We start from the raw sequence: 288358 nt of genomic DNA, 5'->3' as shown, positions 1-288358 counted from the left end.
ACTGGCACCAGGGGGCAAGTGGATACAGGGGTGTTGGACTGTTAGTCCAGTGCTGCCAATGACGATGGTGAGTAAGCATACTTCCACAGTGTTGTCCGCTACTTGTGTCCCATTCCACGCTCGCTCAGGCTGCGAACCAGAGGTTGTCTACAAATAGTAATAGATGCGGCAACACCCCCAAACAACCCTACTCCTGTGTTTAACTACCTAGAAACTTGGCAAATGTCATCTACCAACCTTCTGGCAATGCAAGACCTTCCACAGGAACAAACACAACCTGTCGCAGCACCACCCCCGCCACGTATTGCACCACAACAACAGACTGCCCAAAGCAACCAACAAACACAACCTAGGCCAATGTGTGAGTATCCACCACCTGCCCAATATGACCACTTGAGCAGACACACATTTGGAGGCTGGTCCCAACATTTGTCTGCTCGACATGGCCATATTGGGGGTATGACCAAATGGGACAATCCAGTACACAGGAGTTAATGCACTTCTACCCTCAACAACAATTTTTACCTCAGACACAGGATAGATCCTTGCAACACAACCCTTCATATACAGTATATCTGGCATACCACAGGTTGACCATCAGGTTGGTCATCCACCTAGGCCAAGTTCTACACATAGTCCAAATAGAAAACAGAAGCAATTGCCAAAAGGTAAAATACAACAATTTTATTATCACAAAAAACTAAAATAGTACACAACTAAGTAAAAGATGGAGATGCAATACAAATAAGACTTCCCAATCACATAGTACACCCATAGGTAATAAATATCAAAATGAGCAGCTTGTTCCTCAGATGCTCTCTACACATCCAATCATGGCCTTTTTATGATAAATAGATTAAACTACATTTCAAGCTGAAATGATATCTAGTGATATATACGTATTTATGCCAAAAGGATAATCAATATGTAGTACACATAAAGTGCTAGGTCATCTAATTGCCCATAATAGACTAATGTCAGTATATTACATCTCAGTTCCACATGGATAACTTTACTGTTGTTCACCGCTGTATTTTCAAAGAGGAAGAGGACTTGAACTCTAGTATCTACAAACTGAGATTCTAGTTTGGCTTTTACCCTAAGTCATAAGGCAAGGCTTGTTAGAGGGTCGATATTGACTTTTAGGAGTGCTATTTCCAATGGGTGAAACTAGAGTTTAAGTCCTCTTGCATATTTATTTTCCCAGATGAGCATACACTCTGATATGTCAGGCCTTGCTTGTCACTCTCCACAAGGAGAAACATGCTTTTGTACTTTGCTTTTTGCATTCGTCAGACAAATTAGATTTTTTCATCTTACAAAATCTTGACAAAACAATAATAAAAATACTCAATAAGTTATTGCTTGTAGATAACCTGTCACCAAAAATTGTATTGTAATCTGCAGGTACCAAAGAGAAGGGGAGCTGAGGAAATTGATATGTAGTTTTGTACAAAAAGATTCAGTGTAACTTGTGTTTTCATCATTTAATCCTCTGCTCTTTCTGGGATATTCAGTTCAGTAGACAGTCATATCAGTGACTAACAGTGATCTCTGTATACACACTTATACAAAGGAAGCTGTCAGTCACTATTAGGACCGCCCACTGGACCAAAGATCCCAGAAAGAGCAGAGGATAAAATTAATAAAATACAAGTTATACTAAATCTTTCACTAAAAATCTATATATGAATCCACTCATGGTTTGTTTCTTGCTATTCTCTCCCCGGTCTGGTCATGCGGGGGTTAACCATCTTTGCCTCATTTTGAGATCTGTTTTGCTATTTCAGTCCACGGCTGCTTGCAGGCAGTGTCAGCTATAGTTCTTGCCCCCCGGCTTGAGCAACTGACCCCGTTACACCTTGATTTGTTCTCTGCCCGTTTACTCAGTTCCCCTGCCTTCCCATTCCATGCTTCCCCACTCGTCTTGCTATGTGCTCCCATGCTGTGACCTTGGTATCTATCCCGGCTTGACCTCTGACCTGTTTCACTGTCTTACGTCTCTGGCATCTGCGCTCCCGACTGCCTCCGACTTCTTTGGCTTGTATCTGACCACTTTTATTGCTGTTTCCCCTGATACTGCATTAGCTCTCTGTCCCTGACCCGGCTTGTCTGACCTCTCTCTCGCCACCTATTGGTGCCTGTTCTGCTGCACTGAAATGTTACGCTGTGAGTGATATCTATCTTCCCTCTCCAGCACCCTTGAGATAAGATGCATGATACTGCGCTGCGACAGCATTATAATTTATACTTGTTTTCTTTGAATTAGCAGGCACTGGCATAAAAAAAAAATCACAAAATAGGTCGTGCTCAACCTCACAACCCTCCACAAATAAAAGAAATAAAAATTAATGGAATGACGGTGTGTTGCTCAATCTCCGTTCCATTCAGACAGGACTCTGCATTTTTTACGTTTGGGGAAAAGGAGACTGATTTAAATATTACATTTTTTTTTTGTTCTTTTAAATTATTTTTAATTGTTTTAATTATTTATTTTTAAATAGTTCCCCTTGGGGGCTTGAACCTGTGATATCTTGAACACCTTTGTGATACACTGCAATATAATAGCATTTTTCTGTATTGCAAAAAAGGCTTTCTCCTATGAAGCCCAGCTACAGGATCATTTTGATATAAGATCTCAAGTGACAGACATGGGGGCATTGGCTGCCATTAGGGTTGAGCGACCTTGACCTTTTTAGAGTCGAGCCGTGTTTCGCGAAACCCGACTATCTTAGAAGTCGAGTCGAGTGGAATCGGCCGATTATCGCGAAAAGTCGGGTATCGCCCGGAACACGAAACCCAATACAAGTCAATGGGGGAGCATAGTCGGCAGTGAGTGGAGGCCAGGAAAACACCTACACTGCCCATTTTAATGGCAAAAACATCCATTCTTGTTAAAGAAGCTTGTCAATCGTAATTTACCTTATAATAATTGGAAGGCATTTGAAATTGAGGGTCATTTGGCTAAAGTTGTGGGGGGTAGGGCTGGTTCAAGTAATTAGTGGGCCCAGTAAATCTGGACCATGTTACGGCAGTGGAGCAGGGAGAGGTAAGTATTTCAACTTTGCAAGTGCTGTGATCCTGAGCAAGCAGGGGGGGCCCACTCGTTGGCATTGGCACTGGCACAGGGCCCCTAAAAAACAGCGGTGCATTTGCATGGCGGGGGCGCCTCCCACCGGCAGCAACACTTTTGCGTACTATGAGAGGCCCTGTGCCAGTGACGTCGCCAACTAGTATTCCTCCCCCCACCTGATGAAGGAACCTGCACTTTCATCTGCACCTTCCTCTTTGTCCCCGTGTAAGGTGGTATGGTATGCGGGAAGAGGAACCTGACTTTCAGCAGGGTCACAATCTTGCTGTGTAGCATGCACGGGGAATTTTGCGTTATGGGTCAATGTACCAGCAGACTCATCTATCACTGGCTGGGCAATGGGCAGGATGAGGAGGAAACACAGATATAGGCCCAAAGAATAAAGTGGGCTAAATGCAGTTCAAAATTGGTAACAGGACTAACCAGGGGGCATTGCAGTGGAGGACAACTGGAATGAGAGGCTGACACAGAGAGTAGGCCCAAATCAGTAAGTAGTCGAAATGCAGTTCAAAATTGGCAACCGTAGTAAACAGGCGGCACAGCTTTGTTCAGTGGAGGAGAACAGCAAGGAGTGGCAGACACCGATAGTAGGCCCCAACCCAACTAGTAGGCAAAATGCAGTCTAACATTAACAACTACTTAACGAGAGCCTGAAAATGGAATGTCAGGACAGGAAACCAGGAGAACAGCAAGGAGTGGCAGACACCGATAGTAGGCCCCAAACCAACTAGTACGCCAAATGCAGTTGTTCCGTTTAACCACAATTTAATGAGAGCCTGAAGATAGAAGTTCAGGAAAGGCAACCTGGAGAACACCTTGGAGTGTAACACACCATCTCTCTACACCCCATACCCAATTTGTAGGCCTAATGCAGCGTAGTTTCCAACAACTACTAAACGAGAGCCGGAAGATCGAAGCTCAGGAAAGGCAACCTGGAGAACACCTTGGAGTGGAACACACCATCTCTCTACACCCCATACCCAATTTGTAGGCCTAATGCAGTGTAGTTTCCAAGAACTACTAAACGAGAGCCGGAAGATCGAAGCTCAGGAAAGGCAACCTGGAGAACACCTTGGAGTGGAACACACCATCTCTCTACACCCCATACCCAATTTGTAGGCCTAATGCAGTGTAGTTTCCAAGAACTACTAAACGAGAGCCGGAAGATCGAAGCTCAGGAAAGGCAACCTGGAGAACACCTTGGAGTGGAACACACCATCTCTCTACACCCCATACCCAATTTGTAGGCCTAATGCAGCGTAGTTTCCAAGAACTACTAAACGAGAGCCGGAAGATCGAAGCTCAGGAAAGGCAACCTGGAGAACACCTTGGAGTGGAACACACCATCTCTCTACACCCCATACCCAATTTGCAGGCCTAATGCAGCGTAGTTTCCAAGAACTACTAAACGAGAGCCGGAAGATCGAAGCTCAGGAAAGGCAACCTGGAGAACACCTTGGAGTGGAACACACCATCTCTCTACACCCCATACCCAATTTGTAGGCCTAATGCAGTGTAGTTTCCAACAACTACTAAACGAGAGCATGAAGATCGAAGCATTGGCGAGGAAACCTGGGGAACACCTTGGAGTGGAACACACCATCTCTCTACACCCCATACCCAATTTGTAGGCCTAATGCAGCGTAGTTTCCAACAACTACTAAACGAGAGCCGGAAGATCGAAGCTCAGGAAAGGCAACCTGGAGAACACCTTGGAGTGGAACACACCATCTCTCTACACCCCATACCCAATTTGTAGGCCTAATGCAGTGTAGTTTCCAACAACTAATAAACGAGAGCATGAAGATCGAAGCATTGGCGAGGAAACCTGGGGAACACCTTGGAGTGGAACACACCATCTCTCTACACCCCATACCCAATTTGTAGGCCTAATGCAGCGTAGTTTCCAACAACTACTAAACGAGAGCCGGAAGATCGAAGCTCAGGAAAGGCAACCTGGAGAACACCTTGGAGTGGAACACACCATCTCTCTACACCCCATACCCAATTTGTAGGCCTAATGCAGTGTAGTTTCCAAGAACTACTAAACGAGAGCCGGAAAATCGGCGCTCAGGAAAGGTAACCTGGAGAACACCTTGGAGTGGAACACACCATCTCTCTACACCCCATACCCAATTTGTAGGCCTAATGCAGTGTAGTTTCCAACAACTACTAAACGAGAGCATTAAGATCGAAGCAATGGCGAGGAAACCTGGGGCACACCTTGGGGAGGCAGACACCGTTAGTAGGCCCTACCAAAGTTGTACCCCCAATGCAGTTTTAAAATTCCTAGAGGCTGAAAACAAGACTATTGACGCTCAGCTTTTTTCAAAGGAACACAGCTGAATTGAGTGGCGCAGACAGACACAGGTAGTAGGACTTAACCCAAAAATGTGGCTCACTGCAGCTTAAAAAAGTTACAGGGGTACACAAGCAGCAGTGCTCTGGGCAGTGGAGGACAATTTCAATAGTGGACCGCAGACAGACTTTGTACGCCTACTATTAAAAAAAGGATGCTCTATGCAATTAAAAATAGGTTCCAGGGGTCCACGGGCAGCAGTGGTGTGGTCAGTGGACGAGTATTGGAAGGAGGGACCGCAGACAGGCGTAGTAGGCCTAACATAACAAAATTAGGCTGTAGACACTGTAAAATTGGTTCCAGGGGTACACGGGCAGCAGTGGTGTGGTCAGCGGAGGAAAATTGGAATTAGGGACTGCAGACAGACTTTGTAGGCTGTCCCCTGTGGACCATGCATCCAACTCATTAACCCAGTGCGCTGTAATGGACACGTAACTTTTTGTGGACATGCCTACTGGTCCATGCGTCTCTTGTCAGGTGCACCTTTCTACTGTTTGATTGCCTGAGTGCTATGACAATGCAGACTTTTTCATGCCGGTGGAGGGCTGGGATGGCTTTTCTCGCAAAAGAAATGTCGACTGGGTAGCTTGAACCATTGCACAGCGTAGTTCATCTGGGCTTTCTAAATATAAAACAAAGAAAAAAAGGAGGCTACATGCACTTTCAGCTGGGTTCCAGGGGTACACGGCCAGCATTGGTCTGGTCAGTGGAGAACTATTGGAAGGAGTGACCGCAAACAGGCATCGAAGGTCTAACATAATAACACATTGCTGTTGGCAATTTTAAATTGGTTCCAGGGGAATATGGGCAGCAGTGGCCTGGTCAGTGTAGTAGTAGTAGAAAGAACGGACCGCAGACAGGCATCAAAGGCCTAAAATAAAAAAATTGGGCTGGCTGTAGGCAATTTTAAATTGGTTCCAGGGGTACACGGGCAGCAGTGGTGTGGTCAGTGGAGGCCTAGTGGAAGGAGTGACCGCAGACAGGCATCGAAGGCCTAAAATAATAACACATGGCTGTAGGCAATTTTAAATTGGTTCCAGGGGTACACGGGCAGCAGTGGCCTGGTCAGTGTAGTAGTAGTAGAAAGAACGGACCGCAGACAGGCATCGAAGGCCTAAAATAAAAAAATTGGGCTGGCTGTAGGCAATTTTAAATTGGTTCCAGGGGTACACGGGCAGCAGTGGTGTGGTCAGTGGAGGCATATTGTAAGGAGTGACCGCAGACAGGCATCGAAGGCCTAAAATAATAACACATGGCTGTAGGCAATTTTAAATTGGTTCCAGGGGTACACGGGCAGCAGTGGTGTGGTCAGTGGAGGCCTAGTGGAAGGAGTGACCGCAGACAGGCATCGAAGGCCTAAATTAAAAAAATTGGGCTGGCTGTAGGCAATTTTAAATTGGTTCCAGGGGTACACGGGCAGCAGTGGTGTGGTCAGTGGAGGCCTAGTGGAAGGAGTGACCGCAGACAGGCATCGAAGGCCTAAATTAAAAAAATTGGGCTGGCTGTAGGCAATTTTAAATTGGTTCCAGGGGTACACGGGCAGCAGTGGTGTGGTCAGTGGAGGCATATTGTAAGGAGTGACTGCAGACAGGCATCGAAGGCCTAAAATAATAACACATGGCTGTAGGCAATTTTAAATTGGTTCCAGGGGTACACGGGCAGCAGTGGCCTGGTCAGTGTAGTAGTAGTAGAAAGAACGGACCGCAGACAGGCATCAAAGGCCTAAAATAAAAAAATTGGGCTGGCTGTAGGCAATTTTAAATTGGTTCCAGGGGTACACGGGCAGCAGTGGTGTGGTCAGTGGAGGCATATTGTAAGGAGTGACCGCAGACAGGCATCGAAGGCCTAAATTAAAAAAATTGGGCTGGCTGTAGGCAATTTTAAATTGGTTCCAGGGGTACACGGGCAGCAGTGGTGTGGTCAGTGGAGGCATATTGTAAGGAGTGACCGCAGACAGGTATCGAAGGCCTAAAATAATAACACATGGCTGTAGGCAATTTTAAATTGTTTCCAGGGGTACACGGGCAGCAGTGGTGTGGTCAGTGGAGGCCTAGTGGAAGGAGTGACTGCAGACAGGCATCGAAGGCCTAAATTAAAAAAATTGGGCTGGCTGTAGGCAATTTTAAATTGGTTCCAGGGGTACACGGGCAGCAGTGGTGTGGTCAGTGGAGGCATATTGTAAGGAGTGACCGCAGACAGGCATCGAAGGCCTAAAATAATAACACATGGCTGTAGGCAATTTTAAATTGGTTCCAAGGGTACACGGGCAGCAGTGGTGTGGTCAGTGGAGGCCTAGTGGAAGGAGTGACCGCAGACAGGCATCGAAGGCCTAAAATAATAACACATGGCTGTAGGCAATTTTAAATTGGTTCCAGGGGTACACGGGAAGCAGTGGTGTGGTCAGTGGAGGCCTAGTGGAAGGAGTGACCGCAGACAGGCATCGAAGGCCTAAAGTAAAAAAATTGGGCTGGCTGTAGGCAATTTTAAATTGGTTCCAGGGGTACACGGGCAGCAGTGGTGTGGTCAGTGGAGGCATAGTGGAAGGAGTGACCACAGACAGGCTTCGAAGGCCTAACATAACAAAAATGTCAATACAATGGTATTGTCAGTGGCAGGCATTGAAGGATGTCAGCGCATAGACTAAACATTGGTGGAGCTGTGAGATAATTTTGCAAGTGGTAGAGCACTGTTTGAGCTGGGGGGGGAACTGTCTTGTGGCCGGCGCTACAGGCCCAGGGCCCCTCATATTACAACGGTGTGTCTGACGTTGGGTGCGCACCACCACCGCCAGAGACACTTTATTGTACTAGGAGGGACCCAGTGGCAGTGCCGTCGACCAAAAGCGGGCACACCCACCTCTTCAGACAAACAGCACTCTCACGGGTGCTGTCGCCAAGTGTCGATACTACGGCCCCGTGTGGGGAGTTTGGCTATTTAGTGAGGTGTAAACATGTCGTATGCTGGACAATCAGGTGCAGAAAATTACGAGATTGGAAAAGGCATTCAGAATAGTCCACAGGCAAGACCTTTTCATAGGAAAGCTAGGTGTCAGCCGGGCAAGGTGGGGCAAAATATTTCGAAATCCAGTTGTGGTTCATTTAATGAAGGTTAGATCATCTACATTTTGGGTAGCCAGACGAGTCCTTTTTTCTGTTAGTATTGAACCTGCAGCACTGAATACTCTTTCTGATAAGACACTAGCTGCCGGGCAAGCAAGCTCCTGCAATGCATATTCTGCCAATTCTGGCCAGGTGTCTAATTTTGATGCCCAGTAATCAAATGGGAATGACGGTTGAGGGAGAACATCGATAAGGGATGAAAAATAGTTTGTAACCATACTGGACAAATGTTATCTCCTGTCACTTTGAATTGATGCTGCAGTACCTGTCCTGACTGCGGTCATAGCAAAATCACTCCACAACCTGGTCAGAAAACCCCTCTGGCCAACGCCACTTCTGATTTCTGCCCCTCTAACTCCTCTGGTCTGCTGGCCCGTGCAGCTCGTGTGAGAACGATCACGGGCACTGTGTGCAGGGAATGCCAGAAGCAAACGGTCAACAAGAGTTGATTGTTTGGTTGCTAATATTAGTTCCAAGTTCTCATGTGGCATTATATTTTGCAATTTGCCTTTATAGCGAGGATCAAGGAGGCAGGCCAACCAGTAATCGTCATCGTTCATCATTTTAGTTATGCGTGTGTCCCTTTTGAGGATACGTAAGGCATAATCCGCCATGTGGGCCAAAGTTCCAGTTCTCAAATCTGCGGTTGTGCTTGGTTGAGGGGCAGTTTCAGGCAAATCCATGTCACTTGTGTCCCTCCAAAAACCAGAACCCGGCCTTGCCGCGCCACCTATTTCCAGTGGCCCCGGAAAAGCTTCCTCATTAAAAATATAATCATCCCCATCATCCTCCTCATCCTCCTCCTCCTCTTCGCCCGCAAACTCGTCCTGTACACTGCCCTGGCCAGACAATGGCTGACTGTCATCAAGGCTTTCCTCTTCCTCAGCTGCAGACGCCTGATCCTTTATGTGCGTCAAACTTTGCATCAGCAGACGCATTAGGGAGATGCTCATGCTTATTATGGCGTTGTCTGCACTAACCAGCCATGTGCATTCCTCAAAACACTGAAGGACTTGACACATGTCTTGAATCTTCGACCACTGCACACCTGACAACTCCATGTCTGCCATCCTACTGCCTGCCCGTGTATGTGTATCCTTCCACAAAAACATAACAGCCCGCCTCTGTTCGCACAGTCTTTGAAGCATGTGCAGTGTTGAGTTCCACCTTGTTGCAACGTCTATGATTAGGCGATGCTGGGGAAGGTTCAAAGAACGCTGATAGGTCTGCATACGGCTGGAGTGTACGGGCGAACGGCGGATATGTGAGCAAAGTCCACGCACTTTGAGGAGCAGGTCGGATAACCCCGGATAACTTTTCAGGAAGCACTGCACCACCAGGTTTAAGGTGTGAGCCAGGCAAGGAATGTGTTTCAGTTGGGAAAGGGAGATGGCAGCCATGAAATTCCTTCCGTTATCACTCACTACCTTGCCTGCCTCAAGATCTACAGTGCCCAGCCACGACTGCGTTTCTTTCTGCAAGAACTCGGACAGAACTTCCGCGGTGTGTCTGTTGTCGCCCAAACACTTCATAGCCAATACAGCCTGCTGACGTTTGCCAGTAGCTGCCCCATAATGGGAGACCTGGTGTGCAACAGTGGCAGCTGCGGATGGAGTGGTTGTGCGACTGCGGTCTGTGGACGAGCTCTCGCTTCTGCAGGAGGACGAAGAGGAGGAGGAGGGGGTGCGAACGGCTACAGCCAACTGTTTCCTAGACCGTGGGCTAGGCAGAACTGTCCCAAACTTGCTGTCCCCTGTGGACCCTGCATCCACAATATTCACCCAGTGTGCCGTGATGGACACGTAACGTCCCTGGCCATGCCTACTTGTCCATGCATCTGTTGTCAGGTGCACCTTTGTGCTCACAGATTGCCTGAGTGCATGGACGATGCGCTCTTTAACATGCTGGTGGAGGGCTGGGATGGCTTTTCTGGAAAAAAAGTGTCGACTGGGTAGCTCGTAGCGTGGTACAGCGTAGTCCATCAGGGCTTTGAAAGCTTCGCTTTCAACTAACCGGTAGGGCATCATCTCTAACGAGATTAGTCTAGCTATGTGGGCGTTCAAACCCTGTGTACGCGGATGCGAGGCTAAGTACTTCCTTTTTCTAACCATAGTCTCATGTAGGGTGAGCTGGACTGGAGAGCTGGAGATCGTGGAACTAGCGGGGGTGCCGGTGGACATGGCAGACTGAGAGACGGTGGGAGATGGTATTGTTGCCGCCGGTGCCCTAGATGCAGTGTTTCCTACTACGAAACTGGTGATTCCCTGACCCTGACTGCTTTGGCCTGGCAAACAAACCTGCACAGATACTGCAGGTGGTGCAGAAAATGGTGGCCCTACACTGCCGGAAGGGATGTTGCGTTGCTGACTAGCTTCATTGGCCGAGGGTGCTACAACCTTAAGGGACGTTTGGTAGTTAGTCCAGGCTTGCAAATGCATGGTGGTTAAATGTCTATGCATGCAACTTGTATTGAGACTTTTCAGATTCTGTCCTCTGCTTAAGGTAGTTGAACATTTTTGACAGATGACTTTGCGCTGATCAATTGGATGTTGTTTAAAAAAATGCCAGACTGCACTCTTTCTAGCATCGGATACCTTTTCAGGCATTGCAGACTGAGCTTTAACCGGATGGCCACGCTGTCCTCCAACAGGTTTTGGCTTTGCCACGCGTTTTGGGCAAGATACGGGCCCGGCAGATGGAACCTGTTGCGATGTTGATGCCTGCTGCGGCCCCTCCTCCTCCGCTTCAGAACTGCTGCCGCCTGCACCCTGTTCCCCCAATGGCTGCCAATCGGGGTCAAGAACTGGGTCATCTATTACCTCTTCTTGTAGCTCGTGTGCAACTTCGTCTGTGTCACCGTGTCGGTCGGTGGTATAGCGTTCGTGATGGGGCAACATAGTCTCATCAGGGTCTGATTCTTGATCATTACCCTGCGAGGGCAATGTTGTGGTCTGAGTCAAAGGACCAGCATAGTAGTCTGGCTGTGGCTGTGCATCAGTGCACTCCATGTCAGATTCAACTTGTAATGGGCATGGACTGTTAACTGCTTCACTTTCTAAGCCAGGGACGGTATGTGTAAAGAGCTCCATGGAGTAACCCGTTGTGTCGCCTGCTGCATTCTTCTCTGTTGTTGTTTTTGCTGAAGAGGACAAGGAAGCGACTTGTCCCTGACCGTGAACATCCACTAACGACGCGCTGCTTTGACATTTACCAGTTTCACGAGAGGAGGCAAAAGAGCTAGAGGCTGAGTCAGCAAGATAAGCCAAAACTTGCTCTTGCTGCTCCGGCTTTAAAAGCGGTTTTCCTACTCCCAGAAAAGGGAGCGTTCGAGGCCTTGTGTAGCCAGACGACGAACCTGGCTCCACAGCTCCAGACTTAGGTGCAATATTTTTTTTCCCACGACCAGCTGATGCTCCACCACTACCACTACCCTCATTACCAGCTGACAATGAACGCCCCCGGCCACGACCTCTTCCACCAGACTTCCTCATTGTTTTAAAAACGTAAACAAACTAACAGTATTTGTTGCTGTCACACAACTTACACGGTGAGCTATAACTTCAGTATGATTTAGCTACCCCTTTACAGGTGAGTGAGACCACAACGAAAATCAGGCACAATGTTACACACTCTGTTGTTGGTGGCAACAAATGAGAGAGATGCCACACACGCAGGACTGTCACTGAAGCACAAATGTAAATATTAATCTCCCACTGATTTGATTTTTTTTTTTTTCAGGGAGACTTTAGGAAAAAAAAATAATAGAATAAAATTATTTTTTCAGGAAGAATTTAGAAACCAAATAAAATAAAATGATTTTTTCAGGGAGAATTTAGAAAACAAATAAAACAAAAAAAGGCTTTCTATGGCCCACTGAGTGAGAGATGACGCACACAGGAGTCAGGAGTGGCACACAAGCCCAGAGGCCAATATTTATCTCCCACTGATTGATGTAGTGATTTTTTCAGGTAGATTTTGGAACCCAAATCAAGCTAAAAAAATAATAGGCTTTCTATGGCCCACAATTGGAGAGAGAGAGAGAGAGAGATGGCACACCCAGGAGTCAAGACTGGCACACAAGCAGAAAGGGCAATATTAATCTCCCACTGATTTTTTTTTTTTTTTTTCAGGGAGACTTTAGGAAAAAAAAATAATAGAATAAAATGATTTTTTCAGGAAGAATTTAGAAACCAAATAAAATAAAATGATTTTTTCAGGGAGAATTTAGAAAACAAATAAAACAAAAAAAGGCTTTCTATGGCCCACTGAGTGAGAGATGACGCACACAGGAGTCAGGAGTGGCACACAAGCCCAGAGGCCAATATTTATCTCCCACTGATTGATGTAGTGATTTTTTCAGGTAGATTTTGGAACCCAAATCAAGCTAAAAAAATAATAGGCTTTCTATGGCCCACAATTGGAGAGAGAGAGAGAGATGGCACACCCAGGAGTCAAGACTGGCACACAAGCAGAAAGGGCAATATTAATCTCCCACTGATTTGTTTTTTTTTGTTTTTTCAGGGAGACTTTAGGAAAAAAAAATAATAGAATAAAATGATTTTTTCAGGAAGAATTTAGAAACCAAATAAAATAAAATGATTTTTTCAGGGAGAATTTAGAAAACAAATAAAACAAAAAAAGGCTTTCTATGGCCCACTGAGTGAGAGATGACGCACACAGGAGTCAGGAGTGGCACACAAGCCCAGAGGCCAATATTTATCTCCCACTGATTGATTTATTGATTTTTTCAGGTGGAATTTAGAACCCAAATCAACCAAAAACATAAATAGGCTTTCTATGGCCCACTATTTGTGAGAGAGATGGCACGCTCAGGACTGGCACACAAGCCCAGAGGCCAATATTAATCTCCCACTTTTTATTTTTTTGTTCCAGGGAAAATTTATAAACCCAATAAAAAAAATAATAAATAGGCTTTCTATTGCCCACTATCTGAGAGAGAGAGATGGCACGCTTAGGACTGGCACACAAGCCCAAAGGCCAATATTAATCTCCCACTGATTGATTTATTGATATTTTCAGGTTGAATTTAGAACCCAAATAAAGCAAAAAAAAAAAAAAAAAGGGCTTTCTATGGCCCACTGAGTGAGTGATGATGCACACAGGAGTCAGGAGTGGCACACAAGCCCTGAGGCCAATATTTTTCTCCCACTGATTGATGTAGTGATTTTTTCAGGTAGATTTTAGAACCCAAATCAAGCAAAACAATAAATAGGCTTTCTATGGCCCACTATTTGTGAGAGAGATGGCACGCTCAGGACTGGCACACAAGCCCAGAGGCCAATATTAATCTCCCACTTTTTTTTTTTGTTCCAGGGAAAATTTATAAACCCAATAAAAAAAATAATAAATAGGCTTTCTATGGCCCACTATCTGAGAGAGAGAGATGGCACGCTTAGGACTGGCACACAAGCCCAAAATTAATCTCCCACTGATTGATTTATTGATTTTTTCAGGTTGAATTTAGAACCCAAATAAAGCAAAAAAAAAAAAAAAAAGGGCTTTCTATGGCCCACTGAGTGAGTGATGATGCACACAGGAGTCAGGACTGGCACACAAGCCCTGAGGCCAATATTTTTCTCCCACTGATTGATGTAGTGATTTTTTCAGGTAGATTTTAGAACCCAAATCAAGCAAAAAAATAAATAGGCTTTCTATGGCCCACTGACTGAGAGATGGCACACACAGGAGTCAAGAGTGGCACACAAGCCCTGAGGCCAATATTTTTCTCCCACTGATTGATGTAGTGATTTTTTCAGGTAGATTTTATAACCCAAATCAAGCAAAAAAATAAATAGGCTTTCTATGGCCCACTGACTGAGAGATGGCACACACAGGGATGGCACTCTAGCAGAAATGTCAATCTTAATCTCCCACAAAAAAAAAAAAAAAAAAAAAAAAACAGGGAGTGTCCAACAATTACTATCTCCCTGCAGTAATCTCAGCCAGGTATGGCAGGCAGCAATAAGGAGTGGACTGATGCACAAATTAAATAAAAAGTGTGGACAAACAAAAAAGATAGCTGTGCAGAAAGGAAGGAACAAGAGGATTTGTGCTTTGAAAAAAGCAGTTGGTTTGCACAGCGGCGTACACACAGCAATGCAGCTATCAGGGAGCCTTCTAGGGCAGCCCAATGAGCTACAGCGCTGAGGGGAAAAAAAAAAAAATGTAGCTTCCACTGTCCCTGCACACCGAAGGTGGTGTTGGGCAGTGGAAATGGCTACAGCACAAGCGGTTTGGTGGTTAATGGACCCTGCCTAACGCTATCCCTGCTTCTGACGAAGCGGCAGCAACCTCTCCCTAAGCTCAGATCAGCAGCAGTAACATGGCGGTCGGCGGGAACGCCCCTTTATAGCCCCTGTGACGCCGCAGACAGCAAGCCAATCACTGCAATGCCCTTCTCTAAGATGGTGGGGACCAGGACCTATGTCATCACGCTGCCCACACTCTGCGTTTACCTTCATTGGCTGAGAAATGGCGCTTTTTGCGTCATTGAAACGCGACTTTGGCGCGAAAGTCGCGTACCGCATGACCGACCCCGCACAGGGGTCGGATCGGGTTTCATGAAACCCGACTTTGCCAAAAGTCGGCGACTTTTGAAAATGAACGACCCGTTTCGCTCAACCCTAGCTGCCATGGTTATCAATCTGCATCCTGCAATTATGTTGCCCAAGGTGCCCGTGGCCATAAGGGAAAAATTGCAGGTTTGCTCCATCTCCTGGGTGCACATTTAAAAACTTTCTTTCTTTATAGAAGTATTTTAAAACATAGTAGAAAGACATACAGCTCTGGCAAAAATTAGACCGCTGCAAAATGTTCAGTTTGTCTAATTTTTCTCTTTATAGGTATATTTTTGAGTGACATGTAAATTGTTCATTTATTCTATAAAATTCTGCCAACATGTCTCCGAATTTCCAAGCAATACATTTTTTATTTTTTTTTCTGAACAGGAGAAATGGTAAAAAAAAAACCCTGCTTTTAGACCTCAAATAATACAAAGAAAACAAGTTTATAATCATTAAAAACAACAATACTAATGTTTTAACTCAGGAAGAGCTCAGAAATCAATATTTTGTGGCATAACCATGATTTTTAGTCACAGCTTTCATACGTCTTGACATGCTTTCCACCAGTCTTTCACACTGCTTCTGGCGCAAAAATGTAAGCAGTTCTTTGTTTGATGGCTTGTGGCTATCCATCATCCTCCTGATTACATTCCAGAGGTTTTCAATGGGGTTCAGGTCTGGAGATTGGGCTGCCCATGACAGGGTTTTGATGTGGTGGTCTCTTAATTTTTCCAAGAGGTTTAGATAAAAGATGGAATGCAAAAGCTGCTTTCGAAGCACGTCCCATTTGCCTACCATCTTCCACCTACATCTGTCTACTCTGTTTTAGACATACTTCAATAGAGAAAGAGATAGCTTTTTAATCTGCACCCAGGAGATGGAGCAAACCGGCTTCTTTTCCCCTAGTTTTACACGTATATCCTGTACGTGGTTCCGTGCACACTGGATCTTCCTGATGTAGCGGTGAGGTGGCTTTTTTTTCCTTTTTCTGCGCCGGTGGTCATCATAAGGGAAATCTTCCATCTTGAAAACTTGAAATGCTGCTGTCATGTGCGACAGAGGTATAAGAGGTTAAATTGATGTATTCTGAGCTTTCTCTAATTGCAGCAGTTCCTGTCAGGTGTTGGCTATGAAACCCAACTGATATCACGCTACTTGGAGTGGACTCAGATACTGAACTTGCCCCGTACAGTGACAGCTCATGCCACTTTGGTAATGGGTGGTGAGGTGCTCGAGTAGGGTTCCAAACTGTAATATAAGTAGCACTCGATGGGATGCTATCTAAGAATTGTAGATTCATTAACAATCAACACAGTCCGTAATAACCAGCAAATTGACATTTTGGCCAATCACAGACCTTCTCATAAATTTACTGCATGAGATATTTATACAAAAATTAGAGGCATAAGAAAAAAAATAAAATTACAATTACAAAAACAATAAATAATAATGTTTATTGTCACCTGCTATAGTCTACTGTTATAGTCAGGGGTGTCAAACTGCATTCCTCGAGGGCTGCAAACAGGTCATGTTTTCAGGATTTCCTTGTACTGCACAGGTGATAATTTAATCACCAACTCATTATTTGTGTAGGTGACTAAATTATCACCTGTGCAGTACAAGAAAATCCTGAAAACATGACCTGTTTGCAGCCCTCGTGGAATGCAGTTTGACACCCCTGGTTATAGTCATAGTCACCTGGCATAGTATATTTATTACTATTTATACATGTATTTTTTTTATAACAGCTTTCGTATTGCTAATTAATTTTTCCAAAAGCAGAAGTATTTATTTTTGCTTTCCTTATTTTGAAGGGCATGGACCTCAACAGGGAACTCCTCCATAAAAGAGGCCATAGTCATCCTCACAATCCTTCGCACATCAAGTATCACTGTTTTCCCCACATCCTTACTTAGCTCTACATTCTTGTCCCACCTCATTACACCAAAACAGCAGAAAATTCTCTCTCATCCAGTGACTTACTTAGCCCCCTTCACATTCCCATTTTTTCTGTAAGCACGGAGAGCAAGGGCCAATTAAAGTCTATGGATCCATGAAAAACATGGATGGCATGTGCCAAATGTGTGCTTTACATATTTAACACCTTTACCTCTGAGGGTGGTTGGCACGTTTATGACGAGGCCAATTTTCACAATTCTGACCACTGTCATTTTATGAGGTAACAACTCTGGAACGCTTCAACAGATTCCGGTGATTCTGAGATTGCTTTTTGTGACATATTGTACTTCATGATACTGGTAAAATTTGCGTTTATTGTGAAAAAAATTGAAATTTGGCAAAAATTGGAAATATTTTGCAGTTTTCCAACTTTGAATTTACCTGCCCTTAACTCCCAGAGATATGTCACACAAAATAGTTAACATTTCCCACATGTCCACTTTACATCAGCACAATTTTGGAACCAACAGTTTTTTTTGTTAGGAGTTTGTAAGGGTTAAAAATTGACCAGTGGTTTTTCATTTTTCAAGCAAAATTTACAAAACCATTTATTTTAGGGATCATATCACATTTGAAGTCACTTTGAGGGGTCTATATGATAGAAAATACCCGAAAAGTTACATTTTTCTAAAAACTGCACCCCTCACGGTGCTCAAAACCACATTCGAGAAGTTTATTACACCTTTAGGTGCTTCACAGGAATTTTATGAATAAAAAAACAAAAGCAACATTTAACTTTTTTTCACTAAAAATTTACTTCAGATCCAATTTTTTTTTATTTTTACAAGGGTAACAGGAAAAAATGGACACCAAAATTTGCTGTGTAATTTCTCCTGAGCATGCCGATACCCCATTTGAGGGAGAAAACCACTGTTTGGGTGCACAGCAGAGCTCGGAAGGGAAGGCACGCCATTTGAATTTTTGAATGCAAAATTTGCAAGAACAATTTTCGGATGCCATGTCGTGTTTGGAGAACCTCTTATGTGCTTAAATAGTGAAAATTCCCCACAAGTGACACCACTTTGGAAACTAGACCCCTCAGGGAACTGATCTTGATGTGTGCTGAGCATATTGAACCCTCAGGTGCTTCACAAAAGTTTATAATGTTGAGCCGTAAAACAAAAAAAAATCTAATTTTTCCCACAAATATGGTTCTAGCACAGAATTTTGTGTTATTTTGGCCCTAAATTTTGCATTTTCATAAGGGTAACAGGATTAATTGCACCATGCAGTTTGTTGGGCAATTTTTCCTGAGCATGCCGATACCCCATATGTGGGGGAATACTTCTTTGAGGCACAGTGCAAAGCTCTGAAGGGAAGAGGCGCCATATTGGAGTTCAGATTTTGCTGGAATGGTTTGAGGGTTCCATGTCACATTTGCAGAGACGCTGAGGTGCCAGAACAACAGAAACCCCCTATATGTGAACTCATTTTACAAACTACACTCCCCATTAAATTCATCCAGTGGTGCAATGATCATATTGATGGAGTGCCCCCATGTCAGGGCAGCGGGGTACTCGGATCTGGGCCCTTCTGTAGTCAGTGGGGATGTCACGTTGGCTAGACCCGGTCCGTGGCCCTTTGAGGGGCGTCCAATAAAAGGACAACAGCTTTTAGGATAATGTTCGTGACGCCACCTGTGGTATTCGGTCAGGGTGACCGACGCTGCTTAGGGGTCCGCTGGGGTGATGTTATGGCAGCTAGATGATATACCTTCCCACAGGTGAAGTATGTCCCCAGAGCTTCCCAGAGTAAGGATAAAGGATGGTGGATGATGTAAAGCGCAGTGAATAATGAGGACACAAGGTTGCAGTCTCTTTACCTTTACTGAAGGCTTCAGCATCCACAGTCCAGGGTAGGCAGAGTCCGGCCGGTCTGAAGGCAAATCCAAAGTCCCCTTATCCAGGTGGAAATCAATAGCCTTCCCCTAGTGCACAGTAATACAGTAGGTCCCTACTTGCATAAGCTGCAATAAGGTCCTCACTGTTGTTACTCCTCTCACTGTTCCCCGTGGTCGGATAGAACAAAACACGTATGACCAGTGGCCTGAGGCTTTTTATAGGAACCCTAGAGACGTCCTGGCCCCCACAAGTTGCCATCGTGCCTCCTGTGTAAATGGTCGGGCAGCTAACGTGGAATTAACTGCCCTGCCAGTCTCTGAAGTGACGGCATAGAGCTCTTTACTCCCTCGGTGTTCTGGCTACCGGTCCTGCGCTTCAGAAAGAGGCAGCCTGCTTCTAGCTGGTCTCCCTCTGATGTTTCACTCCTGTTGCTATGACCTCATTGCTCACTCACTGCAACACACTTCCTTTCGTGTCCTTTCCTAGGATGCTGCCGCATGGGATGCAGGCGCAGCTCCGTGTACCCTCATCCTCCCCAGACAGCAGTCTGGATCTGACTGAAGATCACTCCAGCCAGCTCGACCTGGAGACCTTTCCTTGTCAGCCCCAAGCCAAGAACACTGACTAACTTTCTCCCCATCCCACCAGTTTTACCCAAGTGTGAGGAGTGGCCTATTAGATAGAACCTTTGCTCGCCTGGTGGTCTGGAGTGTTAAGTGTATGTAATGGTTGTGATACCTGGACAGAAGATCTCCTTCATTGCCTTCAGACGTAACATCACTCCCCCTGGTGGAAGACTACCATTACTGCAATGAACCCGGACACTGGGATGCTGCATTGACACCACATGTGTCTCACAGAATTTTATACCACCAAGTGGTTAAGAACGAATAGAATAAATTTTTTACCACTAAAATGTTGTTTTAGCCCCAAGTTTTTAATTTTTCTAAGAGCTAATATGTATTTTTTCGCAAAATACTGAGGTCCATTTTTTCCTGAGAGCACCAATACCCTGCATGTAATCAGGAAATGTTTTTCAGGCACAGTGCAAAGCTCAGAAGGCAAAGAGCGCCAGATTTTATTGTTATGGTTTGCAGGTGCCATGACCCATTGGGAGAGCCCATGAGGTGCCAGAACAGCAGGGCTTCCTATAAGTGACCCCATTTTACAAAATACACTTCTCGATTAATTCATTTAGGGTTGCAGTGATCATATTGACACCACAGGCATGTCACAGAATTTTATACTATTGGACAGTGAAGAAAAAACAACTACATTTTTGCCGCCAAAATTTTGTTTTAGCCCCAGATTTTAAATTTTCACACAAGAAGTGGAACTGAATAATGAGGACACAAGGTTGCAGTCTCTTTACCTTTACTGAAGGCTTCAGCATCCACAGTCCAGGGTAGGCAAAGTCCGGCCGGTCTGAAGGCAAATCCAAAGTCCCCTTATCCAGGTGGAAATCAATAGCCTTCCCCTAGTGCACAGTAATACAGTAGGTCCCTACTTGCATAAGCTGCAATAAGGTCCTCACTGTTGTTACTCCTCTCACTGTTCCCCGTGGTCGGATAGAACAAAACACGTATGACCGGTGGCCTGAGGCTTTTTATAGGAACCCTAGAGACGTCCTGGCCCCCACAAGTTGCCATCGTGCCTCCTGTGTAAATGGTCGGGCAGCTAACGTGGAATTAACTGCCCTGCCAGTCTCTGAAGTGACGGCATAGAGCTCTTTACTCCCTCGGTGTTCTGGCTACCGGTCCTGCGCTTCAGAAAGAGGCAGCCTGCTTCTAGCTGGTCTCCCTCTGATGTTTCACTCCTGTTGCTATGACCTCATTGCTCACTCACTGCAACACACTTCCTTTCGTGTCCTTTCCTAGGATGCTGCCGCATGGGATGCAGGCGCAGCTCCGTGTACCCTCATCCTCCTCAGACAGCAGTCTGGATCTGACTGAAGATCACTCCAGCCAGCTCGACCTGGAGACCTTTCCTTGTCAGTCCCAAGCCAAGAACACTGACTAACTTTCTCCCCATCCCACCAGTTTTACCCAAGTGTGAGGAGTGGCCTATTAGATAGAACCTTTGCTCGCCTGGTGGTCTGGAGTGTTAAGTGTATGTAATGGTTGTGATACCTGGACAGAAGATCTCCTTCATTGCCTTCAGACGTAACATCACTCCCCCTGGTGGAAGACTACCATTACTGCAATGAACCCGGACACTGGGATGCTGCATTGACACCACATGTGTCTCACAGAATTTTATACCACCAAGTGGTTAAGAACGAATAGAATAAATTTTTTACCACTAAAATGTTGTTTTAGCCCCAAGTTTTTAATTTTTCTAAGAGCTAATATGTATTTTTTCGCAAAATACTGAGGTCCATTTTTTCCTGAGAGCACCAATACCCTGCATGTAATCAGGAAATGTTTTTCAGGCACAGTGCAAGGCTCAGAAGGCAAAGAGCGCCAGATTTTATTGTTATGGTTTGCAGGTGCCATGACCCATTGGGAGAGCCCATGAGGTGCCAGAACAGCAGGGCTTCCTATAAGTGACCCCATTTTACAAAATACACTTCTCGATTAATTCATTTAGGGTTGCAGTGATCATATTGACACCACAGGCATGTCACAGAATTTTATACTATTGGACAGTGAAGAAAAAACAACTACATTTTTGCCGCCAAAATTTTGTTTTAGCCCCAGATTTTAAATTTTCACACAAGAAGTGGGTTAAAATGGCACCAAAATTTGTCCCACAATTTCTACTAAACGCGGTAATACCCCATGTGTGGCTGTACAGTACTACTTAGCCATATGGAGAGACTCGGGAGGAACGCAGTGCTATTTGCCTCCTGGAGTGCAGATTTTCCTAGAGCAGTTTGCGGACACCATATACAGAGCCCCTAATTGCTAGAAGAGCAGAATACCCTCTGTTACACCCGGTCTGTTTACTGTACCTCCAGGGGGTCTCCGTCAGACTCTCGCTCTGTACTGGCTTCACTCTGTCTGGACACAGCCCCCCCCCCTCCTACCTCTCCTGCTTCCTGGCGTGCGGCCGGCAGGCTCCCGGGCAGGGTTTAGGTTGCACACGCACTTGCTCCCGGTCTCTTAAAGAGACAGTGTGCATTTTCCAAATGTTGCCTCTAACCAATGGCATGTGTTTGTCTATTATTTCTAGCCCTTCCACCATAGGGAGGGCGCCGGAGCAACAAGCATCTACTGTTGCTAACTTCCGGTTCCTGTTATCTTGCGCTTCTGTTTCTGAAGTATCTGCAAGGAACTCCACTTATTCTGTCTGTCTCCACAGATCTTCTACTACCAGTTACCCGGCTATTCTGGACTGCATCTGCAGTATCTACGCTGGACCTGTCTAGTCCTGCCAGTCCGCCAGCCTCACTTCCGGACCACGCCAGGTCTTCCAGCGCCGACTTCTACACCCGGTATCCTCCAGTCAACTCTGCAATACCCACTAACCTTGCTGATCCGTCTGTTCCGCTGGGACAGCCGCCAGGAGTACAGGGTCTAACTGAAGGTAGAACCCATGTCCTCCAGGCATTCCATTCCGTCCCTGTTCGAGGGGACTTACTACTGGTGTCTGGGGCTCATGCAGTAACGCCCCCTTCAGAGCCCCCCGGACTGTGGTCTAGTGGTTCCACATCAAACCTCAATAAATACGAATGTGAACTTCTACAACTGTGCCTCCGTTTCCATCCTCTCAATTAACACCATTTAGAAAACTATACCCCTAAGGCTATGTGACCACGTTGCAGAAATGTTGCGGAAATGTACGCAGCATTTCTGCAGCTCCCTGCCATGGGTAAAATGCATGCGGAATTCGCATGCATTTTCCCGCAAAACACAAGCATTTTGCAAGCGTTTTTAGCATGCAGAATGCTAGCGTTTTCCAAGTGATTTGAAGCATCGCTTGGAAAAGAGATTGACAGGTTGGTCACACTTGTCAAGCATAGTGCTTGACAAGTGTGACCAACTTTTTACTATTGTTGCTGCCTAAAGATAGAATGTAAAAAAATAAAAAAATAAAAAATATGGTTATTCTCACCTTCCGACGGCTCCTGATCTCCTCAGCGGCTCTCCCGGTATGTTCCATTCCCAGGGATGCTTTGCGGGAAGGACCTTTGTGATGTCACGGTCACGTGACCGCAACGTCATCTCAGGTGATTTGCGCAATGCATCCCTCGGAACGGAAGCCGCCACGTGCACCGCTGAGAGCCAGGAGGACTCCGGCGGCCATCAGAAGGTGAGTATATCCTTATTTTTTATTTTAATTCTTTTTTTACAGGAATATTGTACCCAGGGCCTGAAGAAGAGTCTCCTCTCCTCCAAACCCTGTGTACCATCCCCACATGAAGCGCTCACTTTACGTATGGTGGGCATTGATCATTTCAATGCAATCCTATGGCGGCGGAATCGCCGTGATTCTGCAGAAATAATGAACATGCTGTGGATTTTACTGCTATGCAATTCCGCAGCGGGAAAATCCACAGCATGGGCACAGCAACTGCAGAATCCCATGGGATTGCTTGCTAAAGCGTTTTTAAGCGTTTGTTAAGTGTTTCCACTGTGGCAAAAAACGTGGCGGAAACGCATAAAAATGCAACGTGGGCACACAGCCTTAGGGCTATCTACAGGTGTGGTGAAGATTTTGATTCCATGGGTGTTTTCCAGTAGCAAGCAGCAATGAATGTTGCCGAGTGAAAATTGCAAACTGCCATTGTGCCCAGCCCGTGCTTCTGGAGGCATACACCAGTAAGTTAGGCGGCCTCTCATCGCTTCAGAAATGCCAAACATGTGGATGCTATATGAGGTTTAGGTACACTGTGGGGCTTAGAAGGAAGGGGGGCATTTGGATTAGAGTGCAGAATTTGCTGAATTTCTTTTGGCGGGTGAGGAGCCATTTTGTACTTGTTATTGCTTGTATATTGCGCGGCCCACGTAGTATATTGCCCAGCCCACGTAGTATATTGGGCAGCCCACGTTGTATACTGCGCAGCCCACGTAGTATATTGCCCAGCCCACGTTGTATATTGCGCAGCCCACTTTGTATATCGCGCAGCCCACATTGTATATTGCGCAGCCCACGTAGTATATTGCACAGCCCACGTAGTATATTGCGCAGCCCATGTAGTATATTGCGCAGCCCACGTAGTATATTGCGCAGCCCACGTGGTATATTGTGAAGCTCACGTAGTATATTGTCCAGCCACGTAGTATACTGCCCAGTCACGTAGTATTTTGGCCAGTCACATAGTATGCACCATATCCATGTTAAAAAAAAGAATTAAAATAAAAAAATAGTTACATACTCACCTTCTGGAGCCTCCGGATCAAAGATCGAAGCGTCCGGTTACCGATGCTCCTCGTGCGCTTCGGTCTGAAGATTGCATTGCGGTCTCGTGAGATGATGACGTAGCGGTCTCGTGAGACCGCACGTCATCATCTCGTGAGACCACACTGCAGTCATCGGGGCGTCGTGAGGAGCATCGGTAACCGGCCGCTTCGATCCGGAGGCTCCAGAAGGTGAGTATATAACTATTTTTTATTTTTTTATTATTTTTAACATTAGATATTTTTACTATTCATGCTGCATAGGCAGCATGAATAGTAAAAAGTTGGTCACACAGGGTTAATAGCAGCGTTAACCGAGTGCGTTACACCGTTGTCAACGCTGCCATTAACCCTGTGTGAGCGCTGACCGGAGGAGAGTACGGAGGGAGCGCTGTGACCGGAGGGGAGTACGGAGCGGACGCTGTGACCGGAGGGGAGTACAGAGCGGGCGCTGTGACCGGAGGGGAGTACGGAGTGGGTGCTGACTGTGGGGAGGAAGTAGCCGCCATTTTCTTCCGGACTGTGCCCGTTGCTGATTGGTCATAGCTGTTTTGCTACAACCAATCAGCAACTTAGATTTCCATGACTGACAGAAGCCGCAACCAATGAATATCTGTGAGAGACAGAAGGACTGACGGAAGTGACCCTTAGATAATTATATAGTAGATGTCTTTTTGATCGCATGTTATTCCACTTTTTGTTCGATGGTATGATGATAAAGCATTGTTTTTTGCCTTGTTTTTATTTATTTTTTATGGTGTTCACTAAAGGGGTTAACTAGTATAACAGTTTTATAGGTTGGGTCATTGCGGACGTGGCGATACCAAATATGTGTTCTTTGATTGTTTATGTTTTTTTCATTCAAATATTTATAGATACAATATATTTAGATTTTTCTATTATTATTTTTGACTGTTTTTATATTTTTACAGTTAATTAAAAACATTTTTTTTTACTTTTTTTTAACTTTTTTCTTTGTTGCACTATGGGACTATCATCTTTTGCAGGCTGATCACTATTTCAGCATTCCCATGCTGTAGAAACTGTCAGCTCTGCACTGACAAAGACTTGCTGACCATGCACTGCACATGATCAGCATGTTTCCTAGCTCTGGTGACCCAAATGTGATCATGACAACATCGGGTCACCATGACAATGATCGGGACCCCGCATCACGCTACGGGGTCTCCGATCCAAAGGCCGAGGGGCTGTCAGCTTTCTGCCGGCTCCAGGAATGCTGCAATCTCGCTCGATCGCAGCATTTTGGGGGGGTTAAAGTGCCGGGAGCGGTGCGCGACTGCTCCTGGCACTTAGTACTGGGTGTCAGCTGTCAGAATCAGCTGACACATGGCAGCGATAGCCCACACACCACCCGTGTGAGGAGTCACTGCATAGACGTAATAATCCATCCCTGGTCAGATAGATCCAGTTCACATGGATGGATTATTACATCTAATGGCAGGAAGGGATTAACATTGCAAAGTATAGAAGAAGCTTTAAAATTTATTTTTCTTTTGCCATACAATAAAACACTAATGGCATACTGATGGCACACTGACACACTGATGGCACACTGATGGCACACTGATGACACACTGATGACACACTAATGGCACACTAATGGCACACTGATGACACATTGATGGCACACTGACACACTGATGGCACACTGATGACACACTGATGACACACTGATGGCACACTGATGACACACTGATGGCACACTGATGACACACTGATGACACACTAATGGCACACTGATAACACACTGATGGCACACTGATGGCACACTGATGGCACACTGATGGCACACTGATGACACACTAATGGCACACTGATGACACACTAATGGCACACTGATAACACACTGATGGCACACTGATGGCACACTGATGGCACACTGATGGCACACTGATGACACACTGATGGCACATTGATGACACACTGATGACACACTAATGGCACACTGATAACACACTGATGGCACACTGATGGCACACTGATGGCACACTGATGACACACTGATGACACACTAATGGCACACTGATAACACACTAATGGCACACTGATGACACACTGATGACACACTGATGGCACACTGATGACACACTGATGACACACTGATGACACACTAATGGCACACTGATGGCACACTGATGACACACTAATGGCACACTGATGACACATTGCACATGGACACACTGATGACACACTGATGACATACTGATGACACACTAATGGCACACTGATGGCACACTGATGACACACTAATGGCACACTGATGACACATTGCACATGGACACACTGATGACACACTGATGACACACTGATGACACACTAATGGCACACTGATGGCACACTGATGACACACTAATGGCACACTGATGACACATTGCACATGGACACACTGATGACACACTGATGACATACTGATGACACATTGATGACACACTGCTGGCACACTGACACACTAATGGCACACTGATGACACACTAATGGCACACTGATGACACATTGATTGCACACGGACACACTGATGACACACTGATGGCACATTGATGGCACACTGATGACACACTGCTGGCACACTGACACACTGATGGCACACTGATAGCACACTCATAACACACTGATGGCACACTGATGGCACACTAATGGCACACAGATGGCTCACTGATGACACACTGATGACACACTGATGACACACTGATGACACACTGATGACACACCGATGACACACTGATAACACACTGATTGCACACTGATGCCACACTGATCACACACTGATGGCACACTGGTGACACACCGATGGCACACAGATGGCACACTGATGACACACTGATGACACACTGATGACTCTCTGATGACTCTCTGATGACACACTGATGACTCTCTGATTGCACACTCATGACACACTGATGACACACTGATGACACACTGATGGACACTGATGGCATACTGATGACACACTAATCCAGAAAACTATGTTTATATGAAGCCAGGAAGCAGAGACCAGTGGGAACCAGGAAAGGAGATGAACTGAAGCTATTAGAAATCAAGGATGGCAATTATCGCTGCTTTTATATTCTTAAAAATCAGTCCCTTTGAACTCTTTGAAAAAAATGAATAGCCGCTTGTCACTCCATTTAAGATAATATATCCTATTAGATCACCCCGGCAGAAATATTATATACTAGAAATCAAATTTGGGCAACACAACATTTATCATCCCCTTCCCCCACTAGTTAGTAAAACTTTGTGAAATATCCAAGCTCTTGGTTAGACATTAGGGGTCATGGATCATTTTGGTTTCTACAACTGTTCTATAAATTATTTCAAAGCACTGAAAATCTTGACATTTTTATAGTCGTTGAAAACTATAGCAGTCTTTACAAAAGTAGAATGACAATAGAATTACCGGAAATCCAGCAGTAGGAAAAGCTCCTCATATAAAGGGTCTGCAGAATACATGAAACTACTGTGTGTCTGACAAAGAGTAACTGGAACACGACCATATTCACATTCTCCAGAGAGGTTATTGAACTAAAAGTGCTCCGTTTGGCTGATACAAGCTGCGATGTCAATATGTTCTGTACTACAAGGAGACACATCAACCACTTATTCTTCTGGCTTTCTTACAACATCTGGAGACATTGACAAAAAATAGAATTCAGTGCCAATGTCCTGACTAGGTCCAAAATAGTAAAAACAGTTCTTGTCTAACCTGGGGATAAGAGCTATTACCTGGAGACCAACGTAACTCTTCAATTCAGATCTGGTCTAAAACATTTGTGTGAAGCAGAGATATTTTTATAGTTAAAGTAATTTTTGAGGACTGGAATATTGATGTCCTCTTCTTATGATAGGTTATTAATGACAGATTGTTGGGACTCCGACTGCCCTCCTGGCATTCAGCTAATTTAAGGGGCACCTTATATTTCAGTGTTTGTTTTATTTCAGCGCTGTAGTAGTGCCACTGACGTAAGGTCCCTGACCCTAATATTACATTCACCAGCTTGTGTCTTCAGCTCTATCCAGTGGTTTTCAAGTTCCGAGCGGCCATTTTGTGACCACAGCTTCCGACTGACCAGAAGTCAGAGGTAAGGCTTCCTGGCTCCCAATGTCAATCTATGAGAGACTCATTCTTGCTTACATTGAGAAGTGACCTCCGTCTCGCGCAGCAAACACTGGAGTGATCCAGCAGGTCTTAACCTGCAGAAGACATCAGGAGCAACACTGATAACAGAAGAAGATGGCATCTGGTAAGTATGAGACTAAAGGCAGGGAACATAAACTAATGGCACCACTACATTGGTAAAATAAAGTTAGATTAAAGGAATATGTTAGTAGGATTTCACGCCCCAAACTATTTATATTTAAATGTGGCTAATTCAAAAACAAGTCCTGCAATAACTTTACTTGGCCAGTCTGGAGCGCCCCCAAGGGCTAGGGGTACTCGGAGCCGGGCCCTTCGGTTCTCGAAGGGGATGTCACGGCGGCTGACCCGATCCGTGGCCCTAGGGACGTCCATTGTAAATAAAAAGGGGGAAGGTCTTTAAAGGGGAAATGTTCGTGACGCCACCTTTAGTATTCGGTCACGGTGACCTACGCTGCTTAGGGGTCCGCTGGGGTGATGTTTAGGCAGCTAGTTGGTATACCTTCCCACAGGTGAAGTATGTCCCCAGGGCTTCCCAGAGTGTAGATGGTGGATGGTATGAGGCACAGTGAAGAACGAGGACACAAGGTTGCAGTCTGTTTACCTTTTTACTGAAGGCTTCAGCGTCCTCAGTCCGGAGCACTGGATCACAGGGTAGGCAGAGTCCGGCCGGTCTGAAGGCAAATCCAGAGTCCCCTTATCCAGGTGGAAATCAGTAGCCTTCCTCTAGTGCCTAAGTGTTGTAGTCCCTCCCTGCTGAGCTTCTCAGTGAGGTTCTCACAACTATTGTAGATGTTAAGTCTCTTTCTCTCTGTCCCCCTGATGGTAAGGATAGGACAAACCCGTATGACTGATGGCCTGAGGCTTTTTCAGGGACACTATCACGCCCCGGCCCCCACAGTTGCCACCGTGCCTCCTGGGTAAAGGTCAGGCAACTAATATGGAACTAGCTGTCCTTCCGGTCTCTGGAGCCAGGCTTGGAGATGATGACTCCCTTGGTGTTCCGGCTACCGCCTTCTGCGCCTCAGAAAGGAGGCAGCCTATTACAGGGCAGAACTCCTTCTGGTTTCCTCTCCTTTTGCTCTGACTTCGTTTCTCACTCTCAGCAACGCAATTCCCTTCAATGTCTCTTCCTTTGGATGCTGCCGCATTGGTAAGCAGGCGCAGCTCCGTGGCCTTCTGTCTAGGCCTCTGACAGGATCCCACCCCTGTCAGGGACCCACTACCTGAGAGGAGCTCAGATAGCAGCTCACTGGGTGAAGCCCAGCTCACTTCTCTCTAACTTCCTGTCCAGACCACCAGTTTTACCTAATTGTGAGGTTTGTGATACCTGGTAAAGTGATCTCCTTTATTGCCATCAGACGTAACATCACTCCCCCTGGTGGAAGAATGACATTACTGCAACGACCAGGACCCTGGGGCGCTGCAAGTCCAATCCTCCATTACTGAGAAATCAGTGTTTGAATTGATATGCAAATAGATATGGTAGATCTGAAGCCTCTGTCACTCCAGCTCTATGCTCCACTTAGCATCACCTCCAGCTTGACTGAAGACTCCTTTGCTTGGAGTCACACAGCACAGAACCTTTAATAATGCCTTGGTAATGATCAATATGGCAGTATTATCACTACTGTATATGCTGGTTGTATGTGGGTGTGGACTGGAGGTATCTGTCTCTCATAATGCAATAGTATTATATTGAAGTTATTATCACGATATTAATAATTTTATATAGAGGTATTATTGGTGATATTGGTATTGTAATAAATCTTTCCTCCAGGCAGGGTAACATACGTAACAGAAACCCCAATCTGGGGAAGGGAACAGGGATAGCATGCACCTGTGTGCTTTCACATGCTAGGGATGAATTTCAATCCTTGATCATTCCTGATAGCAGAACAAGTGATATATCAACTACTATAAGATGCAGTAATGGACCTTTAAAACTTTATTACAGTGCCATGCAAAAGTATTCACCTCCCTGGAACTTTTTAACCTTTTCCCACATATCATGCTTCAAACATAAAGATACAAATGTAAATTTTTCGTGAAGAATCAACAACAAGTGAAACACAATTTTGAAGTTGAATGAAATGTATTGGTTATTTTAAATTTTTGTGGAAATTTAAAAACTGGAAAGTGGGGCGTGCAATATTATTTTTCCCCTTTAACTTAATACTTTGTTGCGACCCCTTTTGCTGCAATTACAAGTCACTTGGGGTATGTCTCTATCAGTTTTGTACATCAAGCGAATGAAATTCTTGCCCACTCTTCCTTGGCAAACAGCTCGAGTTCACTGAGTTTTGATGGAGATCGTTTGTGAACAGCAGTTTTCAGCTCTTTCCACAGATTCTCGATTGGATTGAGGTCTGGACTTTGACTTGGCCATTCTAACACCTGGATACGTTTATTTGTCAACCATTCCATTGTAGATTTTGCTTTATGTTTGGGATCATTGTCTTGTTGGAAGACAAATCTCCGTCCCAGTCTCAGGTCTTTTGCAGACTTAAACAGTTATTCTTCAAGAATGGTCCTGTGTTTGGCTCCATCCATCTTCCCATCAATTTTAACCATCTTCCCTGTCCCTCCTGAAGAAAAGCAGGCCCAAACCATGATGCTGCCACCACCATGTTTGACAGTGGGGATGGTGTGTTCAGGGTGATGAGCTGTGTTGCCCTTACGCCAAACATATCGTTGGGCATTGTTGCCAAAAAGTTCGATTTTGGTTTCATCTGGCCAGAGCACCTTCTTCCACATGTTCGGTGTGTCTCACAGGTGGCTTATTGCAAACTTTAAATGACACTTTTATGGACATCTTTGAGAAATAGCTTTCTTCTTGCCACTCTTCCATAAAGGCCAGATTTGTGCAGAGTACGACTGATTGTTGTCCTATGAACAGACTACCCCACCTCATCTGTAGATCTCTGCAGTTCATCCAGAGTGATCATGGGCCTCTTGGCTGCATCTCTGATCAGTCTTCTCTTTATTTGAGATGAAAGTTTAGAGGGACGGCTGGGTCTTGGTAGATTTGCAGCGGTATGATACTCCTTCCATTTCAATATGGTCGCTTGCACAGTGCTCCTTGGGATGTTTAAAGTTTTGAAAATCATTTTGTATCCAAATCCAGCTTTAAACTTCTCCACAACAGTATCACGGACCTGCCTGTTGTGTTCCTCGGTCTTCATGATGCTCTTTGTGCTTCAAACAGAACCCTGAGACTATCACAGAGCAGGTGCATTTATACGGAGACTTGATTACACACAGGTTGATTATATTTATCATCATTAGGCATTTAGGACAACATTGGATCATTCAGATCCACAATGAACTTCTGGAGTGAGTTTGCTGCACTGAAAGTAAAGGTGCCGAATAATATTGCTCACCCCACTTTTCATTTTTTGAATTTCCACAAACATTTAAATAACCAATAAATTTCGTTCAACTTCACAATTGTGTTTCACTTGTTGTTGATTCTTCACCAAAAATTTACATTTGATATATTTATGTTTGAAGCATGATATGTGGGAATAGGTTGAAAAGTTCCAGGGAGCCGAATACTTTCGCAAGGCACTGTATATTCATCATAATCTCTGATACATTATGTGTCAATAATCATCTTCATTGTTTGCTCATAATGGCGACTGTGCATTATTACCACAAGCCTGCCCCCGAGAGTTCATTACCACATGCAGGGCCGGAGCTGGCTCCCGGCACATCTGACCAAGTGACAGGGCCCTGATCAAGTGGGGGGCCCAGTTGCTGTTGGGGACACCGGCACGCTATAGGGGCCCTTTGGCAGTGCCGGCGAGTGGATCCCCTTACCGCATGGTCAGGGCCCCGGGACTTGCAATACTTACCTTTCCCCGCTCATGTGCTGCTGCGTCTTCCTCGTCTTCGACTCTGACATTTCCGGTCAGAGGGTGTGATGATTTCATGTCTGTCCGCCATCTGCTTGAACAGTCAGTGCAAAGAGCCAGAAGATGCTAACGCCGAGGAGTCTGGAGCAGAGCAGCGGCCAGCGAGAAGAGGTGAATATTTTATTTATGTTTGAAGCATTATATGGGGCCCATAATATATGGAGCATTATATGGGGCTCAACATATACTAGAGCATCATATGGGGCCTATTTTACTGTATATGGAGAAATATATGGGCCCCATCATATACTGGAGAATCATTGGGTTCATTATATATAGAGCATCATATGGGGCCCATCATATACTGGAGCATCATGTGGGGCCCATCATATACTGGAGCATCATATGGGACCAATGATATATGCAGCAACATATGGGGCCCAACATATACTGGAGCATCATGTTGGCCCATCATATAATGGAACATTATATGGGCCCATCATGTACTGTAGTATCATATGAAGCCCATCATGTACTGTAGTATCATATGAAGCCCATTATATATGGAGCATCATATGGGGCCATCATATACTGGTGAATCATATGGGGGTCATCATATATTGAAGCATCATATGGGGCCCGCCGCCCATTATATATGGAGCATTATATGGGGCCCATCATATACTGGAGCATTACATGGAGCCCATCATATACCGGAGCATCATATGGGGCCCATTATATATGGAGCATTATATGGGTCCTATCATATACTGGAGCATCATATGGGGCCCATTATATATGGAGCATCATATGGGGCCCATCATATACTGAAACATCATGTGGGGCCCATTATATACTGGAGCATTATATGGGGCCCATCATATACTTTATGGAGCAATATATGGGGCTCATTATGTATGGAGCATTGTATGGGGTCCATTATTCTGTATGTAGCATTATATGGGGTCAATTATTCTATATGGAGCATTATATGGGGTCCATTACGTTGTATGGATCTCTATATTGGGCTTATTGTACTGTTTGGAGAATTATTTGGGGCTCATTATAATGTATAGGACATTATATGGGGTCCATTATTCTGTATGGAGCTTTATATGGGGTCCATTATTCAGTATGTACCATTATATGGGGTTCATATACTGGAGCATTATATGGGCCCATCTTGTACTGAAGCATCATACTGGGCCTATCATATACTGGAGCATCATATAGGGCCCATTATATGCTGGAGAATTATATGGGTTCATCATATATTGGAGCATCATATGGGGCCTATTATATATGGAGCAATATATGGAGCCAATCATATACAGGAGCATTATATGGCGCCCATCATATACTGTATGGAGAAATATATGAGGCTCATTATCTATGGAGCATTATATGGGGTCCATTATTCTGTATGGAGCATTATATGGGGTCAATTATTCTATATGGACCATTATATGGGGTCCATTATATTGTATGGATCTCTATATGGGGCTCATCGTACTGGTTGGAGCATTATATGGGGCTCATTATATTGTATGGAACTTTATATGGGGTCCATTATTCTGAATGGAGCATTACATTGGGGTCCATTATTCTGAATGGAGCATTATATGGGGTTCATTATTCAGTATGTACAATTATATGGGGCTCATTATTCTGTACTAGATGGTGGCCCGATTCTAACGTATCGGGTATTCTAGAATATGTAGGTAGTATATAGCACAGGCTACATACTATATTGCACAGTGACGTAGTATATAACACAACCAACGTAGTATATAACATAGTTACGTAGTATATAACAGAGCTACGTAGTATGTAACACAGCGTACGTAGTATATAGCAGAGCTATGTAGTATATAACACAGCCACGTAGTATATAACATAGCCACATAGTGTATTGCACAGGTATGTAGTATATTGGTCAGCCACGTAGTATACAGCAGAGCCACGTAGTATATAGCATAGCCACGTAGTATATTGTAGAGCCACGTAGTATATTGCACAGGCACATAGTATATTGCACAGCCACGTAGTATATAACACAGTCACGTAGTATATTACACAGCTACGTAGTGTATTGCACAGCTATGTAGTATATTGGTCAGTGACGTAGTATATAACATAGCCACATAGTATATTGTAGAGTCACGTAGTATATTGCATAGCTACGTAGTATATTGCACAGTCACGTAGTATATCAGGGGTGTCAAAATGCATTCCTCGAGGGCCGCAAACAGGTCATGTTTTCAGGATTTCCTTGTATTGCACAGGTGACAATTTAATCACAGAATGATTCCAGCACCTTGTGTAATGCAAAGGAAATCTTGAAAACACGCATGGTCTGAGGCCCTCGAGGAATGCAGTTTGACACCCCTGTAGTATATAACAGAGCCACGTAGTATATTGCACAGTCGACGTAGTATATAACAGAACCGACACAGCCACATAGTATATTGCACAGCTACGTAGTACATAACACAGAGCACGTAGTATATTGCACAGCCACGTAGTATATTGGACAGTCACATTGTATATTGCACAGTCACATTGTATATTGCCCAGCTACATAGTGTATAGCACAGAGATGTAGTATGTAACAGAGCCCACGCAGTATGTAACACAGCCCACGTAGTATATAGCAATGTGGGCACTATATGCATGGTTAAAAAAGACTTAAAATTAAAAATAAACATATACTCACCTTCTGAAGGTCTGTTGAAGTCCTGGAGCCTGTGTACGGTGCACGTGGCAGCTTCCGGTCCCAGGGTTGGTATGAGCGCAGGACCTGTGATGACGTCACGGTCACGTGACCGTGATGTCATGGCAGGTCCTTCTCGCATAGCATCCTTGGCACCAGAACCTGCCGCTTGCACTGCCGAGAACAGCGGGCGACGTCGGAGGGTGAGAATAACCTTTTTTTTATTAGTATTATTTGTAACATTAGATCTTTTTACTATTGATGTTGCATATGCAGCATCAATAGTAAAAAGTTTGTCACACAGGGCTAATAGCTGCGTTACCGGAGTGCATTACACCGCGCTCCAGTAACGCTGGCATTAACCCTGTGTGAGGGCTGACTGGATGGGAGTATGGAGCGGGCACTGACTGCGGGGAGGAAAGAGTGGCCATTTTGCCGCCAGACTGTGCCCGTCGCTGATTGGTCGTGGCAATGGTCATGGGCGTTTTGCCACGACCAAACAGCGACTTGGATTTCCATGACAGACAGAGGCCGCGACCAGTGAATATCCGTGACAGCCAGACAGAAAGACAGACAGACGGAAGTGACCCTTAGACAATTATATAGTAGATGGAGCATTATATGAATCACATTATTCTGTATGGAGCCTTATGTAGAGTCCATAATACTGTATGGAGGACTATTCTGTCCGGTTCCGAGCTATTGATATCTCTCATGTAATAAAGAAGTGTAATCTTTGGCATTGTACTACACCTATATTTCTCTGCCGTATCTGTGCATCTTGAATTGTGGTATGTGTTAAAGGGGCCCACTGAGACTCTTTCCAAAAACCTGGAGCCAGCCCAGACCACATGGTAGGTGGTAATACCAAATGAATGATATACAGCTTGATTAAGTAGGCCCATCAAAGGGGCTCACATTTTGGACAGAAAGGACCTTCCAGTGGTGACAGTGGCTTGTGTATTATGAATGTTGTCAAAGGTGCAAACAGTGTGAACAGACCAAGCCCCTACCCCTCATGACAAATAGCTCACACCCAAGTGATCCAGACATCCGCACCACTGGAGGTGCTAATGGTGGACTACCTGATGATAGGTTTGTCCCACAATAGTTACGAGTACTGCCTTGTAATGACCAACCACTTCATCAAATTTGCAGTTATGATTCCAACCAGAGACCAGACAGCTGAAGCAATAGCCAGGGCTATTTGTGTGTACGGGTGCCCGAAGCAGATCCACTTTGATCAGGTGGCCCTGCCTTAAAGGCCAACTCTTTGGCATTAATAAGTCTCAAATCATGCCTTATCAACCTCAAGGGACGGGGCCTGTGAGTGCCTCAACTCGACATTAATGCAGATGTTAAGGACACTGGAAGAGGATTGGAAAATAAGATGGTCTGAATTTGCCTCAGTGCTAGTGTGGGTGATCAACAACCTAGTCCATGCCACCACCGGGAACACACCTTACATACTGCTGTTTGTTGTGAAAGGGTCGAGAAATCACCGAAATGGAACTCAACCCAGAGGAAGATTGTACTAGAAGCAGTCCAAGTTCCTGGGTATGAAAACATAGACGTTGGCTGCAGACACTGAGATGTCTGGTGGGACAGAAATGTAAGAAGCTGGATCACTCAGAGATGACCCCAATGCAAGAAGTACTGCTACAACCAGGAGATCGGGTGCTGGTTAAGGCAAAGCTCCTTAGAAACAAGTTGGATTATTGATGGAAGGCGACACGACACCGAGTGGTACAAAGGATTCACCTCGAAAACACGGTGTATGTAGTTCAACCTGAAGAAGAGGAAGAGAATGCTACACCGGATCATGCTCTGATTCTGCCTGTCAGAAGGAGAGGAGATGAAGGCTGAACCCCCGAGAGAAGAGAGAAAGAGAGGGCTGCTCATATCGAGGACAAGTGGGTTTCGGTACCCCCAGAACCCAGGGAGAGAGCGCCACCACCCTCCACTAAATAGGAAAAGGGGCCCGAAATCGAATATTCACCTGCAGCATGCGAAGTCCCAAGTGCCTTGGTGAAACTGCGCTATTGGAGCGTCATAGAGCTGAGCGCGCCAACACCAGTATACCACCAACCAGGTATGCAAAGGATGAGATCATATGGCAGAACATCATACAAAAGACTCACCAGTGTGCTCAGTTATTGGCAACAATAAGACCACCCCTTCTTCTCGCCTGAGTACTGGCAAGTTAAAAGGAACGAGGAATGTAAAAAAGTGGAAAATGGAAGATGAAATTATCCAATGTTCTACGGCACTCATGACCAAATTTCGCCACCTGCTTGCTGAGCTGAACAGACTGGAACTGAAAGATGGGGAGAGTATTCCTGGAGGGAAGATCTTGAAGGGGAATGACTTGTCAGGTGACAGCTGTGGTGCAGTTACAAATATTAAAGGGCGGAATGGCAAAGTGAGAGCAGTTGGCACCAAGAAATGAGCTCCATGAGCTGTGAAAAGAGCTTGTGGTAATCCTTGAAGTGCAGTCAAATGAGAGCAACTGGACACCAGAGCATGCGAGACTTTAAGCACCAAAGTCCAGACTTCACAGATCAAGACCCAGCGTCCAGACTTTGCCAATCAAAACTCAACATCCATACTTCGCCGGTCAAGACCCATCGCCCATAGGCCACTGGTCAAGCATTGAAAGGTGGACGCTAATCCCTAAATGGGATGAAATGTTTGTCATGCTGAGTCGTGGATCAATGAGGCAGTTACTTCTAGCACAGATGTATGGTACAGGTTGTGGGCCATGCTTCACTTGAAGGATTATTCCACAAAAAATAAGTTATCCGTTATCCATAAGAATTCTTGCTAATTGCTGGGGGTCTAATGTCTTGGGCCCCAGCTATCCTGAGATTGGGTCTTTGGAACCCCCAGTTACCTTCTATGCAGACCAGTCTTGAATTGAATGGAGTAGTACATGCTCAATCTCACATGCTCGACCTCAACTCCATTCATCATCCTTGGGACTGTTGGAAATAGCTGCACACACTTTGCAGTCCTTTAGACAATGAAGGGAGTGGAAGCCGTGCTTGTGCACCTTTGCTTCATTTATGGAAAGGGCTTCAGGTTCTCATTTTGGGGGTTTTAGATCATTCATTTTGTAATTGTTGGAGGTCTCAGCCATCAGACCCATAGCAGTCAGCAAGTTATTCCCTATTCTACACATAGGGGTTGTGACAGAGTCAGTGGTGAAGTGATGGAGGGGAGATACGTGTCACTGCGCATGATGTAGTCAGTGATGTAAAAACAGAATAGTTTCCTCCAGCACACTACATGTTGGGATAGTTTATTGGAAGTTATATTTTGGGCTGGTTTTAGTGAACATTCATAGAGCGGGAGGGAGAATGTCCACGTATCTACACTTGCAGTTTCCTGACAGGATTTGTGTGATGTCGTGATCATGTGATCAATCACATGATGGAGGAGTCACATGATCTGGGCTTAAATGGCTGACGGCAAAAGCTTTCAGTGTTCATTATGTGCCTGGAGAGAGAGCACTCCAGGAAGGTGTGTGCTAAACCTGAAAAGCGGACATTGCTACCTGTGAGTGGGCTGACCCCTGCTAGGAAAAGAAAAGAATATTTTTTTTGTTTCTGTGTTTTGCCCAGAGGGCCTTGTTTACGTTCCCAAGCTTGTTTTATGCTGTATACAATAAACCAAGCCCTTTCTTAAAGAGACATTTTTTCAGTCATACCTCTGTGTCCAGCTGACTGAGCCTATCTACCACAGGGACAACAAGCTTTTTTTTTAAAGGGGAATATGCCCTTAACTCATTGTTCTAGTTTTTCAGAATTAAGACCACCACACCATGTATTCCGATGTGTTGTAAAGATATCACACACCTTCAGCTATATTGCTCATATTCTCTGTGTATAAAATGCAGTCAGATTTCATTAATGGCTGCTGTGCATCTTGTCCTTTGATGTATTTTTATAGTTTGCTATGACTAATTCCTAATTGCAGCATTTCCTCCTTTCATTTCTGATAAGGCTTCAAATGCATCACCAAGACCTACAACAATATAGTTTCCTTAGCTGCGTCTTTGCTCAAATAACCTTTATGTTAATTGAACATTTCACTGCTTTTAAACAAAAACTAGTTGAAGAAATGAGATAAATGGAAGCATTATACGAGCAGGAATTAATAGGAGTAAAAATTACATGTTTAATGTAGCCTTCATTGTTATGGTTTCCATAAAGTGACAAGACGGAATGGCTTATTTCAATTGACTGTTATACAAAATATCCACCTATATGAAAAGCAATAAAGTACCAAATAACCATTAGGATATAATGAAGATGAGATCCATAAACAGGCAGGAAGTCTGTTATCCAAGGTGATTACTGTCTTCAAAACTACAACAGTAAATCAATTAAATAATAATTAGTAACCTAAAATAAAGTCTTAGCAATTTAGTCTACAGTGAAATTTTCTTTTTCAGACACACACTCAGAAGTACTGAGTTCTAAAGAAGCCAATTAACCTATTAGTATGTTTTTTTCAGGTGTGGGAGAAAAATAGAGAACACTGAAGAACTTAAAGGGAAGGTGCCGCATTTTATTTTTTGTATTAAAAATGATTGTTTATATAAACAATTATTTTTAATGCAAATTTACTTTTTTTAACTTTAACATTTTTTTTATTATTAATTTTTTTTTCAGCCACTGGGCGCCGCCATTTTCCTTTGCAGGAGTGTAAGTGTAGCTGCACGACACTTACACTCTGCAAATACAGCAGCCCTGGGCATAGGACTCAGCAGTAGCCGTCCCACGGTATAGTTTTCATTGTGCTGCTCCCTGCTCTGATGTGGCCACGCCCCCTGAGCCGTCCACATCACAGCAGAGGCAGGAGATGAGCGCCATCTTCTTGGAGCTCACAGTGCATCTGTGAGCTCCAGTTTCCCAGTATAATCGCAGGAGCCCTGCGGTTATAGGAGGAGGAGACCAAGGACGGGGGGGAGAAAGGACTCAGCAGCCAAGCAGTGAAGTAAGTATCAGTGGGGAGGGGGAGAGGTAATCTAATCCTCTCCTTTGTGGTGCTGCCTCTGAGCAGTTATCTCCTCCCATGTGTGTTACTGTGCTGAGCCATGTATCTAATCCTCTCCTGTGTGATACTGTCTGCGGAGCTGTGTATCTAATCTTCTCCTGTGTGATACTGTCTGCTGAGCCATGCATCTAATCCTATCCTGTGTGATACTGTGCTGAGATGTGTATCTAATCCTGTCCTGTGTGATACTGTCTGCTGAGCCGTGTATCTAATCCTCTCCTGTGTGATACTGACTGCTGAGTTATGTATCTAATCCTATCTTGTGTGATACTGTGCTGAGCCTTGTATCTAATCCTACCCTGTGTGATAATGTGCTGAGATGTGTATCTAATCCTCTCCTGTGGGATACTGTGTGCTGAGCCATGTATCTAATCCTATTCTGTATGTTACTGTGCTGAGATGTGTATCTAATCCTCCCCTGTGTGATATTGACTGCTGAGCTGTGTATCTAATGCTATCCTTTGTGATACTGATGGCTGAGCCATGTATCTAATCCTATCCTGTATGATACTGACTGAGCTGTGTATCTAATACTGTCCTGTGTGATACTGACTGCTGACCTGTGTATCTAATCCTCTCCTATGCACTCCTCTCCCCCGTTATGTGTGATCTATATGACGGTATTATGTGAGAACACTGGTGGTATTATGTGAGATCTATATGGCGGTATATGTGTGAAATATATGGCGGTATTGTGTGCTCTATATGGCGGTATTATCTGTGCTCTGTATGGCGGTATTATGTGAGATCTATATGTCGGTATTATGTGAGAACACTATGGCGTCGTTATTTGCAATCTATATGATGTTATTATGTGAGAACTATAGACAGTATTATGTGTACTCTATATGGCGGTATTGTGTGCTCTATATGGCGGTATTGTGAGTGCTCTATATGGCGGTATTATGTGAGATCTATATGGCGGTATTATGTGAGAACACTATGGCAGTATTATCTTCATAAAAGGGGACCCATTCTAGGGTTGTTCTGGTTGAACAGCTGCACACCGGTCTGGGGTAATAGAGGGGACAACATGGCCTCCAGTTAGGTGCAGTCAGGCGAGGGCTGGTGAGGCAGCTGAAGAGAGGGGTCTCATGGTTATCGTTACTATATGGCTACATTTCCTTCCCAGCGTCACCCCGACTGCGCCTGTCGCCTCGCTTTCACACATCGCCAGGACAGGATGGAGAACACAGGATCTGAGGAGGGGAATGGGGTCTGCATGCAAAGTCTGGATCAGACCAGGCCATCAATCCGCAGAAATGTTTCCTGGATTTCAGTGGAGCAGAGAAGCAGACGGTCCATCCATGTGTATAAAAGACAGCACTTTATGTACAATCCCTGGCTGCTCTGCGCACCGAATGGGGTGCCCCCCATAAACCAGCACACTGCTCTCCTGAAATACTCTGTGCTGCTGTCACCCTGCTCCCTCCACCATATATCTCCCAGAATCCTTGCTGCCTGCCATCCTCGGTGACTGTCTACTTGTCAGTATAAGGGTATGTGTCCACGTTCAGGATTTTATCAGGATTTGATCAGGATTTTATGCAGGTAAAATCCTGACCAAATCTGCACCTGAGGTCACTGGCAGGTCACCTGCGTTGTCCTTGCGCTGTTTCTGCAATATAAGGACATGCTGCGCTCTTAAAAGACGCGCCGTATGTCCGTTTCCGCGGGTCTGCCGCATGCGTCTTTTAATGCATAGTGGAGACAGGATTTCATGAAATCCCCTCCACTATGCTGTAACATCTGGATGCTGCGTTTTTGACGCTGCGGCTCAACAAAGCGTCAAAAACGCAGCGTTTCCTGAACGTGGAAACATACCCTGACTCTGCAGTCACCAACAAAATGGCTGCTCACTGGGTTCCTGAATATCATCCTCTTATCCCTTAGCAAACACCCAGAAGGGGAGGAGAGGAGACATCACACAGGTCAGCAGACTCCACCCATAATTACTGCAGTGCAGTAATGTGAGCTAGTTGTACACTAGGTTTTTGTCAAATTTCATTAGCTGCTCCCCTAGTGTTTAAAAGTGGAAATGCCAAACCTTTTAAAATTATTTTTCATAGTTTACTAAATTATAAACAAATGATAATATTTTTTAAGAAAATGTAAACACTAATATTTTATACTTTTTCAATCGCTGTAAAAAATTTTTTTTTTGATGGCACCTTCCCTTTAAGAATGTGGAAGAAACCCACCCAATACACGTGGAGAGATTACCATCCCCATGCAGATGTAGCCCTTATATGGATTGGATTTTTTTGCTTTTTGTAGAGCAATTTGGCCGACAGTTCCAAAATTTTGCAACAAACATTTATGTGACCGCCTTGGCCATCCCATTTAAAAGACATGAGTGGTAATATGGAGTTAGACCCCTCCCTCATGGCCATAGCAGCCTATATTATTCCACAAAATTCCAGATTATTTGGGAGAATTTGTTTTCTTCCAATAGAGCATTTGTGAGGTTTGATAAGAAGGTCTGGCATAGAACAGTTGAGTTTGATAAGGATGAGGTCTTACTGAATAGTTACTTCATACGAAAAGTTTCATACCAAGTCTTTACAGACCTCGCTTTTTGCACTGGAGCACAGTCTATTTGGAAGAGTAAGGTGTTCCCCAAAATATTAGGTGATTCTAGCCCAAACCCATTACATTTCTAATCCTCCACCCACATTTGATTGTAGGCACCCTGAATTTCTGCACTCTGCACAAAGAATTTGATGTGCAGTGAATCAACTTACTGCGAATCGCAAATACTGCAAAGCCTCCACTTGCCCAGAAAAGACATCTATAACACTCCAAGGGCTCCTACGAATCTATTGAGCACCCTTTTTAAGCAAATCATTAATGTCCAAGTGACCCGGTTTTATGCTTTTTAGAATGTTAAAATGTTTCAAATAATGTAGAAATCTATGGACAGGCAGTTAGATTCTATGGCCAATGTAATCATAGGCATCAGTCCTTAGGTGAATTTACGTGGGACCTGATCCATGGCTGATTCATCTTGACAAGTTTAAGGTTTCCCACACTTGTCTAGGACATTCTGGTCCACTGAGGCATAACAAAGCCACTGGACACACTAAATCTCCTCTCTGACAGTACACCGGAGGATCAAGAAGACTGCACGTTCATAGCCTTCTATCCAACTTCTTGCCTCTGGTCCAATCTCCCGACCCATAAATCTATGGGGTCATGGCTGCTGGACAACGTACACAGGGCAGGTATGACTGATCTTGGCTATTCAGACAGTGAATGTATGTTTGCTAGGGTGAAGGTTGGTGCAGTGGTAAATAAAACATCTGGTTCTAACCTGGTTGTCAGATAGCCTAATGTGGATGTCAGAGAATCAGAGGCTAAGGCTACTTTCACACTAGCGTCGGAATCTCCCCGTCACAATGCGTCAGGCAGAGATTCCGACGCTAGCGTTTAACGCACTGCACAACGGAGACAGCGGATGCATTTCTCCGGCGCATCCGCAGCCCCATTGTGAGGTGCGGGGAGGTGGGGGCGGAGTTCTGGCTGCGCATGCGCGGTCGGAAAAAGCTGTCCGTCAGGAGCAAAAAACGTTACATGTAGCGTTTTTTGCTCCCGACAGTCTGCCAAAGCACGACGCATCCGTCGCACGATGGATGCGACGTGTGGCAATCCGTCGCAATGCGTCGTCAATACAAGTCTATGGGGAAAGAACGCATCCTGCAAGCACTTTTGCAGGATGAGTTTTTTCTGCAAAACGACGCATTGTGACGGATTGCAGTTAACGTTAGTGTGAAAGTAGCCTAACATTGTTATCAGACAGTCAGGGTCTAATATTGTCAGATTAAGGGTCTAAAATGGTTGTCAGAAAGTAAGGTTCTAATATAGTTGTCAGAGAGTCAGGGTCTAATATGGTTGTCAGAGGATTAGGCTCTAATATTGTTGTCAGAGAGTCAGAGTCTAATATTGTTGTCAGAAAGTCAGGGTCTAGTATTGTCAGAGTTAAGTTCCAATTTCTCTTTCATAGTCAGAGTCTATTGTGGTCAGACAAAGTATCTGCCCTCCTTCTCCGCCACCTTCCGCATGAAACCATTTGTCTCCATTTGTGCTCTCGCTTTTGCTTGCTATGAATCACTATCCTGTTTGTTCGTCCCTTTTCTTTTAACTGTTCTATGTAATTGTCTCTCCCTCTGAGACACGGGATCCTTTCCCGATCACCCGCCAACAAGCAGACCTCAGTTTTGTAATTAAATGTACTGACAACGTGAATTGGCCTGTCAGAGAAAATTTGTCAGTGACATTTAAGAAGAGGTCGTAGTTTTGCTTCACTAATTGTTTCCCTTCTGTTGTGCTGTCTCCAAAAATTAACCTTCTCCCATTTATGTTACGTTTGGGTTAAATTTAGACTTCGGGAAACAGGTGCACCTTCAGACTGTAATTACAAGAAGCATTTTGTCTCCTGTACTTTGCAGTCACGTTTATTACAATCCATATGATGGATGGGATTTATATGAATGCCGATGATTGTCAGCGAGCATAAATTGTAACATGAAGCTCTGCACCATCACAATTTCTTCCGCATGACGTTAATTTCTTTAAAGAAGAAGTTCTTTTTTTAGCGAGGAGATGATTAAGTACTGTAAATAGAGTAATGAAACGGCTTACTTAAAGACATAAATGATTTAATGCAACATATAAATGCAGATACTAATGTTCCTGTGTTTTCATTTGATGTTGTTAATAGCTAAAACAGCAAAGAAAAGCTGAATTAAATGCAGCAAAATGTTAAATAACTTTTTTTACTAGTCTTTTTAGAATCCATCGTCCATGTTCTTTGGTCTTGCAGTCTCTTTCTTGGAATCATGGAGGTCTCAGAGGACAGACGTAAGTAGAGATGATTTGTGTATTTTTTTTTTTTTTTTTTTAACCAAGGACATCCCCTCCTCCATCAACTGATCATCTCCAAGCAGCTGGCTCAGAGTCACCATATTGATGCTGAGGACAGAGAAGACCCCCTGATCCACATAGCACAGGATGGACCAGAACTGACAAGCTCCAGTGATCCCACAGCCCAAGCCTCCCATAGTAGCTAGGATTACAGGTGTTCGCCACAGCACCCAGCTATGTGGATCAGGGGGTCTTCTCTGTCCTCAGCATCAATATGGTGACTCTGAGCCAGCTGCTTGGAGATGATAAGTTGATGTAGGAGGGGATGTCCTTGGTCAAAAAAAAATACACAAATCATAAAGTATCAAAGCACTATAGTAAGTAGAGATAAGTAGTGATGAGCGAATGTGCTCAGATTATGTGGTATCTGAGCATGTTCATGTGCTAACCAAGTGTTTTCGGTGTGCTTTAAAAATTTGTTTGAGTGCCGCATCTGCATATCTCGCGGCTTTTTGACAGCCGCAACGCATGCAGAGATTTCCCAACAAACAAAGCGCAATAGGAGGTGTGGGGGGAGTTATTATTTCTATTTTAGACATAAAGGAGGGCCTCATACACATTCTCACATTCTGTTCAAATTTCATGTAATGGTACTCCTCCTAGACTCATAAAGGCTATGCACTATATGCAAAGCTTGCAAAGAACAATAAGCAGGGTCATCCATATACCCTTCAGGGCACCAACTGTAGAACTTTTGCTCTAATAATATAACATATGATTCAATATTCAGGCAGTATAATTGTAGCTATTAAGAACTGTATATTATTTACTTGGACATCCATTAACAATTTTGATGGCGTACTTGATATTTTGTGGTCACTTCTCTTAATTGGTAATCAATTCTGCTGATAGTTGCTTGGTTACTTGGGCAGACTTTTTATGCAAAGTTTGTACTTTTGTATCAGAAATATATTAATCATTAGCTCATTTCAATTTTGGTTTACTTAAATTATTATTTAAAAAAAATCCTTTGAAAATTTTGTTTTATATACAAGTCATTGTACTGGAAATAATGTTTCTTAACATTTTTTCTTCCTGTAAACTCCAATTTCTCATCAATTTTAAATGTTTTATTGTCAGTACTTAAAGTGGAGTAAAAGTGTGACATCATTGTTCTCATTAGTAATCTGGGAGTCAAAGATGCTTCCAGTTGTCTTCCCCATGCTGTTCTTAGATGAAGCATTTTTTTCAATCTATGTTCACATTTTCACTGTCCCCAGAACTCATTGTAAGGTCTGCTGGAAAAATGGATTTCCCATTGAGTCCCATTATACTTGTTACTCAAAACAAGCATCCAAGCTTCAGGAATTGCATGGTTCTAGTAATGAGCATCCAGGCATTTTAGTGCTCCCTCATCACTGGTGATAGGTTTTTGGTGCACTACCTCAGCCAATACAAAGAGGCTGGTCCTTTGGGGAAATTGTGGACCATATTCCTGTTGTCACAATTCCTTAATGTTGATTATAATGCATAATGTAATGATGACTATAAACTTGCTGCAATTTCTATATACAGTTAGGGCCAGAAATATTTGGACAGTGACACAAGTTTTGTTATTTTAGCTGTTTACAAAAACATGTTCAGAAATACAATTATATATATAATATGGGCTGAAAGTGCACACTCCCAGCTGCAATATGATAGTTTCCACATCCAAATCGGAGAAAGGGTTTAGGAATCATAGCTCTGTAATGCATAGCGTCCTCTTTTTCAAGGGACCAAAAGTAATTGGACAATGGACTCTAAGGGCTGCAATTAACTCTGAAGGCGTCTCCCTCGTTAACCTGTAATCAATGAAGTAGTTAAAAGGTCAGGGGTGGATTCCAGGTGTGTGGTTTTGCATTTGGAAGCTGTTGCTGTGAGCAGACAACATGCGGTCAAAGGAACTCTCAATTGAGGTGAAGCAGAACATCCTGAGGCTGAAAAAAAAGAAAAAATCCATCAGAGAGATAGCAGACATGCTTGGAGTAGCAAAATCAACAGTTGGGTACATTCTGAGAAAAAAGGAATTGACTGGTGAGCTTGGGAACTCAAAAAGGCCTGGGCGTCCACGGATGACAACAGTGGTGGATGATCGCCGCATACTTAATTTGGTGAAGAAGAACCCGTTCACAACATCAACTGAAGTCCAGAACACTCTCAGTGAAGTAGGTGTATCTGTCTCTAAGTCAACAATAAAGAGAAGACTCCATGACAGTAAATACAAAGGGTTCACATCTAGATGCAAACCATTCATCAATACCAAAAATAGACAGGCCAGAGTTAAATTTGCAGAAAAACACCTCAAGAAGCCAGCTCAGTTCTGGAAAAGTATTCTATGGACAGATGAGACAAAGATCAACCTGTACCAGAATGATGGGAAGAAAAAAGTTTGGAGAAGAAAGGGAACGGCACATGATCCAAGGCACACCACATCCTCTGTAAAACATGGTGGAGGCAACGTGATGGCATGGGCATGCATGGCTTTCAATGGCACTGGGTCACTTGTGTTTATTGATGACATAAGAGCAGACAAGAGTAGCCGGATGAATTCTGAAGTGTACCGGGATATACTTTCAGCCCAGATTCAGCCAAATGCTGCAAAGTTGATTGGACGGCGCTTCATAGTACAGATGGACAATGACCCCAAGCATACATCCAAAGCTACCCAGGAGTTCATGAGTGCCAAAAAGTGGAAAATTCTGCAATGGCCAAGTCAATCTCCAGATCTAAACCCAATTGAGCATGCATTTCACTTGCTCAAATCCAGACTTAAGACGGAAAGACCCACAAACAAGCAAGACCTGAAGGCTGCGGCTGTAAAGGCCTGGCAAAGCATTAAGAAGGAGGAAACCCAGCGTTTGGTGATGTCCATGGGTTCCAGACTTAAGGCAGTGATTGCCTCCAAAGGATTTGCAACAAAATATTGAAAATAAAAATATTTTGTTTGGGTTATGTTTATTTGTCCAATTACTTTTGACCTCCTAAAATGTGGAGTGTTTGTAAAGAAATGTGTACAATTCCGACATTTTCTATCAAATATTTTTGTTCAACCCTTCAAATTAAACGTTACAATCTGCACTTGAATTCTGTTGTAGAGGTTTCATTTCAAATCCAATGTGGTGGCATGCAGAGCCCAACTCGCGAAAATTGTGTCACTGTCCAAATATTTCTGGCCCTAACTGTATGATAGTTGACGTTATTGCTTATGGTATTATTACGCTCTGCAAAAGTAACATTAATTTGCTTGTATTGGGGGAGCGATGGACCAGTGGAGCTGCAGAACAAAGTAGGGTTAACAATTTGTGAGCTCTGTAGATGGGATGTCGATTTTGGAGGTAATCGGGAGTGATTTCCTGCATTGTTGATTAGTAAGTAATTTTGGGTGTGTGTGCGTCATGTTACTAGGGTGTGTGTGAAATAAGAAGATTGCTGAAGTAGCAAGCCCAGAAAGTAGCCATACTGGAGAAGAAGTAGTACAAATATTCAAACATGGCCGGAATTCAGATCCTTGATATTTAGAAGTGAGCCTAACAGGAGGGAGCCAGCTGTCCTGAGTATACCCTCAAGATAGAAATACAGGAGCTGTTGGATTGGGGGTCCAAAACAGCTAGAGGGAGTGGGGGTGAAGAGGCAACTTGTTAGCTGATCCTGAAAGAATAGGAACAAGGCAAGGCTGCCCAGGTTGGGGCATGGGTACTACTACAGATGTGGGCTATAGAAAGACATAAAATGGATAACATGGAGAATTCAAGTTGTTTTGACAAGTACTTTGCAAACTCTACGCCATCATTTACAACCAATGAGTCTGTGCCTGTGCATAAAACAGTTTATGTGCATACTAAGATTTGCACCCTCTACCTACCGTACATACATTATATAAGGTTCATCTGTAAAGATTGTTCTCTTTTAACAAAGTGAACTGAGTTATTCCTTGTGTACTGCTTTAACAGGGGGTTCTTATGTTATCATACAGGAGGTGGTCTGAGAGAGTGATATCGTAACACACACACCCACAGGAACCTGTTTCACTGATTCTAGGGGCTGCTGCATTACTTCTTGACCTGTGCAACCCGTATAATTATTAATATTACTATTATTATTATGTCAGAACAGAAATGCACACTAAATTGATTTCAAATTCAACAGTGCACTGCTTCATGTCTGTGTTGGCGCTGCAAACCCTTTCAATATATATTAACAATGGTGCATTACCCCTATGTTGTCAATATTATTTACATCATATCACTGTAGATTCATATTTTTGAAACAACTTTTACTCTAATAACATACCATATGATTCAATATTGAGGCAGAAGAATTGTAGTTATATTTATTACTTTTATTACTTTGATATCCAGTAACAATTTTGGTGGCATACTTGATATTTTTGTGGTCACTTATCTTAATTGGTAATCAATTCCACTGATTCCTATTTGGTTACTTGGACTGATTTTTTATGACAAGTTTGTACTTTTGTATCAGAAATATATTAATCATGAGCTAATTCCATCCTCTTTGATTTTTACCTTTAATTCTGAAATCAATACCGTCTGCGCACTTTTTTCAATTCCTCTAATAGATGTAATTTTTATATTGTGGAATCCCATTTGATTTTTAGATTTTTATTTTTTTCATTCCATTGCATCGAAAAATACAGTTTTCAGAATCCGCACTACCGGTACTTGCTCCTGACAGTTCATCATGATAAATGTTTAGGTATAAATTCATTTATTTAATTTATCCCTTTCCTCTACCATGTCACTGCTTTCCCATAAGTCTAGAAAAAGGAGACGGAAGATTCAACCAAAAAATCCAGATGTTTCAAATGATGTGAAATGTCATACAGTTGTGTTCAAAAGTTTACATACCCCGGCAGAAGTTTTGCTTTCTTGGCCTTTTTTCAGAGAATATAAATGATAACCAAAATTTTTTCTCCACTCATGGTTAGTGGTTGGGTGAAGCCATTTATTGTCAAACTACTGTGTTTTCTCTTTTTAAATCACAATGACAACCAAAACATCCAAATGACCCTGATCAAAAGTTCACATACCCCATTTCCTAATACCGTATACTGCTCCCACTAACATCAATGACAGCTTGAAGTCTTTTGTGATAGTTGTGGATGAGGTTCTTTATTTTCTCAGATGGTAAAGCTGCCCACTCTTCTTGGCAAAAAGCCTCCAGTTCCTGTAAATTCTTGGGCTGTCTAGCATGAACTGCGCGCTTGAGATCTCCCCAGAGTGCCTCAATGATATTTAGGTCAGGAGACTGAGATGGCCACTCCAGAACCTTCACTTTGTTCTGCTGTAGCCAGTAGCGTAGCTACTGGGGGGGCAGAGGGGGCTGTCACCCCGGGCCCTGTCACATGAAGGGGCCCACTGGGAGCCAGGGCGAGGCCACTTCTGTGACGAGGCAGAACACAGCATAGGAGCAAAGCAGTATGTCTGTTCCCGCCTGATGGAGACTCTGCAGGCTGGCTAACACAGAGTCTCCCTCCTGCAGTGAATGGTATTGCCTGTCTGACCTGATGATGAAGCTTAAGCTTTTCCCAGGCTGCAGTTCTGAATCTTCACTCTGTGCAGTGTGCACACTGGGTCCTAGTGCCATTTCACTGACACTTAGACACCTCCTTGTCTTGCCTGCAAACTTCATCAGTAAGTGGGGATGGAACTGATTAGGTTTACTAAATTCAGGTATGTCACTGTCAGGTGAATGTGATACCATTGGGTATTGTGGGGGCTGAAAGTGAGTGAGGAGGGACAGAGTACTGGGGGGTGAATGTGAGACCATGGGGGTATTGTGGGGGCTGAAAGTGGGTGAGGGGGGACAGGGTACTGGTGGGTGAATGTGAGACCATGGAGGTATTGTGGGGGAGGGGAGACAAGGCACTGGGGGTGAATGTGAGGCCATGGGGGTATTGTGGGGGAGGGGAGACAGGGAACTGGTGGGTGAATGTGAGGCCATGGGGGTATTGTGGGGGAGGGGAGACAGGGCACTGGGGGGTGCATGTGAGGCCATGGGGGTGTTGTGGGGGAGGGGAGACAGGGCACTGGGGGGTGCATGTGAGGCCATGGGGGTGCTGTGGGTGAGGTGGGACAGGGCATTGTTGGTGTGGATGTGAGATGATGTGGGTATTGTTGGGGCTGAAATGGGGTAGGGGGACATGGCACTGGGGGCTGAATATTATGTTTTGTTATGTTATTTTATTATATGTACTCCATCATGTGTAATATTTGCTGTCTGGGGAGGCTGGAGATGGGGGGTAGGGGGCTTTTGATACATACCACCTGGGTCTTTTATGAGTATTAGTATAAGAAGCCCCATACAGTAACCAAGAGCTGCATCACATTTACAGCACCACTCCAGTATTTTTTTTTTATTTCACTGCTGGAGCGGAGCTGAAAATCCAAGTCCCCTGCCCCCGCTCTAATTCTCACCTTCAGGTGTTTTTATCAGTTTTCACCTCGGCTCCGTCTCCTGCAGTTTGTGACTTGTCCATGTCTCCAGTGTTTCATGAAGCAGCGCAGAGGTCACTAATCAATGTAAGTCTATGAGAGCATCGTTCTGGCTTGTTTATCGCTTTCATAGTCTTACATTGAGCGCTTGTGACATAGCTTCTAACTTCTGGCCAGTCAGAAGCTGGGCTCACAAGTTTGAGCCGCGGCACTGCAGCAGTGCCACAAAATAGTGAATATGCCGGAAGATGAGTAAATGACCGGGGCAGGGGACTTGCGCTTAAAGCACCATTCCAGCGGTAGAAAAAAAAAAGCCAGAGTGGTGCTTTAACCCCTTCATGACCTTGGGATTTTTCGTTTTTCCGTGTTCGTTTTTCACTCCCCTCCTTCCCAGAGCCATAACTTTTTTATTTTTCCGTCAATTTGGCCATGTGAGGGCTTATTTTTTGCGGGACGAGTTGTACTTTTGAACGTCATCATTGGTTTTAGCATGTCATGTACTAGAAAATGGGAAAAAAATTCCAAGTGCGGTGAAATTGCAAAAAAAGTGCAATCCCACACTTATTTTTTGTTTGGCTTTTTTGCTAGGTTCACTAAATGCTAAAACTGACCTATCATTATGATTCTCCAGGTCAGTACGAGTTCATAGACACCTAACATGACTAGGTTATTTTTTATCTAAGTGTTGAAAAAAAATTCCAAACTTTGCTAAAAAAAAAAAAAAAAAAAAATTGCGCCATTTTCCGATAGCCGTAGCTTCTCCATTTTTCATGATCTGGGGTCGGTTGAGGGCTTATTTTTTGCGTGCCGAGATGACGTTTTTAATGATAGCATTTAGGTGCAGATATGTTCTTTTGATCGCCCGTTATTGCATTTTAATGCAATGTCGCGGCGACCAAAAAAAACGTAATTGTGGCGTTTTGAATTTTTTTCCCGCTACGCTGTTTAGCGATCAGGTTAATGCTTTTTTTTAGTTGATAGATCGGGCGATTCTGAGCGCGGAGATACCAAATATGCGTAGATTTTATATTTTTTTTATTGATTTATTTTGATTGGGGCGAAAGGGGGGTGATTTAAACTTTTATATTTTTTTATTTTTTTAACATTTTTTTCAACTTTTTTTTTTACTTTTGCCATGCTTCAATAGCCTCCATGGGAGGCTAGAAGCAGGCACAACGCGATCGGCTCTGCTACATAGCGATCTGCTGATCGCTGCTATGGCGCAGAAATGGAGGTGTGCTGTGAGCGCCGACCACAGGGTGGCGCTCACAGCCACCGGTCATCAGTAACCATAGAGGTCTCAAGGACCTCTATGGTTACAATGGAGACGCATCGCCGACCCCCGATCATGTGACGGGGGTCAGCGATGACGTCATTTCCGGCCGCCCGGCCGGATGCGGTAGTTAAATGCCGCTGTCTGCGTTTGACAGCGGCATTTAACTAGTTAATAGGTGCGGGCAGATTGCGATTCTGTCCGCGCCTATTACGGGCACATGTCAGCTGTTCAAAACAGCTGACATGTCCCGGCTTTGGTGCGGGCTCACCGCGGAGCCCTGTATCAAAGCAGGGGATCTGACCTCGGACGTACTATCCCGTCCGAGGTCAGATAGGGGTTAATAATTTAATAATAAGCAATTTTTTACTATAAAGTTGATAAAGGCTTGGAACAAATGTCTGCAGTCACTTTATATGACGACAGACTGCCAAATCATAATCGGGAGCTGCGGGCCCATCATGCTGTGTATAAGGGAGCTGCGGGCCAATCAAACTGTGTATAAGGGAGCTGTGGGCCCATCATACTGTGTATAAGAGAGCTGCGGGCCAATCATACTGTGTGTAAGGGAGCTGTGGGCAAATCATACTGTGTATAAGGGAGCTGCGGGCCAATCATACTGTGTATAAGGGAGTTGTGGTCCCATCATACTGTGTATAAAAGAGCTGCGGGCCCATCATACTGTGTATAAGGGAGTTGTGGGCCCATCATACTGTGTATAAGGGAGTTGTGGGCCCATCATACTATGTATAAGGGAGCTGCGGGCCCATCATACTGTGTATAAGGGAGTTGTGGGCCCATCATACTGTGTATAAGGAAGCTGTGGGCAAATCATACTGTGTATAAGGGAGCTGCGGGCCAATCATACTGTGTATAAAGGAGTTGTGGGCCCATCATACTGTGTATACGGGAGCTGCGGGCAAATCATACTGTGTATAAAGGAGCTGCGGGCCAATCATACTGTGTATAAGGGAGCTGTGGGCCAATCATACTGTGTTTAAGGGAGCTGCGGGCAAATCATACTGTGTATAAGGGAGCTGTGGGCCAATCATACTGTGTATAAAAGAGCTGCAGGCCAATTATACTGTGTATAAGGGAGCTGTGGGCCCATCATACTGTGTATAAGGGAGCTGTGGGCCCATCATACTGTGTATAAGAGAGCTGCGGGCAAATCATACTGTGTATAGGAGAGCTGCGGGCCAATCATAACGTGTATAAGGGACCTGCGGGCCAATCATACTGTGTATAAGGGAGCTGCAGGCCAATCATGCTGTGTATAAGGGAGCTGCGGGCCAATCATTTTGTGTATAGGTGAATTGTGGCCCCATCATACTGTGTATAAGGGAGCTGTGGGCCAATCATACTGTGTATAAGGGAGCTGCGGGAAAATCCTACTGTGTATATGGAAGCTGCTCTCCAATTATACTGTGTATAAGGGAGCTGCGGGCCAATCATACTGTGTATACGGGAGCTGCGGGCCCATCATATTGTGTATAAGGAAGATGCGGGCCAATCATACTGTGTATAAGGGAGCTGCGGGCCAATCATACTGTGTATAAGGGAGCTGCGGGCCAATCATACTGTGTATACGGGAGCTGCGTGCCCATCATACTGTGTATAAGGGAGCTGCAGGCCAATCATACTGTGTATACAGGAGCTGCTGGCCACATCATACTGTGTATAAGGGAGCTGTGGGCCCATCATACTATGTATAAGGGAGCTGCGGGCCAATCATACTGTGTATAAGGGAGCTGTCGGCCCACCATACTTTGTATAGGGAACTGTGAAGGCATTAAATTGTGCATATGGGAGTTGTTGGCCCATTACACTGTATATAGGGGGCTCTGGGGTACATTATACTTTCTATAGTGGAGCTCTGTCAGCATTATACTGTGTAAATGGGAGCATTGGGCTTATACTTTCTATAGGGGAGCAGTAGGAACATCATACTGTGTAAAGGGGAGCAGTGGGAACATCATACTGTGTAAAGGGGAGCAGTGGGAACATCATGCGGTGTATATGGGGAATTATAGAATCATCATACTGTGTATAGGGGAGCTGTGGGGGCCTTATACTGCGTATATGGAAGCTTTGAGCTCACCATACTGTGTATAATGGAGCAGTACATGGGGGAATTTAGGGGACATTATTAAATCTTAAGTGGGCACTTAAGCATTATTGTTATAGGGGCACTCAGAGTATTGTGACCATCAAAGTTGCATATGGGGTATTATTACTTTCTAGGTCAAAAATGTGGAGGGCACTAGCAAAGGGCATTAATATTTTCTAGGAGGCAATTTTACTCTCTAGAGAGCACAAAGGAGTCATTATTATTATGTAAGGGGCACACAGTGGTGGCATTATTATGTGGGGCAGTAAAAGGAGCCGTTATTGTACCCCACAGTAAGTGCAGTAATAGGGAGTGGGACACATATGGCAGCAGCGGCTCAGTATTGGAGTATCAGGGGCAGTAATAGGGACACATACGGCAGCAGCGGCTCAGTATTGGGACATCATCAGGATGAAGAGTTTGTGCATGTTGGGGAAGATGGGGACAGTGCAGGAAATGTGAGGAGTCAGACGTGTCTTTGTTGTAATCTCTGCAGACAAGTCCTGGTTGGAGAAGTTGTCATGTCGGTGTGGGCCAGGTGGAAAAGACGGGAAAGTGAACGATTCCATCAGAAAGGACGTCAGCTGTAAGTCACCATCCATGACTGTACTGTAATCTCTTATATGGTCTGCAGAACTGGTATCTACCACTATATGGTCACAATATGGCAGTAAAATCAATGTTTGTTTTGTGTATTGATTTATTTTCAATAACAGCGCGGTCATATACTGAGGTTCCTTTATATTCACAATTAGAGTGCGCAACCGTAGTTGTAATCAGGGTTAGCTGGTTAGGGGCCCACTCAGGTGTTTCACCCCCCCCCCCCTAAGTTAAAACCCTAGCTACGCCTCTGGCTGTAGCCAATTACAGGTCAATTTGTGTTCTGGATCGTTGTCATGTTGGAACATCCAAGTATGTCCCATGCACAGCTTCCGTACTGATGAGTGCAAATTTGCCTCCAGTATTTGCTGATAACATGCTGCATTCGTTTTTCCTTCAACTTTGACCAAGTTTCCTGTGCCTTTGTAGCTCACACATCCCCAAAATGTCAGCGATCCACCTCCGTGCTTTACAGTAGGAATGGTGTTCCTTTCATCATAGGCCTTGTTGACCTCTCTCCAAAAGTAACATTTATGGTCGTAGTCAAAAAGTTCAATTTTGGTCTCCTCACTCCAAATTACCTTGTTCCAGAAGTTGTGAGGCTTGTCTCTGTGCTGTTTTGCTTATTGTAGGCGAGATACTTTGTGGCATTTGGCATTTGTGGTAATGGCTTTCTTCTGGCAACTTGACCATGCAGTCCATTTTTCTTCAAGTGCCTCCTTATTGTGTATTTTGAAACAGCCACCCCACTAGTTTTCAGTGAGCCCTGTATTTCAGCTGATGTTATATGTGGGTTTTCCTTTCCATCCCGAACAATTTTCCTGGCAGTTGTGGATGAAATTTTTGTTGGTCTACCAGACCATGGTTTTGTTTTTACAGAGCCCCTGATGTTCCATTTGTTAATCACAGGGTAGGTTGGTGTGGTGTAAGAAGGAACAGGTTGGGACCTATTCACACAGGAGGTAAACCGCAAGGTATGCAGAGAGGAGCTGCAGCAAGAGATTCTGCAGCAGCAAGAGCAGAGCAAAACCACAAGGTATGCGGAGAGGAGCTGCAGCAAGAGATTCTGCAGCAGCAAGAGCAGAGCAGAGTGAAACCACAAGGTATGCGGAGAGGAGCTGCAGCAAGAGATTCTGCAGCAGCAGAGTGGAACAGAACAGAATCGCAGGAGTGCAGAGCAGAGGTAGAAGAGTGGTTCAGAGTGAACACAAGTAAGGACACAGTAGGGAAAGATGTACAGACAAGGAGACAGTGGTAGGACAGAGTTCAGACAAGCTAACGGAAAGAGTCAAGGTACTGGAAGAAAGACACAGGGACCAGGATATACAGCCTCCTGGAGGGCAGGCAGACAGGTACAAGGCAAAGCAAAGAAAACAGCCTTCAGAGAAGGCAAGACACAGAGCAAGGCCTGGCAGCTCAGAAGCAAAACACCAACTGAGTTAACACATTGCACAGGCCCAGTTCACTGGGTGGAGCTGCCCTAAATAGTGGAGGCCTCTTGGTAATTGGTCTGGAACAGATTAGACAGGTGCACCTGATTCCTATAAGAACTAGAGAGTGCTGGCACCACCCACCTATGCACACAGCTAGGCCGCATGCAGAGAGCAGAGGCACAGAATATGGAGCTGGCAACAGACTGAACACAACATGACATGGAACAGTGAGTACGAAGGTATGTGAGGGATAGGAGGCCATGTAGTGATGCCAGCAGAGTTGTTACATGTAGATGTCATTGACAAACACACATATTTATGTATTGTGTATATATATATATATATATTACATAGATAGATGGAAGAAAAGCCGGCAATTCATCTGCCGTGTACTGTAAAATCACTGCAGGAGCCTACAGGATAGAAGAGATGGATTACATACATTAATTATACAAAGAATAGGTAGATATACAGATGTCTGTGACAAATACAATTAGTACAGTGTGTGTGCAAATTACTGTAAAAATCTGATAAAAATGGCGTGGCCTCCTGTGTAATTTTCTTAACCAGCAGAGGGAAAGCCGACGGCTGGGAGATGATGTTTATAGTCTGGGAAGGAGGGAAATAACCATGACGCTTCCCAGGTTATTAATAACAGCTCACAACTGTATAATTAGGCTTTACTAGCTATTAAAATGGGGTACCCTAAAAAAATGACGTAGGATGTTAGGGGCTAGCGGAACGCACCGAGTAAATAGTGAGATGATATTTGGTGCGTTCGCAGCTCAGGGTCCACAGTGCAGGAGAGAACCTGCTGCTGGCAAATGGCGGCCCTATATGGCGGTAGAAGCAAACTCTGTTACTTCACAGAGTCGCCTATAAAAAAAGCACTGTGTCCTGTTTAGCTCACAGGAGTACACAGCAACTGCCGAGCAGATAACAGTCTGTGGTCACGCAGTCAAAGAGGCACTCATACAATCTCCTCACCGGAGGAGCCGCTATTCTAGTGGCTTATTTCAGCCGGGACCCTGAATGCATACACACAATCTTATCACCGGTGGTGCCGGCATTCTAGTGGCTTATTCAGCCTAGGCCCTGAATACACACATGTATGACCACATTGGCGCAAAACTCATGACATGAATTGATACTAGCGCATGGCCGTGCAGTCATTCGAACCTTTTATAGCTGCAGCAAGTGCAGGACCTTCCCAGAAGGACCAATGGAAGGCTGCCACAGAACTTGAGCAACTTCAGGACCTTCCTAGAGGACCAATGGGATTTGCTGCAGCATCTAAGCATGTGACCCTTGATCTTCAACGAGAGATCTTACTCTGGGCATCCTTAGAAGGGGAAAAGTAGGACTTAGTCCCAAAAGCATCTGCTCGCCACTGCCCAGCACTGGCTACAATGGCAGAAGCTGGAAAGGCAGCAGTAACGCTTTGCACAGTGTCAGACTGAGCGAGATGCTGGGACCGACGTCTCGGCTGAGCAGGTTCCACTGCGGCAGGAGAAGAATAGGAGACTGCAGCGGAGATGGCCCGAGATTCCCCCTTTGCAGAGGCGGGAACTTGTCCCCTAACATAGGGTCCCCCTATAATTAATAACCAGCAAAGTCTATGCAGACAGCTATGGGCTGATATTAATACCCTATGAAGGGGCCATAGATAATGCCCCCCAGGCTAAAAACATCAGCTCTCAGCAGCTCCAGAAAAGGTCCATCTCTAAGATGCACCAATTCTGGCACTTAGCTTTGCTCTTCAAACCTCTTCCCACCTGCCCTGTATAGGTGGCAAGTGGGGTGATAGTTGGGGGGTTGACGTCACCTTTGTATTGTCAGGTGACATCATCCTCCAAGGTTAGTAATGGAGAGGCGTCAATAATACTTACAATAGTTACACACATCAAGAATAAAGTCCTGTAATTGAAAGAATGACACAGACTCCTGTAATAATCTTAATGAAACCATACTTAAAACCTCTCCTATTCCCCGTCATCTGCAAAAGAGGTAAAAAAAACAAAAAATAATATTCCTCACCTTTCCACAGAGATGCTTTTAATCCATTTGTCCCACGACGGGTCTAGCTTTGCTACATCTAGATGGCAGACTGCATGGTTCCATGTCAGTGTCTGCCTGTGAAATGCTGTTCCCTGTCTGAGGGCACCACAAGAGTGAGAAAGTTCTCCTGCTCGCGGTGCCATCAGACAGGTCCTGCGAGTTTAAGGCCAATGAACTCACTTCACCTTTATGATATCAGTGCAAGTGCCAGTGATTCTCACGGTGATCTGCTATGAAGTCACTGAGCTTAAACTGCAGTGAACTCATCACTGACTTTTTCCCATGGTGCTGAGGTTATGGCAGTTTAGCCCTTCTGGGAAAGCAGCCTCAGTGACCGGAGGTAACCTCGATGACTTCACCGCTTATCACTGAGGCTGTGCTCGCAGCAGCTCATGCACCAGTGGTTCTCAGCCTGGATGGTCGTATCTTGGCATCATCCAGGTTAAAAACTATTAATCCTCCAGACATGGATTACAGCATGGGACAGAACAACCGACAGATGAGGGATACTGTTGTTTTTTTATTTTACTTTTATTACAGGAGAATGAGGGTTCGGTGGAATTAGGCGTTAGGTGAGTATAACTGTGTTTGTTATTTTTAAATAAAATGGAAACTGTGTTTAGTCTTATTTCTAATAAAGGACTTTATGCTGTCTTTATAGTAACATAGTTATTAAGGTTGAAGGAAGACTTTAAGTCCATCTAGTTAAACCCATAGCCTAACCTAACATGCCCTAACTTGTTGATCCAGAGGAAGGCAAAAAAAACCCATGTGGCAAACAGTAAGCTCTACATTGGGGGAAAAAATATGGCTAGTTCCTAGTGACTAGTTCCTTAGATCAACGCCCAATCAAGGAATCTAGTGTAAATAACATGTAACATTATACTTTTCAAGAAAGGCATCCAGTCCCTTCATAAATTTTAGTAATGAATCACTCATTACAACATCATAGGGCAGAGAGTTCCATAGTCTCACTGCTCTTACAGTAAAGAATCCGCGTCTGTTATTATGCTTAAACCTTCTTTCCTCCAGACGTAGAGGATGCCCCCTTGTCCCCGTCTCAGGCCTACGAGTAAAGAGATCATTAGAAAGGTCTATGTACTGTCCCCTCATGTATTTATACATTGTAATAATATCACCCTTAGCCTTCGTTTTTCCAAACTATACAACCCCAAGTGTAATAACCTATCTTGGTATTGCAGACCCCCCAGTCCTCTAATAACCTTGGTCGCTCTTCTCTGCACCCGCTCCAGTTCAGCTATGTCTTTCTTATACACCGGAGACCAGAACTGTGCACACTATTCTCGAACTAGTGACTTGTATAGAGGTAAAATTATGATTTCCTCATGAGCATCTATGCCTCTTTTAATGCATCCCATTATTTTATTTGCCTTTCTAGCAGCTGCCTGACACTGGCCACTGAATATGAGTTTGTCATCCACCCATACACCCAGGTCTTTTTTAGTGACAGTTTTGCCCAGAGTTTTACAATTAAGCACATAGTTATACATCTTATTACTTCTGCCCCAGTGCATGACTTTACATTTATCCCCATTAAAGCTCAGGTCAAGTCAAGTCCAGAGGTCAAGTTCTGATACCGAAACAAACTTTGAAGTACAGTTGGGCCGAACCTGACAAACCCTCCCTAGTGTTGATCACTCCAAATATTGATGTGATGGTGATTTCTCTTTTGCATTTTGTGAAATGTTAAATAAACTATTAACACTTTTGAAAGTTACACATGAATTTATATTTAAAATTACTATTAGGTTTAAATGTTTATTATTTGTATGTGGGATTAACAACATTGTTTGGAACTAATAATATCTGAGGTGTTATGCATTGCTTACATCTCTCAAGTCGTGTCCTAAAAAAAAATTAAATTAATATTTGGCTTTGTATTCCATTTTTTTTTCAAATATGTTGAGAACAGTAGGTGTTAGAGAACTGACACCTGGTGCAAAACGTTCCTAAGCACCTGATTTACCTACATGCTGAAATTGGAGTAGATTAGTCCAGTTGTTGGGCGTAAATTATTTGTAGTTGTTCACCGTTTTTGGTGAACACATTAAGAACGGTAGATGCTACGAAAAGCTGAAACCCCATCTAAAACTTTGAATAGTTACTGATTTACCTATTTTGAAAATTTTGTATTACTTTTTTTATCAAATATGTCAATAACTGTGGGTCCTAGGGCGTTGAAACCTGGTCTAAAATCTTCTGAAGAGCCTGATTTATCTATATGCCACATATGGTGCAGATTGGACCTGTCATTTGGATGTGCAGAAAGGACGGAGAGCAGGAATCAATTTATCTATCTATCTATCTATCTATCTATCTATCTATCTATCTATCTATCTATCTATGAATCTATGTATCTATCCATCTATTATCTATCTACAGTATCTATCGATACTGAATATATGTGTGTGAATAATAAATGATGTACTGACTTAAGAATTTGAATGAGTATTTTGGGGGAGATGGTCCCTACTGCATTATACTGCTTTTATTTTATGTTTTAATCTCCTTAAAATAAAAGCAAGGTGCTAATGCCAGAAGTCCATGCCAGGAAAGATGCAGAAGGAACACATTATTCTTCATATTTTGCTTCTCTAGTAAAATATATGATTTTGCAGTGACCCATATGCAAAACATTACAGGAGTGCATTAAGCTCTGCAGTTGTAAAATATTACTCTGTGCTGTGAAAGCACAAAGTAGTGAAATTCAAAATTTCTAAACCATCAGCTATCACAAAATAGTGACTTTTGTCTATCTATTATCTATCTATCTATCTATCTATCTATCTATCTATCTATCTATCTATCTATCTATCTATCGTATTTATTAAAACAAGCTTCATAAACCAGTCCAGACAAAATAAATATTCATATTCAGTCTGCTTGACATAAACAAAACAGCACTCACTACAATCCTTATAACTGCGGGGTTCCGTAGAGAAAACCGGATGTCCAGCTCTTTTTACCAGGAACCCAGCTCTGGAGATCAGCCCCCTCTAGAGTAAAGAGAATCATCATTATTTCTAAAGGCTTCACTTTTAGCTCCTGGACTCCTCCCTAGGGTGGGGATATGGTGCACCGCTGTCCCGCCCACCTGTTCAGCTGTTAATCATAAACCTGGCCCTGGTCCTATATGCTGGAGCAAAATTTCCAAGAATCTTTCACTGAAATTAATTCCCTCAATGAAACATATCTCCTCTCCAGCACCTTACCAGAGACCCTCTTGATATATATATATATATATATATATATATATATATAGCTCTGGCAAAAAATAAGAGACCACTGCAAAATGTTCAGTTTGTCTGATTTTCTCTTTATAGGTATATTTTTGAGTGAAATGTAAATTTTTCATTTATTCTATAAACTTCTGACAACATATCTCCGAATTTCCAAGCAATAAAATTTGTATCTTTCTTCTGAAAAGGAGAAATGGTCAAAATTACAAAAATACAGTGCTTTCAGACCTCAAATAATGCAAAGAAAACAAGTTCATAATCATTTAAAACAACAATACTAATGTTTTAACTCAGGAAGAGTTCAGAAATCAATATTTTGTGGAATAACTATGATTTTTAGTCACAGCTTTCATGCAGTTTGGCATGCTTTCCACCAGTCTTTCACACTGCTCCTGGCGCAAAAATTTAAGCAGTTCTTCTTTGTTTGATGGCTTGTGACTATCCATCATCCTCCTGATTACATTCCAGAGGTTTTCAATGAGGTTCAGATCTGGAGATTGGGCTGCCTATGACAGGGTTTTGATGTGGTGGTCTCTTCATTTTTGCCAGAGCTGTATATACTGTAGATATGTATATACAATAGTTGGAATTATGGCATACCTCCAATGCTTGGCTTTCTCCAGCTTTCCAATAGACAATGATCAAAATACTGGGGCTCATGTGCATCCATCACTTTTTTCCAATTTGGCACTTCAGAGCTTCATTCTTGGGATTTGTTCAAAGACCCTTTGAAAATGTGATAACTTTCAAGTATTGAGAATAGTCTTTTAATACCAGAAATAATCCCTCATAGGGATTGTAACTAAGCTTGGATATAGGTTAGGTACTGTAGTGCAGCGGGGTTTACACAATCTGACAGATAGGCAGAGACCACAGAAAGTTCAACATAAAATGTCTTTATTCCAGAAACTCACATAAACAGGAAAACGATATCCTCTGGTTCACAGATGGGTCCTCAAAAAACAGTTCGTGCTCCAACCTGTTGCCATAGGTAATGGCACAGCCGTATCTCTTGGGAGCGTCAGCCGCTTTGAAGTCCCTGACTCTGTGTTAGCTCCACACAGACCTGGGTTGTACAGAGCCACCTGCTCTGCAGCTTTGCAGCTTGCAAAACCAAAACTGACACACCCAAGACAAAACTGAGAGTTTAAATGGGAGTCATGGACACAGAGCCACTCCCAAAACTTAGAGTGGAGGGAGGGATTCGGCCCACTACCAAACCTACAACTCCCTCCAAAAATAAAAGACCATGTTGGGCTTTCCTAAAGTCTGACTTGGTCAACTACTTTGACCAAATCCACACTTACTTTTACATTGCCTTATAAAACACAGACGTTTTAGTGTAAACACAATGCGCTTCGGCGGATTTAATATGTCTCCATACGCATCCTGGGGGACAGATACCGGCCCTCATATATGATTCCTCTCACAGTGTCACAGTACATATAGATAGATATTTATCAGATTTTCCATACAGAAGTCAACTAACTCTGTGTAACCCACACTCCACCACCCAATAAAGCAAACTTGTTAGGATTTTTTTTGCTTATGAAACCAGTGGTATGGTTGCATAACGCAACAATTAAAATTAAACATGTTTTGTAAAAAGCTGATGTTCCAATGCTGAGAAATCAAGTTTTGAGCTTGAAACCACATGCAAATAAGACTATAAGTGCATTGGGCTCTCGTCAATATAGACTGACAGACAGTCTCAAATGCACTTCCAGGCTAATTTGCATTTAGCTTTTAGCTCAATTTCTCAACACAGGGACTATATATTAATACAAAACAAGTATTATTTTATTGTTGTACTAAGACATATACAGCTATACTGTTAGTTTGATTACTAAAATCATTCTAGAAGGTTACTCTTAATTGAGATGCTTAGAGATGAGAGGATCAATCAATGGAGAATCGAGTTTGGGGTGAATTCGAACATTTTCAGATTAGATTGTGGTTTGCAAAAAAAATGTGCCCGGCTTCTTTTCCCACACTGCTGAAGAATCAGGAAGCATCTTACAATGCCCTGCATCTTATGGATTATTATACACCTTCCAGTAGCGCTCACTTTGTACAACAGAGTCGCTTTCCATTTGTAGAATTACTGGGTAAGTCTCTTTCTCCTCTAGAACTCTTATGGTCAGCGAGGTCCTCTCTCTCTCCTGTAGAGTGTAAGTATGGTAAGCGGGATCATATGCCCTGTAGAGTGTAAGCTCTCCATCTCCAGAGTTTGAGTAAGTCTCTCTCTCTTCTGTACTATGTAAGCTCTTATGGTCAGTGGGGTCCTCTCTCTCTCATGCAGAGTGTAAGCTCTTATGGTCAGTGGGGTCCTCTCTCTCTCATGCAGAGTGTAAGCTCTTATGGTCAGCGGGGTCCTTTCTCTCTCCTGTAGAATGTAAGCTCTTATTATCAGCGGGGTCCTCTCTCTCCTGTAGAGTGTAAGCTCTTATGGTCAGCAGGGTCCTTTCTCTCTTGTAGAGTGTAAGCTCTTATGGTCAGTGGGGTCCTCTCTCTCTTCTGTAGAGTGTAAGCTCTTATGGTCAGCAGAGTCCATTTTTTCACCTGAAGAGTGTAAGCTCTTATGGTCAGTAGAGTCCTCTCTCTCCTGTAGAGTATAAGCTCTTATGGTCAGTGGGGTCCTCTCTCTCTCTCCCGTAGAGTATAAGCTCTTATGGTTAGCAGGGTCTTCTCTCTCTCCTGTAGAGTATAAGCTCTTATGGTCAGTGGAGTCCTCTCTCTCTCTCTCCCGTAGAGTATAAGCTCTTATGGTTAGCAGGGTCTTCTCTCTCTCCTGTAGAGTGTAAGCTCTTATGGCCAGTGGCGTCCTCTCTCCCCTGTAGAGTGTAAGCTTTTATGGTCAGTGTGGTCCTCTCTCCCCTGTAGAGTGTAAGCTCTTATGGTCAGCAGGGTCCTCTCTCTCCTGTAGAGTATAAGCTCTTATGGTCAGTGGAGTCATCTCTCTCCTGTAGAGTATAAGCTCTTATGGTCAGCGGTGTCCTCTCTCTCTCCTGTAGAGGGTAAGCTCTTATGGTCAGTGGGGTCCTCTCTCTCTCCTGTAGAGTGTAAGCTCTTATGGTCAGCGTGGTCCTCTCTCTCCTGTAGAGTGTAAGCTCTTATGGACAGTGGCGTCCTCTCTCTCTCCTGTAGAGTGTAAGCTCTTATGCTCAGCAGGGTCCTCTCTCTCTCTTGTAGAGTGTAAGTTCTTATGATCAGCAGGGTCCTCTCTTTCTCCTGTAGAGCATAAGCTCTTATTGTAAGCAGGGTCCTCTCTCTCTCCTGTAGAGTGTAAGCTCCTATGATCAGTGGGGTCCTCTCTCTCTCTCCTGTAGAGTATAAGCTCTTATGGTCAGTGGGGTCCTCTCTCTCTTCTGTAGAGTGTAAGCTCTTATGATCAGCGGGGTCCTCTCTCTCCTGTAGAGTGTAAGCTCTTATGGTCAGCAGGGTCCTCTCTCTCTTCTGTAGAGTGTAACCTCTTATGATCAGCGGGGTCCTCTCTCTCCTGTAGAGTGTAAGCTCTTATGGTCAGCGGGGTCCTTTCTCTCCTGTAGAGTATAAGCTCTTATGGTCAGTAGAGTCCTCTCTCTCTCCTGTAGAGTGTAAGCTCTTATGGCCAGTGGAGTCCTCTCTCTCCTGTAGAGCATAAGCTCTTATTGTAAGCAGGCTCCTCTCTCCTATAGAGTATAAGCTCTTATGGTCAGTGGAGTCCTCTCTATCCTGTAGAGTGTTAGCTCTTATACTCAGCGACCTTCTCTGTTTCTCTTTCTCCTCTCCCCCACGTTTATTTTTATTAGAAATTACCAGCTTTACAGTATTGAGATTTGCGAGTGTTTATTTGATGCAAATCAAATTTTGGGGAAAAATTTAGTGGTGTGTGAACTTGAATTTCAAAAGATCCACTCATCTGAAGTGACAATATATTTTTTCCACCAGAAACAAGAGAAAACATACTTAGGAGGGGATGACTCTGATGAAAATGTTTTTACATTTTTTTTTTTTTTTTTTTTTTTATTTACAATATATTATTTTTCCTCTTGCAATTATGCTTGGAAAAGCAGTAGCAAGCCTACCCACAACCTCCGTCATCTAATACCGAGACAGCTTAGACTTTCCAGACAACCAAAAGGAAGTCACCTGACAAAGAGCAGCTACGAAATCCATTTTCTAATTAAATAAAGCCTAAAGCTCCAACAATTACGACATATTAAAGTGTGTATACAAGCTAGAAGATTATTCCTCTATAAGTGATATATCCTCAGACAGAACCTATACGTAAATAGAATTATCCTGAAATTCCTTCCTTTCTATTATTTTTGCAAACCCTAATGAAAACATGTCATGGCAACAGAAGCGCTCGTGTTCTCCATGAATGGCCGCTTGATAATGTTTACAATGTTACATTATAATTATGTGATGCTTCCTGTAACTAACTGCAAAATTTATGGAGATTAGTATAGGACCTTTTTACCTTCCAAATCATTAAAATCCGCTAACTAATGATGAAAGCTTGTTCTGCACTTGTTCTTTTTTATTTTTTTAGACGTAGGCTCCCTATGTGTTGTGGCTCAATTATGAAATGTGAAGGCTAGAGCTGGGATGAGGATCAGCGACACGAAATCTCCTCAAGTCTCCATGCTGTGTTGTACAAGGCAATAATACCGCAACCATAGATGTCTAAAGTCCTATACTTTACCTCCAATCCTTACATCTATGATTTCATACAGAGGCATTATGTTTTTTTACTAGTAATTTTAGGTTTGTACAGAGGTCCTAATTTCATGAAGGCTTGGCTCAAAGACCATTCTGACCACAAAAGAAAACACCAATATTATAAAGCTTCTGTTAGAGATTGTCCATTTATTCTCAGCTTTAATCAAAGAAAAAAAATGGTGTCCTGCCCATCAATCGCCAAATTTGCCGGTACTCCCCTATGGAAGGAACGATATGGTATCACATACCTTGCCATTTTTAGGAGCAAAAATTTAGGAATTACCTAGACAGACCTCATTGAGATCAAAAGGTTCTTGACTGTGTTAGTTTTATTATCAATATTAAACCTTTTCACAAACATTTTTAAATGGGTTGTATGTTTTTAAATGTCTTTGGTCCAAAGGCCTGATTTGTATCCAGCAAATCATCATTATTTACTCATGTTGCTCCAACTACTTTTCTCATCTGCTCCCTCCTTCTTTTTGTTGGTTGCAGTGACGGTATCACATCTACTGCTTGTGACCGATCCTGCCAATTAATGCGCTCAATCTATGTCAAGGTAGATGGTATAAGACTCCTAAGCCATGTCTTGTCACATAGTTCTGCCATATAAAAACAATCTAAAAGACGCAAGTGAGAGCTTGGAAAAGTAATAATGACATTGTTATTTTAATACAGTTTGTGTCTTTGGACCATTAACGTTTGGCACTGTACGTCCCCTTCAATCCCTTTACCCCCAAGGGTGGTTTGAATGTTAATGACCAGGCAAATTTTTACAATTCTGACCACTGTTCCTTTATGAGGTTATAACTCTGGAACGCTTCAACGGATCCCGGTGATTCTGACAATGTTTTCTCATGACATATTGTACTTCATGATAGTGGTAAAATTATTTGATATGACTTGCATTTGTTTGTGAAAAAAACTGAATTTTTTTTGTTAGGAAGTTATAATGGTTAAATTTGAACAGCGATTTCTAATTTTTACAACACCATATCTTTTAGGGACCACATCACATTTGAAGTCACTTTGAGAGGCTATATGATAGAAAATACCCCAAAGTGACACCATTCTAAAACTGCACCCCTCAAAGTGTTCAAAACCACAATCAAGAAGTTTATTAAACCTTCAGGTGTTTCACAGGAATTGTTGGAATGTTTATAAAAAATGAGCATTTAACTTTTTTTCACAAAAAATTTACTTCAGGTCCATTTTTTCCCCCAAGGGTAATAGGAGAAATTGGACCACAAAAGTTGTTGTCCAATTTGTCCTGAGTACGCTGATACCCCATATGTGGGGGTAAACCACTGTTTGGGCGCACGGCAAATCTCAGAAGGGAAGGCACACTGTTTTACTTTTTCAATGCAGAATTGGCTGGAATTGAGATCGGATGCCATGTCGCATTTGGAGAGCCCATGATGTACCTAAACAGTGGAAACCTCCCAATTCTAACTCCAACCCTAACCCCAACACACCCCTAACCCTAATCCCAACATTAACCTTAACCCTAACCACACCCTTAACCCTAACCACACCCCTAACCCTAATCTCAACCCTAACCATAACCCTAACCACACCCCTAACCCTGACACACCCTTAACCCTAATCCCAACCCTAACCCTAAACCCAACCGTAAACATAAACCAAACCCTAACCTCAACTCTAGCCCCAATCCTAACCCTAACTTTAGCCCTAACCCTAATGGGAAAATGGAAATACATTTTTTTATTTTATTATTTTTCCCTATCTAAGGGGATGATAAAGGGGGCCCCTTTAGTTGATTTACTATTTATAGCAGGTTCCTATGTTTGGCAGCTGTCTCACAATAAAAGACGCTTTTTATTGCAAAAAATAGTTTTTGCATCACCACATTTTGAGAGCTATAATTTTTCTAGATTTTGACCCACAGAGTCAAGTGAGGTCTTGTTTTTTATGGGACAAGTTGACGTTTTTACTGGTACCTTTTTCAGGCACATGACATTTTTTGATCGCTTTTTATTCCAATTTTTGTGAGGCAGAAGGAACAAAAACGAGCAATTCATGAAATTCTTTTAGAGGGGAGGCGTTTATACCGTTCCGTGTGTGGTAAAATTGATAAAGCAGTTTTATTGTTCGGGTCAGTACAATGACAGCGATACCTTGTTTATAGTTTTTTACGTTTTGGTGCTTTTATACAATAAAAAATATTTTATATAAAAAATAATTATTTTTGCATTGTTTTATTCTGAGAGCTATAACTTTTTTTTTTTTTAAATTCATTCTAACTTTTACACTGTGTCCCACTATGGGACACTCATTTTATGCAGGCTGATCGCTTCTATAGCATGCAGATCTGCATTCTATAGAAGCTGTCAGCGCTGCAATCCCTGCACACTGACCTTAGAGACTTCCTGACATGCACTGCGCATGACAGGAAGTCTCTCAGCTCTGGTAGCACGGATGTCGTCATGATGACATCGGATTACCAAGTGAGCGAACGGGACCCCGCGTCATGCTGCAGGGTCTCCGATACAAAGGCAGAGGGGCTGTCAGCTTCTATGCCAGCTCCGGAATACTGTGATCATGTTTGATCGCAGTGTTCCGGTGGTTAAAGTGCTGGGAGCGGTCCGTGACCACTCCAGGCACTTAGTGCCAGGTGCCAGCTGTGAGAATCAGCTGACACCCGGAGCGTGGCTGATCACATTGGACGTACTATTCCATCCATGGGAATTAAGTCCCAGGTCACATGGATGGAATAGTACATCTGATGGCATTAAGGGGTTAAGGAATTCCATTTCTAATTATACATATTCAATATGCATCCAAGAGGCTTGGACAGTAATTCACATCACAATCTTGAGGTCTCCATTTATGGAATAAATATTTCCCAACAATTCATTGCAAAATCATTAGAGTTGGGCAAAATTACCTGAAGGAACCTGCTCTAGTGGCCATATTGGTAGTCCATAGCCTCCGCGCCAGAGCACTACAAACCTCCTGCTATCTGAAGCATAGCTGGTGCCTCTACTGATTAGTAGACTTCCTATATTATTACATTGTAAAAGAGTGAGAAGATGTCTAACTGCCTCTGAAGACTTTTACACCAACATTGTTCATGTCTTGTTGTTTGTGTAATACAGTTATATGATTGAAAGCTGGGAAAGAAAGGGTTAGCAGCTGTCCAGCCCAGATAGTAGGAGGAGATTCAGGGGAACTAGAGGAAAGTTTGCTTCTCATTTTAGGCAGACAGGGCTGCCACTAGAAATTTTGGGGCCCCATACTGGCAAAATTTTCGGGGCCCCCTTGAGACTCTGCCCAGGCTCCACCCCAGCCCTGCCTCCAGGCTCCACCCCTCGAACTGTCCACAGTCCCACTGTTCTCTCTTGGAAAATCTCCACTTCTCACCTATCACACATTGATAGTTCCCATCACCAGATCACACAACTAGCCGGCAGCTTTTGTTTTTGGCCAAAAGATTTTTTAAGCCGCCACCATAACACGGTAGACACTTTAGGCCGGGCCCTACTCTGCTGTAACCTATTAAATATTTGCTAAAATATGCAATACAATTTAGGCATATTTTTATTTATTTTTCAATTTTTAAAATGACCTAAAATACCACATACAAGGAACAAATACCACAGCATAATGACCAGATGACATATTACCACCACGGTGATCGAATAATATCAAATACAAGGAACAAATATCACCGCATCATGACCAGACCACATATTACCACCACATAGTGACTGAATACTACAATACTGATCAGTAATAAAAAAACACCACAATACTAGCACCATCAGTGCCATTATACACAGGAGATCTGTAATTAGTAAGCAGTGTCTGTGTACAGGTAATACAGTGATCACCGGTGACATTATACACAGGAGCTCTGTATATAATGTATAGGTAATACAGTGATCACTAGTGACATTGTACACAGGACCTCTGTATATAGTATACAGTATATAGTGTCAGTGTATAGGTAACACTGACTCACCAGTGACGTCTCTAGGTGAAGTCCTTCATCTTTCATCCAGCACAGACCGTCATCACTTCATCCAGCCAGGACTCGTTTCTGCAGGAAATAACACAGTTATCTCGATTTCCGCTTGTAGAACACATTACTTAATTTTCCCAGCCTGTACATTACACCACATGAAGAAGGCGACATAGTATCACTCTACACAGTAACAGGACCGCCCCCATTTAAAACAGTATACTCAAAAAATAAAATAAATACATCACTGCAATAATAATATCTCTTAATTAGCCCCTATGGTAATATTCGCCATCCTAGCCCCCGTGTGTCTCATTCTTGGCGTCAGCCATATGTTCTCCCATCCTGCCCTCATGAGTATCCATTCTGCCCCATATGATCTCCCCATCCTGCCCCATCTGTCTCCATCGTATCCATCCTGCCCCATGATCCTGCCCCATCTGTCTCAAATCCTGCCCCGTGTCTCCAATCATGCCCGTATCTCCAATCATGCCCCCATGTCTGCAATCATGCCCCCTATGTCTCCATTCTGCCCCATCTGTTTCCAATCCTGCCCCATCTGTCTCCAGTCATGTCGCCATGCCTTTCATCCTGCCCCCTGTGTCTCCAATCATGCCCCGTATCTCCATTCTGCCCCTGTGTCCAGCTTTCTGCCCCTGTGTCCAGCTTTCTGCCCGTGTCCAGCTTTCTGCCCGTGTCCAGCTTTCTGCCCCTGTGTCCAGCTTTCTGCCCCAGTGTCCAGCATTCTGCCCCCGTGACCAGCATTCTGCCCCCGTGTCCAGCTTTCTGCCCCCGTGTCCAGCTTTCTGCCCCCGTGTCCAGCTTTCTGTCCCCATGTCCAGTTTTCTGCCCCTGTGTCCAGCGTTCTGCCCCTGTGTCCAGCTTTTTGCCCCTGTGTCCAGCTTTCTGCCCCTGTGTCCAGCTTTCTGCCCGTGTCCAGCGTTCTGCCCCTGTGTCCAGCGTTCTGCCCCTGTGTCCAGCTTTCTGCCCATGTCCAGCTTTCTGCCCTGTGTCCAGCGTTCTGCCCGTGTCCAGCTTTCTGCCCCTGTGTCCAGCGTTTTGCCCCTGTGTCCAGCATTCTGCCTGTGTCCAGCTTTCTGCCCCCGTGTCCAGCGTTTTGCCCGTGTCCAGCGTTCTGCCCTGGGCCCCCCGGATCGCCGCTCTCAATAAAAAAAAAAAAAAGTTCTTCTCACCTGGCCATGCTCCTGCGGCGGGCGAAGTTCTCTGTCTCCACGCATCTGCAGCGTTGCAGCGTGCACTCGCCGGCGACTGACAATGATGTTAGACGCCGGCGACATGCACACACGCTGCGGCTGACATCAGCTGCCAGCCTCGATTGGCTGGCGGCTGTTAACTATTGACGTGCGGGCCCGCGCCCGCACGTCAATAGCTTTAACCAGCTGCAGCGTCGGCGCTAAGGGCCCGGTTAGCCTGCGGCTGCTGGTGGGGGCCCGGTGAGCAGATGAGATGGGGCCCGATGCGGGCCCCCTCTGCCCTCCGAGCCCCATATGCCAGTCACAGCCGTCATGCCCTGAACGCGGCCCTGTAGGCAGATAGCCAGATTCTTCAAGACCGATGATTTTCTAGCCAGTGTCCCATTCCCTGATGACGCAGCGTCTGCAGTGAAATATGTCGGGTTAACTCGTGTTATAGTTTGAACATCCTTCTGTCCGAAAGTTGGTGACTTCCTCGGTGACACCCATACAAAATATACAAGTGCTTCTCACAAAATTAGAACATTATCAAAAAGTTATTTTATTTCAGTTCTTCAATACAAAAAGTGAATCTCATATATTATATAGAGTCATTACAGAGTGATCTATTTCAAGTGTTTATTTCTGTTAATGTTGATGATTATGGCTTAAAGCAGAGGTCCCCAACTCCAGTCCTCAAGGCCCACCAACAGGTCATGTTTTCAGGATTTCCTTAGTCTTGCCCAGGTAATAATTGCATCACCTGTGCAATGCAAAGGAAATCCTGAAAACATGACCTGTTGGTGGGCCTTGAGGACTGGAGTTGGGGACCTCTGGCTTAAAGCCAATGAAAACCCAAAAGTCATTATCGTAGTAAATTAGAATAATTAACAAAAAACACCTGCAAAGGCTTCTTAAGTGTTTAAAAAGGTCCCTTAGTCTGTTTCAGTAGTGAAATAAAATAACTTTTTGATGATTTTCTAATTTTGTGAGAATCACCTGTAATTGTATACCTTACAATATGAGATTGAACAGATTATGAACAATATTTTAGTAATACCTCACAGCAGTTGTAATATATAAAAATAAAAATTACATTTAATGGCTTATTAGTGAGGGATTTCAATATGGCGTTTGCCCCTTTTTGTTAATACAGAAATGAATTCAACTCAAATTTTACAAGAATTTGGCATTCGACAAAGTCCAATTTTTTTGTAATTCACTTTTGCATGGACCTAGTGTCCACCATTTTTCTGAACCATAATGGGCCATCAAGAGGTTGAAAAAATAAAAAAATTGTTATAGTCATTTCACCATTCATCTCTTCGGTCTCTTAGTTACTCACCGACACCCTTCCAGTCCTTGCCGCATCTTCTTATCCCCGCTGTTCATGATGGAATCTTGTACTCTACCAGTCGTCTGTGTGGGTTCTGCACAGACGTAGATGAGAAAAAGGTGATATTACCAGACTAGTGTGTGTGTTAAAGAGGGGATCTGGATACACAGGTAGTAAGCCAACAATTGGATTTGAGTAGTGTGATAAACATCTGAAGACAGCAGGCTGGAAAGGGCACCTTGTGTGAAAAGGAGAACTAATAGACTGGATAGCTCAACTTCTGGATTACAGAGCCAGGAGTCTAGGAGGTAGCTGTGGGCTTTGGGGAGCCGTGAGACAGCACAGGTGAAGTGGGAGCATTAGTGAAGAAATATTAAGGTTACGTCCACATTTACGTTGTTGGGCGCAGCGTCGTCGACGCATACTGACGCATGCGTCATGCGCCCCTATCTTTAACATGGGGGGCGCATGGACATGCGCCGGTATGCGTTGTACTGCGTTTGACGACGCATGCGTCATATAGACGCACAAGACAGGGCGCAGAGTACGCTACTTGTAGCATTTTCCCTGCGCCAAAATTCCTGATCTGTAGGATCTTATGACCACGCATGCGTCGCAAAACGCTGTGTTGTGTACATGCGTTGTTGGTTGCGTTGCGTCGCCGACGCTGCGCCCAACGCAAATGTGAACGTAGCCTAAGTTTGCTACGCTGGGGCACGTGTACTTCAAGAAAGTGAGCTGAGGAAGAAAGAGGAGAAGATGCAGGCTCTTATTGAAGTATGCTGTATAACTATAACGTTGTTTCACATGATATGTGCCACTGTAACCGTAAAGCATAGCCGTCTGTATTGTGTAAAAAGTCAATGTCAAGTCTGATTCCTGCACAACCTGTATATATGTTCCATCCATTCATTCATTAAACAACTGTTTAGTTTTACATCCTTGAGTGTCTCCTTTCTTATGAGATTATTAGGTCCTGGTTTGCTCTGTCATGCAGTAATATTCCGGCTGAAAGTGAATCCAAGTAAAATAAAACCATACATACATACAGAGAGATCCATGTGTTTGGTTAATAAGGACACAAAACTACTCCTTGGCTATAGCTCTCTCTTATATTTCGGCATGAAATGACATAGCAGGAGCCTACTGGTGTACATAGAAACCATGAGGCCCCATAGCAGAAATTCTAAGTCCCCCCCCCACAAAAAAACAATAATATTTGGAAAATGGCAACACATACAACACTCCCATTTTTTTTATATTTCTGATCTTCATTCTCTCTAATTAAAGTGTTTTTTTTTAGAAACTGTGGATTTTTTTTTTAGCAATTAAATAAAAAAGAACCTATACATATTTGGTATCCACAAACTCGTAATGACCTGGAGAATCATAATTTCTGGTCAATTTTAGCATTTAGTGAGCATATTAAAAAAAAACAAAAAACAAATGTCTAATTGCACTTTTTTTGCAATTTCATCGCATTTTGATTTTTCTCCCGTTTTCCCGTACACTACATGGCAAAATCAATGGCGTCTTTCAAAAGTACAACTTGTCCCTCAAAAAAACTAGCCCTCACATTGCCATATTTACCAAAAAATAAAAAAAGTTATGGCTCTGGGAAGCAGAAAGCAGAAACTCAAAAACGGAAAAACCCAAACTGGGGAAAGGGTTAATACTACAGTATAGGACCATCCCGATTGAGTGCACCTTGTCGTGGTAGGATGGCCTGCATGCTTTTTTTGTTTAAAATCAGTGTTTACTAAGTACCCACTATTATATATAGTATGTACTATCACTATTTGCTTACAGCAGGGTATAGCATAGGAACATATGCCTATTTTCTTTTTCTTCTAAGATTTGTTGTCTATTAAATGGCCACAGTGTGAGCATGCTCTTATATAGAGTTGAGCGACCTTGACCTTTTTAGAGTCGAGCCGGGTTTCGCGAAACCCGACTATCTCAAAAGTCGGGTCGAGTGAAATCGGCCGATTATGACGTAAAGTCGGGATCGACCGAAACACGAAACCCAATGCAAGTCAATGGGGCAGCATAGTCGGCAGTGAGTGGGGGCCAGGAAAACACCTAGAGTGCCCATTTTAATGTCAAAACCATCCATTCTTCTTAATGAAGCTTGTCAAGCGTAATTTACCTTATAATAATTGGAAGGCATTTGAAATTGGGGGTCATTTGGCTAAAGTTGTGTGGGGTAGGGCTGGTTCAAGTAATTAGTGGGCCCAGGAAATCTGGACCACGTCACGGCAGTGGAGCAGGGAGAGGTAAGTATTTCAACTTTGCAAGTGCTGTGATCCTGAGCAAGCAGGGGGGGCCCACTTGTTGGCATTGGCACTGGCACAGGGCCCCTCAAAGTACAGCGGTTTGTTTGCACGGCGGGGGCGCCTCCCACCGGCAGCAACACTTTTGCGTACTATGAGAGGCACTGTGCCAGTGACGTCGCCAACTAGTATTCCTCCCCCCACCTGATGAAGGAACCTGCACTTTCATCTGCATCTTCCTCTTTGTCCCCGTGTAAGGTGGTATGGTATGCGGGAAGAGCAACCTGACTTTCAGCAGGGTCACAATGTTGTTGTGTAGCATGCACGGGGAATGTTGCGTTATGGGTCAATGTACCAGCAGACTCATCTATCACTGGCTGGGCAATGGGCACGATGAAGTGGAAACACAGATATAGGCCCAAAGAATAAAGTGGGCTAAATGCAGTTCAAAATTGGTAACACAGGAATAACCAGGGGGCATTGCAGTGGAGGACAACTGGAATGAGAGGCTGACACAGAGAGTAGGGCCAAATCAGTAAGTAGTCGAAATGCAGTTCAAAATTGGCAACCGTAGTAAACAGGCGGCACAGCTTTGTTCAGTGGAGGAGAACAGCAAGGAGTGGCAGACACCGATAGTAGGCCCCAAACCAACTAGTACGCCAAATGCAGTTGTTCCATTTAACCACAATTTAATGAGAGCCTGAAGATAGAAGCTCAGGAAAGGCAACCTGGGGAACACCTTGGAGTGTAACACACCATCTCTCTCCACCCCATACCCATTTTGTAGGCCTAATGCAGTGTACTTTTCTACAACTACTAAACGAGAGTCGGAAGACCGAAGCAATGGCAAGGAAACCTGGGGAATACCTTGGAGTGTAACACACCATCTCTCTCCACCCCATACCCAATTTGTAGGCCTAATGCAGTGTAGTTTCCAAGAACTACTAAACGAGAGCCGGAAGATCGAAGCTCAGGAAAGGCAACCTGGGGAACACCTTGGAGTGTAACACACCCTCTCTCTACACCCCATACCCAATTTGAAAGCCTAATGCAGTGTAGTTTCCAAGAACTACTAAACGAGAGCCGGAAGATCGAAGCTCAGGAAAGGCAACCTGGGGAACACCTTGGAGTGTAACACACCCTCTCGCTACACCCCATACCCAATTTGAAGGCCTAATGCAGCGTAGTTTCCAACAACTACTAAACGAGAGCCAGAAGATCGAAGCTCAGGAAAGGCAACCTGGGGAACACCTTGGAGTGTAACAAACCCTCTCTCTACACCCCATACCCAATTTGTAGGCCTAATGCAGCGTAGTTTCCGACAACTACTAAACGAGAGCATGAAGATCGAAGCTCAGGAAAGGCAACCTGGGGAACACCTTGGAGTGTAACACACCCTCTCTCTACACCCCATACCCAATTTGAAGGCCTAATGCAGTGTAGTTTCCAAGAACTACTAAACGAGAGCCGGAAGATCGACGCTCAGGAAAGGCAACCTGGGGAACACCTTGGAGTGGAACACACCATCTCTCTACACCCCATACCCAATTTGAAGGCCTAATGCAGCGTAGTTTCCAACAACTACTAAACGAGAGCCGGAAGATCGAAGCTCAGGAAAGGCAACCTGGGGAACACCTTGGAGTGTAACACAACGTCTCTCTACACCACGGAAGGGCTGATTCTTAGGAAGGAAGGCTGTTGGAAATAAGCATTGCGCGTCCGAGGGTGATTATATTCTTATTAGGTATATACTCACCCTCGGACGCGCCCTGCTTCTTTATTTGGAATGAATGTTTATTTGCAATGTGGTGTTGACTTTCTCTATTATTTTGGTAATTAATGATTTTATTATTTTCATTGTTTTGCATCTTCTCGGCAATAATATAAAGAAGACGCGACAGGACAACACTCGGTGGATGCCATATGTGTGTTTTCAATTTAAAAAACCTTTCAGTTAACTACTTGCAGGAGAAAGTAATTGTAGCTGGTGGCCATTTTTAGTACTGTACCAGATTTTAGTTGTGTGTTTGTTTTTAATGTTAAAATGTCTGCATTTGATATCTCACCAGTATTTTCTTTTTTATAAGCAAAATACTTTTTTTTTTATTTTATGATGTTGGTTCAAGGGGTACACGGGCAGCAGTAGACAGGTCAGTGGAGGCCTAGTGGAAGGAGGGACCGCAGACAGGCTTCGAAGCCCTAACATAATAAATTGGGCTGCCTGTAGGCAATTTAAAATTGGTTCCAGGGGAACACGGGCAGCAGTAGACAGGTCAGTGGAGGCCTAGAGGAAGGAGGGACCGCAGATGCGCCAATGTTTCCCCCATACCAAATTTGTAGGACTAATGCAGTGTAGTTTCCAACAACTACTAAACGAGAGCCGGAATATCGAAGCTCAGGAAAGGCAACCTGGGGAACACCTTGGAGTGTAACACACCCTCTCTCTACACCCCATACCCAATTTGTAGGCCTAATGCAGCGTAGTTTCCGACAACTACTAAACGAGAGCATGACGATCGAAGCTCAGGAAAGGCAACCTGGGGAACACCTTGGAGTGTAACACACCCTCTCTCTACACCCCATACCCAATATGAAGGCCTAATGCAGTGTAGTTTCCAAGAACTACTAAACGAGAGCCGGAAGATCGAAGCTCAGGAAAGGCAACCTGGGGAACACCTTGGAGTGGAACACACCATCTCTCTACACCCCATACCCAATTTGAAGGCCTAATGCAGCGTAGTTTCCAACAACTACTAAACTAAAGCCGGAAGATCGAAGCTCAGGAAAGGCAACCTGGGGAACACCTTGGAGTGTAACACAACGTCTCTCTACACCACGGAAGGGCTGATTCTTAGGAAGGAAGGCTGTTGGAAATAAGCATTGCGCGTCCGAGGGTGATTATATTCTTATTAGGTATATACTCACCCTCGGACGCGCCCTGCTTCTTTATTTGGAATGAATGTTTATTTGCAATGTGGTGTTGACTTTCTCTATTATTTTGGTAATTAATGATTTTATTATTTTCATTGTTTTGCATCTTCTCGGCAATAATATAAAGAAGACGCGACAGGACAACACTCGGTGGATGCCATATGTGTGTTTTCAATTTAAAAAACATTTCAGTTAACTACTTGCAGGAGAAAGTAATTGTAGCTGGTGGCCATTTTTAGTACTGTACCAGATTTTAGTTGTGTGTTTGTTTTTAATGTTAAAATGTCTGCATTTGATATCTCTCCAGTATTTTCTTTTTTGTAAACAAAATACTTATTTTTATATTTTCTGATGTTGGTTCCAGGGGTACACGGGCAGCAGTGCCCTGGTCAGTGTAGTAGTAGTTGAAAGAATGGACCGCAGACAGGCATCGAAGGCCTAAAATAAAAAAATTGGGCTGGCTGTAGGCAATTTTAAATTGGTTCCAGGGGTACATGGGCAGCAGTGGTGTGGTCAGTGGAGGCCTAGTGGAAGGAGTGACCGCAGACAGGCATCGAAGGCCTAAAATAATAACACATGGCTGTAGGCAATTTTAAATTGGTTCCAGGGGTACACGGGCAGCAGTGGTGTGGTCAGTGGAGGCCTAGTGGAAGGAGTGACCGCAGACAGGCATCGAAGGCCTAAAATAATAACACATGGCTGTAGGCAATTTTAAATTGGTTCCAGGGGTACACGGACAGCAGTGGTGTGGTCAGTGGAGGCCTAGTGGAAGGAGTGACCGCAGACAGGCATCGAAGGCCTAAAATAATAACACATGGCTGTAGGCAATTTTAAATTGGTTCCAGGGGTACACGGGCAGCAGTGCCCTGGTCAGTGTAGTAGTAGTTGAAAGAATGGACCGCAGACAGGCATCGAAGGCCTAAAATCAAAAAATTGGGCTGGCTGTAGGCAATTTTAAATTGGTTCCAGGGGTACACGGGCAGCAGTGGTGTGGTCAGTGGAGGCCTAGTGGAAGGAGTGACCGCAGACAGGCATCGAAGGCCTAAAATAATAACACATGGCTGTAGGCAATTTTAAATTGGTTCCAGGGGTACACGGGCAGCAGTGGTGTGGTCAGTGGAGGCCTAGTGGAAGGAGTGACCGCAGACAGGCATCGAAGGCCTAAAATAATAACACATGGCTGTAGGCAATTTTAAATTGGTTCCAGGGGTACACGGGCAGCAGTGACCTGGTCAGTGTAGTAGTAGTTGAAAGAATGGACCGCAGACAGGCATCGAAGGCCTAAAATAAAAAAATTGGGCTGGCTGTAGGCAATTTTAAATTGGTTCCAGGGGTACACGGGCAGCAGTGGTGTGGTCAGTGGAGGCCTAGTGGAAGGAGTGACCGCAGACAGGCATCGAAGGCCTAAAATAATAACACATGGCTGTAGGCAATTTTAAATTGGTTCCAGGGGTACACGGGCAGCAGTGGTGTGGTCAGTGGAGGCCTAGTGGAAGGAGTGACCACAGATAGGCATCGAAGGCCTAACATAACAAAAATGTCAATACAATGGTATTGTCAGTGGCAGGCATTGAAGGATGTCAGCGCATAGACTAAACATTGGTGGAGCTGTGAGATAATTTTGCAAGTGGTAGAGCACTGTTTGAGCTGGGGTGGGGGGAAACTGTCTTGTGGCCGGCGGTACAGGCCCAGGGCCCCTCATATTACAACGGTGTGTCTGACGTTGGGTGCGCACCACCACCGCCAGAGACACTTTATTGTACTAGGAGGGACCCAGTGGCAGTGCCGTCGACCAAAAGCGGGCTCACCCACCTCTTCAGACAAACTGCACTCTCACGGGTGCTGTCGCCAAGTGTCGATACCACGGCCCCGTGTGGGGAGTTTGGCCATTTAGTGAGGTGTAAACATGTCGTATGCTGGACAATCAGGTGCTGAAAATTACGAGATTGGAAAAGGCATTCAGAATAGCCCACAGGCAAGACCTCTTCATAGGAAAGCTAGGTGTCAGCCGGGCAAGGTGGGGCAAAAGATTTCGAAATCCAGTTGTGGTTCATTTTAATGAAGGTTAGATCATCTACATTTTGGGTAGCCAGACGAGTCCTTTTTTCTGTTAGTATTGAACCTGCAGCACTGAATACTCTTTCTGATAGGACACTAGCTGCCGGGCAAGCAAGCTCCTGCAATGCATATTCTGCCAATTCTGGCCAGGTGTCTAATTTTGATGCCCAGTAATCAAATGGGAATGACGGTTGAGGGAGAACATCGATAAGGGATGAAAAATAGTTTGTAACCATACTGGACAAATGTTGTCTCCTGTCACTTTGAATTGATGCTGCAGTACCTGTCCTGTCTGCGGTCATAGCAAAATCACTCCACAACCTGGTCAGAAAACCCCTCTGGCCAACGCCACTTCTGATTTCTGCCCCTCTAACTCCTCTGGTCTGCTGGCCCCTGCAGCTCGTGTGAGAACGATCACGGGCGCTGTTTGCAGGGAATGCCAGAAGCAAACGGTCAACAAGAGTTGATTGTTTGGTTGCTAATATTAGTTCCAAGTTCTCATGTGGCATTATATTTTGCAATTTGCCTTTATAGCGAGGATCAAGGAGGCAGGCCAACCAGTAATCGTCATCATTCATCATTTTAGTTATGCGTGTGTCCCTTTTGAGGATACGTAAGGCATAATCCGCCATGTGGGCCAAAGTTCCAGTTCTCAAATCTGCGGTTGTGCTTGGTTGAGGGGCAGTTTCAGGCAAATCCACGTCACTTGTGTCCCTCAAAAAACCAGAACCCGGCCTTGCCGCGCCACCAATTTCCAGTGGCCCCGGAAAAGCTTCCTCATTAAAAATATAATCATCCCCATCATCCTCCTCGTCCTCCTCCTCCTCTTCGCCCGCTACCTCGTCCTGTACACTGCCCTGGCCAGACAATGGCTGACTGTCATCAAGGCTTTCCTCTTCCTCAGCTGCAGACGCCTGATCCTTTATGTGCGTCAAACTTTGCATCAGCAGACGCATTAGGGGGATGCTCATGCTTATTATGGCGTTGTCTGCACTAACCAGCCATGTGCATTCCTCAAAACACTGAAGGACTTGACACATGTCTTGAATCTTCGACCACTGCACACCTGACAACTCCATGTCTGCCATCCTACTGCCTGCCCGTGTATGTGTATCCTCCCACAAAAACATAACAGCCCGCCTCTGTTCACACAGTCTCTGAAGCATGTGCAGTGTTGAGTTCCACCTTGTTGCAACGTCTATGATTAGGCGATGCTGGGGAAGGTTCAAAGAACGCTGATAGGTCTGCATACGGCTGGAGTGTACGGGCGAACGGCGGATATGTGAGCAAAGTCCACGCACTTTGAGGAGCAGGTCGGATAACCCCGGATAACTTTTCAGGAAGCACTGCACCACCAGGTTTAAGGTGTGAGCCAGGCAAGGAATGTGTTTCAGTTGGGAAAGGGAGATGGCAGCCATGAAATTCCTTCCGTTATCACTCACTACCTTGCCTGCCTCAAGATCTACAGTGCCCAGCCACGACTGCGTTTCTTTCTGCAAGAACTCGGACAGAACTTCCGCGGTGTGTCTGTTGTCGCCCAAACACTTCATAGCCAATACAGCCTGCTGACGTTTGCCAGTAGCTGCCCCATAATGGGAGACCTGGTGTGCAACAGTGGCAGCTGCGGATGGAGTGGTTGTGCGACTGCGGTCTGTGGACGAGCTCTCGCTTCTGCAGGAGGACGAAGAGGAGGAGGAGGGGGTGCGAACGGCTACAGCCAATTGTTTCCTAGACCGTGGGCTAGGCAGAACTGTCCCAAACTTGCTGTCCCCTGTGGACCCTGCATCCACCACATTTAACCAGTGTGCCGTGATGGACACGTAACGTCCCTGGCCATGCCTACTGGTCCATGCATCTGTTGTCAGGTGCACCTTTGTGCTCACAGATTGCCTGAGTGCATGGACGATGCGCTCTTTAACATGCTGGTGGAGGGCTGGGATGGCTTTTCTGGAAAAAAAGTGTCGACTGGGTAGCTCGTAGCGTGGTACAGCGTAGTCCATCAGGGCTTTGAAAGCTTCGCTTTCAACTAACCGGTAGGGCATCATCTCTAACGAGATTAGTCTAGCTATGTGTGCGTTCAAACCCTGTGTACGCGGATGCGAGGCTAAGTACTTCCTTTTTCTAACCATAGTCTCATGTAGGGTGAGCTGGACTGGAGAGCTGGAGATCGTGGAACTAGCGGGGGTGCCGGTGGACATGGCAGACTGAGAGACGGTGGCAGATGGTATTGTTGCCACCGGTGCCCTAGATGCAGTGTTTCCTACTACGAAACTGGTGATTCCCTGACCCTGACGGCTTTGGCCTGGCAAAGAAACCTGCACAGATACTGCAGGTGGTGCGGAAAATGGTGGCCCTACACTGCCGGAAGGGATGTTGCGTTGCTGACTAGCTTCATTGGCCGAGGGTGCTACAACCTTAAGGGACGTTTGGTAGTTAGTCCAGGCTTGCAAATGCATGGTGGTTAAATGTCTATGCATGCAACTTGTATTGAGACTTTTCAGATTCTGTCCTCTGCTTAAGGTAGTTGAACATTTTTGACAGATGACTTTGCGCTGATCAATTGGATGTTGTTTAAAAAAATGCCAGACTGCACTCTTTCTAGCATCGGATACCTTTTCAGGCATTGCAGACTGAGCTTTAACCGGATGGCCACGCTGTCCTCCAACAGGTTTTAGCTTTGCCACGCGTTTTGGGCAAGATACGGGCCCGGCAGATGGAACCTGTTGCGATGTTGATGCCTGCTGCGGCCCCTCCTCCTCCGCTTCAGAACTGCTGCCGCCTGCACCCTGTTCCCCCAATGGCTGCCAATCGGGGTCAAGAACTGGGTCATCTATTACCTCTTCTTGTAGCTCGTGTGCAACTTCGTCTGTGTCACCGTGGCGGTCGGTGGTATAGCGTTCGTGATGGGGCAACATAGTCTCATCAGGGTCTGTTTCTTGATCAGCACCCTGCGATGGCAATGTTGTGGTCTGAGTCAAAGGACCAGGATAATAGTCTGGCTGTGGCTGTGCATCAGTGCACTCCATGTCAGATTCAACTTGTAATGGGCATGGACTGTTAACTGCTTCACTTTCTAAGCCAGGGACGGTATGTGTAAAGAGCTCCATGGAGTAACCCGTTGTGTCGCCTGCTGCATTCTTCTCTGTTGTTGTTTTTGCTGAAGAGGACAAGGAAGCGACTTGTCCCTGACCGTGAACATCCACTAACGACGCGCTGCTTTGACATTTACCAGTTTCACGAGAGGAGGCAAAAGAGCTAGAGGCTGAGTCAGCAAGATAAGCCAAAACTTGCTCTTGCTGCTCCGGCTTTAAAAGCGGTTTTCCTACTCCCAGAAAAGGGAGCGTTCGAGGCCTTGTGTAGCCAGACGACGAACCTGGCTCCACAGCTCCAGACTTAGGTGCAATATTTTTTTTCCCACGACCAGCTGATGCTCCACCACTACCACTACCCTCATTACCAGCTGACAATGAACGCCCCCGGCCACGACCTCTTCCACCAGACTTCCTCATTGTTTTAAAAACGTTAACAAACGAACGGTATTTGTTGCTGTCACACAACTTACACGGTGAGCTATAACTTCAGTATGATTTAGCTACCCCTTTACAGGTGGGTGAGACCACAACGAAAATCAGGCACAATGTTACACACTCTGTTGTTGTTGGCAACAAATGAGATGGCACACACGCAGGACTGTCACTGAAGCGCAAATGTAAATATTTATCTCCCACTGATTTGTGTTTGTTTTTTTTAAAAGGGAGACTTCAGAAAAAAAGAAAATTAAAAAAAAATTATTTTTTACAGAAGAATTTATAAAACAAATAAAATGAAATGATTGTTTCAGGGAGAATTTAGGAAAAAAAAAAAAAAAAAGGCTTTGTAGGGCCCACTGAGTGAGAGAGGACGCACACAGGAGTCAGGAGTGGCACACAAGCCCAGAGGCCAATATTAATCTCCCACCGATTGATTTAGTTATTTTTTTTGGTAGATTTTGGAACCCAAATCAAGCAAAAAAATTAATAGGCTTTCTATGGCCCACAATTGGGGAGAGAGAGAGAGATGGCACACCCAGGAGTCAAGACTGGCACACAAGCAGAAGGGGCAATATGAATCTCCCACAGATTTTTTTTTTTTTTTTTTTTTCAGGGAGACTTGAGAGAAAAAAAAATACCAAAAAAATGATTTTTTTCAGGAATAATTTAGAAACCAAAGAAAATAAAATGATTGTTTCAGGGAGAATTTAGAAAACAAATAAAACAAAAAATAGGCTTTCTAGGGCCCACTGAGTGACAGATGATGCACACAGGAGTCAGGAGTGGCACACAAGCCCAGAGGCCAATATTAATCTCCCACTGATTGATTTAGTGATTTTTTTTGGTAGATTTTGGAACCCAAATCAAGCAAAAAAATTAACAGGCTTTCTATGGCCCACAATTGGGGAGAGAGAGAGAGATGGCACACCCAGGAGTCAAGACAGGCACACAAGCAGAAGGGGCAATATGAATCTCCCACAGATTTTTTTTTTTTTTTTTTTTCAGGGAGACTTGAGAGAAAAAAAAATACAAAAAAAATGATTTTTTTCAGGAATAATTTAGAAACCAAAGAAAATAAAATGATTGTTTCAGGGAGAATTTAGAAAACAAATAAAACAAAAAATAGGCTTTCTAGGGCCCACTGAGAGACAGATGACGCACACAGGAGTCAGGAGTGGCACACAAGCCCAGAGGCCAATATTAATCTCCCACTGATTGATTTAGTGATTTTTTTTGGTAGATTTTGGAACCCAAATCAAGCAAAAAAATTAATAGGCTTTCTATGGCCCACAATTGGGGAGAGAGAGAGAGATGGCACACCCAGGAGTCAAGACTGGCACACAAGCAGAAGGGGCAATATGAATCTCCCACAGATTTTTTTTTTTTTTTTTTTTCAGGGAGACTTGAGAGAAAAAAAAATACAAAAAAAATGATTTTTTTCAGGAATAATTTAGAAACCAAAGAAAATAAAATGATTGTTTCAGGGAGAATTTAGAAAACAAATAAAACAAAAAATAGGCTTTCTAGGGCCCACTGAGAGACAGATGACGCACACAGGAGTCAGGAGTGGCACACAAGCCCAGAGGCCAATATTAATCTCCCACTGATTGATTTAGTGATTTTTTTCAGGTAGATTTTGGAACGCAAATCAAGCAAAAAAATTAATAGGCTTTCTATGGCCCACTATTTGTGAGAGAGATGGCACGCTCAGGACTGGCACACAAGCCCAGAGGCCAATATTAATCTCTCATTTTTTTTTTTTCCAGGGAAAATTTATAAACCCAATAAAAAAAATAATAATAAATAGGCTTTCTATGGCCCACTATCTGAGAGAGAGAGATGGCACGCTTAGGACTGGCACACAAGCCCAAAGCCCAATATTAATCTCCCACTGATTGATTTAATGATTTTTTCAGGTAGAATTTAGAACCCAAATCAAGCAAAAAAATTAATAGGCTTTCTATGGCCCACTGAGTGAGAGATGGCACACACAGGAGTAAGGAGTGGCACACAAGCCCTGAGGCCAATATTTTTCTCCCACTGATTGATTGATTGATTTTTTCAGGTAGAATTAGGAACCCAAATCAACCCAAAAAATAAATAGGCTTTCTATGGCCCACTATTTGTGAGAGAGATGGCACGCTCAGGACTGGCACACAAGCCCAGAGGCCAATATTAATCTCCCACTTTTTTTTTTTTTCCAGGGAAAATTTATAAACCCAATAAAAAAAATAATAATAAATAGGCTTTCTATGGCCCACTATCTGAGAGAGAGAGATGGCACGCTTAGGACTGGCACACAAGCCCAAAGGCCAATATTAATCTCCCACTGATTGATTGATTGATTTTTTCAGGTAGAATTATGAACCCAAATCAACCAAAAAAATAAATAGGCTTTCTATGGCCCACTATTTGTGAGAGAGATGGCACGCTCAGGACTGGCACACAAGCCCAGAGGCCAATATTAATCTCCCACTTTTTTTTTTTTTCCAGGGAAAATTTATAAACCCAATAAAATAATAAAAAAATAGGCTTTCTATGGCCCACTATCTGAGAGAGAGAGAGATGGCACGCTTAGGACTGGCACACAAGCCCAAAGGCCAATATTAATCTCCCACTGATTGATTTATTGATTTTTTCAGGTAGAATTTAGAACCCAAATCAAGCAAAAAAATTAATAGGCTTTCTATGGCCCACTGAGTGAGAGATGGCACACACAGGAGTAAGGAGTGGCACACAAGCCCTGAGGCCAATATTTTTCTCCCACTGATTGATGTTGTGATTTTTTCTGGTAGATTTTGGAACCCAAATCAAGCAAAAAAATAAATAGGCTTTCTATGGCCCACTGAGTGAGAGATGACACAGACAGAGATGGCACTCTAGCAGAAATGTCAATCTTAATCTCCCACAAAAAAAAAAAAGGAACTGTCCTTCAATTACTATCTCCCTGCAGTAATCTCAGCCAGGTATGGCAGGCAGCAATAAGGAGTGGACTGATGCACAAATTAAATAAAAAGTGTGGACAAACAAACAAGATAGCTGTGCAGAAAGGAAGGAACAAGAGGATTTGTGCTTTGAAAAAAGCAGTTGGTTTGCACAGCGGCGTACACACAGCAATGCAGCTATCAGGGAGCCTTCTAGGGCAGCCCAATGAGCTACAGCGCTGAGGGGAAAAAAAAAGAAAAGGAGCTTCCACTGTCCCTGCACACCGAAGGTGGTGTTGGGCAGTGGAAATCGCTACAGCACAAGCGGTTTTGTGGTTAATGGACCCTGCCTAACGCTATCCCTGCTTCTGACGAAGCGGCAGCAACCTCTCCCTAAGCTCAGATCAGCAGCAGTAACATGGCGGTCGGCGGGAACTCCCCTTTATAGCCCCTGTGACGCCGCAGACAGCAAGCCAATCACTGCAATGCCCTTCTCTAAGATGGTGGGGACCAGGACCTATGTCATCACGCTGCCCACACTCTGCGTTTACCTTCATTGGCTGAGAAATGGCGCTTTTCGCGTCATTGAAACGCGACTTTGGCGCGAAAGTCGCGTACCGCATGGCCGACCACGCACAGGGGTCGGATCGGGTTTCATGAAACTCGACTTCGCCAAAAGTCGGCGACTTTTGAAAATGTTCGACCCGTTTCGCTCAACCCTACTCTTATACATTGCACGTATACCAACTTATGCTCTGACTCACACCTTTGGTTCATCTCTATACATTACTGTGGCAGCTATCAGACCAGGGTTCCTTCCAATCTGTGCCCTATGGAAACAGGTAATAGGTTCAAACTCTATAGACTGGATGCTATTGGGCTCTTTTTTAATATCTTGTTTTAATTTTTTCATTACCAGATACCACAGACTGGAAGGAACAGTGCATGACGCCGGCTTGAGCAGAGTCTTCAGCTTTGGAGACATACTGTAGCTTGTTTTAGTATAGCTGGAAATCTGTCCCCATGGCTGAAATGCAGAAACTGTAACAGTGATTAAATTGGTATGATAACTAGTTCAGTAAATTTGGAAAGGGGCCACTTACTAATTTCACGTAGGTCATTGATCAGCTGTCAGATGCTAATGATATTCGGCCTGCTCTATACACAGACGGACTGGAACCAACCACTTATAGTTAAAAGCTCCGTGTTAGTGTGCCAATTACTTCACTCTACTCATCAGCTTGGACAGAAATTTTTTTTCCAGATAATCTAATACCTCGTGCCTTTATTAATTTTCCTTAATGCATTTTCTACCTGAATCTACTGTATTCTTAAATTTATAGAAGATTGAGGTGAGAGATTGCGGCATCAGAAGATACAAATCACTCACTGCTGCAGTGTTCGTATCTGAGGGGGTTTAATATCAGAAAATTAGTGACAGACTATAATTATATTTTTAGATTGTAGAGCTCATAAATTACAAAGCGCTGAATACCCCTCTGGCAGAACAATAAGTTCCATTTAATCACATTAAGACATTTTTGTTTGACGCTTTTCATGTCTTTTCCAAATGGAAGATGGATGGAGCATCACAGCTCAAATAACAAAGGAGCAGCTTCGGAACAACTCTGTGACCATTCTTGACCGACCCAGCCAGAGCCCTGACCCAATCCCAATTGAGCATCTCTGGAGGGACCTGAAGATGGCTGTCCACCAACGTTCACCATCCAACCTGATGGAACTGGAGAGGATCTGCAGGGAAGAATGGCAGAGGATCCCCAAATCCAGGTGTGAAAAACTTGTTGCATCATTCCCAAGAAGACTCATGGCTGTACTAGCTCAAAGGGGGCTTCTACTCAATACTGAGCAAAGGGTCTGAATACTTAAGACCATGTGATATTTCAGTTTTTCTTTTTTAATAGGTTTGCAAACATTTCTACATTTCTGTTTTTACTCAGTCAAGATGGGTGCAGAGTGTACATTAACCCCTTCACTCCAAAGCCTGTTTTCAACTTCCTGACCAGGCCATTTTTTTCAATTCTGACCACTGTCACTTTATGAGGTCATAACTCTGAAATACTTCAATGGATCCTGGTGATTCTGAGACTGTTTTCTCGTGACATATTGTACTTTATGACAGTGGTAAAATTTCTTCTATTTGACTTGAGTTTATTTGTGAAAAAAATGGAAATTTGGCAAAAAAATAAAAAATGTTGCAATTTTTAAAATTTTAGTTTTATGCCCTTAAATTAGAGAGTCATATCATACAAAATAGTTTATAAATAACATTACCCACATGTCTGCTTTACATTAGCACAATTTTGGAACTATATATTTTTTGGTAGAAAGTCATAAGAGTTAAAAATTGACCAGCGATTTCTCATTTTTACAACAAAATTTGCAAAACCATTTTTTTTAGGGACCACCTCACATTTGAAGTGACTTTGAGGGGTGTATATGACAGAAAATGCCCAAAAGTGAAATAGAAACTGCACCCCTCAAGGTACTCAAAACCACAAACAAAAAGTTTATTAACCCTTCAGGTGCTTCACAGGAATTTTTGGAATGTTTAAAAAAAATTGAACATTTAACTTTTTTCACAAATTTTTTAATCGGACCACAAAAGTCATTGTACATATGTACATATGTACAATGTGGGGGTAAACCACTGTTTGAGTGCATGGCAGAGCTCGGAAGGGAAGGAGCGCCATTTGACTTTTCAATGTAAAATTTGTTGGAATTGAGATCGGACACCATGTTGTGTTTGGAGAGCCTCTAATGTGCCTAAACATTGAAACCCCCCACAAGTGACACCATTTTGGAAAGCAGACCTCCTAAGGAACTAAATCTAGATTTGTGGTGAGCACTTTGAACCTCCAAGTGCTTCACATAAGTTTATAATGTAGAGCCGTAAAAAAAATCATATTTTTTTCACATAAAATGATCTTTTTGTCCCAAATTTTTTATTTTTCCAAGGGTGACAGGACAAATTGGACCCCAAATGTTGTTGTGCAATTTGTCCTGAATTTTTTGATACCCAGTCTGTAAACCACTGTTTGGGCGCATGGCAGAGCTCAGAAGGGAAGGAGCGCCATTTGACTTTTCAATGTAAAATTTGTTGGAATTGAGATCGGACACCATGTTGCGTTTGGAGAGCCCCTGATGTGCCTAAACAGTGGAAACTCCCCAAAAGTGACACTATTTTGGAAAGTAGACCCCCTAGGGAACTAATCTAGATGTGTGGTGAGCAATTTGAACCCCAAAGTACTTCACATAAGTTTATAATGTAGAGCCGTAAAAAAAATCATTTTTTTTCACAAAAATGGTATTTTCACCCCAAAATTTTTATTTTCTCAAGGGTAACAGGAGAAATTGAACCCCAAAAGTTGTTGTTCAATTTGTCCTGAGTATGCTGATACCCAATATATGGGGGTAAGCCACTGTTTGAGCGCATGGCAGAGCTCAGAAGGGAAGGAGCGCCGTTTGACTTTTCAATGCAAAATTGGCTAGAATTGAGAACCCATGTCGCGTTTGGAGAGCCCCTGATGTGCCTAAATAATGGAAATCCCCCACAAGTGACCCCATTTTGGAAAGAAGACCCCATAAGGAACTAATCTAGATGAGTGGTGAGCACTTTTAACCCCCAATTGTTTCACTAAAGTTTAGAACGTAGAACTGTGAAAATTAAAAAATCATTTTTTCTTTCCACAAAATGATCTTTTAGCCTGCAATTTTTTCCCCAAGGGTGACAGATGAAATTGGACCCAAAAAGTTGTTGTCCAATTTGTCCTGAGTATGCTGATACCCAATATGTGGGGGGGAACCACTGTTTGGGTGCACGGCAGAGCTCGGAAGGGAAGGAGCACCATTTGGAATGCAGACTTAGATGGATTGGTCTGCAGGCGTCACTTTGCATTTGCAGAGCCCCTGATGTACCTAAACAGTAGAAACCCCCCAAAAGTGACCCCATATTGGAAACTAGACCCCCCATGGAACTTATCTAGATGTGTTGTGAGAACTTTGAATGCCCAAGTGTTTCACTACAGTTTATAACGCAGAGCCATGAAAATAAAAAATCTTTTTTTTTCCACAAAAATTATTTTTTAGCCCTGGGATTTGTATTTTCCCAAGGGTAACAGGAGAAATTGGACCCCAAAATTTGTTGTCCAATTTGTCCTGAGTACGTTGATAATCCATATGTTGGGGTAAACCCCTGTTTGGGCGCACGGGAGAGCTCGGAAGGGAAGAAGCACTGTTTTAGTTTTTCAATGCAGAATTGGCTGGAATTGAGATTGGACTCCGTGGCGCATAGGAAGAGCCCCTGATGTGCCTAAACAGTGGAAACCCCCCAATTCTAACTGAAACCCTAACCCAAACACACCCCTAACCCTAATCCCAAGCATAACCCTAACCCCACCCCTAACCCTAATCCCAACCCTAATCCCAACCATAAATCTAATCCAAATCCTAACTTTAGCCCCAGCCCTAACTTTAGCCCCAACCCTAAACCCAACCCTAACCCTAACTTTAGCCCCAACCCCAACCCTAACTTTAGCCCCAACCCTAACCCTAACTTTAGCCCCAACCCTAACCCTATCTTTAGCTCCAACCCTAACCATAACCCCAACCCTAATGGGAAAATGGAAATAAATACATTTTTAAAAATGTTATTATTTTTATCTAACTAAGGGGGTGACGAAGGGGAGTTTGATTTACTTTTATAGCATTTTGTTTTGGCGGATTATTATGATTGGCAGCCGTAACACACTAAAAGATGCTTTTTATTGCAAAAAATAGTTTTTGCATCAACAGATTTGGAGAGCTATAATTTATCCATATTTTGGCTCACAGAGTCATATTAGGCCTTGTTTTTTGCGGGACGAGTTGACGTTTTATTGGTAAAATTTTCGGGCACATGACATTTTTTGTTTGCTTTTTATTCCGATTTTTGGGAGGCAGACTTAACAAAAACCAGCAATTCCTGAATTTCTTTTGGGGGGGCATTTATACCGTTCCATGTGAGATAAAATCGATAAAGCAGCTGTATTCTTCGGGTTAGTTCGATTACAGCGATACCTCATTTACATAATTTTTCTATGTTTCGGTGCTTTTACACAATAAAAACTATTTTATGTAAAAAATTATTGTTTTTACATCGCTTTATTCTGAGAGCTATAACTTTTTTATTTTTCTGCTGATGATGCTGTATAGTGGCTTTTTTTTGCAGGACAAGATGACGTTTTCAGCGGTACCATGCTTATTTATATCCGTCTTTTTGATCATGTGTTATTCCACTTTTTGTTCGCCGGTATGATAGTAAAGCGCTGTTTTTGCCTCGTTTTTTATTTATTTTTTTGCGGTGTTCACTGAAGGGGTTAACTAGTGGGATAGCTTTATAGAGCGGGTTGTTACGGACGCGTCGATACCAAATATGTGTACTTTTATCTTTTTTTTTAATTTGCATAAATAAATGGATTTATTGGGAAATATATATATTTCTTTTCTTCATTTGAGGATTTTTTTTTATGCATTCTATTTTTTTTTTTACTTTCTAACATTGTCCCAGGGTGGGACATCACTATATTATTTCAGATCGCTGAACTGACACTTTGCATAGCACTGTGTCAGATCAGCGATCTGACAGGCAGTGCAGGAGGCTTCCCGGCACCTGCTCTTATCAGGCTCTGGCAAGCCACCTCACTTCAGGACCCGGAAGGAGCTACGCGGCCATCTTGGATCCGGGGACTCCTTCCAGAACACCGGAACAAAGCGATCGCATCGCGTTGTTCCGGTGGGAGAGCACAGGGAGCCCCCGTCCCTGCGCGATGCCTCTCTGTGTCACTGTCACTAGCTGTCATATACAGCTCACACTTGCAAGCAATCGCCGTGGTGCTCAGCGTGAGGCCGCGAGATCGTGCCGCCATACTAGTACTGCTGTTTGCGAGAACTCAGTTCCCGCAGAGCAGTGCTAGTACGGCGCATGTCAGGAAGGGGTTAATGAGAAAAAAATGAACTTTTTTGAATTTACCAAATGGCTGCAATGAAACAAAGAGTGTACACTTTCCGTACCCACTGCAACTTGTCAGTGGCATGTTCCTTGCCAAACTGATGTTAGCTGGCATTACCTAACAAACAGGAAATCCCTGCATGTATTGCGGCTGTCAAAGCACCGTGAGACATTCAGCAGCCACGGGGACTTGAACATACTTTTCAAACATGCCGAAGACACTCGGTTAGCACACGAGCATGCTTCGATAACACTTTACCTGAGCCTGTTCACTCATCACTTATAGTTTAACTTAGTGCATGAGTTGTTACAGACACATGGATAATAATCTGCACTATCTCTGTTATATACTTGAGAGGTGTATTTAATAAACATTGTGGATATTTTTTTTGTAATATAGCATAATTTTATTTATGTAACTGTTAAAATTTTTTGCGTTTTAAACATTTCATTAGGAGTTTTTAGTCTTGTAAGCAAATGTACAAGATACCATAACGTTTTCACATTAAAGATCTGAGGTTGATGGACTTGGGTTGGTCATGGGCTTAAGTTAGCTGCCTAAAGCTATCTCTCAGATATCCCCATACACATAAAGGCTGGACCCCACCAGGAAGATAGATGTTTCTTAATAGGAAGAGCGTAGTAAAGGTGCCTATGCACCTCAGAAAGTGGTCATCTGAAAACTCAGTCAGTCAACTCAACAGTTATCTTTCTGATAACCGAGCTGGGCCCATTGGACATGTGTTTAGATTGCCCTACACATTAGATGACTGACGGCCAGCTCTCCTATACACAGGACTGTGCTTTCTGCCGAGTGTTCCTGGGTTCTCTACGAGATAGCTGCTGACTGATATGTCTAGTCGCTGATCTTTGTGAGAGCAAAGTACTTAGTAGTCTGAAATTGGACATACCTGACCAACATCTTCCCTAGCAATCAGTTGCCCAGGACCCAGGATACACATTACACTGTCGGCCGGACCTGTTGATATCAGCGGGTGCAGCCAACATTAGTCTAATGTGCTTTGGGGCTTTAGTAGAAAAAAGAGTAGAGTGGGTTTCGGCCGTACACCGCTGGAGTAGACATATCCCCCACCAGACCAAAAAGACGAAAGGAAGATACACTACTCTACCTCGGAATTTTGACAGCTGTTGTCTCAAAGTCACATTTCTTCACATCAGAATTACTGTTTCAATTTTTATTCCATTATAAAGTGAATCAGGAATGTAGAATTTGAGTGCGGAAGATTTCTTGTAAATCCATTGTCTCTCCTACCCTGTTTTTATAACCCCCTTTACAGAGCTTTCCTTTACAATGATCTGTTGATGTCTATACTTTTGTACACTGCAGAATTGTCTCTATTACATGGCTGACATCTGTTTGCCATTATTCAGGAAATAAATAGAAAGAGGGAACGGAAACACTATAGTAGTCGTTGTGACACGTAGGTGTAAGTATTGGGCAGCTCCATGGGAAATAGTAAGAGTAGCTATGGAAAATAATTAACCACATATTACAAGGTGAGTGGGGATAACAGGAGATGAATTATGAGCAAGTCCTGAAAGCCCCAGCATGCAGTATCCCATGTTTATTGTTTTATAATATATATATTGTCAAAGATAATGACTTCAGTCAGGATTTACACACTGTGCATCTATAGGAATGCGTTAAGGGACACATACTATTGACCTACTCAAAGGTACATAGCTATCGCATTAAGGGATGACATATAGCTGGGATATGGCTAGGTGGGGGAACGGCCTCTGGGACCTTAATGATCCTGAAAATTTTGGCAGGTCCCAGCATGGGTTTGCCACTCTGTCTCCTTCACTGTCTTTCTTTGCAGAGTTTGCAGCATATGGGGAAAATCCTTAACGGGAATCTGTCAATAGGTTTTTATTTTTTTATTTTATTTTTAGTATTTTGTCTCTCAATGTTAAAATTAACCTACCCTCAAAATGATAGACTGTTCATGTCTTTGTCAGTGGGCAAACTTACAAAATCAGCAAGGGATCAAATAATTATTTCCCCCCACTGTATTTTCTGAGTCAGATAGGTTGAGGTCACTTTTGATATTAGTAAAGCTTTGTTTGCGTTGAAGAGTTCAAAAGGTTTTCAATATAGTCCTTGTAGACCCCAAAGAGTTATACAGGTATTTTCCAGGCAATTAGCTACTTAGCATTACAATTTGCTGCAAATTTATTAAACAGGAATATCATTTTGTGGAAAATTTGGAAAAGTGTGAAAATTTGAATTTCAAGTGATCTGCTAAACTCTAGTAGACAGGTGTTTTCAGTCAGCACCAGTTACTTACGAATGCCGAGGAAAAGACAAACATTTTAAGCACAATGACCCGTAAATAATTAGTACTCATCCTTCCGCCACTAGTATATTGAAATTTGGAAAAAAATTCTGATGTAATTATAGTTTGTGATTTGACCCCGTTGTTTTTTCTGCTTTTGTTGAAATCAGATGTAAAATGTTACAAATAAAGTTATACATTAATAATTTGTTTGCTTCTTTATTTTTTATCTGATTTTGTAAACGTAACAATATTACCCTAACCCTATCTCTAATCCTATCCCTAACCTTAACTTTAACCATAAGCCTAAGCTCTAACCCTTAATCCAATTCCTAATATTAAGTTTAGAAAAAGTGTAGAAACATAACAGGATCTCTTACTAATGAATGAAGACTTAGAATTAAGTGTGATGTTACACGCAACCTTCGATCCTCACAAGATCTCCTTCTCTACTCCCCTCTTATCTCTTCTTCCTACAACCGCATCCAACACTTCTCCCGTGCTTCCCCCATACTCTGGAATGCTCTACCCCAACACATCAGACTCTCACCTACCATAGAAACCTTCAAGAAGAACCTGAAGACACCTCTTCCGACAAGCCTACAACCTGCAGTGATCCTCAACCTACTGAACCGCCGAATGACCAGCTCTACCCTCTCCTAGTGTATCCTCACCCATCCCCTGCAGACTGTGAGCCCTCATGGGCAGGGTCCTCTCTCCTTCTGTACCTGTTAGTGCCTTGTTTTTTGCTCATGTGTATTGTATTTGTCTATACTTGCCCCCTTTTCACATGTAAAGCGCCATGGAATAAATGGCGTATAAAAATGTATAATAATAATAATGTTTGTCTTCTGTCATCTCAACCACTGATTTCGCAAAGTGCAGCAAGATGAGATTGTCATGGCCTGCTGTATTCTGTATGGATAGCAACCAAGAAGACAAAGCTCACTTTATTATACTGAGCTTTGTCATTTTAGTGGGTACCTATGCAGAGCGCCTCAGCTGATGTCAATCTCATCTCGACAGCTGCACTCTGCACAAGCAGCGCAATGCACGCACTGCGCTGCTCCAAAATGTAGTGACCATCATTTGACACTTCATGATCAACATAACCCATTTAATTCTTGCCACTAGTGTTAGTGGTGATCACTTAAAAAACCAGTCGGGGATTTTAAAAATGTTCAACCCCTTCTAACCAGCCCCTTCAGTTTGCACAAAGTTCTCAACAGGATTAAAACTGAGGCTCTAAAGGTACCTTCACACATAACGATATTGTTAACGATATCGTTGCTTTTTGTGACGTAGCAACGATATCGTTAATGAAATCGTTATGTGTGACAGCGACCAAAACGATCAGGCCCCTGCTGGGAGATCGTTGGTCGCTGAGGAAAGTCCAGAACTTTATTTCGTCGCTGGATCTCCCGCAGACATCGCTGAATCGGCGTGTGTGACACCGATCCAGCGATGTCTTCACTGGTAACCAGGGTAAACATCGGGTAACTAAGCGCAGGGCCGCGCTTAGTAACCCGATGTTTACCCTGGTTACCATCCTAAAAGTAAAAAAACAAACAGTACATACTTACCTACCGCTGTCTGTCCCCGGCGCTGTGCTCTGCACTCCTCCTGCTCTGGCTGTGAGCGTCGGTCAGCCGGAAAGCACAGCGGTGATGTCACCGCTCTGCTTTCCGGCCGCTGTGCTCATACAGACAGTACAGGAGGAGTGCAGAGCGCAGCGCTGGAGGACAGACAGCGGTAGGTAAGTATGTAGTGTTTGTTTTTTTTACTTTTAGGATGGTAACCAGGGTAAACATCGGGTTACTAAGCGCGGCCCTGCGCTTAGTTACCCGATGTTTACCCTGGTTACCGGCATCGTTGGTCGCTGGAGAGCGGTCTGTGTGACAGCTCTCCAGCGACCAAACAGCGACGCTGCAGCGATCCGGATCGTTGTCGGTATCGCTGCAGCGTCGCTTAATGTGAAGGGGCCTTAAGGGTTAAACTGGAGTGACAAACAGTAGTCCTGGTTGATTGCCAGTGTCTTAGCATTGTATATAGGGAATGGAAATCTCAGGCTGCTATCTTTGTAAATTGGCTGCAAAACCTTTCAATTTTAGATGGCAAAAGGAAGATTAAATACAAAAATAAATAGTATTTTCATTGCTGCCAAGAGCGAGATTGGGCAAACAGCAGTGTGCTTAAACTGCTAGGTTAAGTTACAATTTTATGAAAATATATTTTCTTAAACATTTTGGAAAGCAATGTAATATTAAATAGTAACTACACTTGTTTTTTATAAGTCAATAGTACAAGTTAAGAAAAGAAACTTTGTAATATATTTTATTCTACATCTTTCTCCACTTATTAGTGACTTTTTTTTGTCTCCTGCACTGACCATTCAATCTGCTGAAATCTGTCGATGAATCTGTCTGCAGTGAGGGATCACATTACACTCGCTGCCTATATATGTCTATGGAGATGGGAAGTTGGAGGACAGAAAAAGCAGAATGTACGTACATAGAGGAAGTTTCTAATGCAGGAAAAACTGCTAAAATCGCAAGAAATAAGTCATATAATTGACAGAAATAATGTTATTCCTAATGTATACACACATGGCAGTTTATTCTGAAACGTAGCCTGAAAGTGCAGCTAAGGCTACGTTCACACTAGCGTTGCGCCGCCCTGCGTCGGCGACGCAACGCGCGAAAAAACTTGTTGCATTTTCTTGCGTCCGACGCTAGCGTCGGAAACGACGCAAGTGTCGAAAAACGCCACCCTAAAAACGCACGCGTCCCCTATGTTAAACATAGGGGCGCGTCGCCGCTGCGTCGCCGACGCAACAGCGACGCACATTGGCGGAACGCCAATGTGAACGTAGCCTATACTTTAAAGTTTAATTTGCCTATCTATATATATAATTGTCTAAGGGTCACTTCCGTCTTTCTGTCTGTCCTTCTGTCACGGTTATTCATTCACTGATTGGTCTCGGTAGCTGCCTGTCATGGCTGCCGCGACCAATCAGTGATGGCCACAGTCCAATTAGTCCCTCCCCTACTCCCCTGCACTCACTGCCTGGCGCCCGCTCCGTAATCCCCTCCACTCACCGCTCACACAGGGTTAATAGCAGCGGTAAAGGCCCGCAGTGTAATGCACTCCGTTACCGCTGCTATTAACCCTGTGTGTCCCAAACTATTTACTATTGATGCTGCCTATGCAACATCAATAGTAAAAATATGTCATGTTACAAATATTAAACAAAAACAAAAAACCTGCTATACTCACCCTCTGCCGCCTTTCGCGCTCCTCCCCACGCTCCCGGGACCGCTCCATTGCAAGTGGCAGCTTCCGGTCCCAGGGCTGGTGTGCGACAAGGACCTGCCGTGACGTCATGGTCATGTGACCGCGACATCATCATAGGTCCTGCTCACACCAGCCCTGGGACCGGAAGCTGCCACTTGCAATGGAGCAGTCCCGGGAGTGTGGTGAGGAGCGCGAAAGGCGGCAGATGGTGAGTATAGCAGGACTTCAACGGGCCTTCGGAAGGTGAGTATATGTTTATTTTTTTTAAGTCTCTATACTACGTGGCTCTGTGCTGTATACTCCATCGCTGTGCAATATACTATGTGGCTGGGCAATATACTACCTGACTAGGCAATATACTACGTGGCTGGGCAATATACTATGTAACTGGACAATATACTCTGTCGCTGTGCAATATACTACGTGACTGGGCAATATACCACGTGGCTGGGCAATATTCTAAGTGACTGGGCAATATACTACGTGGCTGGACAATATACTATGTGGCTGGACAATATACTACGTGGCTGGACAATATATTACGTGGCTGGGCAATATACTACGTGGCTGGGCAATATACTACGTAGCTGGGCAATATACTACGTGGCTGGGCAATATACTACGTGGCTGGGCAATATACTACGTGGCTGGGCAATATACTACGTGGCTGGGCAATATACTACGTGGCTGGGCAATATACTACGTGGCTGGGCAATATACTACGTGGCTGGGCAATATACTACGTAGCTGGGCAATATACCGTACTACGTGGCTCTGCTATATACTATGTGGCTGGGCAATATACTACGTCACTGGGCAATATACTACGTGGCTGGGCAATATACTACGTGACTGGGCAACATACTACGTGACTAGGCAACATACTACGTGGCTGGGCAATATACTACGTGACTGGGCAATATACTACGTGACTGGGCAATATACTACGTGACTGGGCAATATACTACGTGGCTGGGCAATATACTATGTGGCTGGGCAATATACTACGTGGCTGGGCAATATACTACGTGGCTGGGCAATATACTATGTGACTGGGCAATATACTACGTCGCTGGGCAATATACTACGTGGATATGCATATTCTAGAATACCCGATGCGTTAGAATCGGGCCACCATCTAGTCTACTATATAGTTGTCTAAGGGTCATTTCCGTCTTTCTGTCTGTCCTTCTGTGTTTCTTTCTGTCTGTCACAGAAATCCCAAGTCACTGATTGGTCGCGGCAAAACAGCCACGACCAATCAGCGACGGGCACAGTACGGCAGCAAAATGGCCGCTCCTTACTCCCCATAGTCGGTACCCGGCACCTGCTCCATACTCCCTTCCAGTCAGAGCTCACACAGGGTTAATGGCAGCATTAACGGACCGCATTATGCTGCGGTGTAACGCACTCTGTTAACGCTGCTATTAACCCTGTGTGACCAACTTTTTACTATTGATGCTGCCTATGCAGCATCAATAGTAAAAATATCTAATGTTAAAAATAATAAAAAAAAATAAAATCATTATATACTCACCCTCCATCGGCCCCCCGGTTCCAGCCGAGGCCTTTCCCGCTCCACGCGGCGCTCCGGTGACCGGTTCATGCATTGCGGTCTCACGAGATGATGACGTAGCGGTCTCGCAAGACCGCTTTGTCATCATCTCGCGAGACCGCAATGCACTCTTGGGAGTGACGGGCACAGTCCAGCCGCGAAATGGCCGCTCCCTAGTCCCCTGCACTTAGTGTCCCCTCTATACTCCCCCTCAGTCAGTGCCCGCCACACACATAGCGTTGCAGCAGTCCGTTAAAGCGACTGCGTTACACCGCGGCATAACACAGTGTGTTAAAGCTGCTATTAACCCTACGTGACAAACTTTTTACTATTGATGCTGCCTAAGCAGCATCAATAGTAAATAGATATAATGTTAAAAATAATAAAAAAAATTGAAAATCGTGACATTCTCACCTTCCGTCACCTCCGCAGCAGCTTGCGATGCTCCGGTCCCACTGCTTCGCTGATTGGTCGCGCCAAGCCGGCTGACCGCGACCAATCAGTGACATTGCCGTGGGATTTAAATCACACTTCACTGTGCAATATACTATGTGGCTGAGCAATATACTACGTGGTTGGGAAATATACTACGTGGCTGGGCAATATACTATGTGGCTGGGCAATATACTACATGGCTGTGCTATATACTATGTGGGCTGTGTTATACACAGTGTGGGCTGCGCTATATACTACATGGCTGTGTTATATACTACGTGGGCTGTGTTATACGCTACTTGGGTGTGCTATATACTATGTGGCTGTGCTATATACTACGTGGGCTGTGCTATATACTACGTGGCTGTGCTATATACTACATGAGCTGTGTTATACGCTACTTGGCTGTGCTATATTTCTCTGCTGTATCTGTGCATCATGAATAGTGGTCTGTGTTAAAGAGGGGGGCCCACTGAGACTCTTTCGCCCGGGGCCCTCAAAAACCTGGAGCCGGCCCTGGCTTCACTGATTGGTCACGCCCGGCCGTGAACAATCAGCGACAGGCACAGTCCGCCCGCGAATTGGCGCTTTGCTAATTGGTCACGCGCGGCCGAATCCTGTGTATAAATTGCATTATTCTGAAAACTTCATAAATAAACTACATACATATTCTAGAATACCCAATGCGTTAGAATCGGGCCACCATCTAGTAAATAATAATGAGAATCTTCATTAATTTTTTTGCTATGAAAAACAGTACAGCACTTGGAGAATGCATAATTTCAATGTGATTTATCAGGATGTGCTATTATGCTAGTATCTGTTTGAAAAAAGAAACCAACATTGTTGTCATAGCTCCTTCTCCTTCTCCTAATAATTAACATGAGCAAAACCTAAAAGTGGACTTGTATGTTTTTTTTTTGCGAATTAATGCCATGATAAATTAATGGAGGTTGGGTTGAACTTCTAATCAGGTTTTATTAGGAAATTAAAGGGGATGACTGCCAGGATTTCTCTGATCTCATCAGTTGATGTAGGAGTTTTTTCCAATGTTGATTGTATGGACACATTGGCTGTGCCAGGTCATTCTTTTTTTGTGTAACAGTATGTCAAGGTGTTCCAACATGTTGAGGCCTTCATGTTCTAGCATTCTTAGATATTGGAAAAGGCTTAAGTTAATCAATAAAAATATATAAAGCTTTATAACAATCAAATTCTGCACACCTGGTCGCTAGAATCTATGGGTTAAGGACAGCAAGTCCAGTGGAGTCATCGGCATGGAGTACTTGTAAAGTCTAAGGTTGGTCACGGAGTTTTACATGAAATATGGCCACATCAATCTCATGATCGTGGAGGCCCAAGTGTTTTGATGTTCAAAACCATTAGGTTATAGCTCATCTTAGCTGTAGGCTCTAATCTCTATTATCGCTCTTATAGTAACTATCTGATAGCCCAGATAGTCAAGCTGCTCCGCTCTGGCCATAAGTATCATTTATCACTTCTGTCCAAATGGTGCATACCACTTCAAAAACATAGTATATAAACACTACTTGAGTACCTAGTCACGGGATAAGAAGAGACAAATGCCAGAATAAGTCATTAACAAAATTCTGATTTTTTATTTATGAATTCAAATATTAAACAATAAGGCTAAAATTGGGAATGAACTGGGAATATCTCATATGAGTACACATATGCCATACAGGATCTATAAAGAATAAATAGAATAAATTAATAATTCCACAGTCACAATAATCTATTTGCAAAATGCAAGTGCAAGTTAACAGCGTATATATTTTCATGCTCTACAGTGGCGCAAGTGGATTTGTGGATCCACTGTGCCACAGGGCCAGGCCAGTCTAGGAAGGGGCATAGCTAAGCGGCTACCTGGTGCACACTGGAGCTCCTGATGGTAGGGAGAGACTGGGCTACAAGTAGCTAGCAGGTACCACTCCAAGGCAGATGCCAGTACTGCAGCTGCTGATCCCAGGGGTCAGGTACGCTGACACAGGCTGGGGCTATGTTCAGACACACCGGTATAGGATACTGAATCAAGGACTGGCTACACATGGACCGAGGAACAATGTTCTGGCACTGGCTGCACTGGGACTAGGGAACTTCTGGAACAGGCCTGACCACTCCGGAACCAGGGGACAATGTTCAGGCACTAACTACAGTGGAAAAAACACAAAAACTGAGCTTGACTTAAGTTGGTACACATGCAGCACACAAACTCATGTTCACATTGGCCATAAAACATGTAAAACCTACAAGAGAAAAAAATAGCAAAAACTCTGCTGTAAATAAGTAAAAATCAAAATGTGCATCTACATAACACAGTATTTTTGATCAAAAACAGTATTGCTAAAAACTTTGCGTTATTTAGATGCACTTTTTGCTTTTTTCTTATACTAACTACAATGGGACCAGGGGACAACATTTTGCCACTGACCGCACTAGGACTAGAGATTCGGGTTCAGGACACTGACCGCACTAGGACTAGAGATTCGGGTTCAGGACACTGGCCACACCAGGATCAGGTGACAACATTCAGTACCCTGCCACACTGGGACCAAGCATTCAAGTTCAGAACTCTGACCACACCGGGACCAGGGATTTGGGTTCAGGACACTTGCCACAAGAGAGAACATTTGGGACAACAGCCACATCGGGACTAGAAATTCGGGTTCAGAACACTGGACACACTAGGACCAGTGGATCTCACAACTGTACTGATAGAACACCACACTATCTAATGACTAATCTCATCGTTTGGCGACTCCCTAAGGGAGAGGGAGTCTATTATATAGGATGCCTCCCAGCACTAGGATTAGAGACATCCAGCAGGTAAAGTCTTATATGACTCTCAGTATCAGGCTGAGTTCATTTTTCTGTATGCATGCTGCTCCTTTAAGAGAAGGGGAGAGCGTGCCACCGGAATTCAGTACAGAACAGGAAGCAGGGAATGCTAGGGACTATGCCGCAGGACCGGGGCAATGCGTAAGCCGGCATCCATGCATGGAGGGAAAAGGGGACACCATAATGGGGTTCCTGTCATAGTGATACATATATCTCTATCAGTGATTCAGCCAATAGCTAAATGTTTTGCAAGAGTCAGATAAGTATGACTGAATCAGTTCCAGGACCAGTGGACAATGTTCAGGCACTGGCCGCTCTGCTCCAGGACCAGGAGAGATTGTTCAGGCACTGGCCGCTCTGCTCCAGGACCAGGAGACAATGTTCAGGCACTGGCCGCTCTGCTCCAGGACCAGGAGAGATTGTTCAGGCACTGGCCGCTCTGCTCCAGGACCAGGAGACAATGTTCAGGCACTGGCCGCTCTGCTCCAGGACCAGGAGAGATTGTTCAGGCACTGGCCGCTCTGCTCCAGGACCAGGAGACAATGTTCAGGCACTGGCCGCTCTGCTCCAGGACCAGGAGAGATTGTTCAGGCACTGGCCGCTCTGCTCCAGGACCAGGAGAGATTGTTCAGGCACTGGCCGCTCTGCTCCAGGACCAGGAGAGATTGTTCAGGCACTGGCCGCTCTGCTCCAGGACCAGGAGACAATGTTCAGGCACTGGCCGCTCTGCTCCAGGACCAGGAGAGATTGTTCAGGCACTGGCCGCTCTGCTCCAGGACCAGGAGAGATTGTTCAGGCACTGGCCGCTCTGCTCCAGGACCAGGAGAGATTGTTCAGGCACTGGCCGCTCTGCTCCAGGACCAGGAGACAATGTTCAGGCACTGGCCGCTCTGCTCCAGGACCAGGAGACATTGTTCAGGCACTGGCCACTCTGCTCCAGGACCGGGAGACACTGTTCAGGCACTGGCTGTTCCAGGACAAGGGAACAGAGTTCAGACACTGGCTGCTCCAAGACCAGGGGACACGGTTCAGGCTCTGGCTGTTTTGGGACCAGGGGATGAGGTTCATGCACTGGAAGCTCCGAGACCAGGGGATGAGATTCAGGACCTGGCTGCTCTGGGACCAGGGGACAAAGTTCAGGCACTGACCACTTCGGGCCCAGGGAAAGGGGATACGGGACTGGCCACATGGGGATCAGGCTACTACGAACACAGTACAAAAAAAACACAGAAACATAGTGATCAAGTACCCTGCAGTAAATAAATAAATAGCATAGTGCATGAAAATAATTTAAGGTATTTAGCTAACATGTTTTTTGATAAAAAAAAAATGCAAAAGCCATCCCTCGTCACGGTGACCGCAATTGAGACATTCCTAACTCTAATATTAAAAACCTTACCGCTTGTAAAGTGACATACATGTAGATAAGGGCTGGAGCAGACTGAGCCCAACTAGTGAACCCACAACCAAGAGAGACGACATCAATATAATTCTCAGCGCAAAGGAAAGGCAGGCCACAGCTTTATATACACATAATGCTAACAGACAGAAAAAAACGCAAAGATATGAACTGGGATATAAGTTGGTGTGCAAGCAGCATGTAAGCGCACGTTCACACTAGCCAATAAAGAGAAAAAACATAACATAATAAACAGAAACATAATGATTAAATACACTGCAATGAATAAATAAATAGCATAGTGCATGAAAATAATGTATGATATTTAGTAAACATGTTTCTGGGTCTTCGGCAATGTCCAGGAATCACAGCTTTTTTTCCTGTTTGATTTAGGCTACTTTCACACTTCCGTCTTTTCAGATCCATTGCAATGCGTCGTTTTGGGAAAAAAACGGATCCTGCAAATGTGCCAGCGAGATCCATTTTATTCCCATAGACTTGTATTAGCGACGGATCGCGACGGATGGCCACACGTCGCATCCGTCGTGTGACGGATCCGTTGTGTTTTGGCAGACCGTCGTCTGGAAAAAACGTTCAATGTAACGTTTTTTGTCTGCGTCGAAAAAACGTACAGTGACGGATCCTTTGCTGTCCTTCAAATGATGGAATCGAGCAACAGATTCCGTTTTTTTACACTAAGCATGCCTGGAAGGATTTCTATTCCTTTAATTTAACCCATTTTTCCTGCAGCTGCTGCATCGACGGATCCGTCAAAAAACAGGATCCAGTGCATCCGTTTTTTACAATCTGCACAAGATCCGTCTTTTCAACACTTTGACGGATTGTGACTGATTCTAAAAGATGGAAGTGTGAAAGTTGCCTTAAATATGTTTCTTTACAACAGGTACGGAGTTGTGTCTGGTCACAAACCACACCAATTCCCTGCTCATTGTGTCTTATATTGGGGGTAACACACCCTTTTCCCTTTCCTTTTCATAGTTTATGTTTAGAATCTCTGTCTTTTCCCTTCACTCAGAAAAAAATATGGTAAAATGGCAGATCGCATGATGGAAGCCTGATAAAACCCCATTATAGTCAATAGCGAGTGGTGTTCGTCATATGACTGTCCTGGCACTACTGTCAATTTCTGCTACTGTTAACATGTCGTTGATTAGACTTGAAGCAGTCATCTTCTGATTGGTTGTGCTACACATAGCAGGGCTTCAGCCCTGCTATATATAGTAGAGTTGATCATCTGTAGTAGAATTGATCAGCCCGCATTAAGGCCGGTTTTACACGTCAGTGGCTCCGGTACGTGAGGTGACAGTTTCCTCACGTACCGGAGCCACTGACACACGTAGACACATTAAAATCAATACATCTGTGGAGATGTCATTGATTTTTTGCGGACCGTGTCTCCGTGTGCCAAACACGGAGACATGTCAGTGTTCGTGGGAGCGCACGGATTACACGGACCCATTAAAGTAAATGGGTCCGTGTAAAACACATACCGCACACGGACGTTGTCCGTGTGCAGTCCGTGTGCCGTGCAGGAGACAGCGCTCCAGTAAGCACTGTCCCCCCCACATGGTGCTTAAGCCGTGATTCATATCTTCTGTGCAGCAGCGTTTGCTGCAGAGAAGATATGAATAATCCATTTTTTTGGTGTTTTTTTGTGTATAAAATAAAGGTCCATGTCCCCACCCCCTGTGCGCCCTGTTGTGAATTCCGTTCTGGAGCTCCCTCCTATGGTTGCTAATGGTATTTTTGTGAGTTCTGCCCTTGGGCTCCCTCTGGTGGTTTCGAGTGGAACTGCTGCTCCTTTAGATAGCTGTAGCAGCTGCCTTCACTAATCGCCTTGCCTGGGTTTGTTATTTAAACCTGCTCTGGGCTTTAGTCCATGCCTGCTGTCAATGTTCTTGGTTGGATTTGGTTCTCTCCTTGGAATTTTCATATGGCCAGTCCTTGTCTGCAAAAGATAAGTTTTTGCTTGTTTTTGTTTGTCCATTCGTTTGGACTCTATTGCTTTGAAAATATGTCTCTTTTTGTCCAGCTTGTCACTATGTCTTATTCAGGCTAGCTGGAAGCTCTGGGAAAGCAAATTTGCCCCTCCACACCGTGAGTCGGTGTGGAGTTCATTTTTGTAAACTCTGCGTGGATTTTGTAGTTTTTATACTGACCGCACAGTATCCTTTTCTCTCTGTCTATCTAGTTTAGTTTTGGCCTCCTTTGCTGAATTCTGATTTCATTTCTATGTACGTCATTTCCCTCTCCATTCACAGTCAATATTTGTGGGGGGCTATCTTTCCTTTTGGGGGTTTTCTCTGAGGCAAGATAGCTTTCTATTTCCTTCTTTAGGGGAAGCTATTTCTTAGGCTGTGAAGAGGTGTCTAGGGAGAGTCAGGAACATCCCACGGCTATTTCTAGTGTTGTTGTTAGGATTAGGGACTGCGGTCAGTAGAGATACCACCTTCTCAGTGCTCGCTCCATGTTGCGTTTTAGCCACCAGGTCATCTCAGTGTGGCCTCTTAACCACCAGGTCATAACAGTACAGCAGGCCAGAAATGAATTAAATGCATCTCAAAAGAAGGAAAAGAAAGTTCTGAACCATTTTTTTTCTGTGCTCTGTTCTGTCTTTTTTTCCTCTTGATATCTGGGTGGTGCTGGATATATGCTCTGGTATGGAGGTTCACAGTTTGTTTTCTCGTGTGGATCAACTTGCTGCAAGAGTCCAGAGTATCCAAGATTATATTGTCCAGACTCCGGCTCTAGAGCCTAGAATTCCTACTCCTGATTTGTTTTTTGGGGACAGATCCAAGTTTTTGAACTTTAAAAATAGCTGCAAATTGTTTTTTGCTTTGAAACCCCGTTCTTCTGGTGATCCCATTCAGCAAGTGAAAATCATCATATCCTTACTGCGTGGTGATCCTCAAGACTGGGCTTTTGCTCTTGAAACAGGGGATCCGGCATTGTTGAGTGTGGATGCATTTTTTCAAGCGCTCGGATTGTTGTATGACGAACCTAACTCAGTAGAGCATGCTGAGAAAACACTGTTGGCCCTGTGTCAGGGTCAAGAAGCGGCAGAGTTATACTGCCAGAAATTTAGAAAATGGTCTGTGCTCACTAAGTGGAATGAAGAGGCGCTGGCTGCTATTTTCAGAAAAGGTCTTTCTGAAACCCTTAAAGATGTTATGGTGGGCTTTCCTACGCCTACCGGTTTGAGCGAATCTATGTCTCTAGCCATTCAGATTGATCGGCGCTTGCGTGAGCGCAAGTGGTGCACCATATGGCAGTATCCTCTGAGCAAACTCCTGAGCCTATGCAATGTGATAGGATTTTGACTAGAGCAGAAAGACAGAAATTCAGACGTCAGAATGGCCTGTGTTTTTACTGTGGTGATTCTGCTCATGCTATTTCTGATTGCCCTAAGCGTACTAGGAGGGTTCCTGGGTCTGTTACCATTAGTACTGTACAGCCTAAATTTCTCTTGTCTGTTACCCTGATTTGCTCATTGTCGTCCTTCTCTGTTATGGCATTTGTGGATTCTGGCGCTGCCCTGAACTTAATGGACTTAGAATTTGACAAGCGCTGTGGTTTTTCCTTGGAGCCTTTGCAGAGTCCTATTCCCTTAAGGGGGATTGATGCTACGCCATTGGCCAAGAATAAACCTCAGTATTGGACTCAGTTAACCATGTACATGGCTCCAGCACATCAGGAAAATATTCGCTTTTTGATGTTGTTGTGCTGGGTTTTCCATGGTTACAGGTACATAACCCAGTGCTGGATTGGAGATCTATGTCTGTAACTGGTTGGGGTTGTCAGGGGATACATAGTGATATTCCTTTGATGTCCATTTCCTCGTCCCCTTCTTCTGAAGTTCCTGAGTTTTTGTCGGATTTCCAGGATGTATTTGATGAGCCCAAGTCCAGCTCTCTGCCTTCTTATAGGGACTGCGATTGTGCCATTAATTTGATTCCTGGCTGTAAGTTCCCTAAGGGCCGACTTTTCAATCTGTCTGTGCCAGAGCATGCCGCTGTGCAGAGTTATGTAAGGAGTCCTTGGAGAAGGGGCATATTCGCCCGTCTTCGTCACCGTTGGGAGCGGGATTTTTTTTTGTTGCCAAGAAGGATGGCTCCTTGAGACCCTGTATTGATTATCGCCTTCTCAATAAGATCACTGTCAAATTCCAGTACCCTTTACCTTTACTTTCTGATTTGTTTGCCCGGATTAAGGGTGCCAGTTGGTTTACTAAAATTGACCTTCGAGGGGCATATAATCTCGTGCGTATTAAACAAGGTGATGAATTGAAAACAGCATTTAATACGCCCGAAGGCCATTTTGAATATCTTGTGATGCCATTCGGGCTCTCTAATGCTCCATCGGTATTTCAGTCCTTTATGCATGATATCTTCCGGAATTATCTGGATAAATTCATGATTGTGTATTTGGATGATATTTTGGTTTTCTCCGATGATTGGGAGTCTCATGTAAAGCAGGTTAGGATGGTATTTCAGGTCCTTCGTGCTAATGCGTTGTTTGTGAAGGGGTCTAAGTGCCTCTTTGGAGTTCAGAAGGTTACTTTTTTGGGTTTCATTTTTTCCCCCTCGGCTATTGAAATGGACCCTGTTAAAGTCCAGGCCATTCATGATTGGACTCAACCTACATCTGTAAAGAGCCTTCAGAAATTTTTGGGCTTTGCCAATTTTTATCGCCGCTTTATTGCTAATTTTTCTAGTGTGGTGAAGCCTCTGACTGATTTGACGAGGAAGGGCGCTGATGTGGTGAATTGGTCCTCTGCGGCTGTTGAGGCCTTTCAGGAGCTTAAACGTCGTTTTACTTCTGCCCCTGTGTTGCGTCAGCCAGATGTTTCTCTCCCTTTTCAGGTTGAGGTTGACGCTTTTGAGATTGGGGCAGGGGCCGTTTTGTCTCAGAGAAATTCTGATGGCACTTTGATGAAACCGTGTGCTTTCTTCTCCAGAAAGTTTTCGCCTGCTGAGCGTAATTATGATGTCGGCAATCGGGAGTTGTTGGCTATGAAGTGGGCATTTGAGGAGTGGCGACATTGGCTTGAGGGAGCCAAGCATCGCGTGGTGGTCTTGACTGATCACAAGAATCTGATTTACCTCGAGTCTGCTAAGCGGTTGAATCCTAGACAGGCTCGGTGGTCTCTGTTTTTCTCACGTTTTGATTTTGTGGTCTCGTATATTCCGGGTTCTAAGAATGTGAAGGCTGATGCCCTTTCTAGGAGTTTTTTGCCTGATTCTCCGGGAGTTCTTGAGCTGCCTGGGATCCTCAAGGAGGGGGTGATTCTTTCTGCCATCTCCCCTGATTTGCGGCGGGTACTTCAGGAGTTTCAGGCTGATAAACCTGACCGCTGTCCTGTGGAGAAATTGTTTGTTCCTGATAGATGGACTAGTAGGGTAATTTCTGAGGTTCATTGTTCGGTGTTGGCTGGTCACCCAGGGATTTTAGGTACCAGAGATTTGGTGGCTAGGTCCTTTTGGTGGCCTTCCTTGTCGCGGGATGTGCGTTCGTTTGTGCAGTCCTGTGGGACCTGTGCTCGGGCTAAGCCTTGCTGTTCCCATGCCAGCGGGTTGCTTTTGCCTTTGCCTATTCCTGAGAGGCCCTGGACGCATATTTCCATGGATTTTATTTCTGATCTTCCTGTCTCTCAGAAGATGTCTGTCATCTGGGTGGTTTGTGACCGGTTTTCTAAGATGGTCCATTTGGTGCCGTTGCCTAAGTTGCCTTCCTCCTCTGATTTGGTTCCATTATTTTTTCAGCATGTGGTTCGTTTGCATGGTATTCCGGAGAATATTGTGTCTGACAGAGGTTCCCAGTTGGTTTCTAGGTTTTGGCGGTCCTTTTGTGCTAGAATGGGCATTGATTTGTCTTTTTCTTCAGCTTTCCATCCTCAGACAAATGGCCAAACGGAGCGAACCAATCAGACCTTGGAAACCTATTTGAGATGCTTCGTGTCTGCTGATCAGGATGATTGGGTGACCTTTTTGCCGTTGGCCGAGTTTACCCTTAATAATCGGGCTAGTTCTGCTACCTTGGTTTTGCCTTTCTTTTGTAACTTTGGTTTTCATCCTCGTTTTTCTTCAGGGCAGCTTGAGCCTTCTGACTGTCCTGGTATGGATTCCGTGGTGGACAGGTTGCAGCAAATTTGGACTCATGTGGTGGACAATTTGACGTTGTCTCAGGAAAAGGCTCAGTGTTTTGCTAACCGTCGTCGGTGTGTTGGTCCCCGACTTTGTGTTGGTGATTTGGTCTGGTTGTCTTCTCATCATGTTCCTATGAAGGTTTCTTCCCCTAAGTTCAAGCCTCGCTTTATTGGGCCTTATAAGATTTCTGAAATTATCAATCCAGTGTCTTTTCGTTTGGCCCTTCCAGCTTCCTTTTCCATTCATAATGTGTTCCATAGATCCTTGTTGCGGAGATATGTGGTACCTATGGTTCCCTCCGTTGATCCTCCTGCTCTGGTGTTGGTTGAGGGGGAATTGGAATATGTGGTGGAGAAGATTTTGGATTCTCGTTTTTCGAGGCGGAAGCTTCAGTATCTGGTCAAGTGGAAGGGTTATGGCCAGGAGGATAATTCTTGGGTTGTTGCCTCCGATGTTCATGCTGCCGATTTGGTTCATGCTTTCCATTTGGCTCGTCCTGATTGGCCTGGGAGCTCTGGTGAGGGTTCGGTGACCCCTCCTCAAGGGGGGGGGGGTACTGTTGTGAATTCCGTTCTGGAGCTCCCTCCTGTGGTTGCTAATGGTATTTTTGTGAGTTCTGCCCTTGGGCTCCCTCTGGTGGTTTAGAGTGGAACTGCTGCTCCTTTAGATAGCTGTAGCAGCTGCCTTCACTAATCGCCTTGCCTGGGTTTGTTATTTAAACCTGCTCTGAGCATTAGTCCATGCCTGCTGTCAATGTTCTTGGTTGGATTTGGTTCTGTCCTTGGAATTTTCATATGGCCAGTCCTTGTCTGCAAGAGATAAGTTTTTGCTTGTTTTTGTTTGTCCATTCGTTTGGACTCTATTGCTTTGAAAATATGTTTCTTTTTGTCCAGCTTGTCACTCTGTCTTATTCAGGCTAGCTGGAAGCTCTGGGAAAGCAGATTTGCCCCTCCACACCGTGAGTCGGTGTGGAGTTCATTTTTGTAATCTCTGCGTGGATTTTGTAGTTTTTATACTGACCGCACAGTATCCTTTTCTCTCTGTCTATCTAGTTTAGTTTTGGCCTCCTTTGCTGTATTCTGATTTCATTTCTATGTTCGTCATTTCCCTCTCCATTCACAGTCAATATTTGTGGGGGGCTATCTTTCCTTTTGGGGGTTTTCTCTGAGGCAAGATAGCTTTCTATTTCCTTCTTTAGGGGAAGCTATTTCTTAGGCTGTGAAGAGGTGTCTAGGGAGAGTCAGGAACATCCCACGGCTATTTCTAGTGTTGTTGTTAGGATTAGGGACTGCGGTCAGTAGAGATACCACCTTCTCAGAGCTCGCTCCATGTTGCGTTTTAGCCACCAGGTCATCTCAGTGTGGCCTCTTAACCACCAGGTCATAACAGCGCCCCCCCCCCCCCCCGCTGTTCTGAAAATACCCACCCAGCTCCCTCGTTGGCTGTCGCTGCTTCCTCTCCTGGCCGCACCTTCTACTGTATGCGGCCACGTGGGGCTGCCGATTACAGTCATGAATATGCGGCTCCACCTCCCATAGGGGTGGAGCCGCATATTCATTATTATAAATGAGCGTAGTCGTTGATGATACCCAAAAACATTTGTGACACCTTTATATCCTCAGGATCATCCCAATCCAATACTGCCCTGGACTTTTGCCAAATCCATGTTAACACCAGTGAATGATAAGAAATAACCCAGGAAAGGGGTCTCCTGAACCAAGAACATACCTTTCTCTGGTTTGACAAATAAATGAATGTCTCTGAGTATCTGTAAAACCTGCCTGACATGAACCCGATATGACTTGACGTCAGGCGAATTAATCAATATGGTATACATGTTAGTCCATAAGTCAATGAAAAGAACACATTCAAGTATCATAAACACACAAGGTCCTCCCAACAAGAATTCAGACAGGCCACATGAATGTTAAGTTCAAAGGCAAATCATTTTAGTAGTATCAAAATAGGATAAAAATCTCAAACTATAATACACAATCCAATTGTGATGAAAAAAATACCTCCAATCTAAACAACAGGTCACATGTAAACATATACTGATACCTATAAACAATATTGTCGGCAAGCCACTAAGTGGTTATATGCCATGTAGTTCAACATAATGGTAATGGTACATATGTATGAGGAAAACTAAGCAGAAAAACAATCATGCAAAGTGCTAAGTGCGTGCATACAAGATAACCTCGCCTCCAGGTCAGTAAGGTTGGAAGGCTAAAATTAGTACCGAGGATAACACCTAAACACTGGTACCATATACCTAACCAAAAACATCTGCCGAGGTGCCTGAAATTAGCGGTAAATTTGCAGCTATGGAAAATACCTCAAAACATAGTTACCACAGTAAGAGAGCACAGGACCTGTGAAACCCCTAAGCGCGTTTCGAATGAATTCTTCTTCCGGGGGCGTGTCACTAAGGTAGCTGCCTGGTGACTAAAAATGTAATTTGCAAAGTGCTGGAGTATTGGTTAACCCAAATAGCATCACCAGATTTTCATAGTGTCCCTTAGGTATATTGAAGCTTGTCTTCCACTCATCCCCCTCCTTAATTCGAATGAGATTATATGCCCACCTGAAATCCAGTTTAGAAAACCATTTTGTGCCTACGATCTGGTTAAAGAGGTACGGGATGAAAGGAAGAGGATAAGGATCCCGGACCATGATCCGATTAAGTTCACAAAAATCTAGGCATGGGCACAAACAAAAACCCCACTGCAACAGGAGAAAAAGAAGGTCTCATATGGCCCTTTGTCAGACATTCAGCGATATAGTTTTTCATGGCCTGCCTCTTTGGACCAGACATATTATACAGCTTGCTCTTTGTCAGCTTTTACTCAGGTATAAAATTAACGACGCAATTATAAGAATGATGGGGGGAAGTTCTTAACACGCTTTTTCTGACAACACATCCCCAAAGTCAGACAGGTATTCAGGCACAAATTGGGTACCCATCCAGGTTAGCAGGGTACCCAAGAAGTGTTCTTTATAATACTCACTCCACTTTACCACCACCCGAGTCTGCCAGTCTACCGCAGAATTTTTCAGCATAACCCAAGGTAGTCCAAGAAACACAGGAGAGAGCAAACCCTCTAGCACATAGCAGTCAATAAATTCTGAGTGCATGAACCCTACCTGTGGATATAACACTCAAACTACCTTCAAAAAGAACCTGAACACCCACCTCTTCTAACAAGCCTACAGCCTGCAGTAACCACAGATCAACCAAACCACTGCTCGACCAGCTCTATCCTCACCTACTGTATCCTCACCCATCCCTTGTAGATTGTGAGCCTTCACGGGCAGGGTCCTCTCTCTTCCTGTACCAGTTGTGACTTGTATTGTTCAAGACTATTGTACTTGCTTTTATTATGTATACCCCTCCTCACATGTAAAGCGCCATGGAATAAATGGCGGTATAATAATAAATAATAATAATAACTACCTGAGTAAATTACCCCTGGCTCAAGGGTGCAGAGTCAATGGCGATCATGGGTATTGGAATAGACCAGGGGTCTCAAACATGCCTGGGTTTATGGGCTGCATATAGAAAAAATTTGAACTTGGATGGCCACATTTTTTGAAGGACAAAGTGACATTTTTACTGATACCATTTTCGTCTGTACACCTTTTGGACATTTTTACAGTGTTTTTCTAAAAAATTTTTTAGAGCTTGGGTCTTTATGGATGCGGTGATAACAAATGTACACTCATATTGTAGCTATGTCCCATATTGTAATTATGTCTCCATCCAGGTTCCCATATTGTAGTTATGTCTCCATCCAGGTCCCCATATTGTAGATTTGTGCCTATCCAGGTACCCATATTGTAGTTATGTCCCCATCCAGGTTCTCATATTGTAGTCATGTTTCCATATCCAGGTCTCCATGTCTAGGTCCCCATTGTCACGGGGTTACCGCGACAGTGTGGAGCCAGAAGACCGCAGTGTCTGAGGGCTCCTACTCCGGTGCAGAGAAGAAGCACTTCTTCCTTTTAAATGTGTTTATTCCTTCTGGCAGCACAGTGGTTAATCGGCCGTGTTGGAAATCCCTGTGCTCACAGCTGTGCTCAGTTAGCCACTCCATTTGCCTTTGTAATCTGGGCTCTGATATTAATCCTTGTCAGAGCTAGATTTATTGCTGTATAGCCAACAGAGGGAGGGGAGTTAGAATGAGAAGGAGAGTTGAAGGAGTTATTAGTGACTCTTGCCTGGTTTGTATGCGTGGTAATTCCTTATCCTTCTCTGCTTTGGTTTATTTCCCTATCTTCACACCCTGGTTGCCTTCCTCTGTTATATGTGAATAAATATTTTATATGCCTGAAGTTTTCTGTTACCTTTTTGTTTGTGTTGCTTTGTTTGTTGGGTTGGTGTACTATGGTAAACAGTAGTGCCTCCTCTTTCCTGGGTGGGGGAAGAGAACAGACAGAGGGCTAACTCAGAAGATAAGGCAAGGGCGGAGGCCCCAGCATCTTCGCCTTCTGAAGTATCCCAGGGAGCAGGATGAGCTAGGGCACACCCTAGTGTTAGGGACAGGGAAGGAGCCTCTGGTCCCGGGTCAACTGACAGCTGTGTTGTGACACCCATATTGTGGTTATGACCCTAATCCTGGTCCCCATATTGTAGTTATGTCCACATCCAGATCTCCATATTGTAGTCATGTCCCCATATCCATGTCCCCATATTGTAGTCACGTCCCCATCCAGGTCCTCATGTTATAGTCATGTCCCCAATCCAGGTGTACAAGGCCCCCTCATCCCTATCCTGGTTTGCATGGTCCCCTTACCCCTATCCTAGTATGCGCATAGCCCCCTCATCCCTATCCTGGTATGCATTGTGCCCATTCCCATCACTATCCTGGTATGCATGGTACCCATCTCCATACTGTTATGCATGGCCTCCTCATCCCCACCCTGGTATGCATGGCCTCCTCATCCCCATCCTGGTATGCATGGCCCCCTCATCCCCATTCTGGTATGCTTGATACCCTCATCCCCCTCTCTGGTATGCATGGCCCTCTCATCCCCATCCTGGTGTGCATGGTCCCTTCATCCCCATCCTGGTATACATGGTCCCCTCATCCCCATCCTGGTATGCATGGCCCCTCATCCCCATCCTGGTGTGCATGGCCCCCTCATCCCTATCCTGGTATGCATGGTTCCAACAACCCCATCTTAGTATGCATGGTCCCCTCATCCCCATCATGGCCCCTGAGAGAATAATACAACTCCCCTTCATAGAATACAATACAGTCCCCCTGTGAATATAATGCAGCGCCCCATGCAAGTGTACTGCAGCACCCCCTCAGAGTATAATGAAGTGCACCCTCAGAGTATAATGCAATGTCTACCTCATAGAGTAAAACACAGCCCCGTCATAAAGTATAATAAAGCACCCCTCATAGAGTATAATACAGCCCCCTCACAGAGTATAAAACAACCCCTCACACACAGCATAATGCAGCCAGCCCCCCCACACAGTATAATGCACCCCCCACACACATAGTATAATGCAGCCCCCCACACACAATATAATGCAGACCCCCACACACATACAGTATAAGGCAGCCCCACACACAGTATAGTGCAGCCCCCCCACACACATACTGTAGTATAATGCACCTCCCTACACACAAAGTATAATGCAGCCCCACCACACACAGAGTATAATGCAGCCCCTCCACACACAGTATAATACAGCCCCCTAAACACACACACAATAATGCAGCCCCACAGTCCAGCAGTATTACACACCCTATAATGCAGACAGAAACAATAATCACCTTTCCTTGTTCCACCGCTGCTCTGGATTCTGCAGCGCATCTCATCAGCTCCACTGCTGGCACAGCATGACGCATGATGAAGTGAGGTTATCATGCTCCCGCTGAGTCAGAAACAGAAGAGGAATGATGGGAGAGGGAGCATCATCTAATGCCCTCTACTCTATCACTGCTTTCAACTGTATCGGCGTCTATGATGCTCCTATAGGCAGTTTGGTCTACCTGTCTCTAATGCCAGCCCTAGCTGCCCCTAATGCCGGCGCTGCTTGTGAGCTGCATGAAGCAACCTCAGTTTGAGACCCCTGGTTTAAACAATTTAAGTGGTTTGAGGCCCTGAACCTGGACAAATCTAAAGTAGATCAAATTAAACCCTGCCCCACTGTCCCAAAAGGCTGAAATAACCACCTTATTTTCGCCCAGATGGATCTCAGCTGGTAAAACCTGTCAACCTCCCGACAACTAGAGCTTCTTTGTTTTCTGGCTGCTGTTGAACCGTGTGATAAGGAATGACAAGCACCCACAATATCACCCTTTCTACCACAGAAGAAATACACTCCCCTTTAGGCCAAGCTAGTTGGACCAAAATAGTGGTCCACCCAAATGTATAGGTTCCTCATTTTACTCAAACCTAGATTTTCTTGACCAGGGGCCACCCCCAAATTGGAGTGTCTCTTTATGTCTCTGGCAAAGCTGCTTCAAGAAAGCCTTTGACTGAATTGGCTATGGAGCACGGGGTCATTCCACTTTGTACCTGTGGACCATCTCCGAAACTTGGAGAAATACTTGTCTGCTGGCCGGTCTCCCTGCTGAATCTGATGTAGTGTAGATTTGGCCGGAGGGATGAAGTCAGGATTGATGTATATATGACCCAGCACCTTAAAAAATTCCTCAGACGTCTGAAGAGAATGAGAGTCTGTTCGTAGAGGAAATACCCATGCTTGGGGGTCACCCTGAAGGTGAAAAATTACAATATCTACCCATTATTCTTCGATTCTTGAGGAGAACATAATTTAAAGTAAAGCTTACAGGCCTCCCTGAAGACAACAAATTTGTCTCACCCCACAAAGCACATGTCAGACAATGTGAACTTGGGCTCCACCAGGGGATGCCTGTGAGTCTCGGTCATTAAAAAGACATGTTTAGGTGCTGCAAAACAAAAGTGCATAGGTCTGCCACCTCTGCCCTGCCAGAACAGTCATTAGATCCATGATGGAGAAAAAAAAATGATTTTGGCCACTTTTACTGTCACAACACGGTTGCAGGATAATCTAGGGTTATCGGCTCCCTCCCTATCCCTAAAACTAAGGGCAGCCTAACTATCAATGCTCCCTGGATTACTTCTGATTGTGAAGATGCCACGCTACATGCCATGCTGAGCTCCTAAATCAGCCCTTATCTGTCCATTCCCCCACTCAGGGAAGTGGGGAGTTGTAGTGTATAAGAATATACCAACCAAACTACCAAGGAAAGACATACAGGGATAAATGAAAATACCAATGATACTAATTTGCTGTCAAAAACAACAGAGTGGAATACCGGGAAGTAAAGGAAGCAAAAACAAAATAGTAGAGGATGAGGACACACTGACAAATTACCAAGCAACAGCCTTCTGAACAACATTGCTATCACCTCCTCAAATAACTAACACCTCCAACTCCAGAACCATGCAGTATGAAACTAACACTGGCAATATGTTGCCAGCGGCGAGTATGTATAGCAAATCTCCAGGAGCTCTTAACTAAATAGATTTACCCCTGCACTGCTAGAAGAAACCAACTATATACAGTATATATATATATATATATATATATATATATATATATACACATACATATATATATATATATATATATATATATATATATATATATATATATATATAGAAGAAGTGCTTCTAATTAGTGCAGTAATACCTGAAATCAGACACCAAGGTCTTCTGGCCACTATCTGTCGAGGTATACCGGTGACACCTAGGCTGTATATTTAAAATTTGTACTAATATACTGTAATTTATATGTTCATTAGGCTTTATTGCTATAACACTGAAGAGCCCTTTAATCTTGGATTGAAATCACCCAAGTAACTCCAGATAGATTCATCTTATTGTCAGCTACTGGCTAAAATTTTACAGTAGCAGTGAAATTTGTATATCTTGATTGTTGACTTCAATATCCGTTACGCCCCATCCCCTGCCTCAACCACTATCAGTTTTATTGCTGGCAAAGATCTATTTTCCAGATCAAACTATCTTGAAATGTTTCATCATATCTTATTTCATTACCTGTAATCTAGAATCTATATAATAGGAGTCTGAACAGAAATGTTTTATGCCTTATAGGAGCTGGTTTCTTAAAAGCTGCAGTATTAACTAATTTGCGCATCTATCTTTATATGATACGATCCTTATTTTTCATGGATTTATATTGCATACATGTCTTTTTATGGGTCATTTGAGTAGTAGGGCACTGCTATTGGTATTTCAATATTTTACTGTGTATAGAAGTTGTGATTGAATCATGGTTTTCTCTGCTGTAGATCAAGCAGAACTTGGAATTCTGAGCTGTGTATAACCTCCCCACACCACGGATTGGCTACATTTATCTGTGAAGTGGTGGGGAAGTGGTTGGACTAGGAGGCACGAGGCCACTTGTCATGTAGTGATAATTGCCTGTTTATAAAGCACTGTTGTATTTAATCAGCAAAACAAGAATCAGTAAGTGACACATCTCTGGAATCAGGGTCTCTGCTCATACAGCATGGTGCTTTCAGATGACATAGAAAGAACCTGATGACAGATTCACATTAAGGTGAACTCAAAGGTCAAGGTACATGAGTGTCAGATCGCACCATTATTCGCTGTCTTGGCAAACGAGGGCTTCATGACAGACAACCAAGGAGGAAACCACTGTTAAAAGTAAATAAAAAATTAGACTTGAATTTGCCAAAATGCATATTCATAAGCTACGAAAGCTTTTGGGAGAATATTCTTTGGACAGATAAGACAAAACTAGAGCTTTTGCAAGTCCCATTAGCTCTCTGTAAACAGACGCCAAATTAAAACATACATTGTACCTACTGTGAAACATGTAGGAGGCTCCATTATGTTTTAGGGTTGCATTGCTGCATCTGGCACAGGGAGTCTTGAATCTTTACAAGGTGCAATGAAATCTCAAGACTGTCAAGGCATTTCAGGATCAAATATGCTGCCCAAAGTTGGAGAAAATGGTCTGAGTTGCAGGTCATGGGCCCGCCAACGGGATAATGACCCAAAACACTCAGATAAAAACATCCAAGAATAGCTGAGAGCAAAGCATTGGACTATTCTGAAGTGGTTTCTAATAGCACTGATCTAAAAATATTTACTGTTCAAGCTCTTTTGAGGAAGTACCAAGAAATGAGTAACTTTGATAACCATAGAGCCAGTGGTCGACCAAATATACTTAATGCAGCAGATTAAAGAAATTAAGTTTATTTCTCTTCAAAATCAGAAAATGTCCAGCAGTTTCATCATCTCAGTGTCATGCTGTCAACGGCGATAAAAGGGCAGGATGGCGTACTGGAACCCGCACCTGTCCCTGCCACTAAAATGGGCCCAGACTTTCCCTTATCTCAGGGGTACCTATGATGGTTAGGAGGCCTGAGCCGCCAGTGTATCCCTGTTTCCTGTGCAGGCCCTATCAGTGGCCCCCTCTCCCCCCAAAGGAGGTTGACTGCACCAGTGTATAAATACGACAATTAAACAGGGTATACAGACAAGGTAACTAAAAGTCTCAAACTCACCAAATGCTCACACAACCACAGAGGTAACACATAGAAGGGAAGAGAACAAAAAACTAGGAAGGAAAACAGGTTTAACATGCAACCAAAACAGCAGACACCAATCTCTGTAAATAAACCTCCAAGCTCCAAATACCACGCTCCTACAACCTCCAAGCCAGGCAGCAGAACTGATCACTGACAACAGTTGTAGACAAAGCTGAGTCTATATAGGAGCGGAGATTACCAAAACCAAATCAGCTGAGAGACATAGCTCTCATCACCTTTAGTAACAAGGTTTAACTCCTGCCCTGCTGGCACAAGACAGCCAGGTCAGAATTCAGGAGAAGAGCTTCTGTTCATCGTGTGTGCACGAGGCTCAGAGCGCTGCAGTTCTCTGGAACCTCTCTATCGCAATAGCCCCGTGACACTCAGAACTGGCAGCAAACAGTGCGACCAAGATACATAGATCTACTGTTTGGAGAAGTGTGGCCAAAAGTCATACATTCGACATGGAAACAAGGCCATGTGTTTCAACTTTGCTTGATAACATAGAAACTAGGGTGCATTAAAATGGCAGCAGGTGCTCTGGACGGTGGAGTCAAAATTTGAAATATTTGACTATTACAGCGAAGGGCTTGAGAGGGAAAATAAGTGTCTGCAGGTAACAGTGAAGCATAAAGGAGGGTCCTTGCAAATTTGGGGTCAATTTCAGCAAATGGAGTTGGGGATTTCCTTAGGATTAATGGTATCCTAAATTCTGAGAAATAGAAGCAGAAACTAATCCATCATGCAATAGCATCAGGAAGTGCTTGACTGTCTCTAAATGTATTCTACAGAAGAATCACGACCCTATCCACATAGCCAATGTCACTAAGAAACTATCTTCAACATAAAGAAGAGCAAAGCGTCCTTTAAGTGATGATATGGCACCAAAGAAGCCCTGATCACAATATCATCAAGTCTGTCTGGGATTATTTGAGGAGACAACTTCTGCACAGGATGCTTTCAGAAATAGTGTTGATTGTATATTTTTATCAATAAATAAAATGCAAATGGAATGAACAAAAAAATAAATTAAATCTATACATGAACAAAATCAAAAAATCAATGCCGACACACTTCTCAACATTGAAATTGCCATACCAAGAAACATCAGGGAACTATGAAGTTATGTAGTTCACAGGATCAATAGACATATTAGTCATAACTAGTGTTGAGCGATACCGTCCGATACTTGAAAGTATCGGTATCGGATAGTATCGGCCGATACCCGAAAAATATCGGATATCGCCGATACCCGATACCAATACAAGTCAATGGGACATCAAGTATAGGAAGGTATTCTCATGGTTCCCAGGGTCTGAAGGAGAGGAAACTCTCCTTCAGACCCTGGGAACCATAGGGATGTGTAAAATAAAGAATTAAAATAAAAAATATTGATATGCTCACCTCTCCGGCGGCCCCTGGACTTCACGCTGCTAACCGGGAGGCTTCTTTGTTTAAAAAGCGCGCCTTTCGGACCTGTGAATGACGTCCCGGCTTCTGATTGGTCGCGTGCCGCCCATGTGACCGGCACGCGACCAATCAGAGGCCGCGACGTCATTCGCAGGTCCTCAATTCCTAGCATTAGCAGTTTTGTGAATGAGAATGACGTCGCGGCTTCTGATTGGCCGCGTGCCGCCCATGTGACCGGCACGCGGCCAATCAGAAGCCGCGACGTCATTCTCATTCACAAAACTGCTAATGCTAGGAATTGAGGACCTGCGAATGACGTCGCGGCCTCTGATTGGTCGCGTGCCGGTCACATGGGCGGCACGCGACTTGCGGTATCGGAATGCTCAACACTAGTCATAACCAAATTATGAAAATACAACAAACATCTCAATTTATTCAGTATCAACTCTGAGAGCCACACACACAAACACACGTACTGTACTGTACAGTAAATACAGTACAATACTTGGCTGCTATTCATAGAATCATAGAATCAGAATCTTAGAAATTTAGAGTTGGAAGGGACCTCCAGGGCCATTGTGTTCAAACCCCTGCTTACTGCAGGATGCACTAAACCATCTCAGACAGATGTCTGTCCAGACTCTGTTTGAAGACTTCCATTGAAGGAGAACTCATCACCTCTCGTGGCAGCCTGCTCGCCTCATTGATCACCCTCACTGTTAAAAAGTTTTGTTTAATATGTAATCTGCATCTTCTCCCTTTCAGTTTCATTCCATTGCTTCTCATGTTTCCATGTGCAAATGAGAATAAGAATGATCCTTCTACACAGTGACATCTCATGAGATATGTGTAAATTGTCTCCTGAGAGAGGAACAGGACTAGAACTCCGGTGCCACCTCTTGGAAGCAGCAATCCTAAAAGTCAATGTGGACCCTTTAACAAGCCTTGTCACATGACTTAGGATAAAAGCCAAACCAGATATTTATAGGCAGCAATTACGTCTCCTCTTAGCCTTCTTTTCTGCAAGCTAAACATTCCCAGATATTTTAACCATTCCTTGTAGGACATACTTTGCAGTCCGCTTACCATCCTGGTAGCTCATCTCTGAATTTGCTCCGTTTTTTTTGTCTTTTTGAAAAAGTGGTGCATGAACTGGTCATAGTATTCCAGATGAAACCTGACCAAGGAGGGGTAGAATGGGATAATTACTTCAAGTGATCTAGTCTCTATGCTTCTCATAATACATCCTAGATCTGTGTTTGCTTTTTTGCTGCTGCATCACATTGTTGACTCATGTTCAGTCTGTGATCCATTAGTATACCCAAGTCTTTTTCACATGTGCTGTTGCCTAATTCTGTTCCTCCCATTCTGTAAATGTAATTCTTGTTTTTCTTGCACAGATGTAGAATCTTGGATTTCTCCCTGTTATATACCATTCCATTATAGAACCAGAAACACATGGGCTACTTGCACATTGAACAAGTCTGTTGGAACCTGTTCACACCACCAAAAAATTTGAAGACACAAAAGAGCACAGTGAGGTCAAAAATACTCTGTTGTAAAAAAAAATCACAGTAATAAGCAAGTGCTAGTCAAAAGATGTAAAGAAAACAGGGTATTTAGTTGATACGTTTTTTTGCAAAAAAATGTATACTAATCTGCTCCACCAATCGTCAAGGAATATCCATGTGGACATGCAGGATGGAACAGCTAAAATGCAAATGACCCACAGAGGAGTGATGGACTCTTGCATGTCTACATGGATATTCCTTCTCTGAACCCTGCTTATACAGGTACTATACAGATGATCAGGTTTTAAATACATCAGATAGGGATTATATACATTAGATAGGACTGCTCTATAAGGGTATAACTTGACGATTGGTGGAGCAGCTTAGTATACATTTTTTTCCAAAAAAACGTATCAACTAAATACCCTGTTTTCTTTACATCTTTTGACTAGCACTTGCTTATTACTGTGATTTTTTTACAACAGAGTATTTTTGACCTCACTGTGCTCTATTGTGTCTTCATACCATTCCATTAGTCAACGCCCATTGTTCAAGCTTATCTAGAACCTTCTGAAACATTTCTCTGTCTTCTCTAGTGTTAGCTATCCTTCCTAGCTTTGCATCATCTGAAAATTTGATTAGTTTATCTTTAGTTACCTTATCTAGATAATTTATAAAAATGTTGAACAACACTCTGGCCATGACAAAGCCTTATGATACTCCACTTGAAACACTCTTCCAATTGGATGTCCAACCATTTATTACCACTCATTGAGTATGATCACTGAGCCAGTCATGAATCCACCTAGTCGTAGCCTTGTCAATTCCATACTTCATCCTTTTTTCAAAAAGGATTGCAAGAGATATGTTATCAAATGCTTTGCTGAAATTGAGATATACTTTATCTATTTCATTTCCCTGATCCACCCAGTCAGTGATTCTATCATTGAAGGAAATTAGATTAGTTTGGCATGACTTGTTTGCTACAAGCCCATGCTAACTCTGGTTAATTACTGTATTCTTATCCACGTACTTACATACATGCTGTTTATTAATTTGTACAAAGATCTTTCCTGGTAAAGAAATAAGGCTAACTGGCCTGTAATTTTCTGACTGCATTTTCTTTCCTTTTTTAAACATAGGGACAACATATGCTCTTCTCCAATCTTCTGGGACTTCTTTTGTTATCCAGGAATTTTCTATCATTCTGGCTAGTGGTTCTGCAATTTCCTCTGCTATCTCTTTCAGAACCATATGATGTCATTCGTCTGGACCAGGAGATTAAAATTAATTTAAATTAGAAAGAGTTCCCTTACCATCTCTCTGTTTATATATACTGTGGATTCTGTTTGACTGCCAATTCATGCGTCCTACCTCCGCTTCTGATCCCTAAGGTCTGCGAACTGTTGTGAATTCTGTGGCTGAATTCACTCCTGTGGTCACAAGTGGTATTGCAGCCTCTGGGCTTCCTCCCTCAGGTGTTTTGGTGAGCTCGTTGGCTGCCTTGCTATTTAACTCCACCTGAGTCTGTCTTCCTTGCTCCTTGTCAATGTTCCAGTGTTGGATCTGAGCTACTGCATCTTTCCTGTGGCCTGCTGCTCTGCTAGATAAGTGTTACTTTGTTTTTGTTTCCGTTTTTTCTGTCCAGCTGTGCTATTCTCTTTTGCTGGAAGCTCTGAGACGCAAAGGGTGCACCGCCGTGCCGTTAGTTCGGCACGGTGGGTCTTTTTGCCCCTCTTTGCGTGGTTCTGCTTTAGGGTTTTTTGTAGACTGCATAGTTCTCTTTGCTATCCTCGCTCTGTCTAGAATATCGGGCCTCACTTTGCTGAATCTATTTCATTCCTACGTTTTGTCTTTTCATCTTGCTAACAGTCATTATATGTGGGGGGCTGCCTATTCCTTTGGGGTATTTCTCTGAGGCAAGTCAGGCTTGTATTTCTATCTTCAGGCTAGTCAGCTCCTCAGGCAGTGCCGAGTTGCATAGGTAGTGTTAGGCGCAATCCACTGCTGCTTTTAGTTGTGTGAGGATAGGTTCAGGTATTGCAGTCTGCAGAGATTCCACGTCTCAGAGCTTGTTCTATTGTTTTTGGGTTATTGCCATATCACTGTATGTGCGCTGATTACTGCACACTGTGTTGCCTGATAGCACAGCATAACAGTACAAGGAGCCCAAACCAATGATTCTCAATAGAGGGAAAAAAGAAGTCCTGACATCATTTTTTTTTTTCCTCAGCTCTGTCTTCAGTTTTTTTTTTTTTTTTTCCCCTAGACATTAGAGTGCTTCAGGACACAGCTGTGGACATGGATATTCAGGCTCTGTGCTCCTCAATGGATAATCTCGTTATAAATGTACAAAAGATTCAAGATACAATTGATCAGAAATCTATGCTAGAACCAAGAATTCCTATTCCTGATTTGTTTTTTGGTGACAGAACTAAGTTCCTGAGCTTCAAAAATAATTGTAAGCTATTTCTGGCCTTGAAACCTCATTCTTCTGGTAATCCTATTCAACAGGTTTTGATTATTATTTCTTTTTTGCGCGGCGACCCACAGGACTGGGCGTTTTCTCTTGCGCCAGGAGACCCTGCATTGAGTAATGTTGATGCGTTTTTCCAGGCGCTTGGATTGCTTTACGATGAGCCTAATTCAGTGGATCAGGCTGAGAAAAATTTGCTGGCTTTATGCCAGGGTCAGGATGATGTAGAAGTATATTGTCAGAAATTTAGGAAGTGGTCAGTACTCACTCTGTGGAATGAATCTGCACTGGCGGCTTGGTTCAGAAAGGGTCTCTCTGAGGCTCTTAAGGATGTCATGGTGGGATTTCCTATGCCTGCTGGTTTGAATGAGTCTATGTCCTTGGCCATTCAGATCGGTCGTCGCTTGCGCGAGCGTAAATCTGTGCACCATCTGGCGGTATTGTCTGAGAGTAAACCTGAGCCTATGCAGTGCGACAGGACTATGACTAAAGTTGAACGGCAAGAACACAGACGTCTGAACAGGCTGTGTTTCTACTGTGGTGATTCCACTCATGCTATTTCTAATTGTCCTAAGCGCACTAGGCGGTTCGATTGCTCTGCCGTCATTGGTACTGTACAGTCCAAATTCCTTCTGTCCATTACCTTGATATGCTCTTTGTCATCGTATTCTGTCATGGCGTTTGTGGATTCAGGTGCTGCCCTGAATCTGATGGATTTGGATTATGCTAAACGTTGTGGATTTTTCTTGGAGCCTTTGCGGTGTCCTATTCCGTTGAGAGGAATTGATGCTACGCCTTTGGCCAAGAATAAGCCTCAGTACTGGGCCCAGCTGACCATGTGCATGGCTCCTGCACATCAGGAAGTTATTCGCTTTCTGGTACTGCATAATCTGCATGATGTGGTCGTGTTGGGGTTGCCATGGCTACAAACCCATAATCCAGTATTAGATTGGAACTCTATGTCGGTAACCAGCTGGGGTTGTCAGGGAGTACATGGTGATGTTCCATTTTTGTCTATTTCGTCATCCATTCCTTCTGACATCCCAGAGTTCTTGTCTGACTTTCAGGATGTATTTGAAGAGCCCAAGTCTGATGCCCTACCTCCGCATAGGAATTGTGATTGTGCTATCAATTTGATTCCTGGTAGTAAATTCCCTAAGGGTCGTTTATTTAATTTGTCCGTGCCTGAACACACCGCTATGCGCAGTTATGTGAAAGAATCCCTGGAGAAGGGACATATTCGCCCATCGTCATCACCATTTGGAGCAGGGTTCTTTTTTGTAGCCAAAAAGGATGGTTCGCTAAGACCGTGTATTGATTACCGCCTTCTTAATAAGATCACTGTTAAGTTTCAGTATCCCTTGCCATTGATATCTGACTTGTTTGCTCGGATTAAGGGGGCTAGTTGGTTTACTAAGATTGATCTTCGTGGTGCGTATAATCTGGTGAGAATCAGGCAGGGAGATGAATGGAAAACGGCATTTAATACGCCCGAGGGTCATTTTGAGTATCTGGTGATGCCGTTCGGACTTGCCAATGCTCCATCTGTTTTTCAGTCTTTTATGCATGACATTTTCCGTGAGTATCTGGATAAATTCCTGATTGTTTACTTGGATGACATTTTGATCTTCTCTGATGATTGGGAGTCTCATGTGAAGCAAGTCAGAATGGTTTTCCAGGTTCTGCGTGCTAATTCCTTGTTCGTGAAGGGATCAAAGTGTCTCTTCGGTGTGCAGAAAGTTTTATTTTTGGGGTTCATCTTTTCCCCTTCTACTATCGAGATGGATCCGGTTAAGGTCCAGGCCATCCAGGATTGGACTCAGCCGACATCTCTGAAAAGTCTGCAGAAATTCCTGGGCTTTGCTAATTTTTATCGTCGCTTCATCTGTAATTTTTCTAGCATTGCCAGACCATTGACCGATTTGACCAAGAAGGGTGCTGATTTGGTTAATTGGTCTTCTGCTGCCGTGGAAGCTTTTCAGGAGTTGAAGCGTCGTTTTTGCTGTGCCCCTGTGTTGTGTCAACCAGATGTTTCTCTTCTGTTCCAGGTCGAGGTTGATGCTTCTGAGATTGGAGCAGGGGCGGTTTTGTCACAGAGAGGTTCTGGTTGCTCAGTGTTGAAACCATGTGCTTTCTTTTCCAGGAAATTTTCTGCTGCTGAGCGTAATTATGATGTGGGCAACCGAGAGTTGCTGGCCATGAAGTGGGCATTCGAGGAGTGGCGTCATTGGCTTGAGGGAGCTAAGCATCGCGTGGTGGTATTGACTGATCATAAGAATCTTACTTATCTCGAGTCTGCCAAGCGCTTGAATCCTAGACAGGCCCGTTGGTCGTTATTTTTTGCTCGTTTTGATTTTGTGATTTCGTACCTTCCGGGCTCTAAAAATGTGAAGGCGGATGCTCTGTCTAGGAGTTTTGTGCCCGACTCTCCGGGGTTATCTGAGCCGGCGAGTATCCTCAAGGAAGGAGTCATTGTGTCTGCCATCTCTCCTGATTTGCGGAGAGTGTTGCAGAAATTTCAGGCTAATAAACCTGATCGTTGTCCGGCCGAGAAACTGTTCGTCCCTGATAGGTGGACTAGTAAAGTTATCTCTGAACTTCATTGTTCGGTGCTGGCTGGTCATCCAGGAATCTTTGGTACCAGAGAGTTAGTGGCTAGATCCTTCTGGTGGCCATCTCTGTCACGGGATGTGCGTGCTTTTGTGCAGTCCTGTGGGATTTGTGCTAGGGCTAAGCCCTGCTGTTCACGTGCCAGTGGGTTGCTTTTGCCCTTGCCGGTCCCGAAGAGGCCTTGGACACATATTTCGATGGATTTCATTTCTGACCTTCCCGTTTCTCAAAAGATGTCGGTCATTTGGGTGGTCTGTGATCGCTTTTCTAAAATGGTCCATCTGGTGCCCTTGGTTAAATTGCCTTCCTCCTCTGATTTGGTGCCTTTGTTCTTCCAGCATGTGGTTCGTTTGCATGGCATTCCTGAGAATATTGTTTCTGACAGAGGTTCCCAGTTTGTCTCGAGGTTCTGGCGAGCCTTTTGTGGTAGGATGGGCATTGACCTATCTTTTTCCTCGGCCTTCCATCCTCAGACTAATGGCCAGACCGAACGAACCAATCAGACCTTGGAAACATATCTGAGATGTTTTGTTTCTGCTGACCAGGATGATTGGGTGTCATTTTTGCCGTTGGCTGAGTTCGCCCTTAATAATCGGGCCAGCTCGGCTACCTTGGTCTCTACATTTTTCTGCAATTCTGGGTTCCATCCTCGTTTCTCTTCAGGACAGGTTGAGACTTCGGACTGTCCTGGTGTGGATTCTGTGGTGGACAGGTTGCAGCAGATCTGAACTCAGGTAGTGGACAATTTGACCTTGTCCCAGGAGAAGGCTCAGCTTTTCGCTAATCGTAGACGCCGTGTGGGTCCCCGACTTCGTGTTGGGGATCTGGTTTGGTTATCTTCTCGTCATATTCCTATGAAGGTTTCCTCTCCTAAATTTAAACCTCGTTTTATTGGTCCGTATAGGATTTCTGAGATTCTCAATCCGGTGTCTTTTCGTCTGACCCTCCCAGACTCCTTTTCCATACATAATGTATTCTATAGGTCGTTGTTGAGAAGATACGTGGCACCTATGGTTCCATCTGTGGAGCCTCCTGCCCCTGTTTTGGTGGAGGGGGAATTGGAGTATATTGTGGAGAAAATTTTGGATTCTCGTGTCTCTAGACGGAAACTCCAGTATCTGGTCAAATGGAAGGGTTATGCTCAGGAGGATAATTCCTGGGTTTTTGCCTCTGATGTCCATGCCCCAGATCTTGTTCGTGCCTTTCATGTGGCTCATCCTGGTCGGCCTGGGGGTTCTGGTGAGGGTTCAGTGACCCCTCCTCAAGGGGGGGGTACTGTTGTGAATTCTGTGGCTGAATTCACTCCTGTGGTCACAAGTGGTATTGCAGCCTCTGGGCTTCCTCCCTCAGGTGTTTTGGTGAGCTCGTTGGCTGCCTTGCTATTTAACTCCACCTGAGTCTGTCTTCCTTGCTCCTTGTCAATGTTCCAGTGTTGGATCTGAGCTACTGCATCTTTCCTGTGGCCTGCTGCTCTGCTAGATAAGTGTTACTTTGTTTTTGTTTCCGTTTTTTCTGTCCAGCTGTGCTATTCTCTTTTGCTGGAAGCTCTGAGACGCAAAGGGTGCACCGCCGTGCCGTTAGTTCGGCACGGTGGGTCTTTTTGCCCCTCTTTGCGTGGTTCTGCTTTAGGGTTTTTTGTAGACTGCATAGTTCTCTTTGCTATCCTCGCTCTGTCTAGAATATCGGGCCTCACTTTGCTGAATCTATTTCATTCCTACGTTTTGTCTTTTCATCTTGCTAACAGTCATTATATGTGGGGGGCTGCCTATTCCTTTGGGGTATTTCTCTGAGGCAAGTCAGGCTTGTATTTCTATCTTCAGGCTAGTCAGCTCCTCAGGCAGTGCCGAGTTGCATAGGTAGTGTTAGGCGCAATCCACTGCTGCTTTTAGTTGTGTGAGGATAGGTTCAGGTACTGCAGTCTGCAGAGATTCCACGTCTCAGAACTTGTTCTATTGTTTTTGGGTTATTGCCATATCACTGTATGTGCGCTGATTACTGCACACTGTGTTGCCTGATAGCACAGCATAACAGCGAACATCTGTCAGATCTCCTGGCAGTGCACTTAGGGCATGCATGTGCTTGCTTCCTGTCTCTTGAAGAGACAAAGCAGACTCTTGACTCTGTTTCTGGCAAAGCTTTGTCTAACCTGTTTCCCGCTTGCATTCCTTTCATGTCTGCTTTCCAGAAGCCACACAGTCTGTACAAGTACCAGTGTCCATCCTGTATGAGATCCAGAACCACAGAGTCTGTACCAGTACCAGTGGACGTCCTGTTATTTATCCAGAGCCGCACAGCCTGAACCCACAACAGTGCCTGTCCTGTGTACTATCCCGAGCCGCACAGTCCATACCTGTACAAGTGGCCATGATGTCCTGTCTGGGATACTCTATCCAAAACAACATTTCTAACTTTTGGGGTCAGCTACTACCATTCTAGACGCTGCCCTGGAGTGATACCTGGCAGCTACCTGTAGACAAGCCTGGCCTCAGAGGCTCCAGTGAAAACTAGGTAGCTACTTAGTTACGCCCCTCCAGGGTATGCCCGGCCCATGGTGCAGTGGGTTCACGTTTCACACGCGTTACACATTCTTTTATTCCCTCAATAGCACGGTGCAGATCAATTGATGTTACATTTACTTAAAGACCGCAGATGCAAAATAGGAATTTAAAAGTTTATTAATAAAGTTGTTAATGGGTGACTGAGAAATATTCTGTCACACTGAATGCACTTGGGCAAATCATCAAAATCCACTGCTGGCAGCTCCTTTGCAATTGCCAATCAATGACATTCCATAAGTGCTCAATAGGAGACAAGGTCTGGAAATGCTGCAGAATATATGGTAGCATATTTAGGCCACACAGGCTGCTCATAGTAACACTAGCAACACGCTTCAACAAAACTTGCTGCTTTTTTAAAAAAAGTTATGAGTCTCAGAAAATGGTGACACAAACTAATTTTTTAATCAAATCTCAGAATTTTTTTACACTCACAAAAATATAAAAAAAGCTAATAATAATTATAATAATTTTATTTATATAGCGCCAACATATTCCGCAGCGCTTTACAAAGCTTTACAAAGCTATAAAACTTTGGCATTACTGTCTTTGTATTGACCTGAAGAATCACGCTGCCAAATGATTTTCAATATAAGATGGATACGTAAAAAGAAAACACAAAAACAATGGCTTAATTGTGTTTTATTCACTATTTCATCACACCTGGAAGAACTTTTTCTATTTTTCAGCACATTATGTAAAAAAGTGAACAATGCTATTCAAAACTACATCTTATCTCAGAAAAATATAGCCTCTATTGTTATATTGATATCAAAATCAAAAGTTATAGCTCTTGGAAGAAGGGAGGAAAATAGAAACTGAAGTAATGAAAATTGGCAGCGTCTTGAAACAGTTAAAAATAGACCACAAATGAAATTGTTTAATATTAGTATAGTATTCATGTGCTTTTTTTGCAGCAATTATTTAGTTACATGTGAAATATCTTACAAAATACAATATATTTATATACTGTATACAGTTACAATGTATTCCAGCCTGTTCCAGCATTACTATATATGAGATTATTCTAGATAGGAGCGTTCAGTGTGGAAAGCTGCTGACCTATGTTTAGAGAACCCTTCCACCCTTCCTTCAATCTCACTTCTTTAGCAAAGATGTTAAATTGCTCCTTTGACCCTGATTTGATTATCAATCAACCTGACTGGAATTTGGTTCCATTTTCTACTGGCGAAGCATTTCAGTCCACACAAGTGCTTAGGTCTGAAAGCAGAAAAAAAGCCTCTGACCAAGATGAAAGAGAGCCTATTCATTTACTAATAATGGACACAGAGGCATGCTGAGAAATCACAGCCAATATACAAAATCATACAGAAGGGAAACAACTGCTAATGTATTATTTTCTTTCTTTTCCCTTGCCTTTTTCCGTTTTACTCCTTTTTCCTTTCTTTGTTTCTTTCTGCCTTTATTTCTTCCTTTTTCTTTCTTTCTATAATGCACCCCTGTAGTCCTCCATATAGTATTATGCACTCCCCATAGTCCTTCATATAGTATAATGCACCCCTATTGACCTCCGTGCAACATATGGCATCCCTCATAGTCCTCCATCTAGTATAATGCACCCCCATAGTCCACATACTGTATAGTATAAGGCATCCCATAGTCCTCCAAATAGTATAATGCACTCCGTACTCCTCTATGTAGTATAATGTACCCTCCAAAGTCCTCCATATATAATGGACAACCCATAGCCCTCCATATAGTATAATTCACTAATTATAAAAACAGACAAGATAATGCAGCAATCTCACAGAACTGGAAGAATTTTCCAAGGCAGAATGGATGAAAATTCCTCAAACAGGAATTGAAAGACTATTGAGTGTAACTCCCAGCCCTCTGCCAGATGTACACTCAGCTAACTTGTCTCTTTGTGCCTTGTGTTCTTTTTGTAGATCTTATGTTGCCTGACCTTGGACCTCATTCTGACCATCCATCTGTTTAACCACTTCTGATCTGGTCCATTATCCTCCTGATATTCTGACCTCAGAACGATACCTGACTATACATTTGTCTTTTCCTTCTGTTTATGACATACCTTCCTGGCTTTTGACCTCGGACACTTTGATTATCCCATCTTATGGCTTGGCTGTGAGAAGTGACTCGGCGTCACAATATGATACACAGCCCATATGCTTCATATAATATAATACACAGCCCATATCCTCCATATAGTATAATGCACAGCTCATATCCTCCATATAGTATAAAGCACAGCCCATATCCTTTATATAGTATATTACACAGCCCTTACTCATATATGTAGTACTATGGCCACCATGTACTCACCGATTTAAACAAAATAATTAAATGCACCTTCCCTGCGCTTCCCCACCATGCGGTGTCCTCTTCTGAAGGCGGCAGTTGACTTAGTGTGCAAGTGACGGGAACGCATGACGTCACTGCCATTCGCCCCCAGTTACGGGCATGCCAGCGTCAGTTGCTGGACTCATATTGGCCGGATCCCTGTTTTGCTGCACACGAACCCAAATTGTTTATGCAACACAATACACTTCAGCTTAATGCGTATCCGAGGATGCATATCTGCGTGATATATTTGCTGGTGTCGGTGGGTCCCTCACCAAAGTATTACTGTTGTGACAATGCAGCCACACTCTGATTTATGCTGACTAGTCAGGCAATACACGTATGGGCCGATTCATTAGGGCGCTTACCAGTCTTAATAAATGAACTTAATTCATTGAGAGGCACACGCCACTTAAAGAAGCAACAGAATAGCTGAATTCTTCCAAGCTCTGTTACACCCAGTGACGGAAAGGGATTAAAAGTCTGCTTTCCTTGAAAGACCACTGCTGCAATAACATAGCCAGACTCTGAATCATGCTGCCTGTTGTTCATGCAGTGTTATTCAGACGGGGTTCACTTAAAGGGAACCTGTCACCCCCAAAATCGAAGGTGAGCTAAGCCCACCGGCATCACGGGCTTAGCTACAGCATTCTGTAATGCTGTAGATGAGCCCCCGATGTAACCTGAAAGATGAGAAAAAGAGGTTAGATTATACTCACTCAGGGGCGGTCCCGCTGCGGTCTGGTCCGATGGGCGTCACGGTCCGGTCCAGCACCTCCCATCTTTTTACAATGATGTCTTCTTCTTGTCTTCATGCTGCGGCTCCGGCGCAGGCTTACTTTGTCTGCCCTGTTGAGGGCAGAGCAAAGTACTGCAGTACGCAGGTGCTGGGCCTCTCTCACCTTTCCCGGCACCTGCGCACTGCAGTACTTTGGTCTGCAGACAAAGTACGCCTGCGCCGGAGCCGCAGCGTGAAGACAAGAAGAGGACGTCATCGTAAGAAGATGGGAGGCCCCGGACCAGACCGCGACGCCCATCGGATTGGACCGCCCGCCCATCGGATCGGACCGCCCGCCCAGGTGAGTATAATCTAACCTCTTTTTCTCATCTTTCAGGATACATCGGGGGCTTATCTACAGCATTACAGAATGCTGTAGATAAGCCCCTGATGCCGGTGGGCTTAGCTCATCTTTGATTTTGGGGGTGACCTTCCCTTTAAAGGAGCCCTCCTCCATCTCCTCCCATAAAAGTTTTTACCCTCTTAATATATTGCAGTCATCATATTATATAGCACTGTGTACTTACAATTGCTCATTTTGCCTTTCTACCTAATTATTTTCTTTGCCATTAGGTTTATAAAGTCACAGTATTAAAAACTGACTAGCTGAATCTTTCTAAGCTCTATGTAGATACATTTGGTCAATTTTCCATGTATGAGCCAGGAGTCTCTGCAAAAGTTCCGAGTGAGGAGAGGAGGAAGCAGCTGGGTCAGAAGTTGAACAGAAGAATGATAAATGTAGGGAAAACAGACTTCCTGCTTTGACATATTTCAGAGAAAAGAGAAAAATTAACTGGGTAGAAAGACAAATTGACCAATTGTAAGTACACTGCTATATAATATGATGACTGCAACATATTAAGATCATAAAAACTGATGATGGGAGAGCTTTTTTTAAGGCTGTGTTCACATTGCCACCTGAGCTTCCAGTAGGAACCGACATCTAAGGTCTTATATTTTTTAATTTTGACAATTTGCTGATATGATGAAGGACACCTTAACGGAAACCCAACAAAAATAGTCAGTGGGGTCCCACAGAAACTGTGACTGATGTATTTCCGTTTTTTTGGTTCATATAGCAGTAGTCAGAACGCAAAACTAGTAGGTAGGATTGCGATAACTTTTTGTGCAGTTGCACTGCCGGCATCTAGGATGACATGTCCATCTTTGATCCGATAAATGTCTGAAGGATGAAAGCTTAGGAACCAACATCACGATACTTTTCAGTGCATTAATATAGTTTCTTCCTCTTGCGTCCATGTAAAATGATTCCAGAACATCATTCTACTTCTCTGAACACCCTGTGGAAGAACTGCAGCTCTGACAACTTGCTTCTACCTCTCTGTGCCAAATCTATGGTTCGCTATGGTCTATTGCATAAAGCGAAAGCCTTGGGATTGGCTGCAACAGGATGGAGGGGACAGAAATCAATAGCTCTGGGATGGAGCTGGTTACTGCAGAGTTCTCCAGGCATTCACAAGCTTTGCTCATTAGAGAACAGGCTGTGCTTAACATGAGCCCAGGCTGCCAGGCACAGGGGATGTGAGGAGCACACTGCCAGCTCTGCCAGGACCACAGCTCAGGAGGAGGCTTCCCTGCACCACATCTGTATAGATTTATACTTTTTTATTATTATTTTTGGACATCTGTGTGATCATGCAGCCAATGCTTTACTCAAACACATTCCTGGTGCTGCTCAGTGCCATCCTGTGGGGGCACAGCTCCTCAGATACTCGTGTTGTGAGTGGTAAGTAATGTGCCAGTGTGCAAACTTTCATCAGGAGCCTGTATGTGTGCTGGGGATATGTAACATGTTTAACCGTATATATGTAAGTCATCCTGCAGTCCTATGTAAAATTTGTCATGAATTTCTGCTCTCTTCTGCATCTGCACATAACTTTTATTCCCAGGTCCTCATGTTACAAATGTTTCTTGATCCTTTTTTTCGTAGCTAGGAAACTGCTACATTCAGAATCCAAGAGTCTGGGTATTTGTAGATGGAGCCAAAAACTGAATACAGGTTATTTAGAAACTTTATAAACTTTAGGCTATGTTCACACTGGGCGTTTTTGCTGTATTTGTTAAAGCTAATTTTCAGCTGGATTTGACAGAACCAGCTATGTCTATGAGATTTCAGAGCTTGTTTTTTTTTTGTATTTTGCATAGTTTTTAGGAAATAGGGCATGTGACTTCTTTTAGCGTTTTTTCGACCATTGAATTGAATGGAAAAAAAAAGCAGCAAAGACGCACAAAAAATGCAGCAAAACCTGCGTTTTTGCCGCAGCTTCTAAACTGCCAAGCACTCGGGTTTTGCTGCAGAAAAAAAGGCAGAAAAAAAAGGCAGAAAAAAACGCCCAGTGTGAACTCAGCCTTATAGTATTTTGGAGCGAATTTGCAGATGTCAAAGAAACTTCACAAAGTTAAAACAAAAGTGTCCGGAAAGCAGTGACCAGACCTTAACCAAACACTACAGGGATTGTTGAGTTTCAGGACCTACAGGTGGTCGTGACTGTAAAAATGGCAATGGTTGTATAAAATATTATCCCTAGTGACTCTAAATGACAAGATCATCCCTGCTACGTCTATTGCAATACTTTATTGTTATAGGACTTTTATGGCACCAACATAAGGCTCTATTCACACATTAATATTTTGGATCAGTATTTCTATGCCAAAAACCAGGAGAGTCTACAAAACATTGAACAGGTGTCAATTCTTCTTTTTTTTAGCTTTTTTTCTCTGTAAGGTTCAATCCTGGTTTTGGAAGATAAGAACTAATGAAAAATACTGACAAGTGAATGAGGCTTAAGTCATAGCGCTGTGCGTAAAAATAACTAGACAGACTGAGGACAAGTTCACACGTTCAGTATTTGGTCAGTATTTTACATCAGTATTTCTAAGCCAAAACCAGGAGTGGGTGATAAATACAGAAGTGGAGCATATGTTTCTATTATACTTTTCCTCTGATTGTTCCACTACTGGTTTTGGCTTAAATACTGATTTAAAATACAGATTAAATACTAACTGTGGCCCGATAGTCTACATGTAGGTGATGTTTAAGTAGTTTACACTCAAGTTTAACATCAATCCCCAAAAGTCTAGAAGGACAGATGTAGCAGTGCTGGGATTTCTAGTAGTGCTGAGTTTGTAATTTGGCATAGCTCATTGTGATATTACTTATTTATGATTACTACTAATTACATTATTAATATCAGATTAATGTTATTTGGGGTCTTACATAGGACTGCAGTTAAGCCCAATGAAGTATAATAACCAAGAGATTAAATTCCGTATTAAGTTCCAAACTTAAAGGGAAATTCCAGTTACAAGTTATGTCCTATGCACGGATTGATGATTGCTATCAGATTTGTGGGGATCTGGCCATGATAGGACTTCTGGAGGTAGTCGAGTACAGTGCTCGGTTATGGCGCCAGGTCCCAAAGAGATCGAATGGAGCTCCAGCGCACATGTGTAGTTACTTCTCTGTTGTGACACATCGGTAGGAGGGATGTCACAAGCCCCTCCATTCTGGAGATCGTTGGGGGGATTTGGCAGCTAATCTCTCCTATGGATAGGAGATAACTTGTAATTACTAATAAGCGTGAGTGCTCGTTACGTGAGTTTGCCGAGGGTGCTCGTGTATGCAGGGCCGGTTTTAGGCAAAGTGGGGCCCTAGGCAAAGTTTAAAATGGGGCCCCAAATGCTAACATATTGCACATCACACAGAAGCATTTCGGTTATAATTACAAGCGCTGATCTCAGGCCGCTAAACGAGTGAGATCGACAATACCGAAGTCTTTGGACGCTTGTTTCCCAGCCTCTTTCCACCGTCTGAGAAAGAATGATGGGGACAGAACCATCACTAATAGATCACAAACAGATCACCATACAGCATCATGTTATCAGCAGCACATCTACTGTTTACACCGGCGATGTGCTGCTGAGAACAAGGATTTTTATTCCAGCATAAACAATCCAATCACCCAATGAATAGGCAGCATTTTGCTTGTTTGGTAAAATACACCCCATACTCCTCCATATATTATAATGTGTACCACAGTCCTCCATATTGTAAAATGTATAATACACTCCTCATAATCCTCCATATAGTATTATACACTTCCCATAGTCTTCCATATAGTATAATACACTCCTCATAGTCCTCCATATAGTATAATACACTCCTCATAGTCCTCCATATAGTATAATACACTCCTCATAGTCCTCCATATAGTATTATACACTTCCCATAGTCCTCCATATAGTATAATACACTCCTCATAGTCCTCCATATAGTATAATACACTCCTCATAGTCCTCCATATAGTATAATACACTCCTCATAGTCCTCCATATAGTATTATACACTTCCCATAGTCCTCCGTATAGTATAATACACTCCTCATAGTCCTCCATATAGTATAATACACTCCTCATAGTCCTCCATATAGTATAATACACTCCTCATAGTCCTCCATATAGTATTATACACTCCTCATAGTCCTCCATATAGTATTATACACTTCCCATAGTCCTCCATATAGTATAATACACTCCTCATAGTCCTCCATATAGTATAATACACTCCTCATAGTCCTCCATATAGTATTATACACTTCCCATAGTCCTCCATATAGTATAATACACTCCTCATAGTCCTCCATATAGTATAATACACTCATCATAGTCCTCCATATAGTATAATACACTCCTCATAGTCCTCCATATAGTATTATACACTTCCCATAGTCCTCCATATAGTATAATACACTCCTCATAGTCCTCCATATATTAAAATATACTCCTCAGTCCTCCATATAGCATAATACACTCCTCACAGTGCTCCATAAAGTATAATGCACCGCCATAGTCATCCATGTAGTACAATTCACTTTCCATAGTATAATGCACCCCATAGTTCTTCATATAGCATAATGTATTCCCCATAGTCCTCGATACAGTATAATGCAGCCCACATATAGTATAATGCAGCCACCACCCCACAGAGTATAATGCAGTCCCCCACAGAGTGTAATGTAACCTCCCTATAGAATATAATGCAGCCCCCCACAGTAGTATACAGCAGAGCCCACAGTAATATACAGCACTGCCCACAGTAGTATATAGCACAGCCCACAGTAGTATACAGCAGAGCCCAGTAGTATACAGCAGAGCCCACAGTAATATACAGCACTGCCCACAGTAGTATATAGCACAGCCCACAGTAGTATACAGCAGAGCCCAGTAGTATACAGCAGAGCCCACAGTAATATACAGCACTGCCCACAGTAGTATATAACACAGCCCACAGTAGTATACAGGAGAGCCCACAGTAGTATACAGCAGAGCCCACAGTAGTATACAGCAGAGCCCAGTAGTATACAGCAGAGCCCACAGTAATATACAGCACTGCCCACAATAGTATATAGCACAGCCCACAGTAGTATACAGCAGAGCCCACAGTAGTATACAGCAGAGCACACAAGAGTATACAGCACAGCTCACATCCCCCCTTCCCTCCCCGCCTCTCTCCTCCTGAGAAAGGCCGCACAATCCAGTAAAAAAAAAAAAAAAACACAAGTTCCTTACCTCTCCCCGAGCCCGCGCTGCTCCCTGCTCTTCCTGGGTCACAGTGAGTGCGCGCACACCCGCTGTCTCAGAGGCAGAGCGGGGAATGATGGGAGAGGGAGCGTCAGGTGATGCTCTCTCCTCCATCATTGCTTTGAACTGTACCGGCAGACGCCGGTGACGCCGGTATAGTTCAATGCGGCGGGGGAGTCGGCGCTGCCTCACAGGGGCCCCATAGCGGCTGCGTGACTTGCCGCTATCTGGGGGCCCCTGGGGGAGTGGGGACCCCAGGCAGCTGCCTGGTCTGCCTGCCCCTAATGCCGACCCTGCGTGTATACACCGAGTATCGCAGGTGCTCAAGTGAGATGTTCGAGTCCCAATGGCCACATGTTTCGTGGCTGTTAGACAACCACAAAATATTCAGGGATTGCCGGTGTTTGTCAGGCAATCCCCGCATGTTTTAGGACTATCTAACAGTCCCGAAACATGCAGCTGCAGGGACTCCAACATGTCACTCGAGCACCCGCGATACTCGGTGCATACACGGGCACCCTCGGCAAACTTTCACAACGAGCACTTGTAATAACTATAATATCCCTTTAAGATAATTCGGGTATCTCAGTGGGGGTCTGTTTTCATGCATAAACAATGTAGTATCTATGAGTTGGAAGGAAAATTCAGCTCTGCTGCACCTTTAGAAGGAATAATTGATGAGTTACAATGGGTTAATACACTGCAGACCACAGCCGAGCTGTCAAGTGATGTCAGGTTCAGTTTTAAAGCAAATTTGGCAAGTCCATGCGGCTGTGTGTATAATGTATAGGTAGGAGCCGGGCATTGTAATGAGCACTTGGCCATCATTTTAAATTGCGTGAGTGTAGAGATAGGGGCAAAGAACCAAAATCTCCATTCTGCAGATCCGTGGGAAAATGGAGCCAAATGACTAAGGACTGCGATGTAGCGACGTCTCCAGTGCTTTAGGCTACAGATACGATTTATATAGTCACATATTTCACTTATTTGCTATTAATTGACTGCAGGTTATGTTTCCTCACTTGGGAGAAGTGTTGTGTCTCTCATATGTGGAGTAAAACGTGATGTCAAGGCTTATTCGGGAACTTGCCGCCATGTAAAATAAAATAAAGTTTTCCATGGGATGATACTCTATATGTGATAGAGGCAGGCGGGGGATTCAGCTCTTGTAGACCGACATTGAGTATATATCCAGTAACGGGATTGTCCAGACATACTTGTGTGTATTCTGCACCACTTGGAACTTTTTTCCCAGCCGCAGCCCAAAGTTTCTTAGCTTGTAATTTACTGTGGGCTGACTGTTAGTACGTTTACGTATGTAAACCCTTAGTTTACTATAAAAAGTTTACTATATAAAGATCCTTTAACCGCTCTTACGAGGAATGGTTAAAGGATCTGGGAATGTTTAGATTTCAAAAAAGAAGGGTAAGAGGAGACTTAATAGCTGTCTACAAATATCTGAAGGGCTGTCACAGTGTAGAGGGATCATCAATATAATCATTTGCACATGGAAAGACGAGAAGCAATGGGATGAAACTGAAAGGGAGAAGATACAGATTATATATATATACTAGATTGTGGCCCGATTCTAACACATCGGGTATTCTAGGATATGCATGTCCCCGTAGTATATGGACAATGATGATTCCAGAATTCGCGGCAGACTGTGCCCGTCGCTGATTGGTCGAGGCAACCTTTATGACATCATCGTTGCCATGGCAACCATTATGACATCTACGTCGATACTGTGCCCGTCGCTGATTGGTCAAGGCGAATTCGCGGCAGACTGTGCCCATTGCTGATTGGTCGAGGCACCCTTTATGACATCATCGTCGCCATGCTGTGCCCGTCTCTGATTGGTCGAGGCCTGGTGGCCTCGACCAATCAGAGACGCGGGATTTCCAGGACAGACAGACAGACGGAAAAACCCTTAGACAATTATATATAACTAGACTGTGGCCCGATTCTAACGCATCGGGTATTCTAGAATATGCATGTCCCCGTAGTATATGGACAATGATGATTCCAGAATTCGCGGCAGACTGTGCCCGTCGCTGATTGGTCGAGGCAACCTTTATGACATCGTCGCCATGGCAACCATTATGACATCTACGTCGATACTGTGCCCGTCGCTGAATCAGAAACGTGAGATGTCTACGTCCTTTATGACATCATCGTCGCTGTGCCCGTTGCTGATTGGTCGAGGCCTGGCGGCCTCGACCAATCAGACGCGGGATTTCTACGTCCTTTATGACATCATCATCGCTGTGCCCGTTGCTGATTGGTCGAGGCCTGGCGGCCTCGACCAATCAGAGACGCGGGATTTCTACGTCGATGCTGTGCCGGTCTCTGATTGGTCGAGGCCTGGCGGCCTCGACCAATCAGAGAGCCGGGATTTCCAGGACAGACAGACAGACAGACAGACAGACAGACGGAAAAACCCTTAGGCAATTATATATATAGACTAGATTGTGGCCCGATTCTAACGCATCGGGTATTCTAGAACATGCATGTCACCGTAGTATATGGACAATGATGATTCCAGAATTCGCGGCACACTGTGCCCGTCGCTGATTGGTCGAGGCAACCTTTATGACATCATCATCGCCATGGCAACCATTATGACATCTACTTCGATACTGTGCCCGTCGCTGAATCAGACGCGGGATTTCTACGTCCTTTATGACATCATCGTCGCTGTGCCCGTCGCTGATTGGTCGAGGCCTGGCGGCCTCGACCAATCAGAGACGCGGGATTTCCAGGACAGACAGACAGACAGACAGACAGACGGAAAAACCCTTAGACAATTATATATATAGATTGTCCACTCTCTGTCCACACTCTAACCACACTGTCCACACACACTCTGACCACACTCTGACCACACACACTCTGACCACACTGTCCACACACACTCTGACCACACTCTGTCCACACACACTCTGTCCTCATACACTCTGTCCACACACACTCTGTCCACACACACTCTGTCCACACACACTCTGTCTGTTTTCTCATATGTGGAAAAATCAGACATGTGAATGAGGCCTTACCCTTTCATTTTACAAAGGCCTAAAATCTATGGACAATTGCTACACTTCTCAGTTGCACTAATTTTGATAAATCTCCCCCATTAGAAGTCAATTAACAAGCATCGGGTATCGGGTATCGGGCATCGGGTATTCTAGAATATGCATGTCCCCGTAGTATATGGACAATGATGATTCCAGAATTCACGGCAGACTGTGCCCGTCGCTGATTGGTCGAGGCAACCTTTATGACATCATCGTCGCCATGGCAACCATTATGATATCTACGTCGATACTGTGCTCGTTGCTGATTGGTCGAGGCCTGGCGGCCTCGACCAATCAGAGACGCAGGATTTCCTGGACAGACAGACAGACAGACAGAAAGACAGAAAGACAGACAGACGGAAAACCCCTTAGACAATTATATATATAGATAATACTTTATGACAGTGAGGGTGATCAATGAGTGGAACAGGCTACCACAAGAGGTGGTGACTCCTGCATTGAGCCGGGGGTTGGACATGATGACCCTGGAGGTCCCATCCAACTCTAACACTCTACAATTCTGTGATTCTATCATGTTGTACAAGAAGTGGAATAACATAGGCTCATGTTATTCTCATTACTATATGGTCAATGAAGACTGTACAAAGTTAGAGCGTTAAACACCAGGGAGTGATAGGTAAGACGGGTGATAGCATAAAAATAGTTTTATCCACCTCCCTGAGGTGACTGGAGTCAATACATGAGGAGAGACAGGGGCAGACACAGACAGAATGGACAGTATATGGGCCATTTGCAGTCCAATGATGTGTATGTCCATATCAAAGGACAATTTTGTGGAGATCCTCAGATAGATCCATCTGTGCATCTTCTCACTTACACGTGGTCTGTCTTTTCCTAAAGAGTAAGTTCCTGTAACTTCAAAACACGTAGAATGAATAAAAACCACAAATAATTTATTAAAACTTGTCTCGGACTGACATCTTTCCACGATTCAGCAACGCGGAGGATCTCCACAAAAACGTATTTTCATATGGATGGTGACAGTGTGACCCGTGGATCTACAGCAGATGATAAGTACCACCTACAAGTGATAAAAAACTGACATCAGGTTGGCACATTTTGACCCACTCCTTTATGCTTATGTAGATAAAACTCTATTGTGTGCTATTCTTTCTCCCCAGTATATTTATTAATAATGCGTATGTGACAGAAGTATTTTGCTGCTTTGGAGGTGGTAGTGCCCCCTTACCGCTTGTGACCCTTTTCTAGCTAAACAGGTTACACCAATGATATGTCCGCAACTAGGAAGAGATAACAATACTGAGATGTACAGGTGCTTCCGACAAAATGGAATAATCATCAAAAAATTAATTTATTTCAGTTCTTCAATACAATAAGGGAAACTCATATATTATAGAGCAGTGTTCCCCAACTCCGGTCTTCAAGAGCCACCAACAGGTCATGTTTTCAGGATTTCCTTAGTATTGAACAGGTGATAATTGCATCACCTGGAAAGTCAAGATTTCAATCACCTGTGCAATAATAAGGAAATCCTGAAAACATGACCTGTTGGTGGTTCTTGAGGACCGGAGTTGGGGAACACTGTTATAGAGAGTCATTACAAACAGAGTGATCTATTTCAAGGGTTTATTTCTGTTAATGTTGATGATTATTACAACCAATGAAAACCCAAAAGTCAGAACGGAAATAAATTAACTTTTTGATGATATTCTAATTTTGTGCCCTCTGGTCTTATTTTCAGAGCCTTTTATTTATGAAAAAGCCCACATAGTGGGGCATAGGTCATGCATCTCACAGGATTTTTCCCACTAGAGAAATAGGTTGCACTTTTTTGTCTTTCCATAGAAAGGTTTAGTACCTTAATATTTCAGCAATGGTTCAGACGGTGGCTTTCTGTAATAATGGCACTCATACATCTCAGGGTGCTTTGCTATGGCCGATGATGGATCTTGTTCCATTTACCTTTTTCTTATTGGTTTCAGTCTCTTTATCTCAATACTCCATAGTACCTCAGGTCTACATTCTTCTAATGGTATGTTGGCAAACATGCGTCTCAGTTGTTCAGATCCACACCTTGACCTGGGCACGCGGCACAGTCTAAGGTCAGGTGCAGACAAATGTATTATTAGACAGTGTGCTAGTCACGGTGATGACTCACAGGCCTTCGCAGCGCCGTTCTGCTCAATCAAAATGTACTCCAATTTGTTGTCAATAACAGCATCAATTTGCCACACAAAAAAGCCACACAAACAACAAACCCTGAGACCGTTACATTAATGGAAACATTATAAAGAGTTGCATACCTCTGAAAGTGGTGACCTAAACAAAAAATTTTCTAAAACAAGTTCTACGTATACATTCAACCCTCCCCTAAAATATATATATATATATATATATGTTCATGTGTGTATGGGTATATATATATATATATATATTGTAGCGTGGCTAAAGGTCATGTGATTAATGGACGGTATGTATCGCAGAGGTGGGTGGCCCTGTGATGGAAGCCTGGGTATGTTTTGCTCAAGCAGATCTACTGCTGAGGGATTTGTTTACATTGGGAAGGCTTCCAGGTGATTGGAGAGATGGGTGGGTTCAGTCACCTACAAACCCACCCTAAGAGGCGTGTTTGAATACCTAAGATGGTTTTGTGTTGAAGGACCTGTGGTGATGTCACACTCACCTGACTGGCCATGTGACAGGTATCTGGGTGTGGTTACACTTATGTAAAGAGGTGTGTGTAGCCCATGTGGTGAGTGTGTTTGGGAGTCTGCAAGAGTGGACAGACTTCCATGTGTCCTGGCTGGACACTGCAGAGTGGCCTGTGTGTTGGACGGTTCCAAGTGGGGACAGACGTCCTGAACAGCACACAGAGACCATATTTAGGCTGGAGAGCCTACGTGCTGGACATGGCACAGCCTGTATGCCTACAGGTCTGAGAGAGAGCGGTGCTCTAATATGGACATTGAGGATTCAACTGTCTGAAGTAAGACTGTTTACCTGTTGTTCCTGTTGCTATGTGGTTTATGGAGTGAATAAACCTACATGAACGCTGAAGAGACTGTGCCTCCTGTTTCCTCCTATGCACCTGAGCGAGTACAATCCCTACAATATATATATATATATATATATTTATATATATATATAAATATATAGTGACATGGTCTCTGGCAATGTAATGTATGTGAGAGGAAATATGTATCACACAGACTGCTATGTCCCATTATGTTAAAACCCGGAAGTTTCAGCATGTTATGTGCTGAAACAGGTTGATTTGCCCTGACAGGATTGGGTTTTTTGTGAGTGGCTGTAAGAGATGGGCAGGACGGTCGCTCACCGTAATCCCTCCCCAAGGGTGAGGTTCGACAAGTTAAATGTCTGACCACTGAGTTTTTTTCCGTCTGTGGATCTGGACGCAGGAGGCTCCAGAGAAGTGTTTATGTGCAACTGTGCTTGACTTGATTGGACCCTGAACTGGCGGATCCCCGCAGGCATATGAACTGTACTATATGATATCTTTTATTTTCTCGTTTTGCTAGAAAAGGCCATGTTTGTGTTTTTGAACCCTGCTCTGGTTTATGCCCTGTTTGAATAAACCAGCAGAAGAAAACCTCTTGTGCCTACCTCTGTGAGTAGCTGAGTGAGTCACAGTACCACAGTACATATATATACACATATATATAAGTTTAGCATTGCCGTAATCAACAAAGACTTGAATATCTAAGCTTTAACACTCAATGATCACTGTAAAAAATGAAACCCAAAAAACTACAGCGGAAAAGCATTTTTTATATTCACTTTTTTAAGCCACTTGGAATTTTTATCTACATTTTTCCTATACACCTATAATAAAGTGAATGGTGTCATTCTACACACTACATATCATGTCACATAAAATCAAGACCTTGTATGGCTATGTTGAAAAAATATAAAGTTATGAACGGCTCTTGGGAAATAGGAAGAAACAAAAAAGCAAAAATTAATAATTGCCTGGGTGTAAAGTTTTTCATTTACTTACATTCTTGCAGTTTTGACTGAAAATTATTCTTACACTTGGCTTTTTACTTAGAATTTGGAGCTGTTCAGCTTCTGGAACTTCTATGTTTCAGTGTAGAACTGGCTGTAGAATGAGAGTTACCAGTGAATTTGTCGGGACGTTTCTTCGAACAGTATCTCTGCTTCTTCTGGACCACGCTCCAATGCCTGTTTTATGATCACAAGAAATTTGAGCGGAACTTTGATGTGACCCAGTTGCCATGCCAAGAACTGGTATCAATAAGATAGAATAAAGACTGATGGAAGTTCCTTATTAAATCCATTGGAACGAGCACACAAGGCTCTGGGCTATTCAGACAGGGTGACATGTCACATGATGGGTCATGCGATGAAGTTACGGTACATCATGAACATGATAGTGCACATGTGGGAAACAGCGTAAAGATGGCGAAATATTGAAGCGAGCCAAGCTAACTTTTTTTTCTGTTTTCATTGCCCCGGCTACATCATTTGACTCGTCAAAATGAATTTATATGACACTCTAAACTGATACAAACAACGCCCAAAGATATCAGTCACCTTATAAAGTAACTAGGGACACTGCGTAATGATGGGTGATGCTATACCTAGGACACTAAGAGATAATGCAGGGTCCTATATACAATATGGGAGGAGATTGTAATAACAGACACCACTACACATAGTAAGGGAGAATGCCATACAATATTGGACAGTGCTATACATAATGTCACGCTCACGCCCTGACTGGTGGGTGTGAGCACAAAGGGTTTGTGGCCCCACTGTGCCACGAACCAGACTACCCTGGAAAAGGTGTATCTATAACAGCTGCCTTGGTTTTCACTGGAGCCTCTGATGGTGAGGTCAGGCTTGTGCAGCAGGCAGCTGCCAGGTGCTACTCCAGGGTGGTGTCTGGCTGTGGCTGCTAATCCCACTTGGAGAACAGGAACACTAGACAGGTGCGGGCATCAGGCAAGACTAGCAAATGAGCACAGATGAAACTCAGATGAGTGGGCTGGCAGGAACGGCAGAGACACAGGGCTAGCAGGAACAGCAGAGACACAGGGCTGGCAGGAATGGCAGAGACACAGGGCTGGCAGGAACGGCAGAGACACAGGGCTGGCAGGAACGGCAGAGACACAGGGCTGGCAGGAACGGCAGAGACGCTGGGCTGGCAGGAATGGCAGAGACACAGGGCTGGCAGGAGCAGCAGGTATGGATATGAAGTATGAAGGAACAGGTAGCCTGTTCACACAGGAGGTGCAGGTACGGATATGAAGTATGAAGGAACAGGTTGGAACCTGTTCACACAGGAGATGCAGGTACGGAAACAATCCAGAAGGAAAGGAGAATGAAGGAACAGGTTGGGACCTGCTCACACAGGAAGAGAACCGCAAGGCTGCGGATAGGAGCGGTAGAGCAGGAAGAGATAGTGCAGCAACAAAAGCTAAGCAGAGCGGAACCACAAGGAATGCGGAGAGGAGCTGCAGAAAGAGATTTTTGCAGCAGAAGCTAAGCAGAGCGGAACCACAAGAAATGTGAATAGGAGCTGCAGCAAGAGATATTTGCAGGAGCAGAGCAGAGTAGAACGGAGCAGAACTGCAGAGCAGAGGTAAAGAGCGGAGCACAGGCAAAGCCATAAGAGCTGCAAGAGTGCGGAGCATAAGCAAACAGAGGACACAAAGAAAGACACAGCAGGGAAAGAAGCCACAGACAAGGAGACAGAGGTAGGACAAAGTTCAGACAAGGTAATGGAACAAGACAAGTTACAAGAACAAAGACACAGGGACCAGGATATACTGCCTCCTGGAAGGCGGACAACAAGAACAAGGCAAGGCTAGAACAGAAACACTGAGATTAGGATATACAGCCTCCTGGAGGGCAGACAGACAAGATCAATTCAAAGCTAGGAGTAGAACCTCCAGAGAAGGAGGAACACAGAGCAAGGCCTGGCAGCTCAGAAGCAAAACACTAACTAAGTTAACACATTGCCCAGGCCCAGTCCACAGGATGGAGCTGCCCTAAACACTGGAGGCCTCTTGGTAATTGGTCAGGAACAGAATAGACAGGTGCGCCCTGATTCCATAAGAACCAGAGAGTTCTGGCTCTGCCCCCCTATGCACACAGCCAGGAAGCATGCAGAGAGCAGAGGCACAGAATATGGAGCTGGCAACAGACAGAACACAACATGACATGGAGCAGTGAGTAAGATGGTGTGTGAGGGATGGAAGGCCATGTAGTGATGCCAGCAGAGTTGTTGTACATAATAAGGGTGGCGACAACAATAACAGAACTATAAGGAATAAGGAAGAGACTATGTGACAAAAGATGACACTATACAAGAAATAACAAATCATTTAACAATGAATCACAATACTTCAAAGCCACCATTTGACTTGAATAGAAGTGTGTAACACCCTTAAGACTCCTAGGACAATGTCACAGTGACCTCGCCATAGAAACGGATGGTAAACGGTAGTAACTAACAGCTCTTTCAATCACACAGTGCACTGTCTGACTTCTCATGTCTTTAAAATAAAACAGTCAACATGTATCCCTCTTAGTCATTTGTGACTAAACAGACTGTTCTTTGCAGAACACTGATATAAACTGATGGTGTTGCTGTCAGAGATAACATTAGCCTGCTACGAATGACATGAGTGATGTGTCACACGTTCAATAACCTCCTATGCACCACACTAACTGGCTTGCCTTAGAAAAATTAGGCTAATTGTGAACTGTATTTGGCAATACGTCTGCCTGGACATCTGGTGTTAGTGGTAGTGCTTCTGCTCTAGATAATGGCTCCTACATTTTGAGTGTGGTATGTTTTATTTATTTTGCATTTTATTTATTTAACTCAACATGTACACTTTGTCTATATCTACAATTTTTTTATTTATTTATTTTTTAAATCTTAACCACTTTCTAAAACTGATGTAATAAGAAATGATAGATCTAGTCATGATGAGCCAACCCGAATGGGAAAGTCCAGGGTCCGTACCGAACACCTACAGTAGTGTCTGTTACCAAACCCCGAACATGGACTTTTTAATTTATGGTAGGTTTCCTTGTTGAAAGGCTGCAGCGCAGCCAATCAACATGCTTTAAACTGTGGGCCCATTCGGAGCCATCACAGCCAAAACAAATATTGGCAAGGCTGTGATTCGCCGGCGCAGCATGTGACCCGGCCTGTATAAAGAGTGCTGCCGCTATTATGCTCTCATTATACCGTGCCGCACCGTTTGATACCGTGCCGCACAAGAGGTTGGTACACAAAATGAGAATGCTTGGTCTGGGGGAAATTGTGTGTAAATGGGTTAGTAACTGGCTTAGTGATAGAAAGCAGAGGGTGGTTATAAATGGTATAGTCTCTAACTGGGTCGCTGTGACCAGTGGGGTACCGCAGGGGTCAGTATTGGGACCTGTTCTCTTCAACATATTCATTAATGATCTGGTAGAAGGTTTACACAGTAAAATATCGATATTTGCAGATGATACAAAACTATGTAAAGCAGTTAATACAAGAGAAGATAGTATTCTGCTACAGATGGATCTGGATAAGTTGGAAACTTGGGCTGAAAGGTGGCAGATGAGGTTTAACAATGATAAATGTAAGGTTATACACATGGGAACAAGGAATCAATATCACCATTACACAATGAATGGGAAACCACTGGGTAAATCTGACAGGGAGAAGGACTTGGGGATCCTAGTTAATGATAAACTTACCTGGAGCAGCCAGTGCCAGGCAGCAGCTGCCAAGGCAAACAGGATCATGGGGTGCATTAAAAGAGGTCTGGATACACATGATGAGAGCATTATACTGCCTCTGTACAAATCCCTAGTTAGACCGCACATGGAGTACTGTGTCCAGTTTTGGGCACCGGTGCTCAGGAAGGATATAATGGAACTAGAGAGAGTACAAAGGAGGGCAACAAAATTAATAAAGGGGATGGGAGAACTACAATACCCAGATAGATTAGCGAAATTAGGATTATTTAGTCTAGAAAAAAGACGACTGAGGGGCGATCTAATAACCATGTATAAGTATATAAGGGGACAATACAAATATCTCGCTGAGGATCTGTTTATACCAAGGAAGGTGACGGGCACAAGGGGGCATTCTTTGCGTCTGGAGGAGAGAAGGTTTTTCCACCAACATAGAAGAGGATTCTTTACTGTTAGGGCAGTGAGAATCTGGAATTGCTTGCCTGAGGAGGTGGTGATGGCGAACTCAGTCGAGGGGTTCAAGAGAGGCCTGGATGTCTTCCTGGAGCAGAACAATATTGTATCATACAATTATTAGGTTCTGTAGAAGGACGTAGATCTGGGGATTTATTATGATGGAATATAGGCTGAACTGGATGGACAAATGTCTTTTTTCGGCCTTACTAACTATGTTACTATGTTACTATGTATATTAGTGTAGGGATAGGATGCAGATGGAGTGAGTCATAGATTGTGACTGTGCAGTCTGCAAAAAATATGCTGTGTGTACTCAGCACCCACATCTGTGTGAGTACTGTCCTTAAGCCTTTGTGTGGACTATGCACCCCCCTACCTGTGGGAGTACTGTCCTTTAAGCTGCTGTTTGTATGCTGCACCCTCCACTTGTGGGAGTACTTTTCTTTAAGCCGCTGTGTGTGCTCTACACCCCCCACCAGTGGGAGTACTGTCCATTAAGCTGATGTGGGTACTCTGCACCCTCCCACCTACGGGAGTATGGTCCTTTAATAAGCTGTGTGCACTCTGCACAAATATGTGTGGGAGCATTGTCCTTAAAGCTGCTGTGTGTACTCTGTACCCCTGCCTGTGGGAGTACTACCCTTTAAGCCACTGTGTGTACTCCTCACCCTCCCACCTGTGGGAGTACTGTCTTTTAACAAGTTGTGTGTACACTGCACCCGTATCTGTGAGAGTACTGTCCTGTAAGCCGCTGTGTGTACTCTGTACCCCCCACCTGTGGGAGTACTGCTCTTTAAACTGATGTGTGTACTCTACACCCCCCACCAGTGGGAATGCTGTCCATTAAGCAGATGTGTGTATTCTGCACCATCCCACCTATGGGAATATGGTCCTTTAGTAACCTGTGTGTACTCTGCACAAATATGTGTGGGAGCATTGTCCTTTAAGCTGCTGTGCTTACTCTGCACCTCTGCCTGTGGGAGTACTGCCCTTTAAGCCACTGTGTGTGCTCCTCACCCTCCCACCTGTAGGAGTACTGTCTTTGAACAAGCTGTGTGTACATTGCACCCATATCTGTTGGAGTACTGTACTTTAAGCCACTGTGTGTACTCTGTACCCCCCACCTGTGGGAGTACTGTTCTTTAAGCCGCTGTGTGTACTCTACACCCCCTACCAGTGGGAGTACTGTCCATTAAGCTGATGTGGATACTCTGCACCCTCCCACCTATGGGAGTATGGTCCTTTAATAAGCTGTTTGTACTTCTCACAAATAGGTGTGGAGCATTGTCTTTTGTGTGTACTCATCACCCTCCCGTCTGTGGGAGAACTTTCTTTTAGCAATCTGTGCGTACACTGCACCCATATCTGTGGGAGTACTGATCCAGAACTGTATGCAGTGTACATCAATAAAAACAATAAAAACAATAATGTCTCACCCAGGTAGGTCCGTGCCCCCTGAGGAAGCCCATGCGAAACGCGTGTTGGGGCTGCGTTTTTCAACCACGTGCACGGACCTACCTGGGTGAGACATTATTTTTTTTATTGATGTACACTGCATGGAGTTCTGGATACTCAATTTTGGGCCACAACTGTGGTGATCTATGTGGCTTTAAGTGACCCTCGATCTTCCCTGTAACCGGTGATACAGGTCCTTCTCAAAAAATTAGCATATAGTGTTAAATTTCATTATTTACCATAATGTAATGATTACAATTAAACTTTCATATATTATAGATTCATTATCCACCAACTGAAATTTGTCAGGTCTTTTATTGTTTTAATACTGATGATTTTGGCATACAACTCCTGATAACCCAAAAAACCTGTCTCAATAAATTAGCATATTTCACCCATCCAATCAAATAAAAGTGTTTTTTAATAACAAACAAAAAAACCATCAAATAATAATGTTCAGTTATGCACTCAATACTTGGTCGGGAATCCTTTGGCAGAAATGACTGCTTCAATGCGGCGTGGCATGGAGGCAATCAGCATGTGACACTGCTGAGATGTTATGGAGGCCCAGGATGCTTCAATAGCGGCCTTAAGCTCATCCAGAGCGTTGGGTCTTGCGTCTCTCAACTTTCTCTTCACAATATCCCACAGATTCTCTATGGGGTTCAGGTCAGGAGAGTTGGCAGGCCAATTGAGCACAGTAATACCATGGTCAGTAAACCATTTACCAGTGGTTTTGGCACTGTGAGCAGGTGCCAGGTCGTGCTGAAAAATGAAATCTTCATCTCCATAAAGCATTTCAGCCGATGGAAGCATTAAGTGCTCCAAAATCTCCTGATAGCTAGCTGCATTGACCCTGCCCTTGATGAAACACAGTGGACCAACACCAGCAGCTGACATGGCACCCCACACCATCACTGACTGTGGGTACTTGACACTGGACTTCAGGCATTTTGGCATTTCCTTCTCCCCAGTCTTCCTCCAGACTCTGGCACCTTGATTTCCGAATGACATGCAAAATTTGCTTTCATCAGAAAAAAGTACTTGGGACCACTTAGCAACAGTCCAGTGCTGCTTCTCTGTAGCCCAGGTCAGGCGCCTCTGCCGCTGTTTATGGTTCAAAAGTGGCTTTACCTGGGGAATGCGGCACCTGTAGCCCATTTCCTGCACACGCCTGTGCACGGTGGCTCTGGATGTTTCCACACCAGACTCAGTCCACTGCTTCCTCAGGTTCCCCAAGGTCTGGAATCGGTCCTTCTCCACAATCTTCCTCAGGGTCCGGTCTCCTCTTCTCGTTGTACAGCGTTTTCTGCCACATTGTTTCCTTCCAACAGACTTACCATTGAGGTGCCTTGATACAGCACTCTGGGAACAGCCTATTTGTTGAGAAATTTCTTTCTGGGTCTTACCCTCTTGCTTGAGGGTGTCAATGATGGCCTTCTTGACATCTGTCAGGTCGCTAGTCTTACCCATGATGGGGGTTTTGAGTAATGAACCAGGCAGGGAGTTTATAAAAGCCTCAGGTATCTTTTGCATGTGTTTAGAGTTAATTAGTTGATTTAGAAGATTAGGGTAATAGGTCGTTTAGAGAACCTTTTCTTGATATGCTAATTTATTGAGACAGGTTTTTTGGGTTATCAGGAGTTGTATGCCAAAATCATCAGTATTAAAACAATAAAAGACCTGACAAATTTCAGTTGGTGGATAATGAATCTATAATATATGAAAGTTTAATTGTAATCATTACATTATGGTAAATAATGAAATTTAACACTATATGCTAATTTTTTGAGAAGGACCTGTATATGCTGGAACATATATGATGTCACTTTTCCCTGGTCCTATTTACATATATGCAACTGGGTTGACTTCTGTCTGTGTCCTTCACCATTGAATCTGTTTGTCCACAGTATAAATTTTTTGCACTATTTTGTATTTTGGTGTGATACCCTTTATATTTATTACCAATAAATATTTTATTTTATGGGTAGTTTGGTACTCCTTTCTTCTTGTGTTTAGTATCTGCAAGGAGTTTGTATGTTCTCCCCGTCTTTGCGTGAGTTTCCACTGGGTTCTCTGATTTCCTCCCACATTCCAAAGACATACTGATAGGGATTCTAGATTGTGAGCCCCAATGGGGACAGCGATGATAATGTGTGCAAACTGTAAAGCGCTGCGGAATATGTTAACGCTATATAAAAATAGAGATTATTATTATTATAAATTGTAGGTTATTTAAGTCACTTCCATAACAAAAATAAAAAAAAGTCTGAAAAAGTAAAAGAAAGCAAAAAATACCAAAAAGAAATGGTGTGTTAATCCTCTCTTGAATCTGTTTTGTATTTAGTAAAATAGTGCTATTAATTCCACAGCACTTTAAGACATCATTATCTCTGTCCCCATTTGGGCTCCCAATCTATTTTCCCTGTCAGTATGTCTTTGGAGTGTAGGAAGAAACTGGAGGAAACCCACACAAACATGGGAAGAAGATGAAAACTCCTTGCAGATGTTGTCCTTAAACACACAACCCCAGCACTGCAAAGCAACAGTGCTAACCACTGAGCCACTTTGCTTCCTTACCTCTTGCACCTACACTGCCGGGTCCACCGCCTCCTCCACTTGAACTTGTTCTTCCTGGCTCAAGATTCTTATTTTTCACTTCTGCTCTGCTTAACGTAGGGAAAGGATGCAGCTGTTATGAGGGACAGTGTAAGGGTACGTGTCCACGGGCCGTATTGTCGGCACTTTGGACGGAGCGGAAACACCGCTTCACCAAAAGTGCCGCCGCCTTCTGTACGCGCAGCGATTCCGGATGTGTTCATTGTACACATCCGGAGTCACCGCACCCTATATATAGAAATGTGTTTTTTACCTTGCGGAGACAGAGCGTCGCCGCTAGGTAAACGGACATGCTGCGGTCTAAAAAGACGTGCCGCATGTCCAGAAACGCAGGGCCGCCGGATGCGTGTTCTCACGCATAGTGGAGATGGCATTTCATCAAATCCCCTCCATTATGCTGTAACATCTGGAGGCTGCGGATTGAACAGTGCGGCTGTACGTAGCATTCAACCTGTAGCTAATCCGGATGTAATAACCATTATGTTCTGTGTGTGCATCTGTGCGTTCTGTATCGGCGATAGTACCATGAGTAACCAAAAGTTTTAATAATCTACAACTGTGTCTATGGGAGTGATGTGCTTCTAAACATATTTTTCTACGCTTATGCAACCATGTCTGTGATAGGACTGTGCAAAAAGCTGCTGTGTGGATTCTTCTATACTTATCTGTGGGTGTACTTTGGCAAAAGCCACAGTGTGTATTGTTTAACCCCTCTCTGACCTTAGACGTATTATCCCGTCGAGGTGCCCTGGGCCTATCTGACCCTCGACGGGATAGTACGTCATAGCGATCGGCCGCGCTCACGGCACATTAACCCCCGGCACACCGCGATCAAACATGATCGCGATGTGCCGGTGGTATAGGGAAGCGTCGCGCAGGGAGGGGCTCCCTGCGGGCTTCCCTGAGCCCCCCGCAGCAACGCGATGTGATCGCGTTGCTGCGAGGGTCTCCTACCTCCCTCCCTGCTCCAGGCCCGGATCCAAGATGACCACGGCATCCGGGTCCTGCAGGGAGGGAGGTGGCTTCACAGAGCCTGCTCAGAGCAGGCACTTGGTAAGCCTGCAGTGCTCTGAGACAGGTCGGTGATCTGACAGAGTGCTATGCAAACTGTCAGATCACCGATCTGTGATGTCCCCCCCTGGGACAAAGTAAAAAAGTAAAAAAAAAAAAATTCCAAATGTGTAAAAAAATAAAATAAAAATATTCCTAAATAATGAAAAAAAAAATATTATTCCCATAAATACATTTCTTTATCTAAATAAAAAAAACAATAAGAGTACACATATTTAGTATCGCCGCGTCCGTAACGACCCCACCTATAAAACTGTCCCACTAGTTAACCCCTTCAGTAAACACCGTAAGGAAAAAAAAAAAAAGAGGCAAAAAACAACGCTTTATTATCATACCGCCGAACAAAAAGTGGAATAACACGCGATCCAAAAGACAGATATAAATAACCATGGTACCGCTGAAAACGTCATCTTGTCCCGCAAAAAACGAGCCACAATCAGCAAAAAATAAAAACGTTATAGTCCTCAAGAATAAAGCCATGCAAAAATAATTATTTTTTCTATAAAATAGTTTTTATCATATAAAAGCGCCAAAGCACAAAAAAAATATAAATGAGGTGTTTTTTGCAGACATAAAAAATGTCTGCAAAAAATAATGTGCTCCCTTGCTGGTTCTTTCTAGTACATTAAGAATAATATAAAAATGCATATCTGTATTTGCACTGCAGCAGGACAAATGCCAGTAACACCATATTGCTGATCAATCCCTCTGATTCTGGTACCGCTGCTGCTGGCAAGTCTCCTATCTCGATCTCTTACTATCAAATGAAACTCTATTATTAATAGATTACTACTCTCATCTTCACTGCTGAAATTGTTTACCACATTGCTGTCTGAAGTATTTGTCCAATTCTTTAGGGCTCTCTCTGTATTGTTGAGATGTGAGCTCTGGTGTCCTTTCAGTATTCTAAATCATCCTAAAATAGCTGCTACATTCCTTGCCTTGGCATTTTCTACAGGCTACGATAGTTCTTCTGGTTTGCGGCACTATACCATGTAATGTCATTGGTGAGAATATTTTTGACGATACACTAGAATCGAATCGCAAATTGCTTGAAATGGCCGGAACCTGCAAATGTTATGAAATGTATCTCTGTATCGATTTGATCATTTCTAGAAGGCACTGTAAATAATAAGGGAAGACACTGTATAGTAATGGATGGTATTATGTAATAATGGATTAGGTATGCATAATAAGGGAGAATGCTGTAATAATGAAAGGCATTATACATAATAAGTGAGGACACTATATAATAACGGATGGCTTTATATATAAAGGATTGCGCAAAGCAAAATAAAGGAAAATATTCAGACAATTTTTTTCTTGCTATTGAATCTGATACTTGACCTTGCTGAGCCCAGCCCTATTCTCTGTTAGGCAGCACAATTCTAATACTATAATAACTAATGGTGATAATTTAATTTATTTAGCGCCAACATGTTCCACAGCACTGCAAATCAGAAGGGACATAAACAAACTACATAAGACATTACACACCGTTACATCATTCAAACAAGAAAAGCTGCTCGAAATCTTACAATTTCTGAATCTATACTTGACCCAAATGGCATCCAATGGCATTCCGGTTTCCAGACTTTGGGCTCCTCTATGGCGCATAGGAAGATGTCATCAACAAAGGCATGTTTTAGTTGAGTAGATATGTCAAGCATTGGGGTGGGGTGACAGTGAGAATATTTTTTTGTTAAAGGTCCAGCATAGCTAGCACCATCTCCAATCTGATGGCACACCATTGACCGTGGAGCTGCAGAAAGTCATCTTTAGGCTACTTTCACACTAGCGTCGGATTCGGCCCGTCGCATTGCGTCGGGCCGAGATTCCGACACGAGCGTTTGATGCGCGACACAACAGCTGCAGCGGATGCATTTCTCCGGCGCATCCGCTGCCCCATTGTGAGGTGCAGGGAGGTGGGGGCGGAGTTCCGGCCGCGCATGCGCGGTCGGAAAATGCGGTCCATCGGCAGCAAAAATACGTCGCAATGCGTCGGTAATGTTACTCTATGGGACAAAAACGCATCCTGCAAACAACTTTGCAGGATGCGTTTTTTCCCCTAAACGACGCATTGCAACGTATTAAAAAAAAACGCCAGTGTGAAAGTACCCTGAGATCACTATCAGGTTGATTCTTGAGCAGCAGGTGGTAGCACAAATTGGATTGGTCTTTTGATGGTGTGGCTTATAAAAAGGGGAGTGGTACAATCTGTGAAATAAAATAAAATAAAAAATATATATCTAAAAGCAAATCTAGTCTGGTCTATATAGCAGTAATACAGATCGAAATTTCTATATTCAAGGTTAACATTTTTTTCAGCGCCCTCAGATTACCGAGGCACTTCTCAATGTAATTTTTTTTAACTTCCATTAATATAGTCCTTAGCTTCAAGATTTTCACCCTGTGTGAGCCTACAAAAAGGGCCAAGCTCTCTCCTTTCTATACCAGTCTTTCTTTTGTTAGTTTCTTGATTGTAATTTATATGTGTATTTTGTACAACATTCCTTCTCGTGTACAGTACAGCATAAGTAATATATTTTTTTAATTGTTAACAAAAATGATCTTTGGTAAAACTGATGCCAAAGGATATATTTTAAAGCGAGCGTATCCCTTTTTTAACATATACAATGCATCTGTTTGCATTCTTTTTTTTGTAAATGTTATGAAGGAGGAGTAAAAAACGGATAGAAAAACTGATGCAAATGTGAGTACGCTTACACCCATTTTCCATACATCGCAGTGTTCTAAAAAAAAAATGGAACCTGATTTCATTTTTTTAAGGATGAGAAAGTGCAGTAGGCTGAATTTATCTCATCCTGTAAAAAAAAAAAACGGATCTGTGCACAAACGTATTGCCAACAGATATTGATTGTTGTTAAATTTGTTAATGCAAATGGATCCATTTAAGTACGTTCTTTTTACAGTACAAATGGACACATCAAGCACTCCGCGAAAACATGGTGAGAAACTAAGAGAACTCAGAGCTTCTCTACATTGGTGCCATCCGGATAAGTGACTTTGAGCGAATCTAAACCTCTTCCGAAATGCAGAATTTTTATCTTTTTCTGCAAACGGCCGCTTTGTACATAATTCACCCTGCATGAACCAATACATTTATTACTTACAATAAAATCCCCAAAACCAGAACCTCAGTAGTAACCAAGCATCCTCCATATGTTCCAACAAGCCGGGTAATCTGAAAATTGCATCTGGGAGCCACACATTTCTGTTCATGACATGCGGCATCTTTACATTTTCATAATATTCATCCCCTTGATGAGAAATATTTGTGCCCGTGAATATATCTTTCCTTTCCATGTAGGTTATTTCAGATACCAACACCTGGGTAACGCGACTGAATGAACAGCATCACATTAACTCCTGGGGCTGCGGATGTAGCATTCAGCATATCCAAGTCAAATCCACTGATGATTTGAGCTCAGTTTAGTACCAGAGATTATTTTCCCGGATTGATGGAGGGTGGGGGGGACAACGATACAAGCGCCATTCATTACATTTTTTAATAACGCATAGAATAAATCTCGTACATGCAGATCAACATTTTCCGCCTCCCGTAGACAGCTGCAGGGTGGCAATGCAAATCTGCTCCATTCTTCCACCTCGACTGCAGCGCTCTCCCATGACTTCATAAAGGATGAGAAGTGATGATAATGCACTTTGTAGAGATGCAATTACTTTAAGTATATATTGGGCAGGAAAGATGCAAGCTAATCTTGTTACTCGCCATTTAACGACCTGTGTATTAATCATAGCCATTATACCTTAATGACTGCTGTTTACTGCATTCTGTTTTTTTTTTTTAAATCGGCAGCTATTTATATGAATGAATGCTTTTCCTTTTACTTCTGGATTGCAGTAACTCCATAATGCAGTATTTCCCAAACATGACAAATTATTGTCTTATGTTTGGGCAGCGCCCTTTTTGATGCCTCCATACAGTGTTCTGGTCTTTGGGGATCATCAAGCTTATTATTGACTTCCCCGATATTCTATTTGATTTTACCACTCCCAAGAAGATGGCGTCCACTTCCATCTTTTATTGCTATGCTGCATTAGAGGGGTGGGCAGCATGACAGATCGGAGGTTAAAACTGGTGTCCCATGTTGGAGTATGACCAACGCAAACATCTACATGTAGTTTGTATGTTCTGCCCATGTGTGTATACGCCTCCTTATAGTGCTCTGGGATTCTGCCACACACCAAAAAATACTGAAAGAGTAAAGGAGATGTCTAGCACTCACATATTGATGACTTATCAGGGGAATAGGTCATCAATATAATATACATGAGGGTCCAACACCTGGCACCCCTACTGATGACACCTATCTAGCAGCACAACCCACACACCAACAGGCAGATACTGATAGCAGAGGGCCATTGTACTGGATGTGTGCCTGGGCCCCTACCTGTATGCATAAAATAAGTATATACACATATACTCAAGGTACACTTTGTGTTATATTGCTCAGATGATCAGAGTTTGTATTATTTTATTTTCATTAGGTGGGGCCATGTACTGTAGCATAGAGGGGTGCCAAGGTAGCATTCCAATTGGGCTTCTGGGTATACTGTAGCTGGGTTCAGATTGCTACATAGAAAATTGAGCCAACCGTGACTGCAAATAGTTAACTTGACTTGCTATGTGTCCAGCTTTGCGGTCTCATCTGCATTGCAGATGGGTACATGAGCTGCCCAAGGAGATGCCGGAGCCCAGCGGAAACCTCCCCCTCGGCATGGGCGGAGGCCGTCATGACAATGGGTTGGAGGGAGTGGGGGTGTTTTAGTTACAGAGGGGTGGGCCCATATTTGGGAGATTTATAGGGACAGGAAAGGGAGGGGTCCTGCTTTATCCCGTTTTCAGGGGTCAAGAACAGTTCCACCCACCCTCTTTTAAATTCTAGCGTTTCGGATTGTTGATAGTTTGGGATATTTTGGGGTCATAGTGACGATAGGTGGTTGGGGGGTCCTTGAAGATGGTTCTAAATTGGTTTGGGGGGATTGATTAGGATATGAATTCCTTAATTGGAAAAAGATGTTTTTTGTTCTGGTGATTTTTGAGGGGAGTTACGGCCATGGAATGTGGGGTTCCTGGAAGTTGAAATGTACAATGGAACCCTTTGGCTTATGGTGCTCCCGAACCAGTGGAGTAAGGGCTGGAAATAATTATATTATATATTATATTATGGTTTCTATTTTGGTAATCACCAGATTTTTGAAGCTTCAAGGACCCTACCATTACTATATTAAAGTAAAATGTATTATCTGTTTAAAGGCTGATGTGGCCTAAATTATCCAAACTACAGTGTCATGGTTTTATTTGGTAAATCCAAAGTGGGGGAGTTTTTGAGGTAGGGGACATTAAGGCCTGGGTATGCGGTTATCTCAACGGAGGATCGATAATACTAGTGTCATATATTGCATGCATTATTCTAGTCCATAAAACGGACTAAAGTAGTGCATGCTGTGAATTTCTCCGCACAGACCATCAGTTCAAATTGCCCATGTGCACTGGCACACTAGCTCTAATGGGTCCGTGTGCTATCCGTATGCAGTCCGTGCTGCACACAGAATAGCATATGGACCAATTATATGCCCGTCAAGGCAAGCACTAAGGGAGGGATGAGTTACAGATTTTGCATTGGATCCCAGGAGCTTTGAGTCACACATCTCCATGTTGTCCACTAGTTTCTATATTCCAGCTGCAACATCGGCGCACGTGACGATTAAATCCAGTTAACCAGACTCAGGGCTCATGCTTACAATTGTATTTTTGGTCCAAGGTGCTATCTGTTAAAAAAATGGATCGCATTTGGACCAATATTATTGAATGAGGCAGTACAGAAGAGTGGTTATTTTCACTGACCGAATCAGAACATGCACGACTTCCCTTCATAAATTGGATGAGACTCACCCATTCAAGTCTACTGGTGCACAAATTTAAATGATATGCCATATGGAGCCACAGAATAGAATCCATGTTTTATGGACACATTGTAATTCTGTAACAGGAAACTGTAATTAGTCCTGTAAATGATAACTAGCTGCTGCTGTAAAAAATACATAATGTGTATGGATTGCACAAGGGTGGCAAGTTCTGGCCCGGAGTATGTATATCGCATACTTGACCATTCTCGACTCAGCCACAGACGAATCCTCGCAGTGCACAGTGCATGTGCTGGGGGGATTCATAAGTCTGCAGTCTCATCGAGTGACTGTAGACTTATCATTCTAGACCGGACAGCCCATTTAACCCCTTTCTGACATCGGACGTACTATCCCGTCGAGGTGGGGTGGGCCCCTATGACCACGGACGGGATAGTACATCCAGCGCGATCGGCGGCGCTCACAGGGGGAGCGCGGCCGATCGCGGCCGGGTGTCAGCTGCCTATCGCAGCTGACATCCGGCACTATGTGCCAGGAGCGGTCACGGACCGCCCCCGGCACATTAACCCCTGGCACACCGCGATCAAAGATGATCGCGATGTGCCGGCGGTATCGGGAAGCTTCCCGCAGGGAGGGGCTCCCTGCGGGCTTCCCTGAGCCCCCCGCAGCAACGCGATTTTTTCTATAAAATAGTTTTTATCGTATAAAAGCGCCAAAACATAAAAAAATGATATATATGAGGTGTCGCTGTAATCGTACTGACCTGAAGAATAAAACTGCTTTATCGATTTTACCAAACGCAGAATGGTATAAACGCCTCCCCCAAAAGAAATTCATGAATAGCTGGTTTTTGGTCATTCTGCCTCACAAAAATCGGAATAAAAAGCGATCATAAAATGTTACATGCTCGAAAATGTTACCAATAAAAACGTCAACTCGTCCCGCAAAAAACAAGACCTCACATGACTCTGTGGACCAAAATATGGAAAAATTATAGCTCTCAAAATGTGGTAATGCAAAAAATATTTTTTGCAATAAAAAGCGTCTTTCAGTGTGTGACGGCTGCCAATCATAAAAATCCGCTAAAAAACCCACTATAAAAGTAAATCAAACCCCCCTTCATCACCCCCTTAGTTAGGGAAAAATTAAAAAAATGTATTTATTTCCATTTTCCCATTAGGGCTAGGGTTAGGGCTAGGGTTAGGGCTAGGGTTAGGGTTAGGGTTAGGGCTAGGGTTAGGGTTAGGGCTAGGGTTAGGGCTAGGGTTAGGGCTAGGGTTAGGGTTAGGGTTAGGGCTAGGGTTAGGGTTAGGGCTAAGGTTAGGGCTAGGGTTAGGGCTAAGGTTAGGGCTAGGGTTAGGGCTAGGGCAACAGTTTGGGTTGGGGCTAAAGTTACAGTTAGGGTTTAGATTACATTTACAGTTGGGAATAGGGTTGGGATTAGGGTTAGGGGTGTGTCAGGGTTAGAGGTGTGGTTAGGGTTACCGTTGGAATTAGGGTTAGGGGTGTGTTTGGATTAGGGTTTCAGTTATAATTGGGGGGTTTCCACTGTTTAGGCACATCAGGGGCTCTCCAAACGCGACATGGCGTCCGATCTCAATTCCAGCCAATTCGGCGTTGAAAAAGTAAAACAGTGCTTCTTCCCTTCCGAGCTCTCCCGTGTGCCCAAACAGGGGTTTACCCCAACATATGGGGTATCAGCGTACTCAGGACAAATAGGACAACAACTGTTGGGGTCCAATTTCTCCTGTTACTCTTGGGAAAATACAAAACTGGGGGCTAAAAAATAACTTTTGTGGGAAAAAAAAAAGATTTTTTATTTGCACAGCTCTGCGTTACAAACTGTAGTGAAACACTTGGGGGCTCAAAGCTCTCACAACACATCTAGATGAGTTCCTTAGGGGGTCTAGTTTCCAAAATGGTGTCACTTGTGGGGGGTTTCTACTGTTTAGGTACATTAGGGGCTCTGCAAATGCAATGTGGCACCTGCAGACCATTCCATCTAAGTCTGCATTCCAAATGGAGCTCCTTCCCTTCCGAGCCCTCCCATGCGCCCAAACCGTGGTTCCCCCCACATATGGGGTATCAGCGCACTCAGGACAAATTGGACAACAAATTTTGGGGTCCAATTTCTCCTGTTACCCTCGGAAAAACACAAAACTGGGGGCTAAAAAATAATTTTTGTGGGAAAAAATTTTTGTTTTATTTTTACGGCTCTCCATTATAAACTTCTGTGAAGCCCTTGGTGGGTCAAAGCGCTCACCACACATTTAGATAAGTTCCTTAGGGGGTCTAGTTTCCAAAATGGTGTCACTTGTGGGGGGTTTCTAATGTTTAGGTACATTAGGGGCTCTGCAAACGCAATGTGACACCTGCAGACCATTCCATCTAAGTCTGCATTCAAATGGCACTCCTTCCCTTCCGAGCCCTCCTATGCGCCCAAACAGTGGTTTCCCCCCACATATGGGGTATCAGCGCACTCAGGACAAATTGGACAACAAATTTTGGGGTCCAATTTCTCTTGTTACCCTCGGGAAAATACAAAACTGAGTGCTAAAAAATAATTTTTGTGGGAAAAAATTTTTGTTTTATTTTTAAGGCTCTCCATTATAAACTTCTGTGAAGCCCTTGGTGGGTCAAAGCGCTCAACACACATCTAGATAAGTTCCTTAGGGGGTCTACTTTCCAAAATGGTGTCACTTGTGAGGGGTTTCTACTATTTAGGTACATTAGGGGCTCTGCAAACGCAACATGGCGTCTCATCTCAATTCCTGTCAATTTTGCATTGAAAAGTCAAACGGCACTCCTTCCTTTCCGAGCTCTCCCATCCGCCCAAACAGTGGTTTACCCCCACATATGGGGTATCAGCGTACTCAGGACAAATTGTACAACAACTTTTGAGGTCCAATTTCTTCTCTTACCCTTGGGAAAATAAAAAATTGGGGGAGAAAAGATAATTTTTGTGAAAAAATATGATTTTTTATTTTTACGGTTCTGCATTATAAACTTCTGTGAAGCACTTGGTGGGTCAAAGTGCTCACCACACCTCTAGATAAGTTCCTTAGGGGGTCTACTTTCCAAAATGGTGTCACTTGTGGGGGGTTTCAATGTTTAGGCACATCAGTGGCTCTCCAAACGCAACATGGCGTCCCATCTCAATTCCTGTCAATTTTGCATTGAAAAGTCAAACAGCGCTCCTTCCCTTCTGAGCTCTCCCATCCGCCCAAACAGTGGTTTACCGCCACATATTGGGTATCAGCGTACTCAGGACAAATTGTAAAACAAGTTTTGGGGTCCAATTTCTTCTCTTACCCTTGGAAAAATAAAAAATTGGGGGCGAAAAATAATGTTTGTGAAAAAATATGATTTTTTATTTTTACGGTTCTACATTATAAACTTCTGTGAAGCACTTGGTGGGTCAAAGTGCTCACCACACCTCTAGATAAGTTCCTTAGGGGGTCTACTTTCCAAAATGCTGTCACTTGTGGGGGGTTTCAATGTTTTGGCACATCAGGGGCTATCCAAACAAAACATGGCGTCCCATCTCAATTCCAGTCAATTTTGCATTGAAAAGTCAATTGGCGCTCCTTCGCTTCCGAGCATTGACATGCACCCAAACAGTGGTTTACCTCCACATGTGGGGTATTGGCGTACTCAGGACAAATTGTACAACAATGTTTGGGGTCCATTTTCTCCTGTTACCCTTGGTAAAATAAAACAAATTGGAGCTGAATTAAATTTTTTGTGAAAAAAAGTTAAATGTTCATTTTTATTTAAACATTCAAAAAATTCCTGTGAAGCACCAGAATGGTTAATAAACTTCTTGAATGTGGTTTTGAGCACCTTGAGGGGTGTAGATTTTAGAATGGTGTCACACTTGGGTATTTTCTATCATATAGACCCCTCAAAATGACTTCAAATGAGATGTGGTCCATAAAAAAAAATGGTGTTGTAGAAATGAGAAATTGCTGGTCAACTTTTCACCCTCATAACTCCCTAACAAAAAAAAATTTTGGTTCCAAAATTGTGCTGATGTAAAGTAGACATGTGGGAAATGTTACTTATTAAGTAGTTTGTGTGACATATCTCTGTGATTTAATTGCATAAAAATTCAAATTTGGAAAATTGCGAAATTTTCATAATTTTTGCCAAATTTCCGTTTTTTTCACAAATAAACGCAGGTACTATCAAAGAATTTTTACCATTGTCATGAAGTACAATATGTCATGAGAAAAGATTGTCAGATTCACTGGGATCCGTTGAAGCGTTCCAGAGTTATAACCTCATAAAGGGACAGTGGTCAGAATTGTAAAATTTGGCCCGGTCATTAACGTGCAAACCACCCTTGGGGGTAAAGGGGTTAAGGAGTAGCCTCCGGAAGGCCACTACATATTCGATGGATACATACTAATTTTCACCTCTGCTGTGTAGGACATCGAATATTAGATGGTTACATATATTAATTCAGTACTAACTCATCTACTTCGTAGCGAGTCGTGGGTTGCCAGCTTCAGGGAAGTATATTGTGCCCCCTAAACCATGGATCATTAACATTCCTTGCGTTCTTTCCACAAGTCCGATGCTCAACCTCGTATTCCCAAAACACATTTATTGTAATTTAACAACATACTAATGTAAGTAAAATAAGACTCTGTTCAAATTTACGTACATTGTTTCATTCAGAGGAATAAATGGATTTCATGTGCAGAAGTCTCAATTTCCATTTATTAGGCAACATTTTGTAATTTTATAGAATTTGGTGCCCAAGAGAAAACCTCCCCTGTGCCCTCCATACCGACCCCACACATGCTGCACCACCGCATCTACAAACATCCTGGAGCATTGTACTGGATCTTCCCTTTGGTAGGTGCGTTCATTTTTGGCTACAGAGCTCTTCATTGAATTTCTGCCATATCTATATTGTCAGGGGTGGAAATAATAAGAATGATTGCTGAAGCACCCAGGGCTGCCAGCTTTGGCTTAGTAAATGTTTCTAGGCTTTTACACTGATTTAGAAGATTTCTGCCCAAAAAACTTTTTGGAGTTAGTCTTAATTTATCAAATTCCATCCTCTCTGACTTGAGAGGTCTCATCAATTATATCAGTCTTCTTAGAATAATATGGACTACATTACAAAATAGAAGCAGGCCTAATATACAATTAAAATACGTAATGGAGCTTTAAGATACATTTTAGGCATTTAAATGTAAATCTCGGGTGTTCGACTCAGTGTTTAAGAGCATTTGTCAACTCTCATCTTAATAATTGCTTGAATTCCTAAAGGAATGAGTATAGTAGAGCGCACCATTTAAGAACTTTGCACTGTACAGTTCCTCTGCTATACCTCCTGGAATATATAAATATATGAGTGAATTCACAGCGGGGTGTTAGCGTTGCTTTTGTAAATAGGTGTATCACTTCAGGGTCAGCACTGATTTGATGGTGTCAGGGTATAAATGGACCCTAAACTAATAATTCCCATTAAATTAATAAATTAGAAAAATAATTAACCCGAGGAACAGCAAAATGTAAATGTAAAAGAAAAGATGCTCCAGAATTGCTATATTATCGTATGCAGGTAATTACTAAAATAAATATAGTAGCTGACAGGTTCTCTTTAGAGAAGATCTGTCACCAGGTCAAATGTGTCCAGTTTTTGCTCTTATTTCATTTCCATAGCTCTTCTGAGTCTTAAAGAGCCACTGTCACCCCCCTCCAGCCGTTATAAACTAAAAGAGCCACCTTGTGCAGCAGTAATGCTGCAGTCTAACAAGGTGACTCTTTTAGTTTTTGTTGCTGATATTCCCACAATAAAGGTATTTATAATTTTGCTCAAATACCTGTCTTTGTACCTGGAGGCAGGTCTGAAGCCTCCTCTTTGAAGCGCCCAACTGCCGTCAGTCATCTCTTCTGGGGCGATTGTCGCCGCCCCCTCAGCACTGTTATTGTCTGAAATCCGGCGCCTGCGCTCTGCTCTTCTGCCTGGAGCAGGCGCATAGAGCAGCGGCCGTCCCACCTCTGACGCCGGGTTCCGGTCTGCGCCTGTGCGGCCACCCTGTTACTGAATCCCCGCCCCGCACTGTGCATAATGCATAACACAATGCGGGGTGGGGATTCAGTAACAGGGTGGCCGCACTGCCCGCACAGGCGCAGGTATTTGGACTTTCTTTTCTTGGCTGATCTGTGATGTACAGCTTCTGGGTTGTCTCTCATCAAGCTCCAGCAATAGTCAGCCATCATATGTGAGTCCCACCGGCCTTGATACCGTTCTTCCATTGTTTTAATGTCCTGATGAAAACGCTCCCCTTGTTCCTCGTTCACATCCCCAAGGTTCTCTGGAAAAAAGTCCAAATGGCTGTGTAAATAGTGAATCTTGATCCTCATTCTCCACCCAAGATTTCGCAGACTCATTAGTAGCTCTTCTCTTCCACAATCTCTTCATAGTTGTCTGCTTTCTTATTCCCTAGAAAATTCTGCACCACATAACAAAATGCATTCCAAGCTCTTTCTTCTGTCTCATTCATTGATGTGATAAAATTTGGGTCTTTCATAGATGTTCTTTTTTTAGGTCCATCAAATATTCCAGCCTTTTTCTTCTCTTCACTAAGACCAGGAAAAGTTGAACATATATAGTTAAAGCATTCTCCACTGTGATTGAGAGCTTTGACGAACTGCTTCATCAATCCAAGTTTTATGTGTAAGGGAGGAAAGACAATGTCCTTCCTATCCACTAGAGGATCATGGATGACATTCTTATCGCCGGATGCCAAACTCTGTCGCTGAGGCCATTCAGCTTTCACCCAATGCTCTGCTGTAGCTCTACTGTCCCAGTAGCACAGAAAACAAGGGTGTTATCATAACAAATGGGAATTATGCATGTTCAAAGAAAACAAAGATATTCTCACATTTATTGGGAAACTAAAAGAAAACTAAATTAACCTTAGTGAACCGTATAAACCGGCACTTTTCATACACTACTTATATTTGTCATGGCATTCATGAAAATGGGCTTTATACCTATAGCGCAAAAACGTGATGTGATAGAGAAATTATAACGGATAACGGATTTGAATTCAGCACCCTCGAATTAGTCTAAAACTGTTCTTAAAGTCCATGCCAGAAATTTTTTTTTTGTAGACCAGTGTAATAATAATAATTTGGTGCTAATTTTTCTAAGGGTGTGTTGCTCTTAGGATCCTCTGGGATGTGTCGGTAGGCTGCTCTGCAATATTAAGACAATAAAAGATAAAAAGGCCCATGTCTCTAATGTCGTATGACAAATTACAAAAAAGAAAATATAAAAAAAGAGAGTACAAGAAAGAAGTAGGAATATAATAAGAGCAAAAACTGTTAAGCTTTGACCTGGTGCCAGATTCTCTTTAACTAATTTGTTATTTTTATTTTAGGTTTGCCTGAAAAAAACAAAGAAACAAAAACAAATTGCACTGTGTGTTTACTTGTCTGTGTTTGCACTATTTTGTTCATCTGTGACATCCGTTTTCCAGTGATCGTACCAAAGAACTGCTGTCCCAATGCAAATTTGTTGTTGTTGCCCATATGAACCAATCACCATGCAGGTTTTATTTTTCTAGAACATAAAACAAAATTAAAGGATTGTGATTGGTTGCCATGGAGGACAAAATTGTTATATCTTTATCTGCATGGGTGAGACATATATATAACTAAAAAGGGCAGAGATTGTATGAGGGGCTTAAGAGCTGCCAGAATGAGTTTCATACAGTGCTTTGCAAAAGTATTCGGCCCCCTTGAACTTTTCAACCTTTTCCCACATATCATGCTTCAAACATAAAGTTTGAAATGTAAATTTTTGGTGAAGAATCGACAACAAGTGGAACAGAATTGTGAAGTTGAACGAAATTTATTGGTTATTTAAAATTTTTGTGGAAATTCAAAAATTTAAAAGCGGGGCGTGCAATATTATTCGGCCCCTTTAACATAATACTTTGTTGCCCCACCCTTTGCTGCGATTACAGCTGCAAGTCGCTTGGGGTATGTCTCTATCACTTTTGCACATCGAGAGACTGAAATTCTTGCCCATTCATCCTTGGCAAACAGCTCGAGCTCAGTGTGGTTTGATGAAGATCGTTTGTGAACAGCAGTTTTCAGCTCTTTCCACAGATTCTCGATTGGATTGAGGTCTGGACTGTGACTTGGCCATTCTAACACCTGAATACGTTTATTTGTGAACCATTCCATTGTAGATTTTGCTTTATGCTTGGGATCATTGGGACAAATCTCTGTCCCAGTCTCAGGTCTTTTGCAGACTCCAACAGGTTTTCTTCAAGAATGGTCCTGTATTTGGCTCCATCCATCTTCCCATCAATTTTAACCATCTTCCCTGTCCCTGCTGAAGAAAAGCAGGACCAAACCATGATTTTGCCACCACCATGTTTGACAGTGGGGATGGTGCGTTCAGGGTGATGAGCTGTGTTGCCTTTACACCAAACATATCTTTTGGCATTGTTGCCAAAAAGTTCGATTTTGGTTTTATCTGACCAGAGCACCTTCTTCCACATGTTTGGTGTGTCTTCCAGGTGGCTTGTTGCAAACTTTAAATTACACTTTTTATGGATATCTTGGAGAAATGGCATTCTTCTTGCCACTCTTCCATAAGGGCCAGATTTGTGCAGTGTTCGACTGATTGTTGTCCTAAGGACAGACTGTCCCACCTCAGCTGTAGATCTCTGCAGTTCATGCAGAGTGATCATGGGCCTCTTGGCTGCATCTCTGATCAGTCTTCTCCTTGTTTGAGATGACAGTTTAGAGGGACGGCCGGGTCTTGGTAGATTTGCAGTGGTATGATACTCCTTCCATTTCAATATGATCGCTTGCACAATGCTCCTTGGGATGTTTAAAGTTTTGGAAATCATTTTGTATCCAAATCTGGCTTTAAACTTCTCCACAACAGTATCACGGACCTGACTTTTGTGTTCCTTGGTCTTCTCCTCTCTGTGGAGACTATCACAAAACAGGTGCATTTATACGGAGACTTGACAAGACACAGGTGGATTATATTTATCAGCATTAGGCAATTAGGACAACATTGGATCATTCAGAGATCCACAATGAACTTCTGGAGTGAGTTTGCTGCACTGAAAGTAAAGGGGCCAAATAATATTTTCAGTTTTTGAATTTCAACAAAAATTTAAAATAACCCATAAATTTTGTTCAACTTCACAATTGTGTTCCACTTGTTGATGATTCTTCACCAAAAATTTACATTTGGTATCATTATGTTGGAAGCATGATATGTGGGAAAAGGTTGAAACATTCAAAGGGGCCGAATACTTTCGCAAGGCACCGTATGTTGTTATGCAATATTTTGGATTACAGGAAGTCAGAGACTGATTTCCTGTCTATACCGGAGAGCATGTACTGGACTGGCGGTCAGACTGGAGATCATATAACACAGTGCCCATAATGAAAGGGCGGACAGTATGGAGTAAACTGAGCTGGGATGATGCAAGCTACGCTGTCAGTGTCGTACACAACTAGTATAGTACCTGTTATTGATCCTTAGATTATAATATCTAAATCCTAAATATCCCTTTGAAATAAGAAGTCTCTATTTTTATTTTTTCACTGAAACCCTCATAATTATGCATGTGATATAGTGAAGTGTATTAAGAAACTTACTGATCGCCATCTTCCACGTTTTTCTAGCATTGTTCCGGTTTGCTTTGACCCAAACTTCAGATATCCTAGATCAAACTATGTGAGGTGATACTACTTTTCCATTGTAGGTCTATGAGAACCCAGACAAGGCTTCTGTGTCAGCCCGTTAGGCTAGGGTCACACGACCATTTTTCTCTCTTTCGAGAAAATCGGTCCGAATCTGCTAATTACATTCCGATCAGACTCTGGGAAGATTTTGATCAGAGTGTGATCAGAGTGTGATTAAAGTGTGATCCAATTTTCTCTGAGGTGGAGAAAAACTTAGCTTCTCCACCTTCTCTATGAATATCGGACTGCACACTTATGTGATCTGACTGTGGTCTGATTTTTTTTTTCACGGACCCATAGAATTGAACGGGCGAGTACTATCCGATTCTCAGAGGCAGATTATGCATGCTGCAATTTCTGCCTCGAACCGAATCGATGTGAGGAAAAAATAGGATATGTGTACAACCCTATTGAATAACATGCTAATGAGTGCCACCGGTCAAAACGATGGATAGCACTCACCTGATTTTTACGGTCGTCTGCATGAGCCTTTAGTCTGTTTTCAGTTCACATGGCTCAGAAGAGGACTGGAGTGGCAGTGAAAACCCGTGAAGATAGCAATTAGAAATATTGCACTACATGACATACTGTACATAATTAGAAGGAATTGGGAAAAAGAAAAGTTACTGAGATTTCTCCTTTATTAAAACCAATATTTCCCACAGCTCGGGGTTGGGTGCATTGTGCCAATGAAAGATATCGTGTCTTTGTTTTGGTTCTGTACAGCAATGCAACTTTTTTTTTATTGGGATAATGGTCAGATTGCAACTCACTGTTAAAAAAATAATGTCATTTTTCCTTATTCTATATTTACAGTTACAGGTTTTCATCTGTAACATGGGCAAAGTGGAATGTCAAATAAATATGTATACGGGAGAGTGAGCATGTCAACCCTTGGGCTCCTACATACGTTAACATCAGGTCTGATAAATGGGGAGCAGAGATCTATTTAGCTGCTGCATTTTCCTACATGTATTCAACAACCTGACAGGAAAAACCACAGAAAGCTGGATCATTCATGACATGCATGCAATGTATAAATTGAGGTTCACTTCTCTTGCTATATTTGAACTTGCTGTGACCATAAATGCTTTCGTTATTTCATGTACGATGATTACGGATACGTTTCTTGATGTTATAGGATTTGCCTCAAATCTCTTTCTGCTCCCTCCATGAGAGTTTGGACACATTTATTGTAGTAATTCATAGCTATATACTTAATGAGACATTTACGAGGGCCATATGCACCATATTGTTATCTTATGTTTAAATATATTCTGATTATTCTGAATTTAATCCCACAATTGAATGAGGCAATCTTGCCTTGCGCAGGCGTGTACTATGGAGGACAGAGAATGAACTTCAATCCAATATTGCAGCCAGCATGCAGCCAGCGGGTAAGGAAAGGGTGAATCAAAAACCCCAAAACCCTCCATGGCTGAAGATTGTTCCCTCCAAATTCAGGTGACAGTGTCCCTTTAAGGCTATGTTCACACTGGGCGTTTTTGGCTGTTTTTTTATGCTAATTTTTTTACAGTACCAGCAATGCCTGAGATTTCTGAAATCTCATTACACACATTGTTTTGTGTCATCAGTATTTTGTGCTTTGCTTATTGTTTTGGACATAAAGCATGTCACGTCTTTCAGCATTTTTTCAGCGTTTTTCACCCATTGACTTGAATAAATGGTGAAAAAATGCTACAAAAACGCAGGTATCATTTTTTTGCTGCGTGTTTGCTGCAGAAAAGTCATAGGACAGCAGGATGTGACCTCACAGTCAGCTTTGCTGCATCTAGATGGCAGACATGCATGGTTGCATGATGCAACCATACAGCCTGTTATCCAGTAGAGACACTGAGCAGCAGACCCAAACCTGGACCTCATTCAATTGAATGGGGGGCCTGAACATCCAGTGTTTGCAGAGCTGTCATGTGCATGACAGCGCAGCAAATGCCGCTTCTGACCGGCGGTAAAATCATCAGACAGCCCCGGTTCCCACATTGTCAAAACACAGCGTGAGCCAGCAGCTGTGATCAGAGGTATAAAGTTCATCTCTAGTCACTGGTATTAGTTGATAGGACTACTGCTCCCATCAGCCGACACCTGCAGCCGCTGATAGAGAGAGCATGGGCGGCTGATGAGAGTATTCATCAGCTGACTCCTGCTCTGCAAATAAATAATTTTTAAAAAAAACCTGTGTGAGTTCCCCTGTATTTTTGATAACCAACCAGGCAAAACTCACAGCTGGGGGCTGTAATCAAATCTACAGGCCAAATTAAGTAAATCTACCTGAAACTCATATTTTGGTTATTCGCTCATGTCTACCTATATTGTTTTTTACACCTCTAGTGAGCACAGAAATCCCATCCACTGTAAACAAATAAAAAGGGACAGCACATCTCTAGTACTGTAGAATTAAACTGAGCACATACCTCCAACCAATGATTTCTATTTTAAAATCTGAGGTCTAAGACATACCAGCTCTGGCATGTCAAGGTAAGGAGGCTTATTCACCGTGCAATGCTCATCTGGGAAATTTATTATGCAAATTACCTCTTCAGAGAGAAAGAGGACTTGAACTCTATAGCGCCACCTGTTGAAAGCAGCGATCCTACAAGTCACAATCAACCCTTTAACGAGTCGTGCAATATGACTTAGGATAAAAGCCAAATCAGAATCTCAATTTGCAGACATGGTGCTTCGGGTTGTTGGCCCTCATCAGTGAAAAGTATGAGACATGATTTGGCAAGGTGAGAGGCTCTGGACTGAGGTCTAAGGGGTAAAGTTTCTCCTTGTGGAAAGTGACACATCAGCTCTGGCATTTTCCTCTGGGAAAATTAATATGCAAATTTACCCTTTGGGCCTCAGTCCAGAGCCTCTCACCTATCCAAATCAGTTCTCATACTATGCACTGATGAGGGCCAATAGCCTAAAACACTGTGTCTGCAAATTGAGATTCTGATTTGGCTTTTATCCTAAGTCACATTGCACAACTCATTAATTGGTTGATTGTGACTTGTAGGATCGCTACTTCTAACAGGTGGTGCTAAAGAGCTCAAGTCCATTTTCTCTCTGAAGAAACAATTTGAATATCTTACTTTCGAAAGTAGTACAAATCCATAAGAAGATTTTTCTTATGCACACAACAAGCAGCAAATATTTTCTCAAATGTTGAACATGCTTCAAATTTAATGCCAAATTATTTATTAAATATCTTCATTTTCCAAATTCCTTCCACGATTAGCATTCTTTGTAATCCATTCCAAAATTTTCCACAGTAGCCTGGTCCATGCATTGCATATCTTACTGATTTACATCATAATTTGCAATCATATTCTACAATTTTTGATTCCAGGCTTTTTTTTTACTTTTTTTATTATTCCATACTAATGTTTGAATTTTGCTGATACTGAAGACAAGGATCGTAATGTAATAACTTGCTGTATCAGCAATAAAATAATCCAAACAAACAGCTGGCTTTAAGAAAGGTTGGTAGCCAATCATAAACTCTTCTGAAAAATTGGATAAATGAATTTGACTAATAGGAACTAGAAACCCCAATTACTGGAGTAGTATGGATCAGATCCTGGGTAATTAGTCATAAATTCTATTAGGATTGCAAGACAGACCTCAGTAGAAGGCAATACTAAACATATCAACATGCATTTACTGCTAATATGAGTTCAATCAAATAAAACCTAGTAAGAAGATTTAATAACTATAGTATATGTGAACCATATAACAGAAAATATGAAATCATGAAGGATAAAAAACACACAGAAACAAAACCTAATAAAAGATATTGAAAAGTAAATGATTAGGTATTGCAGTAATACAGATAGTGTAACACGGGGGAGTGGAGGCACTCTGTTGGCTATGATGACACAGGTACGATAATCTGATGCTGCTACTACTGTGAGGGCTCTGGCTGTGCTATGTGTGAGTGTTATTTGTATACTGTATAGTGGCATTATTTATTTGTACAGAATGGCACAACACTTTAGGATTTCTCATTGAATTAGTTTGCATAAGGATTCCATAGCATTTTTGGCCCATTTCCGCGTGGAGAAAACGCATAAAAAACGCACTCTATGCACACAGCCTAAGGAGTGCTTTTGACCAGCTGGTTCCTCACTTTCTGAAATCCCAGCTTCCATTTCTAGAGAGCCAAACTTTGATTTTGCCTTCTGTTGTTGACTAAGGTGACATCCTCTGTGGAAGCCAGAACCATGAAGGCATTTTGCTAAGTTGTGTGAAAGGAGAACAAGAGATATCAGATCACTGTGGGGATTTCTGGCTTAAAAGATTAGGGAAGATTTGTGAAGGCACTTGTCCTTTTGGAGGGGAGCTATGAAAGCCACAATCTTTGTGGACTTTTTTCACTTTTATTCAACACTGGCGTGATGAATAGAGATGGATGAACACAGACATCTCTAGGAAGTCCATGTTACTGTTTGGGTTCGGCATCCCAAACAAAGGGTGTTTTTGACATTGTCATGCAGAAAACCAGCAGCTCTGATCGGCGGTAAGATTATTACTCCCAGACAGAGAGCTGTGGTTCCCTCGATGTAAGATGACAGCATGAGCTAGCAGCTGTGACCGACAGTAAAAAGTTTACCTCCAGTCACAGGCAATCAGCTGATGAGAGAGTACTACTCCCATCAGCCTATGCCTGCTGTCACTGATAACAGTGAGAGCAGGTGCTGCTGATGGGAGTACTCATCATCCAGCGCATGTGCGTTATGATTAAATAATTTAAAAAAATGCTTTTGTGGTCTGTTCTATTTTTGATAACCAGCCTGGCAAAACTGACAGCTACAGGCTGCAGCCCTCAGCTGTCAGTTTTATTATGGCTGGTTATCAAATATAGAGGGATCCTCATGCAGTTTTTCAAAATCATTTAAATAAATAATTTTAAAAAACGGCATGGGTCTCCCCCAGTTTTGACAACCAACAAAGCTAAAGTAGACAGCTGTGGGCTGGTATTCTCAAGCAGGTAAGAGGCCATGGATATTGCCCCCTGGCCTAAAAATAGCAGCCTGAAGCCACCCCAGAAAAGGTGCATATATTAGATGGGCCAATTCTGTCTCTCTGCTCAGCTTTTCCCACTAGCGCTGTGGATTATGGCTGTTGGATTGATGTCAGCTGTTTTATGATGCCTATCTATTTACATCCCAATAGTTTGACTGTAAAAAAGCCAGAATAAAGTCCTTTATTTGAAAGAAAGACACTGACTCCTATATTTGAAATAAAAATAAAAAAGCACAGTTATGTTGACCTTACACCCATTCCATTGAAACCCTTGTCCCCTGTAAAAAAAAAAAAACCCTGAAAATAATAAACAACAAAAATACTCATCTTAAGCCCGTTCCATTGAAGCCCTTGTCCCTGGTAAAAAAAAGAAAAATAATAAACAACCATATCCCTCATTTTTCCGAATTGAAGATGTCCCACGCCGTAATCCATCTCGATATGCGATATGTGGTATACAACCTGGACTGTGCCATGATGCGACCGTCCAGACTGAAAGCCACTGGAGAATGAGGTGCTGCTAGCGCAGGTTCAGTTACTAGCGGTGACATCACAAAGTTCACCACTGATCATTGAAGCTGCTTTCCCACACTTTACTGTGAGCCGGGACAATCACTGTGAGCACCATGAGAAAATTGGTGAGTACTGTTTTTATTTTTAAATAAAGTCAATTTTTTTTTAAATTAAGTCAATTACTTTTTGTTTACAAAATTAAAAATTAACATTATTAGTTGTAAGATGAAGAAAACGATTACACTTAATTGTGAACTGATCAACAGCGGCTTTTATGCTGAACAGTGGATTGGTCAAATGCAAAATTTACTCTATAGGTTGTGAACTGGTCTATGTCCAGCAGAGTTCAAAGAAAAATAATCACTTTGGCGCCTTTGTGTAAAAATGTAGGAGCGGAATTCTTTTTTTGTTTCATTGTCTTTGCCGCTTGAGGCCCTTTGTAAGTAAATTGAAATTTCACGTACGTTAAAGTCTTTTCAAAAACTGTACTTGAATGACATTATAAAATACACCACGTTGCCAAATCATGTCAATTGCGTGCGTAAAGCCCCATTCCGCTCTTCATCCCTTGCAATTGATCTTTCATGTTGACTCCATTCTGTTAGTTTATTGCTTTTTCTTTTCCACCTGCTTCCTCCTGTTTTCAATCTAACTTCTTTACTTCGAACAACACAATTTGGATTTCCATTTATGTAAATCCTCGTCGGCAACCTCCATTAACTTTCTTCGGCGGTGATTAGTCACAGCTGCGCTCAATCCTATATTAATGTAGTGTTACGCATTAAATTTCATGAGGTAATGTACGGCCTAACCTTATGAAGGCTTTGCTATCAGCCGGAATCATTTCTTTTACAATGTACCCCCCACTTCTGTGGAGCGTGATAGGCCTCCGTGTTTCCTACGCGATGGCCTCCGGTGAGTCGTCTTTCATAAATGAGCTGAGTCATAAAGTCCATGGAAATGAGTAAACAGAAAAGATCTATCTGCATCTAATGTGGAATGGTAAAGCGTCAGCGATGGTCGGCCAGATAGTATAAAAAAGTAGTAATTGGACAAGAGGCTAAATTACCGAAAAAAATCCATTTCGAGAGATCAATGTTTAATATAGAGTATGGAGCAGACGCCAACGATACGGCCATCTTTTCCACTTAAAAGCTACTGTAAAACTGCCATGACTAAGACTCTTGGCTCAGAAGCCTTTGTCATATAACACATTAAAGATCTTTCCCAGATAGAGATATTTGGCGACGGACGTACAGTCTCATTTGCAGAAATACAGGAGCTCATAATTATTCTGGTCATATTAGCAATAACTGGCAAAAAAAGTGCTGAGGGAATAGTTTCATTCCTGGACATGTCGCATCTGTCTTGCGTCATGTTCTTGGCAGTTAAATTTATGGAAGACTGGAAGTACTGTACTTACAGGCCAAGATTAACAACTCTGCTTAAATAAACTGCCGGCTTTTACAGGGGTTTTCCACTTTCCGTTGTACACAATACTAATTAAAGTGACGGGTCCTTATGGCCCCTGCGTCAATAAATCTAATGCGTATTCTACGAGCTGTACACGACTGTCTGCTTTAAATACAATTATATAAATAAGTCAGCCTTGATTTGTAAACTGCATATGCGGCAGGGAGTTTTTCATTGTAATCGTACCTGCCTTTTCACCCAAAACCCAAGTATAAGCATGGTTTTTCTGCCTTCACCCACAACGATACGTTAAAACTGATTTTGGTGCAAACATCAGTGTAATATATGTAGAAAATGTGCCTTTGGTCATACTTTGTAGCTTATAATCCAATCTTTTTTAGTGAATCGTTCCGCTTATTCAGCATTCTGCCAGCACTTTAGGTGTTAGAACTGACTTTCCTTCTCTACCCAATATGTATTGCTTCTTCCAAAACCTAATGGCTTGTTTGATATGAAATGAGAGGTCACATATTTATTATGAGCTTTACTGACAGGAACTAAACATAATGCCTGCAGTCAGTAACCCCTTTTGTATCTGGTACTGGCACCATTCCCCACACTGTTGAAGAATCATTGAGCTGGCTAACATCATTTTGCATTGACACACAAGCCTCACAATAATGCCCTGCAGCTATGATATCTTACGGATTAACATTCCTTGTATAGGGGGTTCAGTTCCTGGGTTTGTTCGTCAGAGTCGTTTTCCATCTCCAGAGTCACTGGTTAAGTCTCTCTCTTCTGTAGAGTGTAGGCTCTTATGGTCAGTGAGGTCCTCTCTCTCCTGTAGAGTGTAAGCTCTTATGGTCAGTGAGGTCCTCTCTCTCCTGTAGAGTGTAAGCTCTTATGGTCAGTGAGGTCCTCTCTCTCCTGTAGAGTGTAAGCTCTTATGGTCAGCGGGGTCCTCTCTCTCCTGTAGAGTGTAAGCTCTTATGGTCAGTGGGGTCCTCTTTCTCCTGTAGAGTGTAAGCTCTTATGGTCAGCGGGGTCCTCTCTCTCTCTCCTGTAGAGTGTAAGCTCTTATGGTCAGTGAGGTCCTCTCTCTTCTGTAGAGTGTAAGCTCTTATGGTCAGTGAGGTCCTCTCTCTCCTGTAGAGTGTAAGCTCTTATGGTCAGCGGGGTCCTCTCTCTCCTGTAGAGTGTAAGCTCTTATGGTCAGTGGGGTCCTCTTTCTCCTGTAGAGTGTAAGCTCTTATGGTCAGCGGGGTCCTCTCTCTCTCTCCTGTAGAGTGTAAGCTCTTATGGTCAGTGAGGTCCTCTCTCTTCTGTAGAGTGTAAGCTCTTATGGTCAGTGAGGTCCTCTCTCTTCTGTAGAGTGTAAGCTCTTATGGTCAGCGGGGTCCTCTCTCTCCTGTAGAGTGTAAGCTCTTATGGTCAGCGGGGTCCTCTCTCTCCTGTAGAGTGTAAGCTCTTATGGTCAGTGGGGTCCTCTTTCTCCTGTAGAGTGTAAGCTCTTATGGTCAGCGGGGTCCTCTCTCTCTCCTGTAGAGTGTAAGCTCTTATGGTCAGTGGGGTCCTCTCTCTCCTGTAGAGTGTAAGCTCTTATGGTCAGCGGGGTCCTCTCTCTCCTGTAGAGTGTAAGCTCTTATGGTCAGTGGGGTCCTCTCTCTCCTGTAGAGTGTAAGCTCTTATGGTCAGTGGGGTCCTCTCTCCTGTAGAGTGTAAGCTCTTATGGTCAGTGGGGTCCTCTCTCTCCTGTAGAGTGTAAGCTCTTATGGTCAGTGGGGTCCTGTCTCTCTCCTGTATAGTGTAAGCTCTTATGGTCAGTGGGGTCCTCTCTCCTGTAGAGTGTAAGCTCTTATGATCAGCAGGGTCCTCTCTCTCCTGTAGAGTGTAAGCTCTTATGGTCAGCGGGGTCCTCTCTCTCCTGTAGAGTGTAAGCTCTTATGGTCAGTGGGGTCCTCTCTCTCCTGTAGAGTGTAAGCTCTTATGGTCAGTGGGGTCCTCTCTCTCCTGTAGAGTGTAAGCTCTTATGGTCAGCAGGGTCCTCTCTCTCCTGTAGAGTGTAAGCTCTTATGGTCAGTGGGGTCCTCTCTCCTGTAGAGTGTAAGCTCTTATGGTCAGTGGGGTCCTCTCTCTCCTGTAGAGTGTAAGCTCTTATGGTCAGTGGGGTCCTCTTTCTCCTGTAGAGTGTAAGCTCTTATGGTCAGTGGGGTCCTGTCTCTCTCCTGTTTAGTGTAAGCTCTTATGGTCAGCAGGGTCCTCTCTCTCCTGTAGAGTGTAAGCTCTTATGGTCAGCGGGGTCCTCTCTCTCCTGTAGAGTGTAAGCTCTTATGGTCAGTGGGGTCCTCTCTCTCCTGTAGAGTGTAAGCTCTTATGGTCAGTGGGGTCCTCTCTCTCCTGTAGAGTGTAAGCTCTTATGGTCAGCAGGGTCCTCTCTCTCCTGTAGAGTGTAAGCTCTTATGGTCAGTGGGGTCCTCTCTCCTGTAGAGTGTAAGCCCTTATGGTTAGCGGGGTCCTCTCTCCCCCCTGTATAGTGTAAGCTCTTATGGTCAGCGGGGTCCTCTCTCTTCTGTAGAGTGTAACCTCTTATGATCAGCGGGGTCCTCTCTCTCCTGTAGAGTGTAAGCTCTTATGGTCAGTGGGGTCCTCTCTCTCCTGTAGAGTGTAAGCTCTTATGGTCAGTGGGGTCCTCTCTCTCCTGTAGAGTGTAAGCTCTTATGGTCAGTGGGGTCCTCTCTAGTTCACTCTGCCATAGAGTTTAGGCTCTTATGGTCAGCGGGGTCCTCTCTCTTCTGTAGAGTGTAAGCTCTTATGGTCAGTGGGGTCCTCTCTCTCCTGTAGAGTGTAAGCTCTTATGGTCAGTGGGGTCCTCTCTCTCCTGTAGAGTGTAAGCTCTTATGGTCAGTGGGGTCCTCTCTCTCCTGTAGAGTGTAAGCTCTTATGGTCAGCAGGGTCCTCTCCTGTAGTGTGTAAGCTCTTATGGTCAGTGGGGTCCTCTCTCTCCTGTAGAGTGTAAGCTCTTATGATCAGTGGGGTCCTCTCTCTCTTGTAGAGTATAAGCCCTTATGGTTAGCGGGGTCCTCTCTCCCCCCTGTATAGTGTAACCTCTTATGGTCAGCGGGGTCCTCTCTCTTCTGTAGAGTGTAATCTCTTATGGTCAGTGGGGTCCTCTCTCTCCTGTAGAGTGTAAGCTCTTATGGTAAGCGGGGTCCTCTCTCTCCTGTAGAGTGTAAGCTCTTATGGTAAGTGGGGTCCTCTCTAGTTCACTCTGCCATAAAGTTTAGGCTCTTATGATCAGTGGTATTCTTTCTCTCGCCTGTAAAGTGTAAGTTCTTATGATTAGCAGGGTTTTCTCTCTGTATCCTGTCCACCATGTGTATTTTCTGATGATTTTTTTTTATGTTCTAGTGTGGGCATTACCAGATAGATTTCACTGTGGACGTTCACTTCTTCCTCTTTCTGATGCTAAGCAATCATGAGCGGGCAGCAACACACTGAGGATAGAATAACACAGCCCAAAATAGCTTAAAACAGGCTTAATGTGAGACATGTATTTACAAACAGTCTATTCTCCTCACTGCAGAGTGCTGAAATGTGCTGAAGCACAGCAGACCTGAGTGTGATTAATGGACAGATTCCTGCTTTAATCTCTGACAGTCAGTATGGTGGGAGAGGCAGTCAGAGGTGCTTCAGAGTTGAGTCGCATTGCAAACACTTCTAGTAGATCTCTCATAATTCTGCTAGCTTTGTCAATCATCCTCAGACATTAACACACAAGGGAGAAAAAGAAAATGCCCCATGTAGTTTTTTTTCTTCACTCCTCAGTGTGTTTCAGACTACTACTGCTACTTAGAAGTAATTGAAATATTAATCATGCATATATGGTATTTTAATTTGCAACAATGATTTTATTAAACATATTCCATAGTGGGATGGGCTTGGTGTTAGGGCAAATTATTGCTTCCTGTAGGTAGTTAGTTCGAGTTTGGAGTGTCGAGTGAGCAGTGCTGCCAAAAAGGAGTAATCCATAGAATAAAGAGACTCAAGGCCAGTGATAGCTAGATCTTAAAGAAGTCATAGTGGCCTTCCAAAGAAGGAATCTGTGACTAGGACACAGAGTCCTGAACCCTTACCTTGCAACTCCGAAAATAACGGACCTAAACAGCACTAAGTTTGTGTGACTGGTGGGTGTCCCAAGCTGTTGAGCCAGGGCACCAGTAGTAGAAGAAATAGGACGTGGAACTGCTGAATGAGTAGAGAGACTTGCTGATCAAGACTGTGATGTTCAGGCAGGATTGTGACGATGTAGCACAGCACAAGGTGGCAACAGCTGGAGAGGCACTCATCCCCTCCTCTGGTGCCATGGCTCGCTACATGAAAGAGTGGGTCCTGGCTGAGTGTTGATATTGGTGCTGTGAGGGCCCTCCACTTGTGCAGGCCACCTGTAGCCAATGGCGTTGGCTGGCCAGGACTATAGGTTTCAAAGTTCAATAAAGGAGACTTCCATTCTAAAACACAATCTTTACTTAACGGTAACTTTGTAAGGGTTATGTACAATGGGTAGCGGCTACAAAGTCTTATGGACATTTCTATCACAGTGTAAAGCATTTTCACACAGATTGTTTCCTTCTACTGTAATCTACTCAAATGCTGGTGAAGCACACTGTTTCACCCTACTTTGTCACAGCCTAGCTTGTCGCTGCAGTCCTGATCAGCAAGTCTCTCTACCTGCTCAGTGGTTTCGCATCCTATTTCTTCCACTTATGGCACCCTGGATCTAACGCTCAAGACCACCCACTAGCCCCACAAACTCAGTCCTATTTAGGTCCACCACCTTTGGGGTTTTGCAAGCTCGAGGTTTCTCATGACATGTCTTCCAATCCATGGACTTCTTGCCTTGCCATCCCACACGACTGGCTACATGGAGCCTGCATGGGCATGATGCCCTGGCAGCACAAGTCCCACACACCCAGAAGGTTAAAGGAATGGGTATATCCAAATCTAGGATAAAAACAGGAGTAAATGCTTTATAGTTAATTTTCTCAAAAGACCTACACTTTCATGTAGCATGATGGTTCGTAAAAGGAAATGAGTGCCTCACCCGCGGCTGCCACCCCGCGCCGCGCTACAAAAGGTCCTTTTTAAGGCTGATATCGTCTAACTCCATATACAGCTTTACGCAGTACGCACCGTTGCAGGAGCTGCCTTGCATTGATACATGCACTGTAAAATGGACTCAGTGGTGATATTGATGTCATTGGCACAAGACTGTCGAGCCTAGTGACTGACTGCAGTCAGGTACCATAGTCATGACTTTGCCAATACAACCTGTTAATCTAAACCTGGGAAAGCAGCACAGAGGCACCACTGTACCTGCAATGGGTAATTAAAGCTTATTTAATTATGTTTATAATAGACATGCAGGGGTAATAAATTAAACAAATAGTAAAAAGCCTGTTTAAAGCAACTGACAAGCTTTTTTACAATCCCTTTTGTTACTAGGATTCGCTAAAATTGCACTAGTTGCAGGTTGTCCTGCCTGTTTGTTAGGCAATCCCTGCATGTTCTGCGGCTCTCTAACAGCCACGAGGCATGCAGCCATGGTATCTCTAACATATTATTCGAGCACGCCGAAGACACTTGATTAGCACTGAGCATTTTCGGGTAAGTCCTTATCCGAGCACAACCGCTCATCACTAATCACTAATCTGACTTTTTAAAGATAAGCCAAGCTGTACCTTTAAGGTACCATCACACTCAGCAACTTTCCAACGATCACGACCAGCGATACGACCTGGCCGTGATCGTTGGAAAGTCCTTGTGTGGTCGCTAGAGAGCTGTCACACAGACAGCTCTCCAGCGACCAACGATGCCGAAGTCCCCGGGTTACCAGGGTAAACATCGGGTTACTAAGCGCAGGGCCGCGCTTAGTATCCCGGTGTTTACCCTGGTTGCCATTGTAAATGTAAAAAAAAAAACACATACTCACATTCCGGTGCCTGTCACGTCCCCGGAATCCGCTTCCCTGCACTCCTCCTGCATCCTGGGTAAGCGCCGGCCGTAAAGCAGAGCGGTGATGTCACCGCTGTGCTCTGCTTTACGGCCGGCCGGCGCTGACACAGGATGCAGGAGGAGTGCAGGGAAGCTGACGCCAGGGACGTGACAGGCACCGGAATGTGAGTAGGTGTTTTTTTTTTTTTTACATTTACAATGGCAACCAGGGTAAACATCGGGTTACTAAGCGCGGCCCTGTGCTTAGTAACCTGATATTTACACTGGTTATCAGTGAAGACATCGCTGAATCGGCGTCACACACGCGACGATTCAGCGATGTCAGCGGGTGATCCAGCGACGAAATAAGGTGCTGGCCTTCTAGCTCCGACCAGCGATGGCACAGCAGGATCCAGATTGCTGCTGCGTGTCAAACACAACGATATCGCTATCCAGGACGCTGCAACATCACGGATCGTTATAGTTATCGTTGTAATGTTGTTCAGTGTAAAGGTACCTTATTTGTAAAATCTGCTGCTTCCTAACAAGAAAATCCATGCTTTAATTAATATGTAAAAGAAGCTGAAGTGCTCCTGGCAAAATCAGCACTTTAGAGCCTTTGCCTCCCCAGATTTATTCCCTGCCTAGCTCCACTTTCTTAGGCCGGCGTCACACACAGCGTATGCAAATACGGTCCGTATATTACGGCCGTAATACGCTGAAAAGTCCTGAAAAAAGTGGTCCGTAGCTCCTCCGTAGGCAGGGTGTGTCACCGTTTTTTGCGCATGGCATCCTCCGTATGTAATCCGTATGGCAGCCGTACTGCGTGTTTTTATCGCAGGCTTGCCAAACCGACATACGCCTATACAAGGGATCCATGTGTTTAAAAAAAAATAAAAACATATATACTGTCTATATATATATATATATATATATATGTCAGTAGACACATATATGTATATATATTATTACTTCATACAGCCGCGATATAGCAAAAAGCCGGTAATTCAATTACCGGCTTTTGCTTTCTCCTTCCTAAAACCCGACATGATTTGAGACATGGTTTACATACAGTAAACCATGTCTTCTCTCCATTTTTTTTGCAGATTCCACACTACTAATGTCAGTAGTGTGTTTCTGCAAAATTTGGCCGTTCTAGCTCTTAAAATAAAGGGTTAAATGGCGGAAAAAATTGGCGTGGGCTCCCGCACAATTTTCTCCGCCAGAGTAGTAAAGCCAGTGACTGAGGGCAGATATTAATAGCCTGGAGAGGGTCCATGGTTATTGGCCCCCCCCTGGCTAAAAACACCTGCCCCCAGCCACCCCAGAAAAAGCACATCTGGAAGATGCACCTATTCTGGCACTTGGCCACTCTCTTCCCATTCCCGTGTAGCGGTGGGATATGGGGTAATGAAGGGTTAATGCCACCTTGCTATTGTAAGGTGACATTAAGCCAAATTAATAATGGAGAGTCGTCAATTATGACACCTATCCATTATTAATCCAAATGAATGAAAGGGTTAAAAAAAAACACACACACATTATTAAAAATTATTTTAATGAAATAAAACCAAAGGTTGTTGTAATATTTTATTAACGCCCAATCCAATCACTGAAGACCCTCGTTCTGTGAAAGAAAAAACATAATAAATCAACAATATACTTACCTTCCGCAGATCTGTAAAGTCCAACGATGTAAATCCTTCTGAAGGGGTTAAAACATTTTGCAGCAAGGAGTTCCGCTAATGCAGGCTGCTCCTTGCTGCAAAACCTCGGGGAATGAAGCTAAAAATAGGTCACTGATCTATATTTAGCTTCATTTGCGGTGAGGCGCCCTCTGCTGGCTGTTCATAGATCGTGGGAACTTACCTAGAAAGCTCCCAGGCTTTCTAGGAAAGTTCCCACGATCTATGGCGGAGAAAATTGTGCGGGAGTCCACGCCAATTTTTTCCGCCATTTAACCCTTTAATTTAGTAGATAGAACGGCCAAATTTTGCAGAAACACACTACTGACATTAGTAGTGTGGAATCTGCAAAAAAAATGGAATTACCGGCTTTCAAGCTGTCTAGCGCTGGAAAAAATATTAATATATATACATATATGTGTCTCACTGACATATATATATATATATACCTATTCTATGTGTACACATTTATTCTACCTATTGGACTGTAAGCTGTCAGTGTGATTTTACTGTACACCGCACTGAATTGCCGGCTTTTCTCTCTAACAGCGCTGCGTATTTCTCGCAAGTCACACTGCTTGTCCTTGTGTAATCCGTATTTTTCACGCTTCCATAGACTTTCATTGGCGTATTTCTTGCGCAGTACGGTGACAAACGCAGCATGCTGCGATTTTGTACGGCCGTAGAAAGCCGTATAATACTGATCAGTAAAATACGGCAGATAGGAGCAGGGGCATAGAGAATAATTGTGCCGTATTTTTTGCGAGTTTTACGGACGTAGTTTCTGCGCTCTTACGTCCGTAAAACTCGCACGTGTGACGCCGGCCTCATTCTTTAGTGCCAGCTCATAGACTTGAATGACTGGTGGGAGGAATAACAGGAAGGAAGAGACTTGGTAAATCCCCCGGTTTCGCCCAGAGCACTGCAGCCTCATGTGCATGTGGATTAAAATGTGTTATGGAGATTTTATCAATAAACTTACTGACTGGTTTATCTTTCAAAGACTTACATGACAATAAAAGTAGATTGGAGGGAGATTGATAGTCAAGACGGAATCCATATCAGTGTTTAAAGGTTCTTCATGAAATCAATAAACTGTATGGGAAATGCACGGACACGTCAGGTCCTTCTAATCAAGAAACAATTGTTTTAGTTGCTCTCTGTCTAACTCATGTATGTTCAGACCATTTGTGTTAGCTCAAACCGCTCTAGTATTATTTGCAAGATACGTTTTTACAATCCAGAAAACTCCTTTAAATGTTGTGATATTGTAGCTAGATATGGAGTCTTCTTAAAGAAAAACAGGAGGAATATTCCTTTAAGGATAAATAAAAAAAAAATTAAAAGTGATATTTTAACATTCTGCCTATAAAGATGTAATACCTGCTGATATCATCTTCCAAAAATAATAATGCTGCAGTATTAAATGTGAAGCCAATGCAATATAGATGCTCTTCCCGGATGGTTATTTATTACCGTTGTCATTAAGTCCTAATATAATGTAATTAAATGCATCTAGTTAGCTGTTTGAGCCATCTGATGCTGAATCACTGCGGCATCACTCATTCCTGGACTGTCTACCGATAATGATGAGCAGTGCAGTCAGAGCCATCCATCTTCTGGGATTACACTCAATAAAATGCCTCTGCTTTGTATTAAACGCATTGTTAAATAGTATTGTGAGATGCAAAATTTGTTCACCACCATTACTTTTAATAATGTCCACATGAAGGCTACATGTCTTGTCTGTATGTAGGGATATTTTCCTATATCCAATGTAGTGCAAACAGTTTCCAGTGCTCTCCAACCCACTCTGGACTCTGGACTATAAATATATATATTCCCTGCACATTGCAGTATGATAGTAGTTAGTTATTTTCCGTTCTTGGCCTTAAAGTGGATCTGTCACCAATAGTGATGAGCGAACATGCTCGAATAACGCGTTATCCGAGCATGCTCTGGTGTTATCCAAGTATTTTGGGTGTGCTCGGATAATATATTCAAGTCACTTCGGCCATGTGTTTGTGCAGCCACAGGGACTCGAACATATTATCCAAGCACACCCAAAATACGAGGATAACAACTGAGCATGCTCGGATAACGCGTAATCCGAGCACATTCGCTCATCACTAATCACCAGGTTTCATAATAAAAACTGCATAAATTACAAAATAGATCCTCTTAAACCTGATAAGGTTGGTGTACTTAATTTGAAAATCCATGTCAGAATGGCTCAATATTTTTTTATCAAAGTTTAACTCAATCTCTGTCTACCTAGCTTGATTAAGAACTTATCAGTGTCCCGCTCTCCTGCTGAGCTCTCACACTGCTCGATATAACTTGCAGCCATTAGCCATGGTTTGTGAGCAGAGACTTAATACACAGGTGCTTCTCCCAAAATTAGAATATCATCAAAAAGTTAATTTTTTTTCAGTTCTACGATACAAAAAGTGAAACTCATATATTATATAGAGTATTTACAGACAGAGTGATCCATTTTAAGTGTTTATTTCTGTTAATGTTGATGATTATGGCTTACAGCCAATGAAATCCCAAAAGTCATTATCTCAGTAAATTAGAATAATTAACAAAAACACCTGCAAAGGTTTCCTAAGCGTTTTTAAAAGGTCCATTAGTCTGTTTCAGTAGCTCCACAATCATGGGGAAGACTGCTGACTTGACAGATGTCCAGAAGGCAGTCATTGACACAATCCACATGGAGGGTAAACCACAAAAGGTGTCTGTTCACATAGTGCTGTATCCAAGCATATTAATGTAAAGTTGAATGGAAGGAAAAAGTGTGGTAGAAAAAGGTGCACAAGCAACCCGAATAACTGCAGCCTTGAATGGATTGTTAAGAAAAGGCCATTCAAAAATTTAGAGGAGATTCATGAGGAGTGGACTGCTGCTGGAGTCATTGCTTCAAGAGCCACCTCACACAGACGTATCCAGGACATGGGCTACAAGTGTTTCATTCCTTGTGTCAAGCCACTCATGATCAATAGCCAGAAGCATCTTACCTGGGTCAAGGAGAAAAGGAACTGAATAACTGTTGACTCAGTGGTTCAAGGTGTTTTCAAATGAAAGTAACTTTTGCATTTCATTTGGATATCAAGGTCCCAGAGTCCGGAGGAAGAGTGGAGAGGCCACAATCTGATGTGCTTGTTGTCTAGTGCGAAGTTTCCATAATCAATGATGGTTTGGAGAGTAATGCCATCGGCTGGTGTAGGTCCACTGTGTTTTATCAAGACCAAAGCCAGAGCAGCTGTATACGAGGACATTTTAGAGCACTTCATGCTTCTCTCTGCCGACAATCTTTTTGGAAATGGAAATTTCATTCTCCAGCAGGACTTGGTCCCTGTCCATGCTGCCAATAGAACCATTACTTGTTTTAAAAACAACAGTATCACTGTGCTTGATTGGCAGCAAACTTGTCTGACCTTAACCCCATAGAGAATCTATGGGTTATTGTCAAGAGGAAGATGAGAGACATCAGACCCAACAATGCAGACGAGCTGAAGGCTGCTATCAGAGCAACCTATGCTTCCATAACACCCCAGCAACGCCACAGGCTGATCGCCTCCATGCCACATTGATGCAGTAGTTCATGCAAAAGGAGCCCCGACCAAAGCATTTCAGTAGGCCAACATTTCAGATTTAAAATAATTTTTCAAGCTGGTGTTATAAAGTATTCTAATTTACTGAGATAATGACTTTTGGGTTTTCATTGGCTGTAAGCCTTAATCATAAACATTAAAAAAAATAAACACTTGAAATAGATCACTCTTTCTATAATGACCCTAAATATATGAATTTCACTTTTTCTATTGAAGAACTGAAATAAAATAACTTTTTGATGATATTCTAATTTAGTGAGAAGCACCTGTACTTGGACTCATTACCTACTTCACTTCTAAGACTTTGTATCTTTGTCTTTATTCACCAAAGCATCGAAGCAGTTGATAATTTGATTCATGTGAAACTTATTCAATGGTAATCGAATGAGGCCTGACTATAGCAATGGCTAAGCCTTAAAGTGGACATGCGAGACTTAAAAAAAAAAATCGCCTTAGCACTAACAGGCATGTACCCGACACTGGTCATTGATTGCTCCTGCCAGAGATTCAGCTGCTCCCTGTCAACAGAGCAGCAGTTTCTCTTCTTGTTGACAAGGCAGGACCACTGGTGTCATACTGATTGACAGCCAGCTACCCCCAGGGGAAAAGAAAACTGTCACTCTGTTGACATGATGGCACCTGGCACACCAGATAGGTGGCAACTACCTGTCCGTTAGTGCTTAGGTACTTTTTTTTTTTACAATCCAGGGTATTCCCTTAAGCGTTCTTACTAGTGATGAGCGAGTATAATCGTTGCTCGAGTTTTCCCGAGCATGCTTGGGTGGTCTCACGAGTATTTGTAAGTGCTCGGAGATTTCATTTTCTTCGCCACAGCTGCATGATTTGCGGGTGCTAGACAGCTTGAATACATGTGGGAATACCCTAACAACCAGGTAACCCGCACATGTGCTCAGGCTGGCTAGCAGCCGTAAATCATGCAGCTACATCAAGAAAAACAAAATCTCCGATCACTCACAAATACTCGGAGACCACCCGAGCGTGCTCGGAAAAACCTGAGCAACGAGTACACTCGCTCATCACTAGTTCTTACATCAAGATGTCAAAAGGTACAACAAGGCCAGAAGCACCAATGAAGAATGAACACGAGACTGATATGGGGCCCAAGAAGCCGGTTGAGGATGAGCAGGGCTCTGCGAGGAGCTATAGATGAATTGTTTTTTTTTCTTTTAAACAAAGTGTTTAAAGAAAACTTGTCATCTGTTTCATGCTGCGCAAACCAACGGTAGCATGAATTAAAGCCTGGCTGTAGGATTGCAGTCAGGTATGTTTTGCACTGAAATACTAGGATGTTTCAGAGAAAATATAGTTTGAAGATCTGACCAGGAATTATTGGACGAGACAAAACTAGTTTAGCACTGTCCATGGCTGGTTTCTTCGCTGACTGCTACAGCTGGTTTCTCTCATGTATGGATGTACCGCAGTAGGAGACTTGTCAGTCACCTATTGCATGAAAAAATTTGCTAGTGACAGGGCTAGCGAAATGAGGCCTTTGCCTATGGTCCCCGGATCTTCAAACTATATTTTCTCGGAAACGCCGGAGCAGACTAAAACATACCTGTCTTCAGCAGTGCACCAACAGTAGAGTAACTTGGAGCTCAAGGGCCCCAATGCAAAATCTCCAAATGAGGCACCAAATTATTGCAAATCTTTCATAGTATTGGTCTTTTCATATAGGCCAAAGGGACTATTTGGACCCTTTAGGCTCCAGGGTTCGGGTGTGATGCAACCCTCGCACTTATTGTAGGTACACCCCTGGCAGCCAGGCCCTGATTTGTGGTACCCAAGTGTTTGGGCAGCAAAAATTTCCTGACTTGTTCCCTTCAGAGAGAAAGAGGACTTGAACTCTATAGCGCCACCTGTTGAAAGCAGCGATCCTACAAGTCATTCCTGACTTGTTCCCTTGCATTTTGTTATTGTTCCATCATAGGACAAATGAATAATTGCTCAGTTCCCATTTAAATCAATAAGCTGTCCATATAGACATGTAAAAGATGGAAGGAAAGAGGAAAATGACTGCATGTGTATATAATAGACCTTACAACAGCCCTGCAATATGACTACTGATATTACCCAAGCCAGGGGTGTCAAACTGCATTCCTCGAGGGCTGTAAACAGGTCATGTTTTCAGGATTTCCTTGCATTGCACAGGTGATAATTTAATCACCTGCAGAGAATGATTCCAGCACCTTGTTCAATGCTAAGGAAATCTTGAAAACATGCATGGTTTGAGGCCCTCAAGGAATGCAGTTTGACACCCCTGATCCAAGCTAGACAGCCTAGTTGCAAGACTCAATAACGGTTCGGACTTTGCCTTGCAGGGCAGATACCTGCACTAGGTGGCACTAGCACCATAGTTTTCTATGTATTCAGGAGACAGCTCATTTGCATATTTTTCCCATGGAGCATTGCTAATAAAAGTTCATCTCCTTAAGGAGAGCCAGACCCCTAAAGATGTATCCCAGGCATTTTTAAGTTTACTCACTGTTGATTTTTGAGCCACTAGTACAGACACTACACTTTTTTCTTAGATTTGCCTAATAGTTAATTATAAAAATCAGATTAATGAAGCAGACAGCCTCTTTAGGATAGCAGCATGTGATTTTCCATTATGTTAATTTTTTTTGTTGCGACCATCATCATTATTGCATTACCTTTTAAATACTGTATGGAGTAGATGTGAAGCCATGTCCATGCGTATTTGGCACAGAGTCTAACCGAATTATCAGTGTGTCGGTGCTGCAGTGAATTGGATTTCCACAAGGAACTGTATTATTCTAATTGATTTGCGCAGCGTTAGAAGCCTTCCATTGTTTTCAGATCTCATTTTGCAGGGTATTTCTCTCTAGACCACATAGTGGTTTGGTGTACTTCCAGAAACGAAACCATTTATATTTCATAAGACACTAGAGATCTCTTCTCGCTTTATTGGCTAAAGTAATTCTGACAGTAAAGAAATGTTATGCACGGACGGACAATGATCTTTAATGTGGAAACGGAAAAAAAAAAGCTCAACTTTAATTTTTCATCACCGCTATTTCCATAATTGAGGTTTATATAAATGAGGCATGAAATCTTTAAACAGGCCTGAACAAGATTGGGAGAAATCATCTCCCAATCTCTTCATACCATGCACTGTCCTCCCTCCCCCACTGCATCTAGTTCACTCTCTGACTTTGAACCAGTTACAGAAGAAGAAGTAAGCAGGCTCCTTGCATCTTCTCGCCCGACCACTTGCACCAGTGACCCCATTCCGTCACATTTCCTCCAGTCCCTTTCCCCGGCTGTCACCTCTCACCTAACTAAAATATTCAACCTTTCCCTCACTTCCGGTATTTTTCCCTCCTCATTTAAGCATGCCATCATACATCCATTACTTAAAAAACCATCCCTCGACCAAAACTGTGCCGCTAATTATAGACCTGTCTCTAATCTTCCCTTCATCTCTAAACTCCTCGAACGCCTGGTCCACTCCCGTCTTACCCGCTATCTCTCAGATAACTCTCTTCTCGACCCTCTTCAATCTGGTTTCCGCTCTTTACACTCTACTGAAACTGCCCTCACTAAAGTCTCTAATGACCTACTAACAGCTAAATCTAATGGTCACTACTCCATGCTAATCCTCTTGGATCTCTCTGCAGCATTTGATACTGTGGATCATCAGCTCCTCCTCACTATGCTCCGCTCCATCGGCCTCAAGGACACCGTTCTCTCCTGGTTCTCCTCCTATCTCTCTGACCGATCCTTCACTGTATGTTTCGCTGGTTCCTCCTCCTCTCACCTTCCCCTTACTGTTGGGGTTCCTCAAGGATCAGTCCTAGGCCCCCTCCTCTTCTCTTTGTATACTGCCCCTATTGGACAAACAATCAGTAGATTTGGCTTCCAGTACCATCTCTATGCTGACGACACCCAACTATACACTTCTTCTCCTGATCTCACGCCTGCCTTATTAGAAAACACCAGTGATTGTCTTACCGCTGTCTCTAGCATCATGTCCTCCCTCTATCTGAAACTAAACCTGTCAAAAACTGAACTCCTCGTGTTTTCTCCCTCTACTAACCTACCTTTGCCTGACATTGCCATCTCCGTTTGCGGTTCCACCATTACTCCAAAGCAACATGCCCGCTGCCTTGGGGTCATCCTTGATTCTGACCTTTCATTCACCCCCCACATCCGATCACTGGCTCGCTCTTCTTACCTGCATCTCAAAAACATTTCTAGAATTCGCCCTTTTCTTACTTTCGACTCTGCAAAAACTCTTACTGTTTCACTTATTCATTCTCGTCTGGACTATTGTAACTCTCTACTAATCGGCCTCCCTCTTACCAAACTCTCCCCGCTCCAATCTGTCCTGAATGCTGCTGCCAGGATCATATTCCTCACCAACCGTTACACCGATGCCTCTACCTTGTGCCAGTCATTACACTGGTTACCCATCCACTCAAGAATCCAGTACAAAACTACTACCCTCATCCACAAAGCACTCCATGGCTCAGCACCACCCTACATCTCCTCTCTGGTCTCAGTCTACCACCCTACCCGTGCCCTCCGCTCCGCTGATGACCTCAGGTTAGCATCCTCAATAATCAGAACCTCCCACTCCCGTCTCCAAGACTTTACACGTGCTGCGCCGATTCTTTGGAATGCACTACCTAGGATAATACGATTAATCCCCAATCCCCACAGTTTTAAGCGTGCCCTAAAAACTCATTTGTTCAGACTGGCCTACCGCCTCAATGCATTAACCTAACGATCCCTGTGTGGCCTATATTAAAAAAAAAAAAAAAATTAATTAACTGGTTCATGCAGCTTTACATGAACACCCAAGCCTTACACTATGGCTGGTCCGAATAACTATAGCAATTGTTACCATCCACCTCTCGTGTCTCCCCTTTTCCTCATAGTTTGTAAGCTTACGAGCAGGGCCCTCACTCCTCTTGGTATCTGTTTTGAACTGTATTTCTGTTATGCTGTAATGTCTATTGTATGTACAAGTCCCCTCTATAATTTGTAAAGCGCTGCGGAATATGTTGGCGCTATATAAATAAAAATTATTATTATTATTATAAGGTGCGCTGCGCACTTTATGGAGGCCCCAATTAAAGTGCGGCACCGAAACTATTGCTCACCGTTACAACATATCAGATACCAGATCATATTTTATGCTACATTTTATCTGTCCATTTTTCAATGCAGGGCAGCAGACAAATGTAAATGGTCAGTGAATGTGAAGACGCAGAAATGGAAAATCCGTAAATCACTTTATTTGAAATCTAAGTTGTCTTATTCCCATAAAGTCATTACGAAGTGCCGGCCGCTAGTTGTCTCGTTTTTGTGTAAAGTGATGTTTTTGCATTTTTTATGGGTTTTTTTTTCTGCACCTTTTTTATTTTTCATGAAAAATGCAGCATTTTACTCTCCCAGTGAAGTGAATGAGATTTTTTGCAATCTCATACACAGGATGATTATTTTTTCCTTGACAATTTCAATCAGTTTCAAATCTGCAGTATGTCAATTCTTTCAGCGTTATTGCGACATTTTTCACTCTTCATCATGAATGGGAAAAACACATACAAGGAGGCACATAAAAACACAGCAAGAAAAAAAAAGTCACCTTTTTTATGCAGCCAAGAGACATGTTTTTGGTGCAGAAATATCTGCAGCAGATACTTTACCCCTTCATGACATCTGCCGTACATGTATGAAAGTGGATGTGAATGTGGTTTATTTTGTCAACGCGTTTCAAGGTTTTCAAACCTCTTCATCAGGACACATTAACCCCCAGCAAACTGCGATCAAAGATGATCGAAGCGGTCCGGCGGTACAGGGAAGCATCGCACAGGGAAGGGGCTCCCTGCGTGCTTCCCTGAAACCCTCATTACAAGGCGATGTGCTCACCTTGTACCGAGCATCTCCTCCCTGCAGGCCCCGGATCCAAAATGGCCGCAGGGCTACATCCGGGTCCTGCAGGGAGGTGGCTTACCAGCGCCTGCTCAGAGCAAGCGCTGTTAAGCCTGCAGCCCTGCATGTCAGATCGCTGATCTGACACAGTGCTGTGCAAAGTGTCAGATCAGTGGTCTGACCCTATAACATGATGACAATGTTAGGGGTCGAGTTCCTGCCTCTGCACAGGGGGATTCTCGGGCCATCTCCGCTGCGGTCTCCCATTCTTCTCCTGCCGCAGTGGAGCCTGCTCAGCAGAGACGTCGGTCCCAGTGTCTCGCTCAGTCTAACTCTGTGCAAAGAGTTACTGCTGCATTTCCTGCTTCTGCCATTGAAGTCAGTGCTGGGCAGCGGCGAGCAGACGCTTCTGGGACTAAGTCCTGCTTTTCACGTTCTGAGCATGCCCAGAGTAAGATCTCTCAGTGGAGATCGAGGGTCACATGATCAGATACTGCAGCTAAGGTCATTCGTCCTTCAGGAAGGCCCTGTAGGTGCTCACGCTCTGTGGCAGCCTCTCATTGGTCCTTCTAGGAAGGTCCTATACATGCTGCAACTATTTAAGGCTCGTATGGCCGCACGGCCATGCGCCAGTATTGTCTTTTGTTATGTGCTTTGCGCCAGTGTTGTCACGTGAGAATGTGTTCAGGGACCCGGCTGAAATAAGCCCCTAGAATGCTGGTACCTCCGGCGAGGTGTTTGTGTTTGAATGTATTCAGGGACCTAGCTGAAATAAGCCCCTAGAATGCTGGCACCTCTGGCGAGGAGTTTTGTGTGCATGCGTGACCACTGACTGCTCTCTGTTTGGGCAGTTAGCCTGTGCCTCTGTGGAGTCTAACAGGGCACAGTGCTTTTCTTTCACGGCTACTCAGTGAATTAACTGAGTTAGTCCATACCACCATATAGTACCGCCGTTTCCTAGCAGCAGGTACTCCTGCACGGTTGACCCCGGGCTGCGAACTCACCAATATCAATAAAAACATCTCTATTTACTCGGTGCGTTCCGCTAGCCCTAACATAATACTAGCGCCAGGGTCTGGTTAGTAAATGGTGGACATTCAGCAATCTTTGCGGTATATCCAGCAGCTGCAGGGTAGGTTGGCGGCTCTCGAGAGCTCAACCTCAGCTGTGGATGTTACCGCAGTTGCTGTACAGGCTGCTAGTGTGGCTGCAGCAACATTGTCCACTGCCACCCCTGTTCCGACATTATCTCGCCTCCCTCTGCCAGAAAAATTTTCTGGAGATAGCAAATCTTGTAGGGGATTCGTGAGTCAGTGCTCTATTCACCTCGAGCTCCTGGCTGCACGTTTTCCCACAGAGCAGGCTAAGGTGGGATTTACTGTGTCTCTCTTGTCGGACAGGGCGTTGGAATGGGCTACGCCGCTGTGGGAGCGTGGCGATCATGTGGTGCAGAGTGCTCCGCTGTTCCTGAGCACTCTGAAACAGGTCTTCTTAGGACCTCAACTCACCCATGACACGGCGCTCCAACTGCTGGCACTAACTCAGGGTGAGTCCTTGGTCAGCCATTTTTCCGTCCGCTTTCGTACTTTAGCTTCTGAACTGGAGTGGTCGGATAAAGCCCTTATCCCCATATTTTGGAGGGGCCTGGCTGATCACGTTAAGGACTCTCTGGCCACTAGGGAGATTCCTGCCACACTGGAGGAGTTAATAACTGTCTCTACTCGAATTGACCTCCGTTTTAACGAGCGGAGGTTAGAGTGAGCCCAGTGTAGGCAGAGGTTTCGGCTGGCTCCCACCTTCGCCAAACCTCTGGAATCTCCGATCCAGGTTCCTGAGTCACATGAGGCCATGTAAGTGTCACGAGCGGGATCTAAGTCCCGGACCGCTTGTGCACTCAAGGTCTGTCATGTTTGCCAGCAGTCAGGACATCTTGCCATCAGATGTCCCCAGCTGTCGAGGAAACGTCAGCGTCTAGTGGTAGTAGGTGGAGGTACACTAGACACGGCGACATTTGCCCCCAAATTGTCCTTTAAGGGGACAATTATTATAGGCTCATCCTCCCACTCGGTGGAGCTCTGCATGGATTCTGAGGCGGAGGGCAATTTTATGTCTTCTGCCTTCGCCCAATGTCACGCAGTACCCCTGGTTATGCTAGCTCAACCAGTAATGGTAACGGTACGAGTGGTGAATGGGTCGGCCATGCCCTCACAGATAACACACCAGACCATCCCTTTTACTCTTTCCATGTCGCCATCCCATCAGGAGATTATATCTCTGCTCATCATTCCTGAGGGAATTGGTGAGGTCCTGTTGGGGATACCTTGGCTACGGTGCCACTCTCCTCATATCAAGTGGTCCTCAGGCAGAATTCTGGGATGGGGTGAATCTTGTGGGGGTAGGTGGCAGATGGAGTGCGTTCAGGTTGCTACTACAGAGGTACCTGCAGATCTATCCTTTCTCCCCAAGCAATATTGGTCTTATGCAGACGTGTTCTCCAAAATGGCGGTGGAGACCCTTCCACCCCATCGCCCCTATGACTGTCCTATTGATCTCTTGCCTGGTGCTGAGCCTCCCCGGGATCGAGTTTATCCATTATCTCTCCCGGAGACGGAGGCAATGTCTCGGTACATTCAAGAGAATCTGGCAAGAGGGTTCATCAGGAAGTCAGTGTCACCTGCTGGGGCTGGGTTCTTCTTCATGCAGAAGAATGGAGAACTGCGTCCATGCATAGACTACAGGGGTCTTAACGCCATCACCGTTAAGAATAAGTATCCTTTGCCCTTGATATCTGAGCTTTTCGATAGGCTTCGGGGAGCAAGGGTATTTACTCAATTAGATCTGCGGGGTGCTCACAAGCTGATTCGCATCCATGAGGGGGACGAATGGAAGATGTCTTTTAACACCAGGGATGGGCACTATGAATATCTGGTGATGCCCTTCGGGCTCTGTAATGCCCCAGCTGTTTTCCAAGACTTTGTGAATGACATCTTCCGGGATATGCTTTCCACCTCGGTCGTAGTCTATCTGGATTATATTCTCATCTACTCTCCAGATATTGACTCACACCGGAGAGATATTTGCAAAGTCTTCGACCTCCAACGGGCAAACTCCCTCTATGCCAAGTTGGAGAAGTGTATGTTTGAGCAGGAGTCCTTACCTTTCCTCGGCTATATCAACTCCGCCCAGGGATTTGCTATGGATCCTGCCAAACTACAGGCTGTGATGGACAGGCAGGAACCCCATTCTCTTAAAGCGGTGCAGCGCTTTATGGGGTTCATTAATTATTATCGCCAGTTCATTCCGCACTTCTCAACTTTGGTAGCTCCCTTGGTTGCCCTCACCAAGAAGGGGGCAAATCCCAAATTGTGGTCTGAGGAGGTCTCCAAGGCCTTTGTCTCCATAAAGTCACACTTCGCTATCGCTCCCATCCTACATCGCCCCGATGTAGATAAGCCATTTATCATGGAGGTGGATGCCTCATCTGTTGGTGCTGGAGCAGTCCTTTTCCAAAAGGATGCTCAAGGTCGGAAGCATCCTTGCTTCTTCTTCTCCAAGACCTTCACACCAGCAGAGAGGAATTATTCCATCGGGGACAGGGAGTTGCTAGCCATGAAGTTGGCTTTCTCGGAGTGGAGACATGTCTTGGAGGGAGCTAGTTTTCCCTTCCAAGTCTTCACAGATCATAAAAATTTGGTGTACCTGTAGACAGCCCAGCTGTTAAATTCTCGCCAGGCCAGATGGTCCTTGTTCTTTTCCTGGTTTCATTTCACCCTCCATTTTCTTTCTGGGGAGAAGAACATTCGTGCCGACGCTCTCTTTCGCTCTGTTGTGTCATCTGTGGAGGAGGAAGAGGAGCCTCAGCTTATTGTCCCCACCGAGAGCCTGAGAACTGTGGCCCCGGTTTCGCTAGAGTCTGTGCCTCCGGGCAAGACTTTTGTACCATCCTGTTTGCAACCGGAGGTTCTCTCTTGGGCACACGCGTCCAGGGTGGGTGGACATTTTGGTTCCAAAAGGACATCTGAGTTACTGGCGAGGACATGCTGGTGGCCGCATATGGCTCGTGATGTCGCAGACTATGTTCGGGCGTGTGTCTCTTGCGCCAAGAACAAGTCCCCACGGCAATGGCCAGCTAGTTTGCTTTACCTTCTGCCGGTGGCCGACAGGCCCTGGGAGATGGTCGGGATGGACTTTGTGGTGGGCTTACCCAAGTCTCGTAGTTGCACCATTATCTGGGTGATCACCGACCATTTTTCCAAAATGGTTCATTTGATGCCTCTTCCACGGCTACCTTCTGAACGGGCTCTGGCAGCCTTGTTCATCAAACATATCTTTCACTTACACGGTATGCCGGACAAGATTGTCAGTGACCAGTGTCCCCAGTTTGCTTCTCGATTCTGGAGGGAGCTTTGTCGTCTACTCAGTATTGAGTTAAATCTCTCTTCGGCTTATCATCCCGAGACGAATGGGTTGGTTGAGAGAGCCAATCAGACTCTGATCACTTATTTCTGACATTTTGTTTCTGCCAGGCAGGATGACTGGGCATCCTGTTACCGTGGGCAGAGTTTGCCCTTAACAATGCTGTAGCCAACTCCACCGGTCAGACTCCTTTCCTCCTTAATTACGGCCAGCATCCACGGGTTCCTGTGCCTATGCCTGTGTCCTCTGCTGACTCCAGGGTGGCAGACTGGGCAGTGGAGGCACGAGACATTTGGGACCGCACTCAGGATGCCATCCGCGCCTCCAAGGAGAGAATGAAGTCCACCGCCGATGCACATCGGCGCCCTGCCCCGACCTTTGTTCCTGGCGACTTAGTGTGGCTCTCCGCTCGTAACATCAGGCTGCGTGTTGAGTCCAGTAAGTTTGCTCCTCACTACTTAGGTCCCTTCAAGGTCCTCGAACAGGTTAATCCTGTGGTCTACCGTCTAGCCCTTCCTCCACGCCTAGGTATCACCGACACCTTTCATGTTTCCCTCCTTAAGCCCGTATACATGTCCCGGTTTTCTGACTCATCTGCCGAAACATCGGGTTCATCTACGGATGATTACGAGGTGAACGCTATTTTGGGGTCCAAGGTGGTTCGTGGCAAAAAATTTTATTTGGTGGACTGGAGGGGTTACGGTCCTGAGGATAGATCCTGGGAGCCTGCTGAGCACATTCGGGCTCTGCAGTTCATTGCTGCCTTTGAATGTAGCGAGACCCAAGGAGGGGGGGTAATGTTGGGGGTTGAGTTCCTGCCTCTGCACAGGGGGAATCTCGGGCCATCTCCGCTGCGGTCTCCCATTCTTCTCCTGCCGCAGTGGAGCCTGCTCAGCAGAGACGTCGGTCCCAGCATCTAGCTCAGTCTGACTCTGTGCAAAGAGTTACTGCTGCATTTCCTGCTTCTGCCATTGAAGTCAGTGCTGGGCAGCGGCGAGCAGACGCTTCTGGGACTAAGTCCTGCTTTTCACGTTCTGAGCATGCCCAGAGTAAGATCTCTCAGTGGAGATCGAGGGTCATATGATCAGATACTGCAGCTAAGGTCATTCGTCCTTCAGGAAGGCCCTGTAGGTGCTCACGCTCTGTGACAGCCTCTCATTGGTCCTTCTAGGAAGGTCCTATACGTGCTGCAACTATTTAAGGCTCGCATGGCCGCACGGCCATGCGCCAGTATTGTCTTTTGTTATGTGCTTTGCACCAGTGTGGTCTCGTGAGAATGTGTTCAGGGACCTGGCTGAAATAAGCCCCTAGAATGCTGACACCTCCGGCGAGGAGTTTTGTGTGCATGCGTTACCACTGACTAGAGTTGAGCGACCTTGACCTTTTTAGAGTCGAGCCGGGTTTCGCGAAACCCGACTATCTCAAAAGTCGGGTAGAGTGAAATCGGCCGATTATGACGTAAAGTCGGGATCGACCGAAACACGAAACCCAATGCAAGTCAATGGGGCAGCATAGTCTGCAGTGAGTGGGGGCCAGGAAAACACCTAGAGTGCCCATTTTAATGTCAAAACCATCCATTCTTCTTAATGAAGGTTTGTCAAGCGTAATTTACCTTATAATAATTGGAAGGCATTTGAAATTGGGGGTCATTTGGCTAAAGTTGTGGTGGGTAGGGCTGGTTCAAGTAATTAGTGGGCCCAGGAAATCTGGACCACGTCACGGCAGTGGAGCAGGGAGAGGTAAGTATTTCAACTTTGCAAGTGCTGTGAACCTGAGCAAGCAGGGGGGGCCCACTCGTTGGCATTGGCACTGGCACAGGGCCCCTCAAAGTACAGCGGTGTGTTTGCACGGCGGGGGCGCCTCCCACCGGCAGCAACACTTTTGCGTACCATGAGAAGCCCTGTGCCAGTGACGTCGCCAACTAGTATTCCTCCCCCCACCTGATGAAGGAACCTGCACTTTCATCTGCACCTTCCTGTTTGTCCCCGTGTAAGGTGGTATGGTATGCGGGAAGGGGGACCTGACTTTCAGCAGGGTCACAATCTTGCAGTGTAGCGTGCACGGGAAATGTTGCGTTATGGGTCAATGTACCAGCAGACTCATCTATCACTGGCTGGGCAATGGGCAGGATGAGGAGGAAACACAGATATAGGCCCAAAGAATAAAGTGGCCTAAATGCAGTTCAAAATTGGTAACACAGGACTAATCAGGGGGCATTGCAGTGGAGGACAACTGGAATGAGAGGCTGACACAGAGAGTAGGCCCAAATCAGTAAGTAGTCGAAATGCAGTTCAAAATTGGCAACAGTAGTAAACAGGCGGCACAGCTTTGTTCAGTGGAGGAGAACAGCAAGGAGTGGCAGACACCGATAGTAGGCCCCAAACCAACTAGTAGGCCAAATGCAGTCTAACATTAACAACTACTTAACGAGCGCCTGAAAACGGAATTTCAGGACAGGAAACCAGGAGAACAGCAAGGAGCGGCAGACACCGATAGTAGGCCCCAAACCAACTAGTACGCCAAATGCAGTTGTTCCGTTTAACCACAATTTAATGAGAGCCTGAAGATAGAAGTTCAGGAAAGGCAACCTGGAGAACACCTTGGAGTGGAACACACCATCTCTCTACACCCCATACCCAATTTGTAGGTCTAATGCAGCGTAGTTTCCAACAACTACTAAACGAGAGCATGATGATCGAAGCATTGGCGAGGAAACCTGGGGAACACCTTGGAGTGGAACACACCATCTCTCTACACCCCATACCCAATTTGTAGGCCTAATGCAGCGTAGTTTCCAACAACTACTAAACGAGAGCATGATGATCGAAGCATTGGCGAGGAAACCTGGGGAACACCTTGGAGTGGAACACACCATCTCTCTACAGTGGAACACACCATCTCTCTACACCCCATACCCAATTTGTAGGCCTAATGCAGCGTAGTTTCCAACAACTACTAAACGAGAGCCGGAAGATCGAAGCTCAGGAAAGGCAACCTGGAGAACACCTTGGAGTGGAACACACCATCTCTCTACACCCCATACCCAATTTGTAGGCCCAATACAGCGTAGTTTCCAACAACTACTAAACGAGAGCCGGAAGATCGAAGCAATGGAGAGGAAACCTGGGGAACACCTTGGAGTGTAACACACCATCTCTCTACACCCCATACCCAATTTGTAGGCCTAATGCAGCGTAGTTTCCAACAACTACTAAACGAGAGCCGGAAGATCGAAGCAGTGGAGAGGAAACCTGGGGAACACCTTGGAGTGTAACACACCATCTCTCTACACCCCATACCCAAGTTGTAGGCCTAATGCAGCGTAGTTTCCAACAACTGCTAAACGAGAGCCGGAAGATCGAAGCAATGGAGAGGAAACCTGGGGAACACCTTGGAGTGTAACACACCATCTCTCTACACCCCATACCCAATTTGTAGGCCTAATGCAGCGTAGTTTCCAACAACTACTAAACGAGAGCATGAAGATCGAAGCAATGGAGAGGAAACCTGGGGAACACCTTGGAGTGTAACACACCATCTCTCTACACCCCATACCCAATTTGTAGGCCCAATGCAGCGTAGTTTCCAACAACTACTAAACGAGAGCCGGAAGATCGAAGCTCAGGAAAGGCAACCTGGGGAACACCTTGGAGTGTAACAAACCCTCTCTCTACACCACGGAAGGGCTGATTCTTAGGAAGAAAGGCTGTCGGAAAGAAGCAGGGCGCGTCCGAGGGTGATTATATTCTTATTAGGTATATACTCACCCTCGGACGCGCCCTGCTTCTTTATTTGTAATGAATGTTTATTTGCAATGTGGTTTTGACTTACTCTATTTTTTTGGTAAATAATGATTTTATTATTTTCATTGTTTTGCATCTTCTTGGCAATAATATAAAGAAGACGCGACAGGACAACACTCGGTGGATGCCATATCTGTGTTTAAAATTGAAAAAACCTTTCAGTTAACTACTTGCAGGAGAAAGTTATTGTAGCTGGTGGCCATTTTTAGTACTGTACCAGATTTTTGTTGTATGTGTTTGTTTTTAATGTTAAAATGTCTGCATTTGATATCTCTCCAGTATTTTCTTTTTTATAAGCAAAATACTTATTTTTATATTTTCTGATGTTGGTTCCAGGGGTACACGGGCAGCAGTGGTGTGGTCAGTGGAGGCCTAGTGGAAGGAGTGACCGCAGACAGGCATCGAAGGCCTAAAATAATAACACATGGCTGTAGGCAATTTTAAATTGGTTCCAGGGGTACACGGGCAGCAGTGGTGTGGTCAGTGGAGGCCTAGTGGAAGGAGTGACCGCAGACAGGCATCGAAGGCCTAAAATAATAACACATGGCTGTAGGCAATTTTAAATTGGTTCCAGGGGTACACGGGCAGCAGTGGTGTGGTCAGTGGAGGCCTAGTGGAAGGAGTGACCGCAGACAGGCATCGAAGGCCTAAAATAATAACACATGGCTGTAGGCAATTTTAAATTGGTTCCAGGGGTACACGGGCAGCAGTGGTGTGGTCAGTGGAGGCCTAGTGGAAGGAGTGACCGCAGACAGGCATCGAAGGCCTAAAATAATAACACATGGCTGTAGGCAATTTTAAATTGGTTCCAGGGGTACACGGGCAGCAGTGGTGTGGTCAGTGGAGGCCTAGTGGAAGGAGTGACCGCAGACAGGCATCGAAGGCCTAAAATAATAACACATGGCTGTAGGCAATTTTAAATTGGTTCCAGGGGTACACGGGCAGCAGTGGTGTGGTCAGTGGAGGCCTAGTGGAAGGAGTGACCACAGACAGGCATCGAAGGCCTAAAATAATAACACATGGCTGTAGGCAATTTTAAATTGGTTCCAGGGGTACACGGGCAGCAGTGGTGTGGTCAGTGGAGGCCTAGTGGAAGGAGTGACCACAGACAGGCATCGAAGGCCTAACATAACAAAAATGTCAATACAATGGTATTGTCAGTGGCAGGCATTGAAGAATGTCAGCGCATAGACTAAACATTGGTGGAGCTGTGAGATAATTTTGCAAGTGGTAGAGCACTGTTTGAGCTGGGGTGGGGGGAAACTGTCTTGTGGCCGGCGGTACAGGCCCAGGGCCCCTCATATTACAACGGTGTGTCTGACGTTGGGTGCGCACCACCACCGCCAGAGACACTTTATTGTACTAGGAGGGACCCAGTGGCAGTGCCGTCGACCAAAAGCGGGCTCACCCACCTCGTCAGACAAACTGCACTCTCACGGGTGCTGTCGCCAAGTGTCGATACCACGGCCCCGTGTGGGGAGTTTGGCCATTTAGTGAGGTGTAAACATGTCGTATGCTGGACAATCAGGTGCAGAAAATTACGAGATTGGAAAAGGCATTCAGAATAGTCCACAGGCAAGACCTTTTCATAGGAAAGCTAGGTGTCAGCCGGGCAAGGTGGGGCAAAAGATTTCGAAATCCAGTTGTGGTTCATTTTAATGAAGGTTAGATCATCTACATTTTGGGTAGCCAGACGAGTCCTTTTTTCTGTTAGTATTGAACCTGCAGCACTGAATACTCTTTCTGATAGGACACTAGCTGCCGGGCAAGCAAGCTCCTGCAATGCATATTCTGCCAATTCTGGCCAGGTGTCTAATTTTGATGCCCAGTAATCAAATGGGAATGACGGTAGAGGGAGAACATCGATAAGGGGATGAAAAATAGTTTGTAACCATACTGGACAAATGTTGTCTCCTGTCACTTTGAATTGATGCTGCAGTACCTGTCCTGTCTGCGGTCATAGCAAAATCACTCCACAACCTGGTCAGAAAACCCCTCTGGCCAACGCCACTTCTGATTTCTGCCCCTCTAACTCCTCTGGTCTGCTGGCCCCTGCAGCTCGTGTGAGAACGATCACGGGCGCTGTGTGCAGGGAATGCCAGAAGCAAACGGTCAACAAGAGTTGATTGTTTGGTTGCTAATATTAGTTCCAAGTTCTCATGTGGCATTATATTTTGCAATTTGCCTTTATAGCGAGGATCAAGGAGGCAGGCCAACCAGTAATCGTCATCATTCATCATTTTAGTTATGCGTGTGTCCCTTTTGAGGATACATAAGGCATAATCCGCCATGTGGGCCAAAGTTCCAGTTCTCAAATCTGCGGTTGTGCTTGGTTGAGGGGCAGTTTCAGGCAAATCCACGTCACTTGTGTCCCTCAAAAAACCAGAACCCGGCCTTGCCGCGCCACCAATTTCCAGTGGCCCCGGAAAAGCTTCCTCATTAAAAATATAATCATCCCCATCATCCTCCTCGTCCTCCTCCTCCTCTTCGCCCGCTACCTCGTCCTGTACACTGCCCTGGCCAGACAATGGCTGACTGTCATCAAGGCTTTCCTCTTCCTCAGCTGCAGACGCCTGATCCTTTATGTGCGTCAAACTTTGCATCAGCAGACGCATTAGGGGGATGCTCATGCTTATTATGGCGTTGTCTGCACTAACCAGCCGTGTGCATTCCTCAAAACACTGAAGGACTTGACACATGTCTTGAATCTTCGACCACTGCACACCTGACAACTCCATGTCTGCCATCCTACTGCCTGCCCGTCTATGTGTATCCTCCCACAAAAACATAACAGCCCGCCTCTGTTCACACAGTCTCTGAAGCATGTGCAGTGTTGAGTTCCACCTTGTTGCAACGTCTATGATTAGGCGCTGCTGGGGAAGGTTCAAAGAACGCTGATAGGTCTGCATACGGCTGGAGTGTACGGGCGAACGGCGGATATGTGAGCAAAGTCCACGCACTTTGAGGAGCAGGTCGGATAACCCCGGATAACTTTTCAGGAAGCACTGCACCACCAGGTTTAAGGTGTGAGCCAGGCAAGGAATGTGTTTCAGTTGGGAAAGGGAGATGGCAGCCATGAAATTCCTTCCGTTATCACTCACTACCTTGCCTGCCTCAAGATCTACAGTGCCCAGCCACGACTGCGTTTCTTTCTGCAAGAACTCGGACAGAACTTCCGCGGTGTGTCTGTTGTCGCCCAAACACTTCATAGCCAATACAGCCTGCTGACGTTTGCCAGTAGCTGCCCCATAATGGGAGACCTGGTGTGCAACAGTGGCAGCTGCGGATGGAGTGGTTGTGCGACTGCGGTCTGTGGACGAGCTCTCGCTTCTGCAGGAGGACGAAGAGGAGGAGGAGGGGGTGCGAACGGCTACAGCCAATTGTTTCCTAGACCGTGGGCTAGGCAGAACTGTCCCAAACTTGCGGTCCCCTGTGGACCCTGCATCCACCACATTTACCCAGTGTGCCGTGATGGACACGTAACGTCCCTGGCCATGCCTACTGGTCCATGCATCTGTTGTCAGGTGCACCTTTGTGCTCACAGATTGCCTGAGTGCATGGACGATGCGCTCTTTAACATGCTGGTGGAGGGCTGGGATGGCTTTTCTGGAAAAAAAGTGTCAACTGGGTAGCTCGTAGCGTGGTACAGCGTAGTCCATCAGGGCTTTGAAAGCTTCGCTTTCAACTAACCGGTAGGGCATCATCTCTAACGAGATTAGTCTAGCTATGTGTGCGTTCAAACCCTGTGTACGTGGATGCGAGGCTAAGTACTTCCTTTTTCTAACCATAGTCTCATGTAGGGTGAGCTGGACTGGAGAGCTGGAGATCGTGGAACTAGCGGGGGTGCCGGTGGACATGGCAGACTGAGAGACGGTGGGAGATGGTATTGTTGCCACCGGTGCCCTAGATGCAGTGTTTCCTACTACGAAACTGGTGATTCCCTGACCCTGACTGCTTTGGCCTGGCAAAGAAACCTGCACAGATACTGCAGGTGGTGCGGAAAATGGTGGCCCTACACTGCCGGAAGGGATGTTGCGTTGCTGACTAGCTTCATTGGCCGAGGGTGCTACAACCTTAAGGGACGTTTGGTAGTTAGTCCAGGCTTGCAAATGCATGGTGGTTAAATGTCTATGCATGCAACTTGTATTGAGACTTTTCAGATTCTGTCCTCTGTAGTTGAACATTTTTGACAGATGACTTTGCGCTGATCAATTGGATGTTGTTTAAAAAAATGCCAGACTGCACTCTTTCTAGCATCGGATACCTTTTCAGGCATTGCAGACTGAGCTTTAACCGGATGGCCACGCTGTCCTCCAACAGGTTTTGGCTTTGCCACGCGTTTTGGGCAAGATACGGGCCCGGCAGATGGAACCTGTTGCGATGTTGATGCCTGCCCCTCCTCCTCCGCTTCAGAAATGCTGCCCCCTGCACCCTGTTCCCCCAATGACTGCCAATTGGGGTCAAGAACTGGGTCATCTATTACCTCTTCTTGTAGCTCGTGTGCAACTTCGTCTGTGTCACCGTGTCGGTCGGTGGTATAGCGTTCGTGATGGGGCAACATAGTCTCATCAGGGTCTGATTCTTGATCAGCACCCTGTGAGGGCAATGTTGTGGTCTGAGTCAAAGGACCAGCATAGTAGTCTGGCTGTGGCTGTGCATCAGTGCACTCCATGTCAGATTCAACTTGTAATGGGCATGGACTGTTAACTGCTTCACTTTCTAAGCCAGGGACGGTATGTGTAAAGAGCTCCATGGAGTAACCCGTTGTGTCGCCTGCTGCATTCTTCTCTGTTGTTGTTTTTGCTGAAGAGGACAAGGAAGCGACTTGTCCCTGACCGTGAACATCCACTAACGTCGCGCTGCTTTGACATTTACCAGTTTCACGAGAGGAGGCAAAAGAGCTGGAGGCTGAGTCAGCAAGATAAGCCAAAACTTGCTCTTGCTGCTCTGGCTTTAAAAGCGGTTTTCCTACTCCCAGAATAGGGAGCGTTCGAGGCCTTGTGTAGCCAGACGACGAACCTGGCTCCACAGCTCCAGACTTAGGTGCAATATTTTTTTTCCCACGACCAGCTGATGCTCCACCACTACCACTACCCTCATTACCAGCTGACAATGAACGCCCCCGGCCACGACCTCTTCCACCATACTTCCTCATTGTTTTAAAAACGTAAACAAACTAACGGTATTTGTTGCTGTCACACAAATTACACGGTGAGCTATAACTTCAGTATGATTTAGCTACCCCTTTACAGGTGAGTGAGACCACAACGAAAATCAGGCACAATGTTACACACTCTGTTGTTGGTGGCAACAAATGAGAGAGATGCCACACACGCAGGACTGTCACTGAAGCACAAATGTAAATATTAATCTCCCACTGATTTGATTTTTTTTTTTTTTTAAGGGAGACTTTAGGAAAAAAAAATAATAGAATAAAATGATTTTTTCAGGAAGAATTTAGAAACCAAATAAAATAAAATGATTTTTTCAGGGAGAATTTAGAAAACAAATAAAACAAAAAAAGACTTTCTATGGCCCACTGAGTGAGAGATGACGCACACAGGAGTCAGGAGTGGCACACAAGCCCAGAGGCCAATATTTATCTCCCACTGATTGATGTAGTGATTTTTTCAGGTAGATTTTGGAACCCAAATCAAGCTAAAAAAAATAATAGGCTTTCTATGGCCCACAATTGGAGAGAGAGAGAGAGATGGCACACCCAGGAGTCAAGACTGGCACACAAGCAGAAAGGGCAATATTAATCTCCCACTTATTTTTTTTTTTTTTTTTTTTTTTTTCAGGGAGACTTTAGGAAAAAAAAAAAAAAGAATAAAATGATTTTTTCAGGAAGAATTTAGAAACCAAAGAAAATAAAATGATTTTTTCAGGGAGAATTTAGAAAACAAATAAAACAAAAAAAGGCTTTCTATGGCCCACTGAGTGAGAGATGACGCACACAGGAGTCAGGAGTGGCACACAAGCCCAGAGGCCAATATTTATCTCCCACTGATTGATGTAGTGATTTTTTCAGGTAGATTTTGGAACCCAAATCAAGCTAAAAAAAATAATAGGCTTTCTATGGCCCACAATTGGAGAGAGAGAGAGAGATGGCACACCCAGGAGTCAAGACTGGCACACAAGCAGAAAGGGCAATATTAATCTCCCACTGATTTGTTTTTTTTTTTTTTTTTTTCAGGGAGACTTTAGGAAAAAAAAAAATAGAATAAAATGATTTTTTCAGGAAGAATTTAGAAACCAAATAAAATAAAATGATTTTTTCAGGGAGAATTTAGAAAACAAATAAAACAAAAAAAGGCTTTCTATGGCCCACTGAGTGAGAGATGATGCACACAAGAGTCAGGAGTGGCACACAAGCCCAGAGGCCCATGTTTATCTCCCACTGATTGATGTAGTGATTTTTTCAGGTAGATTTTGGAACCCAAATCAAGCTAAAAAAATAATAGGCTTTCTATGGCCCACAATTGGAGAGAGAGAGAGAGATGGCACACCCAGGAGTCAAGACTGGCACGCAAGCAGAAAGGGCAATATTATTCTCCCACTGATTTGTTTTTTTTTTTTTTTTTTTCAGGGAGACTTTAGGAAAAAAAAAAAAAGAATAAAATGATTTTTTCAGGAAGAATTTAGAAACCAAAGAAAATAAAATGATTTTTTCAGGGAGAATTTAGAAAACAAATAAAACAAAAAAAGGCTTTCTATGGCCCACTGAGTGAGAGATGACGCACACAGGAGTCAGGAGTGGCACACAAGCCCAGAGGCCAATATTTATCTCCCACTTTTTTTTTTTGATCCAGGGAAAATGTATAAACCCAATAAAAAAAATAATAAATAGGCTTTCTATGGCCCACTATCTGAGAGACAGAGAGAGATGGCACGCTTAGGACTGGCACACAAGCCCAAAGGCCAATATTAATCTCCCTTTTTTTTAAGGGAGAATTTATAAAACCAAAAAAAAATAAATAAATAGGCTTTCTATGGCCCACTATTTGTGAGAGAGATGGCACGCTCAGGACTGGCACACAAGCCCAGAGGCCAATATTAATCTCCCACTTTTTTTTTTTTTTTCCAGGGAAAATTTATAAACCCAATAAAAAAAAAAAATAAATAAATAGGCTTTCTATGGCCCACTATCTGAGAGAGAGAGATGGCACGCTTAGGACTGGCACACAAGCCCAAAGGCCAATATTAATCTCCCACTGATTGATTTATTGATTTTTTCAGGTAGAATTTAGAACCCAAATAAAGCAAAAAAAAAAAAAAAGGGCTTTCTATGGCCCACTGAGTGAGTGATGATGCACACAGGAGTCAGGAGTGGCACACAAGCCCTGAGGCCAATATTTTTCTCCCACTGATTGATGTAGTGATTTTTTCAGGTAGATTTTAGAACCAAAATCAAGCAAAAAAATAAATAGGCTTTCTATGGCCCACTGAGTGAGTGATGATGCACACAGGAGTCAAGAGTGGCACACAAGCCCTGAGGCCAATATTTTTCTCCCACTGATTGATGTAGTGATTTTTTCAGGTAGATTTTATAACCCAAATCAAGCAAAAAAATAAATAGGCTTTCTATGGCCCACTGAGTGAGAGATGACACAGACAGGGATGGCACTCTAGCAGTAATGTCAATCTTAATCTCCCACAAAAAAAAAAAAAAAAACAGGGACTGTCCTTCAATTACTATCTCCCTGCAGTAATCTCAGCCAGGTATGGCAGGCAGCAATAAGGAGTGGACCAAAAAGATAGCTGTGCAGAAAGGAAGGAACAAGAGGATTTGTGCTTTGAAAAAAGCAGTTGGTTTGCACAGCGGCGTACACACAGCAATGCAGCTATCAGGGAGCCTTCTAGGGCAGCCCAATGAGCTACAGCGCTGAGGGGGAAAAAAAAAAAATGTAGCTTCCACTGTCCCTGCACACCGAAGGTGGTGTTGGGCAGTGGAAATCGCTACAGCACAAGCGGTTTTGTGGTTAATGGACCCTGCCTAACGCTATCCCTGCTTCTGACGAAGCGGCAGCAACCTCTCCCTAAGCTCAGATCAGCAGCAGTAACATGGCGGTCGGCGGGAACGCCCCTTTATAGCCCCTGTGACGTCGCAGACAGCAAGCCAATCACTGCAATGCCCTTCTCTAAGATGGTGGGGACCAGGACCTATGTCATCACGCTGCCCACACTCTGCGTTTACCTTCATTGGCTGAGAAATGGCGCTTTTCACGTCATTGAAACGCGACTTTGGCGCGAAAGTCGCGTACCGCATGGCCGACCCCGCACAGGGGTCGGATCGGGTTTCATGAAACCCGACTTTGCCAAAAGTCGGCGACTTTTGAAAATGAACGACCCGTTTCGCTCAACCCTACCACTGACTGCTCTCTGTATGGGCAGTTAGCCTGTGCCTCTGTGGAGTCTAACAGAGCACAGTGCTTTTCTTTCACGGCTAGTTGGTGAATTAACTGAGTTAGTCCATACCGCCATATAGTACCAGTGTTTGCTAGCAGCAGGTACTCCTGCACAGTGGACCCCGGGCTGCGAACGCACCAATATCAATAAAAACATATCTATTTACTCAGTGCTTTCCGCTAGCCCTAACAGACCCCCTGGGGAAATATTATAAAGTAAAAAAATATATATATTCACATGTGAAAAAAAATTCCAAAATAAAGAAAAAAAATAAAATATTGTTCCCATAAATACATTTCTTTATCTAAATAAATAAAAAAACAGTAAAAGTACACATATTTAGTATCGTCCATAACAACCCGACCTATAAAACTGTCCCACTAGTTAACCCCTTCAGTGAACGCGGTAAAAAAAAAAAAAAAAAACGAGGCAAAAAGCAACGCTTTGTTATCATGCAGCCGAACAAAAAGTGGAATAAAAAGCGATCAAAACGACAGATATAAATAATCATATAACCATGGTACCACTGAAAACGTCATCTTGTCCCGTAAAAAACGAGCTGCCATACAGCATCATCAGTGAAAAACTAAAAAAGTTATAGTCCTCCTCAGAATAAAGCGATGCAAAAATAATTATTTTTTCTATAAAATAGCTTTTATCGTAAAAAAGCGCCAAAACATAAAAAAATATAAATGAGGTATCACTGTAATTATACTGACCCGAAGAATAAAACTTCTTTATTAATTTTACCAAACATGGAACGGTATAAGCATCCTCCTAAAAGAAATTCATGAATAGCTGGTTTTTGATCATTCTGCCTCACAAAAATTGGAATAAAAAGCGATCAAAAAATGTCATGTGCCCGAAAATGATACCAATAAAAATGACAAATCGTCCCGCAAAAAGCAAGACCTCACAGGACTCTGTGGACCAAAATATGGAAAAATGATAGCTCTCAAGATGTGGAGACGCAAAAACTATTTTTTGCAATAAAAAGCGTCTTTTAGTGTGTGACAGCTGCCAATAATAAAAATCAGCTAAAAAGCCCACTATAAATAGTAAAATAAACCCCCCTTCATCACCCCCTTAACCCCTTCATGACCAGGGGATTTTTCGTTTTTCCGTGTTCGTTTTTCGCTCCCCTCCTTCCCAGAGCCATAACTTTTTTATTTTTCCGTCAATTTGGCCATGTGAGGGCTTATTTTTTGCGGGACGAGTTGTACTTTTGAACGACATCATTGGTTTTAACATGTCGTGTACTAGAAAACGGGAAAAAAATTCCAAGTGCGGTGAAATTGCAAAAAAAGTGCAATCCCACATTGGTTTTTTGTTTGGCTTTTTTGCTAGGTTCACTAAATGCTAAAAATGACCTGCCATTATGATTTTCCAGGTCATTACGAGTTCATAGACACCAAACATGACTAGGTTATTTTTTATCTAAGTGGTGAAAAAAAATTCCAAACTTTGCTAAAAAAAAAAAAAAAAAAAATTGCGCCATTTTCCGATACTCGTAGCGTCTCCATTTTTCGTGATCTGGGGTCGTTTGAGGGCTTATTTTTTGCGTGCCGAGATGACGTTTTTAATGATAGCATTTCGGTGCAGATACGTTCTTTTGATCGCCCGTTATTGCATTTTAATGCAATGTCGCGGCGACCAAAAAAACGTAATTCTGGCGTTTCGAGTTTTTTTCCCGCTACGCTGTTTAGCGATCAGGTTAATACTTTTTTTTATTTGATAGATCGGGCAATTCTGAGCGCGGCGATACCAAATATGCGTAGATTTGATATTTTTTTTATTGATTTATTTTGATTGGGGCGAAAGGGGGGTGATTTAAACTTTTATGTTTTTTTTATTTTTTTCACATTTTTTTAAACTTTTTTTTTTAACTTTTGCCATGCTTCAATAGCCTCCATGAGAGGCTAGAAGCAGGCACAAGCCGATCGGCTCTGCTACATAGCAGCGATCTGCTGATCGCTGCTATGTAGCAGAATTGCACGTGTGCTGTGAGCGCCGACCACAGGGTGGCGCTCACAGCGACGGGCAATCAGTAACCATAGAGGTCTCAAGGACCTCTATGGCTACAATGGAGACGCATCGCCGACCCCCGGACATGTGACGGGGGTCGGCGATGACGTCATTTCCGGCCGCCCGGCCGGAAGCGGTAGTTAAATGCCGCTGTCTGCGTTTGACAGCGGCATTTAACTAGTTAATAGGTGCGGGCAGATCGCGATTCTGCCCGCGCCTATTACGGGCACATGTCAGCTGTTCAAAACAGCTGACATGTCCCGGCTTTGGTGCGGGCTCACCGCGGAGCCCTGCATCAAAGCAGGGGAGCCGGCATCGGACGGTATAGTACGTCCGATGCCGGTAAGGGGTTAATTAGGGAAAAGTAATAAAATAAAAAAAAATATATGTATTTCCATTTTCCCATTAGGGTTAGGGCTAGGGTTTGGATTAGGGCTAGGGTTAGGGCTAGGGTTAGGGTTAGGGCTAGGGTTAGGGGAAGGGGAAGGATTAAGGCTAGGGTTAGGTTTAGGGCTAGGGTTGGGGCTAGGTTTAGGGTTGGGGCTATGGTTAGGGTTTCAGTTAGAATTGGGGGTTTCCTGTTATGAACTGGTGGTTTAGGAGCAACATGGGACGAGCTCTGAAGGAGGTGGTACCTGTACTTACCGCAGTCCCTAAGCTCAACATAACACTAGAAGTAGCCGTGGGATGCTCCTGTCACTCCCTAGGCACCTCGTCACAGCCTGAGAATTAACTACCCCTAAAGATAGAAACAGGAAAACTATCTTGCCTCAGAGAAAATCCCCAAAGGATAGATAGCCCCCGACAAGTAATGACTGTGAGTGGAGAGGGAAAAGACATACGTAGAATGAAACCAGGATGTAGCACAGGAGGCCAGTCTAGCTAGATAGATAGGACAGGACGGAATACTGTGCGGTCAGTATTAAAAACTACAAAAATCCACACAGAGTTTACAAAAATCTCCACACCTGACTAAAGGTGTGGAGGGTAAATCTGCTTCCCAGAGCTTCCAGCTTAACTGAATTTATCCATACTGACAAGCTGGACAAAACATAGAATGCACAGAACGAATAAGTCCACAACATGTGGACAGAAAAGAGCAAAGAAAGGACTTATCTTTGCTGAACTGGTCAGGATATCAGGGAAATCCAAGAGAGATGTGAATCCAACCAGGAACCATTGATCAGTGGCACTGGCTGAAGGGAAGAGCTAGGTATAAATAGCCGAGCAGAAAGACAATCAGTGGAAGCAGCTGCAGACTGCTAAATCCAAGGAGCAGCCATACCACTTAAAACCACCGGAGGGAGCCCAAGAGCAGAACTCACAAAAGTGCCACTTACAACCACCGGAGGGAGCCCAAGAGCGGAATTCACAACAGTTTCCACTGTTTAGGCACATCAGGGGCTCTCCAAACGCGACATGGCATCCGATCTCAATTCCAGACAATTCTGTGTTGAAAAAGTAAAACAGTGCTCCTTCCTTTCCGAGCTCTGCCGTGCGCCCAAACAGGGGTTTACCCCAACATATGAGGTATCAACGTACTCAGGACAAATTGGACAACAACTTTTGTCGTCCAATTTCTCTTGTTACCCTTGAGAAAATAAAAACATTTTTGTGGGAAAAAAATGATTTTTTATTTTCGCGGCTCTGCATTATAAACTGTAGTGAAACACTTGGGGGTTCAAAGTTCTCTCAACACATCTAGATAAGTTCCTTGGGGGGTCTAGTTTCCAATATGGCTTCACTTGTGGGGGGTTTCTACTGTTTATGTACATTAGGGGCTCTGCAAATGCAATGGGATGCCTGCAGACCAATCCATCTAAGTCTGCATTCCAAATGGCGCTCCTTCTCTTCCGAGCTCTGCCATGCACCCAAACGGTGGTTCACCCCACATGTGGGGTATCAGCGTACTCAGGACTAATTGGACAACAACTTTTGGGGTCCAATTTCTCCTGTTACCCTTGGGAAAATACAAAACTGGGGACCAAAATATAATTTTTGTGGAAAAAAATTATTTTTTATTTTCACGGCTATGCGTTATAAACTGTAATTAAACACTTGGGGGTTCAAACTTCTCAGAACACATCTAGATAAGTTCCTTGGGGTGTTTAGTTTCCAATATTGGGTCACTTGTGGGGGGTTTCTACTGTTTAGGTACATTAGGGGCTCTGCAAACGCAATGTGACGCCTGCAGACCAATGCATCTAAGTCTGCATTACAAATGGCGCTCCTTACCTTCCTAGCTCTGCCATGCACCCAAACGGTGGTTGCCACCACATGCTAGGTATCAGCATACTCAGGAAAAATTGGACAACAACTTTTGGGTTCAATTTCTCCTGTTATTCTTGGGAAAATACACAACTGGGGGCTAAAATTTAATTTTTTGGGAAAAAAAAATTATTTTCATGGCTCTGCGTTCTAAACTATAGTGAAACACTTGGGGGTTCAAAGCTCTCACAACACATCTAGATAAGTTCCTTAGGGGGTCTACTTTCCAAAATTGTGTCACTTTTGGGGGGTTTCAATGTTTAGGCACATCAGTGGCTCTCCAAACGCAACATGGCATCCCATCTCAATTCCAGTCAATTTTGCATTGAAAAGTCAAACGGCGCTCCTTCCCTTCTGAGCTCTGCCATGTGCCCAAACAGTGGTTTACCCCCACATTTGGGGTATCAGCATACTCAGGACAAATTTCAAAAATTTTGGGGTCCAATAACTTCTCTTACCCTTGGGGAAATAAAAAATTGGGGGCAAAAAAATCATTTTTGTGAAAAAATATGATTTTTTATTTTTACGGCTCTGCATTATAAACTTCTGTGAAGCACTTAGTGGGTCAAAGTGCTCACAACACATCTAGATAAGTTCCTTAGGGGGTCTAGTTTCCAAAATGGTGTCACTTGTGGGGGGTTTCAATGTTTAGTGACCCGCAGAAAAGGAACTGAGCGGCACTCGATGTGTTAATCTTCACAGGCAGTAACAGTGTAGGAGAAGTCTCGGCATAAACTTCAAGCCACCAGTCTATGTGTTTGCAGATGCCGGGTGGTGCTTAGCATATAAAGCACCTGGAGAGTACAAAGGAGGGCAACAAAATTAATAAAGGGGATGGGAGAACTACAATACCTAGATAGATTAGCGAAATTAGGATTATTTAGTCTAGAAAAAAGACGACTGAGGGGCGATCTAATAACCATGTATAAGTATATAAGAGGACAATACAAATATCTCGCTGAGGATTTGTTTATACCAAGGAAGGTGACGGGCACAAGGGGGCATTCTTTGCGTCTGGAGGAGAAAAGGTTTTTCCACCAACATAGAAGAGGATTCTTTACTGTTAGGGCAGTGAGAATCTGGAATTGCTTGCCTGAGGAGGTGGTGATGGCGAACTCAGTCGAGGGGTTCAAGAGAGGCCTGGATGTCTTCCTGGAGCAGAACAATATTGTATCATACAATTATTAGGTTCTGTAGAAGGATGTAAATCTGGGTATTTATTATGATGGAATATAGGCTGAACTGGATGGACAAATGTCTTTTTTCGGCCTTACTAACTATGTTACTATGTTACTGACCCGTGGAAGCGCATTTTGCGTGAAACGACCGTAGTCCTTCTCCTCTCCCCCGCACCCAATCCTCTTTCCTGCCGCCTCTCCGCATAATGTCTCACATCGCTTTAAGCGAATAAAGGACACTATCTTCAGCAAGAATCTGGTGAGTGCTGCATCTTTTGTTATTTAACAAGTTTCAATGTTTAGGCACATCAGTGGCCCTCCAAACGCAACATGGCGTCCCATCTCAATTCCTGTCAATTTTGCATTGAAAAGTCAAATACTGCTTCTTCCCTTCCGATCTCTGCCATGCGCCTAAACAGTGGTTTACCCCCACATATGGGGTAACGACGTACTCAGGACAAATTGTGCAACAACTTTTGGGGTCCACTTTCTCCTGTTCCCCTTGGTAAAATAAAACAAATTGGAGCTGAAGTAAATTTTGTGTGAAAAAAAGTAGAATGTTCATTTTTATTTAAACATTCCAAAAATTCTTGTGAAACACCTGAAGGGTTAATAAACTTTTTGAATGTGGTTTTGAGCACCTTGAGGGGTGCAGTTTTTAGAATGATGTCACACTTGGATATTTTCTATCATATAGACCCCTCAAAATGACTTCAAATGAGATGTGGTCCCTAAACAAAAATGGTGTTGTAAAAATGAGAAATTGCTGGTCAACTTTTAACCCTTAACTCCCTAACAAAAATAAAATGTGGTTCCAAAATTGTGCTGATGTAATGTAGACGTGGTAATTGTTACCTATTTAGTATTTTATGTGACATATCTCTGTGATTTAAGGGCATAAAAATTCAAAGTTGAAACATTGTGAAATTTTCAAAATTTTCACCAAATTTCGTTTTTTTTAATAAACACAGGTAATATCAAAGAAATTTTACCACTATCATTAAGTACAATATGTCACGAGAAAACAATGACAGAATCACTGGGATCCGTTGAAGCGTTCCAGAATTATAACCTCATGAATGGACAGTGGTCAGAATTGTAAAAATTGGCCCGGTCATTAACGTGCAAACCACCCTTGGGGGTAAAGGGGTTAAATAGTCCCCACAGTTCCCTATCTACTCTCTTTATTTATTTTTTACTACTTACTTTGATTTTGCTTTTTTTTGAGAATCCCAGTGCATGCTGTTATAATCAAACAAAGCGTCATCATGGGCAGAGGCTGTGATCACTGCCATAGCCTCTGCCCCCACCCTGAATCAAAGGGTGTTCGGTGACTGAGCTTAATCCCTGCTCTACTGAAAATGCGTCAGTTGTCAATTGATGCTCAGTAGATTCTGTCATTAGTTCTCCTGTATGTTCAGCCAGCCCAGCTGTCTTCAATCAATTTTCAATTGCAAAAGTTATCCATCGATATATATATATATTCTCATTTGTGGTGGTGGTGCTGGTTTCTGCTTGTCCTGTACTGAGTACAATTACAACACTCACTGACAGTGCGCTCTCTTGCCAGTTCAATACTGATCAGGGCCGGCACGGGGAGCGCACTGTCACTGTTTATATTGCAAAGTAGCAGAATCTTACAATCTAATTCTAAAGAGAACTGTTACAATTGCAAATTGCAGAAAGAGAGGATGTATTTTTGTTTCTCTGCCTCTGTTCTCAAGAATAATCCATGTCTAGCTGCTGAGACACTGTAATAGATTACAGGAAGCATGGACAAGTCTGTGTAACTTTGCTTCTACTTTTCTATCAAACTTCTCATATAGTGTGACAGTCACTGGCAATGTATTTAAGCGCAGATTTGTGTCACAAAGGTTGTTATCCTTCGTGATCTGAAACCCAGAACATTCTCTCCAGCATATTATGTGCTGAGGGGTTAATCGACCATGACATGGTTGGGTATTTTTGTGAGTAGCTGTAATAGGTGGGTGGGACAGCTGCTCACCATACTCCTCCCCGAGGGTGAGGCAGGTTAATGTCCAGCCACAGAGTTGATTGAAAAGAGATTGTGTTTGAAGGTGAGGAAGTCTCCCGTCTGGAGCTCAAGTGTGACCTGATAATTGTTGTTTTCACAAGGCTGGAGTTGCAGAACTTTTTTCAGTGCTGTTTATTTTTCAATTATTCCAGAAATGACTGTTTTGTGTTACTCTTTTTGTTTTGTTGGTTTATGAAGTAATAAATCAGCCACAGACATTTTAACCCCAAGTGTTCCTGTATCTAGGAAAATAGAAATAAATGGAGTCTGGCTTAACAGGACTGGATTTTCCTTTTCTTTTTCTTTTTCAAAAGAAAACATGGTTCACACAAAAGAAAACTTACATGGTCTGTTATGATAGGCAATTCAGTAACACAATGTACATAGCGATCAGAGCACATACAGTGATCTGACAATAACCCAAAATAATAGAACGAGCTCTGAGACGTGGAAACTCTGTAGACCGCAATTCCTGATCCTCTCCAAACACAACTAGAGGCAGCTGTGGATTGCGCCTAACGCTCCCTATGCAACTCGGCACAGCCTGAGAAACTAACTAGCCTGAAGATAGAAAAATAAGCCTACCTTGCCTCAGAGAAATACCCCAAAGGAAAAGGCAGCCCCCCACATATAATGATTGTGAGTAAGATGAAAAGACAAACGTAGGGATGAAATAGATTCAGCAAAGTGAGGCCCCATATTCTAGACAGAACGAGGATAGGAAAGATAACTTTGCGGTCTACACAAAACCCTAAAGAAAACCACGCAAAGGGGGCAAAAAGACTCTCCGTACCGAACTAACGGCACGGAGGTACACCCTTTGCGTCCCAGAGCTTCCAGCAAAACAAATAGACAAGCTGGACAGAAAAAATAGCAACAAATAGCAAAGAAGCACTTAGCTATGCAGAGCAGCAGGCCACAGGAATGATCCAGAGAAACACAAGTCCAACACTGGAACATTGACAGGAAGCATGGATCAAAGCATCAGGTGGAGTTAAGTAGAGAAGCAGCTAATGACCTCACCAGATCACCTGAGGGAGGAAACTCAGAAGCTGCAGTACCACTTTCCTCCACAAACGGAAGCTCCCAGAGAGATTCAGCCGAAGTACCACTTGTGACCACAGGAGTGAACTCTGCCACAGAATTCACAACAATGGTCGACATGACCCAGTCCTCCTGTTGAGCCAGACTCCAATTTTTTTCTATTTTCCTTGATGTGAGCCCCAGGTGTATGAGCATAGAGCAGCTGGGTGAGCTGGAATCAAGTTCCTGTATCTACCTCAATAGTGGAAAAGTGAGTAGTGCTACCATAATAGGCATAACAAAGAATCAGCCTTTTACGAGTATTTTGGGGTAGGCAAGCAGTAAAGCTGTAAGAAAATGGCAGGAACACTGTAGACTTGGAAGTGATGAAATAAAAGTTCCAGCTCCTATAGTGCTGGAGAAATACTGATGAAAATAAATCTAAAAAAATAGTTGACAACTTTGTAGAGCATGAGAATTAGGACAAGTCCTTTATATATTAGACTGGGATTAGCAGATTTCAATTGTTGTGGTATTTGATGTTAACAAACCCATTCTTTTCTACAGTTTTGCACGAATAGACACATATGCTGGACAGATTGGTGCTAGATATAGGAACCTTTGTTAACCACTTTAAAACAGAAGTATTATCCTCAGTCATTAAAGGGGTTGTCTAGCCTAATATCAATAACTAGTGTTGAGCGATACCGTCCGATACTTGAAAGTATCGGTATCAGATAGTATCGGCCGATACCCGAAATATATCGGATATCGCCGATACCGATATCCGATACCAATACAAGTCAATGGGACATCAAGTATCGGAAGGTATTCTCATGGTTCCCAGGGTCTGAAGGAGAGGAAACTCTCCTTCAGGCCCTGGGATCCATAGGGATGTGTAAAATAAAGAATTAAAATAAAAAATATTGATATGCTCACCTCTCCGGCGGCCCCTGGACTTCACACTGCTAACCGGGAGGCTTCTTTGTTTAAAAAGCGCGCCTTTCGAACCTGTGAATGACGTCCCGGCTTCTGATTGGTCGCGTGCCGCCCATGTGACCGGCACGCTACCAATCAGAGGCCGCGACGTCATTCGCAGGTCCTCAATTCCTATAATTAGCAGTTTTGTGAATGAGAATGACGTCGCGGCTTCTGATTGGCCACGTGCCGGTCACATGGGCGGCACGCGGCCAATCAGAAGCCGCGACGTCATTCTCATTCACAAAACTGCTAATTCTAGGAATTGAGGACCTGCGAATGACGTCGCGGCCTCTGATTGGTCGCGTGCCGGTCACATGGGCGGCACGCGACCAATCAGAAGCCGGGACGTCATTCACCGGTCCGAAAGGCGCGCTTTTTAAACAAAGAAGCCTCCCGGATAGCAGCGTGAAGTCCAGGGGCCGCCGGAGAGGTGAGCATATCAATATTTTTTATTTTAATTCTTTATTTTCCACATCCCTATTGATTCGATACCGATACCCGATATCACAAAAATATCGGATCTCGGTATCGGAATTCCGATACCGCAAATATCGGCCGATACCCGATACTTGCGGTATCGGAATGCTCAACACTATCAATAACCTATATAATAGATAGGTCATCAATATCAGACTGGTGAGGACCCCAGATTCGGCACCCCAATGATCAGCTGTTTTCAGTTCTGGCACACTGAACATAGCTGAAACAATGTGCCATCATACACTGCAGGTGTGCATCCATTCTATCAGCAAACAAAACATAACCAATGATTGCAATGAAACTACACTTTTTCTAGACTTACAGGTGCATCTCCCAAAATTAGAATATTATCAACAAGTTAATTTATTTCAGTTCTACAATACAAAAAGTGAAACTCATATATTATATAGAGTCATTCCAAACAGAGTGATCTATTTCACGTGTTTATTTCTGTTAATGTTGATGATTATGGCTTACAGCCAATGAAAACCCAAAAGTCATTATCTCAGTAAAGTAGAATACTTTATAACACCAGCTTGAAAAAATGATTTTAACATCTGAAATATTAACCTATGAAATGTATGTTCAGTACACGCACTCAATACTTGGACGGGGCTCCTTTTGCATCAATTACTGCATCAATGCGGCGTGGCATGGAGGTGATTAGCCTGTGGCACTGCTGAGGTGTTATGGAAGCCCAGGTTGCTTTGATAGCAGTCTTCAGCTCGTCTGCATAGTTGGATCTGGTGTCTCTCATCTTTCTCTTGATAATACCCCATAGAAACCCAATAGATTCTCTATGGTGTTAAGGTCAGGCAAGTTTACTGGTCAATCAAGCACAGTGATACTGTTGTTTTTAAACCAGGTATTGGTACTTTTGGCAGTGTGGACAGGTGCCAAGTCCTGCTGGAGAAAGAAATTTCCATCTTCTAAAAGCTTGTCGGCAGAGGGAATCATTAAGTGGTCTAAAATTGCCCGGTAGATGGCTTGGCTGACTTTGGTCTTGATAAAACACAGTGGACCTACACCAGCAGATGACATGGCCCCCAAACCATCACTGATTGTGGAAACTTCACACTAGACCTGAAGCAGCTTGTAATGACTCTATATAATATATGCGCTTCACTTCTTGTATTGAAGAACTGAAATAAATTTACTTTTTGATGATATTCTAATTTTGTGAGATACACCTATAAGTCTAACCTGATGGCACAAAACAAGAAAAAACAGGTGCAAAAACTTGACAAACGTGATGAAGAGCAAAGAAAAATGAAACGTTCCAAATGTTTACATTATGTATTAGTTGACTTACTTTGGTCCAAGTTACACCAAATTCGCAATTTTTGATATCATAAAAATGATCCATATATAGGAGACATTTGTCTGTGGTGCTTAGTGATCTGTTAGTCAAAAAGTAAGAGCCAGGAATACAGCCATGAATGAAAGCTAATGGTGATATAAAGCATTATGTCTCAGCCATTAGTCTGGCATTTTACCAATGATCATAATTACCATTCATCACTGTTGGATTTTATGGCACACATGTTAATAATTATGATGGGGAAAGGATAATTAATGTTAATATTCTGTCAAAGAGTCTGAAGAGTATGACTATTCCCCTTTTTTCAAACAAGAGTAATAGTTAATTTGAGGAAATATCAGGATATGATATGGAGGTACTTGAAGAGGGTCTCTCACCTTTCTCAATTTCCTTTTCATTTCTTGCAAGTATCGTGAGGTTTTTTTCTAAAATTATCTAGAAAGGAGTAGTTGACGTGGATCTATCAAATCAGATTTTACAATACAAACTGCACACATTATACCATAGATATCTAGGAAAATACTTTGAAACATCAAGTAATATTAGATGTAAAATCCTGATATTAACGTTCACATTTTATGAATCCAGCTATAGAATTATAGTGTATTCATTTTCTGCTCACCCAACATGATTCACAGCTACAGCTTGTACTGAGCAGTGTGAGATCTCAGCAAGTAGGCGGGACACTGAGGAGCTGAAATTGAGTTTACATTTTTAGAAAGATTTGGTTCCAATTTCATCAGATCTAAGACATCTATTTAACTCTGATACAACTGATAGTAAAGAGGCCTGTTCTACATCACTTGTGATTTTGTAACAGTACACAGACATCAGCTAAGAGAGTTTTCGAAGATTAAAAGTGTCACTTGTGAAAAAACAGTGTTAAATTATAATAACTGTAACTATTTTTAGTCTTTTTCTGTCCATGACTAGTGTCAGTATTGCATAAACAAAAAAGGAAAAGAAAAGTTACACATTGTTATAAGTAGGGATGAGCGAACCCAAACTGTACATTTCGGGATTTTTACAGGACGCCTAATGTCCATTACTGAACCCCGAACAGTGACTTTTTACAGGATGTTTGATTTACTGTTCGGGTGTGGTGACGAATAGTTTGTTGTAAGGCTGCAGCACAGCTAATCAACAAGCTTTTAGACTTTGAGCACTTCCTGAGCCATTACAGCCATGCCAGGTATGGGCATGACTGTGATTGGCTGGAGCATCATGTGACCCGATCTACATAAATCCCAGATTACGGGTGCCACCGTCATTCTGCTCTGATTAGTGTAGGAACAGAATGTAGCTGGAGTGAGGGACAGTATTAGATTTTGCATGTGCGCACGTTGACAAAAAGCCACTGTGTGCACTCTGCACACATCTCATTAAGAGTACTGTGCCAAAAAGCCGCAGTGTGTACTTTGCACCCATATCTGTGGGAGTACTTTGCCTTTAAGCCTCTCTGTTTGTACTCTGCATCCCCGCCTGTGGGAGTATTGTGCATTAAAGTCTGTGTATACTCTGCAGCTCTACCTGTGGGATTACTGTGCTTTTAAGCCTTTGTGTGTACTCTGCACAACCACCTGTGGGAGTACTGTTCCAAATAGCCTCTGTGTACTCTGCAGCCATGTCTATATGAGTAGTGCAGCCCCTCAAAAATAATACTCCGCTGGCTGTGGTTCCATAGGCCATCCACCTGGCCGTGGTCCACAGGTAGAAGATATTGAGTTCAGTGATGCCCATCCACTTGTTCAGTTGGAGGATGAGTACATGAGAGCGTTAATGCACCTGGTCAGTGGACAACCGCAGCACATCTCTGATGATGATGAAACACAGGTGCCGACTGTTGTGTCTTTCTGCAGTGTTCAGAAAGAGGGCAAGTGTCATGATCCAGACCAGGTTATGAGTCCTGTCTTCCCTTTTCCCGATCTGATCATGTCAGGGGTTAACTTTTTTCAGCCTCAGTCTGGTCTCAAGTTTGCTATTTAGCCCTGCTGTGTCCTGCAGATCATGTCAGTTATAGTTTCTGCCTAGTGCTGCTGTAAGCTGACTCTGATTACTCCGTTTTGTCCTACTACGTTTTCTGTCTGAACCCATGTCTCTGTTTTCCCCTGTTCCCATCTTGACTCAGTGTTTCCCTTTAGTGAGCAGACTCCTCGGTTTGACTTGGCAAGTATCCTGACCTGATTCTGTCATTTGTCTTTTGACTTATCCACTCCTGACTGTTACTGACCCCCTGGCTTGTCTCCGACCTCGAGTTTGCTTTTTCCTTTGATAATGTACTACAGTCGAGGATTTGACCCTGCTTGTTTTGACTCTTCTGCTGCCACATGTGGTAGCCTCACTGTTGCACTGCAGGTAAGCTCTCTTATTTTCAGACCTGCTTCCTCTCAACTGCCATCTAGTGAAGCCTGCACCTACCTGCATTGCAGCAGGGGTGAGGACTGGGTGGAAGATGATGCATGGAATGATGAGGTAGTAGTCCCCACATGGAGCGTAGGTCATCCCAGTGACATGCGTGGTTCGGATGAAGAGTGGGTGGTTATGCTGCCCCAACAGCACAGTGGTCAGCCCCTAGCCAGTACATTGACTGCTGCTGCCCGCCACGCAAAGGAAATGAGCAAAATAAAGCCAGCTCTAAGGAGCTCCCTAGCATGGCATTTCTTTAGGCAATGTGCTGATGACAAGTGACAGCTGGTTTGCACGCTGTGCCATAAGATTCTGAAGCAAAGAATAAATGTTCTGAACCTGAGCACCACCTGCATGACAAGCCATCTGAATTCCAAGCAAGAGGTGCAGTGGAGTACACACCTTACAAAGCATGATAGATCTGAACCTCCTCCTACTCCCTTTTCTGCTGTAGTCTTTGCCTCTTCCTCCTCCTCACAATCAACAGGGCCAGCTGTCTCCCCACAAATAGAAGATGTGACAACACAACCACTATGACCAGTGTCACTGAGCATCTACATACTATCCCATGGAAGTGTTCAGCTTTCCATCTCCCAAACCTTGAAAGAAATAGGAGGCACCCTCTTTACCCACCCACAAGACATGGTTCTGAATGATAGCATTTCCAATTTACTAGGTTTTGTAATGCTGCCTCTCTTGCTGCTGGAGATTAACAGTTTTAAAAAATTGATGGCAGAAGCTGCCACTACTACCCAGCCAGAACTACTTTTCTAATCGTGCAATCCATGCCCTGTACACATATCACAGACCAAATAAGGTGTGCACTGCGCAAGGCCATCAGTGGCAAGGTCCACATAATCAATGATATGGGGATCAGTAAGCATGGCCAGTGATGTTATATCTCATCAGCCCACCTGGTAAATGTAGCGGCGGCTGGGACAAAGGCGGAAGACATTCTAGACCATGTCCTACCACCACCGATGATTGCTGGACATTTACCTGTCCAGATTGCCTCCTACTCCGTTCCTACACTGCCTCCTGAACTGGTCACAATAAGACCTGCACCACCAACTTCAGTACAGCAAGGGTGAAATAACAGCAGGCTATTCTGAAACCCATTTGCTTTGGGGGCAAATCCCATACTGCGCAGGAACCTCATGCCTGGCCTGGTGGTGTGCGATAACTGTTGAAATCTCCTAGCAGTTCTGGGCCTAGCCAATTTGGCACATATCTCTTGCCTGGCACATATGCTGTGGTGGTGCAGAGCTTCCTGAAAAACTATCCACATATGTCAGAGCTGCTGCTGAAAGTGTGGGCAGGGTATGCGCACTTTGGCGTTTTGACCCTGCTGTTGCTTGCCTGTCTGCGCTGCAGTGTCACTTATGCCTTCCTTCTCACCACCTCATTTGCAACATGACATACCAATAAGGTGGAACTCCACAATGCATATGCTGGAGAGACTGTGCGAGCAGTTGCAAGCAATAGTGTAGTTTTAGCTGCAGCACGCATGGCTGAGTTGCTCTGTAGAACACGACCACTTCACAACCAATGAGTGGGCCTCCATGTTGGACATGTGTTGAATACTCCACCAATATGGCCATCGCTGATGAGCATTACTATACTACTTATAGGCCTGCTGGAAAAAAAGCAATTCAGGCAATGATGGATGAGGTGGAGGCACAGAAGGAAGAGGAGCAGGGCCAATTCACACCATTATCAGGCCTGTCGTCTACACTTGGCTCAGAGGGTGGTTTACTGTTCCACAGCGGCTAGATATACAACTGTACAGCCAGGTGACAGTTTGGAAGGATAAGGAAGAGGAATAACCATTTTCACAGCAGGGTGGCACTCAAAGCAGCTCTTGGGCATCACTGAAACGTGGCTGAGGGGAATCCCAGGACTAAGAGGATACACCTCCCACTAAGGAAAACTTGTCGTTTCCTCTGGGCATACTGGCACACGAGACAATACATGCTGCTGTGCTTGAGCAACAATTGCTGAGTTGCCCGTGCTGTTATCAGTGCAGATTACTGGGTGGCCACTCTGCTGGTTCCCCTTTACCAGAACAACGTACAATCATTAATTCCGTCATTGGAGCAGCATCACAAAATGCGCGGTTAAAAGCACACTCTGGTAGAAAAACTACTGGCGGCTTTCCCACCTGACAGCGATGACTCAATGGAAGAATAAGACAGTTCCCTAACCCCCCTCCCTTGCCTTTTCCACCTACACTGCCATGTCCACCTCTTCCTCCGCTTGGACCTATGTCTGCTGGTTCTATATTGCTAGTTTTAGTTTTGTTAATTCTAGATTGTTTTAAGTCCATTCAATAAAAAAAGAGAACAAAAACACTGAAAAAAATACAAAACAACCACACAAAAACAGTGTTGGTTTATTCATCCCTTGCCTCTTCCACGTACACTGCCATGTCTACCTCTTCCTCCACTGGGACCTAACACCTCATGGTTCTCTATTGCTAGTTTTAGTTTTGCTAATTCTAGGTTGTTTTAATTTAGTTCCAGAAAAAACAAAACAAAAATAGGGTATGTTCACACGTTCAGGATTTCCATCCTTTTTTTTTCAGGACAGTTTTTTTAAAAAACTGCAGCTCTTGGCAGAAAACGCAGGTCCTTTTTTTGGCCCTTTTTTTGTCCTTTTTTGATGCGTTTTTTGATACGTTTTTTTATCCTTTTTTTATGCAGTTTTCTATGCAGAGACTGTGTGTTTCCTAGGAAGCTTTTTAGGGCTAAAATGGCTGAAAATACCCTAACCCTACCCCTAACCCTAACCCTACCCCTAACCCTACCCCTAACCCTACCCCTAACCCTAACCCTACCCCTAACCCTAACCCTAACCCTACCCCTACCCCTATTCTAACCTTAGTGAAAAAAAAAAAAAAATTCTTAATTTTTTTATTGTCCCTACCAATGGGGGTGACAAAGTGGGGGGGGTGTCATTTACTATTTTTTTATTTTGATCACTGAGATATAACCTATCTCAGTGATCAAAATGCACTTTGGAGCGAATCTGCCGGCCGGCAGATTCGGCGGGCGCACTGCGCATGCGCCCGCCATTTTGCAAGATGGCGGCGCCCAGGGAGAAGACGGCCGGACGGACACCGGGACGCCGGGTAAGTATAAGGGGGGGAGATTAGGGCACGGGGGGGGCATCGGAGCACTGGGGGGGGCATCGGAGCACGGGGGGGGGCATCGGAGCACGGGGGGGGCGGGATCGGAGCACGGGGGGGGCAGCCACACTCCGCCCACGCACTTCCGCCCGCTCCCCCGCACTTCCTGCTGCAGTGGTTCTGCACATCAAATCGCAGTAAAACCCGCAGATATATTTTTGATCTGCGGGTTTTACTGCGATTTTGACCTCACAATGGAGGTCTATGGGTGCAGAACCGCTGCGGTTCAGGAAAAAGAAGTGACATGCTCCTTCTTTTTTGCCGCAGCTATTCTGCGCGGCTTTTTAAACGAAATTACGGATCATGTGCACAGCAGTGACTGTTTTCCATAGGGTTACATTGTTATGTACCCTGCATGGAAAACAGCTGCGGAACCGCAGCGGCAAAACCGCTGCGGTTCCGCAGTAAAAAACGCACTGTGTGAACATGGCCATAGTGTTTGATTACTCCTCCCTTGTCTCTTCCACCTACAGCACTACAATCACCTCCTCCTCCACTTGGACATACATCTCCTGGTTCTAGATTTATATTTTTAGTTTTGTTTATTACAGGTTATTTTATATCAGTTCCATAACTCCTCCTCTCCCCCCAAATAAAACACTAATAAAAAAAACAAACAGGGTTGGAGAACTCCTCAGTTGCCTCTTCCACTGCCACATCCACCTCCATCTCTTCCACCTACTCCACCTCCTCCTACCCTTGGACATCTTCCTCCTGGTTCAAGATCATTATTTTTTACTAGATGGTGGCCCGATTCTAACGCATCGGGTATTCTAGAATATGCATGTCCACGTAGTATATTGCCCAGCGACGTAGTATATTGCCCAGCGACGTAGTATATTGTCCAGCGACGTAGTATATTGCCCAGCCACGTAGTATATTGCCCAGCCACGTAGCATATTGCCCAGCGACGTAGTATATTGCCCAGTGACGTAGTATATTGCCCATTCACGTATTGCCCAGCCACATAGTATATAGCACAGCCCACGTAGTATATTGCCCAGCCACGTAGTATATTGCCCAGTCACGTAGTATATTGCCCAGCCACGTAGTATATTGCCCAGTCACGTAGTATATTGCCCAGTCACGTAGTATATTGCCCAGCCACATAGCATATAGCAGAGCCACGTAGTATATTGCCCAGTCACGTAGTATATTGCCCAGCACAGAGCCACGTAGTATATTGCCCAGCCACGTAGTATATTGCCCAGTCACGTAGTATATTGCCCAGCCACGTAGTATATTGCCCAGTCACGTAGTATATTGCCCAGTCACGTAGTATATTGCCCAGCCACATAGCATATAGCAGAGCCACGTAGTATATTGCCCAGTCACGTAGTATATTGCCCAGCACAGAGCCACGTAGTATAGAGACTTAAAAAATAAATAAACATATACTCACCTATAGCCTGTTAAAGTCCTGCTATACTTACCATCCGCCGCCTTTCCCGCTCCTCGCCACGCTCCTGGGATCGCTCCATTGCAAGCGGCAGCTTCCGGTCCCAGGGCTGGTGTGATCAGGACCTATGATGACGTCGCGGTCACATGACCGTGACGTCACAGCAGGTCCTTGTCGCACACCAGCCCTGGGATGGGACCGAAAGCTGCCGCTTGCAATGGAGCGGTCCCGGGAGCGTGGCAAGAAGCGAGAAAGGCGGCGGAGGGTGAGTATAGCAGGTTTTTTGTTTTTTTTATTATTTTTAACATGACATATTTTTACTATTGATGCTGCATAGGCAGCATCAATAGTAAATAGTTGGGGACACACAGGATTAATGGCAGCGGTAACGGAGTGCGTTAAACCGCGGGCCGTTACCGCTTCCATTAACCTTGTGTGAGCGGTGAGCGGAGGGGATTACGGAGCGGGCGCCGGGCATTGAGTGCAGGGGAGTAAGGGAGGGACTAATCGGACTGTGGCCATCGCTGATTGGTCGCGGCAGCCATGACAGGCAGCTGCCGAGACCAATCAGCAAATGAATAACTGTGACAGAAGAACAGACAGACAGACGGAAGTGACCCTTAGACAATTATGTATATAAATTTTTGCTTTGATAGACAAACTGCAGAATCAATGTAAAATACAGTTATATGAAAAAGTTTGGGCACCCCTATTAATCTTAAGCTTAATGTTTTATAAAAATTGTTTTTTTGCAACAGCTATTTCAGTTTCATATATCTAATGACTGTTGGACACAGTAATGTTTCTGCCTTGAAATGAGGTTTATTGTACTAACAGTAAAATTTGGTGGAGGTTCCATCATGCTTTGGGGCTGTGTGGCCAATGTGGCACCGGGAATCTTGTTAATGTTGAGGGACGCATGGATTCCTCTCAGTATCAGCAGATTCTTGACAATAATGTTCACGAATTAGTGACTAAGTTGAAGTTACGCAGGGGATGGATCTTTCAGCAAGACAATGATCCAAAACACCATTCCAAATCTACTCAGGCATTCATGCAGAGGAACAATTACACTGTTCTGGAATGGCCATCACAGTCCCCAGACCTGAATATCATTGAACATCTGTGGGATCATTTGAAGAGGGCTGTCCATGCTCGGCAACCATCAAACTTCACTGAACTGGAATTGTTTTGTAAAGAGGATTGGTCAAAAATACCTTCATCCAGGATCCAGGAACTCATTAAAAGCTACAGGAAGCGACTAGAGGCTGTTATTTTTGCAAAAGGAGGATCTACTAAATATTAATGTCACTTTTCTGGTGGGGTGCCCATACTTATGCACCTGTCAAATTTTGTTTGAATGCAGATTGCACATTTACTGTTAGTACAATAAACCTCATTTCAAGGCAGAAACATTACTGTGTCCAACAGTTATTAGATATATGAAACTAAAATAGCTGTTGCAAAAAAAAACTATTTTTATAAAACATTAAGCTTAAGATTAATAGGGGTGCCCAAACTTTTTCATATAACTGTATCTGTGAAATGTGGGTAAGGAAAAGTAAAGAAAAAATTACAAAACATAGATTTACCATAGTGAAATACATGTTAAATGTGATCCACAATTATTCTAAATTTGTTATTTTTATTACAGGTCGGAAGGTTTGTTATGCAGATTATAAACATCCATGTTACAAAATTGCTTATTTCCAAGACTTGACAGCGCGGGTTGGGTACCATCAGGCACGTGAGGTTTGTGAAGGGGAAGGAGGCCATCTTCTGAGCATTGGAAGTGAAGGAGAGCAAAAACTCATCGAAAGAATGCTGCAAAATCTCACAAATTCCGGTTCCGGAAAATCTGATGGGGATTTCTGGATCGGACTCTCAAGGAACCGAGAATCCATGGCTTCATCTAGTGCTTGTTCAGACCTCTATAGGTGGGATGATGGAAGCACCTCCCGGTTCAGGTAATTATCAATGTGTCTCATATAATAAACTGGTAAAGATCTGTGCATCATATAAAAACTTTGGGTCTTTACTAAAGATGATAGAATTTCCCAATATTTTTTTTCAGTCCCTGAAGTCACCTGACATATTCAATTCGGTCCAATAAAATTGTGTTAGTTGTAATCACACTACAGTAGAGTTGACAGAACTTTACGAAGACAGCTATAAATGTGTTTTTAAAGAGACAAGGTTCAGCTCTGCTGTACTGTTAGTTATAATCACATGCAGCTCCTCAGTGACATCATGAGGGTAGACTGTCAGTCATGACATGTTTCCCCTTTGTTAAGATCCCTTTAATTTTAAATAAGCTCTGGAGGCAGATTCTCGGGGAGATCTATGTCTAGCCTATAGATTTTAACAGCTCATTTGCATATTAAAAAAAATGTGGATTTCTCTGGAATAAGGGGTCTGATGTCAAGGTGTCATTTTATTCAGAAAGAAGAAATATAAGCCAGCTCACCCGTATTGCATAAACCAAACTTCAGGAACACGGACCCGCTGTGTCCAGGCGTATAAAGTCCAAAACAAGAAGAGAATGTCCAGCTTCACTGAATCTGTAAAAAAGAGTTTTCTTTATTCAGAAACTTTAAGCATAGAGGATACAGACTTCAGCACGAACCATATGGGTAAGAATCTCAACGCGTTTCTGGAGACTAAGTTCCCTTAATTATGACATGATTAAGGGAGCTTAGTCTCCAGAAACGCGTTGAGATTCTTACCCATATGGTTCGTGCTGAAGTCTCTATCCTCTATGCTTAAAGTTTGTGAATAAAGAAAACCCTTATTTACGGATTCAGTGAAGCTGGACCTTCTCTTCTTGTTTTATCATTTTATTCAGCTTCCTATGACTTACATGTCCATATATATGACTTAGGAGAGTTGATTCTACTGACAGATTTCCTGTCAATTCCAATTGACTGTGGCTTACATGTCATTAAAATGCTCTTAGGTCTCTCCAACTGCAAACCATAATAAGCAGAAGGAAGAGTTAAAAGAAATGACCTATCTGTCTTAGTTCCTTACCTAGTTCTTTACGCCATCGCCTGGCTCTTTGCAGCTAACAGTTCTCTGCAATAGTGTTCAGTCCTTTCAGCACATAGGACAACAGATTAATTGATGTGCAATGTCTTCCATGTGACTGTGTGGGTCTCGGCAATGATTGAATTGAGGAATGATTCAAGTGAAGGACCAGGAGATGAGACAGAGGTGTTGTAAAGAGTAGGGAGGACCTAGAATAGGTGAGTATTTTTTTTTTTATTTCATCCTTCAAGGACTCACAAAAATCCAGCGAAGTCAAATTCAGAAAAATTTGGATTCACTGGAATCCAAAATTTTGGGGAAATTTGTAACAAAACTGATTCATAACAAAGTTGATTTACTTATCTTTATTCTGCCCTTGTAGTCAACATAGTACAAAAAATGTGCTGCTTAGCAAAAATGATCAGTGTCAAAATTCAGCGGACTCAGGCTAGTGAGTCTAATTTATCCAATAGTGGTTGATCCCCGTCTTATTAGGCCTTAGAATTGCCGTTGTGTACGCGGTCATGTCAATTACTATAAATAGGGGAGGGAGGAGGCGGAGGTGCTCTCCTTAGAAATATACGGGACTCATAACTATAAGTCCACTGTACTCTGGCTGTGAACTGCGCAGCATATTTTGTCTTCTAAGAATACCGACCTGAATCTGCTGCTCTCCAGCACGTAAGCTGACAGATCTGCTTTTAATAAGTCAATTACTGCATTCATTGTAGCATAACAAGTTAACTGAGTTTATTATAACATGTTATTAAGAAATTCTTACAACTGCAGATGGAAGGCAGATTACTGTTGCCTCATTCAGCGATTATCCACTAAACATTTATTTTTAGAACAATTTAACAAATATATGTTTTTAATTTTAAAATTTGGAAACAAGCAGTAAAGGAGAAATGAAAGGGACCCGGAGATTATTTCATAAGATGTTTTCATGCATTTTCCTACAGTGACACATTATTAGCTCAGTGTATGTATTTTGCAGCTACAGTGAAGGAAAGAAGTATTTGATCCCTTGCTGATTTTGTAAGTTTGCAAAGACATGAACAGACTCTAATTTTAAGGGTAGGTTAATTTTAACATTGAGAGATAGAATATCAAAAATAAAATCCAGAAAATTATATTGTCTAAATTATATTAATTTATTAGCAGTTTGCAGTGAGTAATAAGTATTTGATCCCATTGGCAAACAAGACTTAATACTTGCTGGCAAAACCCTTGTTGGCAAGCACAGCAGTCAGATGTTTTTTGGAGTTGATGATGAGGTTTGCGCACATGTCAGGAGGAATTTTGGTCCACTCCTCTTTGCAGATCATCTCTAAAAGATGAAATTGATAAGAGTGGTGCTGTGTAGGGTTGAGCGAAATGGATCAGTCAATTTCAGAAATCGACGACTTTTGGCAAAGTCGGGTTTTGTGAATCCTGACCCGATCCCACAGTGGGATCGGCCATGAGGTCGGCGATCTGCGCGCCAAAGTCGCGTTTTGTGTGATGCTTTAAGCGCCATTTCTCAGCCAATGAAGGTGCACGCAGAGTGTGGGCAGCGTGATGACATAGGTCTCGTCCTCACCATCTTAGAGAAGGACATTACAGTGATTGGCTTGCTTTCTGCGGCGTCATAGGGGCTATAATGGGGCGTACACACCGACCGCCATCTTACTTCTGCCGATCTGAGCATAGGGAGAGGTTGCTGCAGCTTCGTCAGAAGAGGGAGGGAAGATTAACCCCCAAACCGCTTGTGCTGTAGCGATTTCCACTGTCCAACACCACCTTTTCTTTGCAGGGACAGTGGATTTTTTTTTGGGTGCATCAGCTCTGTAGCTTCTTAGGCTGCATTTTAAGGCTCCCTGATAGCTGAATTGCTGTGTGTACGCCTCTGTGCAAACCAATTGCTTTTTTCAAAGCAAAAATCCTGTTGCTTCTTTCTGCACAGTTCTGTTGTTTCTTTGTCCACAGTCTTTTGTGTGCACTGTGCAGCAGTCCTTTTTTATTGCTGTCCTTTGATCTTTGTAGGGAGATTGAAATTCTACTACATCCCTTGTATTTTTTGATATATCTGCCAGCCACGTTCTGCCTTGTCCATTGTGTGGTGTAATACACAGTGACTTTTTTTTCCCCTGCAGTCTCCCGTCCAATAAAAAAAAGGAAGCTTTACATTGCCACTAAGTGGATCTACGTGAGTTCTGTGTGGCGTATATCTGCCAGCCATGTTCTGCCTTGTCCATTGTGTGGTGTAATACACAGTGCCTTTATTTTTTCCTGCAGTCTCCCATCCCCCCCCCAAAAAGGGAGCTTTACTTTGCCACTAAGTGGATCTACGTGAGTTCTGTGTGGCGTATATCTGCCAGCCACGTTCTGCCTTATCCATTGTGTGGTGTAATACACAAGGCCTATTTTTTCCTGCAGTCTCCCCCCAACAAAATAAAAAGGGAGCTTTAAATTGCCACTAAGTGGATCTACGTGAGTTCTGTTTGGCGTATATCTGCCAGCCACTTCTGCCTTGTCCATTGTGTGGTGTAATACACAGGGCCTGTTTTTTCCTGAAGTCTCCCCCCAACAAAATAAAAAGGGAGCTTTAAATTGCCACTAAGTGGATCTACGTGAGTTCTGTTTGGCGTATATCTGCCAGCCACGTTCTGCCTTGCCCATTGTGTGGTTTAATACACAGGGCCTATTTTTTCCTGCAGTCTCCCATCCCCCCAAAAAAGGGAGCTTCAAATTGCGACTAAGTGGATCTATGTGAGTTCTGTTTGGCATATATCTGCCAGCCATGTTCTGCCTTGTCCATTGTGTGTTGTAATACACAGGGCCTGTTTTTTCCTGCAGTCTCCCCCCAACAAAAAAGGGAGCTTTAAATAGCCACTAAGTGGATCTACGTGAGTTCTGTTTGGCGTATATCTGCCAGCCACGTTCTGCCTTGTCCATCATGTGATGTAATACACAGAGCCTGTTTTTTCCTGCAGTCTCCCGTCCCCCCAAAAAAGGGAGCTTTAAATTGCCACTAAGTGGATCTACGTGAGTTCTCTTTGGCGTATATCTGCCAGCCACGTTCTGCTTTGTCCATTGTGTGTGGCCTGTTTTTTCCTGCAGTCTCCCGTCCCCCCCAAAATAGGGAGCTTTAAATTGCCACTAAGTGGATTTATGTGAGTTCTGTTTGGCATATATCTGCCAGCCACGTTCTGCCTTGTCCATTGTGTGGTGTAATACACAGGGCCTGTTTTTTGCAGCAGTCTGCCCCAACAAAAAAATGGAGCTTTAAATAGCCACTAAGTGGATCTACGTGAGTTCTGTTTGGCGTATATCTGCCAGCCACGTTCTGCCTTGTCCAACATGTGTTGTAATACACAGAGCCTGTTTTTTCCTGCAGTCTCCCGTCCCCCCAAAAAAAGGAGCTTTAAATTGCCACTAAGTGGATCTATGTGAGTTCTGTTTGGCGTATATCTGCCAGCCATGTTCTGCCTTGTCCATTGTGTGGTGTAATACACAGGGCCTGTTTTTTCCTGCAGTCTCCTCCCAACAAAAATAAAGGGAGCTTTAAATGGCCACTAAGTGGATCTACGTGAGTTCTGTTTGGCGTATATCTGCCAGCCACGTTCTGCCTTGTCCATTGTGTGTTATAATACACAGGGCCTGGTTTTTCCTGCAGTCTCCCCCCAACAAAATAAAAAGGGAGCTTTAAATTGCCACTAAGTGGATCTACGTGAGTTCTGTTTGGTGTATATCTGCCAGCCACGTTCTGCCTTGTCCATTGTGTGGTTTAATGCACAGAGCCTGTTTTTCCTGCAGTCTCCACCCAACAAAATAAAAAGGGAGCTTTAAATTGCCACTTAGTGGATCTACGTGAGTTCTGTTTGGTGTATATCTGCCAGCCACGTTCTGCCTTGTCCATTGTGTTGTGTAATACACAGGGCCTGTTTTCTCCTGCTGTCTTCCCGCCAAAAAAGGAGATATAAATTCTCCAATAGTTTATATACACCTTCTACTTTGTGTAACGGTATCATATAACGCTTGTTATTTTGGTAACATTTCCGCAAAAATGAGGAAGTCTGGTGGAAGAGGCCGTGGGCAGTCGTTGCCAGCTGGTACTGATGGTGGGGGTGGTAGTTGAGCATCCGGTGGTACTGGGAAAAACAAGATAGCACCAAATGCTCGAGGTGTAGAGGCAGCATCATCGTCTGGCTACAAAAGGCCTCAAAGGCTCCCTTATCTGGGAGTAGGAAAGCAGCTTTTAAAGCCGGAGCAGCAGGAACAAGTTTTGGCTTTCCTTGCTGACTCAGCCTCCACCTCTTTCACCTCCTCTTCAGAAGCTTTGAAATCTAAATCCAGCAAGTCGACAGTGGATGCTCCAGGACCAGAAAAAGTTGCTTCCTTGTGTTTTTCGCCCAAAACAAAAGTGAAGGATGTGGCAGGCAACACTACACTTTACTCCATGGAGCTCTGTACACATACAGTGCCTGGGTTAGAGAGGGAAATTGTTAAAAGCCCATTACAGGAAGAATCAGACATGGAGTGCACAGATGCACAGCCACAGCTTGATTATTATGCTGTTCCATTGACTCAGATCACAACTTTGCCCTTGCAGTGTACTGAGCCCGAATCTGACCCTGATGAGACTATGGTGCCCAGTCCCGAACGCTATGGCACCTTACACGGTGACACAGAGGACGGTGCACATGACATTGAAGAGGAGGTGATAGATGACCCAGTTGTTGACCCAGATTGGCAGCCATTGGGGGAAGAGGGTGCTGCAACCTGGAGCTCAGAAACGGAGGAGGATGATCTGCAGCAGCCATCTACATCGCAAAAGTTGTCATCTGGCAGGCCCGCATCAGGCCCAAAACGTGTGTCAAAAACCACAACAGGTGTAGGACAGCGTTGCAATCCGGTGGCAGTAGCACGGCATGCAAAGCCTGAAAAGGTATTCCATAGTAGGACAAGTGCAGTGTGACAATTTTTTAACTAAGATCCGAATGATCAGTCCAAAGTTATATGTAAGAAATGCTCCAAGACCTTTAGCAGAGGGAAGAATGTTCATAATTTAAATACAACGTGCATGCGTAGACATCTAACCAGCAGGCACTTGGAAGCATGGACTAACTACCAAACATCCCATACCATTGGTGCATCTGCTCATATTGAAGCTAGTCAGCAACGCAACATTGCTTCCCTAACTGGAAGCCCTCCGGTTATAACACCACCAGTAGCAAATGTGGAGGTATTGCCGCAAGGCCAAAGCAGTCAGGGAATCGCAAGGTTCTTGGTTGGAAACACTGTAGGTAGGCCCATATCAAGAATATCATTGCCAAGCCTCTCTCAATCTGCCATGTCCACCACCACGCCCGCTAGTTCCACCATATGCAGCTCTCCAGTCCAGCTCAGCCTAAAAGAGACTCTCGATAGGAAAAGAAAGTACTCTTCCTCTCATCCGCGTACACAGGGTTTGAATGGCTACATTGCTCGACTAATCTCGTTAGAGATGATGCCCTACTGTTTGGTTGAAAGCGAAGCTTTCAAAGCCCTGATGGCATACGCAGTACCACGCTATGACCTACCCAGTCGACACTTCTTTGCAAGAAAAGCCATCCCACCAATCCACCAACATGTCAAAGAACGCATTGTCCATGTACTCAGGCAATCGGTCAGTAGAAAGGCGCACCTCACAACAGATGCATGGACCAGTAGGCATGGCCAGGGACATTACCTGTCCATTACCGCACACTGGGTTAATGTGGTGGATGCAGGGTCCACAGGGGACAACAATACTGGCACAGTTCTGCCTAGCCCATGGTCTAGGAAACAGTTGGCTGTAGGTGTTTGCTCCTCCTCCTCCTCCTCCTCCAGAAGCGAAAGTTCGTCCACAGAGTGCAGTCGCACGACCACTCCATCCGCAGCTGTCAGTGTTGCACCTGTGGTGTCCCATTATGGAACAGCTAGTGGGAAGCGTCAACAGGCTGTGCTGCAAATGAAGTGTTTGGGCAACAACAGACACACCGCGGAAGTACTGAAAAACATACCTTGCCTGGCTCACACATTGAACCTGGTAGTGCAGTGCTTCCTCAAGAATTACCCAGATTTATCAGCCCTGCTCCTGAATGTGCGCAGACTTTGCTCGCACATCTGCCGGTCGCCCGTACACTCCAGCCGTATGCTGAACCATCAGCGATCGCTGAATCTTCACCGGCACCGCCTAATAATCGACATGGCAACAAGGTGGAACTCCACACTGCACATGCTTCAGAGGCTGTGCGAACAGAGGCATGCTGTCATGTATTTGTGGGAGGATACACATACATGGGCAGGCAGTTGGATGGCAGACATGGAGTTGTCTGGTGTGCAGTGGTCGAAGCTCCAAGACCTCTGTCAAGTCCTTCAGTGTTTTGAGGAATGCACATGGCTGTTCAGTGCGGATGATGCCATCATAAGCATGAGCATCCCACTAATGCGTCTGCTGATGCAAAGTTTGATGCACATCAAGGAGCAGGTGTCTGCGGCCGAGGAGGAGGGAAGCCTTGATGACAGTCAGCCATTGTCTGCTCAGGGAACTTTCTGGACGAGGTGGCGGATGAAGAGGAGGAGGAGGATGATGGGGCTGAATATTTATGGGAGGAGGATGCTTCACAGGGGGCAATAGAAACTGGTGGCATTGCAAGGTCAGGTACAGGGTTTTTGCGGGCCACAAGTGATGTAGATTTTCAAGAAAGTGCTCCTCAACCCAGCACAAGCAGTGAATTGACACCTGAAACTTTGGCCCACATGGTAGAGTATGCCTTGCATATCCTAAAATGGGACATCCGCATTATCAAAATGATGACCGATGATGATTACTGGTTAGCATGCCTCCTGGATCCACTATACAAAGGCAAATTACAAAGTATCATGCCACATGAGAACCTTGAGCAAATATTGGCAACCAAACAAGCAACTCTTGTAGACCGTTTGGTTCTGGCATTCCCAGCACACAGCGGCGCTGATGGTTCTCACACGAGCTATAGGGGGCAACATGGCAGAGGTGTTAGAGGTGCACAAAGCTGAAGTGGTGTTGGACAGAGGGGATTTATGACCAGGTTGTGGAGTGATTACACAATGACCACAGACACTACAGGTACTGCTGCATCGATGCAAAGTGACAGGAGACAGCATTTGTCCAGTATGGTTACCAACTATTTTTCCGCCATTATCGATGTTCTCCCTCACAGGTCATTCCCCTTTGATTACTGGGCATCTAAACTAGACACCTGGCTCGAATTGGCAGAATATGCATTACAGGAGCTCGCTTGCCCAGCTTCTAGTGTGCTATCAGAAAGAGTCTTCAGTGCTGCTGCTTCAATACTGACCAAAGAAAGACACGTCTGGCTCCCTGAAATGTTGATGATCTAACCTTCATTAAAATGAACCAATCATGGATTTCAAATTATTTTGCCCCACCTTCACCTGCAGACACGTAGCTTGCCTGAAAAATTGCTTGTACTTGGCCTCCTCTTACTGACTGCTCCAATTCCACCATTTGCAGGTGCCAAATGTCCACCATAGGCCATTTTTATACCTCCCTAAATGGGCTTACTCCCCCCACTGGTCCGTGGTCGCAACTTGGCGCAAGCACCCGTGTGAGTGCCATTTGCCTGGACAGGTGTGTGTGCCCACTCTTGGGCGACGGCACTGGCACAGGGTCCCACATAGTACAATGAAATGTCGGTGGTGGTGCACAACCAATGTCAGACACACCGTCATAATATGAGGGGCCCTGTGCCAGTACTGCCGCCCACGAGAGAGTGATCCCCCCAGCTCGAACAGTGCTCTACCACTTGCAATACTTACCTCTCCCTGCTCCACCACTGTGTAATCTGTGCTGTTAAATCCTTCAATGGCACTGCCATTACAAATTTGTTGCAATGATAGATGATAGTTAAAATATACAGGGGCCCTTGCCTCCATTTAGACCCCTTAATATTTTTTGCCAAATACCACTGTCTGCAACTCTGCAGAGGAACCCACCCCTGTACATCGCTATGCCACCAGTTTATTTATGAACAATTCCTTGGCAGACATTTAGCACAATTTAGTTTTTTGGAATACTAACTGTGTCAGCCACTTATAACAGTTGTCCTCCGCTGAACAAAGCTATGCCACCTGAGTAATCCTGTAACCAATTGTGAACTGCATTTAGCCACCTTTTTTTATTTTAGGCCTCTGTCTGTCTGTCCCCCCCGAAACAAGCTAGGCCGCCTGGTTAGTCATGGTGGCAGTTTTGAACTGCATGAAGCCACCTTTTTTTTATTTTAGGCCTGTCTGTCTGTAAGTCTGTCTGTCTGTGCCACACATTACAACTAGGGTTGAGCGAAACGGATCAGTCATTTTCATAAATCGGCGACTTTTAGGCAAATTCGGGTTTCATGAAACCCGAACCGATCCTACAGTGGGATCGGCCATGTGGTACACGATCAGAGCGCCAAAGTCGCGTTTCATATGATGCTGTCACCGCCGTTTTTCATCCAATGAAGGAGGACGCAGAGTGTGTGGGCAGCGTGATGACATAGGTCTCGGTCCCCACCATCTTTGAGAAGGGCATGGCAGTGATTGGCTTGCTGTCTGTGGCGTCACAGGGGGTATAAAGGGGCGTGCACGCTGACCGCCATCTTACTTCTGCCGATCTGAGCATAGGGAGAGGTGTTGCTGCAGTTAGTCAGAAGCAGGGACAGAGTTAGGGAGGAAATATAAACCCCCAAACCGCTTGTGCTGGAGCGATTTTCACTGTCCCACACCACCTTTTTGTGCAGGGACAGTGGAGGTCGTATTTTAGTGCAGCAGCTGCATAGCTGTGTGCACGGTGCTGTGCAAAACAACTGCTTTTTTTAAAGCAAAATTCCTGTTGCTCCTTTCTGCACAGTTACCTATCTTGTTTATTTGTCCACATTTTTTGTGTTAAGCAGTCCTTTTTATTGCTGCCATACTTGTCCTGAGCTCATTGTAGGGAGCTTGTTATTTTTTTTTTTTAAATAATAATTCCAGCCACTTTCTGGCACGTTCATAGTGTTGTGTTATACCACTGGGCCAGAGTTGTGGTTCTGTGTCTCCCCCCCCAAAAAAAAGGGAGATTAAAATTCGCACACAGTGTATATTCTGCTGTACTGCTAGTGTGTCATATATATCAGGCAGCCACTTTCTGCCTAGTTCATAGTTTACTGTTATACCACTGTGCCAGAGTTGTGCTTCTGTGTCTCCCCCCAAAAAATGTGGAAGTCTGGTGGAAGAGGCCGTGGGCGGGGGTTGTCAGCTGGTACTGATGGTGGTGCTGCATCTGGTGGTAGTGGCAAAAGCACAGTAGCACCTAAGGCTGGAGGTGTTGAGCCTGCGTCATCGTCTGGCTACACAAGGCCTCGAAGGCTCCCTTACCTGGGAGTAGGAAAACAGCTTTTAAAGCCGGAGCAGCAGGAAAAAGTTTTGGCTTTCCTTGCTGACTCAGCCTCTAGCTCTTTGGCCTCCTCTTCCCAAAGTTCAAAATGTCACAGCAGCCAGTCGTCAGTGGATGCTCCCGGTCAGGAACAAAACGTTTCCTTGTGTCCTTCTCCCAAACCAAAAGTGAAGGATGCGTCAGGTGACACAACAGGTTATTTCATGGAGCTCTTTACACATACCGTGCCTGGGTTAGAAAGGGAAATTGTACCCTGCCCATTACAAGAAGAATCGGACATGGAGTGCACTGATGCACAGCCACAGCTAGATTATGATGCTGTTCCATCGAGTCAGATCACGACATTGCCCTCGCAGTTTGCTGAGCCAGAATCTGACCCTGATGAGACTATGGTGCCCTGTCCCGAACGCTATAGCACCTTACACGGTGACACTGAGGAAGGTGCACATGACATTGAGGAGGAGGAGGTGATAGATGACCCAGTTGTTGACCCAGATTGGCAGCCATTGGGGAAGAGGGTGGTGCTGCCACTAGCTTAGAAGCGGAGGAGGGTTATCCACAGCAGCGCCAATCTACATTGCAACAGCTGTCATCTGGCAGGCGCGTATCAGGCAAAAAACGTTTGACAAAACCAGTTTTAGGACAGCGTGGCCATCCTGTGAAAGTTGCACAGCGTGCAATGCCTGAAAAGGAATTCCATAGTAGGAAGAGTGCAGTGTGGCATTTTTTTGACCAAGATCCCAATGATCAGTCAAAAGTGATCTGTAAAAAATGTTCAAAGACCTTTAGCAGAGGGAAGATTCTTAACAATTTAAATACAACGTGCATGCATAGACATTTAAACAGCATGCACTTGCAAGCCTGGACTAACTACCTAACGTCCCGTACCGTTGGTGCACCAGGTCTGAATGATGGTAGTCAGCACTGCAACATTGCTTCCCTCACTGTAAGCCCACCGGTTAGGACACCAGCAGCAAATGTGGAGGGATCGTTGCTAGGCCAAAGCAGTCAGGGAGTCAGAAGGTTATTGCTAAGAAGCACTGTATGTAGGCCAACATCACCAACTCACTCTCAATCTGCCATGTCCACAACCACCACCACCGCTAGTTCCACCATAGGCAGCTCTCCAGTCCAGCTCACCCTAGAAGAGACTCTTGTTAGGAAACGAAAGTACTCATCCTGTCATCTGCGTACAAAGGGTTTGAACGCCCACATTGCCAGACTTATCTCGTTAGAGATGATGCCCTACCGGTTGGTTGAAAGCGAAGCTTTCAAAGCCCTGATGGCCTACGCAGTACCACGTTATGACCTACCCAGTCGCCACTTCTTTGCGAGAAAAGCCATCCCAGCCCTCCACCAGCATGTCAAAGACCGCATTGTCCATGCACTGAGGCAGTCTGTCAGTGGGAAGGTGCACCTCACAACAGATGCATGGACCAGTAGGCATGGCCAGGGACGTTACGTGTCCATCACGGCGCACTGGGTTAATGTCGTGGATGCAGGGTCCACAGGGGACAGCAATAGAGGGACAGTTCTGCCTAGCCCACGATCTAGGAAACAGTTGGCTGTAGATGTTCGCCACCCCACCTCCTCCTCCTCCAGAAGCGAAAGCTCATCCACAGAGCGCTGTCGCACGACCACTCCATCCGCAGCTGCCAGTGTTGCACACGAGGTGTCCCATTACGGAACAGCTAGTGGGAAGCGTCAGCAGGCCGTGTTTGAAATGAAGTGTTTGGGTGACAACAGACACACCGCGGAAGTTCTGGCCGAGTTCTTGCAGCAAGAAACTCAGTCATGGCTGGGCAGTGTACATCTTGAGGCAGGCAAGGTAGTCAGTGATAATGGAAGGAATTTTATGGCTGCCATAGCCCTTTCACAACTCAAACACATACCTTGCCTGGCTCACACTTTGAACCTGGTGGTGCAGTGCTTTCTTAAAAATTATCCAGAGCTACCAGCCCTGCTCCTGAAGGTGCAAAGACTTTGCTCGCACATCCGCCGGTCGCCCGTACACTCCAGCCGTATGCTGAACCATCAGCGATCGCTCAATCTTCCACAGCACTGCCTAATTATCGACGTTGCAACAAGGTGGAACTCCACATTGCACATGATTCAGAGGCTGTGTGAACAGAGGCGTGCTGTCATGTATTTGTGGGAGGATACGCATACACGGGCAGGCAGTTGGATGGCAGACATGGAGTTGTCTGGTGTGCAGTGGTCCAAGCTACAAGACCTCTGTCAAGTCCTTCAGTGTTTCGAGGAATGCACACGGCTGGCAAGTGCAGACGACGCCATCATAAGCATGAGCATCCCACTTATGCGTCTGCTGATGCAAAGTTTGACGCACATCAAGGAGCTGGCGTCTGCAGCCGAGGAGGAGGGAATCCTTGATGACAGTCAGCCATTGTCTGGTCAGGGAACTGTCCAGGACGAGGTGGCGGTCGAAGAGGATGAGGAGGAGGATGATGGGGATGACTATGTATGGGAGGAGGATGATACTCAGGGGCCACTTGAAACTGGTGGCGTTGCAAGGTCAGGTACAGGTTTCTTGCGCGACACTTGTGATGTGGATTTCCAAGAAAGTGCTCCTCAACCCAGCAGGAGCAGTGAATTGACACCAGGAACATTGGCCCACATGGCTGAGAATGCCTTGCGTATTCTAAAAAGGGACCTGTTGTGAATTCTGTTGTCGGGCTCCCTCCTGTGGTCATGAATGGTACTTCGGCTGGTTCTGTCTAAGGACTTCCTCTGGTGGGTGTTTCTGAGTTTCCTTCCACAGGTGACGAGATTAATTCGTTAGCTGGCTGCTCTATTTAACTCCACTTAGATCTTTGCTCCATGCCACCTGTCAATGTTCCAGTATTGGTCTAGTTCTCTCCTGGATCGTTCTTGTGACCTGTCTTCCCAGCAGAAGCTAAGTTCCTGCTTGTATTTTCTTTGGTTTGCAATTTTTCTGTCCAGCTTGCTATTTTTATTGTTGTCTTGCTTGCTGGAAGCTCTGGGACGCAGAGGGAGCGCCTCCGCACCGTGAGTCGGTGCGGAGGGTCTTTTTTGCGCCCTCTGCGTGGTCTTTTTGTAGGGTTTTGTGCTGACCGCAAAGCAACCTTTCCTATCCTCAGTCTGTTCAGTAAGTCGGGCCTCACTTTGCTAAATCTATTTCATCTCTGTGTTTGTATTTTCATCTTTACTCACAGTCATTATATGTGGGGGGCTGCCTTTTCCTTTGGGGAATTTCTCTGAGGCAAGGTAGGCTTTATTTTTCTATCTTCAGGGCTAGCTAGTTCCTTAGGCTGTGCCGAGTTGCATAGGGAGCGTTAGGAGCAATCCACGGCTATTTCTAGTGTGTGTGATAGGATTAGGGATTGCGGTCAGCAGAGTTCCCACGTCCCAGAGCTCATCCTTATTTATCAGTAACTATCAGGTCATTCCGTGTGCTCTTAACCACCAGGTCCATTATTGTCCTGACCACCAGGTCATAACAGGGACCCCCGCATTGTCAAAATGATGACCGATGACGATTACTGGTTGGCCTGCCTCCTGGATCCACGCTATAAAGGGAAAATGCAAAACATCATGCCACATTAGAACCTTGAGCAAATATTGGCTACCAAACAAGCAACTCTTGTAGACCATTTGGTTCAGGCATTCCCAGCACACTGAGGTTGTGATGGTCGTCACACTTGCCGTAGGGGGCAACATGGCAGAGGTGCTAGAGGTGCAGAAATCCGAAGTGGCGTTGGACAGAGGGGTTTTCTGACAAAGTTGTGGAGTGATTTTTCAATGACCGCTGACACAACAGGGACTGCTGCATCTATTCAAAGTGACAGGAGACAGCATTTGTCCAGTATGGTTACAAACTATTTTTCATCCCTTATCGATGTTCTCCCTCACAGGTCATTCCACTTTGATTACTGGGCATCTAAACTAGACACCTGGCCCGAATTGGCAGAATATGCATTACAGGAGCTCGCTTGCCCTGCTGCCAGTGTGCTTTCAGAAAGAGTCTTCAGTGCTGCTGGTTCAATACTGACCGAAAAAAGGACATGTCTGGCTACCCAAAATGTTGATGATCTAACCTTCATTAAAATGAACCAATCATGGATTGCCAATTCTTTTGCCCCACCTTCCCCTGCTGACACGTAGCTTGGGTGATAAATGACTCGCTTTTGCCCTCCTCTTACTGACTTTGCCAATTCCTCCATTTGCAGCTGCTGAATGTCCACCATAGGCCATTTTTATACCTCCCTAAATGGGCTGACTCCCCCCACAGGACCGTGGTCACCACTTGGCACAAGCACCCGTGCAAGTGCCGTTTGCCTGGACAGGTGGGTGCGCCAACTCTACCTCTACTAAACAAAGCTGAGTTTCAATCTACAGGCTTTCGGCCTCTATCAACAATATAAAACTGCATTTGGCCTGGTTCTTGGTTTGGGCCTAGTGACGTCTGCTGCTGCCTCTTGGTTTCCTCAAAGAAACAAAGCTGAGTTTCAATCTACAGGCTTTCGGCCTCTATCAACAATATGAAACTGCATTTGGCCTGGTTCTTGGTTTGGGCCTAGTGACGTCTGCTGCTGCCTCTTGGTTTCCTCAAAGAAACAAAGCTGAGTTTCAATCTACAGGCTTTCGGCCTGTATTTAGAATTTGAAACTGTATTTGCTCTACTAGTTTGGTTGGGCCCAACTAACAGTGTCTGCTGCTGCTTGTTGTTGTCCTCCACTGAACAAAGTAATACTGCTTGTTTACTCCTGTTACCAATTGTTTTCTGCTTTTAGCCTCCTTTTTTTATTTCGGGCCTATATCTGTGTTTCCTCCTCATCCTGCCTATTACCCAGCCACTGCTTGATGGGTCTGCTGGTACATTGACCCAGACCACTACATTCCCCTTGCACTCTACACAGCCAGAATCTGACCCTGCTGAAAGTCAGGTCCCCCTTCCCGCATACTATACCACCTTACACGGGGACAAAGAGGAAGGTGCATATGAAAGTGCAGGTTCCTTCATCAGGTGAGGGGGGGCATACTCGTTGGCGACGTCACTGTCACAGGGCCCGTCATAGTACGCAAAAGTGTCACTGCCGGTGGGAGGCGCCCCTGCCGTCAAACACAACGCCGTACTTTGAGGGGCCCTGTGTCAGTGCCAATGCGAACGAGTGGGCCCCCCTGCTTGCTCTGGATCGCAGCACTTGCAAAGTTGAAATACTTACCTCTCCCTGCTCCACCGCCGTGACGTATTCCACATTTCCTGGGCTCAAGAAAAAATTGAATCAGCTCCCCCCCCCCACAACTTTAGCCAAATGACCCCCAATTTTCAATACCTAACTATTATTATAAGGTTAATTAAGATTGACAAGCTTAAGTAACAAGAATTGATGTTTTTGACATTAAAATGGTCTCTGTAGGTGTTTTTCTGTCCTCCACTCACTGCCGACTTTTTTTCCCCATTGACTTGCATTGGGTTTCGTGTTTTAGTCGGCCCCCCGACTTTTCGCAATGATCGGCCAATTTCACCCGACCCGACTTTTGACAAAGTCGGGTTTCGCGAAACCCGACTCGATCCTGAAAAAGTAAAAGTCGCTCAACCCTAATTACAACTGTCCTCCGCTTTACAAAGCTATGCCGCCTGTGTACTACTCAAACTAATTTTGAACAGACATTAGCCTACTTTTTTTATTTTAGGCCTACTCTGTCTGTCTGAGCCACTTAATACAGTTGTCCTCCTCCGCTGAACCAAGCTATGCCACCTGTGTACTCCTCTGACCAATTTAGAACAGCATTTAGCCTACTTACTTATTTTGTCCTAGTAACTGTGTCAGACTCTCACAACAGTTGTCCTCCACCGCTGAACCCAGCAATGCCGCCTCTGTAGTCCTCTTAGCAATTGTGAACAGAATATAACCTTATTTTTTATTTTAGGCCTACTCAGTGTGTCAAAGCCACTAATTACACTTGTCCTCCTCCACTTAACCACGCTATTCCACCTGTGTACTCCTCATACCAACTCTGAAATGCAATTAGCCACCTTTTTTAATTGTGGGCCTACTCTGTCTCTCTGAGCCACTTATTACAGTTGTCCTCCGCTGAAAAAAGCTATGCCGCCTGTGTACTCCACTTACCTATTTTGAACTGCATTTTGCCTACTTACTTATTAAGGCCTACTAACTGTGTCTGCCTCCCATTACTGTTGTCCTCCACTGAACAAAGCTGAGCCTCAATTTTCATCTGGTGTCAGATATTTAAGTGCATTTGGCCTACTTCTTTGGTTGGGCCTACAAATGGTGTGTGCCGCAGCTTGGTGCTCTCCACAGAATAAAGGTGATCTTAAATTTACAGGCTTTCAGCCTATATCAAATATTAAACTGCATTTGGCCTACTTGTTTGGTTGGGCGTACTAATGGTGTCTGCGGCTGCTTGGTGTTCTCCTCCACTTTACAAAGCTGAGCTTCAATTTTCAGGCTTTCGGCCTACATCACATATTACACAGCATTTGGGCTACTGGTTTGGTTGGGCGTACTAATGGTGTCTGCGGCTGCTTGGTGTTCTCCTCCACTTTACAAAGCTGAGCTTCAATTTTCAGGCTTTCGGCCTACATCACATATTACACAGCATTTGGGCTACTGGTTTGGTTGGGCGTACTAATGGTGTCTGCGGCTGCTTGGTGTTCTCCTCCACTTTACAAAGCTGAGCTTCAATTTTCAGGCTTTCGGCCTACATCACATATTACACAGCATTGGGGATGTTTCTCATACTGTGGAGTCTCGCTCATTGAATATATCAAAATACTGGAATGCTGCCTTATGCTGAAGAAATTAATTTGAAATAGGTGTTCCTGCCGGACAACGACCCAAGCATACCAGCAAGCGGGCAGCGTGCTTCTCCCAGACCAACAAGATTGATGTTATGAAGTGGCCAGCCCAATCCCCAGACCAAAATTCGATTGAGAATTTGTGCAGTGACATAAACATGTTGTTCTGTTACAAAACCTAAGAATCCAAAAGAACTGCGGACTGTAGTCTAGTCAACTTGAGCCAGAATATCTGTTAGCAGGTGTAAGATGTTAGTGGACTCCATGCCACACAGATGTAAAGCAGTTATCAGAAATAAAGGTTATATAGCTAAATATTAGTTTAGTGAAAAACAGAAAAGCTGGAAGCAAATTTCAGTTTATACTGTGAACAAAAGACAAGGAGTCAACTAGTCTGTCAGTAAAACATTTCTAGAAACATTTCTAGAATTTGACCTTTTCTTACTTTTGACTCTGCAAAAACTCTTACTGTTTCTCTTATTCATTCTCGTCTCGACTATTGTAACTCTCTACTAATCAGTCTCCCTCTTACTGAACTCTCCCCGCTCCAATCTGTGCTGAATGCAGCAGCCAGGATAATATTCCTCACTAATCGTTACACCGATGCCTCTACCTTGTGTCAGTCATTACACTGATTACCTATCCACTCCAGAATCCAGTAGAAACTTATTACCCTCATCCTCAAAGCACTCCATGGCTCAGCACCACACTACATCTCCTCCCTGGTCTCAGCCTACCACCCTACCTGTGCCCTCCGCTCCGCTAATGACCTGAGGTTAACTGTTGTGAATTCTGTGGCAGAGCTCCCTCCTGTGGTCACAAGTGGTACTTCGGCTGATTCTCTCTGTAAGCTTCCGTTGGTGGAGGGAAGTGGTACTGCGGCTTCTGAGTTTCCTCCCTCAGGTGATGTGGTGAGGTCGTTAGGTGCTGCTCTACTTAACTCCACCTAGTGCTTTGATCCTGGCTTCCTGACAATGTTCCAGTATTGGACTTGTTTTCCTCCTGGATCGTTCCTGTGGCCTGCTGCTCTGCATAGCTAAGTTTTCCTTTGCTTTTTTGTTTGCTTTTCTTCTGTCCAGCTTATCTATTTGTTTGCTGGAAGCTCTGGGACGCAGAGGGTGTACCTCCGTGCCGTTAGTTCGGTACGGAGGGTCTTTTTGCCCCCTTTGCGTGGTTTTTAGGGTTTTGTGTTGACCGCAAAGTTACCTTTCCTATCCTCGCTCTGTTCAGAAAGTCGGGCCTCACTTTGCTAAATCTATTTCATCTCTACGTTTGTCTTTTCATCTTACTCACAGTCATTATATGTGGGGGGCTGCCTTTTCCTTTGGGGTATTTCTCTGAGGCAAGGTAGGCTTATTTTCTATCTTCAGGCTAGCTAGTTTCTCAGGCTGTGCCGAGTTGCATAGGTAGCGTTAGGCGCAATCCACGGCTGCCTCTAGTGTTGTTGGATAGGATTAGGGATTGCGGTCAACAGAGTTCCCACGTCTCAGAGCTCGTTCTATGTTTTTGGATTATTGTCAGATCACTGTATGTGCTCTGACCTCTATGTTCACTGTGGTACTGAGTTTCCTAATCATAACAGTTAACATCCTCAACAATCAGAACCTCCCACTCCCGTCTCCAAGACTTTTCTCATGCTGCACCAATTCTTTGGAATGCACTACCCAGGTTAATACAATTAATCCCCAATCCGCACTGTTTTAAGCGTGCCCTAAAAATGCATTTGTTCAGACTGTCCTACCGCCTCACCTAATTAACCTAACTCTCCCTGTGTGGCCCATTCAAATAACTTAAACCATAATCAGGTTCCTCGGATCATGTTCTCATACACTTTATGAAGTTAATTAGCCCTCTGTGTCTATACTGTTACATATTTAGGCTGCTAACTGGTTCATGCAGCTTTACATGAACACCTGAGCCTTACACTATGGCTGGTCCGAACAACGAAAGCAATTGTTACCATCCACCTCTCATGTCCCCACTTTTTCCTCATAGATTGTAAGCTTGTGAGCAGGGCCCTCACTCCTCTTGGTATCTATTTTGATCTGTGTTTATTGTTATGCTGTAATGTCTATTGTCTGTACAAGTCCCCTCTATAATGTAAAGTGCCGCGGAATATGTTGGTGCTATATAAATAAAATTATTATTATTATTATATATCTTTATTAAATCATAATCGCAAAAAAGGCAATAATATCTAATACACATAGAGACAAGGTAATTAGTAAAAAAAGACTCAGGTAATTGGAATCTGGGGTCAACACATGACTATAGGTGTAGGGAGAGTGAGTCTCATGGGGGTATCAGTAACCAAATAATTGATGGCATAAAATATATATCTAGAGATGTCTCACAAATACAGGAACAGATGAAAACAACAATAATAATCAGTATAGCCATACTCAGTATAAATTTATGACTCCTGCAGAGTAACATTGTGAACACTTAATCCAGATAACCATCTCACACTAGCGTATTGCATCCGATGCGAGATCATCGGATGCGATATGCTAATGACACTCGGCTCCTGCTCGCAGCAGAGCAGGAGCCGAGAGTCATGCGTCTGTGCTCCGATTCTCTCGCACAGAGAGGATCGGAGCACAGCTGCGGAGGGGGCGGAGAAATGAATTTCTACATCTCCTCCATTGCTGGGGTCCGCTTATAGCGCACATCACTCGGATGTTATCCGAGTGATGTGCGCTGTCTCACTCGCACCCATAGGCTTATATGGGTGCGAGTGAGCCGAGATTTTTCCTCGGTCCGAGACAATCGCAGCATGCTGCGATTGTCTCGGACCGAGGAAATCGGCCGACAAAAAGTCGGCTGCTGGGAGCGGCCCCATATGTTAACATTGGTCCGAGTGCAATGCGATTTTTTATCGCATTGCACTCGGCCGTTTTAAACGCCAGTGTGACGCCGGCCTAACCCATTTATTCCCCTGTCCGGCACCAGACTAGCAGCCCCAATGCACGTTTCGCTTGGGGGGAGGTCTGTCTATACTACACAGTAAATATTCAAGTTTGTAAATGAAAATGCAGACACTGCTATTTTTTGAAGAGCCTATTATTCTTTTTTCTTCATTTTAAGTTTAAAAATTGATATTTTGCTTATGTTTTCATTTGGGATTGAATATTCAGTTCTCAGTGCCTTTGTGTATATGGAAATAAGTGCTATTATGAGAGTTAAGCTTTTTCTCAGTTGTTTTAAACACACTTCTATTATTCCACAACTAACTGATGTCTGGTTTAATAAATACTTGCAGTTACCATGGAATAAAAGTTCTGGAGCATTTCTTTGTAATTTGCTTTTCTCTTTAATTTCTCTTATAAATGCATAAAAATCAACAAACAAGCATTATTAATTCCTTGTCGATGGGATGTTGACAATGTCAGACAGTGTGAAGGACACACCTTATTGTCAAGGAGTTACATACCTTTCTATATTCTTGCGCCATCTGTCTCTAATGTTGGGCACCAGTGCACTACCTTGGCAAGAGGTCCAGACAGTGGAGGGTAAGGTGCTGATGTTATGGCTCGGTTGTGCGTAAGAAGGTGGCGGGGACCCTCATGTACCTTTCCTCTCCCTGATGCTGTTCACCTGTGTCACATGTGGCACCTTGATGTTTTACTTATGTTTTGCATGGTGTGCACTGTAATGTATTTGTCATGTACTGTAATGTGATGTAATGTGCTTCAGTTAGGGATAGATTAGTAAGTAGTGTAGGACCATAGGGAATTACAATACAGGGGGCACAGTAGAGATAAAGCATAGGATAGATGTAAGAGTAGAAAGGTATAGGTAGCAGAGACGCTAAGTAGATGGGAGGAGTCACAGAGCAGAGCAGCACAGAGCAGGGAGGTATAGGACAGATACTTCCTGGTTCTGTCAGATGCCTGGGCAGCTTGCCCCAGGGCATGACATGTGAGCAGAGTATTACAGGCCTTGGGGGATAAGTCTGAAGATGGCAGTAAGGGGCTCCCAGGCTGAGAATCGTGCAGGCAGTCACCAGCTTTTATAGAACCGTTCCAAGGAAGGATCCGAAGATAGCAGCTGGGATTAGGAGGCAACTAAGTCAGCAAGTCTGTTACCTTATAACTCACAGCCGGATCAGGGAAACAATAGGAAGCTGGTGGGTCTGGAGCATGAGTGGGACAGATATTGGCCAAGGAAACAGATGGGACACGGATTGTCCAGAAATATAGTTGAGCTTGCTAGGAAAGGGAAGCTAATGCAGAAGATAAAGTCTGTCCGGATGACAGGGAAAGATAAGATTTCTCTGTGTTTAACTTGTGCTGCCTGTGTGAAGAACACATCTAAGAAGGTGTCTCTGTGTTTGACTTGTGCTGCCTATGTCATGAATATGCTGCTGTCTAGTTAACTTAAGCTGTTGGAAAAAGACCTCGTCTCTGAAGTGGCTTGCGGAGCTCATGAATGTGGAGCCAGCATGACAGCAGCTGAGGGGAATCTAACAGAGCCTGTGAGTATGCTGTGGTGCATGCTGCACATGCAGTACAAGGGACTTTATTTATCTTTTCATGTACAAGGTACCGGGGTGCTCACTTACTGTTGCTTAGTGAACTCGCCCACGACTACCACCCCGTGCCACCTTGTTACATGTGCACTGTTTGCCCAGCCCGTCATTGCAATCACTTCAGGGCGGTGTGGTGGCCCTCGGTCAGACGTTAGTTTCTTCTCCTCCTACTGGGCAAAGTAATCACTGCCCCACTCCAAACTAAGATTTGTTATTTATAAATTAGGGTTTGCTGCTGGTCGGAAAACTAATCAGAGCAGTTTTTGGGGACTAATTATGGTGTTTGGCAAATTTTTTTATCCTATTAGTGCACACATTGTCTCTGATACTTGTATTACAGCTCCTGATGCATTATATTCCAGCTTGTGTATCCTGACTTTCATCCTGGCTTGTTAGTCACTTCCCTTTTGCTTGACATTGCATTAATGGACTACTGGGCTTTTCCTTGCACATGACCTTGCTTGTTGATTCTCCAACCTACTTGCTTGACCTTTGCTTCTCTCTTACCCTTCATGCTGTATTCTGATTTTGTTGGCTTTGACTTGGCTATATAACAGTCCCTCTGCCAACTCTTTTCACTAGCCAGCAGCTATTCAGGATTTTTTACAGCAAAGTCAAAATCCCTGCATAGGGGTGAAAACAAAAGTATTTATTGTGATCTGCTACAAGTTAGGTTTATAACACATGAAAAATTATTAACTGCAATACTTAATTTATTCTTACATTTCCAGGAGTAATTTAACCTCTTAGCAACCAGAGGATTAGTCCTAAATGAGAAGACACTTATAGCCATTGATTTACCCTATGTGCAAAATTGCTTTTTTTTATTAAATGGGTTACTAAAAAAATGTTTTGGGGGGTTAAACACAGGGCTATTATTTACACATTTTATACATGTTGAAACAACCAACCCAACCAATATTTGGATAGCCAGAAAAGCACCGAGCAGGTAATAGATATAAAATGCCTTTATTAAATATTAATGGCAAGATTAAAAAAAAACATCTGTGCGCATAACAGGACTAAGGAGCAACACATGTATTTGCTCCACAATTTGAATAGTAATGGCCGACCCTATTTAAATAGAAGAGTAAAGGTACCGTCACATTAAGCGACGCTGCAGCGATATAGACAACGATGCCGATCGCTGCAGCGTCACTGTGTGGTCGCTGGAGAGCTGTCACATAGACAGCTCTCCAGCGACCAACGATGCCGAAGTCCCCGGGTAACCAGGGTTAACATCGGGTTACTAAGCGCAGGGCCGCGCTTAGTAAACCGATGTTTACCCTGGTTACCATTGTAAATGTAAAAAAAAACCCCACATACTCACATTCTGGTGCCTGTTGCGTCCCCCGGCGTCCGCTTCCCTGCAATCCTCCTGCATCCTGTGTAAGCGCCGGCCGTAAAGCAGAGCAGTGATGTCACCGCTGTGCTCTGCTTTACGGTCGGCCGGTGCTGAGACAGGATGCAGGAGGAGTGCAGGGAAGCGGACACCGGGGGACGCGACAGACACCGGAATGTAAGTATGTAGTGTTTTTTTTACATTTATAATGGTAACAACCAGGGTAAATATCGGGTTACTAAGCGCGGCCCTGCGCTTAGTAACCCGATGTTTACCCTGGTTACCAGTGAAGATATCGCTGGATTGGCGTCACACACGCCGATTCAGCGATGTCAGTGGGTGATCCAGTGACGAAATAAGGTGCTGGCCTTCTAGCTCCGACCAGCGATCTCACAGCAGGATCCTGATCGCTGCTGCGTGTCAAACACAACTATATCGCTATCCAGGATGCTGCAACATCACGGATCACTATCGTTATCGTTCTAAAGTCGCTCAGTGTGAAGGTACCTTAACCCCTTTACCCCCAAGGGTGGTTTGCACGTTAATGACCGGGCCAATTTTTACAATTCTGACCACTGTCCCTTTATGAGGTTATAACTCTGGAACGCTTCAACGGATCCCAGTGAATCTGACATTGTTTTCTCAAGACATATTGTACTTCATGACAATGGTAAAAATTCTTTGATAGTACCTGCGTTTATTTGTGAAAAAAACGGAAATTTGGCGAAAATTATGAAAATTTCGCAATTTTCCAACTTTGAATTTTTATACAATTAAATCACAGAGATATGTCACGCAAAATACTTAATAAGTAACATTTCCCACATGTCTACTTTACATCAGCACAATTTTGGAACCAAAAATGTTTTGTTGGGTGAAAAGTTGACCAGCAATTTCTCATTTCTACAACACCATTTTTTTTTAGGGACCACATCTCATTTGAAGTCATTTTGAGGGGTCTATATGATAGAAAATACCCAAGTGTGACACCATTCTAAAAATTACACCCCTCAAGGTGCTCAAAACCACATTCAAGAAGTTTATTAACCCTTCTGGTGCTTCACAGGAATTTTTTGAATGTTTAAATAAAAATGAACATTTAACTTTTTTTCACAAAAAATTTAATTCAGCTCCAATTTGTTTTATTTTACCAAGTGTAACAGGAGAAAATGGACCCCAAACATTGTTGTACAATTTGTCCTGAGTACGCCAATACCCCACATGTGGGGGTAAACCACTGTTTGGGCGCATGGCACAGCTCGGAAGCGAAGGAGCGCCATTTGACTTTTCAATGCAAAATTGACTGTAATTGAGATGGGACGCCATGTTTCGTTTAGAGAGCCCCTGATGTGCCTAAACATTGAAATCCCCAACAAGTGACACGATTTTGGAAAGTAGACCCCCTAAGGAACTTATCTAGAGGTGTGGTGAGCACTTTGACCCACCAAGTGCTTCACAGAATTTTATAATGTAGAACCGTAAAAATAAAAAATCATATTTTTTCACAAAAATTATCTTTTCGCCCCCAATTTTTTATTTTTCCAAGGGTAAGAGAAGAAATTGGACCCCAAAAGTTGTTGTACAATTTGTCCTGAGTACGCTGATACCCTATATGTAGGGGTAAACCAATGTTTGGGCGGATGGGAGAGCTCGGAAGGGAAGGAGCGCCGTTTGACTTTTCAATGCAAAATTACCAGGAATTGAGATGTGACGCTATGTTGCGTTTGGAGAGCCATTGATGTGCCTAAACATTGAAACCCCCCACAAGTGACACCATTTTGGAAAGTAGACCCCCTAAGGAACTTATCTAGAGGTGTGGTGAGCACTTTGACCCACCCAGTGCTTCATAGAAGTTTATAATGCAGAACCGTAAAAATAAAAAATCATATTTTTTCCCAAAAAAATTTTTTCGCCCCCAATTTTTTATTTTCCCAAGGGTAAGAGAAGAAATTGGACCCCAAAAGTTGTTGTACAATTTGTCCTGAGTTCGCTGATACCCCATATGTGGGGGTAAACCACTGTTTGGGCGGATGGGAGAGCTCGGAAAGGAAGGAGCGCCGTTTGACTTTTCAATGCAAAATTGACAGGAATTGAGATGAGACGCCATGTTGCGTTTGCAGAGCCCCTAATGTACCTAAATAGTAGAAACCCCTCACAAGTGACACCATTTTGGAAAGTAGACCCCCTAAGGAACTTATCTAGATGTGTGGTGAGCGCTTTGACCCACCAAGGGCTTCACAGAAGTTTATAATGGAGAGCCGTAAAAATAAAACAAAAATTTTTTCCCACAAAAATTATATTTTAGCCCCCAGTTTTGTATTTTCCCGAGGGTAACAGGAGAAATTGGACCCCAAAATTTGTTGTCCAATTTATCCTGAGTGCGCTGATACCCCATATGTGGGGGGAAACCACTGTTTGGGCGCATGGGAGGGCTCGGAAGGGAAAGAGTGCCATTTGAATGCAGACTTAGATGGAATGGTCTGCAGGTGTCACATTGCGTTTGCAGAGCCCCTAATGTACCTAAACAGTAGAAACCCCCCACAAGTGACACCATTTTGGAAACTAGACCCCCTACGGAACTCATCTAGATGTGTTGTGAGAGCTTTGAACCCCCAAGTGTTTCACTACAGTTTGTAACGCAGAGCCGTGAAAATTAAAAAAAAAATCTTTCCCCCAAAAATTGTTTTTTAGCCCCCAGTTTTGTATTTTCCCGAGGGTAAGAGGAGAAATTCGACCCCAAAAGTTGTTGTCCAATTTGTCCTGGGTACGGTGATACCCCATATGTTGGGGGGAACCACCGTTTGGGCGCATGGGAGGGCTCGGAAGGGAAGGAGTGCCATTTGGAATGCAGACTTAGATGGAATGGTCTGCAGGCGTCACATTGCGTTTGCAGAACCCCTAATGTACCTAAACAGTAGAAACCCCCCACAAGTGACCCCATATTGGAAACTAGACCCCCCAGGGAACTTATCTAGATGTGTTGTGAGAACTTTGAACCCCCAAGTGTTTCACTACAGTTTATAACGCAGAGCCGTAAAAATAAAAAATCTTTTTTTCCCACAAAAATTATTTTTTAGCCCCCAGGTTTGTATTTTCCCAAGGGTAACAGGAGAAATGGGACCCCAACACTTGTTGTCCTATTTGTCCTGAGTACGCTGATACCCCATATGTTGGGGTAAACCCCTGTTTGGGCACACGGGAGAGCTCGGAAGGGAAGAAGCACTGTTTTACTTTTTCAATGCAGAATTGGCTGAAATTGAGATCGGACGCCATGTCGCGTTTGGAGAGCCCCTGATGTGCCTAAACAGTGGAAACCCCCCAATTATAACTGAAACCCTAATCCAAACACACCCCTAACCCTAATTCCAACGGTAACCCTAACCACACCTCTAACCCTGACACACCCCTAACCCTAATCGCAACCCTATTCCCAACTGTAAATGTAATCTAAACCCTAACTGTAACTTTAGCCCCAACCCAAACTGTAACCCTAGCCCTAACCCTAGCCCTAACCCTAACCCTAGCCGTAACCCTAACCCTAGCCCTAACCCTAACCCTAGCCCTAACCCTAGCCCTAACCCTAACCCTAGCCCTAACCCTAGCCCTAACCCTAGCCCTAGCCCTAACCCTAGCCCTATCCCTATCCCTAGCCCTAACCCTAGCCCTAGCCCTAATGGGAAAATGGAAATAAATACATTTTTTTAATTTTTCCCTAACTAAGGGGGTGATGAAGGGGGGTTTGATTTACTTTTATAGTGGGTTTTTTAGCGGATTTTTATGATTGGCAGCCGTCACACACTGAAAGACGCTTTTTATTGCAAAAAATATTTTTTACGTTACCACATTTTGAGAGCTATAATTTTTCCATATTTTGGTCCACAGAGTCATGTGAGGTCTTGTTTTTTGCGGGACGAGTTGACGTTTTTATTGGTAACATTTTCGGGCACGTGACATTTTTTGATCGCTTTTTATTCCGATTTTTGTGAGGCAGAATGACCAATAACCAGCTATTCATGAATTTCTTTTGGGGGAGGCGTTAATACCGTTCCGCGTTTGGTAAAATTGATAAAGCAGTTTTATTCTTCGGGTCAGTACGATTACAGCGACACCTCATTTATATCATTTTTTTTATGTTTTGGCGCTTTTATACGATAAAAACTATTTCATAGAAAAAATTATTATTTTTGCATCGCTTTATTCTCAGGACTATAACTTTTTTATTTTTTTGCTGATGATGCTGTATGGCATCTCGTTTTTTGCGGGACAAGATGACGCTTTCAGCGGTACCATGGTTATTTATATCTGTACTTTTGATCGCGTGTTATTCCACTTTTTGTTCGGCGGTATGATAATAAAGCGTTGTTTTTTGCATCTTTTTTTTTTTCTTACGGTGTTTACTGAAGGGGTTAACTAGTGGGCCAGTTTTATAGGTCGGGCCGTTACGGACGCGGCTATACTAAATATATGTACTTTTATTGTTTTTTTTTATTTATTTAGATAAAGAAATGTATTTATGGAAATAATATATATATTTTTTTTCATTATTTAGGAATATTTTTTTTATTTTTTTTTACACATTTGGAAATTTTTTTTTAAACTTTTTTACTTTGTCCCAGGGGGGGACATCACAGATCAATGATCTGACAGTTTGTATAGCACTCTGTCAGATCACTGATCTGACATGCAGCGCTGCAGCCTTCACAGTGCCTGCTCTGAGCAGGCTCTGTGAAGCCACCTCCCTCCCTGCAGGACCCAGATCCGCGGCCATCTTGGATCCGGGCCTGGAGCAGGCAGGGAGGGAGGTAAGACCCTCGCAGCAACACGATCACATCGCGTTGCTGCGGGGGGCTCAGGGAAGCCCGCAGGGAGCCCCCTTCCTGCGGGAAGCTTCCCTATACCGCCGGCACATCGCGATCATCTTTGATTGCGGTGTGCCAGGGGTTAATGTGCCGGGGGCGGTCCGTGACCGCTCCTGGCACATAGTGCCGGATGTCAGCTGCGATAGGCAGCTGACACCCGGCCGCGATCGGCCGCGCTCCCCCCGTGAGCGCCGCCGATCGCGCTGGACGTACTATCCCGTCCGTGGTCATAGGGGCCCACCCCACATGGACGGGATAGTACGTCCGATGTCAGAAAGGGGTTAATTCGCTTAAGTGTGGATGTAAAATAGTGTACAATATATAATTTAAAAAGTTGTGTATTCAAATAATTCATATACCAAGAGTGTATCAGAATCTGGGATAAAATTACTCATAGAAGTGCAATGTGCCAAAGAGCAATTAGCATTTAGTGAATCACAACTAAGTATTTCAATACAACCAAAAAGTGCAATGTGCATAAAATGGGGGATCTATATCTACCTTTAGGAATCGCCACGTCCTGTAATTGCACACCTCGACGCGCGTTTCGGATTTTATCCTTCGTCGGGGGGTGACTATGGGTAACTGGTCGAATAGCTGAAGGGATACTCGGGTATTTACATCGACAAGGCAGAAATAGCAGTCTTCTAAATGATTGCTTGGTTCTCTCCAAACCATAGGAACTCCAAACTGAAGTTTAGCATTCTTTCCTTGGGACCATGATCTCAAGCTCTCAGTACAGGTTGTGCACACTTTGTGCGGAGCCCAATGCTTGTCTTGACTCCAAGTTTTACTTTGAAGTACGCAAAATACACCCTCGTAACAAAGTCAGTAATGAGTCTTCACAGTAAAGTTTCCACAGAAGTAACAAAAATATTTGGATCATTTGAGCACTGTCTTCTGCGAGATGTAGAGGCCATTGTTAGATCAGCAAAACACATCCTGCAGAGACATACAAGATAAAAATAAAAGTTGTTAGCTACCTGAGTTGTTCATTGAATTTCTGTCCCCTCCCCCCCCCCCCCCACGCACACACACACCTTAGGTAATGATTCACAAACAAAAAAGAGAAAAACAGCAGGACAAAAACAATAAATATCAAAATTCATTGAAAATTTCAATAAATAAAACACAGTACCTGCACACGACTGTTGTGTACGTTGAAAACTGTTTGTTTACTTTCTTATCATAACAATTGGGAATTATGCATGTTCAAAGAAAACAAAGATAAAGATTTTCTCACATTTATTGGGAGACTAAATGAAAACTAAATTTACCTTAGTGAACCGTATAAACCGGCACTTTTCATACACTACTTATATTAATCATGGAATTCATGAAAATGGGCTATATACCTATAGCGCAAAAACGTGATGTGATAGAGAAATTATAAGATCAGATTTGAATTCAGCACCCTCGAATTAGTCTAAAACTGTTCTTAAAGTCCATGCCAGTGTAATTAGTGATGAGCGAATATACTCGTTACTCGAGATTTCTCGAGCATGCTTGGGGGTCCTCTGAGTATGTTGACGCTATACAAATAAGGATTAGTAATATTATTAGTGATGAGTGAATATACTTGTTACTCTAGATTTCTCGAGCATGCTTGGGTGTCCTCCGAGTATTTTTTAGTGCTCGGAGATTTAGTTTTTATTGCCGCAGCTGAATGATTTACATCTGTTAGCCAGCATAAGTACATGTGGGGGTTGCCTGGTTGCCGATACCCGATACTTGCGGTATCGGAATGCTCAACACTAGTCATAAGTAACAACATTAAAGATAATACAATAGTTAAGGCAAAAATAATGATGACCCTGCTCGTGAGAGCTTATAATCTACAATGAGGTGGGGGAGATACAAAGTACAGGTGCTTATTTACAACATTGGTCCAGTCATCTTGAGGGAATGGGGGGTAGATAAAGGCTGCATGAGGTAGTCACCAGCCAGTATGTGTGGTGCTTTTGGTTGCGGGGAGTTTGATGGAGAATTGTGTTCAGAGAAAGTGAATGGGCTATATATATATATATATATATATATTCACAATAAGTTGCTCACAAGATATAGCACTCATACCTCCCAAACGGAGGGTGAAGTACCAACTAACTATATGTCACTCACAGACAGTGTGACCAAAAAGATAGACTTGATCCACACTATGGTACTAAAAATAACATTTTTATTGAAGACAATATAAAAACATAAAAAAAAAAAAAATATATATATATATATATATATAAAAGGATTTTGGTTGGGGAACGTGATAGACTGCTCTAAACAGATGTGTTTTTAGGGAGCACCTAAAACTGTACCTGAGGCATAGCTAGGGTTTTGATTCGAGGGGGGACTTCTGAGTGGGCCCCCCCATAGGCAGACTCTATATGGTATAATGCAGGCCCCCATTAGCAGACTCTATACAATATAAAGCACCTGTATTTGGACTTCAGTAAATGGTAAAGTGACTTTCCTTGTCTCCTGCCTTATTACTCTGCACCATCTACTTCTATCACTATCCTGGAGGCCAGCCATAGTTGGAGGGGGTTAAACAACTGCACTGCCATCATCTCCTACCACCCAGGGATCATCTGCAGTGCCGGCCATATTACAGCCAAACACTCCAACTGGCATCACAATCTCTTTTTCCTAATTTTTGTTTTCCTATTTATTTTTTTATTTTTAATTCCTGTTTCACTGTCCCCAGAGCACAGGCACCTGGCACAGCCGCCATCCCGTGACCCCCAGAATCCCACGCTGCTCGGTGACCTGAGTACCCCGCTCTGAGCAATACATAGGCCCCCTCAGAGAGCGGGGCCCAGGCGACCACCCCCTCTGCCCCTCGGTAGCTACGCTACTGGGTAGAGCATTCCAGAGGATTGGTGCAACTCACGAGAAGTTTTGGATCCAGGAGTAGGAGGTATGGATTAGTGCAGATGTTAGTCAAAAGTCATTTGCGGAGCATAACAAGCGGTTAGATCGATAAACAGAAATGAGGGAGGAGATGTAGGGGGGCCTCACTGTAGCGAACTTTGTGGGTAAGGACAAGCAGTTTAAATTGGATCCTATAATGTTTGGGCATCCGATTACCGATTAGCCAGATAGATGACCCTGACTCCTGCATTAAGGATAGACTGGACAGGGGAAAGTCAGGTGAGGGGGAGGTCAATTAATAGAGCGTTGCAGTAGACCAGGCGGGAGTGGATGAGGGCAACAATGAGGGTTTTTGTTGTTTCCATGATGAGACATGGACAGATTCTAGAGATGTTCTTTAGGTGTAAGCAGCGAGACCAGGCGACTGTATATGGGATGTGAGGGAAAGATTGGTGTCAAACATAATACCCAGACAGCGTGCCTGCTGCCTGGGTGTTATTATGGTGCCATCCACGGAGAGGGAGCCAGATTTAGGGAGGTCAGTAGATGGCTTAAAAGTTATGTGTCATCAGAAACTGAACTATTGCTTAGACCTGATGTTTATGTTAAATGTATTTAGTAAAAAGCTTTGGCATCAAGTTTATTTTCATATCACAATCTTTATTAAAAATAAAAATGAGAAATCTTGCAATTTTCAAAAAATATCACATTAGCAGCAATAGATTGCCTCAGACCCCATCTTTTATACTGAAGTATCTAATGAGAATGTGAAAAGTCCATTGTACAGGTTGGGTAGGAGGGGAATGTGTGACATCCTCTATAGGGATTGATGGATAATGTGTTACCAAATGTGTATAGACGTGTCACCTCACCTGTCATAATAATCCTACCTCTGATGATAGGAGCCTGCAGAAAACTCTTGCAAAACTATAGGAAGTTCGAATCGAGCCCTAGTTGCCAGTGTGAAAATTGCAAGACTACTAATTTAGCTTTTTTTTTAATGTGATATAAAAACAACATACAGTACATATAGCACAAAACATACAGTACATATAGCACAAAAACTAGATTTACTTTAAGTAGCTTATTTTCAACAGTACATTCCCTTTAAAACTGCCTCGCCCCTTCCAGCTCATCTGTATGTAAAGCTGCCATCTGCCGGTGAAAGATTAAAGGTACCGTCACACTAGACGATATCGCTAGCGATCCATGACGTTGCAGCGTCCTCGCTAGCGATATCGTCCAGTGTGACAGGCAGCAGCGATCAGGCCCCTGCTGTGCTGTCGCTGGTCGGGGAAGAAAGTCCAGAACTTTATTTTGTCGCTGGACTCCCCGCAGACATCGCTGAATCGGCGTGTGTGACACCGATTCAGCGATGTCTTCACTGGTAACCAGGGTAAACATCGGGTAACTAAGCGCAGGGCCGCGCTTAGTAACCCGATGTTTACCCTGGTTACCATCCTAAAAGTAAAAAAAAACAAACACTACATACTTACCTACAGCCGTCTGTCCTCCAGCGCTGTGCTCTGCACTCCTCCTGTACTGGCTGTGAGCATCGGTCAGCCGGAAAGCAGAGCGGTGACGTCACCGCTCTGCTTTCCGGCAGCTGTGCTCACAGCCAGTACAGGAGAAGTGCAGAGCACAGCGCTGGAGGACAGATGGCTGTAGGTAAGTATGTAGTGTTTGTTTTTTTTTACTTTTAGGATGGTAACCAGGGTAAACATCGGGTTACTAAGCGCGGCCCTGCGCTTAGTTACCGATGTTTACCCTGGTTACCAGCATCGTTGGTCGCTGGAGAGCTGTCTGTGTGACAGCTCTCCAGCGACCAAACAGCGACGCTGCAGCGATCCGGATCGTTGTCGGTATCGCTGCAGCGTCGCTAAGTGTGACGGTACCTTAACACTACAAGTGAGATTTACAGTTGCCAGACAGATTAATTACAGAGGAAACTGAAGAGAGAGATTTATAGGTTTGGCCGTGCCCAACCCTCTACTAATAACCATGTGAGAAAGCATGTGAATTTATGTATGTAATGTATGTATGAGTGTGTTTAAGTATATGATTCTGTAAATGTATACATGTGTATGTTTGTATAGCTTACAAGGTTTCTCCCAACAATGAAGGTTATCACATATCTACAGATGATAATTTGCCAATTTGACCACTTGGAACCCCATGAATTCCAAAAAACAAGGCTCAGAAACACACAGAATGAAGCATTGATAGTGTTTCTGGAGAACAGAAATTTTTCAGACAGGCCCATGGACAATGAATGGACAGCCGGAATACAGCATTAATCACGTATGCCTGCCAGAGAAAGCCATGTACAGTGCCCCACTGTCTTCAGCAGTCTCATCTACTATATAATTGTCTAAGGGTCACTTCCGTCTGTCTGTCTGTCTGTCCTTCTGTCACGGATATTCATTGGTTGCGGCCTCTATCTGTCATGGAAATCCAAGTCGCAAACCAGCCATGACCAATCAGCGATGGCCACAGTCCGGCGGCAACATGGCCGCTCCTTCCTCCCCACAGTCAGTGCCCCCTCCATACTCCCCTCCAGTCAGCGCTCGCACAGGGTTAATGGCAGCGTTAACTGACTGCGCTATGCCGCGATGTAACGCACTCGGTTAACACTGCTATTAACCCTGTGTGACCAACGTTTTACTATTGATGTTGCCTATGCGGCATCAAGAGTAAAAAGATCTAATGTTAAAAATAATAATAAAAAAAAAAAATCGTTATATACTCACCGTCCGTCGGCCCCTCGGATGCACAGCAGGCCTTTCCCGCTCGCGATGCTCCGGTAACCGGTCCATGCTGTGATCTCACGAGATGATGACGTAGCTGTTTCACGAGACCGCTATGTCATCATCTCGCGAGTCCGCAATGCACTCTTGAGACCGGAGTGCGACGAGCGTCGGGAACCGCTTCGCTTGGATCCGGGGGCTCCGAAAGGTGAGTATATAACTATTTTTTTATTTAATTCTTTTTTTTAACAGGGATATGATGCCCACATTGCTATATACTACCTGGGCTGGGCAATATACTACATGGGCTGTGCAATATACTACGTGACTGGGCAATATACAACGTGGCTGAGCAATATACTACGTGACTGGGCAATATACTATGTGGCTGGGCAATATACTATGTGGCTGGGCAATATACTACATCACTTGGCAATATACTACGTGACTGGGCAATATACTACGTGGCTGGGCAATATACTACATGGGCTGTGCAATATACTACGTGACTGGGCAATATACAACGTGGCTGAGCAATATACTACGTGACTGGGCAATATACTACATGGCTGTGCAATATACTACGTGGCTGGGCAATATACTATGTGGCTGGGCAATATACTATGTGGCTGGGCAATATACTACATCACTTGGCAATATACTACGTGGCTGGGCAATATACTACGTGGCTGGGCAATATACTACGTGGCTGAGCAATATACTACGTGGCTGGGCAATATACTACGTGGCTGAGCAATATACTACGTGGCTGAGCAATATACTACGTGGCTGGGCAATATACTACGTAACTGGGCAATATACTACGTGGCTGGGCAATATACCACGTGGCTGGGCAATATACTATGTGGCTGGGCAATATACTATGTAACTGGGCAATATACTATGTGGCTGAGAAATATACTACATCGCTGGGCAATATACTACGTGGCTGGGCAATATACTATGTGGCTGGGCAATATACTACGTGACTGTGCTATATACTACGTGGACATGCATATTCTAGAATACCCGATGCGTTAGAATCGGGCCACCATCTAGTAGACCATAAAGGGTGTAAGTGCTAGTGGTGAATTTGTGCTGCCACCTGTACATTTTCAAAGGTCATCTCAGAACCCAGAGGGTCGGAGAAGTTGAACCCTTTTCAATTAGCAAACTATCACCTAGCTGTGAAGGGGTCATATATTACCAAGATAAGAAAACCCTTTTGAGTATATATTCAACCCCACCTTTGAGTACATTTATAAACCTGGAAACTCAGGATGAACAGTGGTTTAGGTTTCAACAGAGTATAAGAATCTGCTCCATATATGTGTATATACATATACTCTTTGCTGTAGTCTATATATATTGTATATTATTAGTACATATAAATATATATATATATATATATATATATATATATATGACTTCAGTTGGAGAGTTGTGACTATGCAACATAAGTTGTGTAGAGGTCATTGTGCAGAGAGGGAGAAGCGGTAAGCTGTGGCTGACACTTATGAATGGCAGATAATGTCTTATCTCTAACTGTATGTCATATTTTATGACACATTGACTTTAAGTACATATGAGTTGAAATATTTGTGTACATTGGTAGGAAATGGTATGAAGATGAGCCATCTTGTGGTAGTGAAGCATGTGTCGTCATGTATCATCAGCCAACAGCAAATCCTGGTATTGGAGGCCCTTATCTTTACCAGTGGAATGATGACCGGTGTAATATGAAGCACAATTTCATATGTAAATACCCCCCTGGTAAGTGATTTTACATTCTTCTTCTTATTTTATTATAGTTTATACTATTGTCATTATTTGTTGTGTTATATATTGCATTTTTCAGTGAGAAATAAGTATTTGATCCCTCTGGCAAACAAGACACAACCCCTTAGTGAGAGAGCCAATTTGGTACTTAATGACCAAGCCAATTTTTACAATTCTGACCACTGTCACTTTTTGAGGTTATAGCTCTGGAACGCTTCAACATATCCCACTGATTCTGAGATTGTTTTTTTTTTGTGACATATTGTACTTCAAGTTAGTGGTAAAATGTCTTCTATATAACTTGCGTGTATTTATGAAAAAAACGGAAATTTGGCAAAAAACTTTAAATTTTTGTACCCTTAAATCAGAGAGGGGTGTCACACAAAATAGTTAATAAATAGCATTTCCCACATGTCAACTTTATATCAGCACAATTTTGGAAACAATTTTTTTTTGTTAGGACGTTATAAGGGTTAAAAGTTGACCAGCGATTTCTCATTTTTCCAAAAAAATTTACAAAACCATTTTTTTTAGGGACCACCTCACATTTGAAGTAGGTTTTGGGGGTTAAAATAACAGAAAATACCCAAAAGTGACAACATTCTAAAAACTGCACCCCTCAAGGTGTGCAATGTGGAAGTAAAAAAAAAAACCATTTTACTTTTTTCACAAAAATTTACTTTGGAACCAAATTTTTTTATTTTCACAAGGGTATCAGGACCACAAAATTTGTAGTGTGTTATGTGGGGGAAAGCCACTATTTGGGCTCAGAAGGGAGGGAGCATCGTTTGACTTTTTGAATGCAAAAATGGCTGGAATCAATGGTGGCGCCATGTTGCGTTTGGAGACCATCTGATGTACCTAAACAGTGGAACCCCCGAATTCTAACTCCAACCCTAAACCCAACACACCCCTAATAACAATTCTAACCACAATCCTAACCTCAACACACCCCTAACCGTAATCCCAACCATAACTACAACCCTAACTTTAGCCCAACCCTAAATTTAGCCCCAACCCTAACTTTAGCCCAGCCCTAACTTTAGCCCAACCCTAACTTTAGCTGAACCCTAACTTTAGCTCAACTCTTTTAGCCAACTCTAACCCTAATGGAAAATGGAAATAAATACATTTTCTTCATTTTATTATTTTTTACCTATTTAAGGGGGTGATAAGGGGGAGTTTGATTCACTATTTTTTTATTTTGATAGTATTAGGGTACATCAGGGGATCAAAGAAAATCAGACATGCCGTAAATGCAGCATAATCCTTTGGTCACAGACAATAATGTGTACAAAAAGAGAAAGAAAAGGACTACCGTAAAGCCCGCACACTACACCAAAGTAATATATGAAAATATTTTATTAGGTACACAAAACAGCAAAAAACATATATAAAACATAAGTAAAACCAGAGAAATGGCACCCCACTCATGGACCCCCTAGCATACAAAATAAATGGTGTGATAACAATAGATACAAATATGTAAGCATATAAATATAAATATATAGTAGTTATCAAAAACCATGTAGGCTAATACAAAAGCATCTGGAATGGCACATATACAAAACCCCCTATAGTGACCATATAGCGTACAAAACGCTCAGCCACGGCTAATAAAGTGGCTAAAGTGCATTCTACTCGGACCTATATGAGCCTATAATAGAGAGTGAGTCATATTCTGAAATAATCCGAGAGGCGGGCCACCGTTGCCCATAGAGAACAAATAGTCAGGCCAGCACAGATGAAGAGACCCTAGAACACGGCCCCAGTGATATTTTCGCCAGAAGTGGCGCAGAGCCCGATGTCAAAGACACAATAAGAATGCCACTAGCAGGCCAGCAAAAGGGGGAGATACCAACCATGAGGGGGCCCCAGATGAAAATGAGAGTGGGGCGCGACCAACGCGTATCGCCGTAACCCTCTTGCTCTATGGGCAACGGTGGCCCGCCTCTCGGATTATTTCAGAATATGACTCACTCTCTATTATAGGCTCATATAGGTCCGAGTAGAATGCACTTTAGCCACTTTATTAGCCGTGGCTGAGCGTTTTGTACGCTATATGGTCACTATAGGGGGTTTTATATATGTGCCATTCCAGATGCTTTTGTATTAGCCTACATGGTTTTTGATAACTACTATATATTTATATTTATATGCTTACATATTTGTATCTATTGTTATCACACCATTTATTTTGTATGCTAGGGGGTCCATGAGTGGGGTGCCATTTCTCTGGTTTTACTTATGTTTTATATATGTTTTTTGCTGTTTTGTGTACCTAATAAAATATTTTCATATATTACTTTGGTGTAGTGTGCGGGCTTTACGGTAGTCCTTTTCTTTCTCTTTTTGTTCATATGGTCTTTTACTACCGGCCTTTTGGCACCTCCCTGTTATCTGATTTACGGTTGTGCGCCTTGTTTTTCTTTATTAAACAATAATGTGTATCACATTGCTTTGGTGTCTGGCTAGTTGAGCTTAACTTCTGTTTTCAACATGGGGCAAGCACCTTAACCCCTTCATGACCCAGCCTATTTTGACCTATTTTTTTTTTCTACAAAGTTATAAGGGTTAAAATTTGACCAGCGATTTCTCATTTTTACAGCAAAATTTACAAAACCATTTTTTTAGGGAACACCTCACATTTGAAGCCAGTTTGAGGGGTCTATATGGCTGAAAATACCCAAAAGTGACACCATTCTAAAAACTGCACCCCTCAAGGTGCACAAAACCAAATTCAAGAAGTTTATTAACCCTTCAGTTGTGTTTCACAGCAGTGGAAGCAACATGGAAGAAAAAATGAACATTTAACTTTTTAGTCACAAAAATGATCTTTTAGCAACAATTTTTTTTTATTTTACCAAGGGTAAAAGGAGAAATTGGACTCCAAAAGTTGTGGTCCAATTTGTCCTGAGTACGACGATGCACCATATGTGGGGAGGGGGACCAATGTTTGGGCGCACGACAGGGTTCGAAAGGGAAGGAGCGCCATTTGACTTTTTGATTGAAAAGTTAGCTCCAATCTTTAGCGGACACCATGTCGTGTTTGGTGAGCCCCTGTGTGCCTAAAGATTGGAGCTCCCCCAAAAGTGACCCAATTTTGGAAACTAGACCCCCAAGGAACTTATCTAGATGCATAGTGGGCACTTTAAACCCTCAGGTGCTTCACAAATTGATCCGTAAAAATATAAAAGTACTTTTTTTCACAAAACTGTTTTTAGCCTCAATTTTTTCATTTTCACATGGGCAACAGGGTAAAATGGATCCTAAAATTTGTTGGGCAATTTCTCCTAAGTACACCGATACCTCACATGTGGGGGTAAACCACTGTTTGGGCACACAGCAAGGCTTGGAAAGGAAGGAGTGCCATTTGACTTTTTGAATGAAAAATTAGCTACAATCGTTAGCGGACACCATTTCGAGTTTGGAGAGCACCTGTGTGCCTAAACATTGGAGCTCCCCCACAAGTAACCCCATTTTGGAAAATAGACCCCCCAAGGAACTTATCTAGATGCATAGTGAGCATTTTAAACCCTCAGGTGCTTCACAAATTGATTCGCAAAGATGAAAAAGTACTTTTTTTCACAAAACTGTATTTTAGCCTCAATTTTTTTATTATCACATGGGCAACAGGATAAAATGGATCCTAAAATTTGTTGGGCAATGTCTCCTGAGTACACCGATACCTCATATGTGGGGGTAAACCACTGTTTGGGCGCACGCTAGGGCTCGGAAGGGAAGGAGCACCATTTGACTTTTTGAATGGAAAATTAGCTCCAATCCTCAGCGGACACCATGTCGCGTTTGGAAAGCCCGTGTGTGCCTAAACATTGGAGCTCCCCCACAAGTGACCCTATTTTGGAAACTAGACCCCCCAAGGAACTTATCTAGATGTGTGGTGTGCACTTTGAACCCCTATATGCTTCACAGAAGTTTATAGCGCAGAGCCGTGAAAATAAATAAATCATTTTTCTTTCCTCAAAAATGATTTTTTAGCCCGCAATATTTTATTTTCACAAGGGTGACAGGAGAAATTGGACTCCAAAAGTTGTTGTCCAGTTTGTCCTGAGTAAGCTGATACCCCATATGTGGGGGTAAACCACTGTTTGGGCACACGTCTGGGTTCAAAAGGGAGGGAGCACCAGTTGACTTTTTGAACGCAAGACTGAGACTGAGATGGCCACTCCAGAACCTTCACTTTATTCTGCTGTAGCTAATGGCAGGTCGGCTTGACCTTTTATTTTGGATCATTGTCATTGGGTCAGTCCTTGCATTAGCAGTCCGTCCTTGGACCGATTTGCATAGACGTCTTCATAAAAGACGTCTTCACTTTATTCTGCTGTAGCTAATGGCAGGTCGGCTTGACCTTTTATTTTGGATCATTGTCATTGGGTCAGTCCTTGCATTAGCAGTCCGTCCTTGGACCGATTTGCATAGACGTCTTCATAAAAGACAGATATTTGAAGATGCTGCATTTGGGAGCAATGTAATGAGTGGGGTAATTTCCCCTGCATTTCTTGACCTTCTTGACAATATCGGTTTATGATTTTTTAATTCTTAATTTTGGCATTTGAATACATGCTTTGTTGGTTTGTGATTGATATCTACTATGCCCCAGTTTATATTTATATATTAATGTTTGTTTCTTTTACTATTTTATTTTTTATTTTACTTTTTGGTACTGCTTCACTATTGTGCCTTTTTGTACTTTTAATAACTTGGCATTTGGGATGTTATATATGAAGGTATCACCTGGTCATTTATGGGTAGGGTTTGGGAATCACCCCTTTTAACTCCATCTATGTGTGTTTTTTGAGAGTTTTAAATTTTAATTTGCGTCTCATTTTGTATTATTTGATGAAATACATTTGCTATATTTTTTAATATTAGTTTTGAGGGTGTGAATAAGTTTCTTTATATGTGACTCTCTCTCTTGTTTGTATAGTAAATGATAGGCGCCTTGTCAGAAATCTTTTTGACTTTTTTACCTATGATAGATTAGAGAAACAGAAATATGTGCAGATTTAAATCCAGCCTACGAGGAGCCAACATTTGCTCTAATCTAATTTGTTATATGTTGCACAATTTCCATTATTTTCATTTTTTTTTATGCATATTTTATTGTACAGTTTGCAAAGTTTTGTTTCAAATAATCATGACAATCTGGTCCCTAATGCATATTTAGGGGCACAATACAGTATTAGGTTTATTACTGCAATACCTGCATTACAAGCTGTAATCCATGACACAGCAAGAAAAATGAGTGATTTTTACAAGGAGCTAACGGAGTTTCTACACCTCTGGGCAATTCTCTTTTCTTTAACAGAAAATATCCTAGAGAAAGAATTAGGAGACAGAGCAGAGCCAGATTATGGTAAGAAACTGAAAGCCTTTCAGAAATACAGAAAGTATCCCATGATTCACTGGCCAAAAGGATAACTCAATTATTATGGACGTATTTATGGACGAATGTAGAGATGGAGAAGTAATCTCATAGAGGATAATAATAATTGTGCATGGTTCTGAAATGTTCCCTTCTGGTTTGCTGTAATTTCATTTCCAGACTTCATGTAGTGTGACAGTGAATCCAGATTTTTTTTTTTGCATCTTGATTATATTGTCAGAATCTAGAGAACGGAAAACTAAAAAAAATGTACATATGGATAAGACATTAGATATCTATAACATGTTCCATAATAAGCCCATAGAGTGACAATTGTAGTGTTACCTTCCCTTCCATGAGCCTTAAGTCAATTCAGTTGGGATGAGAAGGCTCATATGTAGAGATGAAAAAATCAATTTGAAGTACAGTAAATGGAATTCCGTCGAATTTTAGGAAATACACAGCCCTTGGCAAATTCAAACAATTTTCAGTTCGATTTGCATGAATCGTCAACAAAATTCTGCATCAGGCAGAGAAGGCTCACATTGGCTCGTGCATGGCTTGGCAGGCTTTCAAAAAATGATTTACAGCTATAATACTATATGGAATAGCACAGACACTTGTAGGGACTATCATAGCCTATATAAAAGCAGAGGCAGGGAATATAGCAGTCAATTTATAGTTAATCTTAGGTATGGGCAAATTAGCTCTAGTGGAATTGAATTTGGCTCAAATTTTACAAAATTTCATATTTTTCAGAATATGGAGTTTTTTTTTAATTAACTGGGTGTAAATTCAGGGGGAAGAAAAACAAATGCCTGACATTTTGCCAGCAAAAGATTAATAAAAAAAAAGTGGCATTTGGCATTCACAGCTCTTCATTCTGTCATCACTCTGTGAATCTATTGTGTCTTTACTCTTAAGTGCGACTTCAGGGCACAACCAAGCCTCAAGGTCACTACGTGTCGTGAGGTCATGATGTTCCATGTATTGCCACGATGTGCAGAGATGTCTGAGGCCTGGTCATGCTCAAAAGTCCCATTCTAGAGGAAAGATGCTGGAAACATAGCGTGCAATGTTGGAAAGAAGATACTTGGGGACCTTGACGGTTGGCCAGAAAGGTGAGCATTGAGGTATTAGGTTTTGTGATTTTTTTTAACATCTTAATTTTATTATGTTCTGGGATTAGAATGGACTCCCGAACACAGTGAGGAACATTGAATCGACTTCCCAGTAATATCCAAGAGATTTGGCTAACAGTGAATCTGAATCTGGATAGTAAGAGGACATCACAGTTCTCATGTTAGAAATGGAAATAGAAAAAAAAAACATAGAACACCGAATAAACATTACAGACAGTGTAACAACATAGCAGTGAAGATCATTCATCAGCTGCTTAGCCATATGTTGAAGTTACTTTGACATTGCTAAGGCTGTGTTTGCATTAAAGAGCTGGAAATGGTTCAGTAAAGTTCGGAGAGTGTTGCACATGTCTTATTAGGGCAATTGGAGGCTTTTCAGTACTTGTGATTTGTGGCAAAACACATTTTTGGTAAAAACATGTTGAAGCTGGCAATTTGAATTTCTAAAAATTTGCTTTTCTGCTTTTCTGCTTCCTGAAATAGAGCTTTCCCATTTTTTTTTCCGGCAAGCATTTCTAAGGGAATCTTATTTCATAGGGATTTTTACTGCTTCTTTTGAAAAAATTCTCAAGCACAGAGGTCCATTTTTTGGTGTCTGCAGACAGGTATTTTTTATTGAAGGGATTTTCCACTATTTGGCAAACCCTTTCTTAAACACTATATTTCCTAATATAAAATAAAAATAACAGATACTTATGTATCTGTGCCATTCCATTGATGTAGCCACGGGTTATCCGGGGGCTCTTGTGACATTGTACAGGGTGGGCCATTTATATGGATACACCATGGTGGGCCATATATAAAGTTGGATCCAAAATGGCCGACTACAAAATGGCCACCATGGTCACCACCCATCTTGAAAAGTTTTCCCCCTCCCATATACTAATGTGCCACAAACAGGAAGTTGATATCACCAACCATTCCCATTTTATTTAGGTGTATCCATATACATGGTCCATCGTGTATATGCCACGTGAGCAGTTCAACCAATCAGCGGTCGCTAATAGGCTGCTTTGCTCGCAATTACTTTAGATGGACCTCAACCATCTGAAGGAAGTCCGAGAACTGGAGCACATTAGCAACTGCTGATTGTCTGCAGTGCTTTTGTAACAATGTCAGGCGAGTTGGAACGACAAAGCTGGAACAGCGCTGGAGCAGGAGGTGAATATCTGTGATTTTTATTTTACATTGTACAATATATTCTTTAAAAATAAGTAGTCCAAGTAGTGGACAACCACTTTAAAGATAGAAAGCAAGGAGATAAAGAGCTGTACTGGGAGTGTTAGGTTCACCTGGTGAGGTGCAGTCATGAAGTCGCAGCCCAGGGTGGAGATACAGATCTAGGGTGTTAACATAGCAGGTTGGAGAGTACGGGGAAAAGCAAAGACTGAGAAATTAAAAAACACAGAAACAGGATGGTAATTAAAGAGGAAAACAACTTCTGAAGCTGCACACAGTGGTAGTAAGAGGAACCATGGGTGTTTGGCAAAGATGAATCCACAATATGAACAGAGTCTAATAACAGTTTGTAATAACCTACAACCAAATAATTCAGAAGGTGGTTAGCAGAGGATTAACAGGCAGGGCTGAAGGTATCTAGATTTCACAGGAGTATTGCAAGATGTCTGCCCAGTGCGAACTGATGGTGGATCACTCTACAAGCTCAATACTAAGACATGGGTGTGTTCTCTAACTTCAACCATCTCTATTTCATTGGTCAAGTACGGACTGCGATTTCCAAATTGGATGAGGGTCTTCTGACCTGGACTAGCATCATTATAAGCATATATGAGTCCCGAAATGTGAAATGTGGATGTGTAAAGCCGGCCTAAGGTTGAGTTAAGACGATGTGGCTTAAATCACACTGCATGCGCAATACAATGGCATCACAATATTTTAGTCCATCAAAAACCACAACATTGAACGACAATTGGCAGTGCTACGCCGGTAATGATTCCGACCTGTGCAGCAACCGGCCATGAAGACCTTACTTCACCTTGCATTATTTTCCTTGCAAATCACAAAACAGCTTGTAAATATAGAGAAGGTTGACTATAAATGCTATAATTTATATACATATGTCTAAAAACAAAAACTGTGATGACTAATAACAATAAAAATAATACTGCCAATACCAATAATAATTTACTTTGTTTCCGACTTCTAGACCCACTGTCTCCTGTGACCACCGATATAACTTTGGCTACAAGCAAGCCGGAGGACTCCTCTCATGTATCCATGGCAGAAACAGGTGATTTGTTTCCATTAAGGCGAAACAGCTCAGCTAAAATTCATTTGTGTGGGCGAAATGCTTACTTCATTTTCCAATAAGAGTAGCAGCATGCAGTAAATATTCCCATAATATAGTTGTCAGGCTGAAGAAAAGCAGCAGCGTGTGCTGTATCTCAGAGCAGTAATTAAGGCTGTGATAGCGGCTGATCATTTATTAATTATCAATACTTTTAAAGGCTGGAATAAATATAATTATATTGCTGTTTAAGCAGAGAACATTAGATATGTGCAGCAAACTGCTGCGTGGAACAATTGAGTGGGAAGGTGGATTGTTAATATTTTTTTTTCTGTTTGCTTTCTTCTTTCTCTTCATCTTCTAGGAATTATGCCAAACCTAATCTATGTTATTATACCCACCATACCGCTGCTGCTGCTGATACTGGTGGCGTTCGGGACCTGCTGTTTCCAAATGCTACATAAAAGGTACAAAGTGTCTCTATACAAATGCTGTTCTGTGTAAATCAGTCACCGGGTGGAATTGCAGCTGTTTTAGGTCATCATAACAAAGAATCAGATAATTAGGATGAAGGCACAGATTATAAATTTGGACCTCTGACTATTAGAGGCAGCGTCTGTACCAGAGACTAAATGTAATTCTAAGTAAATTTATTTGATATATATATATATATATGTACATATGTACGGATATGTATGTGTGTGTGTGTATATATGTATTTTCATGACTATAAAAATTGTACATTCACACTGAAGGCATCAAAACTATGAATTAACACATGTGGAATTATATACTTAACAAAAAAGTGTGAAACAACTGAAATTATGTCTTATATTCTAGGTTCTTCAAAGTAGCCACCTTTTGCTTGGATGACTGCTTTGCACACTCTTGGCATTCTCTTGATGAGCTTCAAGCGGTAGTCACCGGGAATGGTCTTCCAACAATCTTGAAGGCGTTCCCAGAGATGCTTAGCACTTGTTGGCCCTTTTGCCTTCACTCTGCGGTCCAGCTCACCCCAAACCTTCTCGATTGGGTTCAGTACTGGTGACTGTGGAGGCCAGGTCATCTGGCGTAGAACCCCATCACTCTCCTTCTTGGTCAAACAGCCCTTACACAGCCTGGAGGTGTGTTTGGGGTCATTGTCCTGTTGAAAAATAAATGATGGTCCAACTAAACGCAAACCGGATGGAAAAGCATGCCGCTGCAAGAGGCTGTGGTAGCCTTCAATTTTGAATAAATCCCCAACAGTGTCACCAGCAAAGCACCCCCACACCATCACACCTCCTGCTCCATGTTTCATGGTGGGAACCAGGCATGTAGAGTCCATCCGTTCACCTTTTCTGTGTCACACAAAGACACGGTGGTTGGAACCAAAGATCTCAAATTTGGACTCATCAGACCAAAGCACAGATTCCCACTGGTCTAATGTCCATTCCTTGTGTTCTTTATCCCAAACAAGTCTCTTCTGCTTGTTGCCTGTCCTTAGCAGTGGTTTCCTAGCAGCTATTTTACCATGAAGTCCTGCGCACAAAGTCTCCTCTTAACAGTTGTAGAGATGTGTCTGCTGCTAGAACTCTCTGTGGCATTGACCTGGTCTCTAATCTGAGCTGCTGTTAACCTGCGATTTCTGAGGCTGGTGACTTGGATAAACTTATCCTCAGAAGCAGAGTTGACTCTTGGTCTTCCTTTCCTGGGGCGGTCCTCATGTGAGCCAGTATCTTTGTAGCACTTGATGGTTTTTGCCACTGCACTTAGGGACACTTTCAAAGATTTCCTAATTTTTGGACTGACTGACCTTCATTTCTTAGGCTAGTTCACATTGCATTAGTGCAATCCATTTAGCGGATATGCTAACGGATTGCGCTAATGCAATGTCCAAAAAGGGATTGCGTTCGGCAATCCCACTAGCGCAGATGCCCGATCTGCGCTAGCGAGGAACGGACCCTGAACGCTGCAAGCAGCGTTCGAGGTCCGTCCGAAACTAACGGCACATCGCAGATGCATACGTTTGCGATGTGTTAGGGATCCATTAGCACATTGCAGTCAATGGGTGCGCTAACGGATCTGTTACATAGCGTTAATTGCGACAATTGCACCATGTAACGGAGTCCATTAGCGGACACCCACTAACGCAATGTGAAACTAGCCTTAAAGTAATGATGGCCACTCGTTTTTCTTTACTTAGCTGCTTTTTTCTTGCCATAATACAACTTCTAACAGTCTATTCAGTAGGACTATCAGCTGTGTATCCACCAGACTTCTGCACAACACAACTGATGGTCTCAACTCCATTTATAAGGCAAGATATGCCACTTATTAAACCTAACAGGGCACACCTGTGAAGTGAAAACCATTCCCGGTGACTACCTTTTGAATCTCATCAAGAGAATGCCAAGAGTGTGCAAAGCAGTCATAAAAGCAAATGGTGGCTACTTTGAAGAATCTAGAATATAAGACATAATTTCAGTTGTTTCACACTTTTTTATTAAGTATATACAGTGGGGCAAAAAAGTATTTAGTCAGTCAGCAATAGTGCAAGTTCCACCACTTAAAAAGATGAGAGGCGTCTGTAATTTACATCATAGGTAGACCTCAACTATGGGAGACAAACTGAGAAAAAAAAATCCAGAAAATCACATTGTCTGTTTTTTTAACATTTTATTTGCATATTATGGTGGAAAATAAGTATTTGGTCAGAAACAAAATTTCATCTCAATACTTTGTAATATATCCTTTGTTGGCAATGACAGAGGTCAAACGTTTTCTGTAAGTCTTCACAAGGTTGCCACACACTGTTGTTGGTATGTTGGCCCATTCCTCCATGCAGATCTCCTCTAAAGCAGTGATGTTTTTGGCTTTTCGCTTGGCAACACGGACTTTCAACTCCCTCCAAAGGTTTTCTATAGGGTTGAGATCTGGAGACTGGCTAGGCCACTCCAGGACCTTCATATGCTTCTTACGAAGCCACTCCTTCGTTGCTCTGGCGGTGTGCTTTGGATCATTGTCATGTTGAAAGACCCAGCCATGTTTCATCTTCAATGCCCTTGCTGATGGAAGGAGGTTTGCACTCAAAATCTCACGATACATGGCCCCATTCATTCTTTCATGTACCCGGATCAGTCGTCCTGGCCCCTTTGCAGAGAAACAGCCCCAAAGCATGATGTTTCCACCACCATGCTTTACAGTAGGTATGGTGTTTGATGGATGCAACTCAGTATTCTTTTTCCTCCAAACACGACAAGTTGTGTTTCTACCAAACAGTTCCAGTTTGGTTTCATCAGACCATAGGACATTCTCCCCAAACTCCTCTGGATCATCCAAATGCTCTCTAGCAAACTTCAGACGGGCCCAGACATGTACTGGCTTAAGCAGTGGGATACGTCTGGCACTGCAGGATCTGAGTCCATGGTGGCGTAGTGTGTTACTTATGGTAGGCCATGTTACATTGGTCCCAGCTCTCTGCAGTTCATTCACTAGGTCCCCCCGCGTGGTTCTGGGATTTTTGCTCACCGTTCTGGTGATCATTCTGACCCCACGGGGTGGGATTTTGCGTGGAGCCCCAGATCGAGGGAGATTATCAGTGGTCTTGTATGTCTTCCATTTTCTAATTATTGCTCCCACTGTTGATTTCTTCACTCCAAGCTGGTTGGCTATTGCAGATTCAGTCTTCCCAACCTGGTGCAGGGCTACAATTTTGTTTCTGGTGTCCTTTGACAGCTCTTTGGTCTTCACCATAGTGGAGTTTGGAGTCAGACTGTTTGAGGGTGTGCACAGGTGTCTTTTTATACTGATAACAAGTTTAAACAGGTGCCATTACTACAGGTAATGAGTGGAGGAAAGAGGAGACTCTTAAAGAAGAAGTTACAGGTCTGTGAGAGCCAGAAATCTTGATTGTTTGTTTCTGACCAAATACTTATTTTCCACCATAATATGCAAATAAAATGTTAAAAAAACAGACAATGTGATTTTCTGGATTTTTTTTTCTCAGTTTGTCTCCCATAGTTGAGGTCTACCTATGATGTAAATTACAGACGCCTCTCATCTTTTTAAGTGGTGGAACTTGCACTATTGCTGACTGACTAAATACTTTTTTGCCCCACTGTAATTCCACATGTGTTATTTCATAGTTTTGATGCCTTCAGTGTGAATGTACAATTTTCATAGTCATGAAAATACAGAAAGATCTTTAAATGAGAAGGTGTGTCCAAACTTTTGGTCTGTACTGTATATATATATATATATATAAATATATATATATATATATATACAGTGTGTCCATATAGTCATGGTGCACTTTTATAGTTTACATTTAGGCGCCCTTCCTCTGTCCAAATCATATCAGACCTGTTCATGAGGAGAACCAGTCAAACAACACAAACTCATTTCAGCTGTTGCTGAGCCCCCAGTCAGATTTACTCCTGATAAACTGAACTCTGATTAATACACTGCCAGGTCTGTGACATCATGCAACCACAAACTTATGCTAACCTTTGGATATGTGTAGGGCAACAAATGGAGCCCACATTGAACTTCACTGAATAGGTATTAAACTGGGAGAGTTTTTCTTTTATTTGGAGCAGATTTCACATTTCTATACTTTTTTGTTGCTTTCCAGAGACTGGTCAAAAGTGCACCATGACTTTACAGACACACTGTGTATATATATATGAAAGAAAGATTTTTTTTGTATGGAAAAATAAGGGTCATACATTATTTCTATCAATCTACTTACTTACATGTGATGGCAAGAAAAAGAGTGGGCCCCCTTGTCAAAATTACTGTTATTATGAACAGTTAAGCAAATGAAGGAATATATAATCTCTAAAAGACCAAAAGTTAAAGATGACACATTTCCTTTGTATTTTAGGCAAAGTATCTATACATATTGTTAGGGCTAGCGAAACGCACCTAATACTAATATGAAAGGTTTAAGGTGCGTTCGCTGCCCGGGGTCCACCGTGCAGAGAAACTCCTGCTGCTTGGTAATGGCGGACACTATATGTATAACGTGATCATACATGGGTTAGCTTCACCCAGTATGAAAAAGGAAATGAACCCTGTTGCTTCACAGGGCAGCCGAACCGCAGAGTGAGCACTAGGACGAGGTCACAGAACTCTGCCCCAAGGACTGGGGGAAGAGTCCCTCTAGACCACTAGCGCTCGGGGGAAAACAACATAAACATTAACTGCATGTGAGTGCGTACAGCGCCACTCTGGCGGATGCCACTTACCACCCCAACTAGGGCCAGGAAAGCGCATGGTGGGCAGCACGTGGGCGCAGTGGTTAGCACAGCAGCCTTGCAGTGCTGGGGTCCTGGGTTCTAATCCCACCCAGGGCAACATCTGCAAAGAGTTTGTATGTTCTCTCCGGGTTTGCGTGGGTTTCCTCCAGGTACTCCGGTTTCCTCCCACACTCCAAAGACATACTGATAGGGATTCTAGATTGTGAGCCCCATCGGGGACAGTGATGATAAGTTGTGCAAAACTGTAAAGCGCTGCGGAATATGTTAGCGCTATATAAAAATAAAGATTATTATTATTAGTTGCGCACGGCTCCGCACTGGCGGTCGCTACTGGTTTGACGCAGTAAGGATCGTGCTCTTGTGCTTGGATAGCACTCTCAGGTGCTGGGTAGCTCCATCATTTGCGAACATTCAACATCACTAGGAGTGGGTATGATTAGGAGCATTCACCAGAACAGGCATACAGCCACACACACGATAACAGGTTTATACTAGCGCATGGCCGTGCTGCCATGCAAACCTTTTATAGCTGTAGCTCTCTGGGACCTTCCTGGTGGTCCAATAAGAGCTGCCACAGGACCGGAGCATGTGACCCCTGACCTCCAATGACAGGTTGTCCCTTGGGCATGCTCAGAGGAAGAAAAGCAGGACTTATTCCCAGGAGTGCCTGCTCGCCGCTGATCAGTGCTGGTTACAATAGCTGAACCTGGAAGGGCAGCAGTAACCAAACGCACAGTATCTGCCTGAGCCAGGCGCTGGGACTTACGTCTCTGCTGAGCAGGCTCCACTACGGCTGAAGGAGAATGGGAGACCGCAGCGGACAAGGTTCGAGATTCCCCCTGTGCAGCGACGGGAACTCGACACCTAACACATATATTTTCATCTTTTATATTTTAAAAATTACAAAAAGGAAAATGTGTTTATGCAAAAGTTTGGGCACCCTGCATAGTTAGTACCTAGTAACACCCCATTTGAAAGTATCACAGCTTGTAAACGCATTTTGTAGCCAGACAAGAGTCTTTCAATTCTTGTTTGAGAGATTTTCATCCATTCTTCCTTGGAAAATTGAAAGACTCTTGGCTGGCTAAAAAATGCTTTTACAAGCTGTGATACTTTCAAAAGGTGGTGCTACTAGGTACTAACCATGAATCTATTGATCTATCTATTTTAGAAAAAAAATTAAGACAGCACTCCTTAGAAAAAATATACATTGTGTCACAGGAGCCCACTATATTCTTTTCTAAGGGGTGCCGTCTTCATCTTTTTTGTACTATACTGAGGATCGGTGTATGCCTGGAAGGCACCCATTTTTCACATAATGATTGCTAGTGCTGCTTTTCATCTTTCTTATCTATCTATCTATCTATCTATTGATGCTGTTTATCTGTAGATCTTCTGCCTTTCTACATTATCTAAACTCTTAGATATGTTTTTCTGTAATACCACAGATATTTGTAATATTTCACTAAAGAACAGAAGTAAACAAGAAACTTTAGAAAGAAAATAGCTTAAAAATTAGATTTTTTTTTCTGGAAGTTGTCATTTAATTTATCCATTTTCCTCGTTCGTTACATACACAGAGGAAACTAACACTAATTTACTACTTTATCTGAAGCACTTCGGCTCACTATCATTCAGTAATCTTTTCTCTGTATTGTGTCTCTGACATCTAGCAAAGAACGTTCAAAGACCAGTCCAACTCAATCTACCCTGTGGATTTCCAAAGCCCCCAGGACCGATACTACTATGGAAGTTTAACAAAACAATGACTTATATTTCCACAATGCAAAAAAAAAAACAGTCTTACCTTTGTATTTTGTGGATCACTAAACTTTAAAGCATCTGCTTGGAATGACTTGCTATCTCCGCAGCATCAGTATTTTGTTCTTCGAGAAGAACTAATGGCTCCCCCTCGAGGCACATTTTAAGAACACTTTTGTAATACTCATGTTTGATTCATAAATAATCCAGAATCCGAGTCTTGCTTGTTTAGAATGAAAAAGTCAATGCTTATTTTGCTGGTTGAAAATCTTCAATTACCATGCAGCCGAGGAAACGGACAATTCTTCTTTCAATTTACATGGAGAGATATTCTGTAGGTTTGACACGGTTTGCAATGAGAATGGATGATTTTATTTTCCTGTTCCTTCTGTATTGTACTTTTTGATGAACATTAAAGTCTATTGCTTTGAATGTGTATTGTAAAAAAGAACCCTAAATTATCTTTGCATAAAGATTTTATAGAAAAAAGTGTGTTTGGCGTTGGCATGTTGTTAATCTGTCTTCCCAACGTCGTGATATATTTAAGAAGAAGCCGATAGACACCGTCATAAAGGAATTCGCCTGCTTTTGCCTTCATTAATCCTGTATCCTTTCAAATGATTTCTAAAGGATTTGATTAAGAGGCCAAAAATAAGGAATAAACATGGTGGAAGCTGTCACGTTAAAGTCAAGGATGAGAAGGTGTAGAAACACGCAACTATCAGTTATGAAAAAAGGCAGCAACGCATTTCAAAGTCGAAGTGATTTCTTCCTCAGATCGATTGTGAAACACTTTGCTGTCATTTAACCGCTTAAGCCCCAAGGGTGGTTTACACGTTAATGACCTGGCCGATTTTTACAATTCTGACCACTGTCCCTTTATGAGGTTATAACTCTGGAACGCTTTAACGGACCCTGATAATTTTGAGTTATAAGGGTTAAAACTTGACCAGCAATTTCTCATTTTTAAAACACCATTTTTTTTAGGGACCACATCACATTTGAAGACAATTTGAGAGGTCTATATGATAAAAATAACCAAGTGTGACACCATTCTAAAAACTGCACCCCTCAAGGTGCTCAAAAACACATTCAAGAAGTTTATTAACCCTTCAGGTGTTTCACAGGAATTTTTAGAATGTTTAAAAAAAATAAACATTTAACTTTTTTTCACAAAAAATTTACTTCAGCTCCAATTTATTTTATTTTACCAAGGGTAGCAGGAGAAAATGGACCACAAAAGTTGTTGTAAAATTTGCCCTGAGTACGCAGATACCCCATATGTGGGGGTAAACCACTGTTTGGGCGCATGGCAGAGCTCAGAAGGGAAGGAGCGCCGTTTGACTTTTAAAAGCAAAATTTACAGGAATTGAGATGGGACGCCATGTTGAGATTGGAGAGCCCCTAATGTGCCTAAACATTGAAGCCCCCCAAAAGTGACACCATTTTGGAAAGTAGACCTCCTAAAGAACTTATCTAGATGTGTTGTGAGAGCTTTGACCCACCAAGTGCTTCACAGAAGTTTATAATGCAGAGCCGTGAAAATAAAAATTATTTTCTTTTCACAAAAATTATTTTTTAGCCCCCAGTTTTGTATTTTCCCAAGGGTAAGAGGAGAAATTGGACCCCAAAAGTTGTTGTGCAATTTGTCCTGAGTGCGCTGATACACAATATTTGGAAGGGAACCACCGTTTGGGCGCATGGCAGAGCTCGGAAGGGAAGGAGCGCCGTTTGGAAAGCAGACTTAGATGGAATTTTCTGCAGGCGTCACATTGCGTCTGCAGAGCCCCTAATGTACCTAAACAGTAGAAACTCCCCACAAGTGACCCCATATTGGAAACTAGACCCCCAAGGAACTTATCTAGATGTGTTGTGAAAACTTTGAACCCCCAAGTGTTTCACTACAGTTTATAATGCAGAGCTGTGAAAATAAAAATCATTTTTTCCCACAAAAATGGTTTTTTAGCCCCCAAATTTTATTTTCCCAAGGATAGCAAGAGAAAATGGACCCCAAAAGTTGATGTCCAATTTGTCCTGAGTACGCTGATACCCCTTATATTGGGGTAAACCCCTGTTTGAGCGCACGGGAGAGCTCAGAAGGGAAAGAGCACTGTTTTACTTTTTCAACGGAGAATTGGCTGGAATTGAGATTGGACGCCATGTCGCGTTTGGAGAGCCCTTGATGTGCCCAAACAGTGGAAACCCCCAATTCTAACTGAAACACTAACCCAAACACACCCCTAACCCTGATCCCAACTGTAACCATAACCCTAACCACACCCCTAACCCAAACATGCCCCTAACCCTAGTCCCAAACACAACCCTAATCTCAACCACACCCCAAACCCCAACACACCCCTAACCCCAACACACCCCTAACCCTTATCCCAACCCTAACCACACCCCTAACTCCAACACATCGCTAACCCTAATCCCAACCGTACCCCAAACCACACCCCCAGCCCTGACACACCCCTAACCCTAATCCCAACCATAAATGTAATCCAAACTCTAACCCTAAGTTTAGCCTCAACCCTATTACTAACTTTAGCCTCAACTCTAACCCTAAATTTAGTCCCAACCCTAACTGTAGCCCTAACCCCAACCCTAGCCCCACACCTTACCCCAGCCCCAACCCTAACAATAGCCCTAGCCCCAACCCTAGCCCCCACCCTAGCCCTAACCCTAGCCCTAGCCCTAACACCAACCCCAACCCTATCCCTAGCCCCAACCTTAACCCTAGCCCCAACCCTAACCCTAACTCTAACCCTAGCCCCAACCCTACCCCTAGCCCTAACCTTAGCCCTAGCCCCAACCCTAACTCTAACCCTAGCCCCAACCCTAACCCTAACCCTAGCCCTAACCCTAGCCCCAACCCTAACCCTAGCCCCAACCCTAACCCTAATGGAAAAATGGAAATAAATACATTTTTTTTATTTTTTTATTTTTCCCTAACTAAGGGGGTGATTAAGGGGGGCTTGATTTACTTTTATAGCCGGTTTTTAGCAGATTTTTATGATTGGCAGCTGTCACACACTAAAAGATGCATTTTATTGCAAAAAATATTTTTTGCGTCTCCACATTTTGAGAGCCATAATTTTTTCCATATTTTTCCATATTCTGGTCCACAGATTCATGTGAGGTGTTGATTTTGTAGGACGAGTTGACATTCTAATTGGTACTATTTTCGGGCATGTGACATTTTTTGATCGCTTTTTATTCCGATTTTTATGAGGCAGAATGACCAAAAACCAGCTATTCAAGAATTTCTTTAGGGGGAGGGCGTTTATACCATTCCACGTTTGGTAAAATTGATGAAGCAGTTTTATTCTTCGGGTCAGTACGATTACAGCGATACCTCATTTATATTTTTTTATGTTTTGGCGCTTTTATATGATAAAAACTATTTTATAGAAAAAATAATTATTTTTGCATCGCTTTATACTGAGGACTAGTGTTGAGCGATACCGTCCGATACTTGAAAGTATCGGTATCGGATAGTATCGGCCGATACCCGAAAAATATCGGATATCGCCGATACCGATATCCGATACCAATACAAGTCAATGGGACATCAAGTATCGGAATGTATCCTCATGGATCCCAGGGTCTGAAGGAGAGGAAACTCTCCTTCAGGCCCTGGGATCCATATTAAAGTGTAAAATAAAGAATTAAAATAAAAAATATTGTTATATTCACCTCTCCGGCGGCCCCTGGACATCAGCGGGAGGATCCGGCGTCCGGCACGGCTTCTTTCTTCAAAATGCGCGCCTTCAGGACCTGTGGAATGACGTCCCGGCTTCTGATTGGTCGCGTGCCGCCCATGTGACCGCCACGCGACCAATCAGAAGCCGCGACGTCATTCCTCAGCTAAAGTCCTAGAATGAGCGCCTTCTAGGACCTGAGGAATGACGTCGCGGCTTCTGATTGGTCGCGTGGCGGTCACATGGGCGGCACGCGACCAATCAGAAGCCGGGACGTCATTCCACAGGTCCTGAAGGCGCGCATTTTGAAGAAAGAAGCCGTGCCGGACGCCGGATCCTCCCGCTGATGTCCAGGG

At 43.8% G+C, this 288358-nt stretch overlaps 1 protein-coding gene across 2 annotated transcripts; it reads left to right on the top strand.

Moving 5' to 3' along the window:
• Window positions 1-135856: 135856 nt before the first annotated feature.
• CHODL (chondrolectin) lies at window positions 135857-284734 on the top strand. Of its 2 annotated transcripts, XM_069760885.1 has the most exons (7): window positions 135857-136131; window positions 232800-233112; window positions 268355-268512; window positions 273848-273895; window positions 277214-277297; window positions 277659-277761; window positions 284211-284734. In XM_069760885.1, exons 1-7 carry the CDS (start codon window positions 136041-136043, stop codon window positions 284293-284295), a joined length of 882 nt encoding a protein of 293 aa, XP_069616986.1. In that variant the 5' UTR covers window positions 135857-136040; the 3' UTR covers window positions 284296-284734. The 2 variants fall into 2 exon arrangements, with proteins under 2 accessions (XP_069616986.1, XP_069616987.1); XM_069760886.1 differs by lacking the exon at window positions 273848-273895.
• The last annotated feature ends 3624 nt before the right edge of the window (window positions 284735-288358 follow it).

The sequence above is a fragment of the Ranitomeya imitator genome, chromosome 3, assembly GCF_032444005.1.
Source record: "Ranitomeya imitator isolate aRanImi1 chromosome 3, aRanImi1.pri, whole genome shotgun sequence".
NCBI lineage: Eukaryota > Metazoa > Chordata > Amphibia > Anura > Dendrobatidae > Ranitomeya > Ranitomeya imitator.
This window is presented reverse-complemented; position numbering and strand designations above follow the sequence as displayed.

Coding starts and splice junctions, on each gene's coding strand:
- CHODL (XM_069760885.1), top strand. CDS start 136,041: ATGCAGCCAATGCTTTACTCAAACACATTCCTGGTGCTGCTCAGTGCC. Junction 273,896..277,213: donor CAGAGCAGAGCCAGATTATG/GTAAGAAACTGA, acceptor TCCGACTTCTAG/ACCCACTGTCTCCTGTGACC. Junction 277,298..277,658: donor TGTATCCATGGCAGAAACAG/GTGATTTGTTTC, acceptor TTCATCTTCTAG/GAATTATGCCAAACCTAATC.